The sequence below is a fragment of the Agelaius phoeniceus genome, chromosome 4, assembly GCF_051311805.1.
Source record: "Agelaius phoeniceus isolate bAgePho1 chromosome 4, bAgePho1.hap1, whole genome shotgun sequence".
NCBI lineage: Eukaryota > Metazoa > Chordata > Aves > Passeriformes > Icteridae > Agelaius > Agelaius phoeniceus.
Window position 1 is genome coordinate 44,870,006 of NC_135268.1, and position 288,358 is coordinate 45,158,363.

Here is a 288,358-nt window from a genome sequence, read left to right on the forward strand (position 1 = left end):
TCTCTTTTTTATGATATTCTGTCACTAGATATGGGATGGGTGTGTGTACGTATATATGTAAATATGTACATTACATATTCATATTCCCACACACATGCTTCCCTACTGTCAGGAACTGCCTTTCAAAAAATTCCATCTTTAACCTGGCTAGGTTTTGCCTTTCTCCTTCTACAGGGGAAACTCTTTCAGAACTGTACATCTGAAAGAAGTCAGACATCTATAACTCTGGTTGAGTTCTCATTCCATGAGTCTCTTTCTTCTTGCAGAAGAAGATCATATAGAGGGCCAATCTGACAAGATAAGAAGAGGAGAAACATATTTGAGGGGGTGACTTTTTAGTGACTAAGCACTTCATAAGTGAATTTATGGCTTTAAATTAAATTATTCTCTGTTTGCAGAAAAATAATCATGAACCATTCTGTTAAACATTCATGTTGTGTTCCCTTGTGGTTGGACTCCTTTTACATTTAAATTATCATTATAATTTTCTATCTTTCAGTTTCTGAACATTTCAGGGACAGTGTCATCAGTCTACTAAGAAATAGCTACATCAGTAAAGTAAGCCATACAGTGAAGATTTTTCTCAGTTATTGGGAGAAATCATGTGACTAAGGGGCAGCCTATTTAACCAAACGTTAGCAATCAGAAAGTTATTTGTCTATTTGTCTTTGCCCTCCCATGTGTGCAGAACAACAGTTCTGACTAAACATTCCAATCCATCTCAGGAAATTATGTATGTGATACATTAAATCTTCTGAATACTACTGAAGGGTAATTTTCGAGTAATTGGATTTGTAAACACAAATGTTTCACTAAATGCCCTATATATTACATTACATGTGAGAAGTCAGATGTGAAAATAATTAAGCACAACAGAATAAATTAGTCTCACCAAATCTGTGATACAAAATTATTTTTGTGAAATTTCCAGTTACCCAGCATGTTCTTGCTGTACTGTATGTGCTTTTATTGCATGAATATTAAATGATCATTCTCCACCGCATTCTTTAGCTGATAAATGCAAGGAAATTTTTATCGTGTACAAAACAAAATGAAAAAACTACTCATCCTCTTTCTTTCCCTCATTCTTCATTTACCTGATTGAAGCAATTGAAACCTAAGACTGTGTTCTCATTTTGAAAATTCTAGTATTATCCTCTGTTGATGTGTTCCTTTCACTTCCCTGTTTTCACTGTGGTTTTGTATGTAGTTGTTTCTGTTCTGAGTATTTATTATCCTGTGTGTCCTGTTGACAGGAGGAAATGTTGAAGAGATAGTACTAATATACTCAATGAACATATAGTAAACTTAATCTCTTGAAGTTTAAACTTGTGAGCTGTGCTGGCTGGTGACCTGGGGGAGTAGGCTAAGCTCTAGCCTTCTCCCTCTTCACCACCTAGCTCATGGCAAAGTTATTCATAGACAGTGGTCCTTTGAGGAATGTAAATGCTGTAAAAATGAAGGCAATCTTCCTTGCAAACAGGTTAATGCTGATATGGCCATGATGGACTTATGTAGCAGAGCAGAAGGTTCATGTTTTGGCTGCCTGGACTACATTTACTCTTTAGATAACGAAGAACTTTTATTATGCAGGAAAGATTGTCCTTTAAACTTCTAAAATACAAACACAGAGGGGAAAAAGGTTTGTAAAGGAAAAAAAAAAAGCCAAAAATTATTTTTAATCTCTGTAAGTAATTAATTACCCATTTGTGGGGAAAAAAGAAGTATGAGGATTTAAAATATTTATATGAATACTGAATGACAATTTTTAACAGTTGGGGATTGATTTTTTTTAGAAAACTTGTCCATGTAGAGCCAAAAATGAATTATTGCTTTTCCCCAGTAGGAAAAAAAGTTCTAGCAGGACTTGATCCTCAGCTGCCAAAAGCAGGCTTGCCATTTGAGACTTCCAGGGGGTGTACCAAGGGGAGTGTAAGGGGGAGTGGCAGGAGAGCTGCAATCATCGCCTGTTTTCCAGAGAACAGCACTGAGGTAACTAATAACTACCTCCAGCAACCTATGGCAAGTCTCAGGCATTGAGCAACTGAGGCCATGTCAATGAGACTTTTAAAAGGAGAAGGAGCATGCCAAGAAACTTGGCCAGACTAGTCAGCAAAGAAATACTTTTTGTTTCAGTTTTCAGCAGGTTGCTGATGTATTTACCACTGCTTAGCAGTCTGTGTTCATAGGCTTAACACAGTCTCTTCTGGGATCAGAATTTACTTAAGTCCTTAGGGTTTGATTAGCCATAATGAATCACATGAGTGGCCTCAGTAAGATAGTATTAGGTGAACTGCTGAGGCTGAACCAGCAGCATGAGTTTTGGCCCATTTAGGGAAAAAAATGTACCTTATGGGATTGTGAGGGTTGGCTTCTTTTCATCTCTTCTACTTTTCCACATGACCTGTGCATCGAATTGACACCTTAATTTGTCTGAGAGAAGTTAAGGAGGTAATCTCTTAAATTAAGTTGGGGTACTGATTTTGGTTTTCTACTTTTTCTAAGACATGAAATAGCTGCAAGTTTTTCAATCTCATCTATGTGGAGCTGTTAGTTAAATTCAGAAATTGTATGCACTACTTATGCATTTATGCATCACATGCATTACTAAGTGGAGTTCTGCACAAAATTAGCATCTGCCGATGCAGGCTTGTCTGGTAAGGGGAGCAGCAGAAAGAGAGCTACAATGTGTTGCAGCAGAATTTAAATGCAAAAGCTTAAACACGGTCCTGTAAAAGTGATGCTGTCGTGTACTGTTACTGTCATCAGTTCTGCAAGCTCAGAATAGCTTCTGAACCATTAACTTCTCTTCTTTCCCAGCATCAACAGAACCCATAGACTGTAGGACTTAATGTCCTCAGACACTCAGCTGTCTTGAAGAGTCCAAATTTTCAGTTTAGAGGGAAGAAAGTACCTTGCCTGAGATTTATAAAGAAAGCTTGAATAACCAGATACAAATGGTTATTTGGCTCATTGGGCTTCTGGGATTCCTGGAAAAAAAGTTCACACTTGAGAACAAACTGTTCTGTGTAAAGGTTTGTATGTTTCTCTGCAAAGGATGCCAAGGTTATCTTTTAACAAGTTTTTGATTCTGGATTCTGGTAACTATTTATATAGAGCTTTGTGTCTCTGCTATTACATTTTTCCTGACATGTGAACTTGTTTCTCCATAAGTCTGGAGGCACTTTAACACTCCATGTCAATTGTGTACTGTAGACAAATGATGAGAAACATGAGCTGCTCTACACATTTCAGTCAGACGGTTAATTTTAATGCCAAAGGCAATTCTACATCAATGGCACTGGTCTTTAATTAATTAACAGTCTATTACTTTGATGTTCACCATACATTTTAGTTTCAGTTCAGCAGTTTTACACTGTATCCTTGATCTCCTTCTTATCACAACCTCCAGCTCTCCTAAATCAGTTTCTGTGGTTCAGCATGTCTCTGCTGCTCAGAAAACTTACCAAAATTTTTAAAAAATCACTTTTGAGAATAAAGTAATGCTTTTAATCAGCTTTCCCAGGAAGATTTCACTGACCTTTGGGTTGCTGTGCAGTCTCTCAAAAAGCTATTCTTCCCCTTCTCTGTGGCTGAAGATGTGAGAGAACTTCCCACAGTAAAAGGGTGGGAGAGAGCAGCCAGATGTGAAAGACTTAAACAGCCCTTCTGCCCTTGCAAAAGAAAGAGTATAAATATTCCCCAAGGAAAATAATGTTTACAACTGGGGCTTGTAATTGACTACAGCTATGTCACAGATTCTATGACTAGCTACATTGCATATGTCTTTGCTCATCAGTGTTCCAATGTGTATACTTTATAACTAAGTATACATTATGCATATATGTGCTCTGAAGCTGATTAAAATGATATGTTTGCAGCTTTTTGATGAGATGAAGCTAAATTTTTAAGTGGTAAGAAAGAATGCAAAATTTTGGATATTGCACAGAATTCTTCATGGTTTAGAACATTTGCTCTTCAAGCTTTTTCTTCAAAGAAAAATATCACATAGATAACTTCCTACAACTGCCACTGGCACCCACAAAATGGTGGTATTGTTCCACTCCTGCAGTTACTATTCATCAGGAAGAGATGAAATCATCATTGAAAATGTGTCCTGCAAAATTTTATGAACCCACCAGAGGATTCTAAGGTATTAAATCTAGGGTATTATTCATATGATGGATTTGTACTCACCACCTTTCTGTACACTGCTATTTGTTTTCTTGAATAAAAAGTATGAGTCATGCAATACTATCATTTTCTTCTTTTGATACTTGAATTGTTCTGATCTTAACTGAGCAACAAGTGATAGAAGACTTCATTTTTCTCATGTCATCAATAATTATATTTTTTTCCCTCTAGCCACCCACATATGTACTTGAGTCCTGCCTGTAGACACTCATGCAGGAGGAGTAAACAATCTACTGCATAGAAAGCAGTGAATCACAACTTTAAATGTGAATTAGTATTGGCATAAGACATTTGTATATATCTGTTTGCATTATCATTTCTTATTCTTTGGCTGATCTTTACATTTGTTAAAATGCTGATGCACAAGACACCATATAGTAAGCTTACTAAATACATAGAAACTGCAAAGAAAAATCTTGTCAAATAACTGCCAGCTGTCACAAGACAATTGGCCTCATCAAATCCTGCTTCAAGATGTATGTATATTATACTGAAATCTGCAGTGCAAACCTTCCAAAAAGAATGTTTTTATCACAGCAAATAGAAGACTGGTAGGAGATATGGTTGCAGCATATATTTAAAAGGCTAAGTTTTGGGAAGAGAGAGGAATTGTTTAGGTTGGCAAAAGACGTTGGCAAAAGAAGATGTTGGCACAAGAAGCCCATGAATATATTTGGCTGAGATGCATGAGTCAATATCTAAATTTTTGTAGTAGTGATATATGGGGAGAGGGGAAAGAAAGTAACTGGTTGCAAAATGGAGCTGTCTGATTTATGAAGAAGATCATATAGGGGAGTAGTTCACAATAGCTTCATGATTTCCAGAAGATCCCCTTCAGTCCTTTGTCTTTCTGAAAGGGTGGAAGTATTTTAATTACAAAAGTAGTTTTGGGGAGCACTGTCTATGTTAGTTACGTTGCCCAGGAAAGATTAGGCTTAAGCACAATGATTTAGAGACAACTTGTTTTTTTTTATTTTTGATGTATGCTTTTTATAAGAATGAGCACTCATGGGTTTGATTTATTTCCCAATTAAAAAGAGTCCAGGAAAAAGAGTGTGTTAGTATGACCCAAAGAAGCAAGATATTCAAAACAGAGCTGAACTCAACTTGTTACAACAACACTGAGGATTAACAGGCTGGCTCTAAATGCTTTATAAGACATAGAAAGTAACACACTGGTAGTGCCTGTTGGACACAGACTGTACTGGTTTAAAAGCAGTTCTTTGCAGGGTAATTTTTTCATCACCGCCAGAAGTAATATAGAGCATGACCTATTAATCCTGGTATTGAAGACCTTCCAGCCCCAAGTTTTGTGGTATCCATTTTGCTTAAAAATAGCAGATTTCTCATGCTAAAGCTAATGGTAACAGCTATGGTGCAGTCTCTAATCTTGCAACTATTACGGTTTACATAGTAAATGTCTGTGAATATAAAGGTCAGAAAAGGTGCAGCTCTCTCTCTGTAACTTATGACTTGGTCTTTTCCTAAGAAATCCTGTATTATGCAAATTTCACAAAACTGAGAATCTGTGTTCAAGATGGATGCTTCAGGCTACGTGTTGAAACAGAATTACTCATCATAACCAGAATCATATAAGCAGTTTTTTAGTCACTGAAGTACAAAAGTTCCAAGTTGTCTCTCTAAAAGGGAATTTCAGAGCCTCACTGCTCTGTTGTTAGGAGATATTCCTGTTTCATCCTCAGGTGAATCCATAGACAATTTATATTTTTATTCTTTTCTAGAGTATCAGTAATATCCTCTAGTTGGAATAACCTTCCCTCACCCTTTTCTTCTCAGATATGTTTTCAGGAAGTTGCCCTATTCTCTCTCTGATTTTATTTTGCCAGGCTCAATAAGCAAAAATCTTTCAGTCTTCTCTTGTGCAGTAGATTCTTCATATCCCTGATCAAGCTAATTGCCTTTTCTTACACCCATTCAAAGTTAGTTCCTATTTCTTGAATATGGATGGAAAAAATTGTAGACTCTTTCATATAGGTCCTCTACACTGGCTACAGGACACTAATACTTCCTGTATTTCTATACAGCATTCAAACCAGGATTGTGTTGGCTTTTATTGTGTCTGAACTACTGCTTCAAGAAGTTGATTTATTCTTTTTACATGCAATTTCAGATTTGTATAAAATGTTTCATGTATTTTAAACATCTGGCTCATGGAAGTATGAAAAATGGAAGGTGATTAAGTCTTTTATTCAAGTAGGAGAACCTTAAGGGGATAATTCAGACAAGATTGCTTAAAAAGAGAAATTAGGAGTCCATGCTAGAATAATCAAAGAGTCAAACTGCTAATACTGAAACTTCAATATGACAGAACTTCAGGCATTTAGTAAGAAAACGTTACAGAAAGCCCGAGTAGAGGAAAGTGAAAAAGAAACAGGATTTCATAGCGAAGCCATTAAGTTTTAAGTCTGCCACCACACAAGTGAAAGGGAAGCTAGCCGCAGTAGAAAGAAAGAAAATGCATATTGCTTGGTTTACTAAATTCAAGAAGAGGGATCTTGGATTTCTCCCACACCCTCTTGTGTCAGATTCCCTGGTCTCTAGTAGAGGTTGTGCTGACATTGCAGCATGTTGTTTAGGTGAGACTCTCACTTTCTTTTCACAGCAGCCAAAAACTTCCAGAAATTTTCTCTCTCTCTCTCTCTCTTTCTCTCTCTCTTTTCACTCCATCCCCTGCCATTAATCATTAATCCCATTGCCATATTCACTGCCTTGACATGTTAGTAAGGAAAATTGACTGCCTTTAAAAGTCGGACAAGGTACAGTTCCTGACTATTACACTTTTTATAAACTCTCCAGTTTTGTGGGAAAAATAAGCCATCAGAGTACATAGAAATTTGCCAGAAAATCAAGAATGCTGAAAAACGGAATAGTATAAAAAAAAAACCTAACAAAAAACTCAGGCTTTCTGTATTGCTAGGCACATTTCCAACACATCAGTCTATGCAGTGTGGACTTTCCCATGCCCAGTATGGAAGCCAGAAGTGTTACTGCACATTAATAGTTAGCCTCTAGAAGCTGTGTCAGTGTTCTTGTCCACAGGGACTGATCACATATGGGAATGGGGGTGGATCTGGCAGTGCAATGTGGGAGCCAGCTCCCCTCAGAGAAATCAAAGTGGTGAAGGTCATCCAAAAGTGGCTCAGAGTATCGTTGTCACTTCAGCTTGCATGAGCAGCTTCCCACTGAATTTGATGCTCTCTTGCCCAGCTTGTTATCAGGAATACAGGACTGATTCAGCAGTGTCAGAGAGATGGATTGATGTTACTCCTCTTACATTACACATAACATTCATGCTATAGAGCTACATAATCCTAACCTAGCTCGTTTTCCTCTCTTGTCTCTTTCAGAGCAGCAGTGTAGTGTAGATGCACTGAATGTTTCCCTCCAGCCTGCACTGAGTACCTGTGGAGTTTTCCAAATCAGCTCCTGAAGTTCTGTGCCTAAAGTGGGTTTATGTGAACTGTGTCATGGATGGATTTGCTGCAAGTTAGCTGTTTTTCCTCTCCTTTTCAAAAAAGACAGAGTATTGTAGTGACAACAGGAACAAAAGTGTTTTGCTGACCCCTTCGCCCCCTTACATAATAAGGATACAATGAGTCATTCCAACTCAAGTCATGCAAAGACTAAAGAATGAGGTTCAGATACTGAGCGCTTGCTGGCATGTATGTTAAACCTGATAGTAAAAAGGTGACAAAGACTGTATGTATTGCAGTACTGAAGGTGCCAACCCAGAAATTCTCATTCATTGAACAGATGTACTAACTGGAAGCCTGTTCAAAGGCAATAGAAGAAATGCCTTTTATTTGGTTTTTAATTTTGTAAGGTGTTGCTCAGCCCCTGGGAAGATTTTTGGGATGTCCTGTGCAGGTCAGGAATTGGATTTGGTGATCCTTTTGGGTCCCTTCCAACTCAACATATTCTACGATTCTGTGATTTTCTAATGACTTTAATCCTCCCAGTTAAAGCCCCTGGAGTTTGGGTGAGTTCAGTGTATTGCAGAATTAGATTCCTAATGAAGAAACAAAATCCTACATTAAAAAGGAAAGAGTAGTTCAGGGGGAAGGAGGATGGGGATTGTTCAGAGAAATGAAGACTTGCAGCTGTCTTACACAATGTGTCATCCACCAGCAATAACAGAAACATATTTTCTGTTCTTAACTGCTACTTATGTGGGGTTTTTTTGTTGTTTGGGGTTTTTTTGTTGTTGTTTTTAGGTTTTGTTGGGGTTTTTTTGTTTGTTGTGGGTTTTTGGTTTTTTTTGGTTTTTTTTGTAATTCAGCTTGAAAGAGACTTTGGTCTACTTCCTCCCAACAATACTCTGATATATTTGTTATGACTCCTTCTGCTGAATAGGAACTTTCATGCTGTTCTCATTTACAGCCTCCAAATAAGGCTAATTTTAGCAAGATGCTTTAAAAAGTGGCCTCAAACTTGCCACTATTTACTTCTGTCAAAGGTTACATTCAAGAGAAAAGACAGTGTCAGAAAAAACTCTGAAAAATAGCTATTTTTTACCAGTTTTCATTTTAATAACCAGGAATGTCTCAATTTCTACAGATCAGAAAAATCATACAGAGAAAAAGTAGCTACCTCACACTCTACTGCCAGTAAGAACAAGCACATGACTATTCCTTTGACTTAATGAGCCTTGTTAAATGCAAATTAAAAATAAAAACAACAACAACAAAAAACCAACAAGAAAACCAAAAGAAAAACCTCAGAGTATTATACACAAAATATACAAAATTATGAAATATTACACAGTTTTGTATTTCTTTTGATACTAACTGGTTCTGTCTGACTACTGCATTTTTCATCCTTTGAGTAATATGACAGCTCTAAATTTTCAGGGAAAATATAAAAATACATACCAGGCTCCAACAAATACCTAACATTGAAATCTGTTGAAAAACCTGTGAGTAAAAATCCTGATTTAATTCAATGTTGTGAAATAATCTTCTGGAACGGAATCCTGGACCAGGTCAGCTTGCTGGGAGTTTCATAGCAAGGGGACACACTGCCATTGTCTTTATGGTATTTAAAATATCTGCTCCAAGATCTACAGTTACCAAGGTGATGCAAAACCTTAGTGTCCTCTTAAGAAGACAACTATGGATGAAATAATGAGAAGCACTATCTGCTATGTCACATCCTGGAGTAGAAGAGCTGTTTTTCTCCTTGCTTAGTTTTGCTCTAACCTGTGGAATAATGCAGTTTGGTAGGTTGGCTTTTGTGCAGTAATTTTTGGAGCAAGGCTTGGCACTGAGCAGTATGATTTGCATATATCTATGTGGACATTTTATTGCTGGCAATGCTATGTCAGTCTGTCTTTTCCTGAAGACTTCTGGTGCTTGTGCATTTGCTGCCTATCAGTTGTTGCAACTTGGCTCCTCTATTCACCTGCTGAAGAGGGAGCTGTTATACTTTTTAAGTGCAAAAGGTTGCTGGCTAAGAAACCAGTTAATTCTGTGATTTGTTTTTAGTTAATAATACAAAAATCATTCAGGAAATGAAGAATCTGACTGTACAACTTCTGAGTACCCATTAAGATGTCCAGATGCCAGCCAGAATTCCTAATCCCTTCAATATGTACCAACAAAGAGTATAACAAAGAGAAGCATCCACAAAAGGATTTCTCAAAAATGTGAAAAAAACCAGCCCTTCTAGCTTGTAATTCATATTGCAATTTACTTTCTCATATTAAAAGTAATGTATTGCATTGCATGGCTAATAGACTCAATTGATGAATCGTTAATGTAATGAATGCTGGAAAAATGAGCTTATGATGGGGTTAGTGTAGACTGTGAAATTTGATTTCCTTGAACTGATGTAGCATGGAGTTTATTATGATTTATGCCTACAGTTACTGCCATATCAAAATCTAACTAAGGTCACTGCTGTGAGGGAAACCACGTGTGATTTACCGATGGGAAAATTACACAAGGTTCTAAATTACACAGACCTTGGATTTCTACTCTACTAAATCCACATCACATATTTCTATTTAAATAAGCCCTCAAGGGCTTTGTTTGACTGATTGTTTATTTAACTGGAAAACATACCAGTGTAATATATTTACCAATATCAAATACAGAAAGAGATTCAGGCAATAAAAATTAAGACTATGTAGTTTCATTTTGTCATCTGCTTTTCATATCCTCCATTTATCTTCCCTGTCAAGTACCAAAAATTATGTTTTGATGATCACATAGAACAAAAAAATCACAGTGGCATATTATACTTCAAGATAAAAATGTACTTGGGTGTTAATAAGTGATAGACTAGTAAAAACATCATGTCTTCCCCCAAAAGAGTGCATTTCTGCACTGTTTAATCAACTCAAGTCTCAGACAAACCTTATCTTTCTTACTTTACAAATTTTTTAGTCATGCTAAAAATGTTCACTTGTGAAGACAGACCTTTGGTATTTTTAAAGGTTCACTTCAAATAAATGTTTAACCATAGGATATCTGGGTTTATTATTTAGAAGTAAATTTTTGAGGTTTGTGTCTCTTATAAGTTCCATGTACCACAAATATATCTAATGGTCTCTGTGTTTCTCTCATGTAGGCCATATTTCTTTTGCCCATTTCTGCATTATAATGAGAATATAAACAAAAGCCAAATATATAAAATAACTATATTTTTCAACAAATGCTGATTTAAAGACAAGCATTTAAAAATTCACTGAAATATGAAACAAATGAATTGACTCCTTTGATTTTGGAAATATTCCAATAAAGGACTTGTCCAACAAACAGTAGGAACCTTGACAAGGAAAAATAACACCAAAAGCCAAAGCATCTGAAAGAAATAAAATTATCTTGCATTCCAGTATTTTCTGGAATGATTCTACAAATGCTGAACTTTCCCTCTTGCAAAACACAGCAGAAAGATTAATACTTCAAATAATTCAATTAAGATAAACATATTCTAAGATAATAGAGTTAATAGTACAGAAGCTAGGCTTAGACACTTGGAAATTTAGAGAATTTGTTCTCTGAAATTTATTTTCCAGCTACCAATATGCAGTAAATACTACAGACAGACGCTTCTGGAGCGCAACTTTTGCAAAACATAAAAGGCAGGGAATCTGTTCCTCTAATACCAGTCCACAAGTACTTCTACTTTGTCAATCTGGAAATTTTTTTTTCTCTTTCTTCCTCTCTCCTATTTTGCCCACAGATATAGTCAGAGACAGTGAAGCTAGATCCACCTCGGACTTACTTGGAACTGCTGGGAGGAAAATTTTGTAGTTGAGCACTCCTTGACAGTGTAGAAACAGGAATTGCCAAGTGCAATTCTCTCTCCCTCTGAAAAAATCCAAAATTTTTCAAGATGCCCTGAGATGCCCTCAATCCTTATAAGAACCACCAAACAATGTGCTAATAAACCTAAGTTCTACATGCCAGAGAGCAGCCACTTCAGGATTTGGCCCTAATCTTTACTGTCCTGTTCATCTCAGCAAGAAAGGAGATGCCTATGGAACACAGAAGGTCTCATTTCTGGCTTTATAGAGACAGAATATTTTCTGCCTCTGAGAACACCACAGGGGATTCCAACCAAAGCCCAGGCTCTTCTGTAGGACTAGAAAGGCCAAGAGTGAGAAGCATTGATGTTACCTAACCCAGTGATGTATAAGGTGCATGAGGCAGGTGGCTGGTGAGCACAGAGGTGAGAGCCCTGTGTGCCCTGTGTGGGCACCAAGACATGGAATAGCTTGAGACATTAGGATGTGAATGGTCCCCCTGATACTGGTACAGATGTAGATCAGCAGCATTAGAGATGTAGGCTGGCAATAACAACCCAGTTCAGTGGCTCATGTTGTGTCACGCAGCAAAAAACCCGGTGTAGACATGTGCTGGGTGAGTGGACCATAGCCATTAAGTCAGATAATGTTAACTGTTAACTCTTTGGCTTTTATAACTGTTGACTCAAAGTGGGCAGTTTTGTACAACCATGTCCAGAACCATCTGAAGTTAATAGTACATCTCATCTCACAGATATTTTTTGCTAGACATTGCATCCTTTCCACTCAGATGAGGACCATTCAACCATAATAATTCACGCACCCTGTTACCAATGAGCAAAAGTATTTTTTAGCAATACTCTGGACATTCCTCTCTGGGAACAGATTACATCAAATGCTGTCTTCTCATGAAAATAATTGACAGAGATAAAGAACAGAAATGTAATACTACACAGGGTGAAAAAATGTCAAGAGTTAGAGAAATTTCCTGAGCTTCAGAGCTTTCAGCCCAGAAATGCCAGAACTTTCTTCAGAACCCACTCAAAATTTAACTTTTTCCCTAAGCCCAAGCAGCAGTAATGGACCCTGAAAAGTACTGACCAGGTGAAACAAAGTGAATTCAAGTATAAAATGGGCAAGTTTTGTCAAAGCACATGTGAATTTATTCATAACACATTTTCAGTCTGAACACTGAGGTTTCTATGACCCTTGCTTAATCAGCTATTTCTCAAAAACTAAATTGCTTGTCAGTAGCTTAAAGATTACTGCATATTCTGAGCCCCTTTACCACAGAGGTTTAGTGATACTTCACTGGCAGCTTCCACAGTGTCAGCTTATTTCCATAATCCTATGGTAGATAAGGGGCCAGGGCAATCACCTGAAATTCAGAAGGATTTCAAGAAGTGCAAGGCAGCCAAAACTGATTCTGGCCACTTATTGTGATGGCTGTTTGTCAGTCAGGTGGTAGGAATCACATCAGTTTCAGTTGTTCTGCACAGAGATTTGAAGAACTGTGTTTGGCTTCAGCACCTTATTAAAAAAAAAAAAAAAAAGAAAGAAAAAGAAAGGCTAATCTTAAGGGTTTTTTTTTAGAGGCAGAAAGAAACATATTATCTCAAAAATGTACTTTCATATTGTGTGAATTTGAAGTATAAAACAGAATTTCATTGAGGGTTTTATTATATATTTTTGGGAAACAACTGTCCTTATTTTAAATTTCACTTCGTACAACATTGTAGTTTCTGTAAAATTTGGAGAGTAATCAAAATGAATTTATAACTATCACACCCTCATGCATAAGCATGACTATAAAAGACACAATTCCTTCACTGAATTCTGATCACCATAGGTCAATGGGAAGCTTCAGGATAAACTCTTCAATAGCTTTAACTAATTCTTATACAAAGGCCAGGGAATAAATTTCCTTTGTTATCCACTTTTTCTTTCTTCTCTAGTCTTCTTTCCCTAAACCCAAATACACCATGTCCATATCTTTTTCTTCATGTTGGGAAAAATGCTCTAGGCACACCATTAGTATGGTCCCATAAGTTAAGAAAATTTTCTTTGTGAAAGTGTTGGAAGCTGCCTTGCTATCATGATGTTATTTTTCATTGAGCAATACTACTTCAGACTATACAGAGCTGCAGTCTGCTTTCAACTCTACATCTTTGTTTTCTCCTGAGTTGTTGCTGAGCCTCTGACTGAATGTTTCAATGGAAATAGTTAAGATAAGGTGGTTTTAACAATATATACCTTCTTTTTAAAGTTATTTTTATTTTCTAATATCACTTAGGGGAGTATTTCCTGTCTAAGATTTGGGAAAAGCTAGTGTAAAAGTAGTCAGCATATGGCAGATGCTACAGTTCAGAGGCAAATCTCTAAGCAGTATTTCATCACTTCAGGAGTTTAGGAGCTTTAAATTATCTTGTGGAAGAGTCTGTGTCTCTACTGGCTGTATTGAGAAGCACTTCTCTCCTTTTTGCCCCTACAATCCATATTGTAGTAACTGACTGACCCCTTCCTGTAAGTGCTAAGATTTTCTGTAACTGCTGTGTGTGGTATGACAAATACCAGCTCCAGGACATCCTGACACACCTTCCCTCACTATCTCTCCAGGTGGTTGTGCCAACATGCTTTCTTATGTAAAATGCAGCATTTCAGAGCAACAGGTTTGAGCATTCTAATCTTGTTGCAATGCTCTTATTTGATCAACAGTGACCACTTTGGCATAATCCTACCTGTTTCTTCAATATGTGAAATCATCATGTAAATAACTGTACGTATATCCTGAGTAATTCTAGAGTTTTGTCTATTTTATTTCTCTACTATGCACTTCTGGACAGTTATCACAAACCTGGCCAGATATCATGTGTGATGTACCATATATCATGTATCACAATGTTATATGGTATATGTTACATGATATAAATGTCAGTTTGTTTATCTGCAGAATAGCATCAGAACCATTCCAATTTCCAGAGGTTGGCTGGTATTTTTCCTGCAAAAATTTTGCTTTTATAAGAATGTAGCAATGTTTTATAACAAGGCCAAATCAAAGACTTTGAGCCATTCTTGAAGGAAAAGTTAAAAGGTCAAACCTAGTAACAGTCAAGTTAAACAATAAAGTAGAAGCTGCTCCTCACATCCTTTACCTTGTACATGCAGTTCCTGCTATATTAACTGAGGGGTGAAGTCTGTGTGTCCAAGTTCATTTACCAGGAGAAAGTTGCATGTTCCCTGAAAAAGGTTCAAAAGTTATGAAACAAATATAAACAGATACACTGTTTCTGAATCTGTGGTACTTATTACCTAGGGTGTAAGCATATTCCAATAGAATGAATCTTTATCATTTGACAAGTGGCATGGAAAACCCTGACAAAAGGAAATAACAAGAACAAATCTTATGAGGAGCAGAGCAGCTGAGGGAGCTGGGTTGTTTATTCTGGAGAAATGGAGACAGGGGAGACCTTGTCACTCTCTACAACCACCTGAAAGGAAGTTGTAGCCTGGTGAAGGTTGGTCTCTTCTCTCAGGCAGCAAGTGACAGGATGAGAGGAAATGGACTCAAGCTGTGCCAGAAAAGGTTTAGGTTGGATATGATGTTTAATGGTAACATGTTCAGGTTAATGGCTGGACTTAATTATCCTAGAGGTCTTTTCCAAACTTAAAGATTCCATAATTCTAATAAATTATAGGGGTGGTTTTTATCATATGAAGGGGTTAAACCAGCAAAGAAGTACTGTGGAATTGTGGAAGAAAACAATTTTGAAACAACAAAGTAGTTACAAGTTACATGCTTGTAACTACTCTTGATGCTCTTGCGTATTACTGGTGTAGATATGTTATGTTTGAAAATTTATTATTATACCATATTTTATGGTAAAAAGTGGTACTGTTTCCCTTTTCCTATTATAAAAAGTCGATTTTGCCATGCATCTTACTGAATATTTTCATTAGAAGAAAACTGATAAGAAAGTCAGTTGGCTCTGATACAGTCCTATTTGGTTTGTGTGTAATTTTCAACAAATAATGTACAAAGACCTGTATGGTGAATTGCATGAGAAAGAGTTGATGCCCAAAATCCACTTTTTGCCATCAGTAGGTCCAAAAGCATTTCCTTGGTGAAATGTCAAGCTGGGTTTTTTTAAGCTCCATTCCTTATCCACAAACCCAGGGCTGCACTCAAATGACACTGTTTGCCTTTAGCCCACAGTAACATGGGCTGAGCCCAATCTCCACATCTTCATCCCATATACCAGACTCTTCAGCTGGAGGATTCTGCCACCTTGGCTATAGCTGTCCTAGCAACCAAGCTGTTATATCACCAATTTTCAGTTATTTTCCTGCCTACATATCAGTATTTAATTTATGTCTACAAATCTGTGGACTAAACTTTAAAATAAGCATTAAAAGTACCTAAATGTATTCTTTGATTTTGTATTATATTAAAATGAAGCCCACAGGAAACTACCCTTAAACAAGTAAGATATAATTGGAAAATACAAATAAATCCACAAAGCCTTCCACATCTAACATGGTGGTTCAAACACAGGCCAGGTAGCTTGTATGGAAAACGTCTGAGTTTTTGGGTAACTCCACTGACTGTAACAGAAATGTTTACATATTGAAAGTGAAATGTGCTTTCAGGTTTTAATGGATGAGGCTGAAAGCTGACTCTGTTACTTGTGGATATAAAAAGTAATTATGCTGGTATGATTCTAGTCCTCAGTGACTGGCATTCTTCATGGGAAATAAATTTAGACCTTTATTTGCAGTTTCAGTAGATAGGTCAAAACCTGTGTAGGCATGGCAATTTAATTTTCCTGCCCCTACATCCTAGTCAAGTCAGAGCAGTAATCTGCAGAATTATTTCTGGTTATACCTTTACAGAGGATTTAATTTCCGGACTGTTGAGGCAGCAGTCTCCATGAGCCTGAAATGCAAATGAAAACTATCAGAGAATTTTTAGAAAGCTGTGTTTACTGAAGCTTTACATGACAATTGCATCAGATGTAACTTTTATCTAAACCTAAGTTCTGTTTACAGCTGCATTTGCCCATCAACTATTTTATCAGTCCAAGACAGGCCAAAATCTGTGTCAGGATGTTGAGCAACTGATTGCTACCTGGACAGCAAGGCTTTAGCTTGGCAGATACTGATGAATATGAAGCAGAGTTAAAGTGCATTGTCATTTGCATCTGAAAGTTCTCCTGACATCAGCTGTAGGACTTGAACTTGGCTGTGATGAATCACAAGATGTACCAGAGTAAAAGCATCTCTGGGGACTGAAAGGATAAATGTATTTTCTTCCAACTTACTCATTGGTGGTAATGCCAAAAGATGATAATACACGCAATGAATCACATCAGCTATAACTACAAAGGAAACATATTCCATGGTTGGTTAATTCTTAATTGATTCTGATGCTCTAGCCTAAAACAGAGAATAAAAATATGCCACTGATCAAGAGTCTTGTGAAGTCCACATTTTATGTACATTTATGGATGCCATCCAAACAGCAGGAGAACTATGAGAGAAAGGTGGGCAGAAAGGGGCCAAAATGGGAGTGGCAAGCAGAATGGTCAAATCCAGGGGTGACTTATTTTCCACTCATCAGCTTCTGCCTCCTCTAACCTAAGAGTTGATATAAAAAAAAATCTTGATGCCCTGGGTTTTGTGGATAAAAAATGGGGGAAGAAAATCTAGCCATTCACTAGCAAGAGAGTGGCAGGAATGGAGAAACTTTGGAACCAGTAGAGCTGTACCCACTGTTCCCTTTCCCTTGGGGTAAAATGCATTTCTGTTTTTGGTAACCCCATGTTATTTTCAACCCATATTTTATCTTTCACAAAACAAATAAGGCTTTCTCTCTTCTCTGCAGGCAAGCAAAGGATATGCTGAGAGCTTCTGTAGCTCTGGAGCAGAGTCCTCTTGCTGTGGCCTTTGTGGGGCTTGTTTGACAGTTGTCCACATTTATTTCTATGCTTCCATGAGGCTAGTCCCTACTTGTGAAGAATTGCTGGAATACCTTGATCAATATAGAATACCTGGGCATTGAATATTTATGACGTATCTAAAATAATATACTAGCACCTCTAGTCATTTGCACATGGTTATAAACACTGAGAAGTTTCTCTTTTTGCTCTGAATATGATAGCTGGTTAGAATATGAAAGATGGTTAGAGATACTGCTAGAGATACTTGTTCTTTATCTTCACACTGGTAAACTGGGAAAATCATCTCAGTGTCATTTCTTTTTGCTCTTGCAGAATGTAATTACATACCAGGTGGCCCAGTAGTTCATTAACATAACTACTCTGTGTCAGAGTGACAGAGAGGAAACGCATCTCTGGCAATAGGTAAGGCAAAAGATGGGAAAAGGAATTTCTGACACAAGGCTGAAAACTGTGTGTCACTGAAAATATTCCCTTGTGCAAATCTGAGGATGCAGCAAAGTCGTGAACTACAGACACACAGAGCTTGAGATAAACAAAATCCAGTGCTTCGGTTTCCGTAAGTGGAGCCTTTGTCTTTGAGCTACTGTACGCGCTGGGCCAGGAAACAAACAAAACGGGGGGGAGGCGATCTCAGACAGAGCTCGCTTTATGCTTCCGATCTGATCTCCCCTGAACGAAAGGGCAGAGCGATGTAACGCTCGGTAAGACAGCAAGCACACCGTGCGGGCTGCGCGCTCGGTGCCGCGGGGCGGAGGCTGCGGCCGGGGGCGGCGGGGCCGGGGGCGGCGGGGCAGGGCCGGGCCGTGCCGTGCCGTGCCGGGCCGTGCCGTGCCGGGCGCGGAGCATCCCTGCGGCCGCGGCGGCATGGCAGCTGCCGGGGAGGTGGAGCCAGCCGCTGACCTGCCGGCATCGCAGCATCATCTGCCGGCAATAAACCCTCCCTTCGTCCTTCCCACCTGCGCCGGAAAACGCCAGGAAAACATCAAATGAAATTATATGATTAAAAAAAATAACAATTGTTTTCAGCAGCGGGCAGAGTGCGGCGGGGAGAGGCCAGGTGCGCAGGGCCGGCTCCGCGGCGGGGGCCGTGCGTGAGGAGCCCGGCCGGGCGCTGCCGCCATGGAGCACATCCGGATGCCCAAGGTGGGTCCCGCCGGCCGCGGCTGCATCCCCACTCCGGCTCCGGCTCCGGCCCGGGGGAGCCTGGCCCTGCAGCCTTGCGGGCCTGTACGGGCCTGCCGCCGATGCTGCGGACTGCTTGGGCCAGTTTGCCGTGATTCCTGCCCTGCGGGATGGGCTGGTCGGGATTCTCGCTCCGTCCCTCTGTTACCTCAGGCACTGCCCGTCAGCTGCAGGCATCCCCAGTGGCAGCTGGGGTACTGCTTCTCGGACGCCCGTCGTGTGCCCCGAGACTGCAGGCTCGGCGATGAATAGATTTAGTGTTTCTATGCGTATGTTTGATCTTTAGCCGACGTAATCCGTTTTTTTCTACAGCTTTCTAAGCACTAGGCCTGTATTTGTTTCACAAAATCGTCTCGTTACTCTAAAAAATAAAATAAAAATACAGTTTTAACACAGAAAAGGTTTAGATTAAACGTAATCACAAAAAAAGTGAACTTGAGCAATATGTTAATTTGAAATGGGGTGGGATATATTATAAAAAATTTTGGGATTTATTATAATAAATAAATATTTTCTTATTTATTTATTTATTTAATAATCAAACCCCCTGAAATTAAGAATTTATTTGTATTTATTATCAATATTTAATATGATGGCATGAATTTGAGATCAGGGCCTTGTTATTTGCCTATTTTTTTTGGCCTTTAGGTGTTAAGCTGTAAATCTAGTAAGAAGATAGGCATTTATAACAACTGCCTTTCTTCTAATCTCATTTCATTACCTGTTATCTCCTTTTTTGGGAAGGAAGAATTTCAGAACAATATGGCTGTGTCCTCCTGCAGGTAGGTACAATTAGTGGAAGTTGTCTGTACAGATGCTCCTGACCATTTGCTGAAGAATGCTGAAAGCATGAATGAGAAAAATGTTAAAAACAACTAATAAGGGTGGAAAAATATATTAAAAAAATAATGGTTGTGTTTGCTGCCAATGGGAGACCCAGGAAAGTCCCTGTTGCAGGCAATGAAGCTTATCTGTTTTCTTTTCTACAACCAGGTCCTGGTCCAGAAAATATTACTCTGCATATGTAAAACCCATTTCTGTAACTGATACTGTGAGAAGGCACTGTACCAATGCCTCAGGTCACTGAAAATCTTGACTCAGTGTGAGGTGATTCTGCAGTCCTGCATCCTGGCAATCTCTTACATTATAGCTATGCTGAAAGGTATCTGATATAATAGAGCAGTTTAGAAAGAATGATTTAAAGGTACAAGGGGTACAAAAATCCTTTAAAATTTCCAATATAAATGTAGAAAATCAACATGTTTTGATTGACTAAAATACTTAATCTCTCCAGTTACTCCTAAATACACTGAAAAAACAGTGTATCTAAAGCTCCCTGACAGAATTGATACCATTGATTTTTTTTTAATTCCTCATCTTAAAATAAGTCACCAGTACTTGTTGGGGTTTTTTGTTTTGTTTTATTTTTACTGAATTTGGTTTTGATAATTTGTAACTGAACATTAAATGTTTTCCAATGCCTGTAATGTAAAAATAGGTAAGGGAAATCTCATAGTACCATATGTTAGCCTCTGGTGTCACATTTCCTGACTCCATACAAACTTGTCCTGAGAGAAATTTGAGAAGTGACTGCCCTGTTCTGCAAAGGTATTAATCTCAGAATAATGACACTTTCCTGGTTCACAAACCCAGCCACATGGAAAAGCAAGGTAAATCCCATACTTAGCAAGATAATAAACTTACTAATATCTCAAAACAAAATTCTTAGCCCAAGTAAAAGCTTTTCCTTCAAAGGGAGGTCTCTATTACATAACACCCATTAGGTCTCAGCAATTGTTTTAAGTGAAATACGACTGTAGTGATTTATGGGTCATAAATATTAAAATTAATCTGATAAAACATAACAGACATTGAAAAAGCAGAAGGTAATTACATACCAGGTGGGTCAGTAGTTCATTAACATAACTACTCTGTGTCAGAGTGACAGAGAGGAGAGAGCATTTAGGCCTGGCCACGTTCTGCAGCTTCTCAGCGTTTACAGTTGTATTAGGTTCCAGCTCTTCCTATTAGTGTCCATTTATGGACCTCTCTGTGTGAGTAGCCAGAGCTCCTTATAGACAGGATGACACTCTCTGGCTCCACAGCCTGCATGGGAGCAAGCTCCAGAAGATCACGGCTTCACAAAAATTCTGACTACTGAAAAGTCTTGAGTAGCTTCCTTCAGTATCGCTTCCTTCTAGCTTCAAGGATTTGTTCAATAAATATTCCATGTTCACCCTACCCATGCCTTCACAGTGAATCTTGATCACAGCCCTCCAGATTCTGATAATTTCAGAGAAATGTCATCAATGACCCCAGGACCTCTTTCCTATGTCCAATCCATTGTTCTGTAGATATGTTTTAGGTTGTTTTTCTTGGAGGTATTCTACCATGTCTGTCTGTGTTGAAGCTCCTATGTGTCTCCTTTGCCCACACAAAGTTTTGCAAGACTCCTCTGGAGTAGGATTTCCCACTGCAAAAGCCATTCTGGTGCTTTCCCAACAGACTGTCCATATCCACCTGCTAACACACTATTTGGTGTGCTGACCACTACTGTTCTATCATTACACCCTTGGTAGAAAAGAGGGTACATAGGCACTGTATTTTCACAAGGTAAATGCCATCCTATTTATGAAGGCCATAATTTAAGTTTAAAAGTTGGAAACCATCCCTCATTGCTGAATAGAATTATATATAACTCCCATACCCTTTAAAAATTAAAAATTAGTAAAATCGGTGACTGACATGAGTTTGGATTGGGCAGCAAGATGGTTTAGGATAACTCTCCAAACCAGAAATATGACAAACAGCTCATAACATTCAGAAAAAAAGAAATCAGCAATACTTCTGAGAAGATTAGAAGCACGTTTTAGGAGCATGTGTAGAGATTTGTCTGGCCAGGGACAGGTTGAAAGATCCAGAGCTCTCTAGATATGTTCATATTATTTGTGTTTGTACATTGTCAGCAGGCCTATTGATGGCCCTCTAATAAAGAACACATCAGTTTTTCTCTGGCGTACTGGCTGTCTTCAGTGGGCTTAGCCCAGTAATTCTTTTGGCTCAGTGTTAACAGAATACTTGGGATGACTTGAGTTGCTCGAGTGCTTTCATTTTTGTGATGTTACAGTGAAGTACTTCCTTTCAATGATGCCTCTCTCAGGCAGAATTTAAGATCTGCTCCCACGTTAGTGACAAATCGCTCTACCAGATGTATTGCTTCACAGAAAAAATTTCCAGCATGTGTAAGTGAGCTGCGTGTTTGCTTTTGTTTTTAATCAATTTTACATAATTCTTACTTTCTAATAAGATTTTATAACATGTCCTTTTTCATAAAGTCTCCATCAGGAAACCCATGTAATTTATATCCACTTTATATATGACAATGTAAATGGCAAAACATATGTCAAGATGTCTATCCAGATCAATAGCAAAATTGAACCCAGCATGCCCAGTCTTTACTTTCCTATGACATGTTCTGGGTTGCTGGATCTCCACGTTTTTTTTGAGGTAAGTTGGCATATTCTACCACTGCTCTCTGTGTGCCTTCTGTTGAGATAAGGTATGATATTATAGTTATGTTCTCTGTATCCAAGCTACTATCCAAACTTTTGGAAAAGTTTGATTTATTTCAGTTATGCAGAAAGGTGGCAGCAGCCCTGAGGTGGGATCGGGAAACACCTGGGGATGTGAAATGGTTGTTTCCCCTGCTGGAATGGGGAATGGAGTGCCACAAACACTTCACTATAGTACTAGAGTTTGGCTAAACTTGTGTTTAGTTTGCTACTTTGGAAAGGTAGAGGAGGTGAGGCTGGCATGGCCTTTGCCTTTTAATGGTGTTTTGGGTCATCAGGTTACAGCAAACACGTTATGCCACATCTTTTAAGTGCCAAGTTGATTTTCTGCTTTTCGAGTGTTGTGTGAAGGTGGTTTCTGTACTTTCCTCTAAGTATACAACTTAGAGCAGTGTGTCTTACAGTTCAGCTGGTGTTTTCTGATTTCATAACTGTTTCTCATTTTACATCATGGTTAACCTGTTCTGGGTCCAGTAATGTTTCATGGCTTCAAATATGTCATTCTACTTCACTGCTTTAGTCAAATGATGCATTAAAACATATACACTAATCCTGGACTCACTTAACTCTGATTTTGTGAGTTATGGATTTTTTTCTTATTAATAAATTTTCCTTATTTAGAATGAAATTTAATTTTCTTTGGGCTCCATTTATTCCATCTTTGTGCTATAAAAGTTTGACCCAAAGGATAAATTTAATACAAGTGAGCTTTGTAGTATTGTATGCCCAGAAAATGTTCTGTGGTTACATCAGACTGGAGATGGATATAATGAAAATAAGAACTGCAGAAAATGTCCAGATGTTGTGGGATTTGACTTAAATTATCTGTTTGGAATTGTGCTATGAAATATTTGTTTTGAATTAGAGTCATCAAGCTACCTTCCTAGTGTGAGTTTTGATTTAAACAGTCTTATAACAGCCATTATTCTCAAAATATTTAGTCAAAAATGGTCAGAAGATCACACAGACTTTCATACATTCAATAATGTAACTCTCAATAAAGAGGTAGCGGGATAAAGTCACAAAACAAGCTCTAAAAATCATGGGTAGTCGTGTGTTTTAATTTGTTGTCTTGGTATTTATGTCTAAACTGCTAACTCCAAACCTTATTGCACTTGAAAAATAGTACTGGAAGTCATTAAGACAGGATGTCTGCAGGGTCCTCTTTGATTTTTTTTTTTTTTGCATAGTAGGAGACTGAAGTTGGAATGAAGGATTTGAGAAGTTAGGCTTTGGGGTGGTCAAGGCTGGAATCTCTAGGCCTGCTGTTAATGGGCCCAAGTGGGTGGTATTTGAGCCATTGCTGTCTGTAAACCTAAGGAATGTTCTATTTGCAATAGAAAATGCACACTGACATTTCCTGCTGTGCAGGTGTATTCTGCTGAGAAAGACAGGTCCCTACTACCAGAAAAGGAGTCCTACAAATCCATTTTTAATGCAAATCTCTCGTGGCCTGCACAGCTGAAATGACTTGGTACTGCTGCTCTAAAATAGGCTGCTGAACAGGGCATGGTTTCAAACACGTAACAGAAAAGCCTGTATCAAATACATGAGTTTAAAGATGTATTTCTTATTAGTATCCTTTGGCTGCATGCAGAATTCTTTTTCCCTATATATCTTTTCAGAGCCAAATTGGAACAAATTTGGCAAATGTATTTAAGATTTACTGCCTTGAGGAAGGCCTGTTTTTCCTAAATTAAAACTCTTAGATAGGATTTTTAATAGGATACACTTAGTTGCTCTCCTCTCCTTTTCCAGATAAATGAGATTTAATACAGACTGAAAGAGAAGATTTTATGTATGAGCCTTGTGTTAGTGTTGACACCATATTGTAATGCTCTAAACTCTTGTAATAGGGTCTTGGTTGTTGCTCCCATCACACAGCTGCTACTCAGGTGTATCTGCTAATGTGGTGCTGACCTCACTCTTTATAGATCTTAGCAGACAACAGTTTCTTTTTAAAGCCAAATTATTAGGTAGTTTGTTGTCTGTCTTGCTATTATGAATCATTCATTAATATTTTTTCAGCTCTTTTCCTCCATTTCACTTTAGTTCTTTAGAAAATTAAACTTGTTTAGATTTTTCTTGAATATTTTCCCCCATCCTGCCAGATTTGCCCTGAGGAAACTTTTTACAATGCATCTCTTAAGGTATCTTTGCTTAAATTTAATTATTTACTTGTGGCTTTGTTTGAGTCTTTTGACAGAGGCAGCCATCTAACTTCACAGACTGTGCATTATTTTACTGCACTTGGGAGATCTTTTCAGAGAGGGAAATATAAAAATGTAACATGGATCAAGTACAGTTTTTATGATTCTTATGAAATAGAATGGAAACCACATTAAAAGGCAGCATCAATTGGCAATTCAGTTTTCTTTTATTCTTACTCCAAGATCATGCAAAAAAGATCACTTATTATATATTTTGTTTAACAAGTACAACACTACTATCTTTGTGTTGGAAAAAAAAAGTAATAGCATTTGGTCTTTTACATGTAGTCTTTTTTCCCTCTCAGGAATTATGCTAAACACATGGACAGCTGGGGTCAACCAGGGTGAAGAAAGCTCAAATATTCCACTTGGCCTCCAACCATACCAGCTGTGCTCCTTTTTTCTCATTAGGCTCAGGCTTTTGGCTTTCACAAGCTCTTCCCTTAGCTTTTGTCTGCCGGCAGTGCTCAGGCCAGCGAGAGTCCTGTCACGAATTCCCAGGATGCAGTTTCTTCTTGCTTTTACTCCTGTGGGTAACCTCATGAGGAGAGCGGGGAAGGCAGCAGAAATCCCTGGTCAGCCTAGGAGGCCAAGGGGATGGACAAGAAGTCTCTGTAGGGCTCAGTGTGTGCCCCTAGGGCCCAGCCTTGGCTTTGGGTCAACTTTTTCAGCAGCAGAGCAGTTTGTGGAAGTGGCCTTTCTTTATCCTTGGAGAATCACTGAAACTCATTTGTGCAGCCAAATTTCAAGGTACTTTATCAGCTTATACATGAAACTTGCTTTTATGGGTTGTGGTAGAGCAATGAATTTCAAGTGTCTGAACAATAGAGAAGCTCCTGAGGATGGGGCCTGAGTGAGGACATTCCCTGCTTACCTTTAATTGGCAGCTGTCTCCTGGCTGGGAGGGTTTTCTGGCCTTTCTCCTTCTTGGGATAAGGAATTAGAAGAGATGAATCAGTCGGGGCTCCTCCTAAAGGAACAGAGAACACTTGGTGACATAGGAGCTGATCTCTTTTGCTCTTGGCTGACAAATAGGCTTTTCATCTTCTTCAAGATGCTCAGTGATAATGAGCAGGTCAGCGATGACCATGGCAGAATTAGCTGTTCAAGTGTCTTCCTCTTCAGGTTATGTGTAGGAAGCAAACACATAGACTTAAAACCTATGCAGTGAGAAAAAAGCTCTTTGAGATTTTTATTTCATAATTCAAATTTAATTTTATTGGAAAATCCTACAGTAGAGACCATTTTCTGTCAGATAGCATCTTCCTGCTCCACATGAGCTTTTCTGTGACAGGAAGCTCCAGTTCTTGCCAATCTGCCAAACAGTTTTGCTTCTCCTTTCCCTACTCAGTCTGAGCCCACAGTCAGAACTGATCCTGTATTTATCTGAAAAAGCTTTCCCATGTGGAGCTGTGAACAGCCTGAAATAGTAGCAGTAACTTCTGCACTGTTTTGAGATGCTGACATGTTTGGAGACACTGAAACAGCTTAAAGAAGTGAGGACTAAGGTAGCATATTCAAAAAGCATTCAAAAATAGGAAATGCAGTCAAAGCTTATAAAAAAAGTTATTTAAACTAAAAATGAAAACAAATTAGGGTACTTGAATATTTTTAGGAATAACATTTTGGCAGGCAAACTTTTCCAAATGCTTTCAGGGTCATATGCGTGCTGTTCTTCTTTAGGTGGGAGTCCCATTTAAACTGGTGGGAGTTGTGCCTGAATAAAACTTTGGCCCATGATTTTTCCTAATATGACATTTTTTCTTGAATGACCTCCTGGCAACCTTGTTCATAAGTCATTTGTCATGTTTGTTCTCTGAGTAAAAAGTGCCTTCCATCTGTTCTTAATCTGCGCTCCCTTTAACTTCTATTTTTGCCTCCTTTTTTCTGTCATCTGTGTTGCATTGGAAATAGACTTTCTGGGCAACTTTATTTATCTCCATGTAAGCAGTTTTAGTTATTGAAATGAATCTCCTGGTGGTCTTTTCTTTAGGCCTAGACAACCATAGTCATCAGGAAAGAAAAATAAAAAAGGAGAAAAAATAAAGAGGCAAGAGCTTTGAATTAATTATTTAAATTATGGAAGATTTACTTAGATGCCCCTCTCTAGACTGCCTTGGCTAATGTTTTCTTTCTAATTCCTTGTGGTCATCCAGCTCTCAGCTTTACAGACTTGTGTTTTCTGGTCTGGTCTCTCACACCAGCTCTTCATTTTAAGTGTAGCACATGTGCATGTGCTATCCTTTTTCCTGACATGACAGTACATACATAATTTCCTACATTCTCCAATAAAGTCCACAGTTGTTTTGGTGAAAAAGTGGAGCCTTGTTTTATAGGAAAAAAACAGAAAAATAATTATTACCTCTTCTTGATAAAAATTTTGGCAATTAATGCTGATTTCTCAGCATGCTGTGACTTCTAAGATAGAAAAAAATCTCTTCTTCCAAAGCCTTATTAATATGTGTGCTCCCCTCTTGTGGAAATGAACATATTCCCATTCCCTCTATTCCCAAACTCTCTAGGTTTAAAGAAACCACTGGACATGTCTTTCTTTTCCTGGCTGGGAGAGTGCAGGAGAAGAAAGAAGGCTCATTCTCTGGATCCTTTGATCAGCAGAGTGAGATCTAAGATTGAGCAATGCCTCATTATACTGATGGACTAAATTTATCATTAATAAATATAATACACATGGGGGGTAGATCTTAACTTATATATGCAGACATGACTAAGAGTTACAATTGCTAGTTCTAAAAAAAACAAAACCAAAAAAAACCCCAAAACTAACCCAAACCCCAGTGTGTTCAGCAGAGGACAAAAAAGCAAGCAATGTTTGAGAACTTTAAAAAACTCAATAAAAAGCGAAACAGCAATCACTGTTGCACTACACAAAGTACAGAAACCTGTTGTACATCCAATCTTTGAATTCTGTTTGCACTTTTGGACTTTTCTCAGGAAGTAGACCTTGTGCAGACTAATCAAAAGTGTGGAAGAGCTTGTCTGGAATAGCTTCCATAAAGGTCACAGCTATGTAAAGTTGGGCTCTTCACTCTTGGAACACGAGGATGGAGGGAAGGATCTGTAACAGCACGTGTGGCACATAACTGGTGACAAGTTCAAAAAGAGCAGGAGGATGGAATTTATTGTACAATGTATAGCTGAAATGTGAAGTTCACTCTCACAGTATGTTGTGGATGCCAATAATTTACAGATACACAAAACGTTATTTAATAAAATGAATGGAATGTAAACACAGTTATGGCTATTAAAAAGTGTGACCTCATCTTAGGAAGGCCCCAGAGCTGGGCTGAGATCCTGAGGGAGCATGAGTTCATGCCTGCCTCTCATGCTTCCCTCAGCTGCTGCAACTGTCTGTTCTTGAGAGACAAACTGCCAGGAGAGGTGAATTCTGATCTCCCAGTGCAGCCACTGCATTTGCTTTGATGAAATCAGACTTACCACACAGCTCTTACTGCAACTGTGCCTGTTCATTCAGATTCAACCTTTAATTTATTTGTAGCTCTGTATTAAAAAAAAAAAACAACAAACCACAACCAAAGAGGAGCTTTGTTGGTTAGCATTTTTCAGCCATGGGGCTGTGATTGATGAGTGGGGAAGGATGTGACCCAGGAGGTCTAGAAATTGATCCCTCAGCCCTGTCCTGCTGTGTGGATGCCTGCTAGGTTGTGTTTCATGGCCCATGCTAGCTCACTTTGTAGGCTGGGGTGGGTGATGAGTGCCTTGTGCAAGATCAGTGCCTGTGCAGCAGAGCCCTTGTGGGCTGGACTGCAGTGTAGGGACTTTTCTTCATCCAGAAAATGCTGATTTTTATTGGTTTTGTGGGTTCCTTTCAGAAGGGCACTGCCTACATTTTTCTTTGTATCATCCCTCCTCTTTTGCTTGCTGCTGAATGCATGCTTGGTTAGTATTGTATTTTTTCCATTCCTTCTCAAGCCAATGCATGACCTCTGAAGTAGATGGCCCTGGGAAAAGACTTCATCCATGCTTTCTAGCAGCCTTTTTTGTTTAAAGAAATAGTTTCATTTTTGTTTAAAACATATTATAACTGGCCTTGAGGGAGATGACTCTGCTTTAATAATGGTTTGGTTTAAGCATTTTTGCTACTAAACTGGCTTATTCTCATTTTAAGGTTTTCTTTATTCCTATTTTTAAAATAGTGCATTGTATTTGGAATACACATTGCAAACATGTAATTCTCAGATGCTGTCATTCTGTTTCTCAGGAAAATCAACTAATAATAGTTTTAAAATTGTTGTGGTAGGAGATCCATCAAACCTATAGTAACAAACTGATAACTGTTTTGGACAGGTTTTATCCTACTGAATATCAAGCTTGTTGATTTTTGAAATTATTCTAGTTTCTCAGTCAGAAATCATGGAAGCCTAGCACAATTTGTGTTCAAAGGGACCTTAAAGATCATCTAGTTCCTACCCCTAAAATGTGCCTAATTATATGCATATACCACATGCCGTATGCAAAATACTAATGATGTATGAGTCACAAGCTGGTGATCTGAGAGTTAATAATGTATTTTAGACTCTCCTGTTGTCAGGAGTGCAGAAAAGGGAGAATGCCCATTTTGTGCCCAAGGTGGGGGAGCAGTGGAAGTGAAACTCTTGAGTCCCATTGAGAAGTTACTGAAGGCAAAACTTGAAGTGTGACCTCTGCTGTCAGCCCGAGCAGGAATGTAGGGAGCAACATCAAAATGTTTCTTTTTCACTCTTTTAAACTCTTTTAACATTGTTTTAAATCTCAACAGAGATTTGCATGGGAGAAAATTTGCCTTATTGAGACCCATTGAAGAAAGACACTCTACCAGTATTATCTCCTACTTATTATTATTATTTTATTTTAATTTAGCTGGAATGGCTTGAATGGAGCAAGAGTATAACTGAAAGACAGGCCTTGCCTTGCTGCCACAGGGTTTTGGTAAGATGAGATCACAAGGAAGAACTCAACTGAGAAATTGTCTTTGGAAGTGTTAAGTAACAGGTTTTTGGATACAGAGGTACCACTAGAGAAGGGAGAAAAGGAAAATTAAGGAAGATCTGGAAATAAATCACATAATCACATTATCTCATATAGTTATACTTTTTTGATATTTAATGTTGTGCTGAAAAGAACTTTGTAATAGACAAAATGTGAACATTGAGCTCTCACTACTGAGCTTTCTGTCATAGCCTAATTATTTCTTTCTTTTTCCTCTGTCACTTTTTTGTATAGGTGGAAAATGTTAGGTTACTTGATCGTTTATCTTCAAGAAGAGCTGTGGTGGGAACCTTGTATTTAACAGCTACCCATGTCATATTTGTGGAGAATGGTTCTGAAACCCGCAAAGAAACCTGGGTATGAATTTTTATTATTTCAGTTAGCTCTAAGTGCATGGCACTTCACTGATGGTAATTTGAAAATTACTTCCAAAACACTTTAAAAATAGTTAATTACTTCTTATGGATGCTTTTATGAGGCCATGCAAAGATCTAGCCTAGCAATTTTCAAACATTTTCAGTGGATTCTAGATATTACAGTATAGTAAGAGGAAGAGAAGGGCCTTCACTGTATGAATACCAGATGTGATTGACTGAGGAACAGCTGCTGTAAACTGCACTGTTGCTCCTATCATCCAGGAAGAACTGAGGAGAAATGCCTTGAATATGAACTATTTCCTTGCTTCTGTCAATTCTTGGCCTTCTCCTTTACTGGTAGGGTTGAGTCAGTGATTTTTTTTTGTTTAATACTTTATCTCTTTTAATAAAGTAGTAATTTGAAATAGCTGTTTTGATTGATTGACAAGATATATTGCCTTTTCTTGTTTTTTAACCCCAGCCATTGACCAAGCCCCATGCAGCCACTCTGCTGCCAACCAGCGGAATCAGGGAGAGAAGCTAAAGAGTAAAAGGTAGAAAATGGGTTAAGATAAAAAGAGTTTAATTAGGAAAGCAAAAGCCACACAGACAGGCAAATCAAACCAAGGAGCAAATTCACTGCTTCCCATGGGTAGGCAGGTGCTGAGCCATCTCCAGGAGAACAGAGCTCATCACATGTAACAGTGACTTGGGAAGGTGAATGTCATCACTCCAAATGTGCCCTGCTTCCTGCCTCCTTCCACTTCACACACTGAGCATGGTGTCACAGGGTCTGGAATATCCCTTTGGTCAGTTGGGGTCACCTGTCCTGGCTGTGCCTCCTCCCAGCCCCTGTCACTCTCAGTTTCCTGGCCAGCATTGCAGTTGGCCTTGGCTCTGTGTAAGCAATAACAAAGCCATCTCTATATGATCAACCCTGTGTTTGTTCAGTGCAAATCCAGAACACAGCCCCATGGCAGCCACTGTGAAGGAAATTAACTCTGCCCCAGCCAAAACCAGCACACATGTACACATATAGGTACAGCTGTTGCTTGGGGTCATACATTGGAGAGTCTTTTATGTAACTTAATTATGCACCCCTTCTCCATCTTCCTTTGATCCCACTATTCCTGACCAGATTTTCATTGTAATGCTTCATCTCATTTGATGCAGTATTTTAAATTAAATCAACATTACTGTTCTACCCATGAGGAGGCACAATATTTTAGCCTTATGTAACTGATGCTGGCTCATCTTTTCCCCGTGCAAATAGATGAAAAGAGCTTTGACAACCACTAGTTTACACTAAAGCAAACAAAAAAAAGCTTTGGATAACGTGAGCAGGCTGATGTTTGAGCAGCTGAAACACTCCAGAAATGCCTCTTTGTCTGCAGGTGATGTATCAAGCTGCTTGAGCCTGAAGCTGGAGATATAACCAAACTACAAGAGGAGGAGCATGAGGGTTTTCTGAAAGAGTAGTGGAACCTCTGTGCCTGCTCTGGCACATCATTATAAATAATTGCTTTTCTTCTTAAAGATTTGACTAGCATCACTCTTTTCAATTCCCCTCAGGTTCTCCACAGCCAAATTTCCTCTATTGAGAAGCAAGCCACCACTGCCACTGGTTGCCCCTTACTGATCCGCTGCAAGAACTTCCAGGTGATCCATCTGGTGATCCCTCAGGAACGAGACTGCCATGACGTTTACATATCCCTGATACGTCTGGCTCGGCCAGGTATGGGAAGAAAACAGCACAAAAATCAGCCTTCATCCTGAGGAGGGAGAATTTAATGGAAGAAATGTATCTGTGCATCTTTGTCCTTTGCAGGTTAAGAAAAAAAGTTTCAATAGAGATGTGTTGTGAGAGAAATATTGATATCATAATTTGTAGATCAATGAAGAAAGCTCATTATAACAAGTAGTTTACTCCATAAAGTATGACATGAACTTCTATTTAAAATAATACTCTAGAGCATCATGGGCCATGAAATATATTATAAAGATATATTGTGTGCAACTCATTTGCTGGATGACTTGTGTAAATGTAAATGTAGGAGAATATTCTAAATTCAGGTAACTTTCATGTCCCTCTTATAACAAAAACTTTACAATACATTTAGTGGTCCTGTCAAGGTTTCCATTTTGAAGTTTTGTGCTGTGCAGAAATTCCTTAAAATCAGTGAAAGGTTTAGCAGCAAGTACTGGTTTTATTTCACTGGGCTGCCTGTGTTTTGGCCTATTATTACCTACATTTTGAATATGCCCTGTGTGTTTCTGAATTCAGTTCAAGATCTTTTTGAAACCTTTCCCCTTTTCAATGAAAAACCAAATGTTGCATCAAAGCCCAACATTTGTTGCCTACATTATAGCTCCTCTCTGCACTATGCTCTCCTAAGACCAAACTGACAAAACTTCTGGATTGTTTATTTTAAACTATGACTTTATAAATATAACACCAGCTTTGGTCCTTTATTATTATTTTAACAGTATGCAAAGAAATTATCCATTACAGTATTTACAAAGCTGACAACAACTGGATTTAATTTTTTTCTTGTTAGGAGAATACCAATTTTATCTACTGTATAGAGGGCTCAAAAACTGCACAGTCGACCAGCACAGCTACTGAGCTTTAGAAAGTACTAATAGTAGCAGTAGTACCTCCTAAGCATAGCAGAAGTGACTTGGTAAGCTAGGTGATGCAGGGTGAAAGTAATCAGAGAAATTTAAAACAATTAGAAAAATTCCATCAGTGGTTCTGCTGATGAAAATCTGGACTCATTCCAGGCACCTCAGCTGCAAGTACCTGTTCATGTATGCTGGAAGACAGGTGATACTGTAATCCTTTTTCTTGGAGGTAGGAGGAGGTGTGTGTGCTGCTATGCACCAGAATGATGAAAGGAAGAGTAGCTGAGGACCCTGAATACAAGTTCAGCGACTGACTGCAGTGGACAAGAAGGTCTGAGTTAAGAAGATGCAGTAACAGCCCTGTAGAATTAGCTCTTTGCATGGTTTAGCTGCACAGCAGTTTTCCTTCTCCAGCAAACGATCTGATCATGATTTGAGACAGGATAAGATCTTGCCTACCTACTCAAAATTAGAAGGCTCTGATTCAAGCTGAGTCATTTGTACCTGACTGTGCTCTTCCCTGTCATTTTGTCAGGGCATGAAGCTGTTCTTCCTTTGGATAATATGGTTACTCAGCATTAGAAGGTGCTTTTTACTCCATGAGCAGATAATTTGACCTATTCAAGCTCTATTTTACATTCTCTGCTCTGTTATTTTCATTCAGTTCTGAGAGAAGCTCACGTTGCATACCAGTTTAACATGTTCCATGCTATCTGATATTCTAGTTACAGTAAAGGTGAAGATTATGCTTAATTTTATTTTTGCTAGAATTTTAATAAAGTCAAGCTGTCAGCTGCATTTGGCCTTTTTGATTAATTAAGCCATTTTGTAAAACAAGCTGACCATCAGATACTCCATGTTTAATAGCAGGATTGCAGATATTTATGGCAAAATTACTGAAAGATTGGGAAAGGTCCTATAAATACTGGCAAATATGTGGTTAAGCACTGACTACTAATACTTGAACATTTTTGTTACTATGTGCAGATACCATCATGTGATAATAATTATAATGTTGAGGCAGACTTCAGCCATAAGTAACCTGCATACATAGGTAGATTTTTTTCCTTGTGCCTGTGAACAACAGGTCCATTGGAAAGAAAATCCAGATGCTTCTGACAACAAAGCAGTGAAAACAGGAGCTCAAATTGCTACCAAAAGCTCAGCTTGGATTTATGGATTGGGCTAAAACTTTAGGGTAACATGTGAGAAATAAACCAGATTGTCTTCCTAATGTGTGCCATGCCAGAAGTTTGAAATTAGAGAATACAGAAGGAGTTTAAACTGCTGCAAGATGTGGAAATCATTCTCTTTTTTCTCCCTACTCAAGACTTTGTTGATTTTCAGTATGTTCCTGACAGAGTTAACATGAACATCCCTGTAGCAGCTGGGATTCAATGGCAGTGGTGTCTGGCTGCCACTGGTCACCAGGATTACGATTAATTAAATGCAGACATACTCCTAAAAAAAGTTTAAAAACTCCAGCACCACCAAACTTTCATATATGGCACCTGATCGAGGGGGACAGGTGGCATAGCTGCTTCCTGGTGATGATTAAATATTTCATGTAGCACACGCTTCTTTTATGCTGTTACATCATGTGCATCTTGAATGTATTTGCTATTAATTCAAGGACTGAATTTTGCAGTCCACAAAACTATGATCTATTGGAAACCTTCCTAATTAGGGAAATGACTACTGAGTTTTTGGTTTTTATTTTTGAAAGAATGTGCTGCAAAGACCATTGTTCATATCTTTTTTCTTTGCCATGGGATAGATGTTACATTAATAAACGGACTTCTAAACTACCTCTAGATAGCAAATTCTTTTGAAGAACAAGTGCTTACTCTGGCACTGGCTTTAGTTTTCTTTGGATGAAAGCATATTGCTGACATTTTGTCTTTGTGCTGGGGAAAGTTTTTACTAATCTACTGAAGACTAGCAGAACAGTACATTTTAAGTAGCACTTCTCTTAAGGCACATACATTGGAACATATACAAATAACAAAAAAGCATGTACTTTCAAAGTTTACTTGACAGTAGATATAAAGCAGGATATGTGCTTTTGTAAAGCAAAGTGTGTTCTTTGAAAGGAAACTGCATCAAGGTCCATGCCAAGTTCTGGTTTTGAAGTGTGATTTCAGGGTGAGAAATCTGAAGTAATTTACCCTTTCTGTTTCTTTGCTTATTTCTTTTCCCAGTGAAATATGAAGAGCTGTACTGCTTCTCCTTCAATCCAAAATTGGATAAAGAAGAACGAGAGCAAGGGTGGAAGCTTGTGGACCTCAATGAAGAATATAACAGGATGGGTGTTCCAAACAGCTATTGGCAGATTAGTGATGTAAACAGAGACTATGGAGTAAGTTGTTGTGATTTTTCTGTCACAGAGGCAGTCAGTAGAACCAATCAGCAGCCTGACTGAGGACCACCATAGTGCTTAGTGGCAGTATCTCCTTGTGCTCAGTGCTGTACACACACGTAGTAAAGTGCAGTTGCTCTACTACTTCGCATAACATGGCACACAGAAAGTGAGAGAAAGGATGGATCTTCATTTAACAGATGTGGAAATGAAGAGCAGAAAGTATGTCCACTGTGTTTTAAATGTTAGAGTTCAGCTGCCTGGGAAGAAGTTTAAGTCATACCTAAGGTTATGTGTGTGAATAAGAGTTTCCTTGATATGTAGGGCTATGTAAAATTACTATGTAGTCATTTTAAGAAAAAAAAATTTAAAAAATGTTCCAGATAGTGAGCTTGGCAATATTTTTTCCTCACTGGCTGTTCCCACACTCCTTTTGAAGCATCTGTGATTGGCTGTCAGTGATTTTCACAGTGATCTTGTGGTCGTAAATCTTCCTAGCTGCCTGCTGTCCTTCCTCATTCAGTCTTGTACGATTGAAGAACTTTTAATGTTAATTAATTGTGAAAAATAATAACCAAGACATTTTTGAAGGAAGTTTGTCCATGCACTCCATTGGTTCTGTTGCTGGAACATATCCATGTTAAGGAAGGACTGTGATATTCTCAGAGAAGACTGAATGTGCTATCAGGGTTTGTTTTCTTTTTGTTAAAATGAGTGGAAAAAAAAGTATGATCTCTTTTAAGATAAAGTGTAGAAAAAATGTCATGATGAATAAAATCCAGTTCACCACAGCAACAACTGTAACCACAAGCCCTTCCTTTCCTTTCTCTTTCATTACATATCTCTTGACTCAGAAAATAATTTTTTCCTGGCCATCCTTAGTGCTTTAGTCATCTCAGAAAGTCAAAGGGAGATACTGAATATCCCTCTGACCCCAGTCAGAATGCTACAGACAATATCAGGAAAAGGGGGTAAAAACAGGATTCCATCTGTGGTCTCACTTGTCTTCAGAGGTAATTTGGGGCTTTTTTTGCAGGCTTATCAGGTTCCTCTCAGAAGTGTTTGGCATTGTCAGGGCTTTTGGTAGCCTCATTTCATGTAGCTTAATTTCTTGTCAACATGTCGCTATTTTTTTTTATTATAAAATTTTCTGAAAAATTATTATTATATTGGCTCTATTATTATAGAGCCAAATTGGCTCTATTATTATTTGGCTATATTATTATAGCCCTCCCATTATTGTCCCCTCCTAGCAGAGTATTTGAGAACTTCACCCACTCCCATCCTTACTCCCAAATTCTGCTACAGAGGATACTGCAGATGTAAATGCAACCTTGGTAAATGGAACAATAAATCCTTTCTGGGACAAATGTGTGTTAAACCTGTCTGTTCTCAACAAGACATGAATTAACACTTGGAAATACATCCCTTCAACCCTTTTGCTTCAGTTTTTCCATCTGTAAGTTAGGATTAACACTTTCCAGCTTCAAAATAATGTTTTGAGGAACAGCAGTGATATGTATACAATAATAACAGACTATTCCCTGAGGTTTGAGTTCCTTGGTATTTTGTTTTTGCTGTGGAAATGGCTAATGCTACTTGTACTTTGCAGACCAAACAAACAGAGTTTCCTTTCACAGGTCTGTGACTCCTATCCTACAGAAGTCTATGTACCAAAGTCTGCAACTGCACACATCATAGTGGGGAGTTCCAAATTTCGCAGCCGAAGGCGTTTCCCAGCTCTTTCCTACTACTGCAAGGGCAACAATGTAAGTGTGAATTTCTAACCTCAAAGTGTTTGCTTATTTTGGCCTTGGCCTCATAATTCTTCTAGTAAGGTTTTGCAAGACAAAATCGGTGTTTATTTAATTTAAAAAAATATTAGTGTATGCTGGTTAGTGTGATTAGTTCATTAATAGACATTTAATGCAGACATTTAAACCCAGTTTCATCATCCAGCTAACACAAAAAATAGGTGATCCCTGTATCACAAGGAAGTGGAATAGTACAAGAGGCCCTGACACACGGGTGACAAAGCATCAAAGGCCAGTAGCAGGCAGCTTAGTAGCTGATTGGGAGGAGAACAGAACAATTTTGCATCTGGTAGCCTGAGAGCAAGTTGAGGAAGTCAAGAAAGTCAGAAATTATGCTTGCATCAGTTAGAGAATCAGGAGCAGCTTTTCAAGAAAAGATCTTTGAAAAGACACAGAAAGGATGGCTATAATAGCTACTAAATTTTGGCTGAGAGTTGTTGTGGTTTTGCTGAAGAGATTCTCCTTGTCTGCAAGTGAGGAGTTCCACCTTCCCCTCTCCATAGCAAAGGGGCAAGGAACTGCTTCACTTGTCTATAACCATTTGGGAAAAAAACCTGTACCTAGACTACTTGTATTTCTGTTTCTGGCAGCTGAGGTGAGAAAGGAGATCCTTGGACTGAAGAATCCCCAAACTGGGTGTTTTTACATTTGTGTTCCAGCCCCTTAGGGACTGCCTTAGCTCATCTGTCATTACCACTTTGGAGAATGGTGTCCCCTTTGTACTCTCAAAGGATCTGTGTGACTCCTGCTTCAGTTCAGAGTGGCACTGAGAGGTCTTCCCTAGAGTTGGGGAGTGGTCAGGACCTTCCAAGAGACAGAGCTAGTCTGGGCTTACAGGGTTTCTGTAGCATTTGCCACACATGCTGGGACATATTTCTGCAGAATGTCACAAGCAGAAATCATAAGCTACAATTTGCATGGAAGTCTTGCCTTTACAGCAGCCCTTATATTAGTTTTAAGCTTCAGAAAAAAGGAATGAGACATTATTTTTACTCCTTTACCCTGTATTTCATCAGAGCATTGCTTCCATAAAGATCTGTGAATTTTACAATGAAGTGGAGAATAGGAAGATTTAAAGAGTAAATACAATCTCTGTATAAATTAAATATTTTAAAAACTTTTTTTTCACATTAATTTTTTTCAGAGTTAATCACTTTGCATGATCAACTATGTCCAAATATAGATATCTAGGATTCAAAGCACTTGGACATTTCCAAACCTCAGCGAAAGAAAAGGTTTCAGGGTCAGGTAGATGACCATTAATATATAGTAATTCATCTTGGATGAGTTCCATGTTTCAGCCTGAATGGTTTCCCTGCTGTGGTTGAAGTTTGGGTTAATGTTCAAAGTACCAGGATCTGAAGTACTGTGTTTGCTCCTGGAACCTTTATAGTTAAAAGAGCTAGGAAATGCAGTTTTGGAGGAAATACCTCCTTGTGAGTTTGGAGGTTGGCAGTAAATAGAGTAATGGGCAGGAAAGGGGTAAGATTTATCAGCTGTTGGGAAGAGCCTGCTGCATGCAGAGGAGACAGGTACCACACATTCAGTCCTTCATAGACAGAACTTTCACACAGCTCCTTCATCCTGACAAATTCAGTGGTGATGTGACACCTCTGCATCTTACACAATCTGTGTGAATATGATAAGATCAAAGTCTGGAACTATCTGTTCAGTTATGCAATAGCATGTAATAAATCACTGGAATATGTGCTGATCAGAAGACTAAACTCTAAATAACAAGATCCTGTTTGAAAAACCATTAATAAAGTATGAACAGGGTCTCGCACAATTCTGGGTTTCCCTCTTAAAGACCCACACTTTACTGAGTAACTACTGATAGTTCAAAGATGTGACTAAAAAAAGCATGTCCTTTCTCACAGTAATAAATAATCTGCAGGATAGCCAGCAGAGGTTGTGACCTTCAGTAGGCAGATTCTCTTCACGCTTGTGTTCAGTGCTTAGAAAGTGTGCATATTATCCCCTTGCCTTCTATAAATCTAGCTGTCCTCTGCCTAGCAAAAAATAAAAATCTCCCTGCCCACCTATTTCCCATTTTGTTTCTTCTTTCCTGGTTTCATCTGGAATGAAGGTGATCTTGATGGATCTGTGGAGAAACTCTCTTGCCTCCTTCAGTAGCCCTGCTTAATACAAGTGCTCCAGGAGTGAGGCTACCTGACCCACTTCTTATGCAGTGAGGTCTTTTTCCTAAGGCAGTGCTAAAAATACCCCATCATTGGTGATCTGGTTGCATGTCATACATTTTTGTTTCCTGGACTCATGCTGTCACACTGTTTAGTAAAGCAGGCACCGGTGTAGGTTGGCTGTAATCAGTCTGGTACCTGGTGTGAGTACAAAAGGACCTATTCTTTATGTTATATCAATGTTCTCATGATTTCAAGGCTGTACTCATCCTCAAGATATCCCCTTTCTGGAGTTATTCCACATTAGGGAAATACAATACTTAAAATAGCTTAAAATTCAGATTCAAGATTAGACTTGGGCCAATGAGGTTGTATTGTTTTAATGCTTCCTTGCCTTTTAAAAAAATAATGTATTTATTAACATGTAATTAAAAATAATGCATTTATTAATTTTACCATTCTGCCTTTCTCATGTAATTGTACATTTATGCAGGCATTTAATGATCTGGTTTTGTAAATGCTTCTGGATGCTAAATAATATCTACTTTATAATTCTGTAAGGTTTTTTTGTCTTCATTTCTGCAGGCCTCCATATGTAGAAGCAGCCAGCCTTTATCTGGCTTTAGTGCTCGATGCCTTGAGGATGAGCAGATGCTCCAGGCCATCAGAAAAGCCAATCCAGGCAGTGATTTCATCTACGTTGTTGACACTCGGCCCAAAGTAAGTACATTACATTTCTTGCACATGGCAAGACTGAGTCTGGGCTGGATCCATTAGGGAACCTGACCTGAACACAACCTGAGGGGCTGACCAAGTCACTTCTGATCTTAGTTGCACCTGTCTAACTCCACAGGTACATGAGGATTTATCAGGGGAATCTTCATTAGGAACTTGACCACATTATTATCTCTGGGAGAATTTTCTCCTTTACACTGAACCTTTCCCTTTTCTTAGCAAAATGTCAAGACACAGGAAAGTAAATAACGTGTAGTTGTGACTGTTTACACACACAAAGGAGCTATCAAGTAAGTATATTTCTGATGAGGAATTGTTTGTAATGTTGCAAACCTCTGACTGCATATACTATAATTCTCTATGAATGATTTCTCCTGGAAGTGAGAAAATTCCAATGACCCCTGCAATAAGGCTAAAGAAAGACAAGTCACTGAGATCACAGGAATGGAAAAGACCTTTAAATATCTCCAGCACTTTGGTGGTTTTGAAATATGATAAAATATGATAAAAATATGATGAAATATGATAAAAAGTGACATCAGATGCCATATCTATAATTGAATAAAAACCTCTGGACAAGAAAAAAGCTCTAGGAAAAAAATATGGTATGGGGAAATATAGAAACTCAATAATGATGTAGAAGAGGTTGGAAGCTAAGAAATCTGTGTGTCAAAATTGTCATGCTAGCAAACAGCTCAAGGTGATAAAGACTAGTTAGGCTTCAGTATCTGGAGGTGAGAGTACGGATATGTTCTTTCTAATACTATCAGCAACTTTCCTCTTGAAGTTACCAAAGTCTCTGAAGAACAGAAACTAAAGAGGCAAACCTCCACACAATCCCTTGTAGGTATAGGATTATCTATAGCATGGGAAAAAGAAAAAAAAAGGAGAATAAATGTTTGAGGAAAAGGAACAAGGAAGCTATTTCATTATCCTGATATCAGAAGACAGAGGGGCAAGGGCAAGGTGAGTAAAACTGAGAACCATGAGAAATGGAGTGAGGAAGGGCAAACGTGGCAGAGCTGGAGCAGCTACAAGGAACCTGCATGGCTGGTGACTGAAGGCATGAGCATTGGTGGGAAGGTGCTGTGGGTGCTCACAGCTCTAATGGGAGGCAATGAGGGCCTTGGCATGTCTCATAACCCAAGTCACACCAAGGGCTGTGTAATCTGGTAACTACTTTTACCTTCAGTTCCCCCTGTTTTGTTGGGAACACAAGGATGCCACCAGCTTACTTGTGGTCCTGAAGCAAGTGAACTGGGATGAGCACTAGGAAAGGATTGGTACCATTGTGTTCAGAAAGGGCATTAGACATGAAGTACAGACCTAGCTGCCTAAATAATGCTTGTTTTACAGTTTTCTATGTGTAATAATAGTTATAGCTTGTTTCCTGTCTGATGGCATTGCTACTCTTCCCTATTTAAGGCAGTTGGTTTATTGCCAATGACTTACTGACTTGATTATTAATAATGTTTTACCAGGTAGTACCAGGAAGGAGCCATCCTTTAATATTTTTTTTTTCTGGTAAATTACTTTGAGACACCTTCTGTGTGCAGTGAAAAAAGCCCAAACTTTGTGGAGGGTGTGGAGAGACTGAATTAGGCTCACTTAGCCATGAATGCCAGCATATTTCCAGCAATGCTGGCTTCTTCAGGAGCTAGTCAGGAGAGGAAGACTGTTTTCACTTAACTGTTTTGTAAAAAAAAAAAAAAAAGGTTTTAATTTAAAGAAATATGTATACCAGATTCCTACCACTCTCTGTGCAGCAAAAATAGACAGATCTACAAAGCTCCTGTGATGCCAGATGCCAAATACAGCCTTGTTACAATTTTGCACCTGAAAATGCATTTATAAATGTAGAGCATATAGCAATGGATAGGTATCAGTGGAAGTGCTTCCTGGCATTCCTCAGGGAACCTTTAACAAATGTAAAGATAAGATATCCAGAGTGGTGGAAGGCTTTCCATTCCATTCCATTTTAACTGTAGGCAGTTAAAAAGCTGTTTGCCTCATTTCTCATAAGAACCAGCCTCTTATAAATATCATGAATGTTGATGGATCCTTCAATTCAGTATTCCCAAGTGCTCTTCCCTCATTGCACTTGATAATTTTCAAAACAAAAGATTTGTCTGTGGAAGAAAGCTTTGCTTCCACTTCATTTGAGTATATCAGGATCACCAAATACAAATTTACTTTAGCCACTTCATTTCTCTATGTAATCACAGAAGAAGCTAATGTAGACTTAGTGTTTATGACAAAACACATTATAACAAGACTGGATTTGGTTATCCTCCAGATTACAGAAAATGCCAGGAAATCTTGCAAGTGAGGGTTTCTACCTTTACAGGCTGTATCCTCATATTCACTGAGATTAATCAAGGACATGCACAATTTAGATAGCTTCACAACCCCTACTTTAAGAGCAGCAGATGGAATTTTGGTAGATGATGTGGAAAACTTGTTAGTAAATATTGTGGCAGCTGCAAAGTTTGGCAACTGACAGTATTTAAAATAAATGAGTGTTAGAAAGCCTTGCAAATTTAACCTTATATTTATTTACTTTCAAAGAGTGCCATTTCAGATTGCCCTTTAAGAAAGGATATTTGTGATAAGATTGCTCTGCTGCAGGAACAGTTAATGGTATTTATGTGCTGAGTACTGGGTTAAGTTAGAGCATAGATGTTTTTCATTTAGGTTTCAGGGGTTTGTTGTGGCTGAGACTCATCTGTACAGATCTTTCTTCCTGAAGCTATAGGCTGCTGCAGAGAGAGATTGCCTCATTTTGTTTATACAAGAACACTGATGTCAACTTCAAAAGAGAAAGATTAGGATTCAGCAGATAATTTATATCTTTGTAGCAAGTCACACAGAGGACTCTGTCCTTAGCTGACATGCTGTTCACAGGCTGTATGTTTTTTTTATTGTCCATTGATAGGCAAAACATCAGCAGACTGCTGGTGATAGACAAGAATGGAGTTTCTTTGTTCCTGCTCTTTCCTGAATTGCATACTACAAGTTAAAAGAAATTTTGCCCAAGATTTGTATAAATCAAAAATGTTGGATTTTTGCCCAGGTTCCTATCCAGAGTGTAGTTCCTTCTGTTGTGTCATGAAATTCATGCAATGCTTCAATTCCTAATGGTGGTCCATAAATGTAGCTTTTTAGCTCTTTCCTTTGAAAGTTAAGATATCAGGTTTGGTCCTTGGAAACCGCTTTTGACATATAATGTCAAAAAGCTGGGCTTGTTCATCTTGGTTTGAGGAAAGCCAGCATCAGACAATCAATCCTCAATTGTGTGTGTTGGCTCCAAATTAAAATTGAATATTGGGAGTATGTGTTTTTGGGGTAGAAGAGGTCAGAAAATGAGACATTCTTGTATATCCCATGATGCCATTAGCTAAGCACTGAAATATATCATTGTGACTGTCAGATGTGACCACAGAAGCAGTGAATCAATAGTACTGCCTGCATATTGGGAAATAAACTGGAGACAGAGTTATCTGCACAGCCTCTTGTCCCCTAGGCAATGCCTAAGAGAGACTTTTTTTACTCTTTCATGAGCATTGGCTCTCACTGAAATGAAGATGAGCCACTTTTTGTCGAATTGATGCCCAATGAAGTCTAAATCCTTTATTATTTATTCCTTAAATCTTTCCTGAGCAGAAGCTGTTAGTTGTGCTTGGAGGCATGGAGGTTCTGCCACTTGAGCTGCTTTGTCACTCTCAGAGCCTTCATATTTCTTGGGAACTTGGAAGACCCCCAGCACTACAGCATGAATTTCACAGAAAAGCATGGACTTTATTCAAAAAGATAATTTTTTTTCCATTGCACAGTGAGATTTTGCTAAAGGAAATTTAGAAAAAAAGTAGATAGATACTTAATAAAAGAATAATTTAGTTTAAAAGACTTATATAAAAAAGTAGAAGTACATAATTCATTTTATCAGCTTTATTTTTCAGCCCAAATATCAAAATTTGGCATAAGGAGCTTGGCAGATAGTTTTCCTTCCCACTCAAGGGTTCTAACAGGATGGAAAATAAACATTAACCACAGCCTTAATTTTGTGCTTGAGAAAACTGAACTAAAGAAATATTTAGTCACTTTCCCATGCCAGGAAGCAAGTAACAGATTTGGAGACAAAACTTCAACTTCCAGCTGAAAGTATTTTTGCCAAAGCACAGCAACTCCTTTGATAGCTGTGCATTGCAGGTGGAAATTTTTGTGGTAATGTTGTCAATTCAAATATTTTGTAGCCTTACCAAGTTACTATAAAATAAGGAAAAACGACTCCAGCTCCCTGTTCATCATTGCAAGCTTCAAAGAAGTAAGCTGCATCAGCTTCTGGATGGTTTGAGCAGTAATTTACAGTAAATTGGGCGATACTAGAGTGTGCACAGGCTCTGAGCCAGTGGCATGGCAGATGAGACACTGCCACCTCCTGGGTTCTGCTGGCAAACAGGATGCTGATCCAACATAAAACCAGAACTGCCCTTTAAATCAAAACCTTTATGCTCCTGCAGGGGAATCCTGCCTAAGCCATGAGGGTTGTGTTTTTAATCTCCCGAATGAAGTTTCACTCAAAGGGACATCAGAGACTCAGCAGCCCAGCGCCCTGCAATGGGCTGTGAACAGATCCCCAATTCAGAGCCCCTTGTGTTGACATTGTGGCAAATGCTTCCTATTTGTGACTGGCTTAAACTGCTCTGATTTATTATTTATTGCTGTTGACCACAAGGTTTGTTTTGAAAAGATTCTGCTACTGGTTTTCACCCAGTTTTCCCTATGTTTTTCAGCTCAATGCAATGGCAAACAGAGCAGCAGGGAAGGGCTATGAAAATGAAGACAACTACTCCAACATCAAGTTTCAATTCATAGGCATTGAGAACATCCATGTTATGAGAAATAGTCTGCAGAAGATGCTTGAAGGTAATATTCATTGGGAACTTCATTGGGAACTAGAGGAAAATAATTGATCCTTCTGTCAAAGAAGGCAGAATAACTGCTCTGTAATCAGCAGCAGAGAAAAATAGTATGGAAAGCAATTTTTATCTATTGCAGCTGTATGCAGCTGTCTGCTGGCTAATGGGGCTTGTGCAATGGAGCATCATGGCAAATACTGGTTGGTGATTTCTTAATTGTGAAAAGACCTTGTTTCCTGGCTGAAATCCAGATATCATTTAATGACAAAATTAATTTTAATTCTGTACACCTTACTGCTACTCTGTCTTTTTTTGAAATTTACATTTCAATGGTGAAATAAAAAAAAATCCCTTATTGCTGACTTCGAGGCTAGTGGAAAATACCAGCTGATTTTTTTTAAAGCTCAGAAAAACTATGGTGGGATTTTCATATAAGGTAGTTGAGCATTTTAGACTGTGAATTTTAACAGAAACTTATTCATGCCCTGCATAGAACATATCCCATCAGGTCTAGTAATGAAATTTACAGACAATGAATGTAACAATTCATCATCTTCAATATCCCATGGAAATTACTACCATTTGCTTTATAAATAGGTAACAGTATTTAAACCAGCAAAGCTGTTCTGCCATTTCTTATTTGCAGTACATAACTGTTTAGAGGTCATCTGGGAAAAGAGCAGGGATAAATAAGCCATCCTTGATTTTTAACAAGCAAATAGGAAATAGTGCTCACTCCACCATGTGTCCATATTTACTTCATGTACATCAACAACAACTTCCATCAGCTCCCAGATCAGCTTCGTTTAACTTACTCTTGACTTGATGCTCTGCCCATGCTCTTTTACTCTTCATCTGTCTCCCACTGAGTGCATGCAAATGTAAATTTGAAATCTAAGGGCTTAAATTTTCCATGATAGGGAAGCCATGCTCTATTTTCACATTAGAGCATTTTATGGAAACCAGCATTAAGTGGGATGCAGGTAAAACATCTATTCATGAGAGTTTTCTTGGTCTAAGGAAAACAGTGGTGGGGAAAACAGATTTTTTGTTCACTAGGAAGTCTTGTTTGGCTAGGAGATAGGCTGGGTGAGTAAACAGGTCCCTTTATTTGTTCAACTCAGGACTATCAATGTTAAAATAGTAAACAACCAGTCTGGCTGCACGGGCAGTACTGTGTATAATTTTTGAGCCAGAAGTTCATGAGACTGGTCCATGGCCCAAACTTGCATGTAACAAGGTAACCTGAAATGCATTTAACGCTTCAGGCTGCTTGGAGGGCACAAATTCTTAGCATCTATTTTCAAATAAGCTGTATGGTTAAAACATCTGCTTTTTTCCTGGGTTTTATATTTGCTGTGTTGAAATCTCTCATGTAGCAACTTGACTGATAAGATTAGAAATCAGAGAAGTTAAGGACTTCCTAAAAGAAAAATCTTATGACTTTTAGTGTACTAGGGCTTTCCTCATGGAAGATGCTAGGTAGTTTTTTATAGTTTTCCTTTTGCACGTGTCTCTTAATCTGTTTTTCTGGTGATCTTTTATCTGACTTGAGCATACAAAGAGACCTAGAACCAAAAAGGCTGTCAAGGATGATAAAACACATTTAATATGGCTTTAAATTTTTATCAATTAATACCTCAATAATATATCAATAATTATCAATTAGTGATGTATTATCAATATCAATAAAAAAAGATGTAAATAATGAAAAGAATACATAAATAAGCAATATCACTGTACCTGTGTGAATCTCAAGTAAAGCATCATACTACTCTTTACAGAATGGGTCTGCTGCTCATGATCTGTGGTAAGACTTTATAAGGTGCATAAAACCTTTGAAAAGACAAATGGGGCTGATGAAAACTGATTTTAGTTTAATGTGAGCTGTATTGTTGCTTAGAAGTATACAGCATGGAAGAGGACATCAAGATATACTTGGCCAGATGTGTTGCTGAAATACAAGGCCAGTTTCATTCAATTTACTGGTGCTAAGCAGAAGTGAAGAACAGAGGATCTTCACATGCCAGACTGCAGATTATTTGCAATATACAATTTTAAATAACTTCCAATGCTAAGAAAATTTGAAAAAAAAAAAATTAGTATTCAGTTTTGCATTAGAAAATGCACTTATATTAGGAATGTATTCACTTAATTATTCATTATTTTGGGGGGTGGGGGGCAAAGGTGAGGAAATACATTTATATTTATAAAAATATCAATATTTTATTTTAGTAGCTGAAAAATTTTTCAGCTTTGTGATTTTACTAACTTTATTTCAAGCCAATTTATCTTATTTTAACATATATTTACCCTAGCAAAATGTTAATTTTTGGCTAATTATACCAGCATTATAAAATTATCAAATTTTTAGAATAAGTTTTTTCTCAGAATGTGCAAAAAATTTTGAGATTTGACTGTGCTATGGAAGTGAAATGCATTTCAACATGATGGAATTTCCTTTCAAAAAAAGTATAGTATAGATTTTTATTTTTCTCCATTTATAGATGGGTCTATGTGAAGAACCTTGAAATATCTTGATCCTGTATGCCAACTTCCTTGAAACAATTTTTAACATTAGAATGACATTACACAGGGACTTTTCCTGCTAAAGATCCCAGGTCTGCCTGAGGCTGCTGTTGGCACTTGGGATGGGGTGGGCTGTGCTGCACACCCAGGGCCAGCTGAGACCTGACTCCCGTGTGTTGTGCACTGAGGTGATGGCCCCACATGCTCCCTGTCTGTATTTAAACAGCAAATATCAGCTTCTCCTCCCCTCAGACCAGGAGCAGCACTTGCTGATGTAGGAGCAGCCCCCTGGTCCTTGGACTTCTGGGGCAGATCAGGCAGTGGGTTTGGCCCAGGGTAACTCTTCCTTCCTGTGCTTATGGCTGGCCTGCCAGGAATGGGGGACTAGTCCAGCACACCCCTCTGGTGCTCCTGCTGGTGGGAGAGGCAGTTTCCAACATGTGCCCTTTTTCTTCCTCCCATTCTGAGACTTGGGTGCATTGCTGGAATTCCCAGAGCTCTGCCTCTTGGCTCTTGATTTTCCTGTGCATGAAGCAGGCTGTATTTCTCAAGGATTTTAGTACCTTTTCTGATGAGATGGAAATGCCCTTTCCCTTTAGGATAACTGAATTCATAATTGAACTCAGTATTAGGGTCCAGATCAGTTGCCAAAGTCATGTGAAATATACAGTGTATGCATTTAGGACAGCATGAACTTTGCACAGTGAAGTGGTCAGCAAATATTGACCCCAATTTCGGAGTGGGAATGAGCAAAGCACTGTTTCAGCCTTACCTTGGGCTTTTGTAAATAGAGACAGCAGCTTCAGCCAGTATTCAGCCACTAATTGGTCATGCTTCCATCTGCACAGAAACATTAATCATGTGAAAAGCTGTTTGCTTTCAGGGCTGCTATCTCTGCATCTTTAAAAATATCCTCCAAAAATTACTTTTAAAATAACCATCTGGAAGGGGCCTTACATATAAACATTGCAAGACTTTGTATGGACACATTAGGCCATTTTGCCTCTGAACTAAATGGAGTTAGGACAATCAGATAGTTCAGATATGGTATAAACTCTGTCTTTGGCTTGTAAAATTAAATTTCAATTACACTGAAGGAAAATAAAGCTATTGGCCAGGGGCCATAATGGCCATAAATAATGGAGTCTTTTAAGATTTCCAGACCACAAGAGACTTACTAAGACATTAGTAATTGACAGATCATACATTAACTCAGTAAAAGCCATGATATTTTTCACTGTACTCTGAAAATTAATTTCACTGGCTAATATATTTTTTCTTTAAAAGACAGTATAACTCTACATGGATCAAAATAAAGATGTAGTCTTTTTATGGGGTGATTTTAGCATCTTAGCATTGAAAATAGATTGCACCAAATTTCATTCAGTATGTGTTCTGCTGGATTGAGGTACCTTATTTAAATTCTGATTGTTTTTTTTCTTCTGATACCACAAACTCCATTATTAAAAAAATAGATACTTGGATACAGCAGAATAGGAACTTAGAGTAAAAGCTTTTTTCCTTCAAATGTGGCATAGAGTTTGGAAGATTTTCAGGAAAATATTTTCCTTGATGGATTATGTCTTGTCTTCACCATCAGAATACTTTTTGACTCCAAGTGAAGTTTTAATAAGGTTTAATTCAGGGATGGAGAACTGTGGAGTGAACCACTTTAACTCAAGCACCTTCATCTGCAGTGGTGCTGGGAGTAGGAGGCAGGGGAACCACTTAGGTGTGTGTCTGCCTGTCCAACAGCAGAAATCAAATGCTTTCTGTTTCCAAGCCCTCATCATCAAACACATGAAATCCTCCCAGGGGTTTGAAAACTTCACTCCCAACACAGTCCTGGAAAATACATGCTTCAGGGAAGAATGGATTTGGATTTGCTTGCAATAGGCTTTATGACAACTTCTTTTTTTAAATTAAATTAACATATTGGGTGAAATTTGACCCAGCCCCATTTCTCAAATACATGTGTTTCTCAAAGGTTAAATTTGGCAGAGATGTTCAAAACATGAGCATTCTTTTCAAAAGATGCATGTTTTACACAGTGGATATCTGAAGAAGAGGTAACTCCGAGGCTGAACAGTCAATGAAGCTTAAGGGACTCTAACTACTGTGCATTTAAAATGTATCTTATTTTGCAGTTTGTGAGCTGAAATCACCTTCAATGAGTGACTTTCTGTGGGGCCTAGAAAATTCTGGCTGGCTGAAGCATATCAAAGCCATTATGGACGCTGGCATTTTTATTGCAAAGGTAAAGTGTGTAAAATGAGAACAAAACTTGGAGTAAGCAGATACAGAAAACGAGGACCAAGTTCTCTGCTTATGGGTAACATCTCTTATCTCTTCAGTGATGTTATACCTGAAAAAAGCCCATCTTGCAGTGCTTTGTGTATGAGGAGAGATGATTCATAGGTGCTGTTGTGTTGATGCTTTTCTAAAATAGTAAACAAAATCTTGAGTTCTTTTGTGCTGAAGCCTCTACTAGCCTGTGTCTTGTTGTGGCAGACATTTGAATGTCCTTACTTTACTCCCCAAGAGTGATTGTTACTGTTTCTTTCCCTATTTGCCCTGCCTCCTCCACTGGTTTCTGGGCATTTTCTTTGTGGAAGTGGTAGTTGTAATATATACATATAGCTATATATAATGTATAATAAGTTATATTATACACAATATATAGCTACTGTGTTATCTCCTCTGAGTTATCAGGCAACCAACCAAATTCACCTCTTGAACCAACTCCTGTGTATTACCATGGCCAAATTTTAGCAGCTTCTACTTTTATTTACTTGAAAATTCTTCCAGAAAACAGTTTTGGCTTTAGTAAGAAATTATTTCCCCTACTCTCCCCCAAAGTAATGTAGACATTTGTCATCTTCCAGCAGTAGCTTTAATTTTGTTGCCCCCAACCTTGTGCTCTGCCTTTTACTGCTACAATTCTTATTTTTGAGATTACAATTTCTTATTGGCCATTTTATTCACATGACCTACTGCCCACAACTGTGCAGATAAAAATTCATGGGTTTCTCTCCTCACTAACTGCTTGATTCTCTTGCATTGCTTTTGCCTTCTCGGTAGGCAACTGTAGTTTCTTACCTGAACAGCAACTGTACAATAAATATACATATTATTACTCCCAGGCCTACTCCTTTTCATTATTTCATAGGAATAAGGTTATTTACATTAGCTTTGCAGTTTTTCCCCAGTGGTTAGTCTTATTATCCTTTGTGCATATGCTTGCTAGCCTAGTGCCTTCTGACATGCATTTTGACCCATTCTTATTTGTACGGTTCTCAGGTCTCTGTTCTTGGTCTTCTGCCCACAGGGGTACTATTTTTGTCTCTTGAGATAAACATAGATAATTTATTATTATTTCTCTTTCCCTGTTAAGCCCAAAATTAACATAAATGGTTTTTCTTTTCTTCCTCTACAGTATTTTTCCTAACCTACTTTATTTTCTACTTCCTAAATTCAGTTCTCTTTAGAAATGATAAAAACCAAAACCCTTAGAATTAAAAAAAACAACCACCAACCCTCAAATTCTAAAAAAAATACAACACCAGACTCTGGAGAACTCAGTACAATTTCTTCTTTATGTGTTTATGTATAAAATGGAATCCTCTCTCCCCAATTATTACATTAAAGATACTGATAAAATCTTGCTTATTAGATGTGGAAGTTTCCCACTACCACAGACTTCCCCAGAAGCCTTTACAGCATGTCACCAGTGCAATGCAGTGTGCTGCAATGATGTCCAGGCTAGTGATGGCATTGGAAGCAGACATTGCCTTTAATGACATTACCATCAAGATGAAAAATAAGGAGCCATATTGCAAGTATGGCTACAGACATTGCCTTTAATGACATTACCATCAAGATGAAAAATAAGGAGCCATATTGCAAGTATGGCTATGCTTTTAGTGGCATGTAAGTGGCATGAGATGTGTTGGAGCATCTGAATCTGTTGTAGGTAGTTGTCTGCTCTGACAGATTGGTGTATTTTAACTGAAACAAATCCCACATCTTCCTGTAGTGGAGCATAAACAGGTAATTCTCAACCACCATATTGCATGGCCTGGGGTGAATTAGAACGTTTCAAATTTATAACATTTCATTTGATTTTCAAATGACACAAATAACTTTATTTAAGAACTCTGTGGTAGAGTAAAAAATGAATGAGCTTTCAAAGTTTCCAAATGAATACTTTCTCTATGGCTCTTGTCTCACTTTTTCTCTCTTGCCATTGTCTTCCTCCCTGCTTGTGAATTTTCTGACTTCTTCTGTATCCTTAGGCTGTGGCTGAGGAAGGTGTGAGTGTGCTTGTTCACTGCTCTGATGGCTGGGATAGGACAGCCCAGGTTTGCTCTGTAGCAAGCCTTCTATTGGATCCATATTACAGAACTATGAAGGGATTCATGGTAAGCAGGTTCTCACAGAGTAAATGAAGTAGTATGGCATCACTTCAGATGAATGTCTTTGTTTTAAATAGGAAACAAATTGTCCATAAATATACCCTTTTGTTTTGTTTTGTTTCTCTTAAGTAAGAGGGAAGGCTTCTATATGTTCATGTTATAGTCTCCCAATTTCTCTATGAAACATTATTCAAGGTGGGGATCAGTTGGTCACCTATGTTTGTTGTTTTGGTTTTTTTTTTCCTAATCTTGACTGAGAAACTTTCTCATAGCCCAGAGAGCATTTGTGAAAGCAAGAATTTGTACTCATTTGAAATGAACATTTTAATTTTGAGTGTCAGAAGTATGTCTTTTCTAGACATTAGATTGCAATGAGCAGCTATATTGGAAAATCTGCTCCTTTCACAGGTCAATCAGCAGTAGTAAAGCATCTAGAAGTGGTTATCAAGTTACTGGTCACATGTTAAAAAGATGTTTGAGACATTTATAAGTTCCATTTTAGAAAGCAATGAAACAAGATGTTTGAAGTTGTGCTGAAATACTGGCACTCTCTCTGCATCCATGAAGAGTTTCCCTGAGCTGGCAAGCAGTGCTCATTATTTTTCTGCCAGTTCTGAAAATTACTTAGTATTCTAATATTGCTTGCTTACATTGTTCTTGCTTGCCACTTTTCTGATAATTCTAAGAATTAACTGGGATTCCAACACTTGTTTGCACCACCCTGCTGCCTGCTTCAACATGTCAGCTCCACTCCACAACATTGAATGCAATATTCTCATTTCAGGTGTTAATTGAAAAAGACTGGGTTTCCTTTGGCCACAAATTTAACCACAGGTAAGGCAGTGCTAAGGTTTTCCTCTCTATATATGTATATGTTTATGTAGTCTGTATCTGCTGCCATTCCAGTTCTTCTTTGTTGCTGCCTTATAAAACTCAGCAACAGAATGCCCCAGGAAACTGTCATACTCTTTTCTCCAACTATGAGATTTAGCTGCCTGGAAAAGTCAGAGTGAAATATTTCTATATATGCACTGCTAAGGGGAGTCCTGCTGTGAGCACTGAGAGGTCCATGTGAGTATTTGTGTGTGTATTTTGCTTGCAAAACCCCTTTGGACTCCAGCAGATCTCCTCTGAGTGCCAAGGCCCCTCACATAAGTCCCTGTTCATCAAAGGGGCTTCTACATCTTCCAAGGCAGTACTTAATCTTAGGCATGTCTGTGACTTACCTATTACATAATATATACTCTTCCTGTTATAGTCTGTTCTAAAAAACCAGCAAGATCTGCTCAGAAACATCAGGCAAAGTGGGTAATTTATTTGAACAAGTTATTTTGAACATCAATCCAATGTAAATGCTATAATGTAATGAAAAATATTTGAAGACTTAATATATTTAAACATGGGTACATTTTCACCTTTTCTTTCTTTCATGACTTTACTTCTATTTTCTTTAAAAATTAAAAATGCAATTTTTATATTGGGGTTCAATTACATTATATTGCTTGATTTGAATATAAATTTGTTATAATTTAAAAAACCAACAAAGTTCAGAAAATCTGAGCATCTTCACAGCACCTGTGAAATTCCATAGGAATTAATACAGTTCATATGATACTGTCAGTTGATTTTGATTATCAGTGGCACAAGGTATTATGAAATGCAATAACCACTGATAGCTTTGGTTGGCTGTTCACTATTGCTATATTTTCTTTGATGGTAATAGAAGTTTCAATTTTAGATATTTATAAAATTCTACTCTGTTGGCATATGTAAATATAAATGCACATACACCCCCCAACCTCCCTCCCCCGAGAATAATTGATTGAAAATGCTTCTTCCTATTATATAGACTTACAAAATACCTTTTATTTCTATGTGTATTTTATTTTCAGTCTCCTTTTCTTCATTGCAAGTGGTTCCAAGAGGCATTTTTATACACAGAAAGTTTGCATCATTTTTTAAGTAAAAATATAGTAATACTTGAGATTTTAGAAATGAATGCCTAGGATGTACCTTGCACACTAAAGTGGGGGTTAGAGTTAATTCAGTTTTCTTACAGGAATTCAGGTTATAATTGGATGTATCTTGTCTTGTTTCAGGTATGGCAATTTGGATGGAGATCCAAAGGAGATATCCCCTGTTATTGACCAGTTCATCGAATGTGTTTGGCAGCTAATGGAACAGTTTCCTTGTGCCTTTGAATTCAATGAAAGATTCCTCATCCACATACAGCATCATATCTATTCTTGCCAGTTTGGGAATTTCCTGTGTAACAGCCAGAAGGAGAGAAGAGAGCTGAAGTATGAAAATGCTTTCTTTAGTAGCATATTTATGCATGGGGTTCTGTGGCTGGTGGTGTATTGAGCAGTCAGACATTCTCCAGTTTGCATGCATGTGTTTCATAAGGCACAGGGTGTGTGTCTTCTGGCAACACAGATTAATACCAAAAAAAGTTGATCCTCTGCAGTGTAGCTGTGCTGGGAGCATAATCCATGGTGTGCGTGACAGGGATTAGTGAAAATTGACGAGAGCATTATGCCTTCAGCCATGTGGGGCTGCCTTTACTGCAGCCCTGACTAAATACAAGGCAAGCTGGCCCTGTAACTCCAGTATGAAATGATGGTAACTCTAGTTAAGTTCTCAGTTTAAGAGTTACTGCTCCTCTATGTTTTAACCTGTCTTTGGATCTCATGTCAGGACATTTTAGTCCTGCTCTCTTAGGTACTTCCTTATGAACATCCTTTTTGTCTGGTAGCCCTCCTTAGAACTGAGTCAGCAGACTGTCCTGCTGTCCTTCTGGCCCCAAAGCAATTATGAATTAATTTATTTGCCCTGAGGCCCAAACAAAGACAGCATCATGATTCCTGGCAGTGCTCATGTTTGCATCTGCTTCCCAGGGCCCTGGGTCCTTGATACATGATGACATCCATTGCTTTTCTCAAGCAGCCTGATGATGTCAGCAGTAGTAATGAGAGGAGGTGCTGCTGGCTGCTGCCATTTGCTCCCTTTCACTGCTCAAATGCAGAGCAGCCACAGTGAATGTCCATTTAAAATCAAAACCTTCACAGATCACCACATCCCAAGACCCAACTGTGTAAGAAATTGCAGCTCAGTGGGATAGGAGTGCTTTTAAATGCGGGGATCTCTTTGGTGCAGAGATCTGTCTGAAAGCTCACTTTATGGAAATTATCCTCTCCACCTCACAAAGGAACCAGTCTCTCCACCTACTCATTCTAGCTGTTTTTGCTTTATGGGAAATGCATCAGATTTTGCTTTTAGTGAGCTGCAAGGGAATTTGGGTCTCTGTTTCTCTATGCTTGTAACTTAAGTCTAATTCTGTCAAGGAAGCTGATTGTAAACTGGAAGTATGGAGGACAAGAATGCTGCATCTAAGCTTTAGCTATCCCTGAATTGTAATAGAGGCTTTAATATATTTTTATTTAATGTATTGTTTTTCAGAATCAAAGAAAGAACGTATTCATTGTGGGCTCACTTGTGGAAAAATCGTGCCGATTACCTGAATCCTTTATACAGGTCAGACCACAGTCAAACCCAAGGGACCCTGCACCCACAGATAGCTCCATGCAACTTCTTGTACAAGTAGGTACTACCACTTGCTGCTGGGAATTGTAGCATGGGTTAGTACAGAACAGAATGCCTTTGTATATACGTATTTCCTGTTCTATAAGGCCATTGATAGAGAGTAAATTCAGTCTCAGATGCAGGATGTTTGTTCCTTGTGTGCTCATAGTGAGCCAACACCTCTGCACCATTCCACAACAGAGTATTAGTCTGAAAAGAAGATTAAGATTAAAGCTATATTGATAGTTGTGTGTCCTAATTTCAAGGTTACTCACTTCTTCCACTGAGAAATGCTTCTTTCAGTCCTGTTGTCATCTGCTGTTTCTAAATTTACAGTCACTTTAACTTCTTCCATTCCAAGATTATGTGATGTTAGTTTGGATCAACTGGTGTCAAAAGTAAAAAGGATCTTTTCAAGAAATCATATGATTTCATTGCTAAAACATGTATTTTGTAAAAAAAACCCAGACTTTGCCCATGGTGTTATATCAGGTAAAATGAAGTTAAGTTTTTTCTGATATTTCATCAAAATATAACAAAATACTATCACTTCAGAAATGTTACCATTGACATTCTGAGTTAATTAATTGTGCCATTACTCTTAAACACACTTTGGGAGAACTTGAATAGAAATTCATTAAAACTGTCATTTAAGTAAAACAGATTAGTTTGTTTTCCAGTTGCAAGTAATAGCACCTGTTAAAAAGTCAATAAAATCCTAAATGACAGAAATTGAATTCTTTCATGTCTATATACCAGGTCACATCCACTTTTAAACAATTTAAAAATAGTCATTAATCGTATTCTTTGGGATAGTGGGATTTATAAAAGAAGTACTGATACAGCAGATCCTCCAATGGATAAGTAATCCTGTTGATTTTAATCTAATTACTTGGGTGCGTAAAGATTTCCAAGCATGAGCTATCAGATGATAAACTTAAGGGGGAATGTGATTTAAATAGTATATTATTGGGATAGGAATAATAAGCCACCAAGCAGCATGCACGGGCTCCAAATATATCTGTCAGCTCCTTGGCCAGACAGCTGCAGCTGACAGCAGGGCTCTGCTACTTAACCTGTCTGGTGAACTGGTTACACACCCAGGGCCTGCCTGTGGCCCTATGCCAGCAAGGCAGGAGGAGCTCCAGAGTAACACAGAATTCCAAAGCTGAGTTCATGGGAAATTGAACAACAATTGAGAACTACAAATATGAAAAACTGTCTTTACTAACATTGGCTATTTTATAGGTACCATTGCTCTAAAGCCCATAGTGTAGAACAGTAATACCAAAAAGAAGCTTGTGAAGTTTTGCATTCAGCGAACCTTTCTCAGTTGTGGTCTAAACTACATTCATCTTTCTTTCTATTGTCTATCAGAATTAATTTGAGCTGCTTATGTCCAGCTGCCTATGAGTTGCACCTTCAGGATAGAGGAAATGCAAATGAACAATGAACTTTGCTAAATAGTCTATGAACTTATGTGCACTCTAATAATGAATAAGCATGGATAGATAATTTAGGACAATATGTGTCTGGGGAAAAAAACAAAACAAAACAAAAGGTATGCATTGAAGTCTCATGAGGCTACTTCACTAAATGAGAAAATTGCTGACCTTGTTGCCATCAATTCCAGGTTCTGGAGTGGTATGTACAACCGCTTTGAAAAGGGGCTGCATCCTCGACAGTCAGTTACTGATTATCTGATGGCAGTGAAGGAAGAAACTCAGCAGCTGGAGGAAGAGCTGGAAGTCTTGCAAGAGGTAATAAACAGCTGAGTTTGATACCCCAGACTTGGTAACTGATGATAAATTAAACCCAGCTCCATATGCTGCAGAGTCTGCTACACATGACATCCTTTTCTGGAAGGAGGATGTTCAACCATCCTCTTTGTTCTCAGATAAACTATTGTGATTGTTTTGCATTTAATACACAAAAGTGGATTTTTTCTTTAAGGATAAAATTTTACCTGTGTTGATGCACAAGTACTACTGAAAGTAAGTTTAATCCTTCTGTAACTCAGAGGGAATTGTAGCTCAGAAGAATGCTGTAATTCAGCATTGGTGTGTGATAAATTGTGCACTTCTCATACTCCATAAATGCAAATAGTCAGTTTTAAAGGGTGGGTTGGGCTTTGGAAGTTTATTTAAACAGAAAAAAGCAAGGACATATAAGAGGATTTCTGGACCCTAAATGTGTCCTCATGGTAAATCCTATTTCCTTTATTTCAGAGATTGGCAAATCTTCAGAAATCACAATCAGGTAATAATAAAGTCAAGAGTAAGCAACAAGACCGAAGCAAACAGTTTGGACTGTATACCTCCAACAACAGCTTAGCTAACACTCCCCAGGAGTATAGCAGTGATCTGAAATCATTCCCATCCCGGAGCCCTTCTCAAGGGGATGAAGATTCCGCCCTGATTTTGACACAGGATAACCTGAAAAGCTCTGATCCTGACCTCTCAGCCAACAGTGACCAGGAGTCTGGTGTGGAGGACTTAAGCTGTAGGTCACCAAGTGGGGGTGGCTGCGTGCCTAGTGAAGACAGTGGCAAGGACTCTGACGAAGCTGTATTTCTGGCAGGCTGAAATACCTGCATGGCAGCAAGGATCCAGATAATGTAGAGTCTTACACAGTCTGGAATGACATCTTTTCATCAGATGAAGAATGGAAGTGGTCTGTGGCCTAAAGAAATAATCCAAAGAAAGGGAACTGTGCAATTGTGTAAGTTAAGATCTGAGCAGAACAAGTCATTACTAATTTTAAGACATTATACTAAAGAAAGGTAATGCTGTTATATTTCATTAAGCTAATATGGTGGTTGTTTTATCAATGCTGTACATAATTATTCCTTACTTTGTACATTTCCACAGTTATTTATTGGACAGGATAATAGTTCTTTTCCTAAGATGTGAAATTCCAAAGTACTCTTACAGAAGGCTGAAGATGCATTACTGTTAGCCTCACTGGTGAAGCAGTTAAAACTTATTTTTGTAGAGCTCATTTACCTTCAGACATATGTATTTTCTCTGCTTTTTTCTTCACAAGAAGTTAGAACAATTATTTTGCATATTCTCCTACTAATATCCTTTACAGCACAGTAAAACTAACAAATGGACACCCTGGCTCAGGGGACAAGGATTTTTTTGATCTTTAAAAAAAAAATCCATTAATAAGCAGTTGCTGCTGCTGCATCTGAATGCATCCAATTTCTACTCAATTCTCAACCACTATTGAAAGTTCATTAGATTCTGTGACCAAAACATCAAGGCTCACACAGCCTTTGTGCTAAAACACCCCTTTGTAACAAAAGCTGCACCAGGCAGTTTGCTCTTGCCTCTTTACGTTTTGTTATCAAGTTTGTTTATATCTTACCCGTGTTCCAAACCACCTACATAAGATATAAAGGTAAAATTTTAAAGGTGATAAAATCCCTGATTCTTCAGCCTGTTTTCCTACTTGAAAATGTTTTGAGTGGAAGTGAGGTACATACACAGAGTAGATGGAATAGGGAATATCAAATCACTTACAGAAATCACTTATGAAAACATCATTCTGAACCAGTAAGTAAATGAAAGCTATGCCCATAAAGGAACTGTTACAGAGAATATTTCTTCCAAATTTTGTTATTCAAAATAAACTAACCATAACCACCTGGTGTTTCTTATCCTCACACAAAATTTCCTTTTTAGTATTTGCCAACCTGAACAGAGCATGGCAATACTAATTTAAGAAAAGGACTGATTCACTATTTATCAGAAAGTTTAATCTCATTTAAGAATTCAGATATTTTTAAGAATAGGAGTAGTATTTTTCATAATCAACAGTTCAGAAGTAAACAACTGAAAAATCTTCAAAATTTGGAATGTCTTGAAACTCACTAAAAAGGTGGCTGGCCATATTAGGCTGCAACTTGATTTCAAGTTTGTTGTTTTTTAAAATTTTATTTAAAGCCAGCAGTTAAAAATATCATTCATATGGCTGCTTTTACATGCTTGAAGACAGTGCAGAATTGAACTCTAGTAGAGCAAAGTGGTAGTAATGTAAGTTTACTTAGATTGCATTTCACACACTCCTTCAAGTACAGACCTACAGAAAGAATAGTATTATATAAATATACCTCAATTTAGAATAATTAGATTTTAATTATTCAGTCTGCTTTTCTGGAATGGCTTTTCATTCTGTTCTGTGAACATGTTATTAAAAGTGAATAGGTAAACTTCAGTATTATTACTATCCTCTAAAGGGAGCTGCTGTCTTTGAACAAACAATTCTTAACAGCAAGGTTTATCTTTATATTGGAAAGGTGAGATCCTCAATTTGATAAATCACTATGGCTCAATTCAAATAAAAACAACAATAAATGATATTCTGTTGAGAATCTAGCCTTCTGGTTTTTAATCTTTATGAATTTTTAATAAATTAAAGCCCTGATTTTAACTGCACTTTTAAAAGTGTTTTGTATTTTGAACATAGCCTGTAAACTTTATAGCATTAAAGGAAACTTTGAATGGGTTTTCTCAAACTAAAGAAACATGCTGCAAAGTCAGCAATGAAAACAAAACACACAAATATTCTGCCAAAAAATCAGTCTGAAAATTGGCAATGTTATTGTACATATTTAAAATGTAAAATGGTATATGAAGACATTGTGTTCAACTAGACATGTACAGAAATAAATGCAGAAGAGGAAGACATGCAAATTCAAAGCACTGTCTTTGTGTTGCTTATGCAACGCCTTGTAACTAGCTTTACAACTAAAATATTAACATACTAATATTTTCTTTATTAAGCCTTCACTTAGCAGCCCTCTGTGATGTGTGTTTTAGTCCTTAGAGTTTTGCATTAACTATTACTGCTTACATTGTACTGTATGTATTTGTGGCATTATCAGGTTAATGAGAAACACCTTCAAATAAACACTTAGGTGTTATGAAATGTTATTTCACACCAGAGACTGAAACAAAGGATTGCTTTCCTGATTTTTGTAATAGAGTTCTTCATTTACTCAAGAGTCACTTTGTCATTGACATCAAGGGATTCTTGTATCTCCCCTACTCTGATACTTGAATCCAGCAGCTGCAGTTTTGGAGGAATCTACAACTGATAACTAAACAAACTGAGACACTCATAAATTGTGTTAATTATATGGGAACATGTTATACTCCTGTATTTCTATTTTTTTAGGAAATGAGAAAAAAAAAAAGATAAAAAGACTTCTCTATTAACTACATTGTTTTCTTGTAGCCTTGCTGCAAATCTTTGCAAATTTGGCCCATTTGCAGTAAGTCCACCGTAATTTGAAATAGGACACAGATGAACTAAACTGCTGAAGTCCTCACAAGGTTCAGGCTGCTCTTTAGCATCAAAATGTGCCTCTAAGGGACACTGAAGGCAATGGGATCAAACAGCTGAAGCCTCCTTTACAGAAGGAAAACTATTTGCCAGCTGCTTTTATTGGTAACTCTATACAAGAAACAAATGTGGTTAACTGGTAATGGATTCTAAAAAGCTGAGAAATTAATTAGTTGGAGGGCACAACAACATGGCATCAATAAAAATAAAAAAGGAGAAACAGAAAGTAAAAGGAGGAAGGCAGGGAAGGAAAGCTCTTTGTAAAATCAGCAAGGCAGGGAACCACGTTCTTTGAAGACAGAGGCAAGCCAGGGCATGGGTTCACAGCATGAAAGATATTTAATGGCACAAACCAACAATAAAACCACAGCAATAAAATGGGATAGCCTCTGCAATGAAGGTAAGAATGCCATCACTGTTGACCAGCTAAGTTAATGCTTTTCTGTGGACACTGCCCTGAACTGCGTACAAGAGTTCTCAAGTAGATCACAAACACAGCCAAGGCCAGGGGCTGCTTCTGGGTGCAGAGACAGGTAAACACCACAGTGATTGAAAAATCCTCCAAGAACAGGTAAGTTGCTGACAATTCATTTGGGAAGGGAGAAACACGTGCTGGATGAGTTTGAAGTAGGTCAGCTTATGACAATACTAAGACACACGAAAAATATGCCAAAGATCATCATCAGCAGCAGCAGCCAAGTGTGCTGCAAACCCTGAATTCAGAGAGGTGCCAGAGTGTGGGCATAAGAAGATAAAATAAACATTCAAATTTACTTATATTATTTAAATTGCCGGTAGAGCAACTGAAACCAGCAAATCCAATAATGTTAAATGTTAAAATAAAATGTACTAGTCTTTTAATATAAATCATTCTGTAAAGAAGCTAATAGAGCCCTACAGGTCCACCAGAAAAACAACTGAATTCAAGCAAGGACTAAGTCTGTTGCTAAGGTTATTCAGATAAATTTATTCTGTTTCTGAAGACTAAAGAACACAGTTCTTTATATTGAGGTATTCCCTTGTTATTGAAATATAGGCTCTCTTTATAGCTTATTACTGCATAGAAATGTGATGTCTACAGGTATCTGACCAAAACAAGGCATTTTCAAAACCCAGAGATGCAATACAGGTTTTTAAAGCCCATTTTAGTGAAGGTAGCTCCAAGAATTACTGCTGTTTAAATGGTTGAACAGGAAAAGCTCAAACCACTGCACATTAAGATAAAAAGTTTGTCCTTGAGTATTGTACTGCATCCACTTCCAACACAATTCTATATCCACTCAAAAAAGTCCCGCAATGCCCAACTGTATCTGTAAGTTATACGACTACAAGACATATTAAAATCCTAAAGCCTTTATTTGTAAGTTTAGCACGTTGCAGTATTTACTGTTCAGAATAGTTAAGGCTGTGATACTTGACTTTGTTGCCAGAGTTTTACCTGAAGGTCTCTTAAATCTCTATTTTATAAAAATTTATTCTAGTATTTGAAGGGAGTAGTTAGAACTTGGACATGTATAAAATTTCTAACTTCCACATTTGGTCCAGCTCCTAAGTGGCAAAGCTGCCGGAGTATGTAAAGAACAAACAGAATTATAGTTCATACTGCTTACAACTGACTTACCAGTCTCTTGTTTGCAGTCATAGTGCCTCAGCAAGTTCAGATGACACCAAGCTGGGAGGAGCAGCCAATACCCCAGAGTGCTAACAGCCCTTCAGAAGGATCTCATTGGAGTGGAGGGATAGGAAGAGAGGAACCTTCTGAAATTCAACAAAAGCAAATGCAGAGCCCTGCACCTGGGGAAGTTCTGGGTTCCTCAGAACAAGGAAGGCATGGAGCTCCTGGAGCCATTCCAGCAGAGGGCAACAAAGATAAGTGGATCACATCACTTAAGAGGCTGACAGAGCTGGGCCTGTTTAGGTTGGTGAAGACTGAGACGGGACCCCATCAATGTCTGTAAGTACCTGAAGGAAGGGTGTCAAGAGGGTGGAGCCAGGCTTTTCTTTGTGGTGCTGAACAATACCACAAGAGGCAAAGGGCAGAAACTGATGCCCAGGAAGTTCCACCCAATTATGAGGAAGTTTTTTACTGTGTGGGTGACTGAGCACTGGAACAGCTGTCCAGAGAGACCATGGAGTCACCTGCACTGGAGATATTCAAGAACCATCGGGGCACAATCCTGTCCCATGTACTCCAGGATGACTCTGCTTCAGCAGGGTGGTTTGACCAAATGACTCAGTGTGGACCTTTCCAACCTGACCCATTCTGTGATTTAGCAGTAAGATCAGGTATTAAAATTACCGACTCAATCCGCAGTTACAACAAAGAATGTACACTCCTCCCTGCCATCAACTGCAACATCAGAGCTGAGCCATCTTCTTACTCTTGAATTTCTTGTTTGTTGAGTTGGCTTTCCCACTGGGAGAACATCTGAGCATGACATTGTGCAAGGCTCCCAAGAAACAAGTCATTGTACATAGCCTTTTATTCCAGATAGCTTAAAAGCTCTCTTGACATATTTCAAAAACCATTAGAATATGCATCTAACAGCACCTGGCATTCTCTTACACTTTATGGGAAACTGGACTTACACCTACACTTCATATTTTGGCAAAAATTGAGGTAAAGAATGTGTTTAACAGTGGGCTACCAGCATGCTACCAGCTACCATCCCTAACTCTGATAGAGTGTTATTATCAGTGTTCTACCTTGTCTTCTGGTGAAAGTAGACCAGGGAAGGCACAACCAATGTAGGACTAAAACAAAAGAAAAACAAAACAACAATAACAAAAAATCCTCAAAAACCACCCCAACCAGCGTCAGGTAGGCCCTTAAAGACCATAAACAGACTGGACATTCTTGGATGTGACAGCATTCCTGCAGCTAATCTAGTATACATCATCATTGAATACAGAGACTTCTGTGCCTCTTTTCTAGAGGATGGGTTTGTGACTGCAGAAGGGGCTAAAAAAAGGAAAAATATCCAAAGACTAGTAACAATGACATCAGAGAATAGAAACGGAGAAAAAAGAACTTAACTTTGAAATCCCTGAACAACAAACACTGAACTTGCATTACAGAGTGACATTTTCTTGTAGATTCTACTCCACTACCATCAGAAAGACTCCATGGAGAAGTTCCCAATTTGAAAATTTGCTCACTAAAGTAACATAAGAGGAAAAGCTGAAGAGTTCAGAACTTGTACTAGCAAATCCTGTTATGAAACGTATAAAGAAGATACTAGCCCAATACAGCAAGAAAACCAGGTGTCTGGTCATCCATGCCATTCTCTGTTCACAAGAAACAACAAAAAAAACCAGCTCTGCACAGGATTGTGTGTAGTCTTGAGAGTTAACTAGATTGTCAGAAAGAGATCAGAAACAACTCAGCAGAAAATTAGATGGGATTTTGCCAAGAAGGTTACAGTGATGACTTACACATAACTCTTCAGAGCTGCAGAAATCACACTACTCATAGACGCAAGTTCAGAACCACTTAGATGTTTACATCATCTAAGGCTTTAGTTAGCACATTAGCAGGAGTGCTATGTCAATGTACAGGCAGCACATTTTTTTAATAAGAACCTCTAAAATTATTGCTAAAGCATTCCATTTATAAAGTGCTGATTTTTTTTCAGACACTGAAGTATGTTTGATTTGGACCACAGATCTATTTTCTTGGGACATCTAATCTCAGAATTTGGGTCAGCTTTAAAATATGTCCTATAAAATACCAGTGAATAGTTTACTCACCCTGAGAAGGAACAGCTTAAACTGAAGACCCACTAGCCTGTGGAACAGACTTTTTGCACTTACATGATTTTCTTTCATTCAGAAGAAATATCACAGTTTGCTGGCAGAATATCAAGTTTAGGACTGAAGATCGGTGATATAGAAAAGCACATGCTTGGACTGTGGTCTCAGATTTGAACCTGCCATGTTCTGTGATCCTATCTAGGTAACACACAGGTAGAGTCTTGGCTAAGAGGTTTATCTCCAGACTGCTTCCTGACAAGAAAGAAGCAGGATTTCTGATACATTACTTAATCACACTTTATCCTACTTACAACTCTCAAAACTGTAGCATTCCTTCTACTCCTCCTCCTCGACTGTCTCCATGAAAACCTGATGCATTGAGAAGGTTAAGAAAAAGAATGTGTCTTCTTGCAATACCAAGAAAGATAATACATGCATATTTAGGAGCTGTATTTTTCTCCTACAGAACACTGCATTTGGTCCTACCCATTCTCACCAGATGTACCCCATCCCCAGACTGTCAGCTTACTAGAGGCAAGATTCATTGATTAAAGCACAGAATTGAGTTTCACTTCCGAATCCAATCACTTGCCTTACCATATGAGAACTACAACCAAATTAGTTTCTTTGTTTCTTAACATTAGAAAAAAATAACTGTTTTCCAAAGAACTTCAGAACTAGTTTTTGCAAAGCTTTTCTGAATTCCTCACACGATGAACTTATTCATATTGCATAAAACAGAAACAGGAAGGTGACCTGCTTATTATTCCTTATGAACAAAATAAAAAGAAAATGAACTTGTTAGATGAAAATTGTGTTTAATTAGTGGCAGGTACCAAACCACTCTTGAAATCAGTGCATCAGTGCTACTAAGCAACATACCAAATCTATGCAGATATCATTTATTCTATTTTGATTCCAGTATAATTTTTTCCAACACATCCTTTGCTTAATCCCCAATCTACTCATCCAAAACACAATACAACCTATACTTAGTTTTCTATTATTACTTAGAAGTAAAAAAACTTTTTCTTTAATATTTTGGCTTCAAGAAAAGACAGCTTGTGAATCCAGTGGCAATCTCCATTAAGAATTTTTTTAGTTTCCAGAGTCCTATCACTTAAAGTCTTCCACAGATTAAGCCAAATCTATGGTTAAAATTGAAAATACAAAAGATATGAATTATGTTTTTATAAAAATGTAAAAAGCTAGTCAAAATTACATGTTTAGATATTTAATCTCTGAACAATGGAGTATAGCAGCAGGGAACTTAAATATTATAACTATCAACAATAAATACAAGAAATTAATGCAAAGATTGCAATAGAAGGATTCTTGAGTACAATGAGAATATAAAGAGACATTCTAATTTGTACAAAAACCATCCCAACTCTGTATACAATCTCTTCTATAAATACAACCAGATAAGATGAAATGCTTATTTGCAAATAATAGTTATTAAAAAGTGTGCTTTATTGGGGTTTTCACTCGTTCTCTTGGCAGGTGTAGTTTGCAGGAAGTCTGTAAAGACAAATTTCCAAAATTAGATATTTTAATTTCTCCAGAAGTTATATTTTAAATACAAGTAACAACAGATGCAGAACATACTTGATTTCCACAGGAAGTGTTATTAGAACAATAAACACCGTAACAAATCCATTAGCAGTTACCAGGTGTGTAACAATAAGGTAAATTGTTTAACAAACCAAGTTTACCTATAGTGGAGCATGAAACTGGCTGTGCATTGCTATTGCCTGTTGAAGTTTTTCCTCTTTGGCTCGTCTGCAGTGGCAGAGCTATGAAACAAGACATACAAGACTGAATTCTAAAAGCAGTTTTTTATAATGCATACTGCAGTTTCTCCTTAATGATTTAGCTATTTTACAGGCTCTTTAAAGAAAGAAAACCCTGCCTAACCTACCTCCCTTCCAAGCTTGGGGCTGAACAACAGTCTATACAGATAACATTATTCTATCCAAAACTGTAAGAGGATTGTTTCCAATGTTACAAAATGCATTTATTGGGCACCTTTAAAGAAAGGTACACTACTTGGTAAATTACTTTTGTCACAGCACGAACAAGAATGGTGATTTTTGAACCCCAGTTACTTATTTGATGATAGCCATCAACAAAATTTGTTTAAGAAGTTTAATAAACTAAACATTAAGGTTGTTTAATGCAACATGTCAGTTTATGTCAACCTTCCAAATATGAAATTTACCATGTGGATATCTTCCCCAATATCTATACAAGATACAGAAGAAATTGGCACAAAAATATCTGCAACACTACATGAATATGGTCTAATGCAGAAGATCTTTGCACTCCCATCTTAGAAGTATGTGCCTTTGGAATGCAGATTATAGTCTAAATAAACTGAAGCCATTTAAGGATTTTTTTTCCTTCTGTCAAAGCTCACGAAAGCACTGTTCTGTATCACAGGACTGCTCAAACCCTTAAAAAAAGAAGTCCTAAATTTATTCAGTGGGTGTTGTACATGTCTTGGGTTAGAAGTACTTGTATATTACATACCGTTCTCTTTTCCATGAAACTACTAAGAAAGTCATCTATCTCTGTTTTGCCTTCCAAGAAGTCTTCTGCAATAGTATCAGACTCCTCTTCAGCTTCATGAGCAGCTACTTTAAGTCTGGCCTGCAGAGCACTTGGACTGCAACTCTAAGAAAATAAAAAGTCCAATGTAATACTAACCTGTCTGTGAAAACTCACATTTCCAAGAAGATAAATGACTATACAAATATGGAATATGTGGACAGAGCACTATTATTACATAAAAGCCTAAGTAACCAGATGAAGTTCCATCTCCAAGTTACAGAGATGGAACTCTAGCTTGTTAAACTAGAAAGGTTTCAATGTGAGAAAAGTGTTGCTAATTTAGGTCTTGATACACAATCATTCACACAAATGAATAAAGTTTTTCAACTTTTACCCTACAGTGTAGAAAGCATCCAGCTTGGAAATCTGACAAGTTCTCAAGTGCATGATTTCTGAGTAGAACTAACATTTCAAGTGTCTTCAATAAATAGGGTCTACTTTTGAAAATCAGTTGTGAACCTGAGAAGTATAAAAAGGTAAAAAGGTAAAAAAGAACTTACTGTTCAGCTTTTAAATACCCTTGAAATGATTCTGGAGAAGACAGGAAAGCAAAAAGCACCTACTCAAGAAGTAGACAGACTGCTAATCTAAACCAGTATACTAATTTTTCTGTTCTTATAAACCTAAAACCTTACTTCTGTTTATTGCATACAATCTCATTATTTTTTCTTGAATATATCTGGGCAGGTAAACAGGACATGATTCACATCCAGTAGGAGTCTGAAGAGAGCCAGAATGGCAAAATTAAGGCATTTATAGATTTTAGATGCTTGGCCTAACCTTCATCTACCCTATGAAAAATCTTTTACTTATGTACTTTAAAATCTTAATGTAATCAAAAATTTCCTGTTAAATTGATCTTGTACAAAATACAGAGAGTTTGCTCTAATAAAAGAGAACTAAAATTCACTCAATACAAATAAAAATACTTGTTTGGAAATTTGAAGGAAAGAGAGCAGGAGATACCTGTGCACAGCAAACATCACTACATGAAGATATAGGGAAAAAAAGCAGAAAAATTCAACTGCTACTCCTCAACTCTCAGCTTCCTATCCATCATTAAATCGAATCAGCAAATCTAATTCAGAAAAAAGAAAAGGGACTACAGCAGTGCAATATTATGTCCTGTTCTTAAGTGGTTTCTTGCAAAAATAAGTGGTTTATCCACGTCAACTACCTCTGCCCACTTTAAGGTCAAAGGAGGCATTAGGAGTCAGACTCTTCTAAATTTTCAAGCGAGGAAACCTCTAATATTTAGACCACCTATGAAATAATTTGGTTTGCCATCATGCAAATTTTGGTTGTGTGTTTTTTTTGTTTGTTTGTTTGTTTTTTGTTGTTGTTTTCTTTTTTTGGGGGCATTCAGAAATTCAGGTACTATGCATGCTAAACTGATGGACTGTTGCATTCTCAGGTGACAAGTCTTGCAAATTATGAAGATTTTAGTGCAGAAAGGGGTTTATCAGAAGTTATATCCTCTAATGAATACCCTGGTAAACATACCAAGAAATTATTTTCCTTCTCCAATACTTTCTGAATTAATAATTTCTGCCCTGTTTACACTGTAAAACATGCAAGGTTTGACAGCACATAGAGCATATTGCCTGAAGGAAGCATGCCGAGTGAACTGCAGAATTTAAGTTCCTGAAGTTATTGAGCACTTTCATCTGGCACAGTTTTACAAGCTCATTATGTTAAATGAGTACCATTAATTGAACAAGCCTCCTTTAAAATTATTCTATTGTTAAAACTGGTTTGGACTGGGATTGTACTAAACAGTTCTAGATGTACATCACTCTTTTCTTCCAACTTTGCTCCTATTGTAGCAGTAAAAAATAAAAACCCAATGAGAAAACCCATTATTTTGCTTGTAACTTTTTGGTACATCATTCAATTTTTTTCATATTTGACGAAATACTTAATCTACTTCATATTAAATGAGAGTTTAACCAAAAGAATATTCCTAATGGATAAAGATACAAATCAAAACTTCAGATTTATCGAAGTATTCTTAAAGGATGTCATGTAGGAATTATACCTCACTAAGTTCATGCTGTCTTTGCATCTTTTTTTCAAAGGCTGCTTTCATTTGCGTGAGTTGCTCATACTGGAAGGAAGAAGAAAAGGAACATTATCACCTTGAAAAAATTCCAGATATTACCTACCACTCATATTTCCGAAGATTGTTTTATTGTTAACTTACTTTATCCAACACTGTCTGTCTTTTTGCTTCAAGACTAGGCTCCAGCAACAGGTTTTTTTCTGAAAAATAAAATCACCATTACTACTTTTTTTAAAGGATTTAGTTCACAGAACAAAGCCACACATGTTAACATTTTGACAGCTTACTTGCCAGCTCTTCAATGCTTTTCACTAACTCATCTCTATCAGTAATGACTTGCTTCAGCTGTGGAAGAGTCACAAACTGTTCCAGTAACACCTCCTCTTGCTCATTCATACTGGTCAGCTGTGATATACTGTACTCAAACAGAAAGAAAGTACATTTAAATCTGAAAACACCACAGGTAAAGTAGTTCATTTCTTCCAGAATTTGAGGCCTTTTTTGGGACTTTACAAATACGTGACACTTGAGCACAACTTATTTTTCCCCTTTCTCCTGGATTGTGGGTTCTACTATATGCAGCAGTGAATTTAAAAAGCAGCATGTTAAAAAATATCTCCCATTTCAAGCCTTACTTCCCATAAAGCTACTATAGTGGGTTGACTGTGTTGAGCTACCAGATGCCCACTCAGCTGCTCTCTCAGTTCCCCTCCTCAACAGGCCATGGAGGAAAATCTGAGGGGTTGAGATAAAAACAGTCAAGTCACTTACCAGTTACAATCACACACAAAAACACACTCAGAAAAATTTAACTGAATTTATTGTCAATTACAGTAAGTTGGATGGTAAGCAAGAAAGGCAAAGACTAAAACACTTTGCTCCATTTTTCCTCAGGCTCAACCTCATTCCTTCATGCCCAACACTACCTCTCCCTGTCTCCCTCTCCTTGGGGCAAAGGGGGAACTGCAAGTGTAGCAGTCAGTCCCTAACAGTTCATCTCTGCTTCTCCTTCCTTCTCACACTTCACCCCTGCTCCACAGACTGCAATCAGCTCCTGGCATGAGTATCCAGTCTGGGTAATACCTGGCTGCAGCTTCCTTCAGGGCATATCCAACATTGGGTCCTTCCTGGACTGCAGTGTGGGTAACTGCTCCAGCATAGTCCTCTCAGCTACAGGGCACATTTTAAAAATACCCATACTACCGCAATCTTTTCCAAAACTTCCATGGGCTGTGGAAAAGTAACTGCTCTGGTATGTGGAGCACCTCCTTCTCAGCCTTCTTCCCTGACCTTGGTGTTTGCAGGATTATCACATTTTTCCATTCCTCCCCTCAATCCTCACTGCCTCTGCTCTTTCTGTTTTCAGAGGCAGTGCCTGCTCCACTAATGGACTCAGGAGTCCTGCAGTGGGTCTGCTGCCAAACCAGCTGCGCCTGGCACAGGGGCAGCTCCTGACCCTTTCTCACAAAGGCCGCTCAAAAAGCCCCCTTTACCAAAACCATGCCACCTATACAGAACAGAACTGTTCAGAACAGCTGCAATACCACTGTCATTCAATTAAACAACCAACAGAAGAATCATGGAATTTTAATCCAGTCTTCTTGAAAGGACCAGGCTTGATTAGAATGTTTTAACAAATTACACTTCCCTGCAAAAATCTTAATTTGCTGTTATGTAATAAGGATGCTGCCAGAACTTAGGAGCTAAGTCAGCTAAACTAAACGGGTTCTTTGGAAAGTGTCAAAGGAAAAGAAAAAGCGACCCCAGTTGAAAGGACAGAGTTTTCAATTGCTTAACTATGACACCACCAGAAAGATGTGAGATTTGAAGGAGTTTATAGTGAATTTGTAACCTATTCCATCCCACATAACCGATCTAGGAAACTGTCTCATAAGATCTGAGCAAGCTGCTGGGAGCAATAACTAATACAGTTTGCTTGCATAATGACAAACAGATGAAAATATTTGTGTAGTATGTGTATAAAGTATTTAGATGTAGCAGTGATTTGCACTGGGACAGCAGACACATTTACCTCCTGGATTTGTCTAAGCCAGCCTCCCCTGAACATGCTGAGCTGCTCACAGAGCAGTTCCCCATTTACCTTGCACTGCAGTCCTTTGGCATTTAGGAGAATGTAATCTTTGAACCAGCCTCAAGCTATCCCATTTCCTCCTTCAAAAGTTATGCTTATTGAATTACTAGAAATTAAGTCCCTTGTAAGGCCTCAGAAAAAAGCAAAACACTGATAGTAAGAAAAAGTAAAAATAAATACTTCTTTTCCTGGTGTTGAATCAAGTACTGTTCCTGCTGACCAAACCCTAAAGAAGCAGCACATTTGAATATAAAGCAGGGTTATTTTCTGACTACAATACTTCGGTATGTGGCAGTTCCCCTAATTATAATTTCTACAAAACCCTTTCAGTGATGTGTACAGACTTCTGACAAAAATCAGATACAGGCCTGTAGTACAGTACAGTGCCTTTCAGTAACTATGGAAAATTCAGCTACCCTCTGAAAATTTACCTTAGTTCTGAGAGTTCTGGAAAGGTATCAGGAACATCAGGCATCTTGTATGTAAATCCATTCTGGCCAACCTGAGTCAAAATTTAGAAATGCTTAGTAGATTTCTGAAGTGCAGTTTCTTGATATTTAACATGATTAATTGAGAACTGAAAATGAATATGTTCAAGCAACAAGAAAAGCACAAAAAGCAGTAAGAAGCAGTAGCACTAGTATCTGAACAGAAAACAACTCAACCAATGCAACAAAATGCTTGAAGATGTTTGGGGTGACATGTCACAAAAGATGAGTCAATTTTGGAGGAAAATAATTCTGTTTTGCCATGTCCTTCATTTGAAAGCAGCTGAATGACTGAGGAAATACACAGGAATAGTAAAACTCACAGAAGTGAGAACAGAGAAGGAGATTGACATTTTGATCTCTTTCGTGTGGTTTTTAGAGCTATAATCTCTCAGAAAAGAAATGTTTTAGACAAGGAAAAAACAGTTGTAGAAAATTTAAATTGCATAAAGTTACAAAAGTGCCTTCCAAGCCTAAGAAAACTTGTTTCTATAGACATGATTTGATTCAAGACTAAACATTTAGATACAAAGTTTTATTAAAAATAAAATTCCTTCCAGAGTTCATCAGCAACAGGGAGCTTAAGTATAAACATACAAGATAAAATGCTTCACATAAAGACTTGAGATCGCACATTGCCCTCACCTAATAGGTTCTGAGCAGGAAAGCAAGCAAGAAAAAAATATCTTCTGTGGTTGGAGATACAGCTACAGCTGCCCTATGGGGGAGTGCAGCTCCAAAACAAAACCCCTATAATCAAAGACCATTAACATAACACTAGTTTCATTGAAACAAAGACAAACTTGTTGCTCTGACTTCAAGTTCTAAAAAATTCTTCATCAAAGCCAGGATGACAGTTTTGCTTCCCTAGCACCAGCAAAACAACGAAGTTCACTCACTCAAGTGCTTCCTTGAGTTTTAAGCAATGCCCTGTATGCCTCTAAGGGAACTTATACCCAGTGTCTGCCAGCTTAAAGAGCAAAACTCAGCAGACTGACCTGCAGCACCGCTTCTGCTGTGGGAACAGGCAGCGGCAGATCAGCAATCAAGCCATAGGAGGGAGCAGCAGGCTTGTCTGTAGTGTAGCTTGAAGAAACTGTTTCAGAAATGGGCATGGGTGCCATTGTTCTGTTTGTTTCTTGAGGTGGATATGGAGGGAGAAATGGAAACCCCTGAGGAGCAAAAGGAGGCATTCCAGCTGGTTTGTTGTAAAGGCTAAAAACAAACAAAACCACAATCATGAGCAACCAACTGCTCACAGCACATCTCTTGTCTTTTGAATTATAATTACGAGACCACACATAAGACATAAGAATGAATTTTCAAGTGACCATAAACTTTGTATTTTCTGTTCTCAGTTGCTTCCGAAGTAATAACCCTTTCTGTCTAATACTGCAATATAGTCTAGAACTCCATTAATCTACATTCTTGTAGAACAGCCAAATACACACTTACACTCTTAATTATGAGAAAACTACTTCTCAAAAATTTATGACAGCATAATTTTAAATCATTTCCATCCTAAAGTTGTGAGAAAAACATCTGTGTCATACATTAGCTCTTATGTATGGTACAGCATTTAATAGCTTGGGCAACACACAAGTAATTACTTCTAAACAGCAGGAATGATTTTTTTTAAAAATTCACAACTGCAGCCACATCTAAACTCAGTATCACCGTCAGCCATGAGAACCACAGTTGAACTGACACAATCTGAATTTAACACAATTCTTTAAATCACCCAATTTCTGCTGCACATGGTGCAAAGGAACTGCCCTAAGCCTGGGAGATTATGAACAGAATATGAAAAAACACAACTACTCAGATAATGAGATACAGCAAATTCCAGATTTCATCTGGTAATGCAAAAACTTATTTTTCAAGAAAATGGATATAAAGTTACATCAGGCATGTTGATTCAGTAACTCCAATGAAATCTAGTGTCTCTTCTAAAAACAATCAGGTCATCTACCATGCACATGAAATTGTGCAAGGACATGGAATCTAATTCTTCCGGTATATCCATTACATTATTCCTGTCTCTGCCCTCCTTATAATTGGTTTAGTCGCTTTTTGAAAAACTAATAGACATTTGTTATGTTTTGATAACTTACTATGGAAATGATGTTGAGCTAGGAGCTAGAACTGGAGGATTCTTCCAAAACTCATCCAGTAAACTCTGAATAATTTTTCCAAGATCTGAATGCATTGTAAACTGGGAAAAACAGAAAACAAAATCCAAAGAAGAAAAATTATGTCTGGAATCCAAGCGTTCCAAAATGTGCTGAACTTGATTGTTTCTTATACCCACATGACAGTGCTGAAAAGCTATTTCAGACATACTAGCTAATCCAAACTATATATACATAAACTCCAAATAAAGTGATAAAGCAACCCAGAGCTGAACAGAAACTAAAAGTCTTTTGTATATTCCATTATCAGTGGAGAGTCAATGAAGTACCACATTGCTATTGAACAAGCAAAAATCCCCACTTTAGTTACCCAGTTACATTTGTGCAAACAACAGAAGAGGAAAAAAAAAATCTGAGGACAAAGGCACTAACTACATTCTAAGAGTCAGAACCTCCATCCACTCAAGAAAAAATAGGATAATCTTGTTGACAAAAAGACCAGCATATTAAAATCCTGAATATTCGAGCTAAAACCTTGACGCCATTCTAATAGGATTAGGCTAGAAAGAGCTATGTTACAAAACTGTCTTAAAGCATCCCTCTCCTTAATTTGGAATGCACTGGAATGTAATTGGAAGAGCTGTGCAATTAACAATAACCAAAAAAATGTGACAGTAATTTTCTCAGCCTTCATACCTTAAAATAGTTTTAGATACATGGAATACTCAAGTCAGAAATGGTATCAGTAAAAGAATAACTAGAATAACTACTGAATACTTCTGAATTTGTTTTCAGGCCCTGAAATACAGTTTGAAAAAGATTAGGATCTATACTAATGTTTTTTACCAGGAGTATTAACAATAATCTAGTGTGAGACATATTAAAACTGCTATTAACAGTAGATCTGTGTGAAGCTACAAATGATACATACATTACTTATTAATGGACCGGTCACATATACCCCCTGCTTGTCCATTAAATGATGTCTCACAGGTGGGAAAACACTGATGACTGGTTTTTCCTGAGGAAACTGAGGTGGAAGCAAACTGCAAATACAAAAATAATTATTACTACAGTGACACCCCATGATAAAGTTTGCATAAGAAGGCTTCTAATGCAAAGAAAAAGTACTATTCATTACATAAACATACTTTTCTATGAGAACTGCTATGGACAAGTACACAATGACTGAAGCATACGAAAGGATTATTCAGTTACAAAATTCAAAGTTCAACAGATTGGAGTACCAGACTTCCACAAAACTGAAGAGAGCATTTACTGGGCAAAATTGTAGTATAACAAAGGAGCAATTATCACAGAATATTCTGAGTTGGAATGGACCCACAAGGATCACTGAGTCCAGCTCTTAAGTGCATGGCCCATACAGGCACTGAACCTGCAGCCTTGGTGTTATTAGCACATGGTCTGACAAACTAATAGACAACAAAGAAGCTGTAGCATAACAAGAACATTTTCAAATACAGATGCTATTACTACAAATACAATGCAGTGTAGCCTGTAAGAATATGAGGCCAACTCTGCAGGACAAAGTAATATAAAACTTGTGAACAGAATACTATCAATATTTGCCAGAACAAAGTGACCCCCCCAAAGTAAATTTACAGCTAATGTTACAATAAATCACTTGAGTTATGATCCAGAAGCTTCAACAGGGTAAGAGTATGGAGTTACAGCAGACTAAGAAATTACCAATCAAGTTTATTTTCAGTGGCAGAGAATCAAAGTCACCAGAAATCCTCAAGCATTTTCCCCTAGTTACCTTCAACTAAAATCACACAGCTATGTTAGGAACTGAGAACAGTAAAATATGATTTTGCTCTCAGCTGAACATCTGTATCTTGTACGGAGCCAATTCCACCCAGATCACTATAACCACTAATACAAATCCAGGTTATGGTTCCTGAAATTAATTATGAGCTGGGAACAGCTTATATTCTATTACCAGTTTGGTTTTGTTTTTTTGGGTTTTTTTTAAGAACAATTTTAATTTTCAAGATGTGCATAGATGCAGCCCACTCTACTTACATGTTAATGTTAATTGTCAAGTTGTTTACAGTGAATGGCAGTCGATATTCCACATCTTTCTGTATTTCTGCAATGCTGTCAAAGAAAAAATTGTTAGCATCCATTACATGGTCAATATAACAGCTAAAAGTCTAAAAGAAACAAGCATGACCTCAGACATTTGTATTCAGTTTAGTTTTGAAAAGCCCTGTAAGAACAAAATTGAAAATGCTGGAGTATGCAAATAGTCTTCAGCATTCTATATTGAATATTAAGATTAAAGCAAAAAAAAAAAAAAGCGGATTTAACATTTAAACCTCATACATGGTCACAAGCAAAGGAACTATAGTAGGAGAAATCACAATACTCATGCTTCTGACAACAATCTCAACTTATCTTTCTCACTGGCTTAATTTAAGACAACACATCAGTGTTATTTTAATATACTGAATTTTATCTGATTAAACATTTACTTCACCAAGGCATTATATCAGGTTCACATTGCTCTGCAACACTCCCTTCAGATCAGTATGGAGAATGTTTATTAGACTAGGCATTCTTCCTTAATAGATTAGCCTAATATTTAACAGTAGTGCACCAAGCTCACTTGCACAAGCTTTCAAGAATTATCTGGAGTAGAGTTACATTCAACAGTGTAAAGCTCCAGTGAGACTCAAGATCCAGGCCCTCCTGAAAGCACTGATGAGCCTTACAAAATCTAGTAAGGTCAAATTCAAATTTGTTTTTCCTGCAACAGGTAAATTACAGAGGGAAAAATCTTGAAATGAGCTACATTATTAGGAAGTTGATTTCAATACTCAAAACATTCTACAATTTCCATGCACAGCAAGATTATTTTGAAAGAGAGCATCCCAGAGGATGTGGAGGAGGTGAAGCTCAGAAGCAGAATTTCTAGACAATATGAACATATCTAAGCTGAGAGTAAAAGACAGAGGGGCAGAAAACAAGCTTCCTCTTATAATGAATCAAAACAAACTGTAAAAGCAGACTGATTGCTCTTCCATGTATTTTTCCTGCTTGCACCTGGTTAATAACACTCTTTGTAACCTCCCCTTATAGAGGGGAGGGAACACAGCTCCAATGGCAAATAATGGCAGACGGGTGCTCCCAGAAAACATCTTTTGATCCAACTTCAGAAATGCTCCTCCATCCATTGCCAGGTACACTCCATACAAGTCCTTTCTCAAGAAACTCAGAACACATTACCTGCAAATGTGTGCTAAGAGTGGTATTGGGAGTGCTTTGTGTCCTTCCAAAGCACTACTGGGGCATAGAATTTAAGGCTTCAAAACAAAGTCTTTAAGAGCTTGGGGAACAAATGGGAGTAAGACACTAACTCGACTATGAATCCTGCTTTGTGCAGCCCGATCTTCTTCCTCTCATAGACAACTCAGTATTTGCTCCTTCCCTGTAAAATCACTTGCTGTTTGAAGAAAATATCAAATATCTTCAGCACAGGACAATTCAAATCAAGGGTTCTGCTGTGTTACACCACACACCACTAGCTGCACCTTCTCATTCTTAACTGAAGGATTCTCCCCTGAATCTCTCACTCACATTCCTGCCCTGTAATCATCTGCCACACCTCTCATTAACCTGCTACAAAATCCTTTTGAGAAGGGTATATAACTACACTCCACTCAAGTGGAAGCTGGGGAGGAAGATGAGGACAGAGAGTGAAGAACAAGAAAGCCAGAATCTCCTTGAATGTTCAAACAATTATAACCCTGCTTAGGAAAAACCTTGAACTAATAACCTAAGTTGTTGCTTTCCCAAGTGGGAATGAGTACACTGAAAAAAATGATACACTCTTAACTTTGTCTAGAACAACAAAACCCTCTTTTTTAAATGCAAAGGTTTTATGTCCAGCTCTTAACCTGAGAAGGATTGTGTACAGGAAAGCTAGGTGCTGTACTGAAATTAAGATGACACATACCTGAGCTTTTATGACCTAAGATGACACAAACCAAACTTGACTGACTTAGTTAACTACAGCATACCAAGAATTTTGAGCATTTTGGTGAAGAGCAACAACAGTACTCACAACGGAATGACATTTGGGCAGCTACCATGTCCCTACCCCTCACCTCAATTCCTGGCTACAGCATCCATTCCCTCACTGCCTATGCTTGAGCTGGTGCCTGCACACACAGTAGCAAACCAGTTCAGCAAGCTGACTGACAAAAACTGATCCCTTTTTTGGGGACTTAATACAGGATGAGCTCATCTCACTGCCAGATTTTTAAAGAGTGGATATAAACAAAAGGCCAAGTAAGGCCAGCCTAACAAAAACTTTTAAGTTAACTAAGATCCTATATGCCCACAGGAACAGCTCCTTAGAAAAGTGAACTGTCTCCAAAATATCTCTGAAATTAGCTCTGAACAGACTTATGCTTCAAGCAACAATACTTAGAATACCATCATATTTATGTTTGCTGTGTGATAATTCTAAATATTAGGAAAGCAAACTACCTGCAGTTATTAAACTTGGAAATGCATCTAGTATCTCTTCCACTCCTAGTGTCAGTCTGATGTGACAGGAAGCATTCTCTGTCCTTTTTCTGAATTGTTTTGGAGGCAGCTACCATTTCAGTTCTACAGAAATCCTAGGAAGTTCTATGTCAGTAGAATGCTTACTTCACTGTAACTATAACTTCAAATATATGAAATGTGGATCTCCTTTTAAAATGTGAGGAGTTTTAAACGACTAGACAAAACAGGGCAGCATACTGCCAAGAAGGAGTATAAATAAGAATAAACTTTTGCTTTAAAACTGTGGATCTTGAACAGGAGTAAACACAACTGGCCTCTTCTCACCATCTAAACAAAACTACTTTTTAAGGAGCAGCCAGTTTTCAGCAGGTAGCACTGAACACCAGGAAAAACAGTTTGTAAAGCCAGTAGGGCTGCTATGCCACTGTGCCACTGCTGGCAGGCCACTGCGCCACACAACTCCTTGGTGCTCTACGTTTTAGTCTCAACTTTTAATCAACTACGCTATTACACGCAGCTCCCAGAGAGGTTTTATCCCAAGACGCAGTCGCGTCACTCCGCGGACATTACACCCATTAGCAGGCTTTCCGGTCAATGGCAAGTGAAACCGGGCACGGCGACCTGCGCCCGATCACCCGGCCAGGCCCCGACGAAGCCAGTGGGACTTTCAGTTTCAGAATTCTTCCTCCCAGCCCGCCGGGGTCCCACATCGCACTGTCCTCCGGCGGGGACCCCGCGGCACCGCAGTCCCGCCCGGCGGGACCCTTCGGCCCCGGGACAGCGCGGGGCTGGGCCGGCCCGGGCTGCGGCGCCGCCGGCTCGGGAGCCCTGTTTACCCACACGGCCGCGAGGTCCCAGCCAGGCCTCACAGGGAGGGGACGGGGCGCAGCCGGGAGACATAGAGAGACACGACACGCTACCGACACGCTACCGACGCAGCGCGGCCCCACTGCGGCCCCGGGACGGGCGGCACAGCGCGGCCCTCCCGCCCCCGCGCCCGCCGCGGCCACTCACGAGGCGTGCGCGGCGCGCAGGGACTCGACCTGGCGCTGCCGCTGCTGCTGGAGGCCGGTGCGCGCTGGCGGCGCGGCGGAGGCGGGGGCGGCGCCGCCCTTGGCGAGCGGGAACAGCCAGTTCATCGCGCGCGCGGCGGCACCGGAGGGGCGCGAGCGCACCCGCGGCACCGCGCGCACCTCACCGAGCGCCCGCGCGCGCCTGCGCGCGACGGCGGCCCCGCCGCCCCTGCCCCGCCCCGGAGCCGCCGGCGGCGGGGTCGCGTCAGCGCCGAGCGCCGCGACCCGAGCGGCGGAAGGGAGGGGCGGAGGGGGGGAGCGGCGGCGCGGCCGGCGATTGGCCAGAGGGAAGGGGGGAAAGGCCGCGGCGCGCGGCGATGATGTAATGGCTTTGTGCGCGCGGCGGCGGCGCCGGGGGCAGCAGCGCTTCCTGCGGCTCGCGGGGGCCGCGCGGGGCCTCCCAGACCCGCCGCGGCCCGGCCGGAGCGCGAGCGGTGAGCGGGGGCGGCGCCGCGGGCACCGGGCGGGGACACCGGCACCGGAGCGGAGCCCTGCGGGACCCCCGGGCTCTGCAGCCCCTCCGGGTGCTCCCGGGGCCTTTCACGCGCGCGGGAACCCGGCCGGCTGTGTGTCGGTCTCCGCGCGCCGCTCGCTGGGTTAGCGCGGCCCTTGGGAGGCGGGGGAGCTGCTTCCGCCTCGGGAAGCCGCCCGCGGCACCCCGCGTTGGGCGTGACTCTGTTCTGCCGCTCCGTTCCCTGCTGCACGCAGCCCAGGGATCCGCAGGAACGCGCCCCGCCGAGCCGCGGGGCAGGAGCGCCTGGGGAGCCGGGTGTCTCCGGTATCCGTGTCACTAGTGCGCCTTGCCGCCCTTGTGCGGGAAACAGTCGCTAACGAAACTGTAGGGGTTTAGTATCTGATGGTAATCTGAGTTCGCGGAGCCGAAATTCCTGTGCATATGGTGGCTATGTTGTCCTGCTTTTGTGAAACTACGAGGATAAAGCGTGGATGTCGTGCTAAAGCCTTTTTTTTTTTCTTCAGATAAACTGAGAGTAAAAACTTACACTTTCTTGTTTTGCTTTCTTTCTCTCTTAGGCTAAAAAAATAAACAGTTGAGGTCCTCTTTATGAAACCAATCCTCGGTCAAGTGTAACTTTTGATGTATGGTCTCTAAAGCCCCCCACTATGCCAGCAGCTACCGTAGATCATAGCCAAAGAATCTGTGAAGTTTGGGCTTGTAACTTGGATGAGGAGATGAAGAAAATTCGTCAAGTTATACGGAAGTATAACTATGTAGCTATGGTAAGTGGGTGCTCGATGTCTGTCTAGCAAGTTACTGCAAAAATCGTGACTTCAGCTGAGGTCAGTAAACTTGCTCATCCTTTTAAATTGAAAGCATAAGGAAGTCTTAATGTTGAATTAGAGCTGCATGAACATCTGGATCCTAATCTTTTATCTTTTTAAAAGTTAGTTTTACGCACAGTACTCTTCAGCTATGATGTAATTAGATCTATATGGTGTGTGTGTGTTCAAGTTTAAATTCTGCTCTTGCAGGACACAGAATTCCCAGGAGTAGTTGCAAGGCCTATTGGAGAATTCAGAAGCAACGCAGACTATCAGTACCAACTCTTACGCTGCAATGTCGACTTGCTAAAAATAATTCAGCTAGGACTGACGTTTATGAATGAGCAAGGAGAATACCCTCCAGGAACTTCAACTTGGCAATTTAATTTTAAATTTAACTTAACGTAAGTATTCGATCTGTGCTGCTAAACGTATGTTTGTGACTTACTGAAAATGTATAAATACTGTAGCAACTTCATTATCTATCTGATTGTAATAATGGAATACCATAATTACTCATGTAAGGAAAACTTTTGTCAGCCAAACATGCTTTCTTCCCTCTTTTCTGTGTAGTCTGTCTTACTGTTGGTAATTTGGTCAAAAATGCTAAGCAGTTTAAAAAAAAATTATGGAAGGCATTTTATACTTGGCGTAAGAGTTAGCTCTGTGTTTTCATATTTAGCATTTCAGAGTGTTTCTTCCTTAACTTAGTTTAACTCCTACTACTTGTTATAGAAATCACATATTGTTTCTTTACATACTTTAAATGGAAAATACCAACACTTGAAAAAAAAGTAAAGTGACTAAAAAAGTATGTCAAATACTATCATTCTGAGTTATTTTGTCTATTTTGTTGGTTAAAAAGCAAGCTGACTTTTACTATATTGGAATAATACCATGAGCTTTATTTCAAAATGGGATTTTTATCAGTGATAAAATTTTTTAAGCATAAACCTCACTTTTTCAGGGGGATCAAAAGCTTATCTGGTGCTCCAATTACATCTTTAGCTGGTGGTGGACGAAGTTACTAGTATCTTAATTTTGATTTTTCTGAAGTAAATGTAATTGGTTACTTGGTCTGATAGATTTTCACATGTTGATTATCTACTGAATTGAATATCAGTACAAACGCTTTTCACACATTTAAGCCTTGGGGTTTTTGGCAGTTGTGTTACAAGTTGAGAACTGGACAACTTTATATACATGAGTTAAATTCACAGCCCACAAAGAAGGCTTAGAGATCAGACCTTTATTTTTTCTGCAGATGAAAAGACTTGTTTCCAAAATAGTTGGGGTTCGCAGGAGGAAAACCTCTGCTGCCTCTCTTGATCTCTGTGCTCTTCTAAACAAGCAGTGGTGTGGATCACACATCAGCTTGATCTGAGCAATGACATGCTCTATTTAGTCTTGTGTGAATTGTCTCCTGAAGGAAAAGTAAGCACAGATTTAATGTTTTGGTATCTCTGAACTTACCTGGCCATGTGAATGTGGGATGAAAGTTACCCATTTTCTTAAATAGGAGACTATACTAATCCTACTAATTATGGGAGAAAAAGGAATTAATAACTTCCAGACTGTGATCTATGAAGAAGGGCCTGTGCTACACTTCATTTATTTTCTGAGCTTCAGAGGTGTACTTAATATCAAACAACTGAAACCAAAAGTAGCTTTCCATCTATAAGTGCCAGATGCTGCAGAGATAAGACAGCTTAGTAAGGCAAAATACAGGTAGTCACCAAATTACCTTGTTACTAGTTGATGGTGGGGGTTACAGAAAAATATAAACTTGGTAAGTACTGCATGAGAAATTCATATATATATATATATATATATATATATATATTTATATATATTGTTTTTTACATCTTACTTATTTGTCTGTTTCTAAACATCCTTTTGGGAAGTGGCACTGTGCCAAGTGTTCTCCTCCTAAAGCAAAACAGCTGTTTGTTATTCCTAGAAGGTAATTTTTTTGTGTGTGTGGTTCCAGCCAGGTCTTGTTTTAGTGTGCTTTTAAAGAGCATAAATATTTCTCTAATCATACTATGCACCTGATTAGTACAGTGCAGCAACTAGAATGAAACCCCCTTTTTGTTAAATGGTGCATTTGTTTTGGATTGGTTCTTTTATGTGCTATGGAGATAGACAGGTGTTGAGGAGCTGATGCCTCAAAGCTGGAGAACCAAAGAGCAGCTGTGTGGGAGTGAGGAACAAAGTTGTATCACATCTTGAGGTTGTGTGTCTATGTTTTAAAGAATGATGACTTGGTCTTAGGAATAAGGAATACAAGTCTATGACTGAATCTAATAGTCAAGTTTGATATATTGGTTGTCTTGTCTAGGTTTTCTTGTGTTTTTGTTTTGATTGTTTTTTATTAAAATTTGAAACTGTACACTGAAGGAACTTAGTGGAATAGTATGTTGTGGACAGTAAAATGAATGTACTTACATGCTTACTTTTTTTTTTTCTTCATTTAACCATTCCATGTTTTTGTAATGATGATACAGATGAAACTTAAGGGAGAAAATAAGCTCCAAAACATGAATTTCAGCATGAAATTCTTAACACATTGCCAAAAAAAAAAAAGGTGGTATTAGAGGGAATAAACACAGAGGTAGGAGGGGGTAAAAAAAAGTAGAGGAATTTTTATTTCATCCTCTTAAATTTTAGGTCCAAAATAGGCTTTTAAAGTTAAAACAGATTGTTTAGAAAGAAAGAGTTTAGACAGAAAAAGTTAGGATCTCTGAATTCTAAGGTTTTGCTAAATTGAGTAAGTACTCCATTTCCAGTTTTACTGAAAAAAAAAGTTCTTATGAACAGATGTCTAAACATTTGCATAAGCTTAAATCGCAAAAAACTTCTGAGAAATATTTTCTACAGAACTAATTCAGTACTGGGATCTGGATTGTATTTCTCATATTTCTGCAATGTAATGTGTTACTGCTTCAACTGTTACATTTAATTTGTCACAATTCAAGTGATTTATACTGATATTTTACCAGATAAGTTCTACAGATGCACTTTCATCTGTAGCCTTGCAAAAGGGTTGTTATAGGTAACCACCTATAAAAGGAAAAGGAGCAGGAACTAAATTTTTTATGAAGATGGTAAGAATGGAGGTGCTGGGAATGGTAAAATGATAATGAAGGTTAAAAAAAAGTGACAATGAAAGTTAAAAAAAAAAACTTTGAAAAATGGTTGGTTTTGTAATTAACCTAGAAGAAAGTTGAATTGTTCCTAGTCTGTGGAATGAATAGCACAAAAGAAATGTTACCTCATTGAGGCTTGTAGGTTTTGGAAATTTACTTTTCCTCTCTGTTTTTAGAGAAGATATGTATGCTCAGGACTCTATCGAGCTGTTGACGACATCTGGGATCCAGTTTAAAAAGCACGAAGAAGAAGGAATCGAGACACAGTACTTTGCAGAACTGCTCATGACATCAGGAGTTGTACTGTGCGAAGGAGTCAAGTGGCTTTCCTTTCATAGGTAAATTCTGCATGTTAAGTGTTTGAGGTTCCAACATCTGATGGGTGTTTGAGTTCTAGAACTTGGATTTCACATCCCTTGAGTTTAAATGCTGTGTATGTAGCCCATATCTTGGTCGGTAAGACTGAGGAAATATTTCTGCTGTAACACCTCTAACATAATTTTGTATTGGAAGAATAGAGGGGTATTGGTGTTGAAGAATACAGGGGTTGTACTGATGTTTTTAGCTTGGGTGTTTATGCAGTAACCAGAAAACCGTGAGGCTGAAAAACACAAAACTGCTAAACCAGCAGGTGGAGCTGTACACGTGCAAGTAATAACAGAAACATTACTAAAAGCAAACTATTTCTGAGCAATCCTTGAGGAAATATTGTCTGTTTATAGGAGAGAATTATCAGTAAAGAGGTCTATAAAGCACTCTTAAATTTGTTGTAAATCTCCTGCTAATCTGAGCAGATGAAATTACTCAGTTTGGAAGGAGATCCTTCATCAGTTTTACACATATATTTTGCTACTTTTTCCATCATCTCTCAAGTAGAAATAGAAATCTGAATCCGAAATCTCCATGAGTCTGTCATCATACAAAAGATTTTTGAGTGTTTATAGGATTTAACACTTTAAAAACATACACAGTAGTTGTTTAGCTAACTGCATTTTGGAATTTTTGCAAGCAACAGTGTCTTTAAAGGCTTATTGCTATGTAATGCCCTTGAGTTGGTGTCTTAAATTCTGGCTTCTGAGGAAGTCAGCAAGGTAAAGCAAATGAACAAGACTGTAAGCAAACCAGTCTCAGCTAAAATGTGTATCTCTCGTGTTGATGGGTGGTATGTAAATGATGAAATTAAAATAAAAAATTCTTTGTCCATAAGTATTAATAGTTGGAAAAGAAGAAGTCACATGGAATTAGAGAAGCATTTATACAATAAACAAAGTCGAAAATAAGAATTGTTTTGGCAAGAAATGTGTAACAGTAGTAGAAGGGTGCATGTAACATTTTTGCAGAAGTCGTGGTTTTGATTTGTTTTGTACAAAGAAGTGCTAGGCTGAGTTTCCAAAGCAGAAAGGTTTTTAAAAAAAAGACAGTTAAATAAAGAAGAATCCTCTGAGCACAGTTATCACTTCCATCTTTCACTTAACAGCTGTTTCAACTCACAATAGGACTCTAAAATAATCTTACTCTTGCTATCTTGTTTCTAGAGTAGCAGCTTGGGGAAGAATACTGTAACAAGAATGCTTTAAATTGGGTCAAAATAACTACAAAAGCCAAATTAGAGTTTTTTTCAACTTCCTAGGCACAGTATTATGGGCTCTTATGTGTATATTTATGATTTACACTTGACTACAGTAATATGACTGGGATGGTTCAAGAGAAGAGGGGGCAGGTTATGCATGTAACTCAGCAGAGGATGCCACACAGAAGCAGCTTCAGCCTCAGACTGGTGTTTTTCCAATATTGCCTGGTGACTAAGGGCCTGGTATAAGGTATACCTGAGCAATTTCTACTTTAGGGATTCTTTCTAGAGCGTAATTATATTTAGTGTGTGTAATTCCTGACTAATGGGCTGGTCAAAGTGTAGTGCAAGCCATGTGCAATAATGCCATTTTTTACTGGTGCAGCTTATGAAAGGTTTTTGAAATGGCTTTATTAATAGAAGTCCAGTTTCATCTGTGCTAAAATGAATTTCTGTTGTGGATTTCACTGAAAGTGTCTTTAGAAATCCTCTTAAGACAGTTGTTCAGCATATGTTTGTCAGACACTGATTATTAGAGTGTTTAAAGCTTTTGTGCTTTTTTAGACCTTGATACTATTTTGAGCACAAAACCTTGGAGTAAGTTCTGGGGAAACCAAAATTATGCAAAGCTGTAAATGAGCATGGGTCATATAAAACATGCCACAAAGAATAGTGAACAGTTGTTTCTAAATACATCTTTGATTGTGATTATGTTCTAACAGTGGAAACTTACACAGCAGGATGCTCAGTTGAAAATTTGTTCCATTTAGGCTCTCCATGCAGTAGTTCTTTGACAACTGATAAAGCTGTGCTTGGTAGTTGCTGACTCTCCTATTGCCTCTGTTACCTTAAAATGCTTAAAGTACTACTAGCTCTTCAAATTTGAGTCCCATAGTAAGTAGGAGAATTTAATTACTCCTTTCTCAGAGTATGAAGATATGGTTTGGTTTTCATTTTCTAGTATTTGATTTCCTCAAACTTTTATGCAGTTTATTTGCAAGCTCTTCACTTCTCAAATAGTTCTCTTTGTGTGCTTTTTATCTCCACATTTGATGTAGCTGCCTTGGCATCCTGACATGTTGGCAAATCTCTGGATATGAAGTTCTGTCAGATATGAGTGAAGAAATATTTGCACTGTCACCAATTCTTGTGTATTGCAACTTCATAGACAACTTCATCAAATCTTGTGTGTGTGTGTGTTAAAATGTATTTGAGTTAATGAGAGAGAAGGAGGAAGCCCTGAATTTGTGATTTTTTTTATCACAGTCAAGAGAGCTGTGAGTGCTTGACAGTCTAGCAAGTTAGGAAGGAGCAGCTCAAATGCTGATTTTGTGGATGTTCAACTGTCTGTGCTGCTGAAGCTTTGAGTGTTCACTTCTGTGCAACCTCCTTTGTCTACCTTTGGAGGGTCTGTGAAAACATGCTTTTTGGAAGACAAAAGAACCAGGTGTTCTTGGGATACTGCAACGTTCCAAGCTAATGTGTTTCAATAATCATTTGTGTCTAACTGATTTTAGTAAAATTTAATCTGTTGGCTCATTTCTGTTAGCATCATAAAATGAACTAAAGCTTTCTCAGCTCTTGCACGTTTTGATTTATTTCAGAGTTCTGGTGATTGAGTAGAATTCGTTGTTAATTGGCTATCTGAAGTCTATCTTGATAGTAAGGGAAAGAAATGGAGGCGTGTTTGATGTCTACTCTTGTTCTTTTGCCTAGAGCTGTCCATGTTCAGTGAAAAAAAAACAAAACAAATGTCTGTGAGTGCTTGTGTTGTATAGCTCCACAGATTGTGGCTTGCTGTGCTAAACAATTTCAGGTGATTATATTAGAAATGGTGCAAGGTTTTTCAGGCAAGGAAGTCTGTGTGCTTCAGGGTATAAACCAACCACTAATCACTGTTACAAGATTAGAAGAAAACTTCTTTAATGAGCAGGTAATTGCATAATTGCTCACCATGGACTTGTTTAGCCTTCTCTTAGCATTCAGCAGTGGCCACTCAAAATTTGTTTTAGTAGATCTATCTTAGTCTTAAATTAGAGTGACAGTTTTTATGTCTGTAAGCTTGGATCTGCTACAATCTCTAAGTGAAAAAAATGTGTAATTCTCAATCAAAATTACTATTTTTAATAGCCTGCTCCCTCTCAATATGAATAGTAAAGGAATGTTGACTTTTCTTTAAATACTTCCTACTTTAAAGAAATTAGAAGTGTTTGAGGGCATCTGTTTTCCATTATTTTATGAATACACTTCTTTTTTTTGAAGATAAGTCAAACATTTTTTTGAAGAGGAGTAGCACAAATATGGTTTCTTTCACTTTAATATGACTTGTTACATTTGACCCTTGAGGATGATCAATGTCAGAAATTCATTGAGTTAATAAACTGTAGACTCTGAAGGAGTAAGTCTCCATAATCCTGAGTAGTGTTTTTTGCATCTTTTTGATCAGCCTTTTTTGTTAATGTGACTTTTTCTTTTCTTCTTTAGAGGGCTTTATGCTGATATGGGCTTTCCCACCACTTCCCTCCCTCCCTCTTCAAATGATCTAATAAAATTAGACTTCCAAGCTACTGTTTTACCAAGTTTACTACAGTTTTTACTTTGTAAGAGTCAACTGAAATCCTTCTTTATCTTTGGCTCCTTTGCTCCCTGGCCAGTGGCTGTTGCTGTGGAGACTGGAGGGTGGCCAGCACAGCTTCAAAGTACCAGATGCAGTGCAGGATTTGTTCAACATAAAATTTCTGCTTAGAGCACTGGAAACTCCCATGGGAGAGCTGCAATAGTCTGTAGGTATTTTATATCTTGTATTAATGGACTTGTAGCAAACAATCCATTTACCCCCAGTATGTTGAAGGTTTTTCTACCCTCTGTCTAGAAACTCATAGTATAACGATGTCAGAGATAATCTTATTGTATAAAAATGGTTCAAAAAGTAAACTTATTTACATTGAGTGTGCAAGCTGAAGCTTTGAGCCTACAGATGTCACTGCTTTTTGTGGATCCTAAACATCTGCAGGATCAGTGGTATAGTGCTCTTAACTGATTTGTCTTCTCTATTGCTTATCTCACAGTTAAAGATCCTGGCCAGTATTTACCAAATTGAAAAAATTCTTGGTTTTGAGTATGACCCTCGTGTAATCAGGAATGAACACAAAGTCTTAAACTGGAAATTTAGAGTCTGTGGTGGCCACCTGATCACTTGAATAGTCCCTCACCCTACACTAAAGTTCCTTAAATAGCAAAACTGATAAAGCCTTCAGTAGAGGCAGCCCTGTGGTGTGTTTTCATCTTCTTTGTTAGTACAGGCATATTTTAAATTGTATATCAGTAAAATCTAGGAACTGATCTGGTTCAGTGCAAACATGGAAGAGAAAGAAATCACTCTTCCATTTAGTTTCATGCATAGCCGTCCTGCGAGTATAAGAGATCAGAACAGGTGAGTTTCATGGTCAGGTCATCAATAATCTGGTTTGTAATTGCTGCCCTCCTAAAAAAACCATAACTTGTCATCACTGCTTTTTGTTATGGAGTTCAGGCTTGCTTTAATACCTGATATCTGTCTTTCCTGTACTTAACCCTCTTGTTTCCTCTCATAACTATTTGTAAAAGTACGAGGTTTCCCCGTTACTGCCACACCTCATTCCTGTGTCCTCTTCATTCAGTCACGCTATGGAGGAGGAAGCCTTCCCAAACTCTTCTCTCTACCATGTGCTCACTACAATACCACCATTTCTTCTAACAAATAAGCACTGCTTAGTTACCTTTCTGCCTCCTGCAGACTTACATGTACACACAAAAATTTTTCCAGCTTACTCTGTCATTGCCTCCAGAAAGAGTAATAGTCTACAAGCTATTAAACTTTGTAGTTGTCTGTGTGCTGATTTAATTGGAGAAGTTGAAAGACAATTCCTCTTCTTTGTTGCTGAGGGTTTGACTTGCCTCCAGGCATAAACATGCACTCGCTCTGGAAACTCATTAATCTTTTGGATTTCAAGAACTGTAGAAGTGTCTGTCTGTCTCAATTTGTAGTGAGAAACTCCAGTCTGTGTGAAAGAAATCAGCTTAGGAGTCTTTATGGCAGAAGTCCTTGTTATCAGATGAAGACCCAGCAGCCCTACCTCATTTTGGGATTTAGAGAAACTACTGTAGGCAGATCTTTTTGCATCTTCACTTGTCCTCTTTCAGACTAAATTAAAATGTTTTCTCTGGAATCTGCAATGGGGCTGTTTATATTGAAGTTTAGTTTTTTTTTTCATAGAAGTTAGTCTTTATTGCATTGGATTTAAGCAGAATATCCTGTCAATGTGCAGTGAAGTCCTGAAGGTTGTTTTTCCTGTTAAAGTGCAGTGAAATCTTGAAGTGAGAAAGATGCTTCTAAGTCACTTACTTATATTGTTTTTGTTATTAATTTGCAGTGGATATGACTTTGGCTATCTAATCAAAATCCTGACAAACTCCAATTTACCTGAGGAAGAGCTGGACTTCTTTGAGATACTGCGATTGTTTTTCCCTGTCATCTATGATGTAAAATATCTTATGAAGAGCTGCAAAAATCTGAAGGTAAGTAATCTGCTAATGGTTTGGAACAAATTTTGCATTTGGAGACAGAGTATGTCATGCTTAAAAATACTTTCTCTATTTTTATTCTCTGCTTTTGCTTTTATGGTGCATATTAAGCATTGTTGTCTCAAGCTTTATATATTTAATATTAAAGGTGTTGTGAGAAGCCGGCAAGAGCACAAATCAATTTTTGTAACTGCTACCAGTTAAAAATACTATGTTGAAACTGTATTTACAGTACTTTGTTGATAGATGATAAACCCATGTTGGAATTAATTCTTCATTTCCTTAGCCATAAGAATTGGTGGGTCTCATATACTCTTATTTCCTCGTTGTGCAGTCCACTAAAGAACTGCAGTCATCTAGGCTGAGGTAATTTCAAGAAGATGATGTGGAAGTGTCTTGGGAAGAGAAATGAAGTGAAGATGTTTCAGATGGCCCAATAAGCAAAGATAAACAACAACATATGTTCAGGGACAAGATGTGACTTCTAGGAAAAAAAAATGAACTAGAAACTAGTCTATCATGTCAGGCCAGCGGGGCTAATTGGCTTACTCTATCAGGCATAAAATTTGGATACCTTATTGGACTGGAGAATAAGTGGGAACTGGAGCTAAGTGTGTGAAGGGGAAGACAGCAAGTGAAAGAAAGATACTAAAGACACTGTTAACAGCTTTCCTTGCCAAAGAGCTGTTAAGAGTCTGGACTGCTGCTGGAGTGAGCTGCATCACTCATCTGAGGTAATTGATGATTTGTTGCTTTTATGGAAAGTAATTTCATTCTCTAGGATTTCTTAATGAAAACCTGCAGTAAGAAGAGAGCACATCACATCAAATCCTAACTAAGGAATGGCTTGCCAGTTCATTGTGCTGAACTGCTGATCTGTGAGCTGTTTATAGTCTTCTGTTTCTTTCTGAGATGAACTAGCAGTGTGTCACTTTGAGTAGTAGCCCAGTTTTGTGGAAATTAAATTGTGTGAATCCTTTGTTAATCAAATTAATGTTGAAAATGTAGATCACCCTTCCAGTTAGTAAGAAAAGTATACTTACCTGTGTTCAAATACAATTGTTACTGGTATAATCATCTGGGCAAATGGCTGTGTATTAGGGAACATCTTAGAAACACTTCTTCTCCAAAGAGGCCAGGACTAAAATTTAAATGCTCCTAAATTTCAGGAGTCTTAAATGAGGGGTGGGGGGGAACCCGCCCTAAAAAGTCCTCACTTTCACACTCCCAGTGAAGCAAAGCAGAGCATCTGGTGCCTATCTGGTGACACACTTTGCAAGAACAGAATGTATATTCCAAATTTAGTGACATGTAAAAGGTGACAAATTGATGTTCCATGTCACCATTCAGAGGTGACATTCCCAGTGGGCTTGGGAAAGAGGGTATTGTAGTTTCTGGCATAATTAAGGCATAATTGTGTGTAACCTGCATTGTTTAGAGACACTAAGATTTTTTTGGAAGACAAGAAAAACCTTCACAGGTCTTATTTTGGCAAACCATAAGAACAAGGGTGATTTTTTTTTTTTCAGAGCTGAATATGTAGGTCAGGTTTCCTGCAGTAAATTTTGATCCACTCACCTAATCTGCAGACTGATAGTGACAGCAGGGGAAGGGAAATGGACTATCTTACCTCTCCAAATTTACCAGTGATGAAATGATGGTGGACTTGAACTGTACTGAGAGAAGTTGCCTGAAACAAATTACTAAACATTTAGTGTTGTAACTCTAAAAATGCATGTGCTGTCTCCTAATGTGTGTCACCTTTGATCGTTATTAAATTGCAGTGAATTGAACAGCTGTGCAGTTGTCTTTTATTGACTTGTCTAAGTTATTTTTTTGTATGTCACTGATCTGCTGTAGGTCCCCCACTCTCTGCCCCCACACACTCAAAAAAGATTCTTGGCATTGGAAAGAGAAACAGGCTTCAGAACTGGAAATCTCTTTGATGTTTTTTTTTGTGGAATTAAGTACCCTGTGAATTTACAGTCTGTTATTATGACTTGGCATGCAGATTGAGAGTTGACTTGAGATATTAATGTATTATAGGTTCAACTCTTGCTTACCGTCTAAAAGGCTTTTTATGTAGACAATTACAAACCTTTTGATAGTAGTGGCAATCCTAAGTAATTTAAATTGGTAGACCTTGTTGGAAACTTGCTTTCAATTCAGGGTTTTGTACAGAACAATAAGATCTGTGACTGTCTCGTGAAATGAGAATTTGATGTAGATTTGCTGTTGACCATGGTGGTGTGATTATGTAAATTATTCTGTAGCCTTTTTCTTGGAAGGTTGACACTGAAAATTTGGGAAGAATTTGTCCTTCTCCAAGAGTGAAGCATACCTATCTGGAATGCAAAATTCTTACCTGAAAGAGAATCTCAATAGTCTAATAATTCATTTTCTGTTCTGGTTCCATTCAGGACAGGGTAGATTTCTGCCCCCAGATGGGGCATAGCTAGGACATGGAGGTTATTCTGTGACACCTCACATCATTTTCTGGGCATGGAGGAAGGGCTTGCTTCCAGGTCAGGGAAGTGTGGTGGAGGGAGCAATCAGGTGTTTCTGTTGGTGAGCAAGGTTTCTCTTGCACACTGTAGTATTGTTGCTGTTTGTTTCATTTCTTATCTCACTGCTGTTTTCCAGTAAATGGCTCATATCTCAATCTGTGATCTTCACTTTTTGTGCCTCCAATTCTCCTCTTCAGTCTGCCACAGGAAAGGGCAGGGAGAGGGGTGAGTGAGTGAGTGTAGTTTGGAGTGGTTTTAGTGGAAATGCTTACTTGGAGAATACCATTCCTAAACTGCAGTAATCCAACCATGACAGCCTTACTTGGCACCCAGTGTGATCAGAGTGGATTGGAAATAAATTTCATCTAAGCATTTGTCCTATTAGATTCAGAGCTAAATGGTCTCAATGTTGTTTGTGTCTATTGTGTAAGTGTGCCAATGGTCACAATGTTGTTTGCTCTGTTTGTGTGAGTGTGTTACCTAAGCCTGTATATGTTTCTATAGATGTACTATGTGCCCATGAGGGTGCTCTTTTTAAGATCAGGATTGGATTGTTGATGTATGTTGATTGCATGAAGCAGAGTCATGTTTATGACATGATAACATCAAGGGCAATGAGGATCATTTAGGATATTCAGCGCTACTCTTCTACCCTTACCTTGGACACTGCCTCTGGGAGGCTATTCCTAATCATACCTAGTCTGTGGGGAGAGCAGGGGAGGATAGCTTTCCCCAGCTTTTCACTACCCTTTTCTCCTTCAGGCCTGTTAGAATAGCTTTTGAGAATTTTTAATTTCCTTTTGATGTTAAGGAAAACATGTTCTTGCTCCTGTGTCAGCTTTGTCTCAGTCTACATGGTCTACACCATGTTTTGAGTCAGTACAGTCAACACTGTGTCTAGAATCAGGACAAAGATTTTTAGGAAGGTTAATCAGAACTGTCTGAGGGAGGATAGTCATGAGTAGCATGGAATGTGGAATAAAATGGACCATTGTTGGGGAAAATTATCTCCTCCAATGTTTTGAGAGTATCACTACAGGACCTTGATAAAGTGTCAGAATATTTGCAAGAAGAATGCTGTGGCAACTCCATGAAGAATCAACTTACTGAAGTGTGCTGGGCCCTGGCTACTCTTTGGACACAATCCAGTGCTAGACAGAACCCTTAGGGGAAGAGGAAGAAAGCAGATCAACAGGTGGTGTGACCACTCAGACTGCAGCCGAACTGGAAGAATAACTCATGCCAGTAACAGTCACACCTACACAGAAGAAGAAATCCAGGACCGAATCAGTTTGCATAGTGAGGGATAAGGAGAAAGTAGAGCTCTCACAAAAGGAGGAAGAGGCAGGACCAGAGATAATCACTCAGTTCCTATCTCTGGGTGAGCTAAGTGAAAAGATTCCAGTCACCAGTCATGAAAGCCCTGGATGAGCTGGCTGAAATGCTGAAATATCATGGCCTACAATATGAAACTGGCATCCTCATGGGGATTTGGGAAGAGGACAGAAACTCTCACCCTCTGGAGCTGACTCCTGTCAAGTGTGAGAGAAGGGTATTCTCTCATGGATGATCTAGTGGTGTGCCCAAGCAGATGCAACACATGGAAAAAGATACCTGAGATAATTAGTTGTACTGGAGATGATATGTAAGGATTCAAATAACAGGAAGTCTCCTGTAGATCCAGATAAGGTCCATTGTACACAGTCCATGTGGCAGAAGTTTGTATGGAGCACACTATTGTCATTCACCAGCTCCTTGGCATTGATGTCAATGAAAGGATGAGAAAAAACAGTCCTTCGGGTGACAGACTCCAGTAATAGGAGGATCATCTCTTTTCCTCCTTACCAACCTGCTCCTTGGTGTGGAAAGACTGTCCAGACAGATTCAAAAGACTTGAGAAAACTGGAGAGATGTCCCATGCCCCACCATTATGGACCAGAGTCTCCGCTATTCAGACATACAGAGACTCTGTGTATCCTTGACATAGATTACTGCAGGACCCAGAAGGGCATTGTTGGGCTTTTGGGATAACTACAGTGGAGACAGAGGAAATTAGACAGCTGAATAACTTGTCTCCTTTCTCAGAGGACCCTTGTGCTTTGGGACTGCTGAGGGTCAAAGAACAGCAGGTACCAATCTCTACCACAGCAATGCACTGTCAACAAAACTGCACTGACCAGGTACTCCATGACCTCCATCCATGAGATGATTCGTGAACTGGAGAGCCAGGGAGTGGTCAGCAAGATGTGCTCACCCTTTAAAAATCCTATATGGCCTATTGACAGTGGACTGTCATGGCCTGAATGAAGTCACACCACCACTATGTGTCACTATACTGGATATGCTAGAACTTCAGTATGAACTGGAGTCCCAGGCAGCAAAGTGGTACCACCACTGATATTGCTAATGCATTTTTTTCCCATTCCTTTGGCAGCAGAGTGCAGGCCACAGTTTACCTTCACCTGGAGGAACATCCAGTACACCTGGGACCAACTGCCCCAGGAGTGGGAACAAAGCCCCCATCATTTGCCATGGACCGATCCAGACTGCAGTGGAAAAGGGCGAGGCTCCAGAAGACTTGCAGTACATAGATGACATTATTGTATGAGGGAACATGGCAGAGGAGGTTTTTGAGAAAGGGGAGAGAATAATCCAGATCGTCCTGAAGGCTGGTTTTTCCATAAAGCAAATTCAGGTCAAGGGATCTACCCAGGATATTCAGATTTTAGGAGGAAAATGGCAAGATGGATGTTGTTAGATTCCAGTTGATGTGGTCAACAACATAGCAGCTAGATCCCCACCAACCAGCAAGAAAGGAACACAGGCTTTCCTAGGTGTTGTGGGTTTTTGTTTTTGGAGGATGCATATCTCAGATTTGCTCTCACATGTAGAAGCTATTACTGTTTTGGAGAGGACACTAAAATGATGTTTATTTAGTCACTTTGCAGTTAAGGGGATAATTTTTCACATAAGCTTATTGAAAAGAAAATTTACTTCAAAACTGGAGAAGTTGTACCTTTTAGAGAAGATAGATTTGCAGTTTTGGTGTGTGTTCTCTACAGGCTTGTAGTCTGTCCTTTTAAAGCATTGTATCAACAGTCACCTTAAAGGAATTGTTAAGTAATGACATCTGGTTACTGGAGAAGCTGGAACATAAGGAGTACTAGTTTTGTTGGTTGCACATACTACTTCATCTAGTCAATACTGACAGAGAATATTAATACTGTTTGATAGGGAAACTTCGATTCTTCTTGTATGCATTTATCTAGTATAATGTCTGTTTCAGCTACTGTGCAGATATTAAAATATGCCTAAGGTTGTATGGCCTGTGTAACAGATTTTCCCAAATATAGCTGTTCCGTGTTCTAATTTAACTTTTCAGCCTTTAACAAAAATGTTTTGTTTTCCAGGGTGGGTTACAAGAAGTGGCTGAGCAGTTAGAGCTGGAAAGGATAGGACCACAGCATCAGGCAGGATCCGATTCTTTACTCACAGGAATGGCCTTTTTCAAAATGAGAGAAGTAGGTGGACATACTGTTTTTATTTCCATGATAGTAATGTGTTGTGATAGTCACACAGCATTGCTGATTCTAATAAGTTTGTGGTATTTTAAGGAGGTCTCTGAAGGGCTTCAGGGGTCAATCCTTTCTTGACAAAAATGAGACCACCTGTATTTTGCCCTGAGTAAGTGTGAACCAGCCTTACTGACTCTTTGCTTTGCTGCTGTGAGTGAATATTTCTTCCCAATTCCAGCCTAGGCCTGACTTCTGGATTTTTTCTGAAGTTTTGTTTCAGGGTATTTTTTCCTCACCTGTTTTGCAGGGTGCCTTTTTTTAGGTGACTGCTGTAGGGATTTATGAACTGCTGAAGCCAGACTCCTTTTTGGGTGACTGTACTCAAGTAAATTTTTTTTTTTTAGAGCTTTTGCTCAGTGTAACATCCAGCTGGTGTGTACTGCTGCTTGTGGCAGGCTGAGAGGTGGGGAAGGAGTCTTGATGAACCACTTCTAGCTAAACTTTCAGCCTAGAGGTATATTAAATAATGACTTCCAATCTGCTTTGGAGAATTTCCATGGATTTCTTTTTCCCTGCCATTGAGTAAAGCTCAGTTTAACTAAGGTTCTAAAGGTCAGTAGTTAATTCAAGGTTACAGCAAAGACAGTCAGGTCTTACAGGCTTCACATTTCCTTGCTACTTGTCTGCATACAACGGAAAACATTAGGATGTTTTGCATTAGTAGAACAATGAAATGTTGAACAGGCCTCTTCTGGAAAGCAGTTGCACTGAACAAATGCCAGTGCATCAGAACATGGCATTCTTCCAGCAATTCAGTGTCATTTACCATGTCAAAACAGATGGCAATATCAAACCTCATCATTTAATCATGTTAAGTACTATATGCTGAAGTCTACCTTCTGGAATCCAACCTTCTGTATGAAGGAGAAAATGACCACGAGATTGTGACAAATATTAGAGACACAGCAGCTGAATAATAAAGAATGATGGTTTGAGCTGGTTTGCTCATCCTAGCACTCTGTTCTGCTTCTGCTGGAACAGTTGCAGTTGTCAGGCAGGTCATGGGCTGCAGATGCAATAAAAAGGAATATGTTTCTGGTATGATCCAGGCCAGTGCAGCTACCTGCTGTCTGCCTAATATTGGGAAACCTCACTCTTGAATTTGAAGATCCAAAGCAAATGAAGGGAAGCATATAATAATCATGCTTAAGATACAGCCTTTCAAGTTAGTTTTCTAGAGTAAAGGTCCAAACCCATGATAGTTTCTTTAATGAGATGCAGTTTGTGTTAATGGCAAACTAGGTGGTTGAATTTATTTACTATAAGCTTTTACCAGAAGTAGAAATCTCTGAGGGTTTTTTAGTGCAACACACTTGCTTAATTAAGCCCACAGACATGGACTGATAATGAATTCAGTACTTAAATACTCTTTGCAAATAAAGCATTTCTGAATAAGAACACAGTACTAAGCACAGAGAAATAAATTTAATGTAGATTTTTAAAGCTTTTTATCAGAGTTCAGTGTTTAAAAATGTATTTCTGAGTAAAAAGACTTCACTTTATAGTGCTTTTTGAGGCACAGAATTTTGTCACTAATTGCTGTGACAGAGATACAGCTTGATTGCTGGGTCTTGGAATGCCAGCCAAAAAAATTACTGATCCTTTTCTTTCCATCAGGAATACTTAAATAATGGTACTACAAGAGTAGAGTTGTTATTTTAGGCTCTTCCTACCTGTTTTATTTCATTAGGAACTGCTGGGGCTGCAAAGCTTAATTACAGTCTCTGATTCCTACAGTACAGAATTTTCAATCCTGACTGTGCTGCTAAAAGCAAAGCTTGAAGGGAGAAGTTTTGACCTATGTGGTATATACAGGTCTGCATGTTTAGATTGTGTATTGCATCCATTCTGTCCCTGCATATTTCTGCCTGTCTTAGATTTCTGGTATTGATGATGACTCAGAATGGGAACCACTGGAGTGTCCAGGATTGCTGGGAAGGTTTTAGGGTGAAAAATGTTCGTGTATGTGTGTCTTACTATTTTGACAAGATAATTTGTGATTTTCTGCTTGAAAACCTGTCTGAAAGGCAGGGTATCAGAATATTATGGCCTTTATTTTGTCTTCCACTGAAAGGTTCCATTTGTAATTTGGACTTGTAATATGTAAATGCAGTCTTGGTACAAAATTTTGCTCTTCCTCATTAAGTTAAGTCTTCCTCTGTGAGGAGCTGAAAATGCATCTTTCTGCATTTCTCTAAACTCTGGTTTTGTGCTCATCTTCCCCACCCTCAAATCTATATAATACAGATCAGCACATCTCTATTCCAAGACAGAGTATGATGAAAACTCCACACTGAGGGGAGGTAAGGGAATGGGCACTGATGATGGATGCTAAGCATATGCTTGTTGTAAGAAGCACCACAGAAATCAGATGGAGAAATGTCTTTGTTGCTCTTGCAGATAGATGAGTGATGACTAATAATACAAAATTGTGAAAACATTGCATTTGGCCATTTAATTGGGAGAGGTGCACAGGAAGATTGATTGTATTTCTTGACAGATTTAAATAATTGTGTCATATAGCACATTGTGATAATGTGTTGAGATTAAGTCTCTTATTATACTAATTATATCATCTTTTGCACCTTGGGATTTGATATTTAAAAAGAAAGTCATTTTAAAGCCTTTCTACAGTTCTGTTGAAATGGAACCTTTTCTTTTGCAGTAATTCATGTCTCTTCACTTTTTAGATGTTCTTTGAAGATCACATTGACGATGCCAAATATTGTGGCCACTTATATGGTCTTGGTTCGGGGTCATCTTATGTACAGAATGGCACAGGAAACGCTTATGAAGAAGAAGCCAACAAACAGTCATGACATGAAATGAAAGGCCGTCTTTTTGACTTCCACATGCTTGTATATAGGTTTTATCTCTGGTTGAACCCCTTGGACAATTAAGGCTTTTTTCCCCCCTTTCTCAGCACACTTTCTTTTCTGCCTTTCTATGTACTAAACTTGACTGTTCCTATCACAGATTTTGATCTTAATATTGATACGTAAAATTTTCTGGGTTACATTTTGGCCTCTTAACAAGCCCATTTGTAAAGAAGCATATATAGAATCAGTGTGGCAGAGAGAAGGGGAAAGTTGAATCATAATGAATATTCTGGTAAACTTGCCTACATCATTCTTCCAGTTTTTTGTCTTTCCCCTCCCTTCTCTAAATTAATTGGCTCTGATTATAATTAACTTCCCCCTTCATGTCTGTTCTTTCCAGTATGCAGGCGTTTTAGCTATTCAAGATTGTGGACCATCAGATTTGCACTTTAGAGAGCGACTCTGACTCAGATCCTCTGTTTTATTTAAAGTTTGTTTTGTTTTTTTCTTTTGCCCTCAGCTAGAAAACAATCATCTGCCAAGTTCAGCAGCTTCAAGCTGTATTTTCTTGGTATCTCAACCCACACAACGGGACTTATTTGCTGCATAATCTCTGTGTGTTCAAGCAAAACAAACTACTGAATCATAGTAATTGCTCTTACTTTGCTAGTGTTTGGTCATCTCTCAACACATACTGCACATGTCAACTGCTGGTTGGCCTGCTGCTTTAAAACTGCTCTGTGATGGGGGAAAGAGGCTTGAAAAAACAGCTTTACACCCTTCAGGAGAAGAACAGCTATGACTTTAGCCTTTTTGCCATTAAGCTGAGAATTGAAGGATAATGGAAAAGTAGGAGTCTTGTAATGGCACATTTCCCTTGATTAACCTTGTGGCTTTTATCCTAGTAATGTACACCTCAGATATTTTTTATGAAGTCATATTTATTATGTACTTGATTTCATGATTTTTGTAAGTCAGTTTAGTTGAAGATGAACCCCAAAGATCTGAAAAATTCTATTTAATTGAATTATTGAATTAGAAGGACAATTAAATCATGCCTTTTTGTAGTTGTTACAAAGACAGATGTTAAAGATATTTGTTGTAAGACAACAAAATATAAATAACTTCCAGCTAATAAAGTTACCTGAGGAGTGTAATGCTAGTTTATTTTTGAGTATATCTTACAATATATTTTAGATATATTGTTTTCAAGGACCCTAAAGTATGTTCTTAACTCTGCATAGCATGTATACAGAGCAGTTGTGCAGGAAGGATTTTGGGTATTGAATAGCTAACTACTAGCCTGGAATGACGGAATGCGTGACATTGTGTGCCTGTGCGTGTGCGCGCGTACGTGTGCTTGACACGGAAATCAATGGCAGAAAAATCTCCACATGTTCGCCAATTACTCTGTTTTATCTTGTACTTAAAAGCAAAAAATCAAACACCTTTTTCTCATTGAATTATGATGATGTAACTGGGCGGTCCTTTTTAAACAAGTAATTTGCATAACAGAGGGTATTTGTTTTTAAAGCTTTTGTAAATAAAGGCCTAAGAAATGTTTTCTTACATAACAACAGACTGGTGGTTTTGTTGCAAAATTTTTCCTGCAATGTGATTATTTGGTAAGTTCAGCTCTGTTTTGTTAGGCATGATAGTTCTTTTCTACATGCTGACATAGAGGAATCTAACTCACTGCTCCCTGACTGATTTCACATTCAGAGCAGAATTGCGTTCATGGGTTTCCAGTCATTTAATTCCTACTGTCCTGAGTTGGAAGAGGGGTGATTGCAGTTTATTTCTGAGGCATCCTAATCTCATTAGTGCTTTTACCATTATGCATTAGATGATGGTGGCTTGTTTTAACTTCACTTGTCTTTGGCTTTAAGGTTGTGATAGTGAAAGCAGGATGAATTCTTACTGTGGCCTCCAGGGTTTGCATAGACATGGAATGAAGAGCCCCTGAAGTTTGATGCCTTTGCTTTAAAGTAGTAGCTTTGCCTAAAGCATATGGATACAGCTATCTGGTTAACTTCAGCAGAATGACTCTTCGAAGGACTTTAATGGGTTTTTGTTTTGAAGTTGGTTTTTAATCGAGGATCAAAGGAAGCTTTTAGAGCCTTCTGAATGTGTGCCTACAGTAACAGTTCTAGTGCCGATGGGGATTTGCTTTTGAAGTAACTGCTGAGCATCCCATAAGCTGTGCTGTGCTTTTCTTTGCTTCCTGTTGTAGAATCAGGGAATGGTTTGGGTTGAAAGGAACCTTAAAGACAATCTAGTTCTAACCCCCCTGCCATGGAGAGAGACACCTTCCACTAGAGCAGTGTGTGACTTCACTGAATTCTACTCCTGACTTTTTTTTTCAGTAACAAAAGCATTTCTCAAAAGCCACTGGTCAGCATGAAACAGATTATGCTTTATTCTGTGAGAGAACGCTTGGTCTGATCGCTGTGTCTGTTGAGAGTTGATTGCAGCCGAGGAGACATCTGTGCATCATTCATTTCCTTGGCAAAATTAGATTTAGTTTCCATTAAGGAGTGATTTAAATTGTGAATTGTAGAGATTATGAAAAAAGTAATTTCTTATGTGTAGCACCATTACATGTAAACTTCAGAGCATGAAATCTATTTCCAAAGTGGCCAGCTTTAATTGCTTTTGCAAAAATTAATGTGCAGGCACAGTTCCAGCTGTCTAGACATGCACCTTTTTGTTCAGAGACAAGAATTCTCTTTCTAGGCCTCTGCTTTTCCCAATCCATTTGAAATACACTGTTGTTGAGTAGGTTTGTCAGAAGAAATGCAGTATCAAAACCTGTTATATTTGATCTTTCTATTTTTAATCCACTTGTATTTTTGGCTTCTGGAGTCAGATGAGTGTTCCTGGAACCTTATGTTCTCTGCCACTAATTTTTTTAAATATATATAATTTTTATTTTAAGCATTTAGTTTCCTTTGCTCATTGAAACTAAGCAAGAACCATCCTTGACGTGGAGGAAAATAGGTCTGGGACACAGTATTTAAGGCTTTTTCCCACATGAATTTGCTGATGACCTATAAACTCTTGATATCCAAGAAATTTCTCTACCTTATCTGACTGGTTACTCCATGCTCAAAAATGCTTCATTCCCTAACTCTGAAAATCCAGGAAAAGTAGCAGGAAGCCTTCATTCATGAACAAGATGCTTCTGATTCAGCTCAAAACGCAGAAAGGTGGAAGCAGGACATGTGTCATTATCTGGAATAAGGAAGATTTATCCTTGGTGGAGGAAGATGAGATTAGGAATGTAAAAACAAACTGGACACAAAGAAGTTCAGTTTTAAACTCCCAATTGGTTTTTCAACCTTGAATTAATTAATAACTCACTTAAACCAACATGCACTGAAAGAAAACACTCCTATACTGAAGCAGTTTTTAGGCCTTCACTGGAAGTTTAATAATCACATGTTAATGGATTTAGGGTGGTGTGGGTTCATTGCAGTTTAGTAACCTGTAAAATAATTAAGTGCAATTTTAAATAAAACAGACTTCCCAAAATTTTAATTTTACACCACCATGTCAGTGATGGCAAAGAAAGCCAAAAGCTTCCAGTAGAATTGTGGGTATTTGTCTAACTACTTTTAATTGTTGAGTTTGAACAAAATCTCACAAAGAATAAATCCCAATTTTTACATAGAGTAAAATCAGTTATCTCTGTGTATTTTTCTATTCATACCATGAAGTTATTTTCCTGGTATATCTTATTTAGTGCACCTGGTTTACTGCACCTTGATTGGTTCATGGGAGATTATTTTATTTCCCTCATCCATGAGGCTGCTTATTTGATGTCTATTTCCCTCTTGCACTACCTCACACAGGTAGTGAAGTGAGGATGATTCTCCTGCATTATTTTATTAGTCTTGGATTGGGAATAAATCTGCACATTCATGCCAGCTGTGAAGATCTGATTTCTGCAGGGGCTGCTGTTGTCCTCCTGCTGCCAGCAGAGATGAGGTACTAGTTCCTGCCTCTGTTGGACAATTGTCTTGCCCAAGAGTGCTCTGTCCCATGCTCCTAAGACACTTGTCTCAGTTAACTGTGTTGGATAATGTGAGGGAGAACTGGAGAAAAGGGAAGGGAAGCCTTTTCCCTTCTCTGTGTACCAGGAAGAAGTTGGGAGCAGATGAACTTTCTAAGCTGCGTTACAGAAAATGTGCTTCATTTTTTGTAGGACAGTGAAGCAGAGCTGGGGTGGCATTAGCAATACCCTTTCTTTACTTCTCATCATATAACTGAGCTTGGCAAGCTCCCTGTTTCCTTCATTCTTGTCCCTCTGCATGCTCTGGGGAGTAGCTGTAGTATCTATGATGAAGCTCCTGATTTTTACTATTGTATCTATTTGAAATACTGGCCAGTTAAATCTCTTGATGTGATGGAGAAAATAACTGGAAGTCAGTTCCTGTTGTTCAGGCTGTAACAGTGTGTGTGTTGTCTATTTTTGCCTTTATAACAGGAGCTCTTTCTTAAGTGAACTAAGAATTATTCTATTTTCAGATTAAATAAAAAGGAAAGTGACTTCATAAAGTGATGACTGTCAGGAAGTGCTGGGTCTGTTCCAGTTATGCCAATCAGTTAAACTGTGAGCATGCAGAGGGGGAGAGAGGGGAGATGGCTCATGGCACATCTTCCAACTCCTGCACTCAAACTATTGGGACCATCTGCTTGAGATTAAAGTGATCTAGGAGGAAGGATGTGATCAATGCCTCAAATACAGGATTTTAGAATGACTGAGTTACTGTATTTCAGTGATAAGTGACAACTTAGAGATATGAAGGAATTAGCTATCAAGAGTCAACTTAGGTTCTTTATTATTCTCCCTACCAAAATAGTGATTGTACATTTCACATTTAACACTTTCCATCTGGACTTCTAGGGAAGGGAAGGAGAAGAGAGAAAGAAAGATGATACAAAATTTAAAGAAGGAACAATCGAAAAACTGCCAAGAGAACGTGGCAAGGCTTTTCTTAGGTTATGTCAGATGTCACTTGCTCCAAGTTTCATCCCAGAAGGCTGGTGCTTTTCCCATCCTACTACAAGGTCACTGATAAGCAGGTGGTAGATGCAAGTGAAGTAGCAACAGAGACATCCCACCACCCCCACTGCATAGCAGTACATTCTTTCTTTTTAATCTTGTTTTGGATGGGAATGTTTGTGTATGGTTCAATACCACTATTTTTGGAAGGGTTTTAAAAACAGGATGAGCTTGGACCATATACTGCATTTTATGTCTGAAGTGGTAGAGGTGAAAGCTGCTTTCATCTTTACATAACTGTTCCTGCAGCTTTAGAGGTCCCTGAGCCAACAGTCTCACTCCTCTCTGCACAGGAAGTGGATCCAGCACTTTTCTAAGGAGGACTGTTAGGAAAGAGGGGGAAGTCAGGCAGCTTTGAAGAATCTGGCCTGGCAGGGAATGGAGAACCCTCATGAAGCAAAGCTGCACTGTGGTGGCACTGTGGGTGACAATCCTATTTAGAAACTATCTATCTTTCTTGTACCTTTTCACTTCTATAAAGGGTAGGGGATTTAAGACACCCCCACCTCCCCTGCCGCCCTTTTTTGGGGAACAAAATTCCACCTTTTTGACTAATGTCAAAAAGGAGGGCAGCTCTCTCTGCTCTGCCAGCATAAAGTGTTTCACCCATGAAAGATGATAAAAGAACTGGCTCCTTCTCAACCCTTTCAGTGTCAGTGCGTTGTGAGGTGAAGCTTGGAGAAGGGCAGTTCACCTACAAAAGTCCAAGACTCCTGGTGAAGGGGTGAGGGGGGACATTTACAGCAGCTGTGTTGCCAGTGAAGCCCTAGTAGGCAGAGATGATGTTGTGCTGTTCAGGTCCACCATCAGTAAAAGTGGGAGTACTGTGTCAATGACTGCTACAGCCATGGCATGCTGAACATGAAGCATTTATTTATGTGAGCAACACATTAACACGTGGCAAAGTTATACACTAAATTGATGTAGAAATATATTTCCCCCCACCTCTCCACACACCTGTCAACTGAACCAGGGGAAGAACTCTCAGTTAATTAAAAAATCAATTGAAGAAAATAAAACAGATAGGAAGTGTTTTAGTAATTTTCTTTTGTGCATTCTTCAAATGGTAAGGAAACATCAAATAAAATAATAAATACAGAGAATATTAACATACCTTTCCTTACATATTCAGATGTTTCTTTTAAGGGAAATTAGGTTTCAGTCCAAATATTGATGAAAAACAGCTACAGCATTCCACACACTGAAACAAGCTTGTTTCCTTTCTGGAGTGTCCCTCACAAGAGATACTCAAGAACCACCTGTATTTCATACTGTGCAATGTGCTCTAGGATGATCCTGCTTGAGCAGGAACCAGGTAACCCCAGTGGTGGTCCCTTCCAACCTTTACCCCTCTGTGATTTTGTGTTTCAGTCATTACCTGCCCAGCCATAGTCTAAGATAGAACTTTCAGTCTGTAACCTAAACTGGACACTGTTTTTTCTCTCAAGTTAAAGTATTAAAGTGCATAACAGCAGCTGTATCTTAACTGCTCACATAGATTGTGTTCCATTTTCTTAACAAAAATAGTTCTCTGTGAAGACTTTGAGTACTCTATCACCAGTACATCTCCTGATATAGAGTATGTGTGGACTACTTCTGGTGCAGATGTTTTGGATTTGTTCTAGCCTACAAATAAAAGACATTTTTTATACATGTAGGGAACTATGCTTCATATGATTGTTTACATATATACAAAATAAATTTAACTTTGCTGTCATTTGGGACTCAGGCCCATCTGAGGAGTCTGCAGAACTCATCTAGTTTCCACTAAAGCTTGAAACGCACCAGACAAATACCTCTAGACAAATATCAGGGATATTATTTTCTTTTTAGCAAAAAAGTAGATTAGTAACTGTACAGTAGGTAAAAAGCACTCCTTAAAAAAAATACAGACATTACACAAAAGGCTGTAGTAAAGTGCCTAGCAAGAATATAAAGGACAGGAGAATCAGTGTATGCAGACAAACAACATTGCATCCTTGCTACCCTGACTTCTTCACAAATTCTCCTGCATGCATTGTAACACTGACAATGGTCAGTATGTCAAAAAGAGAATTTTCATTTTGTTATAGAAAGTATTAGAGAGTTTAAAGCCAAGAGTACAGTCATATCATCAGAAATTATACTTTGGAGCATGATTGCCTCGATTTTGTCCATACTCTACACAGTGAGAACTGCCAGGAACCCTCAAAGCCTGCTGACAGTGCTCTTCATGGAGACACAGCTCATGCCATAGCTACATCCAGAGAGCAGATGTAGCTACAGCCCCCTGGCTCAGACCTGCTCAGTGTTTACATCTGAGCTACCATCCTTTCCCTTTCTCCTCCCTTCATCAGTGTCTGTTTCCCATGCCTCCATCAGTTTTCTGTGAGGGGGACAGCCTCTGGCTGCAACAAAACTGCAGATTATTCAGGGCTATTGTGCTTTCCAAGTGTGACTTCTGAGACATGGAGAAGCCAGGCATTTCTTGATCCCTTATCCCTGTCCTTTCTCTACATGGATCCCCAGCCTTACTGAGAGATCTCAGAGCCCTGGACACAGAGAAACCAACATTAGAGAGATCCATTTCCATGATGTGTTTTGCTTGGGGAGGAAATCTTTTGTCTTTACATAAAAATATGGTGCAAGACACACTGAAGCTGAATTTCAACTTTCTACTCGGTATTTTTAAATGCATGCTCCATGACAAGCCACCCTGTGACTAACTGCATAAAAAACAAGACTCTACAGATAGAGAACCTGAAGTGTTAAAAAATATATTTTCCCTCTCCCCCTTATCCCTTGACAAGTTCGCCTTTAAACAAACACGAATATGAGGTAAGCTGACAGAACAACACTGAATAAAGAGCTGCAAAAAATCTTTTGGTAACTAGATCTCTGCAGGCATAATGTAAACTGTATGCTACCTTCATGCTAGTTTAAAAAAGGTGTTCTACATCAAGGGATCCACACTCTGGCACTTCTGGCAATAAACAGATGTTTTCAGGCTGGTAAAATTTTTAGATTTAAAAGAAAAAAAGTAAAATAAATACATTTTCCCTCACTAGAGAAAAAAAAAAGCCACATTTTGCTACACCAGCTATCACCTAAGTTGCAAACCCAAGAAAGACAAATTTTGAAGTTACCTGCTGGTAGGAGAGTTAATGATAGTATCTTTTGCTTTCAGAATTATATCACTTAGTCTTGCTGCCAGTTTCCTAAACAAATGACTGGCATCTTTACACTGTGAACCAACCCACTAAGTAGTTCAGGTTTGATAATAGAAGTACTTGCCTGTTTCAACCAAACTCAGCATAGTCTGAGGTTTTCACCTTTCTTTTTTTGACTTGTCTTTTTATCTAGCCCCTTAGAAAGCATAACTAAGTTCCTCCTAAAGTTGTTTTCAGAATAGAAATTTGCACTTAAATGTAAACACTGATACCATAAATGTAGTGTATACAAAAGGCACAAGACAATTAGATTTGTGTTGCTGAAACTTCCTTGACTTTGAAAGCAAAAAATGCCTCTTTTATTCTAGTCAGTAAACTCTGATCCTAAGAAAGCTGCTAGCTCCTAACTTAATTAAATGGGTTTTCCTATGTGCAGCAGCTTGGCTTTTTGGTATTGTAATCAAAAGTCCATTGTCCTGTAAATGCAAATATCATAACTAATAACAGTAAGTCACCTTGACTGCACATGGTATTCATCACGTTATGCAGTAAGAAAGGCAGTGTCTTGAGGAAAAAGTGAAAAAAAAATCTGAGACAAATATTGATTAATAGGAAATTAGGAGCTTGAAGGACAGTGGCCCTCAGTAACTAACACAGGTTGATAAAAAGCCTTTTGGATCAAAGTTCAGGGCCAACATTTGCTTCCCAAAGGGGTAAGAGCTCCAAATGGGACAATAAAATCCCATTTCATAGGACTATTCTGTGAAGCTGCCACCAAAATCCCCAGCTGGCCGGTTTCATTTCCATATTACCCCCCTGAACACAGGCTTTTCATTGCATCACTGAGCAGGGGCCCACTGTACCATTCAATTAACCAAAGGATTTTTTTCCCTCTCAACTTTTCCAACTATCTGTAGTGCAGATCTTTGGGAAAATAGAGCTTTTACAATAATGTTTTCCAAAAAATGTTCCAAAAACAGTCAGACACTTCACTTAGGTCTTCTTCAAAAATTGCTTATCAAGGGCTCAAAAGAAAATACAGTCCACCAAGCCACTAAACTATTCCTAATCAACACTGGCTGTTCTCCCAATTCATAAAGCCAGTAGTGCAGAAATTTGATTTTAAAGTCAACTACTTAGAACAATTTGAATGAAAAGGTGAATTTTCAAAACCAAGCCAAGAACATGAACTGATAGTAAGGAGGTCACATTTTTCTTGTGCTGAATACCAAAGTAAAACCAGCCATTGAATTTTTACAATTGTAAACGCAGGCTCTTCTTTTGTACCACTTTCTAGTACTCAATCATCCTTCACCATTCAAACCCAATAATTTTAAGTTGAAACATCTTTTATATGGTTCAGAAGTAACATGTTTAGTTTTGTGTTTCAAGCAGTGACATGGAGACAGCTAATCATCTGTCAGTTTGTTTTCTGAGCACATCCATAGAGGAGCAGACAGGAGCAGCTGGCCAACAGGGCTGGACTTGGAAGAATGCATCTTCCTTCCAACAACAGCTTGTTCTTAAACTGGAACAGAATATTAATCACAAAACACATTATTAGAATCAAAGAATACTTAAAAATGATGTTATTGTAACAAGTTTCATCAACTTGAAGGGGAAAGTGACTAATAGCAGAATAAAAATCCCAGCCTGAAGAGGAACCCAGTAATACTGTTCACAGGTATGTTATTTATCTACTTCAGGATGACAGTGATAAGTACTGACTACACAGCAAGCAGGCCACCAGTTTATAAAATGAGACGAGCTATTTTTACTTCCAGATACCAACATAATTAAAAAATAATTCTCTATTACATTAGTGTAAACTACATCTGGCACTTTCGGTAATCAGTCCTCTGCTGAAATATGAAGGATTATAGGATACAGGATATTGAACAGATCCTTCAGTGGGACAGAAATTCTAATTCTAACACATTGGCAGGGGCTGCAGGCTGTATTTTTCATATCTAAGATGAAATTACTTGGTTTTTGTGGTGACTTCAGCAGCTCTATTAAAACTATTCTATTCAATCCCTAGGAACAAATATAATTCCTATATTGACAATAATGTAATGAAGTTAAATGTGAAGTAGATAAAAGAAGTTTTTATATACAGGCTCTTATTCCAGCAACTGTATGTGGCATATATGCAGACAGTAATCTATCTTTTTTGTTAATTCTCCAGAAAGTTTGAACTGCCACATAGAAATATCTCAGAGTACAGGTACAACCAATCTGGTGCTTATGCTCATGCCAGAGAATTACCAGTTCCTGCTACCCTTCTGAAAGTGCATGAATCCAAGTGAGGCAAAACCAACTTCCAGGAGCCCCTTTATGTGACTTTAGACTTACTCTTTGGAACATAACCTCCTCTGAAAGTAGTCTCTCTTTAAAAAGCCATGTTCCAAAATGGACACCTCCAAAAAGAAAAAAACAACACCAAACAAAACCCCCAAACCCCACAGAGTGAAGGAATCTGACTGCAAACACAACTCTTTCTCAGACTGGACTAAAAGAAGAAAATAATTTAAAAAGAGCACAAGATGTTTATCAAGCTAAACTGATGGGAAAATCCACCCACTTTTAACATATTTAGAACAGTCACAGACTATGTTTGATATTCAGAGTAATCTGAATGACAAAATTCCAATAAAATGTACACACTCTTCAAAGAAAAATTAAAGTTTAAAAGCTATTACTTAAGTAAATAAAGTCTTAGAACTTCAGAAAGTAGAACTCCAACCTGATAAAACTAGTTGCAATTCATGGTATTTCTGTAACAATCCAAGGATCTGTTTCTTTAAAGTCTGTCTCCAATATTTTACTCTTGATTAGTGATAACATGTAAGACATTAAATCAACTGAAAGTGAGCAATTTAGTCTTTTCCAGAAGCTATTGTTTTGTTGAAAGAACGGATGGATTAAACAGTGCAGAAATGCAATGTTTTACATTTTGAACAAAGGGTTAGAAATGAGGGGTTTATATTCTATTAAAATACCATCCAGAGAGCAGTGAAAATTGCAGACACTGTCTGAGTTTTCTTCACTCATCTCTTTAACTCTGTTCATCTGACACCCACATTTTCAACACCTCTAACACTTCACATCATCATCAAGTTTGCAGATGTACCTATATCTGGAACTGTGTCTTCATCACTGAACACAAAACCAGAATGTAAGGGCCAAGAGGTTTTGCAATTTCTCTCATGAACCAAACTGAACTTTTGGGAACTTTTTGGTACAAGCTATGGGTCCATCTGTTGCTATCTGCACACTTACTAGTTTTATAATCTGCCTTGACAGTGCAACACCATTCCTAATGGGTCTAGTAACAATCACTGCAGTTCCCTGATGACTTTCCATGCCTGTCATTTCTTCCATGAGGGACCATGAGCAACCTCACTGCCATGACAGCATGTCCAAGAGTCACACCACACATAAATGAAGGACTTTCACTTGAGATGCTTTTTCGGGATGACTGAAAAGGTGCTTCCAACAGCAGGGAAGAAATGACCTTGCTGGAACAGCTCCTCCACATCAATTATTTGGTATGCAAAAATTCTTAGGGTTGGAGTCAAACTTTTTATACAGTTTTAAGTACAAAATAATTTAATTCCATAAGTTTTGGTGGAGTTAGCTATATTCAAGTACTAGAGTGAATGTGATGATTGTGTTCATTCTCCACAACCCAGGGTGAATGTCAGCTCCTGTTATGTACCTAACAGAATTTACTGCTGCTTCTCAAGTTGTGTTGCAAGATATTAATGCAAGAAAATATCAGCTGTGTTTTTACTATTAAATAGGATGCAGTTCAGTCAGTACCTGACTCAGAGCAAGACACTAATAGCTTATATATTAGACTAAATCCTTTTTGCTTCATCATTTGATAGACTTTTACCTGTTTTAGCAGACAAAGCTATGATCCTTGCATGCAGTCTTAAGAACCAGCCTAATTTTCAAACCTAGTGTTACAAATATTGGCTGAACAGCTTGAATACTCACAATTTTCCGTATCTTTCTAAATAAAGGGAATAATAATAATAATAATAATAATAATAATAATAATAATAATAATAATAATAATAATAATAATAATAATAATATTTTATTGGACTATTACCTAAAAAGCAATGAGTATTAAGATCAAACTAATTTGCAAACATTACACATCAAGAAATAGGAGTTTAAAGTTTTAGTTTAAAACTATGAATTCATGTGCTACTACATGTGGTAAAAAATTTTAATTGAATAAAACAGGAAGTATTTTAGTAATTTTCTTTTGTGCATTCTTCAAATGGTAAGGAATCATCAAATAAAATAATAAATACAGGAAATATTAACATACCTTTCCTTACGTATTCAGATGCTTCTTTTAAGGGAAATTAGGTTTCATTTTCCATGGTTAATGCAGGATTGCTCATACCTCAAAAGACAAAAAATAGTATTCCCACAGGAAAAGGTCTCATTTCAAGATTTCATAATTTCAGCAAATTTATTTCATTTCATTATTTCAGCAAATAATACAAGCATGTATTAACAATCATTTTAATGTCATTACTCTATTACCAAGTCAAGTCCTGCCCCATATCTATTATATAGCTTGTCACTAGCTGCAAATAGGTGTCACCTCTTTTATAAGAAAGTTGTTGTCAAAGGTGCTATCAGGCCTATATTAAAAAATAATTAGCACCTACTGGTAACAGTGTTCTAATGTCCCTTGGTCAGGTTTAAGTGGGAAAGGCACAGCAGCTTTACACATGGAACTTCCTACTAGCTTATATTGTTAAAAAAGCTTCATAAATTATGGTTCATGAATACAAACCATGTGACTGTGGCCATTATTACAATATATCCTCCAAAAGAGTTTACACAACACAAATCACTGCAGCATAAGTCAACTCCTTACCAACTTTGCCCTTGTCAGCCTTTGCAGCAGTTTCTGGCCAAGATGGTGCATCTGTAAGTAGGTGGCTCTGGGAATCACGCAAGGGCTTTGCAGGAAACAGATGGTTCTCACTGTAGCACCAATAAAAAGAACATTAGTGAATTGCAGTAATTTTTCATCTTTTTACTACACATTACAAACAGTTTGTCATACACAGTATTTTCCTTACCTCACCTTGCTGATGTATCACTACTTTTTTATCATTATATACATTACACTGTGGTTGTCACAAGTGCAAGCACAATCTAAAAAGCACAGGGATTTTTAATTTGACAGATATTTTATATTAATACATGTACTTCAGCCCCAAATGCAATCTTACCTATATTCTTCTTCACTACAACAAACCTGACATGATAAATAGTGGAGAGAACATCTCCAAAATCTCTTTCCTAACGTAAGCTACAGAATGCTGGGGTAAGATAAAACATCAAGCTGAAATGTCATATAATTCTTTTATGAATAAAAGATTGTCAGTATGATTCCATTATCATTTCTTAGCCTCATATTCACTATACTTATCAAACATTTCAAAAAGGATGCAATATGAATTTATTCAAAGGAGAATATGCATACTTTTCACACTTTAAGGAAGTCATGTCCATTAAGGATAAGAATTAATAAAACATGTTCTATTATCAGTAGAAACAACACTTAATATTCAGCTTCCCGTGCTTTGGCCCAAGTGCCATTAGGGATGATTCCCTTATATGGAGCAGCTTTCACCAGACAAGAAAAAGCAGGCATCCCTCAAAAGCCATGCAAGGCAATGGATTTGTATCACAGGCAGTGTGAATAACCATATGTATGTATGCATAAAGAATACTGCTGATACTGATTGTTAGGCAGGTGTGAAAAATTCAGGTCCTGGGATGTCACTGAGCAGAGAAAAAGCACATCAGGGGAAAAATTCACCCCGCCTCATTTCCATAAATTTAAATATAAATCTGAGGATTACCTGATTTACAGCTTAACTGTTAAAATATGACTTGGATTTATTAAAAGGATACTCTTCATTTGCTTATCACTTTAAAGTATATTATGAAATGGGTAACAAAAGCAGATTACCTTTTGGATGTTGAATTAAGTCCACCAGGTGTGGAAGCTTGCTCAGGATCCTGATTAACAAGGCAAGTTGGAAAGGAGCAACCATCCCCTAAACTGAAAAATTCAAATTGGTGTACAAAAAACTCTCAACTTTGAAGAAGTTTATTTATTTATTACTATATATTATTTCAAAAAGCTAACCATTCCCCAAATGCTTTGGATCCTGATCATTTAACAGTTTAAATAAATTAAGCATTAGGAGCAGCATACCTTGAAAACACAGGCAGCAACCAGTATTTCTTCTCATCACCAAACACCTGCCGTAGGTTTTTGCTGAAGCCCAGGCTAAAGCCATTCTTATCTGTTCTGTGACGAAATATGGGAGCTCTGAAGACCTCTTAAAAGAAAAAGATTAATTAGACCTCTTTGCAAGTTACTCCCCAGCAGTATTTAGGCAATTGCACTGCCATTCATCCAAGAGGAAATACTGCCCAAATGACTGAGAAAGGGAGTGAGAGCACTCTTGGAAGCCAAAGTCAATGAGTGCTACACAGGCACTGTGTGTGTGGAACAAGTCCAGTGGCTGAGAAGGGTGGAAGTCCCTTTCACCCTCCTCCCTCATCAAGGCAAGGAAGAGTGAGGAACTCAGTTTTTAAGCAGGCATGCTAAGTTTATATGAATATTTCAGTCTGTGAATATACCACAGACAGTGTTCAAGAAAGAAAAAACCTAAACAAAGGGATTCTTACAGAAAAAGTAATGAAAAAGGAGAAAAAGTTAACCTATTTTAGTAGTAAGACTAGCTTTACACACACACTGGGGTATGAAAATACTGTGTGTTTTTACCACTGCATAAAGAAACGTCTTTGCTCATAGACCCAGATTATTCCCCCTGGCCATCCAACCTAAATTTCTGGAGAAGAGAGCTAAATATAGCTTCAAGTGTTGCAAAGTGCCTGAAGCAGAAAATTCATTCACTTTTCACCAAGTGACTGATAGCCATTTAATTCCCTTAATTGGCTACACATAGCAGGCAAGCTCTGTCCTGATGTCCTGACAGTACAGCTCCACAAACCATGTCAGAACCATGCTGAGACTGTCCTTCTGCAGTCAAACCTTAGCCAAGAACTGCTGGAAATGACCTTCCACATGTAGTGTGCATTAATTACAATGGGCTTTAAAGAAGGGGGAAGGGAAAATGGGGGCATCCTTTTAGATGCCCATATTAGGCTAGGAAAAGAACTCTCAGGAGGATTTAAGCACAGTCACACTTAAAGCTATCATGGCTTCATTACCAAATTACTGCCTTTTTAAGGCTTCACGTATTGAGCAATTTCCTAAACTAAAATTGGAAGAAACACCCAGATCTTTTTGAGTAACTTAAGTATGCAGGAAACATGTTATATCACCAGTATGGCATTCCATTTGTTTTGAAAACACAAAATGTTGAATTTGAAGTGTAATGTGTTATGATTACCTCTGAACAAATTTTTTGCACTAAAATTAAAAGACCAGTTTATAAACAGAACACTAATTTATTTCCATTCAAATAAACATCTTTAATAAAACTTTACTTATACCTAGGTAGAAATTAATACCAGCAAAAAATTGTTGAAAGTCAATGATTTGTTAGAATACTGAAGAAACTCAAAAATCCTACAGGAAATCTTGAAGAAACAAGCTTTCTTCCATTGATACAGATATCTATTTTCAAAGTTTTCCATTAATCACCAAAATCATCATTAACAAATCTGAAAACAGGAAAAACCAGGTCAATTCATTAGCCTACTTTAAATCAGCTTACATCAGCAGGAAAGCATTTAGAGATTTAGACATTTTAAGGACTATATTGCAAATTGGCATTATTTCAGTCCAGCATGCAGTAGAGAACAGGCACTGAAGTCTTCTGGACTTTATTTATTAAGTTTTACATGTGTATTCAAGCATTACATGTGCAAGCATGTAGTAGTCCATCTAACATTTATTAGGAATTTATCTTGATTTTATTTAATTTTTTTTAATTTATTCAATTTCTGTTAACAAACTGTGGGTGGAAAGCAGTGTAAGGATAATGTTAAGTTTACTAATAAACTTGGCCTTTTGGGGCAAGAAAAAAAATCAAAATTTCCATGGAACAGAAGAACTTGGGAGTCCTCTAACCAAGATGCAAGGAACCAGTGCAGAATTTCCCACTTCCTCCATTACACCCATGCATATAAGATACATTTATTATTTCTTTTTTGCTGTCAAACACAGAAACATTAAATCTACTTACCTAATGTAGATTTATTCTTGCTAACAAGCCAACAGTGATACCCAAAGAGAGAAGACAAACTGACAGAAAACATAGCTGCAGCAAAGAATAAAAACATGATGTGGAACTTGGCTTGAGTATCAGGAAGGCCATTCTGAAAATTAAAAAAAAAAACCATTAGAATTGGGGAAATAGCTATTTCATTTGATTATTAATAATCCCCCATTCAGCCAAATCAAATTCAGCACACAGACAAATACACTACACAACAAGAATATCAATAAATGCATTATATACCTTCTGTGTACAGACAACCATGCAATTAGGTTGGTGACAGCATCTAAGTTAAAGGAACAGGCCCTTTCTTGGGAAATGATAAATACTGAGAAGCAAGAATCTGAAATTCAGATCTGAACTTTGAATTGTCTTTTAGAGAAGAATGATTTGAAAAAAATGAAGGCTATAATTGCATATATAGGCTATACTTTGGTACATGACATTAGGAGATACTAGCTTACAATGCAATGCCTTGGAATCACAGAATGCCTTGGCTTGGAAGGGATCTTAACAATCATTTAGTTCCCAATGCCCCACATTGGACAGGGGCACCTTCAGCTGGACCAGGCTCCTCAAAGCCTCATCCAAGCTGGTCTGGAACACTTCCAGGAATAAGGAATCAATAACTCCTCTGGGCAACCTGTTCCAGTGCCTCACCACCCTCACAGTAAAGAATTTCTTTGTAATACCTAATCAATATCTGCCCTCTTTCAGCTTAAAGCCATTTCTCCTGGTCCTATCACTACATGTCCTTGTAAAAATGTCTCTCTTTAGCTTTTCTGTAGGTCCCCTTAGGATCTTAGATTTCTTGCACTGCAGTAACTCCACACACTTAAAGACAGCATGTAAATCAGAGTACTTACTGTCCAAAACTTGATAAAATACTGCAAATCTGTTGCAGCAATGAAAAGGCAATACAGTAGTGAGTAAGCCAAGAAGAGAAGAAAAAATTTGTAATTGGAGAATCCTACACAGTTGTTCACCCTGATAAAAACAAACATATAAACATCTAAGAATGAAATGTCATCAAAGTTTTCTTTGCTTTCATCCAGTTTAAATGAAACTTATTTACTCCAAAAACATTTATACCAGCATGTAAACCAAGTTTTACTTGCTATCTCTACTGCCTAAAGCTACTGGAAAGGATTAACCTTCAATTTGCAAATTAGTGCAGTAACCCAAATTAAAACACCACCACCACAAAAAAAAAAAAAGCCCAAACAACTTTACCAGGTAACACTGCTTTCAACAGTTTACTGAAATGAATTTTTCACTTATGGTATGAAACTTTTTCTCAGCACATCTGATGTAAATGTGATTGCAGTTAACTTTTTTGTTTTTAGTTTGCAGGTAAGTACCCATGTTATACCATTAGGCATACTGTATATCAACAGGGACAGTAACAAGCCAGGAACTGAAAGTTGACTGAATTTTGTGAGAGTAAAAGCAGTCTCATTTAATCCAGATCTTCCTTCATTAATCATACTAGATACTTAAAACTCCTCATACTATAAAACTTCTTAATAAGGATTCTCAAACATAAGAGCATTCACAGGAGATTCCTAAAAATACTTATATTTACATGAAATGAGAGCAATGGAGAAATGCTACACTGGAATAGAAAACATTCTATAGCAGTGGCAACATGATATGGAATAAGACATTAGAAACACATCTAAACGTTAAAATAAATCTCATTTTATTATTTTCACTTATGGGCTTTAAGATCACCTGCCTCCCATTTGCAAAGATTTTTATACATGATAATGAGCAACTAGTATACAATATGATGATGAGGGTGCTTTTAGTACCATAGTAGCTTCCCATTAGAAACAACATACTAAGTATTAGGAATTTTAGAGCTCTATTAAACATAAATTGATATTACACCCACCAAATGAAAAAATATTGGAGCACTCCCCATGGGCAGTTTATTGGTAAACTGCTTCCTCTTTTATTTGGTTGCATTGAGAAGCTAATCAAAATTATCTTTGCACTAACCTTGACATAATCTTCATATGAGTTTAAAAAAACCTAACTGATACTGTCAATTCAATTGGCTGCCAAAAAGATCAGCCAATTAAGTGAAGACTATATCCATAAAGATACTTGTGCATGGATAAATAATTCTTTAAAAAAAAAAAAAAAAGGTGTGGCGAGGCTCAACTTTAGCTTCCAGAAGTGCAGGACAAGTTACCACAATTGTTCTCTTCTTTAGGGAGATGGTGATGCTAATGGCAGAAGACATGCTAATCAGATAAGGGTAAAGTCTTAAAATAAGAAAGAAATTTTCACTGTACCTTACTGTTACCCATTCTCAGGATGGGTAGCAAGTTGGGTCAGTTTGTTCTATGTTTTGTTTAGAGAAAACATAACATCTTGGCTAAATATTAAATTTTGCATTTTCATTTAAAGATGCAGCACTAGCTAAGCATTCATATTAACTACAGTTAAGCAGTCACAATAGATTGTTCTAATTAAAGAAAAAGTAGATATATTTGTAAGCTCCTCATTATTCTTATTGAAAACTAAACATAAAATTCTCCACAGTGAAGTGGGCTTTTTCATTATATATGTAAAAGTAAGCAATTCCATGATAAACTGCAAGCAATTCAGGTTCAAGTTTTCTATGATAATCCTACTTTCCTTTCAGGATACTTATTTTTGAACTGTTATTACTTAAGACACTGTTTGATGTGAGAAAAGAAATATCAAGTGAAATGTTATTCCCCAAAGATGAAATTTCTTGTATCAAAGATAGATTTCTTTGTAACTGTTGTTTTGCAGAATGGCATGTGGCACACGTGTCAAAATAAACTTGCATAAATTATTATTCTCCCTTCAAATCTGACAAGGCCCCAGACTGCAGAGGTCGTACTGGAAAAGAATATTCTTCATCAGAACACAGAAGAGAAGGCAAACAGCAAGGTTTCATAATTGTACTGTTTGAGCATGTAGCATCAAACCTCAAACCTCAAGAACAGTGGTTAGATTTGAAGTCTAACAGTTCTGAGAAAGAGTGAAACTGATAAATATACCAACAACCAGCTGGTATAGTAATGGTTTGCTATTGCAGTGAAACATTCATAGAGTCAGAACAGTCCAGAGTAACAATTTGGATTACAGCAATCATTTTAAATGCTCCATTTTCAAGTACAAAAAAGAAAATATATCATTCCTGTCTGAGGGGCTAGTTTACTGAAAATGCCAGGCAAAGAAATAATTTACAAGGCACTGAAGGTGATGCAATTCAGCTAGCAAAAAAATCACAGAATCCAGGAGATGCTAACTATTTGGATCACTCAAAAGATAAAGGAGAGATGTTTTGAATTATTCCTAAGGTATTCCTAAATGCACCTTGTTAGTACTAAGAGTGTTATACACAAACAATATTTTTGGTGATGTCTCAAGCCATTGGATTCCCACCTGCAGGTCCATCTGAGGAGCAGCAGCAGTAGAAATCCCCAATGCATCACTTAAACCTTTCAGAGTAGTTAGTGGGCAGTTAGCATTAAATGTTTCTGTTTATCACAGCGCTTCTATTAGCGCAGCAGTGACAGCCAAAATAAAGCCTCCCAGAGAGCAGAGGACAGCTGACTTGGGGCTAGGACATGACAACCTCTCATTACCTCTGCCTTCCAATAGGTTATTTTTACCCATCCTCTCTCCAGAAATCCTTCTCCTGGCAGAATATTAAAATTAAATTAGAGAGACAGCTCTCATTGCTCTTTTCCTGCTCTCCGTAAGCATCATGTGAGTTCTTTCCCCCTTCCTTCCCACCCAACTTGCTCCCACCAAAAAATGGCAACATGAAAAGCAAAGCAGAACCTAATGATGTTCAGAGAGGCTAAAGCCCATCCTTTATACTGAACTGCACCCTTACTTTTGTTGGCAAGATAGCCATATATTTCCCTAAGAACCTTTGAACATGGGTCTTTACAGGAAACCATAAAGCTTGATCAGCACCTCTGCAGTATTTCAAAACTCTTTCTTCTCTTCCACATAGTTCTTTTTTTTAGGGTGAGCAAGGAACTGTGAACATCTGCTCAAATTAGGAAAAAACACACAATACCTCTTTTTCTAATGCATTTCTGTTAGTTGGAGTACAAAAGGAACACCTCTCCATCAAGAAGCATTACACATCTTTCAATTACCTTCTCTATTTTTATTTTTATTTTTTGCACCTATTGCTCATTAGATTAAAACCAATGAGCAGTGTAAATACTCTCTCAAACTGGGTATGTTTGTGTTGTTAGATTAAGAAGAGTGCAAACATGTATAGTAAGCAAATAGTACTGAGAGGAAAACAGAATTTTTCTAGAAGTTTCTGCCTTGTGAAATAACATTCACTGTCCATTTACACAAAACCTAAGTACTGTTTATAATCTGCTATTTGATACAATGGATTTTTATTTTGAAATTTACATGGAGGACATTTTCATGTAAATGTCTTAAGACATTTTTATAAATGTATTAAGACATTTAAATAATCCCAAAGACACCACAGAGCTTATAAGAAGTGTTTATAATACTGAATAATAATAGTCATATTGAGACTTTTCACTGGTATTTTGTCAGGAATAGCCTGGCAACTGCTTACTGTTTTTCTTAGTTTTCAACAAGGTAGCTATTAAAAACCTGAAAAAAGGAAAGTGTTGTTCTAAGACATTTGTTCCACATTCAAGGGTTTTACCTGTTTGCTTTGTTGTGGCCTTGTCTGTCGTTTTTGTTTGTGGGTTTTTTAAAGAAGCACACTACTATTACTGAACAACCTCAATTTTCACATGCTGATTATCCCTACAGCACAAAAACTACCCTACACTGCTAACTATTTCTTTCAATTGTATCTACCATGTAGATGCAAAGTAAGATGAGATGCTTAAAATCAAATTACATTATGGCAGATGCTACAGTCAGGACCAAGAGAAACAGGGGGACCCCAGCACCCCTTCCTGCCCCAGGACAGAGCCTCCTCTGTCCTAGAATTTGGTATAAGAAAGTGTCAAAACAACTGCTTAGAACCATCTACCATTCAGTTTGTCCAACACAGGGGATTCTTCTTTTCTGATCATTTTATATGGTGAAGAACTGCCATGTAACACTCAATCCTCTAAACTTGGACCTTACTAAGCATTTATCTTTAATTATTTCTGTGAGATACACCTGCCAAACTGACATAAAACTAATTACACATCCTTCTATCCACTGGTTCCAAGGGCTGCTAAGAAAAGAGAGGAGAACAAAACCACTGTGTGGGCTGACACGGCAGCAAAATGAGGGAGGCAGAGGGGAGAAAGAATCAAAGAAAACAAAGAACCCATAAAACTGAAAGTGCTAACCTGGTGTTTCCAGCAAGCCCACCCCAGCTGGAAGTCCTGGGAGCTTTGGTAAAAGGAACTAGGCACAGCCTTGCCCTTTAGTTTTAAACCTAGGGTAGCACTTCACCCTTCAATGCAACTAAAGCACATTTACATTCAAACTCAATGAAGAAAAGATGCAATTCTTAAAAGAAGCTCTCACTGATCAGAAGTCTACTTCATCCATACTTCTAAAAAACATAAAAAGGTACCTAACTCAAAGGTCCAAGCAAAATGATATTTGAACTTCCTTCTGTATGTCACAACTAGGAAAAGAAGACACACAGTAAACAACTCCAACAGTTCTGCAAGAGCAGTAACCTCACACACACATCTAACTCTAGGAATGCTGAAGCATCATCATCATCATGGCAGGCCCCATAAAAGTGTATTTTATCAAATCAGAACATAAGAAAAGAAAACCAATAGTACACTCACCAAGGGCAGTGATGATCCATTTTCAAAATGCATCTTTAAAAAGCCCCAGCAGAATTCCAAGCATCATCAAAAGAAAAAAAAAAAAGTCAGAAACAAAGTTACATGCAGATTTAAATTATTTACCTACAGATTAGGAATTATCTATATTTACTATGTGTTATGTAATCTATTTAATAAATACATCTATTTAAATTCACATAATACAGTTTACCCACAAGAGAACTGCAGAAATGGCAGATAAGCCAAACAGAAAACATTTGACACGTGAAGAACTTATGATTTAAGAAAATGCAATCTATAGGATTTGGCCAACTTTAGCATTTGGTCCTCAATCTGAATAGGATTTTTAACTACTGTTTATTTTCTGTCAGAGCCTTAGAAATTGGGCTAATTGAATTACTATGTAGTGATACATCTAAATATATTTCCAAGAACATGGACTGCTTTTTTAGAAATAAATACATTTTTCTATGCAAACATAAAGGATTTCCAAGAGATTACCTTATATGAAAAATCCCAAACACTTTTGCAATTAATCACTCTCCATCAATAAAATGTCAACAAGAAAATCAGATATGATTGAAATGAGCAAATTTTGGTAAGGTAAGGACAAAATAAAGGTATTCTTCAAAATATGTTAACTAATTGCACTCTGCAAATTTCACTCACATTTTGTGGATAAAAGGCACCTCTTTTCTTCACTAGAAGCACACATGACTATGTTCCTATCTCACACTGCAACCACCATTCCAAACAACACAACCAAGATGCTCTTCCTGCCTCAACTCTGCCTCTCTTTCAGTGCCTTGCTGCTTTCCTGGACTAAGCAATGTCTTCTCCCCCTCACCATTGTTGCTGTAGCTGAAGAATATTTGGAACAGCCTTAAACCTAAGCATAAACCTCCCTTGGAAGAAATGTCTCCTCTCAAAGTTAGAAATATAAAGCAGAGGGGCCAGAGTGAAGAAACACAGAGACATCCAAACTAACTGGAGAAGGGTCAGAGAGAACAGCCAAAAGAAAGATTAAATTAGAAGGCAATCAGACTTCTGGAGAGTTTGGATATGAACTTCCTTTTGCAGGAGACAAACAAGAACTTAATTTTATGGCTTTAGTTAGAAGTGGGAAAATTCTTAGCTGTTTCTTTCTTTAAACAAAAGTAACCTGCAAGTTATCCAGTAAAAAATAGGATTTTAAGTGTATTACCTCAGGTAAGATGTAAGTGACATCATGATTAGATTGAGATGGGTAGTGATGCTTATTCAGATTCTAACAAAAGAAGTACATCTTTTTAATCAGCTATTTTTGGTTACATTCTTAAGGAAAATTCTTTATTAATATTTATAATTTTTAACCATTATGTAAAGAATGTGTAAGACCATGTAATCTATGGCATCAAGGGAGTCATGAAATGAATCAGACTAAGCTACAGACTTCCTTGGAAATAAGTAAATGAAAACAAAATCTAAAAAAAGAAAATCTAAGGGGGGAAAAGTGTATCTGCCAAAATATTAAGCCTGAAAAATCTACTCATAAAAAAGAAAAGCTTCTATGCTAAAAAAAAACCAAACTGATTAATTCAGAAAATCACTTATTTAGGGATATTCTTACTTGTCGCACACTGAACAGTGATGGCAGCGATCTGGTTTTACAAGATGGCATCTGTCACAGTATCTGATTGCTAAAGAAAAAAGTTCCAAGATTAGATTTCAATGTAAATTTACACATTTTGATCTCTGAATTCTGTGCAAAAGTGAATACTATCAGCCAGCCCAGCAGAACCCCCAGGAAAGCCTTTCAGCATGATCAGAAGCAGTTGCAAATACCAAAGCATTCTTGCAATGCTGAATCTATCAGACTGAACCCAAAAAGCTTCGTTTTTGCCATCTCTGCTAATCATACTAATCTATTTTTTTTTTCCCAAGCCTGCAAAAACTCTGCAAAACAACCAACCAACACGAAACCCACGAAACCCTCACTAGACTGGAAAAATGTCAAATACCTTTCAACAATATAGCTCTTTTATAGCTATTATTCTAACAGCTTTAATTTATTATGTGGGATTCTCTCTTTGATTTGCTTAGCTAGGCAGCATTCAAAAACTGCCAATATGAGTAGGGCATCTTAGTAGATTAACTTTTAGTTTGGAAGATCTTTTGTTCTTGCAACTGAATGACCAACAAGTAAAACAGTAACAGTTTCTTACTGTGATCTATTTAGCTAAGTATGACATGCAGACAGTGATTCTGTTTTTATTATTTTTTAACCTATAATAAAAGAAATGTACATAGTTAATGAATGCTACATCCTCTTCTGCAGCTTGTTGGTAGCACAAGCTATTTGTCAATATCAATTGAAAATAAAAGCAAGGCACTGTCAATCCACTTTAAAATCCGAAACTGTACGCTGCAATTTACTTCCCAACAATCTTTATACACTGAATAAATGTTGCTAAATTAAAGTTCTGGAACCACTCTGTTATTTTATGGAATATGGAAAACACTTCCCTTCAATCCAAACCCTTGAAAATTCTTTGTTAATTAGTTTCAGTAGTCCATCAAGACCCCTGCCTTTGTTAGTGTCCTGAACAGCTATTTACCTCCAGACATTGTCCGTGTATAGATAGGAAGATCCTTGGCTGCTCGTCTTAATACTTCTTGCTGGGATTCACCTCTAGGCTCCCTCTCTAGGGACTCCTTGTCTGAATATGATAGATGGAACTGGAATAATTTTTAAAATCAAAGAAATATTAGAAAATTGCAAGTTAAATATGTAACTCTAGATGTGTAAAGAGGAATAAATATTCATTATATAAAGATGGATTAGCAACATGTACAGGGTATTACAGCAAATAACCCAGTGTTCCCACGGCAGCTAATTCATTTTATGGCAGCTGAAGACAAAATTAAAAACACTTCTGATTTGGTATAGAGGCAATGCTGAATGCTTCCAGAAGTATTAAGCAACATTCTTCAAGAGAAAGATCAAGAGCTTATCATTCCTCAGAAATTCCTCAATTTACTTCTGTAATGCCAAATATTAACTAGTGAATATAATGTAGGGATGTCAGTGTTTAACTAAAGGAAAATACTCTACTAGTAATAGCAGAAAAGACAGCTTTATTTCTCTCCTGGTGTCTGGCATTTTCCCTTTTATTCTTTGTCACTGCTGTTTTCTTCATGCAGGTGTTAGGATGTGTTTTTAGTTTCGAGACTGGCTGAGAGAAGGAAGAGATGGGTCTTGTATAGTAAAATAACCATATCTTGAATATCTGCCTGAATAAAATGGCAGCTTCTGTCACTGCCCAAAACAATAACAAACATGGCTCTAGAAAGTGCTGAAAAGGTAAAAATTACTGAAAGAGATGCTTAGTATACATGAAATACTACAAATTTCTTAAACACCAAAGTCCTCTGCAACACAGCAAGATAGCCAGTTTTGTCACTGTAGCTTCTAGAAACAGGCAGAAGTCTTTGGCATCTCTATCAGAGAAAGAGCATACAAAATCACCTTTGAAAAGAAGTCCACATTTGGCAGGAAGAGCTGTCTCTATCCTGTGCCAGAAAAAGAAGCTCTCTGCATAGTATTTATGTTTACAGGAAGGCTAGTCATTACAATAATATTGATTTTTTGTTCCTAAAAAAAAAGTGATGCATGCAAAAATAAGAGAGCAGACAGAAACATGCAGTTAGGAGCCTATTCTCACTTCCATGGAGAAGGCACCACTCCACCCTTCCTGACAAAGCCCACAGACTCCCAGCTGAAGCTGGATATTCACTGTTTAACTTGAGTTTCTCAGGCCACCATTTTTTTCCCCTTGCAAGAACACTCTTACCAACATTTGAGTTGATTTATATTGGGATACATAAGATTTCTCACTACAGAAACTTAGTTTAGAATACTTTTTTTCAAATGCTTATTTGACATAAACAGAGCTGCTGTTCCATCTTTTTTTTTTATTGCTCCTCAGAGTAGTCCTGCACCTAAAACCTTTGTGCCAGGGTACCCATTTTCACTCCCATCTTCATGCAGTGCTTGTATAAAGCTGGTATGCACAAGTAAAGAGCAGCACACACTACAGTAAAATCCATCAAAACCTACTTTACATGTAAAAGTTTGAAATAAGCTTAAAAGAAAGCTGTGTGGCTTGCACCAGCTGCAGTATTCATGAAAACAAAATGCAAAAGCTTGTTTTTCAGTCCTCAAATGAGTATTTGCTAGCTCAGTTCACTTGAAAAGACATCTTTTTCTATTTGCAGACTTATCCTATAAAATGGAAGCTAATCAGTAACTTAACATTACAAACTACCCTAATTCAATTTTTAAAATACTGCTCTAGTAGAATAAGAAAAAGACATGGAACAACAAAGATATAACTTACTGCCAGCAACACTGTGTAAATTCAAACACCACACATTGCTTTCTATTACTCAACTACAATGCTTTTCCTAACCCATTTGAAATTCTCCAGTAGCATTGTATGATGGATTTGGAATTGTACTATAATCAGCAGGATTTGTCAAAATGCTTTCATTGGCATCAGCCCAATGATTTGAAAACACTTCTAATTATCAGTACAGTCATCATATACATGCATACATTTTGCTATATAATTTCCAAATGAAACGGGTTTTTAACTAATTTTGTTCCTACCCACCCAGGCTATAGTAAAGAGTGCAGTGTGAACCCCAGTGAAGATGGCAATTAGTCTGAATTATTTACTTGCTTTCCCAATTACATATCCTAGTTGTGAATGAAAACTATTTGGAGAGGGACCTCCACACAGCAGACAATAGAAATCACAAGCTATTCATTTTAGGTTGAGCTAGGGTTGAGTCCATGCCAAAGTAAGTGTTTGCTTTGTGGGTATTTCCAGCTACAGGACAGGCACAGCATGGCTCCTCCTGACCTCAGAGGTTGTGTAACACAGCACCTACTGAGGACTCAGAGGCTTCTGTACAAAGAATGGAAGGGGCCAAAAAGTTGTGCTAGCTACAAAAAGCTGCATGAGCAGAACTTCCACTGGGGCCATTGATGAAGAACCTTCCCAGATCTCTTTTTTCATGCGGCTGTTCTTTACCAGCTCCCCTCCTGCTTAGCCAGTGTGGCTTCCCACCATCAGCTAACCTAATGTGCACTCCTACCACAGTCCAAAAGCACCTTCATACCAAAACAGATGGGGAAGAAGTTTTAGTTCAGAGGACAACAGACAGATGCCGACAAGAAATATAAGTCTTAAACACAGGGAAATAAATTTTTGCCCATGTAAAAGTCTGATATTCCCAAGGCAAAGATTCAGGCTGCTAGTTCAAATAACTCATACTTTTCAAGTGGACAGGACTTTTTCTTCTACCATAAATATCTCATTTTAAAATACCTATCTAAAAAATTAGAGAAATTGTTACTTTTTTTTTGTCTTGGTCACTACACTGATTGCAATCTGACTCCTATTAAGAAGCTGTAACTGTCATTTGTGTTTTCCTACAGAGTGTAAAACTACATGAGATCAGAGACCAAGTTGTTCAAGCACTACAAAATCAGACATTTGGCTAGGCTATTTCATAAACAAAAGTTATCTTACTTCTTTTGAAGGATTCATTGGTAGCGTAAAGATTGTTTTCCAATATGACCAGACGAACAGCATGAAAAATATGTGGTAAGCAACCAGGCACACAACTAAAATCAGAAGGGAACAGAATTAATACAAACAGACCAGTGATATTGTAGTACTTACAAATAGTGCCTGTAGGCATCACAGATAGTTCTCTAACAGATGTAAATACAGAGGCTCTGGAAAAGCTTTGCCACAAAAATACTGCACTGCAACTTTACATAAGACAAATGCAAACTGTGTGGGGAAAGTCATGATACAGTCTACACAGATTACAGAAGTTTGAGGAAAATGCTTAATAGCCTATTTCAGCCCCATCATTAATTAGCAAGCAGTCTCCATAACACATTTGCTAAACCCTAATTAACTGATGCATCTCTGCCTTTTGGCATTATAGATCTCGTAGGAGACTGCTAGCCATGCAAACCCCCCCTCTGCCTCCCTCCAGCCAAAGCCCCAACCCCCCAAAGGATGTAAGGGCACAATGACAAGTGTGAGGGAGTCCTGGGGCAAATATGCACATGATACCTGAGCAGTAATCATATCCAGTTAATTTGTTTTTCTAGATTTTAGGAGGGAGGACAGTTGGGTGGTTTAAAACCTACATGTCCTTTAAATTCAAGTGTTCATTCACTACTTAATATTCTTCACAGCCAGTCAGCATTTATTCTTATGTTTTTTAAATAGATGACAATCAACCATCAATCATCAATCACTTACCATGCTGAGTTTTTTACTAGAATACAGAAGGTAACAGTAACTTTTCCAAAGAGTCTGCCATAGGTTGATAGGTATTTCTCACCCTAGTAAGCAATTCACTACAGTAAATAGCAAATCAAAAATTCATATCCCCTGATTAATTTACTCTATCAACAAGAAAAGAGTATTCTTCCACAAACTCATATCCTCAAAAAGTGTCATAATGGGAAGCCTGTGTACTTTCACTCCAGGATCTGAAATGCTGCCCCTGTATGGTCAGCTCATGGAGTCTTTTTTGTCATATTATTCAGGTCTAGAGAATTCTTTATAACACATGCATGATGGTGCATATAAATGCAGGAACAGTTGTCTGGTATGTTCTTTTTGCAATTTTGCCTTAAAAGTTAACACTGAATGAGTACTTTTGGTGTTGAAGTTTGTGTATCAAAATAGCAGGAACATTTCAAATATTTACTATTATTCACTAAGCTGTTAAAAATAATAAACAAAAGCTAATAGAATCTGAGGAGCGACTCTGTACAAAGCTTTTGGGATGACAGGGGCAAAGAGTCATATGCCTTGTCTATAAACTGAAAGAAAAATCTTATCAGCATAAATAAGTGATAGAGCTGGACTCCACACAAAGCCCAATACACTAAATGACCATCTTGTTATTGCACAAGCATCTGGACAGGAACAGTCCCCACTTTTATCAGAATATTTCTATCAGCTCTAAAAAAAACCCAGATTTACTCAAACAAAATCAGTATTTTTTTAAACAATAGTACATTCATGTCATATAGTGAGAGCAAAGTAGGACAAGTCACCTCAGTTTTGTACATGATGCACTTACTGATCTGCATTAAGCATTTTATTGTTGCAAAAAAACTCCCCAGTGACTGACTGACATTCATATATTAAAAAAAAAAGTGCCTAACACCTAAAGACATTATCCAAGGTTTTCCCTTTGAAATCTGAACAAGCCTTGAGCTCATCTTGTTTGATCTTGAACCTCAGCTCTGCAGCCTGGCCCCTGACTGGCCACTCCTCCCAGGTTACCTTCCCACCACTTTCCCTGCACTGGGATGGAGACCCTGGCCTACCCAGCTGCTCCACCAGGCCTGTGGCTGCTGGGAGTCCAACACAGGAACTTCATTTCACTTGAGCCAGTTAAAGAAGAGCTGTCTGCTGCTCACTAGCACAAACCTTTCTATTTTACACGTTTTCTGGAAAAAACCCCACCAATTAACCAACCAAGCAACCAAAAAAACCCCAACTCAACCAAACAAAACAAATCCCAACCCAAATGGTGCATCCCTTGCTTGAAGGCAATCAATTTACAGCTAGCTAGCACAGCTAGAGTTGCCTGGAAATTGGGGCAACCTGTAGGACAGCTGAGCCCCATTTGCCCAGATTTTACTCCTGAAAAATCTTAGGGCAGAAGTGTAGCCAGGCTAAGTTTCTTCTGACTGGCCAAAGCCCACCAAGGCCTTGAGTGAAAAGAAGGAAATTTAATGTTCCCCAACACATTTTGCTGATAATTCTAATGTGTTTTGTGAGCAATGCCCATCAACTCATTTTTTTTTCCCCTCCCACAGAGGACGGAGCAGCAAGAAACTGAAATTCAAAGCCTGCAGATAACACTTCTACACTCATATGGGGGATGAGATCCCTGAACTGAAAAAAAGTTTTTCAAGCAAATTTCTTAATTGACAAACATGTTTTCTATGCGAGGGAGTTACCAATGACTTAATAAAATTTGCTGGAATTACACAAACATAAAAAGCTCTTCCTCCAAAAGCTCTGCAGCCCTACACTTTACACTTCCATGTTGTGCTGTAGTATTAAAATAGCATCTGGAAAAAACAATCTAAACATGCTACAGCCTCAGGGAAGGAACTGTTGTGACTGCTAACTAGGTAGTTTTATTATATTCTGAGAAGACTACATATCTGAATGATTCTATTTCTTTAAAAACATTAAAAAGAAAATGCAGAAAAAAATCACCCTGCATTTAAGTATGTTGTATCTACACAAATACACTGCTTTTACAAGAGCTTTTACAATCCTGCTTTTACAAGAGCTTTCCATATTACAAATAAATTTTTTAAAATAAAAAAGTAAGGATTGTTTTAGCTGACATATCAGAAAGCCAGTGAGAAGAGTAAAAAAATTCTAATTTTTCTCTCCTCTATTTGTAATGGCTATGGTAATACTCAGGAACAGCAAGATAATAAAAGGTGCTGAGGAACAAAAAAAGTACAAATCTATTCTTTTAAGTTTGACTGTTTCTCAGTTCTACTAGTGAACTACTGTTCTATTCTGATATATGAATTACACCTATAAACAGCTAATAAAATCTTACCTTTTTCTCCGATATTTGTCATTGTCACTGGAAAAAAAAAAGAAAAAAGGAGATAATAAAAATCTGTGTTTAAATAGCAAATGACGTAACTCAACATTTAAACTTTTTTTTCAGCCAAAGATGGAAGAGTAATCATCAAACAATACACGTTTGAGGTCACACACTATGAAGCTCTTATGCTGTGTACATTTATCATGAGAATAAGTACACAGTATCAATTGCTTATAAGGTTTTTTTGGCTCCTCTTCCCAGGCTCATTTCCTGATAACTAGGACCTCCAGCTACCTGAAGCTGCCAAAGTTTAATCCAAGAAAAGCCATCTCTGAAGAGCAGTTATTTCTTCTAACTGTGGTTGCACAGCTTTCACTCTTTGTATTCTGTTCTTGCAGTGGAGGCATCAGATTCTAGAACTGGTTTTTGACAGCAATATTTGGTGATACCTTAGATCTTCAAAGCATTAAAACTGAAAGTAGACAAAAGTTGCATTTTCTTTAAGAAATTGCCCAAGATTACAAGACAGTAAGAGAGTGAGAAAGGGCAAGTGTGTCAGGCATAGAAGGGAGCACACAGATATCACATATCAGTAATTGCATTTTCCTCTCTTGGTCACATTATTCAAAATAACTATCCCACAATAGGTATCTCAGAGAGATCAGAAACTCCCAAGATCAAAACCTCTTTTCACCCAAACCACTCCACCACACTTTTATCCATCCCAGTTAAGCAGTCTACAACCTGTGATACACTGGTGCCTACAACAGGAGAGTAGATACACAGAGCTCTCATCCACTCCTGTTTCCTAATAAAAATGATTGCACCAGGCTGATCTTCAAGCAGCAGGCACAAGGCAACTCCTACAGAAAAGCCAAAGAACCGTGCCATCTGACTGATGGATCAAACACAGGCTTGGTGATTGAGTTAAAGCCAGCATTTAAATACATCCTGCACATTGCAAGGGTGGACCATGGCCCCAGTGCTGCTCAAACCTTTAATGCTCTGGGAGAGTGAACACTCACAAGTCTGCAGATGATACCACCTTGGGGACAGCAGCTGGTACGTGCAGGACTTCCATTGAGAGGGACCATGACGGGGAAAGGAACCAACGGGGCCCTTATGAAATTCATGAGGGCAAAGACAAAGTCCTGCACCTGTGAAGAAGCAACTCCGTGCAATGACACAGCCTGGGGGTTGCTGGGCTGGAGCAGCTCCCTGGAAGAAGCCATGGGGCTGCTGGTGGGCAGCAGAAAGGGCCACCAGGCACATGGGTACCTCAGCAGGGCACGACTGGCTGCTCAGCCAAGGGAAGGGTTTATCCCCCTCTGTGCAGCATTCATCAGACCAACCCAGAACCCTGCTGGGATTTGGGCCCCCCAACACTACAGAGACAAGTTCAGGAGGAAGTGATGAAGCTGGGAGGGACTCATCCTCTAGAGAGAGGCTTGTCAGCCCTGGAGAAGACATGGTTTTGGGAGGGCCTCCCAGGAGGCACTGAGGAGCTGGGCTCTTCATGCTGGCACAGAGTGGGATGACAAGAGCCAGGGAGTGCAGCTGAAATTAAAGGATCAGATCTGATAGAAGGAAAAACACTTCCACCACAAGAACCATTCACCAGAAGAGGAAGCTGTCCAGATATGGTGTACAGCCTCCACCAGTGAAGTTTTTCAAGACTCGAGCCAATAAAACCCAGAAGAACCTGGTGTGACCTCACACCTAGCCCTAATTTGATCAGGAGGTTGGACTAGATGAGCTGAGGTCCTCTCAAACATGAATTATTCCACAATTCTGCAATTATAAAATAGGTCTATTAAAATGGAGATTTGACTATAGCTCTAGCAAAAGAAGCATCTACCTTACCTGAGGGAAAGCAGTAAGCAATCGTCTTTATAAAGCTCCTCAAAAAAATCATAAAGATACCACAGAAGTTGCATAAGCCACTATAAAATAGTATATTCTGCCTTCAGTTTTTTGAACTCTTTAGAATTTGATAAGCTGAATATTCAGCTAGACAACTAGAGAAATCTGAAGGAACACACATTGACTCTGAGACGCAGACATGCTCCCCTACAATAATGCAAAAGAACTGTAAAATTGTAAGAAAACAGCCACGCACCAGATGATTGTTTACAAAACAAAAGACATCTTCAGAGCTGATATGCAATTTAAAAGTGATGGAGTTCTCAGATTAAGACAAATTAGCCACTATTCAAATTCTGATTTTCTTTCTCCACTTGGAACGGTCAGCAAAGCATGCAGAAATTTTGCCAGTCTTCTTGCAGTAACTACTCTGTGCTAATTAAAAAGTCACAGCCAAGCACACATTGCAGAATCACCAGTTTCAAAACAAAATGTATTAAACCAACCTTCACAATAATTTGTGGTATTTTTCTCTCCTTACAAGGGAATGCCACAGAACACTGCTGTGAAAGCAACTGTAATCTTTTTTCCGCCCCTTATCTTTGCATAAAATGTATTTATTATTGTGTCTGAGACATCTAAATTTTCCACAATGCCTATAAATAAAGAACAGACAAATACAAATTTAGTCATTTCTACCACACAGCAAAGCTTCAAAATTCCTGTCCACCTCCAGGAGGAAATGCACTCCTCAGAGTCTACACCTGCACAGGGCACTGTTTTCTCAGCTTTTCCAGTATCTAGCCTGGAACCCAAATGCTCCTGACAGTCAGGACCATGAAGGCTAAAACACAAGTGCTGAGATGTCCAGTTAACTCCAGGAGGGTGAGAACATGTTTTTGGGTTTTGGTTTTTTTTTAAAAATATATGTATCTTGTAATTTTAATTTCTTTTACCACCGAGTAAAAACCAGAAGTTATTTCATACACTCCTGAGCTGCAACCACTGTACGAGACCAAAGCAGAGAGGAACCAGGCTGAAAAGAGATGCCAGGACCTTCAATCTCACCATCATTTTTCTCCACACATATTGCAACTGGTGCTTACAAGGAGACTGGCTGCACTGCCCAACAAGCACTCCCACAGACAGTGACAGAAAGGAACTATGCAAGACATCCAATAACCTGCATGAAGTGAAGTCCCAGTCCTTCTGCTCATGCCTTTTTAAATCACCTCTGGCAAAGGCTCCCAGGAGGAGGTACAGAGTGTAGGAAAGTAATGGACAAGCATCTTCAATACAACAGCACTAGAGAGGAAATGAAGGTGTGGGTGTTTTTTTTGGTTGGTTGAGGTTTTTTTGGTTTGGTTGCTGGCTTTTTTTTGGAGGGGTGGGGGGGAGTGGGAGAACCTTTTGTTTTGCACCAATGTGGCAGAACTAACCAACAGGAAAAAAATGGCTCTTACAAATCAAACTCTCTCCTAAATTTCTCCTAAAGCTTTAAATTTTCTCAGTTGAATGACCATGATACAAGGACTGTGAGAGTAACTACAAGATGTTTACCCTAAGATCACACTAAAATTGTACTATTTAAGAACATGGAAAATAATTTTCTAATATGAAAAAAATTCTTTAATTTTGGATTTGATCAAAGAAACGTTTGCTATTTTCCCTGTCTTCTGAATAGCACACGATATGTTTATTTAAACCAAATTTTATATTTTTTAGTAGAATCATTTGTATCAGTATTTCTGGCACTTTTCTCATTTCTGTTTCAAGGGTTTACACTCACTGTGGTGAAAAGTAGGTCAGACTGTGCATTCTGTCATTAATAAATATCAGCTGAAATGCTGCAAATGCACTTGCTGATAGTTAAACAGCACAGAAATAATATGGGTTAAAAGCATTTATGTCTATGATGACTAAAATAAACACAATGGACACGGCAATCCCAACTGCTAAGCAATTTCTGAGAGAAAACAGGGTAAATCCCTTTGAGACCAAAATGGAATGATACTCTTGTATACTCAGAGATGGAAATAATTACAAAAACATGACCTGTCTTCAGGAAATCATTAAAAAGTTACAGCTTTGTTTGCCTGAGATACTGCAGGGGCCAATTTCATTAAGACTCCCCCTTGCACTGCTAGAGCATCAGGATGCCATTTACAGTTCAGTGCTAGCAGACTGTCACATCATTAGAGCCTCTCCGGTTCATTACGCAGCTCCCAGATGGTGCTCATCAGAACGAGGGACAGGCTGGGACAGACACAGGACTCCAGCCAAGGGAGATGCCAATTTCCTGAGTGAGCCACAAACATTGCTCCCTGCTTGCCCCAAGCCACAAGCAGCCAGAAACAGGAACAGCACATTCAACAGTCAATGCCACCAAGCAGCCTGCGCTCGCAGAGAACAACTGCAAAGATGACAGAATGTTGTGTTTCAAAAGGGTCTGAAAAAGTCCAGGATGGCTTCCATCACCAACTTAATTTGCTAGGAAGAGAAATCACATCACTAGGCACCTTGCACACTGGGTCAGACCAAGTGGATTTCCCACTTCTTCGATTTCCAATTATTTTCTCTAGAAAGCTTAATTCTCACTCAACCATGTAAAAACTAGGTAGATGTCCATCTCCACATAGCTAGAGACATGGTAAGACACATTGCTAGCACAAACCCCAAAAGATTTTGAAAGATAAATTTCATATCAAAATGTGCATTGGTTTTGTAATGTTAAATTTTGCTTGACTTCTAAACCCAAAGTTTCTGAACTGTAAATGTAATGACTAGATTTAAAAATAAGGAAAAAAAATTAAAAAGGGAAATGAGATAAAGCAATTAATATTTTAAAGCTGCAATGAAAGTGGATCTACAGAATTTTGCTATTGTATTTTATGTACGTTTTAAAAATATTTAAATCTTTGCAATGGGAAAACAAGATAAATCTGATGAGACTCTGCAGCCACATCTATAAATAGCTGGGTCTCTCAAACTTTTATGAAGTTTAACATCTTGGATCCGATTCACAAAACTAAGTACACATTTTATCTTTATAGCATATTTGAAGCTGTAAAACACTGATCTATAGATGCAGTTTTACTCAGCTCTGTGCACACATAAAAGTGTTTTATAGTTTTGACAAGTGTTGTGTCATTGCCTGCAATAGTCCTTTAGTAAAAATATCAGTGCTTGCAATAAAAACCTACCTCTCTGCTAGAGAGAGCAGTGATTTGCATTGATTCAGAGAGACAAGGTGCCTCCAGTGCTTTGTTTCAGAACAAAAGTAATGGAAATATTTTCAGGATATTTAAGGTTGGCATAGGTAGCCATCAAGAACCCGTACATTTGCATTTGATGGTATTTGCAAATGTTTCAGAAGATTCATTTTAACCCTGTGCCCATCAAACTGCACCACTGTGCACCTGTCCAGCAGCAGCTGCTATTTGGCACCTTTGCAGGTAAGGTCACAAAACCATTGCTTTTGTTTAGGGTATGACTAAGAACTGACTTAATCCTTCTTCTTTACAAACTTCCCATTTACCTTCCAAGTCACAAAGACAGGCTGAATGAAAAGTGTCCGGCTCTACCAAAGTTGTAGACTCTTGTGCTGCCAGTATTGCCAGACACTTTTCAGCAAACAAAAACTGCACCCTAACAAGGACAACTCTTAAAGTTATGTATCAAGCAGTGTTAAACCTTTACCTGAAAACATAATCTTGTCCAGTAACTACATCTTCATCATAAACCTTATGTTTTCAACTTCAAGCCATGGTTTACATTTCAAGGCACAAAACCCACCGGGCACTACATGGAGAGATAACCAGCCCTGCTTAACATAGACATCAATTCTGTTCCAGAGCTGTGGAATGGCAGCTGCCTCCAAAGGTCTGAGAAAGCATTCAAATGAAATTTGGGAAATGCACAGAAGCACTGCTGACTATAATTCAGAAGCCAATTTAACTTCAGCCACCAGTTTTGAAACTTTTCTCAAAGTAACCACAGATGTCAGAAGAGGGGGGAAAAAAAGAAGGTAGTATTTCCAAAATATGGAATAAAAATGCAAACTTGCTTGGACAAAAGTACTTTTGTACCTTAGCAGCTAATGTGCAGACAGGGTATTTAACCAGTGTCTGACTACAGCCAACTGCAATGTTACAATGCACTTGTATTTCTATAGCCAAACCCTAAGCTCTAAATGGTTACAAGACATAAGCTGCAAGTACCATAAATCCTTTAATCTATCTGGAGAACATACTGAGCAAAGAGCTCAAATCCAGCTGACCAAATCCTGGGTCTAACTCTTTTTTTTTTTTTTTTTTTTAGCTCCCCCCCCCCCCCCCCACCCTATCAGCTTCTATCTCCTCATTTTCTGCCACTTCTGATGCCCTGATGACACTCTGCCAAGCCCACAGGGCACGTATTAATCCTGCCTCTAAACTGTGATGAATTAAGCAGCTTTACATCCTGTTATAATTCCATCCCACTGATGGTTCACAGGGTCAAAAACCTCAATTCAGCACTAATCAATCTGATCCTCCAGCAAAAAACTTTCATGATCATTAACATCTTTAGCAGCTGGATGTCATTCCATGCTTTCTGTTCCATTCCGAAGGTAGCTGGGGACAGAAACCAGTCACATATTCTACACCAAAAACAAAGATGTGACTTATGAGCATTCCTGACAGTACTGTGAATGTCTTGTTGTAGCCCCTCTTCAGCTATACTGAAGTAATTTATTCTTTTCCAAATCAGGCAAATCACTCACCAGGTGGCAATATTTCCTCCCTTTCCCTTCACTGGAATAGTCACAAAACGCTTATTGCTCATTTGCTCCACAGTAAATCTATTTTCCTTCTTCAAAATTACAAATTCAAGCTGCATTTTCTGACAGGATTTCCTGAGCAAGAGCATTATCCTGTGAATTAAAATTAGTGCCATGTAAAAATGGATCAAAACTGAACAAAAACATCCATTTTCTATTGGATACAGGATATCTACAGGATAACCCTTTCATCAGTTAAGCTGTTATTTTTCCTAAAAACATCTGTCACAACACTGTCAATTTTTTTACATTTTTCTTGTTATATGCACCTCCAAATCCTGAGCAGGTAGGAAAACAAAATGAAACAAAAGGATGTCAGTATCCACATTTGTCAAGAATATTTCTGACAAACAGCTGTCAGAAACTGCAATAACTACTGGCTCTGCCCTACCTAAAGCATGGAATCAATAACTCCTCCAAGTCTCTTACTAACCTGAATTAGAGATGTATCTAAGAAGGGAAATATAAGATTTTTTTTTCTTTGCATGTGAAGTATGCAAAGATTTTAATAAACACTGAATGTTTATTTTCAGGTTTTCATAAACAGTGAATCCAATGTGTATTTTCTCAGTATAGACACATGAATACAGGTGCTGGGGCGAAGTATTTCATTTGCACTTCATGTTACTGTTGTTCCATGTATCCTAGGTTGAAATTTCAGTAGCTTGAGCTATCAAAGTTCACTGCACTCACTGTGTGCTGCCTGTATTACCCCACCCTTTTTAGAGAAAGCTGTATCCCTTATAAACACACTCAATTTTATAAGGGAAGGAACACTTAAAGACACAGTAATTTTAAACACAAAGTTACCCAGGGTGAAAAAAGAAGTACTACTACTAGACAGGGCTTGTGAGATGACAATACTGGCAAAATCAAGAGAATTGCACTGGACAAGAGGTAAGCAAGTTTTAGTTGAGTGCTTTAAGACCAACTCATATACACATTTAATTCCAGTATTCATCCTACATCCAGCAGAAAACTGTTTGCTAGTGCTCAACACCTTTCTCCTTGTTAAAGGTTAAACTGGCACAAGAACTAATAAAAGAGACAGAACTTTAGACATGGCAATACTAGTGTTAAAAACTGTGGATTCATTTTTCTGTTTCTAAAATGCTACTCAATACTGTAACTACTCAGCTTTAGGTATATAAGGAATCAGCTTAGTAGACTTCTTAAAAAAAAAAAGACAACTCCTATAATGCTTGGATGAATTAAAAAAAAAAAAGACAACTCAACGGGATGAAATAAAAAACCACCCAACAAATCAACTCTAACAAATAACCCCACAAATCCATTCAAAATACTACATTTGAAACACTTTCTCATTATTAAAAGCTCAAAGAGACCACTTACATTACAACAGCATCCTTGCTAGGTCCTATTGCACAACAGTTAACACTGTTCCCTGTATGTTGTCAGCCCCAGTGACAGAAAGCTGCAGAAAAAGCCCCAGCTATATACGTCCTCTTTAGCATTCAGTGCTGCAGGAATAAAAGCAGCACTGAATAGACAGGCTGGCTTCAAAGCACTGAAATGCTTACAGTCTATTCCTGCCGTTGGCTCTCGTTCCCGGAGTTGTTAGTTATTCCTTCTGTTGTTTACACTAAATATTCATTAGTAAGACAAAATATGAGCTTATTTTATTTTAATATGCCAAAAATGAGGGAAAACATCCAGATATAGATAAAAGATGGACTTAGTGGAGATTGTGGATGACTACTACGCTGAATTAAAAACCTGGTGAGCCAGCTCCCACTGGAACGTGTGGGGGTGGGTGGGAAACAAACAAACAAACAAACAAACAACCCTTGTCCATTGAAAGGAATTCAGTAAAATATGCTTTAGCTGAGCCCCAGGATTTCACTTCCTCCCCCTCCCACTGCAGGCCTTTTGCTTTGAGGGGTTCTCAAGGAATCAGTGAATCACAGTTTATAGTCTGAAGCAAGTTTCAAGCATGTCATCTCTTTAAGAGGTACCTACTTTCAGGTAAGCTAAAACCCACTCTTTCTCTACTGTACAGTTACGCAAAATAAAAAATACAGTAGAATACTGAAGCAGAAGTGCCCAGAACAAGCCTACTGCACCTACCACAAGGCTGCATACATTAGAACATTAACTACAGAGAGGCTCTTCCCTGGAACATCCTTGCCCTCCTCGTGTCAGCTTACAGCTCTCCTTTCCAGGCTTGCTCAGTCAATTCCCAGAATCCTGGAAACAATTTGCTTCCTTGTGCTGGAGGTAGACACTTCATTGTTCCTCTCATGAGGGCACAGTAACTTTATTGAAGAGTGTTGTTTAAAATGAACAGATTTGAATGGCGTTAGCAAAGAAAAAAAAAGCAAAAAGCCTAACCTCCAATATAGGAACTACAGCAAGTCTTGATACAAAAACCAGAGGTGCTAGGCCTGGTAATCACCTTTTACTTAATCCCTCAACTGCTCAGCCAAGCATCCATAGGACAAAAATCCTACCAGTATTCTATATATAATTAGAAAAAGATAAAATCAAAAATTAGGTACTAGACTGATGAAATTTTCAACATGAACAGCTGAAAACTAAGTACATCTAATTTATATTCCCGTGTGCCATTATGCTGACACTGTTACTGAAACATCAGTATGCCACACATTAGCCTCTAAAAATCAGATTCAATGATTTTCTACAAGATACACCGTAACAGAACCAAAATCAGAAAAAAACCTTCCAAACCAAGGGAGGCTGGTGAGCCGGTCATTTAATAAACCCTTCTGGCTCGGCTGCTCTAATTGACACAAATGCTCACATCACACCCAGCCCCCAGTATGTGCTCAGGGACCCGCCTGTCGCTCAGGGTCAGGTGCCAAGGTGCGCGGCCGGGATGACTCCCAATGCACTGGCACGCTGCCGACGACAAGGAAGGGATCAAGAACTTGTGACAGCTGGGCATTTTCTAGGCGACTGAAGGGTGGCACAGGGAGACTCGCGGATTTCATGCTACCTATTCCTGCTTCCACGTCCGCCCCCAAATGGCTCTGTACCTGTGTGTGTGTGTACATGCGTGCGCGCCGAAGGGACGGCGAACTCTGCTCAGACGCCGGCACGGCCGGTCCCGCTTCCCGTGTCGGGGCTGGGACCGGCCACGCTCAGTGCGCTGCACGGAGGGAAACTCCCGCCTGTGGAGAGCCCCGAGCGCCCGGCTCCCTCCTGGCGTGGGAGTGGGAACTGCGCGCGATGGGTCGCGGCGGACATCGGGCAGCGCGGATGTCCCTCGCCCGCCCAGGGGGCCGGGGCGCGGGGGAACCGGTCCAGCCCAGCCCAGCCCAGCCCAGCCCAGCCCCGGACACGGTCCGGGCGTGGCGGCGGCGGCAGCAGTAACACCAGTAGCAGCAGCAGCCGGGGGGTGGTCCCGGCGCCGACAAACAACAGAGGCGGCCGCCCGTGCCCGTGTCCGTGTCGATGCCGCCCGGCTGCGCTCCCCCAGCAGGGGCGGCGGCGCCCACCCGCGTCCCGCCCGCCCCCCGCCGCCGCGGCGGCACTCACGCAGGCAGAGCTGGGTGACATAGGCGTAGTAGGACCAGCAGAGGATGCTGGAGATGAAGAGCACCGGCACCCAGTAGAGCAGCCGCTGGCAGCGCCGCCGCACGCCGCCCCAAGCGCCCGGCGCCCCGGCTGCCGGCGGCGGCGGCGCCGCCATCTTCCCGCACCGCATCCCGCCGCTCGCTCCGGGGGCCCGGGCCCCGGCCGCGCTCCCCGCCGGAGCCCGCCCCGGCCCCACCCTCCCGGCGCGGCCGCTCCTCCCACCGCCCGCCCGCCGCTCCCCCCGGGCTGGGCAGGGCCGGGCAGCGGGGGCAGAGCCGCCCGAGAGCCCGCGGCGTCCGGGTGTCTGTGCCGGGCCGGGGACACGGACACGGGCATGGGCGGCAGGTTCGGGGCGGTGGCGCAGCGGCCCCGCCCGGCGCAGGGCGCGGCTCCGGCCGCCACGTGCTGGGGCGCTGGGGCGGGCGGCGCCCTGGGCTCGACGCTGCTGCCCTCATCATCCGCCTCTGATAGCGGGATGGCGACGCTTAACAGCGCTCTGCGAGGGCTTTAAAACACCCGGTTAAAAAAGCGCTGCCTCGTTCGCAAATAACGCTTCGGAATGCAGCGAACAAGTGTTGCGGGCCGCCGCGCCTTGGCGGGCAGGAGGCGGTGGGCGGCCGCTGTGGGCAGGCATGGCTGGCTTGTGGCTTTTGGCAGCTGTTCGTGCAGGGGAAGGTGGCGGAAGGTTGTGCTGACTCACCCTTCCCCGAAAGGCTTTCCATTGCACTCATCGTAATGAAACGCTTGTGAACTGTAACAGCAAACCCAGCCTGCGTTAGGCTGTGTGCACCCTAATCGTTGCTGAATTATCATCGCAAAATCAGTAATGTCGAGCATGGCCTGCAGTGTTTCTGCAATCTGCTAGAATCTCTCAGACCATCAGCGATGCAGTAGGTGGGAAGTAGCTGGTTGATTAAAATGGATTTGGACTTTGAAAAAAAAAACACCTTGTCTAATATCTCATGCAGGAGACTACTCATGAAGATAAATAATCACTATCTCGAAGGCATACAACTACCATTGATTGAGAAAAAGGCTGGGAAAGAGGAAAAAAATTGGAGAAAATAAGACAGAACCAATAGTAGGTGTTGCTGGCAGGTTCCAGAGTAGAAAATGGAGTAGCTATAGTATGTTTGTTGAAGAGACACAAAAAAGAAGTTGACCATATGGCTGCAGTGTTTTTAGGTGATGCAAAATCATGCACCCCTCTTACAGTAAGATCAAACTGAGCGATTTCAGTTAGCCACAATGAACTGAGTGAATGACCAACACAGGATAATGTATTGAGAGGGATAATATATATATATCCCATGGCAGTAAATCATCCTTTCCATTCAGGAAAAAAGACTTGTATATCATTCTGAAGGGCTCAGCAAAACCATTTCCTCAATGTATGGTTCTTACAGTAGAAGAATGAACAAAATATGCTACCAAAATATTGGACCAGAATAATTTAAGAAAAGATTCTGCATAATGGCAAATTATGTATTATACATTTAAAGGTGAAGATACAGTGAATGGTGCTGAAAAGCTAGATTTTATATTCCTTTATGCTATAGTTCTCAAAACAAGAGTAAAGAGACTGAAACCAACATGATGTAGACAATAAAAGCTTTTTATTTCACCTTAATTAATCGTCCAAGTCATTGCTGAAGCCAGCATTTTAATAGAACATTTAAGGGATTTTACTTTACTATGTTTTAAAGAAAACATCTGTGATTATTCAACATAGATTTTAAAAGCAGAAGGAGTAAGATTACCACTGCCTGAAGGCAAGCCCCATGCTTGGCTGCAAAAGTTAAAAGAAATTAAGGCAATTAAATTCATTTGATGGCTTTTTGCACTTATTTGGAAATACGTGACAGTGACCTCTCTCAGGTACCAAGGATAATGCATCTGTTGTGTTCTGTGTTTCCAGGGAGACGTGTCTGTACCTTGAGAAGTTTGCAGCTAGATGCTGTGTATGTAAGAATGAAGTAGGTTTTGCATTGTCTTAGGGGCTATGGAAAGATTTCTCCTGTAAACCATATTAAAATGCTGTATGTGACACGGGGCTTATTAACAACACATGCCAGGGAAACACAGTAAACACCAGAGAAAACTTTATATTTGGAGTCATAGTTATTATAGAATATTATGCATATAGAGAGGTGGCAGTTTGCCAGGAGTGTGGGAATAAAAAGATGATGTATTACAAAGGCCTTAAATTATATCATACAAATTCTGTTCAGAATTATTGCCTCATGGAAATGGGCTTGCATCATTCAGCATTCTACCTTTTCCATGGCCACTACCACCCTCTGCTCACTGCTCACTTTCACAGTAATTAGAATTCTCTTATTTCATATGCTAGTAATTACATGAATAATTACTACAGTGTATGCTTTACCATAGCTCCAAAATCATGGTTATCTGGTTCAAAATTAGTGAAATAAACAGGCAAACTTCACTTTAATTTAGATGGAACAAAAAAGCTTGCCCTGACTAATACTCAGAATTACCTTGGAGCATCCTTTGGTCAGAGAGCTGTAAAGAATCCGTCTCTCCTGTCCTTCTGTCTTTTCCCCATGGACATGGGCTCTCTAGCTCCTCTTCATATCCATAGTTATTGTCTATTCCTTCCATGGCTCTCATCACTCTCCAGCTGGGTCACAAAACATCCTTTCTGCTGTGCTTTTCCTCCTCTTCCTCCCTCTGTGGTATGACCTGCAGAAATTTTAGGTAACAGCAGAAATACTCAAGAACAAGCATATTCAAAGGAGCATTGTGTTCTGGCAGAAGTAAGTCTTGGGATAGTCCAAGCCATTGGGTATTAATGGAGAGTTTTTCCAAATCAGTGTACTTGGGCTTTGTCTCTACAGTGAGAGAGGTTACTTGGGGCACAGTTTATTGCTGCTTGTATGAAATGTTCGAAAGAAAAAGAGAGAGGAAATGAAGGTAATTTTCTTGTCAGGAGCTCGGCTGAAGGAAGATGGGGTTTGAGGAGGCAGCTTGAGTGTTTGGCAAATTGAAATAAAATGTTCTTGTCATAAGTGGTGCTACTCAGGCTTTCCCCTCAGGCAAGGTATATGCAAATGATTGCTGGTAGATTTTTTAAAATGTGTCTCTCCTGGCATACATTTGGGTATTTCTGACATTGCTGCTTCTGACTATTCTCTGTACCCAGTTGTGCAAAGGGATGTTAAAGGAAGGGGCCACCACCCATAGCTCTGGGGCTGGGCATCCTCCTCCCTGCTGGCCCCCAGCGTGGGGACCTGGTGTCTGTGTCCCAGGCTGGTGAAAGTGGCTGCTGCTTTCCTGCCCAACCAACAGCAGCTTCAACAGCACCTCTGCCCAGGGCTCACACAAGCACCAACAGCCTGCACCTCTGCCCAGGGCTCACACAAGCACCAACAGCCTGCACCTCTGCCCAGGGCTCACACAAGCACCAACAGCCTGCACCTCTGCCCAGGGCTCACACAAGCACCAACAGCCTTTCCCTTTCTCCCCTGTGGCTGACAAGGCTGAGGGTCACTGGTGAAAACCCACACACCTCCCTCCTCTCCACCCTCACAAGCACATGCATTGTTGCAGATCCCCAAGGCATGGCCTCCCTGGTTTTCTGATAGCCCTGCCCAGATCCTAGACCTTCTTACCTGCTCCACAGTCCCAAATCACCAGCTGTCCAGCTTGGTGCTCAGTGCATTCTGAAACAAGCATCCTCCCTCTCCACATACCCTTGCCAAGTACTCTGGCTGACCAGGGCTGTCCCTGTTGTTGTGAGTGTTGTCTGGGTACATTGTACATCTCTAGGTTTGGCTTCCTCCCTTGGTCATTCCACTTGATAAGGTCCTTGATCAGATGACATTAATGAAGCAGGCACTCCCTCCTTCCATCTGATCTGACAGGTAGATTCCAGCTGGGTTCAGGTACAGAATGGGGAGTGAAAACTCTGCCTCTTTCTGAGGAAGGCATCTTGACATGCTTAGCATGCAGTCCTAATTAAAAACTACTCCTTTGCAAGTCAAGAGAGGGCTCTGCTCCTCCCTGTGAGCAATCTGATAGGATGGAATACTTCCTCCCCCGCCAGGTCCCATGTATTCCGTGGAGGAGGAAGAAGAGTAGGACAGGAAAACACATATTTACTCCTACACAAGTGCAATACACAGAGCAGCAGCTAGAAGCAGGAATACACACAGACAGACTGACAGGCACACAGCACTCACTGAGTGAACCAGCAGCCCTGCAGGGATGCTCCTGGCCTTCCTGACAGTGACTGTGCTGCTTGCATCTCTCCAGAATGTTTGGGTGTGGGACCACACTTACCACACACAGGAAATCTCCACAACATTTCTGGCATAAGATATTACCAGGAAAATGTATCTTGTATCCCAGCTGGAGTTCAGGACCATCTGTGTACAGTTGATAGCTCCTGGCTACATGAAAACAAGCAGTTAAGGAGGAGCCTCCCTGGTTTCAGGCTAGCTGTCAAATGTACTTGAATTGAAGGGCTGGCCCAGATGTGTTCAACTCCTTGCTCGCCCTCTCAACCCGGCTTAGTACTGAATTATTCCCAACTGTTTTGATACCCAAACCTAACTGTAATTGTATGATTTTTTTTCTTAATTTTTTTGTGGCAATTTTCCTTGTTCTCCACAGGAAAGGCACGTTTAGCTCCTTTCCAATTCCTTCTTTAGTTTTCTTGATTTCTACCTCTGTATTGATACAATACTGTATTTGTCAGAGTCTGCCTTCAGGGAAGTTTTTTCAAGTCCTATTTGGGCTTATTATCCACCCACTCTTCTGTCACTTTCAGTGGTAATTTTTTCATTGCATTGTTTTATTTTTTTTCCCTGATGCATTCATCTGGGAATTTTCCTTCTCTTCCTGCTTTTCCTTTTGTCTCTTAAGGTGGGAAACATGGGAAAAAGCTAAATCAGTTCCAATCAGTGCTAGTTCCTGTGCAATGGAGATCTATACAGTGCCCTAAAGCAGGTCTCTGCTTAGGCAAAAATCAAAACCCCTGCAGTAAAAAACCCTTCAAGAAATATGTGAGACACCTTATCCCATGCTGTGTGCACCATTTGTGTGCTTTCTGCCCTATGGAGTAGAAGTTATGTGATTTAATGGTTGACACCAAAAGCAGACATCTCAATTTAGAATTACCAATCTGATAACCTCCTTTTTCTCCACCCCCCCCAATTCTTCCCAACAGGGTGGTTTAAAACTTACTTTTACAGCTTATGCCCTGAAATGTCCTGACAGATTTGAGCCACTCCATGCCTTGGTCATACATCTATGTTTGGCTGTTGTCCAGGGATGAAATACCTGCCTATGTTTGTGCTTCTTGTTGCTGGGATCCTCAGAGTACGTCTGCACAAAATGCAGCAACAGCCACATTTTCTTTCTTTCCACTTCCCATGGAAATGTTTTACCTGGCAGACTGCAAGCCAGTTGTGGTAGTTTGTCCACTGTCTTCATGAAATGATACAAAAAATGCTGCAAGGGCCACAGCACAGAGAAAGTGAATGGTTCAGCAGCCTCTTACAGAATCTGCCTTGAAACAGCAGAGACTTCTGGATTCCAGTGTTTCTCCCTGTAGTGGGTTTTGTCACACAGTTTCCAAGTGCAAGGACATTTTTTTGTAAAGCTAGGTAACTAGCTTCAGACTCAGTATTTTATTGCAGAGATTAGAATACCTGAAAGTTTATTTTTACAGGGTCATACTCTTTTGAATCTAGGTTATAGCTTCTGAATCAGGATTAGAGTTAAAAAACCTCACAGGTAATACATTGCTTTTTTCTATGAGTATTTGTATGTACAAAATTATGTATTTTAATAAAAAAATTTCAAGTGGGTACTAGTATTTTCATAGAATACTACCAGCTAATTGTCATGTTCACCTGTGGGAGGAATTTTTAAGTCAAACTAGTGGTGAAAATTAACATTACCCATTCAAGATTAAAGCACGTCCTTGTATTAAATTGTATATGTAAGAAAATAAATGCAATATATCCAAGGGCAGTATCTGCTGACAGATTCAGGGTGCCAAATGCTTTCATGGATCCTCAGTTATAGGGAAGAATACTGTGCATTCAGACCTCACACATATTAAAAATATTCATTTTAGTTTTGGCTTGTTTTTAAGGGGAATTCAAACTTGGTATTGCTACAAATTAGTTCCAGATCCATTTATTGAATAGTGATTTTTTGGTCTGATTCTTTTCCTTGTGCAAGAATGAGTCTCAAGTTCTTTTCCTAGACACTGTCTTGACTATATTCTCAGTGGGACAAGAGGGCAAGATACATCATTAGGTAATGATCATCGTATCACACAATGTCGCATCAAAGTGAAAAATTTCTGTATCATTTTCCCCCCTTTACTTCAGTGCATTTGTATCCTGATATTTAGATGGAAAAGAAGAGATCAAATAACTACAGAAACCAGTCAGTGTGACTAAAAAATGATGGAAGTTACTGTTCAATACTTTGGTTTTTTTTCCCTTCAGGCTGATAATGTTCTATGTCATATAAAGCAACAATCTACAGTGGAAGGAGTCTGTATCCACCTACTGCTAAAATGTGCAAGGAAGGAAGCTGCCACTGGGCTCTTAAACACCAGCAGATTATCAGGGAGCAGCCTACACTGTAGGATATTCTGCCAGGAGCCAGGGGTTCACCACAGCCCAGGCAAAGGTTGGTTAGTACCACAAGGCTACCCAAAGCTGAGGTTGCCAGTTCTCATTTTATCCGAGCTGGCCTGGGCATCTGTGGGCAGTTCCTAAGCATCCTTTGAATATTTACCTGCATTATTAAGTTTTCTCAACTTACAGAGGACAACAAGAGCTGCTTTTAAACAAAGCCTTAATTTATGCAACTTTTCACACAATTTAGTTGCAGCATACACATCTTCTGTGCTGCCAGGATTTTTGCTGATTTTTAATAAGGTTTTATTGAGCCCAGTGACTGTTGCTTATCCGAGGGGTGCCTCTAGAGCAGATGGCATATGCCATTACTGTGCCTTGCTTTCACCTGTCCTTGCATTTTCAGGTCTTCTATGCAGAATTCTGTGGCTGAAAAGCGAAGCTATCTAAAGAGATGACTAAAAGAAGAAAACAAGTCTATTTTTTTGTCATGGCAAGATGCTCTAATTCAAAGTGCTTACACATTCATGTTACCAAATAAAAAAAAGATTATGACAAAAGAATTTGAATTATACACATGGCAGAGAAAATTAGTTTCAAGTGCATTTATTTTGAAATAAACAAGAATATTATATGTATATATTCATATTTATATTAAATAATTTTATTAAACATGAAGAAAAATAGTCTTAAAAACTAATCTGACACTTTCACATTCTATTTAATATTAAGTAACTATAGATAAGAAATTTATAGAAAAATGCAAAAATTGCTTCAAGCCAGCCATAAAAGCAAAGTGCACTATTGCCTAGGGCAGTGGAGCAGCAAAATGATGATGGTACAGCTGCTTCCTCCAAGGGAAGGTCATTGTGAGTGACAGTCATGAATGAGAAGGAAGGATGGGAACCCCTTCAGTGACTCCCAATGTTTTCTTCTCTCTTCTTTGTCCTTTGCCACTGAATTAGCAAACTGGGTTTTGCATGTGCTGACAAGAAGCAGTGAGACAGTTCTGCGTACCGAGACAATACATTGAATACAGCTGATTCCCTGAGTGATCACTCAGGGGCTGCAGCTTACCTCTGTTCTGCTGTGTCAATTCAAGAACCTCTATCTCAATTTATTTGATTTATTTCTTGCTGTCAATAGTTTAAGGACACCAAGATGGAAATTTTGAATTTATTTATCATGAAATATTAACTGAAGTATCATCCTTTGATAGTTTTCTGAACTGGCCTGGGTATTGCGGTTTTATTTTTTCAGATAAAAGCCACACTTAGCAAATTTTTTTTTTTTTTTAATTCTCAGTGTGGAATTTCTTAAAAAAAGCTTCCTTCTCATTTTGTTTTGGTTTTTCTACCAGAAATATATGTTACTATAAATTAAGCATTTCAAAACTTAGGTGCACTGTTACACAGACACCATACATCTATTCACATGACATTTAAGATGATAATTGAGCAACATGTGCACTGAATAAAACTGTAAAAAGTTTTATTTCATGATTTGGAGTAGTAAGATATCTAAAAGCATTATTTTAGTTCTGTTTTGATTGTCTGATTACCAAATATTTCTGCTTCTGATGACAATTTGTTGACATTAGTTCAAGTGTGTGCGTATTCAGCTGGAATTATTTCATGGCACAGTCTTTTCCTAAACAGATACAGATTTATTCAATATCCAGTAAATCTCTTCAAGAAGGGTGTAAAAAGTATTTGTTCTTGCTTGTGTGGATTTAATTCCTACTACCTAACAATAATGTTAATAGGGAGTAAGGAAATAGGCTGCTGCTGAATAGCAAACAAGTAATATTCAAATAATACTACTTAGTGTTGTTCTGTGCTGTGCATGCATTCATGTTTTGTTTTGCTTTTGGTTTGACACAAACACAAGCTATTTATCTAGTTTTCAGATACGGCATTCCAGAGTAGCAAATTAGACAACTATAACTTCTATTCAGTGCCACTTCATTAAAAGTGCACTATTCACAACAAACACATGAATTTGTACTCTACCTGAAACATACCAGTGTATGGCAATAAAATTTATAATAAATATTACAAAGTGTGTGCTACATGAATTTGAACATTTTGACTTGTCTTTGACACACTACTTGTAAGACATCTTAAAATATGTACTATTTTTTAAAGGATAAATTCATAAACATAATAATAAGACTTGGAGAATCTGAACATTGTAGTTCATACAGTACTTTTCCTAGGTAAATACCTATCATTCACATTATAACTGTAACAGCTTTACTCCTTGTAAAATAACAGCCTCTAAGACTTTAATTTGTCCATTCAACTCATGTGTAATTGTTATGCTATTTAATGTAGTCTCATTTTCAGTTTAGCACAAAATTTAATAGTGCCCATCTGAAAGTGAATTCACAGTCTAAACTGATGCAGGCGGTTTCTCTTCACTGCCAAACATCTTCCTGCCCAGGTGTAAGACTTATTTTTGTTTCCTTTTAAATCACAAATTTATCTCAAAATAATAAAAAATAATATCCAAAAGGCGTTCTTACAAAAGAAGGCTTTGCCCACTCACATGGCATAGTTAATTCATCAATTAAATAAAATCCATACTGAAAAGCAGTTTTAAGAGTTGATGATCACTACACTAAGTGGAAAAGAAGTTCTGTGTTTTCTGCTGCAGCTGGAAGATTCGCCATTCACCTGGGTTAGTTTGTTCTTCGTTAAGAATTCATGGGAATAAATAATTTTAGCCAGTGCAGATAATCCTGCTTCCTTCCTTTATCTCAGCATATCTCGTCTCCGAAATTGCTTCCATAGATCTCTGAGATGCTCACTGGTTACAGTCATCACACAAGAGTAATATTCCTTCCAACCATACTTCGGAGTCTCCTGTGAAAAGTGAAAAACATACAATTGGAAAAAAGATACCATCCACTAAATTCATTAATTCTACCTTAAGTTTTATTCAGACTGATACATACTAGATAGTTTTTTTAATATTAAAATAGTGGGAGATCAAACTTACGTCTGTAAAATGAGAGTTAAAAATCCGTACATAGGTTAAGTATTCAAAAGGCATCCTCACTTCACAGCACACAATTAGCATTCAACCAATAGCCTATTTATATTAAAAGATGCAAGAAAATATTTCCTCTTTATTCAGGTATGCCCAGCTCCCTCTCTAGTTTTGTTCCTTGCTTCTTTGTATTGACACTGTACTGAAAAGTTCACCTATGACCCCAAACAAAAAGTACAGAAAATTATTGATGTTCATTAAACTGAGGCACTAAAAGCCAAATACCATATGGGCAGATGACATGAAAGCTTCTGTATATTAGATTAACTTAATCCCTGCAACATGAATAGTTATCCACTGAATGGAGAGGAGAACTGGCCAAGGGCTGGCCTGGGAGATTCACTGCTCTGTGCTCTATGCTCTCTGTATTTATCACTGGATCTCATTATTTCTTCCACTGTTCCTAACTCCACAAGTCTATTTTCATAGTAAGTGTAAAAAATAGATGGAGAGATACTAAGAATTAGAGCAACTGGGGAAACAAACCACTTTCCTCCTGGTTTATATGCTGAGCTATGCCACATGGTGTGGAGTATCCCCTGGGCCAGCTGGGGTCAGTTGTCCTGGCTGTGTCCCCTCCCAACTCCTTGTGCACACCCAGCCTCCTTGCACGTGGGGTGGGGTGAGGAGCTGAGCAGTCCCTGACTCTGTGTAAGCACTGCTCATAGCAACCAGGACATCAGTGTGTCATCAATAGTATTCTCATCCTGTATTTAAAACACAGCACTGTAGCAAATACTAGGAAGAAAATTAACTCACTCTGAGCTAAAACCAGGACACATGGTGAGACTGTCCAATACCTTGTTTTGGTTGAACTGAGTGAAGATGTTAAAGAAACATGTACACTGCAGTACATGAAAATCCACCATTGGACACTGAAGCCTACATCTATTTATTTTTATCCCTCATCTTGTTTAGTTAAAAAGCACTGAAGTTTATAAAGAAGTTGTAGATATTCAGCACACAATTTAATCCACAGTAGTATATGATGATGTTAAAAGAAATATTGGAAACCATACTTATATGAATGCATAATTTAGCTGGTATTTATAGTCAGTCTAATGAAAAAATGCATAACTTGCATATTGCAGTGCATTATTTAACAAAAGCATATTCCGTTTATTAACCTGTGCTTTAAGATATGCATTTATTTTTTATTTTATGAAACAAGTTTGGAGAAATGTTCATGAAAGTCATTAAAAGAAATGCTGAAATACACTGACTATTCATCTACTTATTTCTAATGTATGCACTGTTGTTGTATGTACTCTGAGTGTACCAAATCCCCAGAAGGAACAGCTTGTCCACACATTCTGCAATGCTTTCATGTTTCACTGGAACATTCTCCTCCCACTGTATCCAGGTATATTTTTAAGCTTCTTGTCAGGTTTAGGATCAAAAGCCCAAGTTCTGCAATTTCCAATTACTTTTGTAAGATGAGTCAGGAAGGTGTGCCTAATCACACACTTCTCACCTCTCTGCTTTAGAGAAGAGGTAAGCAAAAGTCTCTTCAAACACTAAGCAACAGACTCTTTCATTTTTTTACAGCTGTCTTTAAAGGGAGCTTTTTTAAAGCTCCCTTTAATACACTAGATGTATTAAATTGCTGTGTACTAGGAAACTATAGAAATAAAAAACTTTAAAGATTAGTTACATGAAAAATTTAATTTTACTTGACAGGATAAAGTGTTTACAGAAGAAAGCAATTTATAGTTGAAACGGCTAGAAATGAGGTTCTGAAACCATGCTTCAGTTTTTAATGTCTTTTTCAAAATAAATTTCCTTCCTCACTTAGTCTCAAGGTACTATTTTCAGCTATTAAGCATTACCTCCTAAAAGCTTGTAATCAGAAATTTTGAAAACCCATAATATTCAGAACACCTAGAAATCAATTATTTGAATTTAAAAAAATCTTAAGATTCTCAGAAAATTACTAGTACATAGAAATTAACTTCTAGATTTACATTTGTGATGTTGTAATTACTTTCATTACTTCAGTAGTCAATAAAATCACAGTTATGGCCTAAGTATCTATTACAGTTACTGAGCACATTTAGCAAACAGTACTTTAGATAGACTTGAATCCCTTTATAAGTTGGTCTCTAGCATCCCTTTTTGGAAATTAACTTTGAAGGGCTTTGTTAGAAATTTCCTAGATAATCCTATCAAAGGACATTCAAAGCAGAGCTCTCCTCTGTGCTGTGTCAGGCAGTTCTCCACAAAGGTGTTTTTTCAGTTCTCCCTGCAGTGTATGCAAAGCAGTACCTGCAATGCCCAGTCAGGCTGTGTGCCCTGCAGGGACCACACACAGCTTGTACAGTTGCTCCCCAAGGAGAAATCTGCATTATTTATGATAAGGGTACAACATTCTTTACACTGTGGAGTAATGGCATTAGTGCATTTTAGAGATATGTGATGTACAGCACAATGTGCTGTTTATTGCTTGTCAGAGGGCAGATTCACAGTGGGGTATAATCTATGGCAAGCCTGCCAAGTATCTTAATCTCCTTCACCAGAGCTCTACATTTACCATAGAAAAGCACAGTGTTTCAAAGCACAATGAACTGTACATTTATATTTGGAAAAAAAGTAAAATTAATAGTAGTTGTACTGCACCTAACTGTGGGATGTAGTTGCAGCTGATTTTTGTATTTTATGTACATTTATGTGCTTCTTTGGACATCAGACTGAAATTTAATTACCTATTGAAATTGTTCCTTTCAAATCTCCAATGATTCAATTTTTATTATCTTTTCAAATTATAAATTAATTTGAAAATAATGATTTTTAGAATGATGTAAAATCCTTTCACTCCACAATGTATGGCAAAGACAGAACTATCTGTATTCTACTCCACAGTACTTTCCAAATCACTTCACATGCCTTGGCTAAAGGTTCCATTTCCATTAGTAGAAGTTTACAACAAATCTGAAGAAATATTCTGAGTTATGCCATGTTTTGCACCAGCCAACAGCTGGTTACATCACTGTAACCAGCCTGGGCTTGATCTCAGGGGTCTTTTCTGACCTTAACCATTCTGTGATTCTGACTCGTGATAGAAGCAGTTGCTCAAGTGAAGAGCAGTAGCAAACTAATGTGTCAGCAGGGAAGAGAGAATTTTCTGTATACAAGGCTTACATTGTATTCTTCAGTGCACAGGCAACAGGTATTTGATACAGACCTACTACTCAAACAAGCTTGGATACAATGAGAATTTTTGTTACATCCAGGAGCTCCAGGTGGGAAGAAGAGCAGGGTAACTAACTAGAGGCTTCTGCATTAACTCAGTGAGGTTGACTGTAGCCAAGTCCATGCTCTGAAAACTAACCTGATTTCCTCTCTCTCCAAATGGGTAGTGTAGACGTACTATAATTCAAATTTGGTTTGAGAATGACTTTATACAGAATGAACAGAATCTCCCTTTCTAAACCTTTTTTCCCGGTTTACATCATCTCAGCACATGAATTAATTAATTTAGTGCCTGAAGTTAGATCTGACAAGGTGTTGACATATGTATACTTGATGCTTTTACCACAGTCTCTCTTTCTGTCACCAAAATAATTTTATTAGGTTTGTTGATTAGATACTGGATTCCTTTGTGTCACTGCATTTTCTTCCACTTGGTCACAAACCCTTCACTGAAATTATTAGGGAAGCATCATGACTATGTAGCATTTTGCCAGTTTCCTGTAAGAGCTGTTCCACATCTTGAAAAGTTACAGTTTAAATAATACTTAATATGAAACCACAATATGGGTTTTGACAAAAAGACAAAGTACCCCTAATAACTATTTTTAAAAATACATGAGAAAAGAAGAAAGGAATCTTTGAAAATCAGAAGTTTCAAAGATATAAAGTTACATAAGATTAAACTAAAGCCATGACTTCCTCTCATGTGACTAGTGACTTGGATTACTGAAATATTAAATTTTAAAAAATTTAACTACTTTATTAGTCATTTACGCTTCCCATTAGTAATGTGGAGAAACCAGACGCTCTGTTAACATCAAATTCCCTCTTCTGTCCCTCACATAGTAGTACAATGCTTCAGTATTGGGGTATAGTATTTAACAAAAAGCCTCAGCTTAACACTGTGCCTCAGAATTAAAGCCAGCAGGGGAATGAAGTCAAACCCTCCTGGCTCAGGAGCAGGAGATGTGCTGGACTCCTCACAGGGTCACTCAGAGCAGACACTGGCCACGGGGCCTTGCTTGTCATGGTGTACATCTCTTTGCTCCTCCTCTCTGTAAAAAAAACATCTGGGGGCCAACAGCCTTCAGAGCAACTGCAAATTCTTTACATGGAAACAGGAAAACCCCTTAAATTGCAAAGGAACAAACTCTTCATGGAAGAGGAGAAATGTCTACTGGTGCAGTGTCTATATCCCCTGTGTGACCAACAGTTTCACAGCACGGCTACAGCATATGCACACCCCAGTTTCCACACTGAAATCTGCAGTACACAATTGAACTGAACAGATGGACTTTCATGTAGTGGATATGTGAAAAGGGCCATCGTGATTATGTGTGGACACAGTGCTGATTTTTCAAAATGCTGGTACAGCAATAATTGAGGCAAAAATACATGATTGCTTTCAAGTATGCAGCAGTATAAATCAAAGGAGAATCAAGTCACTAAAAGTCAGAAAAATCTGCCTCTACAATCTTCCTTGGTAAATACTTATTAGCTATAGCTACCTGAGCAATTACTTAAAAAAGGGTAATGGGACAGACAGAAAACAGCAACAGAAACTAAGAAAAAATACTTTTCCTAATTTGAAACACAATACAAAACCACAGCTGGCTCACAGAACAGTGACAGTGTGAGTCAGTCATTACCAACTCCAGGATAAAATTCTATTGCTTCAGTCAAAACACAACATGATGCCTTGAGCTACTACATAGCTTGCAGCCATATAACCTATTCCTGAGTTTTGGAACAGGAAACAAAGCAGTGACAGTTCAACATTCAGCCATTCCTGCAGGCATGCCAGCACACTCAGACTGGTGGCCAACACATACCGTCATTTATCTGCTATAGAGCTCCTTCCTCACGCAGGATTTGAAAGTAGTGTACCTCTGTATAGGTTTGTAGCCCTGTGGAGCAGAAGATGGAGAAGTGTGCAGATGCAGACAACACGTGAAGGCAGCCAGGGGTAAGCATAAGACAAACGGTATCATGAAAATACAAAAAAATGGCTTTAATTGACAAATAGCTAGGAGATACAGTACACTATGTGTTTTGCAAAATGTTTATCATTTAGTCATTGATTTTCAATACTTCCAGTTTAAAAATGGAATTTTTAAAGGAAAGGGAATCTTCCTATATATTTTTAAATTTGAAAAAGAAAGGGAAATAATTATTTTAACTAAACAGTAAGCAAAAAAAAAGCTTTTCATGTTTGAACATTTAGTAAGTTTATGGCAATACTCTGACTGACCACTTGATGGCAGCTTAACATATGAGTTTGCATCAAACTGCTAAAACAAAAACAAGGTTTCAGGTTGTGCTACAAAATTGCAGAAAAAGAGAAGTTTCATTTGGTAAAGTCTTTAAGACATTTACTTTTCCAAAATCGTATCTAAAGTATGTATTAAAATGAATATTTATTGTGTTCCTGTAAGAGGCAGTACCTGACCCTCCTGAAATTTTTAAGCTTTTAAATAAGACAAACCTGTGACATATTGACTGATGTTTCAGAACTGCATTTTCATTGGACTTGTGTGACTCCTTGCTCTTAAATAGGTTCACGTTAGTCTGACTATATAACCACAAAATGCCCTTTTCTAAAATGCTCCCAGTACCAAACCTTGTAATGGCCTCAAGATTCTGGGCAAACCTAATTAGTGAAACAACTTTTAAAAAGGTAGAATTTCTAAGTATAAGATGTTAATTGTAAAATTGTACTTCAAATCACAGGCCTGAAACTGTTATTTTGGGATCACAACCGAAACTGCTATTTTGGGATTTTTTTAGAGAGATACTCAGACACTACATTAATTGGCAGACATTAATTATAAAATACTTAAAATTAGGCATTTATACTTCATAAAGGGGTTCAGATTTCTCATGGCCAAGATTTCTATGTTGCTACAAAATACTGAATAAGCCGAAGCTGTTACGATTTCTTATCTGTATAATGAAACTAACCAAATTTTCATACGGATTCAAGCCACAGTTATTGATAAAGACAATGTTAGTAATTTGTTAGTTTTGATTTAGCACAAGATGACATTTGAGCCCTCCACATTGTAGGAGCAAGAGGGCAAAGTTTTACTTGTTTTGGACACATTAAATACTCTGCAACTTTTACCATACAAACAATAGGAAGCAATTAATGACACTTTCCACCAATTTGTTCTGGGAAAAAGGTTCTTTGGCATTTTCTACTTTTTATTCTAAACCTAGACTGCAGGGGGTGGGGGGTGTTTATTAAAGCAAAATTTTTGCAGAATTTTTTTTTTATGAAGGCAAATTTTTGCAAAATTTTTACTATTATCCACTCTTGGAAAAAATTGGTTTGTGTGACACTTATGAAAACTTACTGGAAATTGTAATTCTTCAGTTTACTATTGTAATTGTCTTGGAATATTACTGATTAGTGAAGAGAATGTATTTAACAGAATTACAGGACCAAATCACAGTTGTCTCCCAATCAGCAGATGTCTGATATTTAACTTAAATTAGAATTATAATTAATGAAAGACTGTTATTCTTCTGAATACTGGCTATTCTTTATAGTTCTTTGACAGTCCACTGGAATATTTTATAATGCTTCAGAGAAAAGCAAGATACATACATAAGACTGAATAGTGCTGGATGACACGGAGTCTTAAAATTATATGTGATTTCTGTCATGCATTTTGTGAAATAGGAACATGTAATAAATACAAGAATTACTTAGTAAGCAGACTGTTTGCTGGTTAAATTAACATACACTGCACATTTACAATTAGTAAACAATTAAAACATACAGCTGAACAGCTTGAAACAATTGTGAAACAATCATCATTACCACACCATAATAAAAGGAATTGAGGACCAACAAGGAAATAAGTTTGTTACAAATACAGGGGTTGTTATCCACATTTTTTGTTTGTTCATAATATTACAGAAATAACAAGTAAACTATTAGACTCAACAACACAAAGTTCTAAAATTACATTTAGGAAGCTAACTAAATTTAACTAAAATTACAGAAAGAACATATTGAAATGTGACTTTAGGAATCATAATACAGTTTAAGATTTATGTCTAAGCAATAAAGTAGTAAGGTTGTTGGTTAGAACACCACTTTACATTTAGTTTAAAATGTTAACACCTGTCATAAGGAGAAAAAAAATGACTGCAATAATTTCCTGCCCTCTAGCTTATTATAATTGAATATTAGATTCAAGGTTTAATTATTAAAATCAGCTCTGAACAAGAACACAGCATTGTTCAGCACCACTTCACTAATTTTTATTTGAAAATTAAAACTACCTTCTGCTCCAACTCTTTCCAACTGTCATCATGAGCATTTGGTGTTTTATATAATGTTTTAGACCTTTAATTAAACTTCTTGAGCTTGAGAGAGACAAATTCTCTTTTCTCTGCATGCAATACAGACATAATTACTGCCATTGTTAAAATTCTTAATGCTAATCTGCTAATCACACAATACAGAAGAAATGACAGTATACAGGGGATTTCTCAACTCCTATTTGGTTTGCACATTATAAAGGTACATCATGTCCTCTAAATATTGCTTTCTAATAAAAAACCACCAAAGAAGAATTTAAGAAGGATTTTATCTTACAGATTGCTTCAGTATTTCTATAAATGTATAAATGTATGTCTTAAAATACATGTCATAAATGTATGTCCTTAAACATATGCACTGCTAGTTTGAAATCTACAGGTGCTACAGATGCTAAAGTAGTGGTAAGTAGCAAAGTACACTGAGATAACTATAAAAATTAGAATCCTTACCCTAAACCCTCGATTGAGTCTGTCCTTCATAATACCAATAAATTCTTTATAACTCAACTGGTCGTCTCTGTCGACATCAAAAATCTTGAACACTGTGTTCACCAAATGTGGTGAGAGCTTCACACCTGTGGCTACGTACACAGCACGCTTGAATTCATCTGCATAAGGAGAACACCAGGAAAAACATTTTAAAAGGTGAATTTAAGGGTACTTTGTGAACAGTATATTATGAAATATAACAAAACTTTTAACTCAAGATTTCACATTTAAATACTCAAAAATATGTAAAGTGAAAATTAGGACTGAATTTCACAGTTCTAAACCAAGTAGTTCTTAACTGCTATAAAATTACACTGCTTAATTTGTGCCAATTATTTTACAAAAAAGATAACACTCCATATACTGTACTATGTGCAATAACAAAATTAGAAAATCATATTATAATTAAACCTATGTGGCATATATGCCATTTACTTATTTGACACAAAACAGAACCCAAGAAATAGAGCACAGAGAAAATGACAGAATCCCTTGGTAAGGCCACATGAGGTAGGACCACACTGGTGTTATGGGGTCAGACCCATGAAGAGGCTGCTTGAGGAGAGCACACAAGTCTGACCACTTTGCATATTGCTCACTTGTGTTCCCCAGGCATCACAACTGTTTTATTAAGGATTGTAGTAGGTACATACATGCCTGGTTCTTTAAGTACCCACTTACTGATTTGTTACAAATCTGTCTGATCTCTCTTTGGACTGTCTGACACTGTTTTCTTCTACAGCCTTTGCAGAAGGCCAAGTTTCAGATGCTCACTGTGTAAAGAAATGCTTATGTTTACTTTAATCTGATCTCTCACTGGTGTCATCAAGTGCCTCTTAACTCTTGTATTGTAGGATTTGATGGACAGCCATTCTGCATTCAGCTTGTCCATCACTTATATAACTTTACATGATATCTCTTATGATATGACCAAGCCTTTTCCTCTCACAGCTGGAGTCCTAGCATTTTTAGCCTTTTACTGGAAACATTAAAACTACAAACTAGGAAATAAATTTAAAAAAATTGCATTTTTGTCAATGTTCTATATGGGTATCAATGGATTTTTATAAAAATACAGATACTTACCTTGACCTATGGAACGACTTGCAAAATTATACATTTGCATTGCAATTGTGAAGTCTTCTAGATTGTTCAAGAATTGAAAAAATGATCTAAATTCTTCAAATGTGATACCCTAAAAACCAGGAGAACAATATGCACTTTAAGAGTTATCAGTGGTAATAACAACTGAATAAACAAACCTTGCAATGTCAACTTCATTTAACAACAGATACCAGACCCATTTAAAAAAAAAAAAGGATTTTTAGTAAAAGTCAATCAAGTAGAGAACTGGAGTTTCTTGAGGAATGCAATATGTCTTTCCTCTCTGTGACTACAACAAGACAGCAATTCTCACCAGAGTAGTCAAAAATACTGTTCTATTGCTGAGGGCAATTTTTAAGAATTCCAGGATTATTACAATATGATAGTCAATACTGAGAATAAAAATTCTAGGTTTAGATGAACATTGGAGTATGTTTACTTCTGAAAGCCACTATTATATACATGTGAGTGCATGTGCTCATATAAATACATTGAATGGATTCATAAATATACATTATGATCTATCTTAAGCCTGTACTTGAGGGTGAAATTTTCATATATCCAGATTTAGACACCCAAGTCTCTTCATCTGAGGGTTTGCAAGTACTGAAGGGTTTGTCCAGCTTTTAAAAAATCAATTGCATTTTGACCAGACTTTAGACTATCTTCTGAGAAAGCTTCATTGAAAATGTTCTTGTTAGAAGAGTTTATCTTCATTCCTTGTAATATTGGTTCTGCTCTTTTCTCATCTTAGTTAGAGATTGAAACATCTGATAAACTATCTCAAAATCAATTCTGAAAGAGACCTGAAAATGAGGCTTTGAACTAAGCCAGGACCATTGCCTATATCAAATTCTCCCCGGTCTCAGCCATTCTGAACATGGAATGGCATTCTGTGTCAAACCTTGGACTCCTCTAACTATAATTCCTGGCTATTTTTCCATTTGCTTTTATTCTTTTATCCTATTTAAGTACTTGTCTCTGAAAATATACTTGAAGGCAATAGTAAGACGTGTGAGCCTTTATGTTCAAACTAAAGCATTGATCTATGTCTCTGCTCGAACATATACTCAGTCTTTATAGCATGGTGGAACCCAGGAAACATGCAAGTGTAGGTTTGTGCCAGTAGGTGGCAGAGGTTGGATGCTAACCCTTATGAAACAGCACGGAAAATGTGGAGAGCAGGACAATATTGTTATAATAGAAGAATTTAATAGGTCTCCACACACCTGAGATGTAAACCCCTGCTTAAGTGATCCTACCTAAGCCCTGGCTAAGATTTATAAACTCTTTGGAGAGCTTGGCCCATATCTCCATCATGAATTGCTTTTCTCAACAAGCAGATCCTTCACAACTGGGAGGAAACCCTCATATACACAAGTAGAACTACCATCGTATATAAATTTTTATCTTAAAAACTGAATTTAATATTATCAACACTGTCTTTTTGTTTCATTGCATTTGACACTTTTAGTTTATGTGCCCAAGTTCTATTTCTTGCACTGTGTTTAGACTGAAAGCTCTATGGGACCGGGATAACTCTGCCATTCATTTGTGAAATTCCTAGATCAGTGAAACTTCATTTCTCAGCCAGGAGCCTCAGGTACTATGGAAAAACAGCAATTGTAGAGAACATCCACCCAAGTCTTGAGCTCACGTTTTTAGGTTCACAGATCTTTAATGTGCACCAATTTGTCTGTAAAAATTCTGAATGCAAAAAATAAGTGTAAGAAGTCAGGCTACTGCAAAAATCTTGTTTCTGTGCATGACTTTTGCTTTTCCTAACAGTGCTCTTTCTCATCCCTCAATTTTCTGGCTTTTACCCTTCCAATTCTCTCCCTGATCCTGCTGGTGGGGGAGTGAGCAAATGGCTGCATGGGGCTTGGTCAGTGGCTGAGATTAAACCATGACAAAAAAAGGAAGTTACCTTCAATTTAGATGGACAGATTTTATTTTACTACAGCAAAGAAAACTCAGATTAATGTACCAATGCTGCTAAAAATGCACAGACTTTCTTCAGGAGCTGATATCCATAGTAATTCATGATGCCAGCTTACATGAATCACTGCTTGGCATCTAGTTAGTAAAAGGAGGAAGACATCCTGTGAGCAGGCAGCATGCCAGCTGAACATTTTAACATGATTAAAATATGACAAAAGATCATCATGCTGCTTTAGGGGCTTCTTTGTACAGCACCATGAAAGGTTAACATTGCCATTGTGAGAGTATGGGCATATTACTTTACACTCTCGACTTATTTTTCTTCTGAATGGAATCCTCTGGTTAGTATTAGTATTGCAGCATATCACTGTCATGAAATGAAGAGCAAATTTTATAATTTTCAAATTATAGTACTATGGCAATTGCCAAAAAAATATGACAACATTTGATCAACATATGAACACCACCTCCATGGCAGTAAGAGTCAAAGTCCTATTCTTAAAAGCCTGTGGCCAGCATAAGAGATGTAGTAACAGCACATTTACCAACCCAATGATACAAAGTTATGAAAAACAGCAATGTCTTGTTGCACTTAATGGAGGTATAGCATATGACATACCTCAAATACCCAAATATATGGCACCCGTCCAGTACCAGATCATAGCATAAAGGCAAATTTGTAACTGAGTGACACAGCTTTCTGCATGGAGGTTTTCCTTAACTGTTGGTCTCACCAGAGACCAAGAGGAGGAAAGTACAGTAGAATACTTGCTATAAATTGGAAGACTTAGATATGAACTTCAAAGACTTCTACTTGTGTTCAAAAGAAAGTATCTGTATAGTTACTTAACTTCAGCTTTGACATTCAAAGTATTTCTCTGTAACTACAACTGTCATTATTTTTCAGTTTCCCAAGTGACACATTATTGTTTTTACACAAGACCCAAAGTGAGTGTTCTTTTGTTTTTTTTTCTTAGATTTCCATCTGGAACCATGCAGTTTTAGCAGTTCTGTTGCACTGTCATGGCTCTGAATATTGAAACCTGCACAGACCTTTGACAGCAGTTTGATCTGAGCACCTCAGTGCCTAGACCAGGAACTTGGAAAGGGTGACTGAGCAGGAGCTCTGATCCCAATCTTACCACGTCATCTGACATCTAATCTGGTCAAAAGACACAGCCCTGCTTTCCCAGCTATATTTAACACTCAGTGGCCCCAACTGCTGTACAAGCACAGGAAGAATCAGAATATCCAGATATCTGAACAGAAAACTGGTAACTTTTGGAGTGTGCTTCTATCAGGTCAGTTGACTCATCTTAGTCTGAAGACTGAAATTAAATGTCATTCCTCAAATAAAAACAGAACCTAAACAAACTGTTCAAACTGATTTATTACTTTTCTTTGCAAGCTCTGCTATCAATGCTATTAAAAGACATAGTTATTGAAAGAGCTAGATTTCTAGGACAGATTAACCTGATCTTCTTCTGTAAACACAAACAGAAGAAGTATATCCAAAACATCTCTTGTTTGGAGGGCAACTTTTAACATTATCCTATAGATTATCACTGATGCATAGTTGCTACTACATTTCTCTCAAGATACACTTTTGACAATGTATTTGTTGTTAAACAAATTAAGGACTATCTACCTCCTGAGCTTTACTGTTCATATTATCATTTCTGTCTCTTGAGTCTTTAAAAAATCCACACACCCAACAATAATTACAAGCAATTCACTAATAAGACTATAAGACAATGAGATAAAATGTGATGTTATTTCTGAGGAAATGCTACTCCAAAGGCAATGGAAGGAAGGGAAGGGAAGGGAGGAAGGGAGGAAGGGAGGAAGGGAGGAAGGGAGGAAGGGAGGAAGGGAGGAAGGGAGGAAGGGAGGAAGGAAGGAAGGAAGGAAGGAAGGAAGGAAGGAAGGAAGGAAGGAAGGAAGGAAGGAAGGAAGGAAGGAAGGAAGGAAGGAAGGAAGGAAGGAAGGAAGGAAGGAAGGAAGGAAGGAAGGAAGGAAGGAAGGAAGGAAGGAAGGAAGGAAGGAAGGAAGGAAGGAAGGAAGGAAGGAAGGAAAGTAGAGAAGGAAAGAAAGAAGGAAGGAAAGAGAGAAAGAGAGGGTTTTTTGATAATTCATTGCTAGAAAATATTTATATTTAATGTCTTATGGTTTTTGCAATTTAACCTGTTCTGTTGCTTATGTTCTATCTAAACTTCAGCAATATTACTAGCTAAATCCTATGGAATATAATTCTATGCTATTTACTCTTCTATATTTTATTCAGCAAGTAATCTGAAAAACCAGGCATGCAGTTTATGATCAAAATAAAATCCTGGTGCTAAGGAATTCAGTCCAACAAAGCTATGTTTTCATGTTAATGACACTGGGACTGCATGCTGTGGTCCACTGCTGAGCAATTACCTTTTCTTCAGGAATACTGCCACGCATGTTTTCCAGGTAACTTGATGTATTTTCTACATTTGTATACCTCAAGAGAATATGGGCAAAGTCTTCCTCACTGATGGTGTTCATCCCATTAGAGTAGGAAAGGAATTCTATCTCTAGAACCTCAGTTTGCAGGTTATCCATGAATCTAAAACACAAACAAAATGTAAAGAAATTGTTATACTTTATATTTCTACTGTTTGTGCCCTTAAATAAGGACAGGGCTGGGGTATAACCTGTCCACCCCAAAGTAACTAAAATTTGCAGCAGCACTGGAAGAGGACTTTTTATTATTGGGCCACTTATTGTTTTATTTTGTTCTTTGTGTATATAACACACACAAAGGGAACACAAACCATAAAAACATACCTGCATAAGCTATGTGTATAGTAATATAGTACACATTAATTAGAAAAACTATACAAATATATTTTACAAGGAATTAATGAAGTTGAGACTCACCTATAAAAATCTTCAAAGTTCAGTTCTGCTTTTCCTTTCTTGCCAAAAAAGTGTACAAGCAGTGTAGTATCTGACAGTGAACTTGTATAATCATCAGCACGCTTAAATATTAGAATAAAAAAAATTAAAGGCCATGATTGGATCAGATACAGAAGTATAATCTGAGAGTGCCTATCATCATAATAGACTTTTCTATTAAAAGAGTTTGTATTTCATGTTTATAGTCTTTAAAAAGATTTTAATCTTGCAATCCATTACATTAATTTTGCCATGCAATTTTCACACAAAATAGCAGTAGCTGTTAATTGCATTTAGTAGAAAGTAGTTAAACTAACAGAATGATGTAATGGAAGCTGCAATGAAGGGGGAAAAGGTATGAAAAATAAAACCAGAAACTTGTGAGGAAAAAAAAAAACAACTTATCACTTAAGGTAAACCATAAAATGTAACTTCCTTTGTAGACAATCTCACTTTCCTTTTACTAGGAAACTAAGAAATTAAAATATAAAGTATTAAGAAGAAAGAAAGAAATTAAAACACAGTAGTTAATATACTCTTATTCCATATTTCAAAAGTAAGTATGGGATTGTGTTCCGCAATCACATCAGTTTAGGTGTATTTTAAATGATTCTTTTCTGTAAGTTGCAGATAGCTACATCTTAAATGTAATTGCCCAAACACATTTAAAACACCAGAATTAGGAAATATTTTGAAATAATTAAGCAGTATTTGGATTACTTCTCTTAGGACTGTTCCTCATGTTGTGATCTCTGTGCAGGACTGGAATCTCTGAATATGTACTAATACTTTTTCCTTAATAAATAACTAAGGTTTTGAAAACCAGATTTAGAAGAGAAAGCCAACTAATTTTGACCATTTTTAATAGCAAAAGTTGTAAACAGGAATCCAAACAGAAGTAACTGTCATCTTTGTATAGTGATTGCGTAATATTCCACTTTTTTTACTACATATTCACTGCCCTTAACTATTGCATATATGCATTGATTATACCTCTTTGAAAAAGAAGCTCTTGATACTGAAGAGCTGCAGAATAATTCAGTAATATAAGGCTCTTAAATAAGCCATAGTAGCCCAACATGACACTGTTCTCCTGGTGTTAACATGCTTCTGCCAACATTGGAAATCTAAAAAGTAATGTGTTTAGTCTCCTTACTGCACCTGCTTAGGGATTACCTCCTGTCCATGCTCTTTTTCCTTCAAAGACTTTATGAAAAGTACAGAGTAGGAGAGCAGTCTCTGCTCTTCCTAGGCAAGCTACCACCCATTAGGAAGTTTGTCTGCTGACTCTAGTGTTACAGTACAAAACAAGGTACAGTACAGAAATCTAGCAAATATTTGGGAGATGTAACAGTAATAATTTATCACCATAACAATAGATTATAAACCTGTGGGATCCACCATAGGTGCAGAAAACTGTCTATAAAGATCTACATGTATAAAACTGCAAGCCACATTCAAGAGACCTTTAAGTCTGACTCTATTTCTTCACTGAAGAGGCTATAAATTTGTAACAGACAAAGAAACTCTAAGTGAAGAAACCAGGAAAAAAATTTGAACAATGTGCAATAGTTCAACATCATGATAAACCATGTACCATGAAAAAGCATTTCACATCTACATTCTCTAAAATACACTATATTGTTTTCAAATTTACTTACTGATTTGTAAAAAATGTAAAGTGCAATATTCATTAAGAGTATTTATGTATCAACAACAAGGGAAAACACAAGGCAGTAACAACACAAATCCCTTTCAACATCCAATCTAAAGAAATGAGAGAGACTTTTCTGTTCTTTAGTATAATCAGTTTAGGATGCTCAAGATTGCATTTCATGTACTCGAGCTTCCTCTTTATTCTCATATTCTTCTCCAGGGAGAAATAAGATGACATAGTGTATATAGAGGTAGAGATATTTCATGTCCTTCAATTAAGACAGCTCTGCTCTTCAAGTGAGCAAACTAATTCAGAAAAGTAATCACTATTTGTCTTTTAATATTGTTATCCTCCACTACAGGACACAATATACTGAAATGCAGATACCCTGATTTCTTATGTCTTTTAAACAATTAAATCCCTGAGCACATTCAAACAATTTCCCTCAAGTACACTGAAAAGATATCAAATGTTAAATTACAGCCTTTCATCTTGCAAAAACATTTCAAAACCTTAGACTTAGGTTGCATTCACCCATATCTAAAGAACCGTTCAAAAAAAACCTACAATCTGAAAGTCTTTTCACAATTCCCACTTGGCTGGCCTCACTAAATGAAAAAACCCCAAACAAAAACCTCATTGCAGAAACTCAACCCAATGTGCTTCTCTGAAGAACTGCAGGCAACTGAACACTATTTCCATGCTTCTTCTGCACTGATAGCATTAAATAAATTTTCTTTTATATGGTAAAGGATACAACCAGAAGCTTTAATCATTTAAAGCCATTATTTGTTTTTCATAATAAAATTAATTTTATTTTAGATCAGTGCAAATTAAATTGCCTCACCTGTTTCCATGTATACAAATATGAGCCTCAATTTTGATCAAATATATTTTTAAATAAATCATTTAAATGAGAATAAAATCCTTCTCATTTCTCTTTACCTTTACACTAACTGGAATGTAAATGCAGGTAAATAGACAAACTGAAGACAAGTGTTTCAATCACTTGATTGCCTTGCTGCATAATGGCAATATGTTTTTCTTTCTATTTTCTGAAGTGCATAAAGTCTGTTTATTTTGTATACTGCAAAATGAGTTTCAATTTCTTGATTAACAAGGGTTGACTAAAAGCAGGTAATGCTTATAAGCATTGATTCCACTTTTACCAACATATTCCAATAATTAAGTATGTATATTGTGATTTGATTTAATAAGAGCTTTCTTACTGAAAACTCTTGATTCTTCCAACAGTGATAACAAACCTAATGGTTTCCAATTTCACTTACTAATTTAAGAATAAACCCCAAAACTGAATTTAGTGATAACTGCAATATTCCAACAGGACAGTGGAATTGCTAAATTAGTAAGAACAATCCAGTATTATACACTGTCCTAGAGAAAACTAGTTGTGATAAATAACTTTACTCTCCAAAGAGCCCTTTGATACCCATATTCCAATAAACCTTATTTACTCTCCTTTTCAACTTACATATAGCCTTCCCAAAAGCCTATGGAACAACACAGACCCCAGTGTCACCTTGCTTTATGCCACTTTCTCACTACAAATAGCTATAATATTATTCAAATGCAAGAGTACCTGGAAGAGATAAGAATATGGATGAAAGCCAGCTGGCCCAAACCAAGCAAGATAAAGATAATGACAGTGAGAAGTGGGAATTTGTCAGTGGAGAAAATGCAGAACATGACTTTTCTTCATAAAATGATTTACAAGTGAGCACACAGGCTTTTTATACACTTCACTGAGAATTTAAATCCCTATTAAGTATAGCTGCTATTAAGCTTCAGTTACAGTATAGTTACAGATACTAGTCTGAGGCATCAGATAATAAAACCCCCTCTCTCTTCAAATTAAATGTGTGTAGAGATTTCCAAACTTAAGTCCATCTATAGTTGGGACTGAATTCATGCCAGCTAACTGTACATTAAGATGACATTTCATTCAGAAAATGCAATGCCCCAAGCTTCTTGAATAATCAATGAATTTAGAAGCTTTCTCTGCCCTCTATGTCTCCTTATCTGACTAGACAAGAGCACTGATATTCTGGATTTTAAAATTTGGTGGAATAAATTAGGATTAATAACTGGATTAACAATTCAGAAGCTCATGAGCGTAGAAGCAAGGGAAGATAGGCTGGGTCTACTGCTTTATTGCAAGATTACTACATATATGTTACTACTATGGATATTGATATAAATATTGTAAAACTCAATTCTGTAACACTACATTTTGTTTTGCTGAAGGGTAAATGAACACAAATTGAGAGAAATACAGAAAAGGTTTACTTGATACCTAGGAAATGTAGGTTCTACCTTAAAAGAAAAATCAAATACCATATTTTGTTTGGCCCACAATTAAAATTCAAATAAATTTAAACAGAGTGCTATGACTGCATTTATAAACACAACCATGAGTATGAAGATTAACACTAAAGAAGAAAAAGCCCTATGAAAATTAATGAACAGCAGACTGATATAAAGGAACTATGAGTAAATTAAGCCTGGAAATTAGAAATAAGTCCACTGAAGTCCTCAGGTTATTCAACAGCTTCTGCAGAGGAACAGCAGGGACAAAACACTAATTACTTTCAATGTGAAGCACACATTGCTTCTGAATCAAGGAAAAAGACTGTTTTACTCTGGAGGTCAGTTTTTGTTCCCTGTTCTATTCTCATTATGATCCTGCTTAGGAAACATGGAACTCTGAGACCAGAGTCAGTGGGGAGTTGCTCTATGTTCTTAATGCCACTACCAGCAGAGCCATTACTCTCACTGTGTGGGCACAGAAAAGCATAAATTATCTAGTCTTTTGACCTTCTGAAATGATAAATACAAGGAAATATCTTACTCTATTATTAGAAGCAGATCATGAAACAAGAATTATTAGAATTTAAAGCATTATGGAAATTAATTTGAAAGCTCAGTGGTATTTCTAGACCTCCATAATGATTGTGTAATATTACAAAAGATGGACCGATGTTTTGGTTACCTTAAAACATTCCTGGTTTTCTCCAATAATTAAAACAATCTTTGCATTATACTTTTTGTGAAGATTGGTTCTGATAATATACATAAAAAGCACATTAAAGACATAAAGATTAAAAGCTTAAAGGGCTACAACTCTCAGTAAAGTTATCATTTTACTGAACCACACCTAAATGACAAAGGTTTCCTGAATTACTTCTCTAACTGTGAACTACCATGACTATTAGTGTTAGAAAATGTTTCTGAAGGACTGAAGAAGACTTCATCTTCCAACTCTTTCAAAAGGTAACTTTGCTTTTTCTTGGAAAAGACAACCTTCAATTATCACATTGTAGAGAACCAAATGCATTTGATCTGAGAACTTTGAAGTTTAAAACAAAAAAGTAATTAAAAGGAAAAGAAGAAACAGGGTGCATAATGTAAGAAAGCAATCAGGACAGAAGAAATAAAATAGCAGTCTGTTTATGGAGCAGAGACCAGAGAGGTTGTTTGATACCTCCGCCAGGTCTGAAAAGAGCGCTTGGCTTGTGCTACGTCTCAAAGTATCCCAATAGCTCCTGGGGACAAGGTCCTCTCCTTCTGTTTTAACAACCTGCAGTTTCAAGAAGCACAATTGTTTGAAAAACAAAAGACAATGGAACAACCATTTATAAACTTTAAAATATTTTCTAGCTGATCTTCAAAATTAGGGCTTGGTTCTCTTGCTTCTAAACAGTGACATTTTTACCAGTTACATGACACTTTGTAAATGAAAGGAACATTGCTCTATTACAGCTATTTCCCTAATGTTCTTGGCTGCCCCAAAAGTATCACTGACTCCATCTTCTCAAACAAAATAAATTCAAGAAAGCAGAAGTGAAAACATTTACTAAAAGTGCTTATCAAAGTGGCCATTTAAACTCAGCATTTTGCCAGTGTTTTTTTCTATCAATTCTGGTTTTCCAGAAAATATTAATTCATATACTTATAAAATTAATTTTTTCATTGGTAAAATAAAAATATCACCATATAATTAGTTATATAAAATAATTTAATCTAATATTTATGATGACATCATTGCACCAACAAAGAAAGGCAAAAAACAAGCCTAGTAAGTTCAACTGTAACATACTTATCAGGAAAACACTATCCACATCTGATGATCAAACTTACCTTGTCATGAGAATGAACACCACATTCTTTTATGCATACAATTCTATAATTACCTATTTTAAGTATTCACTGAATTTGTTCTCTTACTGGAGTTACTTTAGTCAATTGAATTAGTACTTCTGCTGTGCACATTTAATTTCCATTACATGCATCACATCACAGTTATCATGTTCTGGTTGGCATTTGGCCAGTGAAAGCACTCATGCAGTACATGCCAAAGCAGTCTCAGACACAAATGCAGTATGCACCAGAACATGAATTGAAAGAACTAATGAAGACTAAAGAACCTATGCAAATGAAAATACTAAAATATTTAACTCATTTAAATCATCACCATATGCTTTTTATGGCCTATGGACCTCAACATATTTAAAAAAAATAGAACTGATTTGTCAGATGGAGTGAGGAGAAAGGCCTCATGCATGAGGCAGCATGTTGGACTATCCCAGACATTCAGGGTTGCATCTCCTTGGAACCTGGGTATCTTCAACTCCTCAGGACATCCAGGAAAACAAAAGACTGCTACACTTCTTGTTTCAGTAGAAGAAATAGAACCCCAAAATATCTATTTTTGGAGATGAGGGATTTACTGAATTCCTATACACCTGGGTCTCCTTTGCATGGAGATCTCCATGCAGATAGTAGGAGGGCAAAAAATATGGCATGCACCTGGGCATTATCTTGATAAAGTGCCTGGACATGGCTCAGTCCAGAAGATGATTTTTTTACTGAAGCTGAAAATTACATAAGTAGAATATCTAACTAGTTTGGTTTCAGTTTGAAACAAGAGAAAGCATGGGAATATGGCAATCACTGTCCAGCAAGTTTTGCTGCAGTAAAGCCTGATCTGAAATCTATTGAATCACAAGGCCTTGCATATTCTACTTCATTTTTCTCACATCACTGCAGTATGCATATCATGTCAACTGCACATTTTAATTCAACAGACTTCCTTCCTGCATATTGCTCCAATTGTAGGTGCCAACTTCACAAGAAATAAATCTGTGCATTTCTGTGAATAATTATATAACAAAGCAAATTTTAAAATTGGAATTTCATAACTCATCTAATTCTCCTGCATCCGATCCTCTCACTTGGAATATCACAATAATGCCCCAACAAGATAAATTCTTCTATTTAAACATAAAATCTGTCTGTTTTTTAAAAACTGTTTTACTTCTGCCATGATCCAGAAATTAATCAGGTCATGATGAAGACATTAAAAACCGCAGAAGATCTCTTTCTGCTTCTCTTTTTCAGCCCTCAAAAATTATTGTAAAGAAGTTTACTGTCACCTAAGTAATACAGGGAATCCTTTCCTAGTTCAGCACTGAAAGTTCTTATGTATTTGTTCTGTAGGTGAAGCATAAAAATAGGAAAGCTCTCTTCAGGTTCCTTTTTGGGGGGCAATAAAGAGGTGAAGGATTCAACTGACTAATTATTCACACTACACAATATGAAAGAAAGAGATGGATCAAATGACTCATGCAGGATGACTTAATTTCACACATTAATTAAAATATGTCTACAGTTTATTGAAATGTATTTGTACTTTCCCTTAAAAATACTGTTTCCTCCATTTCATATAAATAGACAGCAACATTTCCTCCTGATAGGCTTGCATGTTCAGCATGCATGCAACAATCTTTTATGCAAGTCAAGATTCCTCACATTTTTACTGATTAGCAGAAATAATTTACTTGATGAAAAAGATAAATACAATAGATTTTCTTATAGCATATCATTTCATCACACAGGTGAAGACTGCATCAATTGAAAATAATTAGAGTACATACACTGTTAGTAGGAGTATGATATCCATAAAGTTGAAGACGCTGACATACAGCAAAAATGGGCCAAGTCAAGTATCACATGTCAGAATGAAGACAAAAGAAGGGGGAAAAAAAGACAACAGAATAGGTTAAGACAAACAAACCTTTCCTTTATATATATCATTATTTTTGTTTGTTTATTTGTTTTCAATATGACAGTGAAGAAAAAATTGGTTTATTTTCAGTCTTAGTCTTCAACTTTTCAAAAGAGAAGTACAGGTTTTAGAGATTACCCTCAGGGCTTATGTGCCATTTTGCCATCTTTATGTTCTCCAAAAGCTCTTCCTTTAGGTATAAGTTTCCTTTGTTTAAAATAAATAGTCTCTGAGAGATTCAACAACAGACCTACAGTTTTGAAAAGCTGAGCAGGATAGGTCTCTCTGGGTGGGAAGAAAAAAATCCTTTTTTTCTCAGGGAAGGTTTAAAAAGTAGTAATTTTTGAAAATCATACTTCCTGTCATTTCAGGGACAAAGAATAAAGACTGAGCATTGATGTTGGCAAATGTATAATGGACACTGAGAAGCTCTGCTGATATGTCAAAATATTTCTTATAATAAAGAATTTTTTCCATAAATATGCAAATTGCAAATGAACAGGTTTTTTTTTCTGCTCTCTGCTTGGCAGAGATTTGTCCCTGATATTTACTTTTCCAACAATAAAAGAAGCACCTGTTATTGCTGCCATCCCTCAGACAAACCACCACAGACTCATTTATTTCTGACTTACCTTTTTTATTTGTTTGCACAAAATGCAAATTTGACATTATGTGAGTACCCAATATTCCACAAAAATTTATTCAGATTAATATATTTTGCATTGGTCATAAGAATTATTTAGTAAGAATTTAAATTTGAATATAAAATCTAAGTTCAGTTGCAACATTTCATAATCTATTTTAAAACTACTATGCAGATAACAAGCACCAGGATCAGAAGGTCTACATGGACAGTTTCAGTTAGCTCTGAAAGTAAGTTTGTAACTTGGTCTTCCCACTGAGATCTCTCACTGTTAGAGACAGTATCACTGGCTCATTACTACTCACCTTTCCCTAGATTTCTAAACTCCAAATGGAATCAATTCTACTGTCATAACATCTACTACAGTATTTAAGCACTAATTTTTCCTTCCTATAAAGCACTTACTCTTTTTTTCCAGTAACTACTGTTTAGGCAAAATACTGCTTTTTTTCTACATGTGAAGTTATGCCTATTCTTCTAACAATATGAATTTAGTGACCAGTGAAATATATACACACATAATTTTGTACTACATCAAAAAAAAAAAAAAAAAAAAAAAAAAACAAAACCCAAACAAACTACCAGATGCAACTTTTCTAATTTTACTTACCAGCATTGCACGTTTTTCTTCATCTCCTCTTTTTTCTCTCTTCTCATTTTTTTTCCTGAAGATCTCTTGGAGCTAAAAAGCAAACCATTTTGTTCATATTTAGTGTTCAGCCTGTTTTCACATACATAACAATATCCTTCATCATAAGGAACATTACAAACAGTATTAAAATGCAGTTCTTTACTGAAATATCAGAGTTTCATGATGCTTTATTGTTCATACCCATGCCTTTGCGTTCCTTCTGTGACTTAAACCATCACACAGAAAGGGAAAAAGGAAATATTTTTTTCCACAAAGTAAGGGTAACAATTCTACTTGGGAGCACAATACCAAGAGTGTCCTATTTAGCCAATCTGGCCAAAATAAAAAGGGGAAGTTCCACCCTTTTCACCACCTCCAGGCACATCCTTTCGTGTCAGGTTCTAATTAGTGTCTCTGTGGTTATGTAGTCAGCTGGATCAATCTTTTTTTCACATTAGTTTCCAACCTGATCAGTTCTTACTCCTGCTGGCACAAGGGAGGGGTAGAAACACCTGGTGGGGGTGAAACATTCCCCTTCAGCAGCAACAAACTACTACTCAAGAGTAATTTATCAAGTACCCTTTCTTTTCAAGTCTGTTCAAAGAATACCTTCAGGTCTTGTAAAATACCCCTTTCACAACTATCTCAACATGAAGAGCTTTAAACATGACTTCTGAGAAAACCTCAAATACAAGATTTCAAACATACAGATTCTTAAGCATATTTATTTTTGTAAAGTCTTCAGAGTAAGAACTGGATTGTACTTATCTTTCTCTGCAAGTATCTGTTTTATTTAGGTATTTTTATTTACACTAATACCAATTAATGTTCCCAAACCATAAGAAAAAGGTCTCACAGTGTTTAGCAATAGAAAAAAGTATTAACTGTGATACTATCTAGGTCACTACTGGACCTTCAGCTTTTAAAAAAAATGCATGTGAAAATATCACACTGTCTCATGTAGCATTTGTTATCCTCTAAGTGGGCTGGAAAAGGAATAAACCCTGATCTGAGAAACTTGCCCAACCTAGAATATGGTATTTTCAGAACCAAACACCTTGGCATACAGACACAATTGTGGCAGTTCTTTCAAAGGAGCAATTTTACCTACCATAAGTCTGGTAAAACCAGATAATGTAAAGGCATGTACACAGAGCTCCACAGGGATTGGAATGTGGAACAAAAAGTGTGTGTGATACATTTTGCAAGGAAATTTTCCAAACTAAATTTCTGGATATGTATCTTTATTTCAGAGAAGGCAAAGGGATCAGCAAGATTTACTGCAGGGGTATGGCAACATTGGAATGAAAGAATTCAATGTTTAGTGATTAATTAGCAAACACATTTATAAACAACATTTTATGAATTTCCAAAACTGACTGCTGAGTTCTGGAATCTCCTATCAGGCAAATACAGACCAGAACATTTTGTGCATCACAATACCTATTTTTGAATATGGGATAAATTTACAGACCTTGGTAAATTTTTTCAATTTTTTTTTTTTTTTCAAACCTACAGGCGCAAGTTACTATAACTTATGCCAACAAGGAAAGAGTCTTGATAGGATAGAGTACTACAAAGTTTGCAACCCAGAACAATGCAAAGAAAAAAGTTAAATGAACAGAGAGAAACAGAAAGAAAATCCCTTGTGAAAAGTGAAGTGACAAGCCATCAAGCAGGAGAGAAGAGTGGCAGTAATTGAAAAATCAAAAAAGATCAGTAAAAAGCAAGGCATCCTTGAATGTATTTCCCCTGCCACAGAGGCAAAAGAAGTAGGATTCTGTTGCATGCATTATTAAAGCCTTGCTAAACTTCTGGAAATGGATCTTTTGTTCAGAAAGAGTGCTATAGGATACCAGTGACTGAAAAAAAGTGAATGCAAAAAGGGTCTAGGAGTACTTTCATAGGAACATTGTTTGAAAGAGGATAATGAGATGACTGCTGAAGGCAGCAAAACCAAGATCTCCAGTAACAAGGCAACACAATCCTTCTGTTCCCTGACCTCACCCCTATGACATAAGCAAAGAGGAAAGCACAAACACCATGAAATTAGTTTACAAAAACAATACAGCTGTTATCAGAAAAATAAGGCCTTTTTCAACCCTTCATTACACACACTGTTTCCTCAAGAATCACATAACACGTGATCCCTAAACAAAGCTCTTCAAAGTCTCTTTATTTATAAAACTGAATAGCATTTATTACCAATTTTGCAATAGCTGCTTGTAATTGATGGATAAAGATTTTGCAAATGTTGGAGTAGTTCATATGCCAACTTTTGAACAGTCTCCTTTCAGGCACACAGGATATGATACATTATATTCAAGCAAGGTGAGTAAAGATGCCAAATGTATGTTCTGGGGCCAGTTCTATAATAGCTGCAGTATCACAGAATCAAATTCTATTTTCATATATACTTTCATTATACAAAATTCTATCTACCTATCTATTCTTTTTCACTTCAGATCTCATATTCTGACTTAAGGGTTCTGATTTAATTTTTGAAGGATCACCGACATCTAATGAAGCAGAGTTGCACTCAAGTGCACTCAAGAGCTATACAAATTTGTTAAATACAATAATCCCCTACAATGGGTAGGTGACAGTATACCTAATGTTTAAAAATTCTACTTTCTTTCTTTCATCCACCAAGTCTGCCAACAAAAATAAGGAGAAACTAGTCAGGGATCATGACAGAGAACAAATAATAGCAGGATGTGAAGAGGACTATAAAGGCATAGTTAAAAAGAAGTATTAGTTAAATATTGCCCTTGTTTCCCACTTTACATGCTTATTTTATTTCATTTTTAGCATCAGTTTCTGAAAGACTAAGCCTCTTCAATTTCCTCCCATTTAGCTGTTGTAATGGAAGCTCTTTTTTATATCAGAACAAACTTGTCAGTCTATTCCACCACATCCTGTTACACTGAATCATGAAAGATGCTTGCTTTTTCTTCTTCTTCCTCTATTTTTTCCTTTTGTTAACTAATCCAATGGTTGCTGGTTTGTTCCTCCAACTGGAGAAGATGCTTATTAAAAATTAGCCCTTACAAGGATGCGTACATTTAATAACAGAATACAAAAAAAAGTTGAGTATGCCACAATTTGCAAGTGGTGTCACCTTCCAAAATATATTTGGAATTTAAGTTCAGCATGTTAAGTTTCTTCCATATTTCTATTTTCTTAAGGTTATCATAGTTTATTTGAATCAATTAAGAAACCTCACACAGGAAACTAGGGTGTCTTTATTTTAAATAAATTGGGGTCAAACACTTAAATACATTCCATGTGTCTGTTTCACCCTTGGTATTTTGTTCCATCTTTTTCAATAAGGCACTGGGATTTTTCTCATGTGTACTCACTGTATTTCAAATGCTCAACTACACAAAAATGTGTGGAGATAAAATGTATGTCTTTTACACAAATATATTTTTCCAACATCTGATTCAATTCTTATAAATGTTGTATTGCATTAATCATCTGTACTCGTTGAGTAGAAAATTAAGGCCTTGTTTAGTCTTCAGAAAGCTTGCCTATACCATAAAATTTTAAATTTTAATTTCTAAAGAAATTAAACATTAATGTTCACCATAACTGAGTGCTTCAGTGTAATCTCAGACAGCTGCTGCCCATGGACACCAACAATTTAGAGATCTCTGGTTTATGGTACACATTTTCAGCATAAAGCCACACAGTTATCATAAACTCAGAAGCGCTAACTTTAAGTGGTCAATTTTCTGCATTTCCTTTTTTTTAATGATCATTTATTTAGAATGGCATTAATTATTCCTCCCATTTCTTTTGAAATCAGAAAATAAATTAAATGAACATAAATCTAAAATAGCCCTCTTGTTACTGCAAGATCATTCTCCTGAACTTGGTGTATCCTACTACCTGAAAACTTATGAAGCATTGAAATTTTAATTTTAAATATTTTTTAATTTAATATCAAAGATTTATCATTATAAAAATTAATATCTAGTGGACGATTTAGGATCTTCAAAGATTTTCCCTCAAGTGCCAAATTATTCTTCATTTTCAAATCTCACCAACATGTGAATTTTTCTTTTGAAGTCTGGGCTTTTAAAAACTGTTTACATTTCTAACCTGAAAAAATGAACTCTGCTTAAATAATTACTAAGATGGATTTACAGAACTGCTTCTTCCAAGCCATAAACAGAGTAAAGCTCTAATCTGAAAAATACTTTCGTTCAAATTAGTAATGTAACAAAACCTTGGATGCAACCAAACTACTGCCAAGTTCTAGGTATCCTGCCATCTGTTCCAAAGCACATGGAAATCATTCAGGTCAAAGTCAGTTTCCCCTGCAGGAATATTCTCTGTAAAAAGAACTCACTGAACCCCACCCTAGCAAATTGCTTCAGCATATGGATTTAGGGGCTAACTTAGATACGTGTACAGTATGGTTTTTTTTCATTACAGATCTTGTCCAAAAGAGATGATGGTGTCACATTAGGTCAGTCAATATTTTCGGGTCACTTGTGATTATCAGCAGAATGAATGGCAAAGTGAGGTGATCATTAGAGCAATTAAATAACTGCTAACCATTAAAACATTTCTATGACTTTAATAGCCTATCTGTGACTTACAGTAGCAATTAGAAGATCCAGAATAAAAACTAGAATTAAGCTTCAAAAATAATTATATACAAGACTCCTGTGAACTCTAAGAAGGAGCTTCTACTTTCAGTTTACATTATAAGAACACTTTATACTAAATCAGGCAAAAAAACAACTACATTCAGTGAAGAATAGTAGATTATAGTCTCATGACTACTGACATCATCACATTAGTTTCAAGATTACACCAAAAACTGCAAATATACCTACCACTAAGAATTCCTTTTTGTCCACCATCTCATTGCCATCAGTGTCGAACATGTTGAAAGCAATTCGAAAACCTGCATGTGGCTCTGCCAAAAAAATGCCAAACATTCAATTATTTATCTTCTTGGAAAGAAAGCAAGTATAATACTCTAAGAAATTATTTGGTGTCCCTTCATAAAAGCCAGAACCTCAACTAATTTAAATCAGGATGTTTGTGTACATACTAAATGCAAATCATAACATCTGTAAAACAGTACAACCCATTTTATTCGAACAGAGGGCATGCTCACAAAAGTAGAAATAGAACATGAAATATTCAAGAATAATATAAAGAGTGTTAGTTCATGGAGAGAGTCCATTTTATATTACAAACAGAAATATGTAGAAAATAAATTTTCTATGAAAACACAATGCTCTAAAAGACACTTCAAAAGATTTTGAAAAAAGGTACAGGACACAACTTCTGGTCAAAGTAAATTTTATGCTGAAAGACGCTCAACATTTTCTTGTTTACATGCTTAGAGCCATTGAAATTTGAGACCAGGTTAGAACTTATTTCTGAAACATGGTGACTTTGAAAGTAACTGTAAGTAAAGCCTTTAGGCAACATTTTGGGGATACCCACTGATTTGTACTATGAATGAATTATGGCCAAAAGTTAATTCAGATAACAAAGAAATGATGGAAGAATCATTGATGCCATAATGGAAGATACTAAGGGTTCAGGGTCAAGTTCCAGCTCTGATTCATAATAGGAATCCAGTTCATCTCCAAAAAAACCCCACAATAATCCAATAGAAATTATTTAATTACATGTAAGTGAAAGACAAGTAAAATTCTTTGCTTCTTGCCAGAAAACACCTATTACAATATTAAAAAAGTCTGTATCAGGCTTAGTTTAGGTTATTTTACTTCAATTTTATGGGAGATAAAAGAATAATTTTTCAATTTTGTTAGTGTTTCTGAAATAAAAACTTTATATTTTACCACTGACTTTGATTTTGCCTATTATGCACTAATTGATGAAACAAACCAGCAACAATGTGTATCTTTCTGTTCTCCCTGTATTAATTCAGGAAATTTAGCTCAAATTTTGTAGGAATTTCAAACAAGAAAATAAATTTAAGCTCTTAACTGGGGTTTAGCTGGAGCTTATGGCACAGCTTCATCAACAACCACTAAAAGGTATTCTGGAGAATAATGCATTTAAATAATGCATAACACAAGCTTCCAGAAGGCAAAAGAGGTTCAGAGGGACATAGAGATACATAGTGTAGTTTTTCTATATGCAGGGATGGGAAGAGTAATTTAAAACACAACACATTCAGAGCTTTGAATCTGAAGGAATCTTTTATCTCCAAAAATACTTACTTGTTAAAATACATAAGAGGAATAAATATTCTGTGTAAGATATCACACCTGAAGACAAAAAAAAAAAAAAAAGCCATGTTAGTTTCATCTTGCCTTCATATCATAACCTTGAAAACATTAAATCTTTATATATAAGGAGAATTTTTGTACACGTGCATATTTGTACATTCATACTTGTCTGTATGTAACTATTTTTGGTCAAGAAATTATTGGTCTACAAAATTCATCTATGGCTTGGGGCTTTTTGTTTGGGTTTGTATTTTAGGGGAAGAGTACATTAAACATGGCAAGTAAATTGACATTCAGTGGAGCATGGCTCATTAAACAAAATCTGGATAAACTCTTAAAAGCTAATATAAATGATTTATTCAATTTTCTTTCCAAAAACCCCACCAGTAATTCATGATAATACTCTTTAACAGTATGAAAACATTTGCTTTGAGAAGATTCTCAACATGCTTCCTCCTGATCACACCATTTGAATACAGGTCTTGACTTTATTAAGTGCTTTTAAATGCATGTGCTATATTAACTGAAAACTTGATCTCATAGTTTTTTTCTTTTTGCAAGATTACAAAAGGGAACCACACTGTGGAATGGCACTTCCTTTTCTCTTCAGAAGTGATTAAGGCAAAATTTAAATTAGAGCTGAAGTCAATACCCAAAGAGTATGTCTTGTACCATAAGTCATACTTGTGCCTTTCTAGCTCTGGAGTAACGGATAAAGAGACAACCTTGCAGAATGTCCAGAGCAGCAATGAAGAGAAGCATCTCTTAGTTCAACAAGAACAGAAAACAACAGCTTGCAGCTCTCCCAAGAGCCCTTAGCTCCAATGACCTTTGAGGCTGAACTAGGGAAACTTGTTCCTGGTTTCTAGCAAATTGGTGTTGTCTGTCCTCCAAAACCAGAAGTGTTAAGTCAGTCCACAATCTCAGATTATTTCAAAAGAGTGAAAAAAGAACTATTTAGATGCCTGAGAGTAAAGATGTCTATCAGCTGGGATTTTCAAAAGTTGCTGGCTGTCTCCTTGATTTCAGTCCAAGTCAGGTGCAAAAGTTTTTCCAAAAACAGCCACATCTTTGGATGTTTAAATATCTTATTTTAAAATCTGACTTAACTGAAAATGTGACAAACTAGGTAAGCAATCATCTGATTTTTTTTCACTGAAAAACCTGTACAATTAAAACTAAATGCAATGTATCGTTCACGTGGATTTTACTTTCACTATACTTCACATCCCATCTTTTGATCCAAGAGTAAATTTAAGTTTTCAGAACCAGTATTTTATTACTGCTAGTAGATCTAGTTAGGAAAACTACTATGATTTTTTAATACCACCTACTCTTCTCCTCAATTTACACATTATTGAAGATTAGTAATGATTAAATATAAGCATTTAAGTAAAACATGCTCTATGCTTTATCTTCTTGCTTTTATACAGCAGCCTGCAGAAATTAAGTTTTCAAAGGCCTGCTTGAATCTGTTTGGACAAGCACTTATCAAGAAATCAGATACCTCAAAGGTTCTCATTCACTGATGGAAAACATTGTTTAATAGCCAGTCAATAAATGTAAATATATTTTTTTTTGTATTTTGATGGCACCTTCCTTGCTGTAAAACAGGAAGAATGTGCAATTGTCAAGTAGTCCATCACAGGTATGAAGAAAGCAATAGAAACAGCCCTGAAAGCCTTCTCTCCTTTTGTTTGTACTGGCATATTGTAGCTGCAGACAGATAGTTCTGGTTGATTGCTCTGAGTGTTATGGGAGAGAGGCTCTGAAATGATGATTGAAGGGAAAGAAGAACTTACACTGGGATCAGAAACAAGAGAAGGAAGGCACTCAAGGGAAAAACATAATAAAAACTTAAGGTCAGTGGGCATAAATCAGAGTGCCTCAGCTGAATTACATAAATCCATGGCAAAATAAATGGACATAGTCTTTTGCTAATTGCTTTGTATGTGCATATTAAAAAAATTGTTAAGAAACAAAAAAGTAAAGACTACATTAGAGACTACATTATAACTACGGAGACCTGAATTCTATTACCATTTCTTTAACCAATTTACACTATCAGTCATAAGACCCATCATATTTTCTTATACTTTTATAAAACTGGGCAATAGAACTCACTTTTTCATAAAACATGCTGAAAAGATATGCAAGTACTAAAGTCTAATACTAATTTTACCATTTTATTTTGACAGTTTGAGTCCTATCCAATTCCAACTTTTGCAGAACTCCACTGGCAAAAAACTGGAATAAGATACTGTTGAATCAAGACTACTCATGTTGCAGACATTTTATTACAGACTTAAAAAGCAATATCTAGATACATTTTTAACTGATAATGTACTGATCTAACAGATTCCGAGGTTGAATTTTTATGCAATTGATATTTCAAAAGTCAGCTGTATATTGCAATTAATATATTTATGCAATTAATATTTCAAAAGTCAACTATATAGAAAGCAGCCTAGAGCAAAGAAGTACACTGAAAAACAATGCAAATATGTGCCAATTTCTACCTCTCTGTGAGTGTTGGCTGTAAACTCAGGGAAAAAAGAGTGCCTCCATGCACTAGAGAGCCTCCTTTGAGAGTAGTGTCCACACTACTTACTCCTTGAATAAATTTGAGCTGCATTTGAGTTATATTAACCAATTACATGCATATGTTTGATTGGAATTCTGTTGCTGGTGTGCTTATTTCAAACACCCATAAAGTATCCTTTTACAACAAGTACTTGTGTCTGCTTTTGAAAATACTTCAAATGCACCACCACACCTTTGCCACTCTGAATATAAGCAAGGAAATACGTAGATTATTTATTATAAATAGCTTTTAAATGTCTGTAAAACCATAATTGTTTCATTTCCCTATGTTTTTTTGTTGTGAAGTGATAGAGCTTATTAAGAAAGAAAAAAATACAGGAGAGGAGACTGGAAGTGACTCTTGGATTTCACTGATCAATAGTGTGAGTTTTAAAAGCTATCAAAGCCCTCATCTGCAGAATTTAAAGGAATATATAACATTTCTGAAACAGTCTCTTTGTGTTGTGTACAAAATGCTTTTCCAGTGATATAAGATAGCACTACTGTCTTTAGAAATAATCACATTATTGAACCTACTGAAAAGAAGTAAAGAGATATTGTTTCTTTACTGGAATAGTCTGTCTATAGTCCAGATATCATTCATGGCAACAAACTGAACCTGAAATATTCAAACATCAGCTTAACAAACTCTGAGTCCCCAATCACTTAAAGAGGTTAGTTGGAAGCTGGCATCATTAAAACACTGTAGAGATTACATGGAACTTTTCCAAGTTGTAAAATGTAGAATGCAATTTCTTTATTTTTGAGAATTGGACTCTAATAGATTAAAGTACATCATCACAAAAAAGTTAATAGAATGGTAATTTGGTTCAGGAAAATAAATTCTTCTTCATCACCTTTCTCATTAAGATTACGGAAAAGTTTGGATGATCCTTTCCAAACCGGTGGTGTCTCCATAAGGATCTGATTCAGTTCCTAAAAATAAGGTTTAAGAAATTTAAAAGCATATATTTCAGTATTTAATTAAGTAGTTAATAGATAATGATTAAATTCTAGGATATCAATATAAAAGACAAGGGACTGCATGCAAATCTACCAGTTAATTGAACTTCAGTTACCACAATGACTTTGGAAGTACTCAAGCACTCCATAAATTTTTGTACACGTGATTATTGCAAGAATTACTCATCTGCATGAATGCTAAGTTTTTGCTGAGTTGGAGAGAGACATGCCATGTATTTGTGGCTGAAATAACTCACCACTGCTCATATTGACTGAAGCCAAGGGTAAGTCCCCCTGGATTTCAGTAAAGTTTTCAAACAAAATCTGAGCAACTGTTCTTTTAAAACACTCGACCTGAACTAAAGAAAACTTCACCCGTGAATATGAATGTACTTTACTTAAAATACAGGGAAACAGACAGGGGCCTTTTGAACTTATACAAATGAAAAAAAAAAAAGAGGCCCTTAAACACTACAAAAGGGAGAGAGTGGCATAAATATTTCAGGCAGATTTGGATACACCTATTACATCTAGACACTAAGAAATGCAGTCAGGTATAGACTGAGGGAGAAACTGACAGATGATTGAATCTGTAAATTCACCAAAACAGGCACCGCAGCTGAAGTATTTGAAATTCTGGATTCAGCTGAGGCTGAAGGGACAAAAATTAAGAAATTAAAAGTTTCCTGTGCCTCTACATTTACATCAAAAACAAATTCAACTACCAAAATGTATGGTTATGAGACCACACAGGAATTATTGCTCACCTGCTTTGAAAGTGATCGCCATTTTTTAGCATCTGCAAAAAAAGAAGTTGTTATGAATGCACAGGAATTTAATTATTCCAATGTTGTGTCATAAAAATTGGGCTATAATAATTTGTGTTTTCTACACAAAGAATTATTTGCCTTACTTTATGAGTGTAATTGTCTTTATGTTATTAAAAAACCCTTTAACTTAATACATACCTAAAGTCCTAACTTTAAAGAACCAATTCAGATGTAGTTTTTAATCCAGCTCTGCTTCAGTGAAGGAAAAGACCTTCAACCTCCAAAATATGGATATATTTTAAGGATTTAAAACATTTAACAGGAAACAGAGGGCATTCATGCTAACCCCTGGAAACAATATTCTGAAATTATTATTTAGTAGCAGTAGTATTAAAATGCAAATTGTAAGGAGACCTGGATTACGATTCTTGCTTCATGGACCACTGATACTTTTTAAAGCAAATACAGAAAAAAAGCCTTTGAAACTACACCAAGTGCTAAGACACCCTTCATCCCTTCCTACTACCTCATATTCCTTTTCCAGCCTCTGTCAGGCTCAGTTCTTTGGTAGCTGTAATTGAACAAGAGTTGTCCATAACCATTCAAGAATTCAAAACTTGAGGCTCATCACCACCTTCTCAAGACAAATATTTGTACAGATTCAATATTATGATAAGACATTGTGAATACTAGAATTCACAAAGGTCCAGAAATTAGCATTTTATGTGGTCAACTCCATAACAAATATTGGTAGGTAAAGGCTTCTTTTTGTAGAGCAAAAGATGCTTTGTAATTAGAAATCCTTTACTCATAATGAACTTCATGCATCATTAAATAATTAAAATAATACACAAGCTACCCACTATGGTCTTTCATCAATTCATGGTTAGAAATTGACTGAAATTTTCATTTTACATCTTGGTAAAGATTTATACCAAGACTGTTGACAAATCTCACTCTAACTATGGTGAAGTTATATCATGCAACATCCTAACATGAGCTAACAGATTTTTGTTACAGCTCAGTATTAAGCTAAATTTACTATAGTTAGCACAAAGGGGAAAAATATAGTTCATCTTCTCTTAATTTGCTTTCTCCATATATAAAGACATATTCAGATTATAAAAATGTATAAATAATGACTCTTAAAAATAATGTATGTTCCCAAATGAAAGCCTGCACCATAAAGGCAGAAAAAAGTTAATGACATCCTTTATTTTATATTTTTTTTGGTAATAAATGCCTGGAGTAAAAAGTTACATTTTATAAAGGAAAACATACTCTTACCATATTAGTTAGTATTTAATCAAAAAAGGAAGTGAACACCCTCTTGACTTTTGTAGGGTTTACATGATTTCCAAAGTAAATCAATCACAATAGACACATTCACTCCATCACAAATATCATTCAGGCCTAATATTATTAGCTTTTCTATAAAGCAGACATAAAGAGCTTCTGTTATTATACTTCAAGGGGCATTTTTGCTTTTTGACAAAACTCAAGACCTTTCTTGGCTTCATTCATAAAAACCCCAGGTATACATTTTTTTTTATTATGCAAAATATAGATGGTCTAGTATGTCAGCCTGAATGGAGCCAATTATATACAACTTGCAAGTTATTTATAAAACTACCCCAAAAGTAAAAAATAAAATGTTTAGAATGTATTATTAGAAAAATTCCTTCCTTAAATGTACTACTTTCAACAGAGCAAGACAGAAAATTGACTTGCCCGAGAAGACAAATGGTACTTTGGCAATACTGCAGTACAAAGGTTAAAATTACCATAGTCAGAGATGAGAAGCTGGATGTGGCAATCTGTGGGTCATCTATTTTAGCTATTACTTCCTATTTATCAGCCTTCTGTCTCAATTTCCCAGACAACACGACCTGCACTAGAATGAAGTGATCTACTTCTACTTAATTGTAATCCTTTAAAATAGTTATGTCAGCCATGTAATCTCTGATACCACAAAACCTAAAAGACACCCAGGTAAGTTTTGCTTTTGGTCTCAGAGGTGAACTGGATGAACGGAAAGGATTTTGATACAAACAAGGTTTGCTACACTGAATTCAGAAGGGTGCCTGACTGTGCAACTCCAGATCTCTTCTTTTCTATGAGATAAACAGAATGTCCTTATGAGCTTAATGATTTTTGGTTTGGTTTTGTTTTTAAAATCTAAATACTTGCTTTGTGAGAGGAGGAAGCAGAAAATTCATCAGCATGGAAAAATATTAATAGCAAACCATACATATAGTGTGGTCTAGCCAATCAAACTGTCATAAAACAGAGTTAAACCAAAATGTTTTAATGGTGTCCAGTATATACAGCACAAATGTTTCATGACCATACACAGTGAAACCCAACTCCACACTAACAAAAAAGGGAAGAATTGAAGTTGTGAGCAGAGGAAATAGATAAAAAGTGCCGATGTGTATTTGTATTAACTTGTGTGATAAGCAATCTGCTTCCTCTCTTTTAACTGCAAAGCAAAAAAAAATTGCTTTTTGGTAAGAGTTTCAAAGTTTTGCAAGTTTTCACCATCTAAGCTCTATCTTCTGTCTTCACTGTTACAATGAGATTATATCTTTATTCAAAAGTTACAGAAGTTTTGATCACTGATGTGCCATGACTGAATTCTTTCCTCTTGTTTCATTACAGTTAACAGAACAAAAGGGAAAAATCCAACATCTGCACAGAATTTTAAGAAAACTTAAGGTGGGTGATTATACATGTCACACCTGAGCAAAGATATTCCCATTCTCCAGAAGTTCTGTGCTGCTACCAATGCACTGCAAGCCTGAGGGCCAGGAAATCAAACTAGAGCAAAAAGGGATCACCTTACTATTTAGTCACTCTTTGATAATTAAAGCAAAGATTTTACAACAAATGGCCTAAAGTTGATAGTTAATTTTACATTAATTAACACATAGTACTAACACTGGCAGTGTTTAAGTGTAGAAAGTTGATCCCCTGGGGGACTATAACTCTGACTCAAAGCATGTTATTTAGCATCTTATTTATCATATTTCTAAATATGATGCAGTTATATCTTATCTTTAGCCTTTTAGAAAATGTGTATGTTGCCTGCTTACAGAGGAACTCCACAAAAGAGGAAGCACGAGTTGTACAGCAATACAGGCCTGCTCAGAAAGAAACTGTGTCAATGCAAATGGCAGAAATTAACTTGCCATCTTTCATGACTATTGAGCTGTTTGCAACCTTTAAGACAAGAATGTTGAACTAGCATACAGATGTTTACAATCTAGTAACAATCAGGACACTGTTTGTATGCATTTGGACACAATTAAAATTCTGAAGATGCAGTACCTTTTTACTACAACCAGAAACAGAAGTAGGAATCAAAAGCAAATGGGAAAAAACCATGCACCACAGACATTTTCCCTAGCAGTTTTAGCATTATGAAGGTCCTGCTTACGTTTGGGTTCATCACTGGTAACAGCCTGGATGAAGTCGTGTGGAGTCATGTATAGCTGTCCTTCAAATTCCAGACTGGCAAACCTACGAAACCGTTGCTCCCGCGGAGTTGCATAAAGGTGTAAATCTTCCAGGTCAGATCTGCTGTCTGTAACCTTCAAAGACAGAAGGACACAGTTTCAATCTATGAAAAAGGCTCTGATTTACAATTTTTTATTTACTATTTACAATTGCCACATTCACCATAAAGGAACTGTAACTGTAAAAGTGATAATTCATAAAGTCAAACATATCCAAGTATTTTTCTATGGTAAGAGTTGAAACTACAATTGGGATTTCACTGCTATCATTTCCAGTCTTCTACAACTTTAGCAACAATCTTTGGGTATTGAAATTGGTGGTACTACCCAACCTCAGAAGAAAAAATTAAAATAAAGAGAATTTCGGCTCCTGAATCATAGAAGAAGGGGAACTTTAACTCAAGGAAATCATTGTAACTTCAGCAGGCAGACTTCAAACAACTCTGCCAAATCTACTTCAGTTTTCTGATAGTTCCAGAAGAGAAGAGAGTAATACTTTTTCTATATTGCTTCTTAATATAGAGGGCAGCTGTTGATAGTAATAGGCCTCTGTAATATGATCCAGTGTAAAGCTACCATATCTGTGGGAACTGAAGAAGAGAAGAGCATAATTATAATTCCAGAGTTACGAAAGTATAATATAGCGTTAGGTTCAAATATTACGAGAGTCTGTGTCAGGAGTTTCTGGTATATTTCCCATCCAGCTGATTTAAATGTAAACTTGGTAGTACAAAACTTTAAATATTCTAAATTCTCCCATCTTTCTGTGGCACGGCCAAACCTTCAATAGAAAATATGCTACTGCTATCTGAAAACTCTTTTTAGACCATGAGGCGAACTCCTCTGTGGAATCATTATCTTGAAGAAAATGTAAGTATCAACATTTTTTCAGAGATGAAGAAACCAAACCCAAACTGATTCCTAGAAGGAAAAGCAATCATATAGGTAACTTCTCCCATTATGTTGAAATAGGAATGCAGCATCTCATCAATGAAATCTCCCAAGTTGCTCATTATTTCTGTCATTTAATAGAGTATTCCTAAAATTCTCCATCTGTCTAACTAAGGAACACAGAATTCAACTAATATTATGGTTTCTTTGAACAACTAAGAAAACCGACAAATGCACTTTATTTTTCAGAGAGGCATCTAAACCCAAACATAACTTGTAAGATTTATGCAGAAGCTGTCCACTTAGAGATAACTGTCCTCATATAGAAACACAAACTGGTTCTCCAAAACCTTTCTAAGAACAGATTTCAGATTTCAGCAATTAGAAGCAAAGACACGTTTATATTGAGTAGTCAAAAATCTGGGCTCACTTTTCTTCAGCTTTTCAAACAACATCCTTAAAAAACAAAAGATTGGTGAGACTACTGCAGTCAAAATTTTATGGCCTCAGTTGTAATTAGGAGATTAAATTAGATGTGTAGAAGAGAAACATCAAAAATTAATGTGTCTAGAAGAGGTCAAACACTTTCTATTTGGAAAAAAAAAAGTTTTAGGGAGCCTTACTACTTAATAGCTTATCTGGGACATTTTTACCAGCCTTCTATAAGGAGAAAAGACTACTGACTGTGTATTTCTCTTTCTGTATTTCTCTGTCTCTAGTTCTTTTGAAATCATTGCTCCATGGGTGTATGTGTGAAAATGTTTTGTTTCAATAGACGAACATGTCAAAGAAAGTAAGATTAAGAGAAAGGTCGATACAATAATTTAATTTTCAGTAGACTGCTCTAAAAATATTCTGCACTCCTGCTTGAGAAGCAGCTCTAAACCCAGGCTCCATGGTTTTTATAATTTTCAAATGATTCATAATTAAATATAGGGAGAAAAAGACAGTCTAATGCCAGACCTACAAAGTCATTTTAAAATGACTGAAAGAAGCAGAATTCTTTTCTAATGTACCCACATGCAAGACAAAATATTTCTGTCCTACCTCACTTGAATATTTTGGTCTTACTGATCCTTCAGCAGTCCAGTGGCATTCAAACTATGCATTCATGTGGGAAATACACAAGTCAGTTGTTTTGATAGAACTTCTAGTGACACAACTGATTATCCCTGTATTCGAAGTTTAATAAGCTATCTCTTTTTTTGAAATGTATGTTATCACTATTAGAAATATGCTTGTGAATACAGTCAGGTTGTAAACACGAGTAATAAAGCAATATGTCTTCAAAGTCAATTCTCAGAAAAGAAACAGCTTCCATATTACACACATTGTATGTATAAGAAATTGTAATCAGTCACAATCAATCATACACAATCACAGAAATCTCCAGATAATGTAACTCTCAAATATCATTTCAGTTTTGATCACTCTCAGTATTTAGAGAGCATGTTGAGATTCTTGGCTCTCAAGAAATTCTCACAGTCTCAGGTAATACTGCTTAGTATTTTGCTTGAGACGCTTAGAAAAATATTTGCTAAATTCTCAGACACATATTTCAATATTATCTTAAGGACTTTATGCTACTACAAGTATAAAATAACATGCTGCAAACATGGAATTTTAAAGACATGCTTAAAATTTATGCATGTCAGTACTCAGGTCTGCAAAGCCTTAATTTCTGCCTCGTTTTTCAATCCAGTTTCCCTCTGACAATATAGCAATGCCAGTATTTCATGCTCTAGCTCAAAATCATGGTGACCTGATATGAATATTGCCTGCTCCCACAAATAGGAGTACTGCCCTAAAGGCCCAATACCTGCATGACCTTGCTCTGGTGCTTTATGTTCACTTTTCCAAGCATCAAACTGGATAAGGGAACTGCTCTGACTGAGAACTTTTCTATTGGTGGTGTTATTTTTAAGTCAGATAGATGCCTGGGTCTACCCCACGAAAACAATTATTTGTTTCAAAGCCTAGGCCACAGGAGCTTGCAGATTATGGAAAAAGAAAATGCCACCTGTTCCAGCAGCAAGCTCCACCTACTTCAAGTGAAGGAAAACGGTGGGCTTAAAATTATTTTATTCTAAGGAGTAAAAACACCACTTTATTTTGAACTTGGTGGTTTTATCTGAAAGAATCAAACCAACTTATTTCAGCTATTGATCCAACAGGAATGTAAATAAACATAACCAAAGCTTAATATGTATTGGATCACTGGTGCATACACTAAATGCCCAAATAAAAGCAAAGTTTGGCTACAGAAGACTCCAGGCACACAATCAGCAAACTGACAAATAAAACTTTCTTTGGAAATAATATTATTTTTTATCCAAATTTCTTTTCAGAGCTTTATTGCTTCTATTATGCTTAATAATTTATGTATCATACAGAACATTTTCTCTTGTATAAAAGGTGTAATTACTGAGAAGTAACAAATATTCTAATTAAAAAACAGGGCATTTTAAAGTATTACCTCAATTTGCACTTCTTCAGGCATTCATTTAAGAAATTGATCTCAACACATAACAATGAAGTATCTTCTGTTTTCCTCAACATTTGCAAATGATAATGCAGTGAGCCAAGTATGGAAATCCTGGTGACACTACCAATTGCTCTTGATTGATTTATTTCATTATTTCACATTTACGCCCATCTTGGGCAATCTTACTGTAGCAATGGATACAACAGGCACATCTCCAATGAGGACAGGCTGAGAGAGTTGGAATTGTTCAGCCTGAAAGAAGCCAGGGAGACCTTAGAGCATCCTACCAGGACCTATAGGGGGTCTGCAAAAGAGCTGGAGAGGGACTTTTTACATGGACAGGTAGAGATGGGACACGGGAGAATGGCTTTAAACTGAAAGAAGGTTGAGTAAGATTAGATCCTAGGAAGATATTCTGTACTGAGAAGAAAAGAATGGTGGTCAGACTTTGGCACAGGTTGCTCAGAGAAGCTGTGGATGCCCTGGAAGTGTTCCAGGCTAGGTTGGACAGGGCTGTGAGCAACCTGGTCAAGTGGAAACTGTCCCTGTCCATGGCAGAGGAGTTGGGAACTAGATGGATCTTTAAGGTCCCTTCCAAACCATTCTATGATTCTTTGAACAAGACACAGAAAGTAGGTATTGAATACCTCAGGGGAGGCACTGTTGGTGAAGGAGTGAACAAGATTCACTAAGTTCTGATTTCTATTTGAAGTTTCACGAGCTTATCCAGACTGAATCTCTCTGTGATTAGCAAGTATTTTCAAAAACTTTCATGAAAGCACATCTCTCTGACAAACAAATGAAGGTAGATTTTTTTTATGCTACATGTTTACTAATCCTCTTGGCAATCACGCCTACTAATTACTATGATCTTGTCTCATGTTACAATTCTCTGTCTTTTAAAAAACAGACAGGCTCATTTCCATCACACAGAAAGTCACAAATCTCCTAATAGCAGTTTTACCTTAATTATAGGCATTGCTGCTTATGTATGCTTATGTGCAGGTTTACCTGTGCATGTACACTGACCTGCTTTATTAGAAATATAGGGGGGGAAATTCCACAGCTAAAACCAAGAATCTAGCTGGTAGAAAAACTTTCCATCCTTTCAACTTCATAACTCAACAAGTAAACAAAAAGAGGCAAGACTGCTTGTAAGATCTCATGAACAATATATCATCTTTTCCCTATTCTCAAAAAAAATTAAGTTTTAACAGTTGTAAAGAAACAAATTATGGCTTTCATCCTTCTGTACTTCCTTCCTCAAACTCTTGTAACTTGTTACTCCACATTTCAGCCCATCCTCCTGTGCCATACTCTTGCAGAAGGACTGCAGAGAGAACACAGCACCTGTTCTGGGTGTTTAAATCAGATGAAGAGAAAAAATTATCTTAGCCTATATTCCTGCTGATCCCTAACACAGAATTGCATATACACATCCCTAATTCTCCTTTGAGGGATATTTCAATGTCCTTTTTAAAATGGATTTAAAAGATTCAACAATTATATACAAACCACACTTGGACAAAGGAAACAGAGGGAAACATTTTTTATTGAAACAAGGTAAGTAAAAATTAAATTGAAGACCAAGTAGTAATTTGGAAGAATACTTCTCTGAAGGGAGAGTATCATTCTTCAATTGGGTGTGCTGTCGTTGCCAATCTGTGCTACAAACATATTACAAATAGCCTAAAATACCTGTGAAAGGCCTCAAAAGTTTCAAATTTATTATGAAAACGAAAATATGGTGATAATGCTTTCTCACTAATATGTTTCAATGACTTACTATAATTACTAAATCTATTTTCTGCAAGCATTGTATTTAAAGAGGGCCACCTAAAGCTCTACTTGTAATAATACCACCACGTGTGTCACAAAGCAGTAATCCTTTAGATGAGTTTCTGACATTTTTAAGTCAATCAACTTTGAAAGCATTCCTTACAGAGCATCTTCAGAGTGACACTTCACAGAATTTTCTCCTTCTATTCACAGCAAAAACTTGAGCAAAGAAAATCTAGACTTTTTGTCAAGCAAATTCAGTGCTCAAAACCCATTCCCATTTTGGGTTCATCTTTCATGTGCTGTCTCTATCAGTAGAGACAAGTCCAAATGCCCTGAAAATCTGGTGTTCTCACCAAAGGTCTCCATGTACTCCCTGAAGTTCCTTGAAGCACGGGCTAATCTATTTCTGGTCCCATGTCCATGTTCATTTACCAGCTGTCTTACCTCTGGAACATTTCCTTTCAGAATTTGGTAAAACATGAATTAACTGCTATGGCCTTCCAGTGAAACCCATGCAATAACTTCATATTGTCAGAACACAATGCAAGGCCTAGCACAGGGCACATTGTGACACTGAAATAGCTAAAACTTTGCAGTAGTTATGACACTGAATGATCTGAAAATATAAAAAAATGGCAGTAATTTGGGCCAAATTCACTGGGAGTAAAGTGCAGAAGATAAAGCAGTACCTCATTACTATTTTTTTATTAAAAAACACAAAAGAAATGTTGTCAAGTGTGAGTCTTGTGTAATGTTAGGTCAGTAATAAGTAAGTTTTATTCTGTGACAAAAGATCTAGTTTTTTCATAGAGGTAAGCTTAAACATCAGATACATGATTTTTGGCAATTAGAGATTTGATGCCTACAAGCTCTGCAGAAGTAATCTGCAAGAATCCATTGCTGAAACCCAGAGTAATCCTCCAATTACCAGATTCTGAGAATATCCACAAAAAATGAAAAATTTTTTACAGAACAAATTGTTAAAAATATATATTCTGTGTGTGCATGTGAGGCAAAAAGCTCCAAGAGGATCACATAAAATCTCACAACTTTATTCCAAGTCAAATCAGTGTTCTCTTGCTTTGTCCAACTGAGATAAAGGAGAGTTTATTTTAGCTAAAGAAGCCAACGTTTACTACTAAAGATACATTTTGCTTGCAGTCAAAAATATGTTTGCTACAGTAGTTTAATTTATTTCAAGTGAGTAGCTTTCTTTGAATTTTTTGTTTGCAAAGTAATCTGTCTTCCATCAATGAGAATCTGTGCAAATTATTAAAATAAAAAGGTTTTCAAAGCAATGCTGTTTCTAACTTCCTTCGTTTATATTTGACTTCAGGCTTATTTAATATGCTCCCATGTAGATAAAAGTAGCACAATTCTGTTTTCATGCTGGGTGGCCAAAAGGTTAACCGTCAGGTTCCCAGTGTGGGAAAATCCCAAAGTAGACAAAATTGTTTTGATGCTTACTGAAGTTGTATTTCTAGCAGACTACTTAGATGTAGTACAGCCAACAATTCTGTTAGTTGATCCTGCTTCACTCAGATAAGGAATTTATTATATTAAAGTATTTACAAGCATAGGAAGCTGGAATGTGTTTAAAATGCTGCAAAAAGGGCCATGTTCAGCTATAACTCTGGCACAGGAAATCCTTGGGGTAACAGAGTAACTGATATAGCAGTCCTTCTTGCATTGGTTTCACAGGGACCCATTTCACCTATGGCAGTGCTTCAAGAAGCCTTAGTCAGCATGTACATCCAGCCCCATATGTTCATATGTTTCACTGCACACAACACCAAAACACACCAGTAGCTGGATCTGTCCATCCCAAACATGCACTATTCATTTTTAACATCATGAGGAACACAGAAATAAAGTAAAAGGTAAACCTTCCTTGTCCTTCAGCATGGCTCTCACCACAGCTGGCAAGCAGTATCCTTCTCAAAATTATGCTGATCAGGAACTTCAGATGGGATCAGCCAAAGAGCAAATCATCTTCATGCATTTGGGAACTGCCCTATGGCATGAAATGCACAATACTCATGAAATAGCATTTGCTGCAAGTGGCTTTTGGAAAAGTGATGCTTATGCATCTTTTGGAACAGCATCCTCTTTGAGCAGGCAGGAGAGCCTCCCCCCTAGGGGAGCTTCCCTTACTTTTTGGAGGTATAGTTTTGTTCTTCTTTTCACAGAGATGGAAATACATGATGTAATGCACTTAGAAATGTGCTGCTATGAAAACACTTGACCCTTTGATTATTTTCACAAAGTGGGAGTTTGACAGTACTGCTGAGTTACTAGGGAAAACCCCTTTGGAAACACCCAAGCTATATAGCTTTCTTCTCCTGGAAATTAATGTGCCTTCAAGAAATGTGAAGTACACAGCCTGTGTCCATCTCTCCTTGCCCTTCTTTACATTCCAAAATCATCTCGGAAGGAAGTGATTCACAGACCATATCCCCAAAAACTAAAGAGAGGCCTGGAGTTCACTACCTTCACATAATGACAACATGATTACATAGAAGGCTCTTAGGAGGACAAAGATGCATCATTCGTATTTCCAAGACAATTTTAGCAAGTTTTGCTAATGACACTGAACTTCTGGAAGTAAGGAACTGGAAGACAAATATTAACTCCTGTGAGGAACTCTGTCAAAACAACAGTTCTTTCAAACAGATTCTTGCTCTGCATAACCATCTCCTAAACTTTAAAGGAGCTGTCTGCTAGCAGAGCTCTCCCAGTCTTCACCAAAACCTTCAGACACAAAACTAGGAGCTGTGAGTGCAGAATTTTACTTTAGTTCTGAAATGTTCTGTGGCAAAACCCCTGGAATTAAAACTGCCAGCTATTATAGTGTCCAAGACTTCACTCCAAGTAATCATATATGAAGCCCTCAGGTCCAGAGTTATTCTCAGAAAGCATCTGTGAAAGGTAATCCTGTAGGGAACTTAGCTTCATGCTGCTTCTGCAACAAATCTTACTTTCCACCAGAACACCTCAAGTGTTATGCTTGGTCAAGCAAGCATACTTCTGCACTGATCCCATGATCTTTGTCTGATCAAATAGTCTGCCACACCACAGACCCCATGCTGGTGACACATTTCAGAGCTTACTTGACTTTTGGCAAACAGCATTTTCTTACTTATCTGTACATAAACTCACAAATCTGTTGCTCATCAGGTTTCATACTTCAGCAATTTTATAGAACACAGAGACAGATAGGCAGACCGTTTTGACACTTTTGAGATTGTTTCTATACAAGTCTCAAATACATTTTTTTTTTCCAGTTAGTCTCAAATGATGTGCCTCATTTTTGAACTGGTTAAAAAGGTTTCACATCAACATCTGTGTAATCATCACTATTAGTCCTGGAATCTAAAACCCCTTTTAAAATTTCCTGACTTGTAAATCTTGGAAGACAGTAGTAGGATAAAGCAACCAACTATCAAGATATATCTTATACCTTTATACACTTAAATATTCTGTCACTACTGCCAAGCACTATTTCAACTCAGTGACAGAATCTGAAAAGTCAGCTGTAGGGATAGTAACTGGGACTAGCACAACTCTCAAAATACTTTCACAGGCCATATGAACATTATGTGGAAGCAGGTGGCCTGGCAGAAAAGACAGGTGTTCTTTGAGAGTCAATATGTAAATTAAATTAACCCCTGGTTTTTAGTGTTTGGGAGTATCAGAAAACTATTCTGCTGTCCACTGGAGCTGCCTGGATGAAACAAGAAGGCCACTTCACTTACTACACTTTTACAAAAATTCCTCTGAGGAAGTAAAAAAGACATATGGGGGTTCAATACCAGGCATTGTACTGATTTTGGCTGGGATAGTTAACTTCCTTTACAGCAGTTGGTAGGGTGCTATGTTCTGGGTTTGTGACCAAAAGTGTGGATAACACAGAGATGTTTCAGCTGCTGCTGAGCAGTGCTGGCACAGTGTCATGGCTCATCCTGCTTCTGACATTGTCCCACCACTGAGTCATCTGGAGGTGCACAAGAAGCTGGGAGGGGACACAGATGGGACAGCTGACCCCAACTTACCAAAGGGAGATTTCACACCATACAATAATTGTGCTTGCTAACAAAAGCTTTGGGGAAGACAGAGGAAATGGACACACACATTCAGTGCATTTGTCTTCCCAGGTCCCCATTACCTGTAATGGAGCCCTGTTTGCCGGGGGATGGCTGAACACCTGCCTGCCCATGGGAAGCAGTGAATCAATTCCTTGTTTGGCTTTATTTGCATGGCTTATTTTCCTTTGCTTGTGTGGACTTTACTCTGCTTGTTAACTGTCTCTATGTCAACCCACAAATTTTCTCACTTTTACACTTGCAAGTCTCTTTCCCATCCCACTGCTAGAAGATGAGGGAGTGGCTGTGTGGTACCATGTGGTGCCTGCTGGCCAAGGTTAACCACAACACTAGAGGTGAGACAGCTGTAACTACCCTGGGTACCTGAATACTTCACACTGTGATACTGACTTCAGTTTATAACTCTGTTAACCTTTAAAAATGAAATTATCCTTCATCAATTAATGTTTCAGAATGGATTTTTTAAAAAAAATTAACAGAAAATCTATGGCAGGACATAGATTTTCTCCCCAGAACATTTACAAAAATTTTAAGACTCTCAGTCGAGAAAGTTTATACAAGTCCATATATTACAGCTGACTTAAAGGAAAGAATTCCAGGTTTTGCAAGGGCTGGTCCCTTTACTATCAGTATTGGGGACTCTTTTAGTGGTTATTCTGAACCCCAGGGGTGATGCAAGAAACATTTGGTGTAATTGCTTCGACCAGCTGCTGTAGATCTCTACAACAAGACACTGACAGCAGAGACACCACTTCCTGCTTCCAGTCATCTAAGTAAATAGCATTTGGGAAGAGCATGCTGCTAGAGGAATGATTAAGAAAGAAACATGCAAATGAAAATATTAGGATGAAGTAGAAGAGTGTGGCTTGGATGGAGGGAGGAAAAAGAAAAACTATTGCGTGATTTGCTTTGGTGGAAAGAAAAACAGCCTGAGATTGGAAATGAAATTGGGAACTAGGGAAATTTTAGAAACTAGAAAACCCCAAACAGCAATGCCAGATGTATCAGGAATAAGGACCAAAAGCAACTGGAGAGGATTCCAAGATACTTGAGCCTCACCATTCTTTGTGGGTCAGTACCTGATAAAACTGTAAAAATATCCTAGCAAAACATGCATCACAGCTCCATTAAACTCATCTATACAGAAGCTGCAGGTTATAATTCTCCAATGATTGCTCTTAACACACTTGAGAGTAGATCCAAGAGCTCCAACCTTAATCCTAGTAAGACTGACACCTTTATGACTTTTCTTAACAGAATTTTTTACTTTCAAAGTTATCAGACTTTTTAAACTCTTACACACTATTCAAGTTGAAAGCTCAGCACTCAAAATCAGGAATTAAAACGTTACTGCCCCTCAGGCAACACTAATTCAGCCTTCTAACAAAGGAGGTAACAATACAATACCATTGCAGAATACCATGAAGACCATTCAACACAATTTGAACACAATATCTGCATCCATTTTTCCATCTCTGGAGATGTTTTATGCATCTGCAGTGAGAGAGATGGTGCTCATCACAGGTCTAGAGGGCAATTATAAATGGATAACAGATAGAGCTCATGGTTAAACTACTCATGGTAGTTCCCTGCCTAGATTTGCTTTCAAACCATGGTCTTTCCCCACAAGCCATTCTGTGGAACAAGAGTCAATAATAAAAAAAGCACAGGAATCCACGACCTCAGACCAAAAATTTCACAGCTATTTGATCCTCATTTTTAGAGGGCTTTAATTGAAAGGTATTTTTTCAGGAATCCTGAGTACATAGGCATGAAATTGGAAATCAATTCGACCAATGATTCAAAAATAAAACCCAGAAACATAAAACTAATATTCTCAGATGTCAGCCCGGACTTAGTCCACACAATCTGAATGGACATAATTTCAAGTTAATCTTTCAAATTTTCTGCTATGCAAATAGAAAACCAAGCTAATTAAGAGCCCTTTGCCATACAGGAGCAAGGTGTTTCAAGACAGTTACTGCCTACACCTATGTATGCCTATTTTTTAAAAGAAAATTATATATTTTATAATATTTTTATATTATATATAAAAATAACATATATATATATGTTATATATATATATAACATTTTCTAACTATTTTTTAGTTTTACATTAATTAAAATATAAACTTAGATCTTAATTTTCAACCTCAATGCTTTTATAGTGATGTGTATGAAAATTCATAACCATACATCCCAGTAAATTCACTGACTTTCAAAGGTACAGCAGCAGTACTTCCTTTTAAAGAAAACTGACCATTAAGACTGGCTAAGTAAAACAATGTAAAGTTTTGTCAAATCAAAACGCTATGAAAAACTGAAACAGTACTCTGTGCCACAGTAACACACTCCAGACACAGCACCATGAATAACCAAAAATATCAGATTCAACTTCCCGTCATAGGGGATGCCACCAACAGAATCTGCCTTTGAGCTAACAATGCAGGGCAAAAGGGTGAACAACATTCATACCTAGGCACAAGACCTCCACTGCAAAAAGGTAGATCCTGTTCTCAAAGCAGTATGAAATAAACTCGGTATAGAGAAAGCAGGCCCTTTGCACCACTGACTTCCAGTGTTAGCAGATGCCACTCTGACAAACTGCCTAATCACAGCTCTTGACATTTTAAATTAAAAAAAACCCAACCCTACGATTACCATATATTACATCGGCTGCGGTGCAGGAGTTCATCCTTATCAGAGGAAACTTCATTTTCCAGGTGAACATCAACTGTTTCTCGTTACCCCTGGTTACTCAAACCGGTCTTTTCGCTGACTTGGTCGAACTGAACCGTTATTTGTCACAACGCTGTCACTTCTTAGGAAGTTCAGTGTCAACCTTTCACTCTACAGGAAATTTTGTATTAGAAAGGTAACTGTCCTAAGCACAAATCGAAACTCAGGGTTTGCGCTGCCAGGAGCTGTTCCATTTGCAAACCAGCGTTTTCTATTAAAGAAAGACTGGACTAGGACAGCACCGGAGGCGAATCGCAGGGCTCACGCCGCGAGGCGCAGCCAAGTGCCCGCGGCCGCGCTCCGGTGACAGCCCGGTCAGCTCTCCCGATGGCTGACAGCTCCTGCCGGGGCCCTGCCTCGCCTCCCGGCCCGGGGCTGGCTCCACGCAGGGTCACCTCTGCGCCACAGCCCGGGGAGCGCCCTCCCGGAGAGCGGCCCCGGCAGAGCCGGCTCCCCGCGAAGGGGCGCGCACACACCTACCGTCACCGTCTCCTTGGCAGCGGCCGCCACGGGGATGGGGAGCAGCGCCCGGGCCCCGCCCGGCTCGGCGGCTGCAGGCTCCCGGGAGGGCTCCCGCCGCCGCTCGGACAGCCGGTACCCCGCGAACCCGGCGAGAGCCGCCCCCGCCGCCGCCCAGCCCAGCTCCCGCCGCCACCGCCGCGGCCCCGCTGCCCCGGCCCCGCCGCCGCCGCCCCAGAGCCGCCGGGCCGGCGGAGCGCCGGGCGCGGGCCCCAGGCGGCGGCGCCAGCGCAGCAGGGAGCGCAGGGCGGCCATAGCCCCGCTCCGCCCCAGCGCCCGGCGCACCGAGCCCCCGGTGCCGGCAGAAGCCTCGCGAGAAGCGGGGAAGGGGGTGGGGAACCGAGCGGGCCCCGCAGTCCCCGCCCCGCTCCGCGCCGCCGCCGGGCCGCCCGCGGGCGCTGCTCCGCGCTCCCGGAGAGGCGGCGGCAGGCGGCGGGACGGGCTGCGCCAGAGGCGGGGCGCGGCCAAGCTAGCGGAGATGCGAGGCGGGCAGACCCAACGCGGGGATCCGGCACGGAGCTGGATCCGCGCAGTGTGAGCCCAAGTGCCGGGCAGGGTGATGCGGGGGACCTGCCGTGAGCGCGGCAGAGCCGTGCGTGCCCCTCGCTGCCTTCTGCCCGCACGCCGGGGCCGCGTGTGCTCCGCATCGTGCCCAGAGCCTCGCCGCGTTCCTCCACGGCCTTGCTCCCAGGGCAGCGTGCCGCACCGTGCCGCGATGTGTCCTTGCCATGTCAACAGCCTCTCCTCTGGTAAATATTCTTGGCGACAGGTAGCTTCCTTAGCATAACCAAGAGCTCGTTGAAGACCAGTTGTGAAAGTTGAGCATGGTCCTTTGTCCGTGCTTGGTATTGATGGGCAATAAATCTTGTCAGGCATTTCATGTTAGGGCATTCTTCCACGGTACAACCTGCATCACAATCTACATTAACTTGAAACTTTATAAACTGCACACAAACATTTCAAGACACAGCACACCTTATGGCATTTTTCTTTTTTGCAATGGTACAGTCTTAATCTTTTTCTTCTTTACGTAAGTACATTTTACCCAAGTTTCAGCCACTTATCCTTTCTCTCCACCCCTCCCCCCGCCCCCCCAAAATTTAAATTTTTTCTATTATTATGAACAAGATTTTGGAAAATACACAAATGATAACTTGATACCTTTTAAGCCACGCTCACGCATTTTCAGTTTCATTCAGTGGTTATGATATGTGTCAAGGAGTAAGTGTGGGCATCTTTGTCAACTGACAGTCAGTCAGATCATGCAACTGTAAACATGGTCAAGGTTGAATTACCTCACAGCTATGGCTGGAAAGGCGGGTATCTGGGCTGAATGATGGATTTACTGCATTTCTTTCAAAATTTTAGAATACTGCAAGCCAATTCATTCATCAAGTAATTCCCTTGACCTCATTATTCCGAACTGTCAAAAACTATTTTTGGAGTTTGTTTTTTTTTAAATAATCTACTGCTTTATTTTATACTTTATATGTATGACTCCCAAGCAAAATCCTTGTCTGCAAGTCTGAGTTACATCTCTGTACTCAATGACTAAAGGCCAATATGGAGACCAGCATTTATGAGTCAAGGCAATAATAATTTCTGATGCTTAGCATGACTGGAACACAAGTACTTTTCTTGCAAGTACATGACTAAACATCCAGTCTGGAAACTTTTGTAGAATGTGGCTCTTGGATCTTATCAGTTCTAGCTGCCTCATTAGGAGACCTCATTCACCAATACTATTAGCTTTTTCAAATAGTCTACCTTTTTGGTTTGACTGGAAAAGAAACCACTTTTGGTCAGTGTGGTGTCCCAAACTAAACCTGTCAAGAGCTCATCAGTCACCTAAACTGTAGTCATGAACCATGAGTTATCTCCCTGTTCACACTATTTCCCTGAAATTAGCCACATTTTACTGACTTTTCAATAACACCTTTAGGCTAAAATTTCTTTCACTTCAAAAATTCAATTCACATCTGCAACTACTTACACCCAGGTAATTTTAGGCAGAACTCCCCTGGTGAAGTGTTTGCTTAGGAACAAGAGGAAAATTTATTTGTGCAGCAAGTCTAAAAACATACACTGTCTGAACATCTTGTATGCAGAGATTCAGAAAGCATGTCATTTAAATAAATTAATGTTGTTTTAATCCAATGATTCACTTACAGGATTAATAAAAAAGCTGTCAAATGAGGTATTTGAATGTTGATATATGGAAACAGTGTATTCTCACTGGATGTAGCCATGTAAATATGTGCTCATTGCAATAGTTTCTCTGTTCCATTCTGCATATATAGGGGTTATTCATGTGTGTCCACAAAAGCATGGACGGTGAGATCATGAATCTTAAAAAGCTCTATGAATTTTTGTCTTCAATTAAAGAAATAAAACAAAGCATGAAGGTGTAAGAACTTCCTTCCCACCGGAAAAAAAAATCCTTGTTGCTTTTTCCTCATCTGCGTTTCTTAAATAGTTAAATATAAATATACATGTATGTATACATACCTTCTACTGTATCTGTTCAGAAGAGAAAGCTTTCAATGTTTTTAAAATCTGCATGTATTGCATTTTAAAGGTCATCAGCTTATGCCCTAATTTGTACATGGAGCCTTGGAAAGGTTCTATTCCTCACAATGAATTCTGCACAAAAATACACCTTTTTCACTCAGACTTACAGGGCTTAGAAAGGCACTCATTGTAACTTGTGCATGTTCTGCTCACCTTCCTGAAAGCAGAGGACCATATTTTTGTGTCCAAATCTGGGAAGAATCTGAGACTGGCCATGATACATAGGTATCTCCAGCTGGACATATCCCCTTGGTGCTACTCTGTGGTTTTTGTTCCACCAAATCTTTGCTTTCTTATGTATTCATGAACCCTCCCTTCCCAATATTTTATTATATCAGTAAAAATTTATGGCTGGCACAGAACTGTTGTGAAGGAGTTCTACAATTAACAAAGGTGCAATAAATTGTACGACCTAAAGTTTAATAGCTTACAGGAGTTTTTTAGATATGCAGATCGATCTGTCTCTCCATATATGTGCAGACTATCTATGAAAAATTTCAGTCATTACATTCTCCACTCCTTTGGTAGCCACTAGGTTTTGCTTATGACAACATGCTATTCTTAGGCAATATACAGTAATTGTATTGTCTCTAGAAGTCCTAACTACTTGCTATGGAAATAAAAACTTGACCACATATATATTTGTTCAATGACACCGAGAGTGCCGTCTCTAGGAAGTATTCGTAGAGTCGATTAGATTATACTGTATACTTTAAGTTGAATTATGTACTCTTGTAAAAAAACTCTTCAAAATTATTTAACTTCCCATGGTATAGTTTCAGAAGGTGCAAAAAAAAATCTTTAGCGTTATCTTTTCCTGTCACATGGCTAGTGCAAACACACGCACACACAAAATCTTATCTTTTTGTTTCTTTTCTGGTACTTTATAAAACAGCATAACCGGTTTAGTTCCCAGACATTAAAGACTCCACTCAGAAAAGATCAGTGTTATGTATTCCGCTCTACTTTAAATGTTTCCATTATATAACAGGAAAGATTTAGCCATAAGGGTCTTTCAGTGTGTGATTGCTGAAGACTTTTTTTTGCTCAAAATAACCCCAACCCTTCAACCCTTAACTACTGGAGACAGTGAATGTTATCTGAACCGTAGACCCCTCTACTGTTTGTAGGAGTCAAGGGTACTGCTTGGACCCAGGAACAGTATCTGTATGAGAGCATCTTTGGGCTTAGAACAAGATACCTCCTCCATTTAACTGTACCATCCTGCTGCATGTCCTGCAACTCAACAGCTGTGATGAGCAGTTTGATCCTGACCTGTCAGTCATGTCAATAAAAATGCTTGATGTTTGTTTCAAACGTTTTTGGTATATTTGAGTAATCAGTGAACAGGCTATTTGAGAAATAGGTGCCATATAGATTATTCAACTTTGATCTATTTCTTTGATTTAGCACTACAATTAAGTAGATTTGCTTCAAAGAGAAAGCTCATTGGTTGATGTTTTACACTGATGTGATAATGTTTACACAGATGTGCTTTGAAATCTCGATTATGGTGGATTTTTGGGTCCCACCACATGACAGGCTCCTGTTATCTGAAAGGTAAAATAATATAACATCTATCTGTAACTGCCTTCAGAACAGGTCTGCCTGTGCTCTCCTCTGAGGTGATTTATCTGATCATTGTATTTAGCATTAATTTTTTCAGTTTTAAATCCCTCCACAGTAAATCACTTGCTTTAAAGCAGCCTTTTTACAATTCAGGTGCACACAGGGGCAGTACTTAGGACTGCAATGATGAAAAGGTGTCACATTACCTGCTTTAAAGCACCTGCCAATTAATTAGCCCTGTACTCTCCATAGCAAATAAAGGTAAGCAGTCAAATCCATTTGATCTCTCAGATTTAGACTGTGACTGAAAAGACCATGAAGCAAGACGGGAGAACTAATCTCTCATGATTCTCTGCAACTTTTTTGTTTAAATGAAACCTTAAACCACCAAGTGATTCTCTTGAACTTTTGAAAGAATTACCTATGAAAGATCTTTACATTTTATACTCTAAAACCATGTTTTAACATTGGCAAAGAACTGCATATCTTAGATGCTGAGATAGGTCATGTCATTTAAGCCCTAAAATTCATTAGACTTTACAGAAAAGGCAGGAAAGATTGCAAAAGTCAAACTCGTAGATTTAATGCAGTGTTGTTTTAGCATTGGTAAATATGTTTTCCACCAAAATATATTTTCCTGTGTGAACCATTCTACTCTGGGGATGAAAAAAGTGCATATGCTCCTCTGGAACAGGACAACAAAGTCCCAAACCGATTCAAAATACTGTAGAACTACAACAGGGATCTTTCATACATAATATTGCTAATTTATGATGCTCACAGACCTTGGCTACCGGCCCAATAAAAAACCCCAAAGAAGATGGATTAGATGAGCCACAATATTTCTTCTTCTCTGCAAAAGATTTGAAAATATTTATCCCAAACTATGGGGCTGCCCCTTTATGTTTTTAACACCTCCTGTCAATACGATAGATCAGTTTAGTGTCACATTAATGATAAATGCGAGGGAGAATTTGCAGAGGGGAAAGCACCTCCCTGACTATGCCAATTTCTTTAGAAATTCCCCTCCTTGTAGTTGAAGCGATAAAAGGGAAGCGTAATGCATGTACATTTTATTAGCGTTTTAGAAACAGGGAGTAAAGCTGTCAGATCTTCGGGTTTTTTCTTTCATGTGTGTCTGGGCAGGTCTAACCCTCAGGTAACGCCCTTTCTCCTTCTTCCCTCCTGCCTCTCCTTGCACCTGTCCACGTAATGCTCCGGCAGCTCCCGCCCGGCCCCCGCTGCTCGCTCCGCTCCGCGCAGTGGCCGCGCCCGCGCCCCCGCCCCCGCCGCGCGTGAGCGCGCCCGGCAGCGCGCGGGGGGCGCGCCCGGAGCCCCCTCCCCGCCGCACCGCAGATCAGAGGAAGGTGCGAGCGGAGGGGGAGCCGGTTTACAATTTCAAACGCGGCCTCCCCGCAGCGGCTTCATTAACATATGTCAGGGGACCGCCGTATATATATACACACGCGCCAGGCTGATGAGCAGCACCCGCCGCCCGGCTTGCACCGCCTCGGATCAGCACGGCTCGGCCCCGGTCCGCTCCGCTCGGCCCTGCCGGCTCCCCATGCTTGGGGCTCCGCCGCGCACCCCCACATGCCCGCCGGGAGAGGCCGGCAGCCGCTCTCCGCCGCCGCCGCCGCGCCCTAGCCCGCTCGCCCCGCGCCCGCATGGCTCCGCTGGCCGAGGTGGGCGGCTTCCTGGGCGGCCTGGACGGCCTGGGGCAGCCGGTGGGTGCCCACTTCTTGCTGCCGCCCGCCGGGGAGCGCCCGGCGCTGCTCGGGGACCGCCGCGCCCCGGCCGAGCGGGGGGAGCGCCGCGCCCCGGCCGCGGCAGCGGCGGCGGAGCTGGCACACTTGCAGGGCATCCTGCGGCGGCGGCAGCTCTACTGCCGCACCGGCTTCCACCTGCAGATCCTGCCCGACGGCAGCGTGCGGGGCACCCGCCAGGACCACAGCCTCTTCGGTAGGCGGCTGCGGCGCGGCCCCGTGTGCGTGTGCGGGGTGTGGGTGTGTGTGAGCGCCTCTGTGTGTGCCTGGGCGGCAGCAGCCCTGCTCTTGGGAGGGAGATGAGATGCTGGTGATGCCGAGGCAGGTGGATGAGTCCTCGGAACAGAAAGGCTTCACCCTCCGGCGTTTGGCCGTGGGGTCTGCACCAGAGCAGGGTAGTGAGGGAGGGCTGTGCATCCCAGGAGAGTCAGGAGAGAGGCGCTGCTCAGCCTGTGCTGGGGGTCTGTGAGCACAGGCATACGCCGTAGGTTTATGGGAATGGTCGGGAGTCAGACTGATCCTTTTTGCACTCGCTATTGGTATCGGAGCTTCTTGGGCCTCTGTAAGACGGTATAGGTCACAGACTTGGGCATGCTAATCTGAGGCTGCATTAGACTGCTTTGCTTCACAGAAGGACATAAAGCTGAAGCAGAAGAGCCTAAAATGCCTCTTTGATTAAGTGCTTAAAATCCTTCCCAGCCAGCTTTCTCTGTCAATAAACCCAAAGGAGGTGAAGGCAACCTGTGATATGAGAGTAAATATTAAATAGTAGTTGTAGAGGCTGGACATCTGAACAAACCTGCTGTTGTCAACTACGTGTGAGTTTTGGTGTGTATTGGTTTAGCAGTCATAAAAAGGTGATTAAAGAGCTTCCTATCATCCTCCCCATAGTCAAAACAGTCTGCTGGAATGGCTCTTAATTGCTTTTATAACACATGGATGTTTTAAGAAGTAGAAGAGCGGTAGTGAAACAGACAGTTCTTCTCAGAAGGAAGATTTCCTACAGCATGTAAACATGAAAAAATGTTTGCTTTAAAGGGAAAATCAAGTTAGCTATAGACCTAGCATTTACTGGGCTTTTTAGAATTGTACTACCTTTATTCTACCACTACTCTTGGCAGGTTTGTCTGATGTGGTTTCTTTGTGGGTTGTATCACCTGCTTATTATGCTTTCGGAAAAGAGTGGCTTTGAAAATGATATCAGAAAGACAAAATGCCTCCAAACCTTTTATGGGACTCTGTGCTTTATGAACTGGAAAACGAGGACGATTTATGTGTGATACAGTTTTTAATGCTTACTCTTTGTAAAGGATTTATTTTCTTTGCTGTTTTTAATACAACTAAGAAACCTGCCGAAGCTCAATTAAAATTGAAAACATTTTAAATTATTGGTTAGTCCGGATAGTCCATCTGTCTGAGACTGAAAATTGTCCTGAATCATAAATAGTAAACAGACAAAAAGTCATAATCAGCTGCACTATTTAAAACTACTTACCTTAGATTCAGGGATTTTTTTAAACATTTTGTGGTTTTGCTGCTGAACAGCAGTATCTGAGATATGATTCTGGCACTTCTTTTTGAGGCTTTGTTTATGTTGTTAACAACTTCCAAAAAGCCAGTTCACACATTCCTTTTCTTTCATGTTTTGGATGTGCTGTAATCTGTGCATATCAATTGGTTAAGTATGTTGGCTTACCTTTGCCAAATTCAGTCTTCAAATAGTACCTCATGTCTCAAATACTTTATTAATATATATTACATTTTTGGGCAAATGTAATATAAATAACAATTATATTTGTTATAATCCAAACAGTAGCAAAAAAAGCAGCATATTTTATGTACTTTAAAAGCCTGCACTAAAGACAGCAAGTTGTGTCAAGAGGTGTGGGCCCATATGCTAGATAAGATGTCTGGCAAATACTTTTCTTTTTCTGTGGGTAGATTCTGTTATAGAAAATTCCGATCTGTACTTTGATTTCCATTCAAATGACCTAATAATGGATGTGTTTTTTTAAGATAACTCTGTAGAAGTAGTAAAGTATATTTTCAGGTAATTCAAACCAATCTTCCAATATTTGAGTAGGCAGTTTAGCAAATAGTGTACAATCATTAAAGACTCCAACAGCATGGTAGTAATGGCTTAAGTCTCAGTGCTGAATAAAATCCTTTCATATTCAACGTTTTGAAAAAGCTTCTTAAATGGTGGAGGATTCATGTTCCTAGATGAGGCTTCTCAGACTGCTTTCCTGAGATCATTGTGTATATTTTCACATAGTATTTGAAATTTCAGAGAAACTAGGCCACGTTTACTATCATATGTGCATTTTCTACTTGTTTTCAACTGAGTTTTTGGATGCTGTGTATTTTATGGTTACAAAATTAAGTAAAGCAATTTTTTTTTCCAGGTATCCTTGAATTCATCAGTGTGGCAGTGGGACTGGTCAGTATTAGAGGCGTGGACAGTGGCCTTTACCTTGGAATGAATGAGAAGGGAGAACTCTATGGCTCTGTAAGTACCACTTTCATATCAGCTCATACATCTTATATTTTTATATTATATTCATACATAAAATATTCTGTTTCTTCACTTCCTTTGGTTGTGGTCATTCCAGTTTAAAATGTGAGAAGTGATGCACACCACAAAGGAATATGTAAATACTCCCTGCTCTGTTACCTTGCATTTGAGTCCCTCTACCAAATCTCATTTGTAGAACAGCAGCTAGCCCAAGATAGAACTCTGCATAATACAATTCATTCCAAGATGATTTTAAAGTAAATCATAAATAAGTAATATTTTCTTACAGTAAATGTTAACTAATTCATTTTTTAAATCTAAAATTGTAGGTGTACAGGTCCAAGTTTCCAAACTCATTGTCAGGTCTACATACTCTTCTTGGGTTTGGTTTGTTGACATTTAAATGAACAGTAGGGCTACACAAAGCCTAAAGCATTTTGTTTATTTTTATAAAATCTTTTTTCATGTCTTCAAATATCTAGTGGCAGCTTAAATTATTTCTTTTCTCTTTCTTTCTGTAGGAGAAACTAACTTCTGAGTGCATCTTCAGGGAACAATTTGAGGAAAACTGGTACAACACTTACTCATCCAATGTCTACAAACATGGGGATTCAGGGCGGAGGTACTTTGTAGCACTTAATAAAGATGGTACTCCCAGAGATGGGGCAAGATCCAAAAGACATCAGAAATTCACCCATTTCTTGCCCCGGCCTGTGGATCCTGAAAGAGTTCCAGAACTGTACAAAGATGTGTTAGGATACAGCTGAGCAAAGAGGCAGCTTTGGCAAATACACCAACTGGAGCTGTTGCCCGTGCTTTCCTGGCAATGCCAGCATGAGGAACCTGCAGCGGTCGAGGATACTGGATGTGAAGAACCCACTTGGTGAAAGGCAGGCCTCTGTTCTCCAACCACTGGATCTGGGAGACAAAGCCTCGAAGATGAGTGTGGACCAGACTCCTCAAGACTTCCTGAATGCTTTGGTAGCCAGTCACCAGGGGGAAGAGGGACTTCCTAAAACATAACCAACTCCTGGCAATTCTGTCTGGATTACCTGTTGTCTGTAAATTAGCAAGGAAACATCTACATCATATGATGAGACAATGCTGGAAGAAGTAGAAAGAAATGGACTATAAAATAGTGATAAATCCTGGGAACTGTGTGTGAAGTTTTACAGGCTCCACTTTAGTGATGGATGTTAGATCTCAATACATAGCAGTCAAAACTGGAACTTTTCTTCAGGATGGACCTATTTATACATCTCCAGATAGCAAATATTTATTTTATATATTTATTTATTGAAGAGTTTATTTTTTACTGGGATATGAAGAGAATACAAGTTCCTAACCCCAATGAGAAGTCATTTACAGTGCCAATTTTTACTCTGCATAGTGTCCTGATACAGAAATGACATTACATTGCAATGCATCCAAAACCTGAACATTCGTGTTTCATTGTTTATCAGTTACAGATAATTTTATATTTTATGTGCATACCATTGCCTTGTAACTGTCCTTATTTGGAAAAGAATGTTTATTTTTTTTTTTTGCTTATGAGAGTGCCTTACAGATTGTATTAAATTCAAATGCACATTTAAAAATGGCATTAAAAGTTACTTCACTTTCTCTGGTTTCCTGTTATTTTTAAACTGCGAATATCTTAGCACACTATGTACAACATTTCACACCTGCAACAATTGTGAAGTGTGTATTGAAGTTACCTTGAAAGAAAAACTAACATTAACTCTTGAAATCTTGGTTCAAATCACAACATGCTTGATGGTTTTTGGCCAAAGGATTCCTACTATCTTTACACACACACAATTAGCTATTCTCTGTAAAATCTTCATGTAGTATTCTCATGATTTATTGTTTCTATCAATATAGTTAAGGGTAAACAAGTTCAGAGGGCAAAGTTTCAGATACTGCTGTATGAAAAGCTTCTGAGTGAGAGCTGCTTATCTGCTGAGTACAGAGAAGCTAAGAAGGCAACTTCCTTACCCTAATTCCTCATCTAGATAATATTTTCAGCATAAGATGTTCTGTGAAAGCTGTCAGAACAAAGATGAGCTGTGTCTGTGTTACTTACAGCTATAAAACAGGCAGATCATACTAATTTAATTCAGAACTGTCAGATATGAAGCACAAACTCATCTGAATATTAACTGATGGGGAAGTCTGCTCTGCAGGAATACAAAGGGTAATGACAGATTTATGATTTAGACCTAAACCTGCTGAACCTGTCACATGATTGCCACCTGCATGGACGAGGCTGGCTCAGGAAAACTGCAGGGAAGGCAGTTCAGGAGAGGGCACCAGAGGTGGTCTCATGTTTCATCTGCCACTGTTCCCAGTGAGCTCCTGTTCAAGGTAACTCATTTGCATTCAGTTTTATGCAATTGTATATGGTTCAAATACTGCACATGCATAATTTATATACAATCAAAGTATCAATGGAAAGCATTTTTCAGTATGTAGCACACTTGCTAGAACCTTTGCTGTGCCAGAGCTGCTTCTACTATATAGTGAGAGGTGGATGAGCATAGGTTACTGATGGATTGTTGACAAAATCATTTTACTTTCTGCCAGATAGAAATGAAATGCAGATACACAAAAGCATGTTTCAGCACTTTGTGCCTAGCAATGTGTAATTTACTGAAATAAAAGCTTTCATTTAAATTTTCTGAAAAATGGGAGGTGGAAGATCTATAGTATACTGAAGACATCTTAGTAAAATAACATTGTAACATACTCCAGTTTACCATAAAATAATGATTTTATGGGGGACATTGAGTCCCATTAGTAATAGATAATGCTGAAGACAAAAGTGTATGCTTTAAATAGAAAAAAATTCTTCCTCTGCGTCTTAAAAAGTAGTTTATTCCATATAAATTGTGCCAAAAAGAAGTAGCTGCTGTTGCTTATTATATCCTGCTTAGGATATAATTCCCAGGCATTTCTTACAAATTCACTCAGTGTTTAAACCATAGCAGGAAGAATTCTCCCTCTTTGGATTACCAGTTTACTGTTGTCTTCAAAAGTACATTGGAGATGTCAAGGGCTGTAATCAACCTTGTTATTATCATTGTGCATCTTTTTTTCACAGATATGATACAGCCTGTAACAGTAACTGAGGATACCTCCAAATAGTAAATAATTATCTGAAACTTCTGGATCCAAACACATATCCAGTATCTAAGTGAAGAAGAAGAAGAAGAGTGATATGTTCTTGCCTCATTTCCATTTTAGATATATGCAAATAAACCTTGAACAAAATATAATGGAGCAGGTACAGTGGTGATGAATGACTGTACAAAACCTCCAGAGCACTGAAATGCTGTCACAGCCTCTCTTTTAGTTCTGATGTATTGCCATTGAAGAAATACATCAGGTTCCTTATTTCATTTTGCTTGCAGCATTTATTTGCTCGCAGTTACATCCTGTCCATCATGATCTTCAGATGCAGTTCATGTTTTTCTAGTTTGAGAATGGTGGATACAAAAGTTACACCTCAAAAGGGCAATTTTTATATATTATTAAAGGAATAGCTTTAATTGTCAGAGGTTGGGGGTTTTTTTGTGTGTGATTTTCACTCCCACTCCAAAAAGCCCAACAGCACAGAGGGAGTAGTTTGTTCTGTTTAACCAGTAGAATAAATGATCTAGTTTAACTCTCATCATATTTTAATAACTATATAAATCTGAAAGATGTGGGCTGCTCTGATAATATGAAGGGAGTAATCTGAAGGAGGTGACAATGTTCAAGGTTCAGAGGAAACCTCTGAAGGCAGAGAAAATGCCACGTCTTGAAATAAATTCCTGTGTAATTGACTGCTCTATTTTTGCCTTTCCTCATTTATTTTTTTTTCCCAGGGAAGAAGAATCATTCAAGACAGTTTATTCAGTTTGTGCAGCAGTTGCAGCTCCACTTTCTGCTTCCCATGGATTCTCCTAAAAGTGTAAAATTTGGCCCTTTGATCTCAGAGCTGGCTTGAAATGGAGTGCTCCATGCCAGTTCTGTATTTCTCCATATATTTTGGGTTTTGCTACTCTGTTTCCCAAGTTGTGTCAGAAATAACACACTGGTCATACAAAATATTTTCTGAAACCCAGGAGGAACCTTCTGAACATACTTGAAGTGAAAGTTTGACTTCTATTAATCTTTGTGCTCTTAATCAGAATGCAGAAAATAGAATTCCTAACAGTCTTCTGTGGAAATTTTACAGCCATAATAGTTACCAGATATAGGAGAATGCAAATTCCTCTGGAAATGGGTATTTTTTAAATAGACAAGCTGATATAATCAGAAAAAGGGAGCAGCTAGTCTATAAGGTACACAGTCCTTTCATTGGTGTGAGCCATTTGTGTTTGCATGGAGCAGTTTGATCCTGTCCATATCTTCAGGTTGCTATCATAAGCTTATTGATGTTATCTTTCATACTCAGATGTGACAGCCAGCTTCACTATCTGAAAATTGAAATCCCTGGTATGGCCATGCACTCTGGGAGCACTTCAGGGTTGGGCAGAATTTACTTTCTGACATGTGAGAGTCATTTAACAAGTACACTTTCATCATAGCTTTCATTTCCAGCTACCTTCATTTCTTGATGTGCTTTGTTTACTCTTTTTTTCATAGACATCTAATCTAGCTTCAGTACCTTGTGAAGTTTACCTAAACATAGGCCTTTCCCAGCAGCTACAAGAGCAGTGGGTGTAATTTAGTTATTTTCTGCTGCTTATGTAATCTTATTAGTGCCACTGTGCTACAGCTCTAGTTACACCATTGCAAATTAGGTTTACCATACTACTTTTTCTATGCAGCAAAGAACTAAACAGAGGTAAGGCAATTTTATACACCATAAATGCATCTTTACTATTGCCTTAATGTACTTGACCAAGCCTGTGTCAGATACTGAAAACATGGTGGTAGGATACTTAAGTTTTGCTCCTATTGCTCCATACTGCATGGAGATGCTATTGGTAAGGAGAACTTTTGAAGATTTTTACTGCGTTTTCTCCTTTCACCTTAAATGTGAGAAAAACTATTGACTTCACTACCATTCTAATCTCTGCAATTATGTGGTAGCTTTTTTTTAATAGTAGATCCATTTGAAGACTCAAACAATACATGAAAATAACAACAGCTGCATGAGGTAAGACACTACCACCTTGGGAGAGAGTATTTCACTGGAAGGAGAGTAAGACAGACATGCATTCTAGGGGTTCTCCTCTATCAATTCTCCTCTAGGCTATTTTCTTTTATGAGGAAGAAAAGAGAAACAAACATTCCATAATGTTGAAAAATATGGTGGTAGAATTCTTCAGTTTCTGGATGATTGCATAAATGTACACTTTATCAGACATTTCCCTTAAAACAATGTCCTTTGCAGTTGTGTGTTCAGCAGCTGTGGTGGAATTGTCACTGTTACTGTACCTAGTGTCAGTGCTTGTCACAGTACATGGCAATAAATATATTGCTAGAGAGGGAAAGAGAACATTCTGAAGTTGTTATATGCCATTAAATGGTAATCTGGGAAGCTTGGTTTATGGCATTAGGTTTAACTCAGTTTTTGATACAGAGTCTTACATAAGTTTTGACAATCCATTGTGATTTCTTAACATTCAGAGATTCAAGGGCAGAAAACCAGAAAGTTGTAAAAGTTGCTCAGGTGGGGCATACTTAATGATGACATCTTTATCAATAAGTTGTGCACAAATAGGAAGAAAAAAATTATCCAAACAGGGAAGAGGTCAAACAGTTACTTCTATTGCTGGTTGGAGAGAGATTAAGTTTCAAACAGAAATTGGTTGGCAGCTTGCCAAAATAGCTGTTTAATCTGCAACATGATCAGTCACTAGAATCATTCTGAAAGTGCAGGAAAAAGAGAAAATTCTGAATTAAAACACTAGTGACAGTAGCTCTCTGTATTTTGAACATATCCAAAAATGCTGTTGCTGTTGTTCTCTTATTATAGCAAGTCTCTTGTACAGGCAGTTTATGGGGAAAGGAGTAAAAGTGTTAGAAAGGCAGTCTTTTGACAGTGAGCTTAGTAAAAGTCTTCCTGTGGTAATGTCCTGGTTGATGTATTTTGTCTAATTACAGCAAAATTGAATTGTTTTATTTCACTTAAAATATCACAAACCATGTGTTACTTTCGTGGGTATCTTCGAGTCAGGAGTGGTATCTGATTTACAAATAGAGCCCATGTAAACCACATTAGTCACTTTGGACTCCCAAATGCAAACTTTTAAATATCTATATCTATAGTCTATATAGATATATAGATATATCTATAGTCTATATAGATATATAATATATCTCTAGCATATATTTATGAACTTTTCAAATTAGTTTCAAGTGTTTCTCTTGTTCCTGACAATGACAGTCTCAGTGGCTGGTGAAATGTTTGTTTATTGTTCCTGTAAGATCATCCATCCACCTCCAATTCCAGTGAGTATAAAGTGCAATAGACATGAACGTGGGTCTCAAGACAAGTAGGTTTGCCTTAGGGTGATTTCATCTGTAGGTGGCTGAGGTATCAGAAGGTGGTGATAGGCAACTATGCTTACACTGAGGAGTTTTTAGCAGTTGACACCTATTGTGCTGAAGCTTCTGGAACAAAAAATTAAGTAGTATTAGCTACGAGTCATCAATGTTCTGGTTATGCTGGTTTATGTTTTCTAGTTTGCTGAAGCCAGAAAATATAATTTCCTTTTTTAGTAGAGATATGGATGGAAGCTTGGTATAAATATGATGAAGGTGAAATGATGGAAGGAGAATATTCTCAAGACTTTTTTGCAAATTCTGAGATGATGAGATGATCTTCACAATTATTATCTTACTTCTCTGATCAGGTGGGTTGTCAAGGTTTGAACTCCAAAAAAAACCTCTTTTTCTTTTTAGCTGGACAAAGACTGTGTCTTCATCTCTGAGATTTAGTGCTACTTTGGCCATCTACTCTTTCTGAAAACTAACATAAGCCAATGACAGCATGAAAACTCATAGCTGCCTTCTCCTCTTTGTACTGCCTTTTCCTTTAGCTATTCAAACTTGGGCCTACCTATTTAAGTCTTTATATTTTAATTTCACACCTATCAGGTGACAAAATGTCTAACTAAACAAATGCTGAAGACTTCTAAGACATATAACTGTATAATTTGTCAAGAATTTTAACCTGTTCCAGAATAGGCCTGTTAAAATTATCTATACCTTTGGTAATTTTCAACACAAAGATGAGTGCATGATTGTAATATAATGTATTCCAGCTTTTATTTAGAGCAGATTTTGATTTTTAAAATGTCAGCTGGTAGTTTTTCCTGCTCAGGAAACTCCTTGTCATGGTTGTACAAAGCTATGCTGTCTTTCTGGCCCTCCAGTCAAACTTTCACAACCATAGTTCTTACCCACTGTGATTTAGTGTAGTGATCTGGATATCTGGGTTTTTTCTTATTTTATTCTAATTTTTCTTATTGATCTCTCTATGGTTAATCCAAAGGAATCCCCACTCTTGCTAGAATGATATACCTCTTTGTACAAACAAACAGTAGATTTTTGCTGTGAGAAATTTGCTTTGTCTAAACTTTTCTCAGTGATCCAGAATCCAGTACTTGACAGTCACCAAATGATCAGAAAATGCTCTTAATTCTATGCTATTATATTTATGAATAAAATAGAAACTGCAAACACTAAGCTCCGTGTGGCACAGTACCTAGTCACTCACAATTTTTCTTTTAGGTCATGGTGCCATGGGTATCTTTTCCAAAATCATAAAGCCTCCTAAGGTGAATGTTGTGCTTGTGAATGCTGGACACTGTAAGGTGCAGTATGAAGTTGTCTCAAATGCTATGAAATTCTCATCTGGTAGACATTTCTCATGGCTGTAGTCAAGTACCATTGCAAGCACCACATTACATTTGATTTATTATGAAAAATTGTGCTCAAGATACTCACATTTGCATAGTGGTTGTGGTTTATGGCTTATAACCTCAGTTAACTTCTCCAGTTGATGTAATGAGGAGGTAAATTCTTTTATCTAGAAATGCGTCTGCTAATCTTAACTATGTAAAGTGTTCTCCATTCTGTGATGGTGCTGGGCAAACAACTACAATAAAGAATATGTAGACATTAATGTAGTTTTTCTTCATGGCATATACACCTTGAAAAGCTCAAGTTGTTTAATTCTAGGTTATTAGCATTGATTGCCTTAATGTATTCTATTTGCTCTCACCTTCTTTAAGTCACCCTTTAGGATGCATTTCCTATCTCTGAGAAAGATCTCTTGCAGCTCAGCAATGCTTTTCCAGACTGCCTCAAGTGAGCAAAAATAAAGTGCATCTCATATCCAGGTATTTTGTATGTATTTTAAATATTTTTCCTTGCTGCCTTTGGCTATTAGTGCATTCAGGATCACCCCCAGACCTTTCTTGGCTGTGCAGGGTAGTAGTCCTTGCTACCTTTGCATATTTAGGCAGCCCCTTGACAGTGTTTGAAATGAAAAGTTGACAGATGATGAATGACACACAGCACTCTCATATGTTTTCTCATTAAAAAAAAAGGTACTATTGTTTCAAACCAGCAAAATGCTTTTATCTCATGAAGAAACTTCAATAACTCCATGAAAGTTTTGGTTTCTTAAAAAGTTGGTGAGTGTGCCCATATGTTTTTGTATGATTCTTTTATGAAGCTGGCCAGTGATGATGAAATTAGCATGTTTTGATCTATATACAAGCTGTTCATAAAGAACTTGAAAGGAGTAGTTAGGAAAATCCAAGTGCTGAAACATTTAAGATGTACTTTCTGGTCTCACTTTTGTGTGATTGTCAGCCAGGGACTATCACCATTAAGGTAGCTTGCCAATTGCCTGCCACAGATACAATATTTATTGCTGTAGTGGGGATTTCCTATCAGAGATCTGAAGAAAGACTTTTATACATTGTTTCTCCTAGGTAACTTATTCAAATCAGCAGAAGAAATCTGATAGTAAGATAAAAATAACCAAGAAAAATGTATTTTTGGTCACTGGGCTCATTTGAACTTCTTTTTTTTTTGTTCAGGTTTTCCTTCACATGGCTGTAAAGTGGTGAAGGAAATCAGCTGATGTTCTGCTTTTCTATAAAAAATTCATCACTGTTTATGATGTTAAAATTAATGTATTTTGCTACTGACTTATGAGGTATGAGATTTATTTTTTTCATGCTATTAGAAAGTAGATATATACAGTTTTTCAGGAAATTAATCTCTTTTAAGTCTGTTGGAAATATATGGGAATACTCATCAAATCAAATCATAGTTGGCTAACATTTCTACTTCTCTTTTCCTAAGAGACAAATAGACAGTGTTTTAAAGCACTAAGAATGACAGGGTGGGGTTAACATATTGTGAACTATTACCAGTCCCATAGCCCCACTATTCACAGAAATTATGCTCTCCTAGCAATTGAACCTCTCCAAAGGTTGATCAGTTAGTCATCAATTTTTAGTCTGTATACATAAACTCCTGTTTCCTTTTGTAGGCACATTCACCTCTGTGAGCAAATCAGGTCTTCCTAATTACGCATTTTTACACTTTTTAAGAAACTATAGCCTTAATTCCTTGTTCAGCAGCATCTCCTCTTTCATTGGAGAGACCTGGACTCTTCTGATGAAGGTTATGCTCCTGTTGCTTGCATTGTTTAGTGTTTACTGTCAGAGGCAGCTCTGGATTTTGAACAGCTGCATTCCTGCTTTTACACCTTCCTACTCCAAGGCAAGGCATCACCTTGCCTCCCTAGGCATGCCAAATCCCTCACCCAGGGTGGCACCTTCCCCTGCAGCACCAACGCTGCTCCTGCGCAAGGAGGTGCAGCTGAGGCAGGTGCAGGAGCAGGGCAGGGACACGAGGAGCGCCTGAGCAGGGCAGGGACACGAGGAGCGCCTGAGCAGGGCAGGGACACGAGGAGCGCCTGAGCAGGGCAGGGGCAGGGACACGAGGAGTGCCTGAGCAGGGCAGGGACACGAGGAGCGCCTGAGCAGGGCAGGGACACGAGGAGTGCCTGAGCAGGGCAGGGACACGAGGAGTGCCTGAGCAGGGCAGGGACACAAAGAGCGCCTGAGCAGGGCAGGGACAGGGACACGAGGAGTGCCTGAGCAGGGCAGGGACACAAAGAGCGCCTGAGCAGGGCAGGGACAGGGACACGAGGAGTGCCTGAGCAGGGCAGGGACACAAAGAGCGCCTGAGCAGGGCAGGGACAGGGACACGAGGAGTGCCTGAGCAGGGCAGGGACACGAGGAGTGCCTGAGCAGGGCAGGGACAGGGACACGAGGAGTGCCTGAGCAGGGCAGGGACACGAGGAGCGCCTGAGCAGGGCAGGGACACGAGGAGTGCCTGAGCACGAGCCCTGTGCTGAGGGGTGAGGGCAGCAAAGCCGTGCGTGCAGGGAGGGAGGCAAAGGCAGCCGCAGGTAAAACTGCTGTCCTTGTGTTTAGCCCTTGGTTATAGAGCTGGGGAGCAGGATCAGAAACTGTCTGGTTTTAGAGATCTGACACAGATCTCATTGGCTGTCTATCCTTAAAAGGCAGATTAATTTTTTCCTTTGAAGAGCATTCAGTAGAATGTTCACTTTCCATATTCTCTGAGCTACAGCACCTGAGGCCTCTTTGTGGTGCTGGTTTCCATAGTGCTGTTTTTATTTGCCAGCTAAATAGTGAAAAAGGTGATTGGCAAACATAATAGTGTTTTTCTCACACCCTACAAACTATATGGGCAACAAGTTTATTTGATAAGGAATGCTGATCAAACTATAACTTTATAGTGATAGGGTTCTTTTGTCATCAATGTCTGATTATACAAAAACCTAAAGACTTTGGACTATTCACTTCTGGTCTGGCACATTCATTCATAGGTAAAACAAATCATCAGAATTATTAATGTCTATACTTTTCATGTCTACAATTTACATTTTAAAATTTCCTAAATACCTTTGATGGCTCTGTAGCATATTAAAGTTTTTCTAATATTAAAACCAAAAGTTTCAATCAATTATTATTTTATTTTGAAGGATGAATATATTAGTAAACACAAATGTGAGAATACTCTGTTTCAAGTCTGAGCTCTTATCTCATTGTGCCCAATGAGAAGAGAAATTTTGGCAGAAGGTATTTCACTAGGAAGGCATGAAAGGACGCACTACAGAGCCATTAGCAAGAGTTTCAGCTTCACCAGAAACTTTAGCCACCTCTGATGCATCATTGCAAACTCACAAAACACGATCTGCAATGTCTTTTTCCTTTAATCATCATCATCATCGTCTGGCTTTCAGCTTTTTAAAGACCTCAGTTTAAAAGTTTTATTTCTGCTAGACAGGTTAAAGATGTCATGGTAGAAAAAGTAGAGTTCCTAGCCATGTAGATCAGAAATAACAGGAAAAGATCAGAAAAAAATAATTTCTTATACTATAATTACTAAGATAACTGTTTTCTTCCTTTACCTGTGTGCTTTCTTTCTATTTTAGTGCACTTACATCATCTCATCACATTATGTAGAGTCTTAGTGCTCTCAAAGGGCCAATAATAGTGTCAATTTGCTGCTTTCTAATTTCCTGAAATTGAGTATCTTGCCAATAAAGTGAAGCAGAAAATTAAATTAAGAGAATCCAATATTTTAATGAAGTTTGAAAAGAAAAGTAGTGGGCAAAAAATCATGCCATTTTAAATAGAGAAAAGACCAAGAGGGCACAAAAGAGATATTTTGTGTCTCACAAAAGAGACACAAACTTGTGGCTAAATCTGTGATGTACTGGTGCACAACACTAGTAATTAAAAAAAAAGGGAAACATGCTAATTTCACACAGGTGGGAAAAACCAATCAGCTCAGATAGGGTGCAAAAATAACAAGTAGCCTGAGGTAGGGCTTTGTAGCACATCTGCTGTAATTCTGTACTACTTAGAACTCCACTTTTCACAGAAATGCTTTCCCAGCCTTCAGGGTAAATGCCAGTAAAGGACATGGCATTTTGATAACATGCCTTTCCAGAGGAATAGATGGAATTCTGAAGAACCAGAGATTCTTAAAATGCTTGTCTCATCGCCATTGTTTGAAAAATAGAAATCCCTTAAGGAATATTGTGAGACGAAAGCAGTCCACTTTAGCCCACTGCCTGAGAGTTCTGTACATGGAAGGACAGCACAGCATTAGGGAGGGCACTGTCTCTTATCAGGCACCTGCAGTATTAGCCCTGTAACCTTGAAAAGTACAATCCAAAGGAACAGAACATCAGTAACCATGCTGGCATCATGTATGCTGCAAAGAGAGAGAGAAATAAACTGGGAATTATTTTTTCCCAGTTAAAGTGCTGCTGCTATCAGAACAACTGATAAAGAAATGCTGAAGAAGAACTAGTGTAGTTCTTTACTACAATTTTCCTCCAGCAAGACTGAAAGCCTTTTGACAGAAAGTATAAAGGTATAGATCTGCATGGATGGAATGACTGAAATGCTGAACAGACTTCATAGGTGGAAATTGAGTTTGTATGTTTTGCTGGTAGAATTTATTCCCAGACAAAACAAAACAAAACCAACAAAACTCATCAAATAAAACCAACCGACCAACCAAACCCAACAAAAAGTGCTTTAGTTCACTATCAGTCATAGCAAATATTTTATTGTTATCTTAGATTTCGTGTCCCTTAACACAAAATTCCTGTTTCCCCCCCTATTTTAATATACCTTCTTCCTCCTTGATAGATATATCAAGGGGGAAAGGAGTATAAAAAAGTTAGGAAAGAAATGAAAATCTCAGATATGGTTTCAGTTCTATAAAAAAAAGATTTTCTCAAAAGTAAGATAGCAAGTCTTCGTCCTATGGATTCAGATTTTAGTGTATCAAAGGGTCAGCATAGATATCCATGATACAAGAGAAATAACTTACCATTCTTGGCTTTGTAAAGGCTCTTTACAGGAATTTATTAAAGCAGTTTCAAACTTTTGTTTGGAGCTGAATTGATTTTTAGCTGTTCTAAGGATCAAGAAAACATAAAGATTGTTTAAAATCATAATTCCTCAGATTATACTGATTTCTGGAATACAGGTTTTGAATAGATCCTAGGAGTTAAAGATGATGATAAATAATATTTTATTTATTAAAGCTATAACTTTTTGGCAAGTAGAATAATATCTTGATTCAGTTAGCACCACTTAGCATTTAAGATACACTTCCAGATGTAAGACTTGAACACTCCAACGTGTATATACACAGGTATAGTTTATCATGGAAAGTAAGATCCACTGCTTTTCTTGGTGAATATAAAAAAATATGTATAAAAGAATAAAACACTTGTTTTTGAATGTAACACTGCCATCTAATGAAATAACTGTAAATTACATGAAAGCATTTCATGGTTTTGTCACCTGTTTTTGGAGATATAAAACAGGATATAACTTGATTATAAATAGCATTTTAATAATAAGAAAATTTTACCTTTATCATTTAGTTATTTGTCAATATAAAAATAATAATGGTTATTCATGTTAATAATTAATAGTATTAATAATTATATTAAAAAATTAGAACAAACTGATTATATTTCAAGCATCTGGAAAAAACCTTCATCATATAGATGATATTTTAATAAAACTTTGAACTAAATAAAGACAACGAATAAGGTTTTCTATGAAGATCAGAAATAAAAACCCCAAATTAAGTGGGGTTAATTAACCCCAAACTTCCTTTCACATGTTATATTAGATTTATTTTCTGGGTGATATAGAATTCTAAACACAGTATTTACAGTGCCAGAAGTTGGTTTTGCCAGCTAGTTCACCTAAGGTCCTGAATGAATTTTTGGGATGAAGATGCAGGGGTAGAGTGTCCTGGGCTCTGTTTGCAGATGTGCAGTGTAGTCCTTGAATACACTTGAGCAGTCACTGGGGGAAAATCCTGCCCCACATCTGTCTACATAAAATTCTTCAAGCACAGCAGCACTGCTGTGTGGATGCTGAAGCAGGACAAGGGGGTCCCCCTGAGGGCTCATAGTGCTTCATTTTCTGGGACTGCTGGAGGCCAGCTGGGATCCAGCCCTGTTTGGTCATTCTGGGTGTCTTGGAAGGCGTCTAAGCAGCTCTGGGTGTAGGGCTGAGTGTCTCAGCATGGAGAGACTGTGCATGAGTCTGCTCTGCACTGTGCTGGGCACTTAGGGCAAGGGGGCTTCCAGCCTCACTGTAATTTCTAATTATGAACTCAGTTAAAAATAATCCTTTTCTTGCTCCAACCTCAACTATGGTAATGCTAATTGGAAGCAACCTTGTTAGGTGCCATGTTTGTTTAAAAAAACCCTGGAGACATCAAAACACTTCATTATAGACAAATAAATAACATTTCTAAGTGTCAGTTAATTAATTATGGTTATTTTACTGCAGAGTGCAACCATTAGTATTTATTTTACAGTCCCAGTTGATATTTTGCTGACATGGCCAGGTCATAACATGGTCATATAGCATGATATTTTATTCTAACATAACTATGTGATAATAGTAAAGGCACTTGGTATTTCAGCAGTGTTTGTGAGGTCATCCTGCAGCTGAAATTTGACAAAGGGAGAGAGGCACATACACTAGCAAGTGGTATAGTCTCACCAATCACCAGGTCTGTGATCTGGCTTTTCAGTGAATGAGAGCATCTTGTTGAGTTTATGGAACATGACGATCCTCACACAAGGAAGATCAAAAGGCTGCATTACGTTTCAGTACATAAGTTTATGGGACAGATGGAATCCACTCAGAGAGACCCATGACACTCAGGGCCAGATTATCAAAAGTTTCAGACACTAAAACCTATTAGTGTGTTCAAACCTTTATTCCAACAGTGTCAGCACTTTTAAGCTCTATTTAAAGCATCAGTCTACAATTTAATTACTGCCAAAGTTCAAATGGAGGTTAAAAGGATAGGCTAAAGGAGGTGGCAAGTCAAAAGAAATTTTGGGTTGGCTTTTCTTTGTTTCCACACACATATTGTCAAACTTTTGGATATAATTTTTATAGCAAGGGAGAAATGAATATTCTTGTGAAGCGTACCAAAATATCTTTGGTGAAGTAATAAATATTAAAATGCTGAATGTCCTTGCCTCTGTGATGTTGAAGCATAAAAAACACTTTTGCTATATCAATGTTGAGAACATTTCAGGAGTTTCTATCAAATAAATACAAAATACACTCAGGAAGAAAGAAGGGGTGAACTCTCCATCTTAATAGCAGTCTGTCAGATTCCTTAAACTCCATGTTTGCCCATGTTTTGCTTTCTAATGGATTCTAGTGCTCTGGTAAACTCATCTCTTTTGAGGGGGACTCTAGTTAGGATTCCTGCTTTGTGTCTTGAAGTGTCAGTCCATGCTCTGGAGTTACCTTTCAGTGGGTTCTAACTCTGGACACTTATAGTTCCTCAATGCCCAACATTGTTCCATATGCCCAGTATTGTGCAGACTGTGATTTTATGGAGAAAAGACACGAAGCTGGAGTTGGCTGTTTTACAGTACCTAGCACAAGAATACACAAACCCAGATGATGTAATAACAACCACATGGGTGCTCAGCCTCAGATTCCTCATCACTTTTGAACACTCCTGAAGTCCTGTTTAGAGACTGTTGTCCTCTGCTCTTCATTCAGATGTTCTTTTATGGAACAGTCAGACTTTCTCAAATTGCTATTGAGAAACCCTCTGTATGAGGACTTTCTGTGAAGTGCTTCCTGACCCATATGAAATGATGAAAATTCACCCTCAGGGTACTAATTTCTTAATTTATTCCCTTCTGGGGTTCTGACTTGAAACTTATGTTACCTTAAATGATGGCCAGCTCTTCATCTAATTGAAGTGTCATTTGAATCAAGAAGAGTTGAAGAACTCTTGCTGAGTAGTTCTGCAGATGATTTTTTTTTTTTACATGGAGGCAAAGATGAAAAAAAATACAAATAAGCTTCACATTAAAACCCATTAGAGCTCCTGGTGTTCCATGGGATCACCTATTTTTAAACATGGAGAATTTCTACCAATGCTTCCAACAATATCATGGGTCCTGCTGCTGCTTCTTTGATGTGATCATTCTTTAGTATAATTTAGGTGTGGGCAAAATGCATAGTTTGCACAGCTAGAGTTGTACTTCGTTGAGTCCACCCTTTCCACTTCAACCCTTCTTACTGCTGCAAGAAGTAGAACTATCTCCCATATGCAATATCCCATGTTATTCCAGATAGGTTTTGAATTCATTTGGAACTTTCCAAGCAGTAATGGAAGACACTAGAAGATGTTTTTTACAAGGAATAGTGAAGGAAGCAGAAAGTGACATCAACTTAAAATGACATATTAGCTACACTGGCTGCACAATTTTTCAGGCAAACTGCTTTTATTGACAATGGCAATTATCCTGTGTGGGTTATCTTAAAGGTGACTGAGGACCTAATATTATGACCCTCATCTTTAATGTTAATTACAACAGAACAAAAACTGTCAAATGTTCTTCTTTTTGAAGGACTGGGGAATATTTAAATGTAAGAATTTCTGCAATATGAGCCCTTGTTCATTCATTTGTGACATTAAGCATAAGCCCTCTGCACATCAGCATGTGCACTCAGTGCTTATGGACTGCCAAAGCAGACCCAGTAGATACCTGGACTCAGCTTTGGCTGGATGGTCTTTAATTTTATCATTGCAGCCTCTGAAAGGCAGGGAGAATGATTAGACCACTCATGGCTTTTTGCAGCATGTGCCTGGTCAGTTTTAACCATGTGATAATACAAACATGCTAGACACAGAAAACAGTTCCACACAGCCTGTATGATTTTTTTGCCCATAAGTCTGTAGCCATAAATAATCCTTTCCAGTGTTACTAAAAAACCTGTCAGGCTAGATAGCCCTTCAATACAAATAAAATAGTATTTGATACATTTTGACAAGAAGGTAGAATGTAATTTCTGTTTTAAAACTGTGTTTTAAATCTCTTTGGTTGCATCGTTCTATTACAATCCTCTCCTATTATAAGCAAGGCATTTGAGAATGAAGATGAAAGGGTTAAAAACTATCAAGCAGGTGTGTTGGTTAGCAAAGGCTTTAGCTTACTTCTTGGCTGTCACACAGTGCAGGTGTTAAACATCAGCATTTTCAACCTGTTTGATATCTAGGCTTTTGTGTTTGTCATCTCGGGACTTTTACATGAAATCTGTAGGAAAACCCCCCATTGCTTTGTTGTTTTGGCTGAGTAGGATAAAACAGAATTTATTTCTCACTGCTCTTAAGTTTAAAAAGACTAGCACATCTATGTCTCTCAATCTAAGAAGTGGAGGGGTTTTTTAACTTTATAGTTTATGTTATTGTATATCATCCCCTATACAACAGCAACACTAAGAGGTAAAGAACAGCAAGCTGACAATTAATAAAATCTGCAATTACTGATAAGTAAGCAGAAAAATGTGTCTAAAAATGCATTCATTTAATTCCTGCTTTGTATATCTTAGTTTATAAATCTGATAGATATGCTGGCAAAATGAAAAACATTTTGTATTTATGATAAAAATTAATTTCTAATTGAATTCTGTGTGTGATGTTAAAGAATAAATAATGAAAGATGTAAGAAGCTCATGTAACTTTAAAATCCATTACATATGCAAAAAACTTTTTATATGTCTTCATATGCAGATTTAAGTGCCTTCAATATCAAGAGAATCTACCCAGTAATTTCTTTTCCCATCCAAACAACTCTTAAGACATACAAAAGTTACCCCTGCTCTAACTTCTGTAAGTGGTGAACAAAGTATAATAAAGCCTTCTTAATAATTATAAAACTTAATCAGCAACAGGTTTCGTCCCTTCATCTTAAGAGTGTGAAACTAATTCTGAATAGCTGATTTCTCATGCAGTTGTTGTTCATGACTGACTTTGTTTTGCATGGAGACCATTCAGAATAGAAACCTAGAGTAACTTTAAGACATGTTTACTTTCCCTTGGGGATTTCCTGAAATTGCTTGAACTAGTCTGATAATTAAAATTGTTAGAAAGAAAGTACAACCCTTGTTCCCAAACTGAGTTCTACAAAAACTTTCCAATTTGTACTACAGTCACTGGCTTGGCGTGGAAGTGTTTTTCAGGACAAAATCCTTGTATTCCTGGATGATACAGCAGTATGAAAAGTGGGGAACTGGTTCATTTTTTCTCACACACTAGGACTAAAGATATCAATCTGCCTCTGTGAAAATTATGGTGTCCTCTTTTTCTGAGTAATTTCCAGATAGCTGATTAATTTTGACCTCAGGTATCAATCAAAACCTTTCAAAATGTTAAGCAGTAATTACACCTATCTATATGTAATGTATATATGTAGAGATATATAAAATTGTATTACAGAAACACACATATATTTTAGGAGCAAGAAGAAAAGAGTCATACTGTGCTGCCATTTATTCTATTTGTAAACACCCAGATAAGTTTCCCTTCTTAATCCCAAATAATGCTTGTAGTAATAAAGAGCAAAGTTTTGGGAACTAGTTCATACAATTGGCTTTGCCTTTTTTTTACTCATCAAATGCTGTTTCAAATGTATGCAAAGATAATGCACTGATGCATTTAACAATAATAGACAAGAAATTAGTGGTATCAGTGTGTTTCTACACTGTTAGTGCAAAACACAGGAAAATATTCTTATGTGAGGTCATATTCTATAATTTCCTCCCTGTATCATTGAACCAAATTGGAAACTGTGTCACGTATCTTACTGGCAATCTATAAAGCAATGCATTTGCTTCTTGAAAATCAATTATGTAGTCTTGACAAATCATCACACCAGAAGTTACTTTGTATGTGGAAGATTTTATCAGCTGTGTCATAAGCTCAAAGCACTTAGGTTAAACTTGATTTTCTGTCCTTTTATTGGGATATCTACTGCATTATCTCATCATGCCAATACTTGGCTTGGACATGGAGAGAGGAAATTTTATTTATGATTCAGTTCCCTTAAATCTTTTTAGCAGTAACTGTAATTCTGTGTTTCCATAAAACACTTCACCACTTCAGTGAAGATGCATTTCATCATATCAGTGACACTGAAAGAATCAGTCTTTAAAACAGAGAAACCCTCTTGATACATCAGTGCCTGCCTAGAACCCATCCAGATGTCAGTGCTACTTCATTATTCATTTTGGTAATGATAACCAGCTGCCAGTTTAATGTCTGATACAGGAGTCCATTTGGGAATCATCCCTCTCCTCAGATAATCAGGCAAGTTGAGCAATTGTTCTATATTAGCAAACTCGTTTATTGCCCTGTGAAACCTAAACTGAAAGTTGCAAATGTTGTGTTTTGAATCACTTTCATGTCTGAACATGACTGACACAGAACGACTTCATTAACTTTCAGTAAAGTGCACTAGAAAAAAAAATTAAGATAGAGTTCAGGTGCTGAAAGGGGTGTACTCTTTATTGGTAGAATAGACCCAGTTTTTGTGTTGACATACATAAATATTTCTATTTTATTAGTCTTGTTAATCTGGTAAAAAAATTTCTAAAAATATGTTGATTATTTTTGATCCTGAACATTTAGGAATACTTTCTGAATTGCTGAAGTTGAGAAACAGCTAAGAAGAAAGAGACAGTGGATTCAAAGACTGGAGAAAATTCAGTATTTGAAAATAATAGGAAATTCTGGATTGAAAAATAGCAGAAAGTAAAACTTGTGTAGTTTTAAAGTGGTCTGATAATTACTAATCCAATCTTTGCTTATCCAAATAGGAAGAAAAATATAAGGTACAACAATAATAGTTTTTAAACATTATTTCTTCAAAAAGCAAATATCGAAGAATGAGAAACTTTTCACTTAGGAAGGCTTTAAGAAATATTCAAATGTATGGTTATCATACCCTAAGAATCTATCTTCTTCCTTCCCTCTTCTCCCAGCAATACCCGAAAATCAGTCATAAACACTAAAACAACTTTATTCACAAGTCATATATATATTCATATCACAAGTGCTGAAGAGAAAATATTAAAGAGAAGCAGATGAGAATAAGTGAGAGGAGCAGCTCTGCAGACCCCGAGGTCAGTGGAGAAGGAGGGGCAGGAGGTGCTCCTGGTGCCAGAGCTGAGATTCCCCTGCAGCCCCTGGAGGAGACCATGGTGAGGCAGCTGCCCCTGCAGCCCAAGGAGGCCCATGGGGATGCAGAGGTCCACGCTGGAGTGGGTGAATGCCTGAGAGGAGGCTGTGACCCCATGGGAGACCTGGGCAGAGAGGACCCCACTCAGGATCAGCCTGTCCATGAAGGACTGCACTCCATGGAAAGGTGACCCATGCTGCAGCAGTTTGGGGAGAACTGTAGCCCATGGGATGGACTCACATTGGAGAAGTTCATGGATGGACCCCATGCTGGAACAGAGGAAGGACTCCTCTCCCTTAGCAGCAGGAGAAACAATGTGTGAGGAACTGACCATAACCCTCATTCCTTTCTCCCTGCACTGCTAGGGGAGGAGGTGGACCTGGGAAGGAGGAAGGGGTCAGCGTAAGGTGTTTTGAAGGTTCTATTTTAATTCCCATTATCCTTCTCTCATTTTCTTAACATTAAATTCAATTAATATCTCTGATTCTAGCCCTTTTTGCCCCTGGTGGTATTTGGTAAGTGACTTTTCCTTCTCCTTATTTGAACTCATGAAACCTTCATATTTTCTCTTCCCTGTCCAGCTGAGGAAGTGAGTGATTGGCTTTGGTGGGTGCCCGGCCTCCAGCCAGCATCAACCCACTACAGGTGAGGTATTATTTATGGCTACCAATCATACAAGAGGTGTTAATTTATTAAAAGAAGGAAAGAAATTAAGAGTTAGAGTAAAGCTACATAGTAACTAAAGGTTTAATAAAGAGAAAACAGTGAATTGGATTTGTTTTAAAATTCCTTCAAAGAACTTAGTGATCCAGCAGAAGTTATTGATTCAGCTTGCTAAAGGAAGAATGTACCTGGTTTTCCCAAAGCCAAGGATGAGAATGAATTTTCTGCCCTCCTGAGAAGGTACTTGTTTTGTGTTCATTGAAATCAAATCTGTAACCTATTAGATCACCTGCTTAAGCCAAGTTTTACTTGGTTCAGGTGTAGAAATATTATTCCATTTTGTCAAATTGGCCACAGCTTAAGCTTCATATATTTGACATTGCTGTGACGTAACAAATATCCTACTTGACTAATAGTTAGAAGCACACAGGCATATGATACCTGGTCCAGAATAACATCTCTTAGGACAAATACACCCATTCACACTTTCTAAGGAATCAGTCTGAGAGAAGGAACTTAAATGCTTCTGCCTTCTGTGTCACAGGGTAGCGACATTTCTGGTTCAGTTGGTGGTATCCTAAACCTGGGCTCACATTTGCACTGCACTCCAACATGAAACAGCTGTTGGGTTGTCTGTATCAATAGATGCCTCAGAAAAAAGGAGGATAACTCTCTTTGGCAAAATTTCTTCAGTGTGAGAGTGGTGAGGCACTGGACCAGGTTGCCCAGAGAAATTGTGAATCCCTGGAAGTGCTCAAGACAATGTTGGATGGAGCTCTGAACAACCTAGTCCAGTGAAAAGAGTCCCTGCCCACAGCAGTGGATTGGAAATAAATGATCTTCAAGGTCCTTCCAACCCAGGCTATTCTATAATTCAGTGATTTTTTTTGAGATGAAGAGTTTATAAGTAGTAGTACATCACTCATGTTATTGACACAAGAAAGTTAATTCTCATTAGGGAATAGATATTCTGGTTTTTTCCTATTTTCAACATGAATGAAGCTTAACTTTATATTCAGAGGGAATCCAATTTTGATGAATTTTGAAGAATGTAGGGAAATAATTAAGTTTTTGCAGAGCAAGGTGTTGTCTTGATATCATTCAAATAAATGTGCTTGGATTTTCAGTTTGTGATTTATATTGTATTTGTCTTGGTCCAAGAGCAACTTCAATGACAGTAATCAAGGGTCACAGATGGATTGGAAGAGGTTTCTGCAGATTTTCCTGTGTGTATTCTGATATTCATTATAAAGATGACAGTGGCAAAGTATTTGAAAGCCAAGAAAATTCTCAGAAAGTTTATCTGGATTCCATTGGACTGAGAAGATCAAAGAGCAAATGGTAAGAAAACACAGAGGGTAAAGAGGATTTGATAGAATTTCAAGAATGCTAGTATGCTAGTGAGCAGCAGGTTTCTCAGTGGCTTATGGTCTGATGTGTTTTGAAATTTCTTCATCAAACATCATGGAGAAGGGAAACACATGTAATTTCAATGTGATACTGAAGCAGTAGCAGGCAACTTCAGCTATACATGACTGTTCTGAACCAGTTTTTTTTCTTTTTTTGAAATAATATTATTTTATCTTTTAAAATGTGTAACTAAACAGTTCTTGCTTACAGTGCTAATATTAATTTCAATACTTAGAAAAAATCCCTTTGCTAGCCTTATAAAAAATTTTCAAATGCTTCTTTATTCTAACATGGCATTTGAAATAGTAGATATAAAATTTTAAAAGGAAAGAAGGACAGGAAAGAAGGACAGACAGGAATGAACATTTCTCCCTCAACCTTACTACTTAATCCCCTTGTGCATATGGGTTATGATATAATCTTTAATTACACAGTTGCACACAGCTTTTCTCCCAGGAGACCTCTGTCTTACAGAGTGAGTAATAGTTATCCAACATTTCTTTTTATCTTGTTCACTATGTGGTTTAGCCTCAGGCCTTATTTATGCTACATCATCCAAAATCTTGACTGCAGAATTATTCATTTCTTTTCCTGGGAATTTCTTTGGTTCTCTTATCACATCAGCTAATTGCTTCATGGCTGCTTCTAACCCTATCTTTATTTTCCCTTTGAAAATGTATTAACAGTGTCCCATTTTTGCAGCTATGGAACTGAAGCACAAAGAGATTAAAGCCAAATTTACCGTGTCCATTTTTCTGTGCCAAAATTGAGAAATGAGGAATGATTCTTCTAAGAATATCTGAGTTTTTGAAAGCAATATGTACATAATTGCAGTACTCACTAACTTTGTTTGCAACCCATTACAAATACTAGATGACTCATTGGGATTTTTCATTGGGTATCTAACTGCATCATGTAAAACCTGAGTGAATTCAACTTAATTAGTACTCTTTGATTTCCTGAAATATTTTCTCTTTTAATTCATACTTTTTGATGCAAGAAATTAGGTTTTCCTCATGTTCCTCCTCTGTATGTGTCTTTCCCAGCATCCTGGCTTTTTGGTATCTTTCTGAACTCCAGATATTTGTGTTTTCTGGAGCCTTGTTTATGGCTCCCATATTTCCCTAACTCTGCAGCTCCTTTCCTCACTTTTCTGCTGACTTGCAAGCTGCATCTTCCCACTTGCTACTCTTCTGCTTACAAGATAGGCAGTGTCCTCTTCTCTTGCATTGTGTGGGAGCCAGCTGAAAGGTACCTGAGGATGGGAGAAATGCACATTTTGCTTTCAGCTCCAGGGTTTTGTGTCACAGAATTTAGCTATTAGCTGGAGCAATTATAAAGAGGTCCTGTTGCAGCCTTGCATCTCTTGGCACCAGTGTGCTCAGGGCAGGAGGAATTGTGGAAATCTTGACTGCCCAGGTGTAAACAGCGGTCTTTGAAAGGCTTATAATTCAACCACAATAAAGAGAATTTTTCAGAGACAGAAAATAGTGCAGGTCACATCATGGACACTGCCAAGACAGCTGTCTGGATTTCTACTCTTGATGATAAAAGCATGGAGATTTTCAGTGGAAGATTTTTTTAAGAGCCAAAATATCGTTCTCAGAAAAGGCTGGGCTGTTGCAGCTGAAAGCTTCCCCAAACAGTTCATCCTAAGAAAGACAAATGAAGTCTGACAAGAGATATAAAGTAGCTTCAGCTCAAAACATAAGAGTGAACAATGACAGTTTTATGAGACTAGTAGACTATAAAAATAACCTTTTTTTCCATTACATATGCTCAGTCTATAGCAGCTGGTGCATTTTAATGACTTATGGAACTTCACAGTCAAAGAATTCAAGAAACTTTTTTAGAATAAAGTAAAAAAATGTTGGTAGGGCTATATTTCACTGACACAATGTCCTGGATCCATAATGCTGTTATGTCAAACAAACAGTAATCTCATTATTATTATCATTACCATGAACTTTTTTCTAATCCCATTGTTCTGATCATTATAATTTTTTCTGTTCTGTCAGGATTTCATGTTCAAGATCCAATTTAACATCAGAAAAGAATCTCCATCTCATTGCTGTTGCTATTGACTCTGGTGTTCTTGTATTTTTCTTTCTTCCCCTTCTGAGTCTTTCTAGAACCTGGAAAGATATTTAGGTTTTGGCCTCTGTTGACCCCTCAATATACAGTAGTGTTATTATATGCTTACCATGTGGGTATTAGAAATTGCCAAATAATAGTTTGCAAGTGAGGCTTTCTGTTCATGTATTCACATTGATTTACAGGTGCTACTGCATTGTATTTTGGAGTGATTGGTGCACATTTACAGGGCATAAGTCTTCCTGGTTTAAATGTGCTGAAGGAGTTCACATTCAAAATAATTAAAAATTAACACTTTTGTTGAAAATGTTGAAAAGGTGAAAATAAATTTCCATAAAGAAACTACCTGAAAATGCAGCAAAAATATAAACCTTTATAAAGAAATTGAGAAGAACATGATAACAAATCCATTGTTTTGAGATAGCTGATTAGCTTTTTTATTATATTACAGGTTAGTGATAAGACCAAATTGGATGCAAAAGATAAACAATGTTCATTGGAAGGCAAACAATGCTCATTTGAAGGCATGGTTTAAACCATTTTGATGTCATCAGTTGACTTTTTATTTAAGTAGGGAAGCATGCCAAGATGAGGGTGTAAGTAACACTTCCAAACAAGTAGAGGCACAAAGGAATTTGAGATGATATCCCTAATGAAACCCAGAGCTGCAGCGCTGTGAGAAAATTAAAGCTTGGGCCAAGAATCAAAGAGAAACTCAAAATGCTTCAGAAGGCTTTTTATAGTCTAGGATCAAGGAGGTTTCAGCTTTTAGTGTGGAAAGGGCTAATAATGATCTGATAATCTATGTGCAGCATTTATATTGTTTTTCTTGTAATTTCTAACAGTCTATCAAAGCCTCCAAGTAAGGGTTTTCATGTTGGGAATCAGATGTGGCTGTAGGTCCAGTGCATGTAACACCACATTGGCTTATGTGATGTGCAGGAGGATGTGGAATGCTTTTAGGACTGTCTAAAGGTTAAAGACTTTAAATGCTGCTACTCACTTCAGTCACTTTCTGGGAACAGAGAGGAGACAGAGAGCAGAACAGAAGCACCTGGAGTGTATTTGCCCTAAAACAGGACTCCAGCAAGCAGCTAAATAGACGCCAGATCTATAGAATTTGTATTTCACTTTGTCCTAAACTTTTAAATAAACTTCCAAAGCAGCCAAGATGACAGAATTCAGAGAAGTTTGAAATCTATTTTTTTTTTATTTATGCTTATCAGAATAATGAAAGTTTGTGGTTCTTCCAGCTTTTAAACATTGTGGTGTATTTGAGTCCAATAGACACTCTTTATATCCTTAAATATGCAAATTCCTCTACAGTAGGTAAAGTTTTGACCCAAATGAAACTGATATTTTTCTGTTTATTTCTGTGCTACAGGCCTCTGTATCTGGCTTTAAGTTTTAGTAGTAACCCTCAAAGCTTTTAATTTTCTGAAGAATCTCTGCTGGTAGATTATAAACACTCAAACATCAAACATGTAAAACATGTAAAGGAAGGAAAATACAGAGAAAAACATCTATGAGAAGTGGGAAACAGACACTCATTTGGGTATCACGAATCAGTGAGATACATAGGACCCAATACAGTAAGTTTTCATTTTTACTTTTTCAGCTCACACAGAGTAAACATCCATATTTTTATAATGTAAATTCTGAAAGTAGAGGCCTAATGTATTTAACTTTATGTTGTTTCCAACTAGTGGTTTTCATGGTTGATCACTTCAAATTATTCTTGGCAGTCATTTTGTAATGCATGATGAAAATCCTTGCTATTACTTTGTGGCACTTCTATGAGATTTACATGTCCACAGAAAATGATATCATAAAAAAAAATCCTCAAATATGTTTGATAGCTTTCATTGCTACATAAATGATTGCAAACTTAATATAGGTATGCATTTGTGAGTAAATTCCATTGAATTTACTGAAAGACCCTAATATTTCATACAATTTTGAATCCGGGTTAGAGGTATAAAAGATCTATGAATTTTCATGAAAGCAGGCAGAAGATGGAGGGGCTATAATGATTCACCTCCTACAGAAAAAGAAAATGTAATCTATAATGTTCCAAGTTGTTAAAAACGTAACATTGGAAGGGGAAATGAGGGACAGAGTTGAGGAGGGAGGCAGAAGATTAGGAAGAGAATGAAAAATAAGAGAGGCTCTGAACATCTTATTTTCTTGAGAATTAACTTATTAAACACCAAAAAATCCAGTAATTTTGACTGAGGACTGGATTCCCTACCATTTAATATGAATGAATATACTTTTTTCAGACCATGAAGTGGGATATGCTCTCTCCATGTGACTTGTCTGTTTTCTCATAATGGTTGAGCTCACATTTATTTTAATTCATTTTAAATGTCTATCAATCATGAAACACAAATTCACGGGGAACATTGAGACAGATCTACGAATTTCTAATGCTTTTCACACTTGTCAAGTCATTCCATCTTAACCTGGCTTGTCAATTATTTACTTTCAGATTTTACAGCCATATTTAGAGACAGATTGTAGAACTCATCAAGTGAAATGTGGCCTGCTTAGGTCTATTGGAGATTACTGCTGACTTCAAAGCAGGAATTTGCCCATATTGTTCCCATTCACATTCTGGAATGTCATGTTTACTGGATGAAATACCATGTGTACTGGCTTTGATTTTCTATTCAAATCACAAATGGTAGGACATGTTTTATTAGCAAAAGAATTGTTATCTAAGTAAGGGCAATTAATCTGCTATGGCTGTTGAATTGTTAGAAGAGAGATTAAATACAAAACTTTAATGTTAGAAAAAATTAAGCCACATAAATGATGGTATTTCTTAAAGCAATAATTTGTTTTACTAGGCAAGCTACTTTCAAAATTTTTTTTCTGTAGAATGCAGAGGTAAGAATACACCTGAATAATTTCATGTTTTGTGATGTATCACTTGTCATGGTGAAAGTCCTCTTCTTTAATGAAGTAATCAAATGCTACTTGTGAATTTTATGAGTATTGATGTGATTTGCAGTGGGATACTGGGCCTTAATAACCTGGGACCAATTTCTTGTTGGCTTGATAGAGCAATGTGGCAGTGGTAGACAAACACCTCCTACAAAACAGAACATAAGCTTAGGTCTACACTCATGTCCCAGCTGAACACAGGACCTGAAGCACAGATACCAAAGGAATAAAATTTCCAAGAAAATTTCCTGGAGACAGAAGGAAACCATGCTGTCACTGCTGAATTGAGAGCAAATGAACATAAAATCATACTCCCTAAAGACAATTTGAAATTTCCTGTAGTCTCCCATTTCCTAGGTTCTGTGGAAATTTGAGGAAGAAAAGACAGGTTTAAGGATTTGATTGGCCTAAAATGTTTTTCTATTAAATTCTTTCCAAAATGGTTTATTACACATATTGTTTGGGGCACTAAAAGTAAAATTGATGCCACATAGTGGGAACTATGGGGAATTTCATCACATGAATAATGAGTCAAGGTAAGGGCAAGAAAGACATGAGTCACAGTTGCTTTAGTGATGGTCTACTCCATTTGAAGCAATAAAAAAGCACCCTAAATACCTTTGATACTAGAAAAGGAGAAAAAGTGAATCTCAGACTTGATTTATAACTAAAAGTTATACCTGCTGTACTCATGTATAAAACACCTTCTGTATTAGAATACATAATTATTATGGAGAAATCAAAAGAAAAAAAGTTTTATCATGTCAGCTTCTATTAATAAAATTAAGAATATGTGCTCGGTTTGCTACAGAAAAAACAAGCCCTTCATCTGGCATTGGGCTAGTTCTTAATTTCTGTGGTAAGGAAGAGGTCAACTAATTGTCCTTTTTCTCACTCAGCGCGTTTTTGAAAGGCATTATCTTAGAAATAGAGGAATTATTGTCAAAAGTACGTGTTAGGTAATAGTCTGGCTCACAGGAATACTTAGTAGAAGCAGGAGTTTAATGGAATGAGCAGTCTTTGTCAGATTTTGAAAGTGTTTGCTGCATGAGTAGGAAATGCCACTGTGCTTAAGAGTAAATGAAGTATTATTTTGAAGGATGAGTATGCAGTACCTTGAAGCAAAGAAGCATAAGCAGCTTGGGCTTGGTGCTGAAACTCATCAGAGTCCAAGGGTGCTCTAAAATGCAGCTGTTGTGGCACAGGCACAGAACTGGTGCAAGAAAGTGGCAGATTTAGAGCCCCTGCCTCACCTTCCCTCCTGTGCAGCACCCTCATTTCTGCCTCCTGGCGCCTCCTCAAGTACACTAAAGAGAGCACACCCAGCCAAGTGTCTGAAACCTCAGGTTTTATCAGTTAAAATACCAGAATAATTCCATAAAGATCAGAGATAATCTCTGGTATTGCTCTCACTGTGAATAGGTAGACACTCAGAGCTGCTAAATAATACAGTGTAAAAACATTATATGCTGGTGATTAAATGTAAAAATGCCTTAACCTTGATATACAGAATATGTCACACATCACAAAAGAAATTTTGTAAGAGACTATAAAATACATTATTGCATGTATTTACTTAATGTTTAAGGAAAAAGAGAAAGCCACAGGAAAAATTGGACTCTACTCTGAGTTGGATAAGCAATAATAATTTTCCCATTGTTTTTCCTTATACCTATACAATAAATTCCAACTTGTATTTGACACCTTCTTCCCATCCCTCAACACAGCAACCTTATTGACAAAATTCATCTAGAAGAAAGAAATTCTAATCTGAAAATAATAATTTTTGTTTGAGTCTCTATGTACCCTGTTTAATGTCTCATTCTTTAAACATATTCATTAGTAAAGAAATGGAAATGTTATAAAAGCTCCTTCTATAGTGGCAGTGTCATCATTCTGGAAAAGGAATTGTGCCAGATACATGAATGTACTTAGGACTGTAACTGTCTTTGGCAACAGTAAGGGTAAATGATGTAATAACTTTTTGGTACCTTTACCTGTTAAGATATATTTATATGCTATATTTACCTTAATAACATTGTTGATCATGGTTGACTGTCAATTTCTTTTGATTAAAAAGACACTGCAGGGAATGGGCATGTTCTTGAAACAGTAAGGAGTCTTTGCCTTTTGTAAGAAGACATTTACATGGTCTTTAATGTATGGTGACAATCAATACTGCAAACAGCAGTGCAAATGGCAGGATAGAGGATTTCCTGAGCTGGTCAACTAGTAGGGCTCTGTGGGCAAGTATGGCAAACGTTGCAGTTGTTTTCCCTTCTACTTTTGACAATTGAAAAAATCAATTTTCCAATTTGAGAACTTGAATTGTTACACTATTTTTGCAGTTTTTCCCTGAGGGAAGGATAATCAGCCTTGTTTGTATGTCATAATGAAAACTTCAGAGAAAACAAGCATGTAAAAAAAGCCAGGAAAGCCTCAGAAATGTTTCCTACCTAAAACTTTTCCACTGAAACAGAAGAATCAGTAAGGCCCATAAATGAAATAAATTCTTGCCCTCTAGAGAAAGGGTGATTCCTAGAGGTCAAAACAGGGGTTAGTGCTGGGTCAGTTGAGATAGCCATTACTGAAGCTGTCTGCACAGTGTTCAGGCTTTAAGTAAACCAGAGATGTTGTAATGTGGAACTGCTGGTTCTTGGCTGGCTTTTCTGAGGTCATTAAGAAAAAGACAGGTTATTAAGCCTGAAACCATTAAGGAAAAATATTAAACCCTGTCTCTAAACAGAAGTTATATCAGCTTAAGTAAAAATGGTTTTGGTGTTCTAGTTAGACTATGACAAATCTGTTCAGACACCATTACCTTTCAGAGCCATCATGTAACTGCTTTCTTGACCTAGTAACTGTTATTATTTATTTCTATCATATTCCACTTGATATTTTCATTATCATAGTATATTCAAGCCAGTGCTACTTTTCAGGTATGAAATTAATTCATTGAAAGCATAAATATTTGTGTTATGAGAATAAATGGCCACTAAAATCAAAGTAAGATTGGTTGACTAGAACTTCTATATATGTTGTAATATCTGGTGTGAATGCTCCGAAAATAACATAACAATTTACTTCTTTTGGATAAAAAAAGAAAATATATTAATTAAATTAATATTTTTTACACACCCTCCTTCAGTAATATTATTTGCATTTTTTGCTATAAAGGGAATTGAAAACTGGACAACATAATGGATTTTTTTTGTTTTGTTTTCAGGCTCAATTCTGAGAAACAGGAAATGAAAGGATTCATTATATGTTAGAGCTACGGTTGTGAAGTGTCTTCCTCTAGAAAAAATCTGTTGTAAATTTTGAGAACTCGGTGCAGTATATTTTATTTTTTTTTTTTTTTTTGTGAAAGGTATTCACACCTTAACTTCAGATGATACACCACACTACCTTCTGAATTTCATTAATAAAACCAGAATTATGCTCCTAAACAGGAGCTGCAGAATACTCTGAACTGTGCCTGACCTGGACATTTGGAGAAACAGCTCCAGGAGAAATGAAAGCATGCCTCAGCATGTAAGTAACATTCAGCCTGGAAGAAGAATGTGGATCTGTGTGCTTGTTCTGAAATTTAGCTTCCCTCAGTGCTCGATACATTCCCAACCCAGACAGGTCTTTGCTCCAGTTATCATGTGTTTTGGCTTTTTATTTTGATGAGTTATCAGAACTCTATTTTATATAGCAACTCTCAGCTTCAGTTCCCTTGAGCTGATTGCTTGTTTATTATATATCACAGAAACTGCTACCAAGAAAATAGGAAATAACAACCACCAAGAATCAATAATACTATTAGGAGCCTGGAAACACTCCTTTGGTTCCCTGCTATTTTATGGTTAAGCTGTAGAACTGCCTGTATCTAGTTAGGGAACTTGCTTTTCTTTGATGGGGAATGTCTTTCTAACTCTTAACTTGCCCTCTCTTTTCTTAATCAAATAAAATTGTCTAAAATCCACCCCTTTTCTTTTCACAGATGTCTCTACTTTCTGCTCTCAAGAGTTCTGCACAGGGCCATTTTTCAAGTTAAAAGAATAGAAACTTTGGCTGACTTGTTTTCTTTGTCAACCATTCACAGAACAGACCCAAAGGGAAAGGAGGTAAAATGTCTACAGAGTTAATGTAAAAATAACAGCAAAAAGTCCTAATTCGAGACTGTGTGGATAAAAAGATGAAAGGTCTCTTAGTTAATTTCTGTATTTCCACCTTTATCCCAGAAGTCACAGGAAATTAACAGTTTTATGTTTAGGGAAAGCTACAGTCACTTGCTCATTTAAAGTTATGTCTCTCTCTTTCCTATTCTCTTCCCATTCTTGTCAATTACATCCTTGATATGGAAGAAAACTTTCCTCACTCAGAAGAACTAACATTTCTGCTGAAGTACATGAAAACAAACCTCTTAACCACAAGTTCAATAAAAATGTGAATTCTCAGGAAACTATTGGGATGATCTCCTGAGTATTGACATTACTGTCAGTAATGCAACTATCACAAATCAGAATATGATATAAATTCTATTCTAGAGAAATACCTCACTTCTGGCTGTGTGGGTTGAATAATAGTATTGCAGTTTGAAATTGTGCTTGCAATTCTCCCTCATTAAGACCATCATGACCTCACTGATACACACATAACATTTCATTCTATTTCAGGAAGTCATTTTTCCAGATACTGCCTCTTGCAGTCAAATCAGTATTTTCAGTATATAGAAGATTGTAAGACTGCAAATGAGATATAATGAGGAGTTCATATACTGGTAGTACAAATTTACAACTCTGTTTTAAAAGGATGTCTCAAAGGTTGTAAAAATGCCTATGATGAAGTAAGTTAAACTTTGATTTCAGCCCAATTAAAAAAATAAAAAAGGAAAAAACCAAACTAGACATCCAAAGCGTGAAACATTTTGTACATTATGTTTATCCAGAGAAATTCACAAGTTCTAACTGGACTCCTCCAGAACAGTGTCTGGGTTTGTGTTGTACCGTATTACAACCTTAAAACAATTACAATATTACAATGGAAAAATCACAAAATTGCTAATTATAATTTTCAAGCTTATCTATCTTTCTTGTGGATTAGATTATGATTTTCTTCAGTGTGATCTGTCAAAGATGTGTAGAAGGTGAATAGCTATGCCCACACACCACTCCCTAGAGCCACATAGAGAAATCCATAGGCAATCTCTGGTTTATCCCTGTTATATCCCTGTTATATCCCTGTAGGATCCAGCTTTTTCCCATCTGTATCATGATCATATTAGGATTGGCAGTACCTTTTTATATTCATGAACAAATAAAAGACATGAATTTTCATGGGATTAAAGACTCATTTTACTCTGCAAACAATGAATTTTGATTAATTGTTTGATTTGATGAAGGATCCAACTCAACAGGCAGACTGAGAACTCTGAATGCTAGTATATGGGCAAGAAGTCACTTTACCTGTGAAACTCTAATTTACCATCAAACATCACAGAAGTATTCTCTCCCTTGAGATATGGTTCATTGTATGCATGGGCTAAGACTAAAATATTCCTATGTATTTTTTTCCCAGCATATTAGAGAATTTTAAAACATCTTATAACTTCACACATCAAAAATAAACCAAATAACAACCTCATTGTTCTTAATGTTGACATAATTTATAACTGAAAAAAACACCTTAAAGCTGTCATTAGTCACCAGAAAGGTACACATACTACTTGAATTTTTGTTACTATACTTTCTAAACTGTTGTATCTGCGCCATAAGTATTTATGAAATTAATTAGAAAAAATAAGCTTACATCTGTCAGTTTATATTTTTCCTCTGGGTTTCAATAGAAAAGAAAGAAAGTTACACTTCCACCTTCCTGCTCCCGGCTCCCACAAAGCAGAAACAGTGCATACTAAAATGTGTGTGTTAGGACTGTTAGGTCTGATGTAACAAAGTACACTGAGTATATGTGTCAAATTACTGGAACAGAAGGGTATGCAGCAGTCCCATTTGGGTACCCAAACACCCAGTCACATGGAATTAGAGGACACCTGAAACATTTCTATTTTCCTTGACCTATCATTTCCTCTCCCTTTAAAGCTAGGGTATTTCATTCCTCAGACTCACAAGACATTGTATGATGAAAACTGGAAACATCAGGAAAAATTTTGTGGATCTCAAGGTATGCTACATATTTGTAAACTGGAATTAAATAAATTACTAGTAAAAGTACTGTAGTATTACTTTCAAAAATTAAGAACCAGCAATATACTCACAAGAGAAGTATAAATTCCATGAATGTGCTTTGATAGACAATTTTTTGTGATATTATAAAAAGACCCTGGACAGGATTTAGTAAAATGCCCTGAAATTAGTAGTTTTTTAATAGATATAAGGCCAGATTCCATCTCGATACAAATCCTATACAAAGATTTTGAAGTCATTGAGACTGTTTGGATGCAAGTTAAAACTGTATGTTGTTTTTTGAATAGAATTATCAGTGGTAAGAGCTAGATATTGTTCATGAACTGTGGAAATGCTATACCTGGAGGACATATTTCATTAAATGCTTTTTAATGAAGTAACAAACACCTTGTGGAAAATATCTCAGCAAATTCTAGATTTTCTCTTGAATATTAATATCTTTGTATTGATTAAACTCTCTCTCTCTATATATATATATTTATTTATTTACCTATTTATTTAATAAAAATACTAACTACAGCCACAAAACTCTTCTCTAAAACAAAAAAGAGATTTTGAGGATTCTGCTCAGCCTCTGATGAAATGAAACTGGGTGAAACTTTCGTCATGAGATAGACACAGATGCTTGATTGAAGAGAAAAAAACATATGAGTCTATTTTATTGTTCCAGTAAAACCAATATTTTCTAAGTTTAAACATTTTCCATTTTTAAAATTGAATGGTATGTCCTGATTTAATGCTACTTGCTGACCTTCATCAACTATTGAATAAAATTATGTGTCTGAGATCTCTTCAATGTAAGTATTCCCAAACTAAGTAATAGGCATGGAAAAATGTGATGAGATCATATCACATCATTTCAGTTAAAAATCTGAAAAAATGATTAACAGAGTAATAAATCCACGTTAAATGAAAAGTGTAAAAATTGACTTCACTAGGCAGCTGAATGACACACAGGTGCTATACTGACTCCCCCATGGTTTGGCTGTAGAGGCAATCCTCATACTGAGGACTTAGAAGCAGTGTGTGTGTATCCATGGCCTGGGCTATCCTGCTTCTCCTCTGGGGATTGCATCCTGTGATTTGCAGAAAATTTCCTCTGGCACTTAGATATTCAGTGAAGAAACTCATCAACTTCTGTGCTTTGCCAGTGCCCTCTCTCCAGCATGGCTCCTGATGGGTGGATCCCACCTGTGGTCCAACATCCCAGCAGGGCCTGGCTGGGGTGGCTCTGGCTGGGCACTGGAGGTGGCCATGCCCATGGCTGGGGTGGGTCTGGCTGGGCACTGGAGATGACCATGCCCATGGCTGGGGTGGGTCTGGCTGGGCACTGGAGGTGACCATGCCCATGGCTGGGGTGGGTCTGGCTGGGCACTGGAGGTGACCATACCCATGGCTGGGGTGGGTCTGGCTGGGCACTGGAGGTGACCGATGCCCATGGCTGGGGTACTTCCAGCTGCCCTGCTCCTCCTGTCTGGGTGTCTGGCCCGGAACTGCCCAGCCAGCCAGGTGCCATGCTGGGCCCCAGCTCCCTGTCCTGGAGGCAGCAGCTGCTGGCACTGTGCCCTTGAGCCGGCTCCAGCTCCTCTGGAGCAATGGGAAGGGCAGCTGGGGGCAGGGATGGAGCTTGCTCCCCTTCCTCCTGGGGTCCTGGCACCGCTGTTGGCCTCAAGCTCCCTGACTGGCCTCCTCTATAGCTGGGCAAGTGCAGGGAGCTCCTTTCCTTAGTTTGCAGAACAGCTCCTAATCTGCAGTGATTAGAGAGATGACGGTCATTTAAGGGTGTGAAAATGGTATCTGAATACCGGTAGAATAATAGAGTAGCATGAATTGTTTTACTAACAAAGAAAATGAATGTAAACCTTTTGACTTGGTTCATGGTGTACAAATCACATTCCTTTTGAAACGAGTAATAGTTCTTACCTGGCTTTTGTTGTATAAGCCCTAGTCATTTCCTGGCGAAATGAAAGAGCTGCCCAGGAAATGGAATCATACCAATTAACCTTCACTTTCTTTTTCTGCAAAAGCTCCCATGGATTGTAGTCAGAGAAATAGTGAGGCAGGGTTTAAAAAAATTGTATGTACAAATTAGCAAGCCAAAGGAAATGAAAGGGAAGTTAAATAGCACACATACAAACCAGTGTTTGGAGCAGAGCTAGGCAGAGAACATTTGTAAAAATTACCATAACATTTAGGAACAGGGAAAATGCAGAATAAATCTGTTTGAAAGAGATTTAGATTTCATCTATGATTGTAGACAATTAACTTTGTAGCTTGTGGTATGTTTATGTTCATGAATGTTTCTCTGGGATGGGAAAACAAAGTTTTAGTGTAAAATCCATAGAAATACCATTAGCTGCTAAAAGAAAAGGCAGCTTTTCTTTTTATTGCAGCATAAATGTTTCAATTTTTAGCACTTTTGACCATATGCCAATATTCTTTGCCAATGCATTAAAGCTCAGGCTCACAAGGTCAGCAGCATTTCCTTCCATCACCTTTTCTGCAGCATCTAAATCAGAAGTCAGAATCAGTTATTTGGACTCTGCTCAATGATGAACACTGCATCATTGTAGAAGTATATTTGTAACTACTCCCATGATTATGCCTTCATTGTAAATTCTGTTTCATAAACCTCAGCCTGCAAACTCAGATAGAGATCAGAGTGATTAGAGCACAGCCTGTGCAGTAGGCAATAATCAGTACAAACACAGCACCATACGGACTACTGTGAAGAAAATGAACTTCATCCTAGCCAGAACCAGCACACTCCTCATCCAAGTCTCATGGAAAATTCAACCATAGAATGGCTCAATTTTCTACATAAATATTATCTTGCATAATTAAAGAGTTGCTAAGGAACCACTAAATTCTTCTCATAGGCATGTTCTTTTGAAAGAGAGGAAAAATACTTGGATTGTTCATTTATCACTGTAGAATTATTTAAAATCCATAACTGCTTTTGTATTTGTGAAGTGGAAATTGAGAATGAAAGGTAGAATTTGAAGTAATAGGTGATTTTGGCTTAATTAGATACTCATGTATCTTGGCAGATCACAAATTATGTGTCAGACAGTAATCTTATTTTATATTTGAGTTTAGCAACAGAACCATTGTTTTAAATGAAGGCAAATCTCTGAGGTGCTGGAAAAAGGTTTGTTTGTTACTGTAAATCTGAAATATTCTGTAATTTGTGATCCAGAAACTCCTCCAGGTGGATTTTAATACATATTTGTGAACCTGGTGTGGAGATTTTCTCTGCACAAGTTATTCTATAAGTATCCACACCTTTATATGTTGTTAAGCACCTGTTAGTGGTCAGTTTTAGAGAGGAAAGCAAATTAAATAATTCCTCTGGTTTTATTACTGTGGCCATATCTTTCAAAGGCAAAAATGTGGAAAAGCATCAACACATGAATTGGAGATAACACTACTATCTCTTTTCTGTCCTGTAGGGATCTGTTATTTCTTATTGTTGTTCAACGAATTGTGAAAACTTGGAAAATGATAATGGAAAAGTGAGAAAACATAAGAGCACATTGACACAATAAAATGAAAGCACATAAGCAGAAATATACTGCTGAAAGCTAGCTAAAAGTATTTATCCATGTGATAGTAGTGTGTGTAAAAAGTGCCTCCAGAAAACAAAGAATGAGAAAATCTCCTACAACTTTTTGAAGTTTAAAAAGTTTCCACTGGCAATAATACAGTAGAAATACAATAGATTGCAAACTGTAATCCTATAATTAGTACATAAACTCTTTAATGCTGTCTTGCATTTCCAAAATTATTGCACAAAAAAGAGTAAGAGATCCTGACCCGAAAAGTCTCCAAATCAGAATCGTTGCTTTCTCTGGTAGTCTGTCTAAGGAGCTTAGAAAAATAAATAAAGCTAGACTTCTTTCTTTGTGTTATTGCTACAATAATAAAAGTGATGCTATTTCCTTGAGTGTTTGTGAGTGAAGGCAATTTTTATATTTTTGCAAGAAGAATTAGCATTTTCTTTATGGCAAGTGTTACATTACATAGGAGAGGTAAGCTAGAGGTTTTTCTACTTGTACCTTTAACTCTGCAAGTATTTCTGTGAAGAAAGGGGATGCATGTGTACTCTTACTGGTGAAGTTGCTGTAAAGCCAAACAGTGCCCAAATATGCTTGAGGATTTAAGAAAACTTCCACCTGACAGGGCCTCACAGAAATCAAAGAAGGATGGTTAACCACTTAGACAGTACAGGAGCTTAAGCTAAAGCCCTGGCAGTGCAAAATTGTTGAGCTGCACAAAATTTACCTGCCAACAGTTGAAATGGAGGCAAATTGCAAGTTGATATGGTTACAAAAAACCTTAAAACTCTTTCACTGACAACTCTAAGTCTTCAGTAGATTTACATATATTTCTCTTCAAATGAAGGGGGTGCAAAACATTAGGGCTTAGCCAAATTATTAGCATTGCAGTAGTATTTCCTTTCTTGTAAGCCGCTTCTGATAGAAAAGTGAATGGTCATAAAAGTTGAAGAAGCAAATAAGGTGAATGTTTAGTCCAGAAGATTGTATGCAAATAAAAAGCCCAGTTTGATAGTAAAATAAATGAAAGAAACAAAGTGGTCAGCATATGCTGTTTCTTCTCTGTATTGAGCATGTGAATGTAGCTTTTCTTACAAAGACTTTCTCCTATAGGGCAAGGTACAGAGATTGATTCACACCTTTCTGGATATTTTTGAGCCTTTTAGCCTAGAAGAACAAAGTGTATCACCTGAAGGTTGCAAAATGCAGAATGATGTTCATGTGGCTGTGCAAGAGATTAAAGAAATATGCTTTTGCCCATGGGTCTAATCAGAAACATTTTCAAATCACATATTTAGAGATAAAGCTAGAAATTGTGGCCAGGGTACAATTAACCAGAAGCCAACTTTTCTCTTCTTTTTACTTCTTTCTTAGGCTGAAATGTGACTTTTTTTTTTCCTGTAAAATGAATTAAGACTATTTCCTTAGTATAATTGAAAACTTCTCAGGATGTAAGAATAGTCTAATTGAAGTGGCATTTCTGCATTCCAATATCTCTGTTTTCCCTGGCTTTACTTTTGTAGACAAAATTACAAATATTGAAGGCTAAAATTGTCACTGTCTTTCCAGGGGATTTATAAATAGGATCATATTCCTATGATGGCACATATTCTATAAAATAGGATGTATGGTTTTTAATCAATAAAAAAATAGTGTTTAATAATACTTTTCTCTGTAGAAAGAAACAATACCTGAAAAAAAAAAGCTATAATTTGATTTTAAAAATATGTAAACTTTCTTGTGGAAATTAATATTCTGAAGTACTTAGCCTTAACCTTTCAATATTGGATTACCATCTTGTCAAATGTTGTTCAAGACCATGTTAGGCTATAAGGATGAATCATGATAGACTGTTACTAGGAGATGTGCTTTTAAAGCACAGAAGCTGTGAGTTAAAAATTATGGTGAATAGAGGTAACAGTAACACTATTAAAATTTTGTCTGTCTAAATCCTGTGTTGAAAAGTATAGTAGAGGAAATGTATTGTACCTGAATATCTGTATATAGGCTTTGCCCCGGGAGGTGTTGGTTGCCCTTGATGGGCTGCAGCTGCAATGTCCTTAACTGGGCTGCAGCTGTGACCAATGAAGATAACTGGGATAAAAGGGGGTGGGTTAGCCAGTCAGGGAGAGCCTTGAAGAAGCCCTGAACTGAGAGAGAACAACATCTAGAAGAAGGAGTCTGTGCTGTGAAGATCTGCAGCCATGAGAACACACTGAGGAGGTATGGACTTTAGAAATCTGATAGCAACAGTATGGGACTCTAGAAATAGAAAAACAAGAATCGGTGATCCCAATGTGATAGTTGGTAGAAGATAAGACAGCCAAAGAGCTGTGGCAGCCAAGAGCTGCGGATATTTGGTAGAAGATAAGGCAGCTAAGAGCTGTGAAAGAACATAGCCTTTGGGTCAAGGAGCTGTGAAAGAGTATGGCCTTTGAGCAAGGAGCTATGTGTGTTGTACATGGCCTTTGGGCAAGGAGCTATGTGTGTTGTACATGGCCTTTGAGTCATGGGGAAATGTATGTATTGTACTTGAAGTATTGTATGTAAAACCTGGTTCTGTAAGTAAAAGAAAAGGGGGAAATATAGTAGAGGAAATGTATTGTACTTGAATATCTGTATATAGGCTTTGCCCTGGGAGATCCTGGTTGTCCTTGATGGGCTGCAGCTGTGATGTCCTTAATTGGGCTGCAGCTGTAAGAATACACCAAGGAGGTATGGGACTTAAGAAATCTGACAACAACAGTATGGGACTCTAGAAATAGAACAACAACAGAAAAGGCTGATAATATAAACACACTTTCAGAGTACTTAAAATCTTCATCACATCAAATTGAGTTTCAGTATGAAGGGTAAAACAATAATCATAGGCCATAATGGAAATATGTTTAGGTGGTATGTGTAATGGAGCAAATTTTATGGCTGACTTGCTTCCTGATTCATGGCATGTTGTCTGTTGTAAAGAGAATCCATTCAATCTGTTTGCATTTCTTGTCATTTACTTGCCTTTTAAAAGAAATGAAACCTGTGTCATGCAGATGCACAGATTATCACAGAAGTAACTGTTTCAGTGTATTTGACTAGTGCAAAGAAAAAACCAAACAGCTGAATTTTTGCAGAAATATCACTGTCCTTTAATTGCCAGAATGGGTGGGTAAATGCCAGAATTGGGATGACTTGCAGCAGATAGTGGAAAAAAATTATGTAGGAAATCAATAAGCTTAAAAAATTTGGGGCTAAAATGCGAAAGAGTGTAGTTCATACTCCAGTTCTGGTCTTTTTGCCAAAGAGTGCTCTTGAAGAGTAATAATTGTCCTGTGTTTCATCAATATTTTAGTGGGACGTATGGGCAGATGCTTGCAAAAGAACTAATTCAACTGTAGATTTGGTCTAAGTTATGTATTTCTTGTCTCATTCATGTTGTATTGATTTTCTATTGAAAGCTGATCTTTTTGTCTATTTGGACAAAGTCTCTTCTTGATAATTCAAGACTTTGAAGAACAAGTGCCAAACTTTTTTGCTGCTGTTTGTGCAACCAGTATTTTCTCTGATTGCAAACTAAATTTAAAGCAATCCTCCCTCCAAAATATTAAAGAAATAACTGATAAGTAATATCCAGTGCAGAAAAATAATATAAAAAAATCAAGAGATAAAAAGTCAGCTGATGATTTGTTTGGAAATGTGTTTTACAGAGTGTTGCATCTCTTTTGGAAAATTCAAATGTTGAAAGATGAGATGCAAAATATTAATGAAAAATAAAGAGATACTAATCATCAGTCTCTGTAAAAATAAATTGTGGTAATTTCCTGAGCTTTATAGCAGCTAGTTTTCTGTGTATATTTAGCACTTATTAAATTTCTTGGAATAATTAATGGTTAGATGAACCAAGCTTTCTTTAAAACATTGACAGGGCCCTATTTATTCAAAGATGCTACAAGCACCCTAGGAAATTACAAAAATAACAATGGTAGCCATCACCAGTTTAAGTACAAACAATTTTAAAAGCATTTTTTCATATTACCTTGCTATTTTTTCTGACATCTATGATCTTGGCAAAAATAGATAATAAATATTTTATTTTCATTTCCTTGTGAACTGAGAATATAAGTTCACTGTACTGGTAACTTTTCACTAAAAACACCCTGAAGTGTCTTCAAATGTCAATTAATTACCTGCTATTCTTCCAAACATGTGTCTTTTTCTTATTGCTAGCTACATGTTGACACCCCACTCTCTACAGCAGTTTCAGAAGGGCACATCTTTGATGTTTGCCATCTGTTTCAATAGGAATCAATTCATTGGAGTCATGTTCATGGGATGAATTACTTAACCTGCTGACAGAAAGCCAGTTTTCTCAGTGCTTTGTTCCAGTTGTTGATTTATCAGTTTATGAAATTTATCAGTTGATTTCTGTCAGATCAGTCAATTTTGCTGAGGCATCCTGAAACCACACAGCCACTGATGCAAAGGAATGGGCTGAGTGTTGGGGAGGATGAAACAGGAAATCCTTATAAATATGATTGCCTGGCAAAAGATTTTGAGAATATAGAAACTATAAGTGAGATTGAAAAGAAAGCAACCTTTGAGATCCCTTAGTTATTGAACAACGGGCAAACAATGCTGTGACTGCTGAAGGTAATCCCCTTTTGATGAAACAAGACCCTCTGCAAGCAGGCAGGTCCAAGGGTCCAGCAGATCCTGCCAGCTTGGCAGAAGGGATCCAAAGAGGAGTTTTTAGGGTTTAAAACGTAGCACAGTATGGTAATGTAGTGATTCTTATAGGCTGTATGGAAATGCTATAGGATTTGTATGTTGGACTAGATTGGTTAGTGAGAATCAGAATATTCAACACAGAAGATGATTTATTGTATTGTAACGGGAACTTCACTTGCTTACTTACTTTTCTGTGCTCTTAGCTCTTACTCTTGTCTCTTAGTTCTTACCCCTTTTACTCTCTTATGCTTTTATGCTCTTATCCTCCCATCCTTTCTGCACCTCTCTTCTCTCGGGGCTGCTCTGAGCTGTGGCTGTCAGCTCCCAGCAGGGCCCTGCACCCACGCCCTTTGTAATAAACCGCAAGTGCCAGGACCTGGCTGCAGAGATCTCTCATCTCCGTCTGTCCCGACCATGCAGACCCTCCGTCACTCCTACAGCTAAGCACACTAGTGGAGACAGAAATGAGGAAAGAGCAGAAAGCCCCTTTTGGTGGCCATGAGATTGGATTTCACTTAGTTTGAATCTGCCCCCTCTCTGACAGCCAAAACTACAAGAAAGATTGCTTCTCTCATACCTCACATCACAGACTTGTTGCTCCTAATCAGCAGAAGACAAATTCATTTATCTAGATTTCATTCACTAGATCTGGAGTGAAAATAGCGTGTGCCAGAGGTGACAGTCTAACTAATCTGCTTTTCACCCTGTAGATATGTAACAGTCAGATGCCAAGAGGAAAGGCTCCATTGGGGCTGTTTCATCCATTCAGATGGTGAATTACAAAAGAAACACTATCAGGCAGGATTACTAAAAGCCTGTATTTACTGGAAGTTTTCTCCTAAATTCTATTAGCAGATGATACTCTTTTTTGTACAGCTGAAGGATAATTTTTCTTCCACTGACCATTCCTATGTATGGTTGTGTCTGATCTTTCTAGCTTTGTGCTTCCAATATATTAATGAGCTTTACAAAATTCATTATCTGAAATATAATGTGGTAATTAATAAGAAGGGTTAGTAAGTGTTAGCATTAAGTGAGTTAAAAGATAAATCCACTAATTGCTATAGAAAACCTTCTGAGCACCTGTAGGTCAGACATCAGAAGTAAGCAAATCTAGCAGTTAGCATTTTGCAAGCTGAGAGAAAACAGCAGCCAGGGAGGGAAAAATATGTAGCAGTTTGCATGGGTAATCAGTTTTTTTGGATATCAACAGGAAGAGGATGGGAAAGAAGTACCCTGCAAGCAAAACCATTGTACTTCTATCTACATGATCACTGTAGGATAACACAGGAATGTTCTTCACTGAGACTGTTTGTTATTGAAATATTCCACAGAGGACTCCATAGCAGACCTTGAGTAGCTGCAGCTATCTAAGGACTTTAATTAATGTAACAGGTGCAGAAGCCATTTATCGCTTCACAGAACTGTGAAAGTTTTATAAATTGTATCTATATTTGCTGGTAAATAAAGCAAATTATCATAAATTCAGAAAGCATCTTTCAAAAGTGCTTTCATGAAAACTACATTTTATAGCCTCTCTAGCTTCTCAGGATAAACATAATCAAATACTAAATATTGCTAGCAGTGAGTGCTAGCCTTAACTACCTAATGACCTGTATCTACCTTCTGTTTCTCATGTGGCTGAGGTCAAGATGAGTACACTGCTGTTCTGTGCTGATAGCATTACACACCATGCATTGTACCCTCCTGTGCTACAAAACAGGCAAAGCCGTGATGAGCAGGAACTTATGCTCAGCCTGCAGCTAAGAAATACATGCAATAACCTTTAAGAACCTCACCACATTCTTCTGACACAGAGTTTAATATTATGTTCAGAATATATTGCATTAAATGTGATTTATTTCATTTTATTTAGTATTTAGGAACCCAGCTGATAGTTTGTCTTTAACCACAACTTACAAGTGCTTTTGTGTGCTGTGTCCTTTAATTCAGAGCATACATATCTGTATGGGTGGAGCTCAGAAGGGTGTAAATTAGATAAAGAGTTTAATACTGTATGTATCACTTATATGCTTTTTGTCCTTTCTGATTTCTTTCTGCAATGTGGGAGGTGTCCCTAGACTTTTGAGAGCTGTGTTTCAGGTTGATACAGTAATCCCATGGTAGTGCTTGTATAAGGAGTCCTGTGGTCAGGAAAGACTTTGAGATGGGTGTATGTAGATGTTTGCTTTATAATGAGTTCCTGATTTTAAAAGACTCTAAGTGTTTTCACAAGGGTCAGTTTTAATTAAAATGACAACAAGAATAACTGAGTCTTTCAGTAGAAAGGGGCACCCAGACAGACTAGGAATAAAGGTGGTTTATCCTTAACTCTCTTCCTGATAACTGTATTTTTGATAGGTAATGGGTTTCTGCTTCAGTAGTTGTGTGGCATTTACAGTTTCATCAAATGATGTGCAACACTTTTGCTGCAAGTACACCTGGTGTAGTAAGGCCTATTTGTTGCCTGCTTCTCTCACACTATGTCTGGAGTAATAAGCAGCAAAGAAGAAATAGTTCTAGAAAGAAAACCAATTATTTCTAAGCACCCACAACCCATGCTGTGCATGTTTTGAATGTTTTGTTTCAGGCTAGGTCTAGTCTGGTCCCCATGTCTCTCTGCCAATTTGTGATTGGAACACGCTGACCCAAGTTTATGTTGACATTATCAAGGTGCACATATCCTAGTTCACCTAAAGGGATCCATTTTATGTGGTCTGAGCAACTCTGGTGCAAATAAAACATGTTAACTGAGGAAAATGAAGAGATTTACATTGAAAGGGAGTTCTTGATGAAAGCCAATATGCAAATATGCCAATGCGGACTTGCTGTCTGAGTTACAGATTCTCATCTCCTTGAGCTCTCATTTATTCATTTATTATACCTGTAGCTGGATGTTTTCTTTCCCTTGAGAATGAAGATAGTTGCTCTTCAGAGTAGAGAAATGTTAGTCTCTTTCTAGAGAGTTCTTTCTGCCTTGTAGAGAAATTAATAATAGAATGTGCTTTGCAAGGAATTTCTTCCACAGTCCATATGAATTGGAGGTGATGAGGCAGAGGAGATAAAAGAGTATATGAAATGGGCAAAAGAAATTATGAAAGCCTTTCCTGCAGCAGTTAGAGGAGATCAAGCCAAGGGAAATGATCAGTGTTGGAGTTTCTCATTAGGTGCTAGAATAAAGAAAAACAGATGAATAGTATTTTGGAAATGTATGGAAATTACCTGGATATTTTTGTGGCGATGCAGAAAGCAAAAAAACCCATTCAAATCTACTGCTGTGTTTGTAAAGGGACTAGGTATGGCATACACACTTAATGCTACTTAAATATATTTTGAAATCTATGTTGTTTATTTCAAGACCTTAAATATGAAGTTGCAATTTTTCTTTACCCGAGCAAGAAAAGTTTCTTTCAGTGAAAAATCTTCTATAAGGGAAAGGAAAAAACCCAACCTCAAGCCAGTCTGGAGAGAAGCTTGTTGTATTGCCTTATACTTTTTATTCTGGGCACCTGAGCAGGGAACAATGCACCACTTTTCAGCAGAACAAAAGATTCCTTCATTGCCCAAATGCTGGGAAAGATGACAGCTGCAAAATTGGAGCCTCAGAGGACAGGTAGTTTGCAGGAGTCCTAAGAGGAAATGGACTATTCATGCAGACTTTAATGTCTATCCCTATGTACTTCAAACTGAAGTAAGATTAGCCTCTTTTAAAAACATGTACATGTTTAATGGTAATCCTAGATTATTTTGGTTGTGAGAAATCTGATACAAACACAGAGCAAACAATGTGTCATACATTGGTGTATATGAGAAATTTTTAAGTTCTAGTATCCTAAAATATATAATTCCCTTTATACGTGAATTTGTGCTTTTTCAACTCAGACTATCTCAAGTAAATTCTATGAAACAAAGGATGTTAACAATATGTCAGTACAACTTAATTCTGCACTTGCAGACCTTATATAATTTAAAAATAACACTCAGGATAAATGTTATTTATTTACTCTCTTATTAAATAGGAGCCTGTAATTTTTTAAAAATAGGATATATGTAATTAATCTGTAGCTCTATTTCAGCCTCCTCACTGTTGTAGTGGAACAAGGAGACATAAAGGGATAGTGAATGCCAATTAGACACGAAATTTCAAATACTGGGAGTGTTCAAAGGGGAGGGTCTGACATTTGCACTTACCATTGACCAAGGATGTAGTCAGGTTTGCTATTGTTTTACTCTCCCCATGTCCATGAGACATGCAAAGGCAGTAACACTAATGGTTGTGAGAGAAATAGTAAGGGTTATTCCTGCTCAGTTTTGTAATTTGAAGCTGAAGTTTGAATGTGTTGGACGTTTTCAGGAAAATGCATAACAACAGATTATGCCAGATCGTGTAAATTCTGAACAATTTCAGGTAAGGTATTGATTTCATGTTAGGTTTACAGAAATTTAACTACAAATAGGTTTGTTTTTTCATAAAAAGTTCTTTTCTCTCCTGGTAATTTCTTCATTAAAGAGACTTAGAAATTGGGTCCACGAATTTCTATTCTTTTTCGTGTTTTGTGAGGTGTACATGCAGAGACTTTTGTGATAGGTGACTACAGTGTTCATAATATTGCTGCCAAATAATTAAAAAAAAGTAGAAATGAACAGTTTTGGTCACTACCTTGACTTCTGCCTGTTGGTGTGGGCACGTTTTTATACACACTATTTCATTTTATAGACTGCAATTGCTGCTAAGGGGGTTGTATTCATGTGTATAAAACAGGTGGAAAATGCAAGCTATATCAGTTTTGGAGCTGAGCTTCCTGTATGTGAGCTGTGTCCCAACACCTTATGAAAGGGGATTAAACCACAGGTGAAAGAGGGAACCGACAGAGGAGAAGAAATATTTCAACACTTACAAAGATGGGCAAAAGTCAGTCTGTACAATATAGATGAATTGCAGTAGTGTTTATCAAATGCAAAACATCTAAACACACTCTGTTTCCACTTCCTCTCACTATCCTGTAATTTCTGATGGAACAAAGATGTAGACTGATCTAGAAAGAGTAATAATGGGTGAACAGATGGAGCAGTATGATGCTAGGAAACATCAGCCTGAAGACTTTTTTGTGGGGAGTAAGAGTGGTAATGAAATAAAACGAATGTGTGATGGAGGTAAACAGAGCAGGGCAAGCAAGGATGAAAAAGTGTGAAGTTGAAACAAAGGGGGGAAGGCCAAAGGCTTTGGTTCAAAATGCAGATATTACTGTGTCATATATTCTCAGTTAAGCTGTTCCTGTTCATGCTGTTACTCTATTAAACACACTGAGTCTCAATGGTCTGATATGATTTTTGTTTTTGCTGTATGCTGTTTTCCCAGTTATGAGTGACAGAGGAGTTTTATCTGCAGACACTTCAGCCTAAAAGGGGCAAGGTGTTGACAGGCAGCTCTTTGTGTGCGGTCCCTTTGCTCTGGCATTCAGTCTATTTGATCTGACAAGGCATGATGCAAGAGTTGTCTGCTTTCTAGGTTGTGAAGGTGTTGGTAGCCCTATACCCTAAAAGACATTACTATCAAAGTCAGTATTCTGTTAGTAGAGGTGTAGGAATTCTGTAATAATGGCCAGATGGCTATGCACAGTCACTGAATTACAGATTTTACAATGTTCTTGAAAGTTGTGTCTGTTTGATATAAAAATAGGGGAAGCAGTGAAAGCTGACAGACTTTCTTCACCAAGTCTAATGTAGTTTTCACCAAAAGCCCATCAGTTATTTCTCTTACAAGCTTCTTAACAAATAAATCCTTTACAGTAGCCCTTTCAAAAAAGGGATGAACAGTCTACTAAGAAAACATGACTGTGGGAACCTTTCCACAGAAAGAATGAACATTCTTCTTTCAGTCATAGATTCTTCTGTATTTTACTAGCATGTACTTATTTTATTGAAGAAATGTGAGGAATACTGGTTCTGCATGATGTTCAATTTCCCACTTAAGTATGTGATCATCATCACATAGAGCTTTTCTCTTGAGGCTTATACAATCAGGAATGCAAGGATTACACAGAGTGTATCATGTACATTGTACTACTTCCCGACAGTCTAAAATATCACAGAGCACAATAGTAGTGCCTCTCTTAGAATGACTGCTGACTTTCTTTTGTCAGACCCACGAAGATAAATCACATAAGCTTCTTAAAGTTGGAATAATAATCTTTGGTGATTAAAACAGCTGATGAAAGCTTTAGAAGTTGGCTTGTTGCCACATGCTGATTTCCTGTCATGCCAGGTAATGTTGTTTGACCAGTTACTAGCAAAGTTTCCTTCTCAAGACCTTGCCTTTTTGATTTTTTTTTGAAATAACAAGCCTCAAAGCTCCAAATTTAATGAACCTATTAGTTAAATTCAGTCCCTTCTCAGCTGTTAATGGTAAATTTAATTTTTAAATTGAACAAAATCCCAATTTGTTGCAATATTCTTAAAGGCAAAGTAATTGTCTCAAAGATTTAGAGCCAGAACTTTACTGTAAACCTGTATTTCTGTAATATTCTTCATTGTCTGTGATGAAGCGGTACACAGTTATCAGTATCATTTTTATTTTTACAGCATTATTATACCTTGTAAGTCAAAGAATAGAAATTATGATTGATGTCAGTGCTGTATGGTTAATGTTGGTGAGTGGTGAAGGACATGCATGTTTTCTGTGTTTGGATTCAGTATCATAATTAAGATCATGGATTTAACTATAAATATGTATTATAAAAAATCTGGAGACTTTACATCCATTTCAGGAAAAAGAGAGGAAAACAGAGGTTTTGAAATGAAACATGGAATAAAATATCTTTTAGAGTAGCCCTTACATTACTTAGTTTCATATCTATTTTAGCTTACAAGCCTCATTCCTTCAGGATCTTTCAAGTATTAAAATAGTTTTATTTGACAAAAAAAGTTGAGCTAAGGCTTTGAAAGCCTCGGGGTGGGGCAAAAATATTCACCCACAGATATTGCAGAATGCACTCTGCACCCTCCCTCCACTCACAGATGGAGACAAGGCTGCCAAAGCTGAATGGGAAGTAACAGCAAAAGTATTTCATTATTTGCTTGGTAACTGCACTGGGCTATTCAAAGCAATTTCTTATTCAGTAAACATCAGGTTTCAAAAACAGGATATCTGTTAAAACAAGGGCAATTTCCAAGCCTGTGTTTTAAGCACACAGTCAGTTTAACAGAAATATATAGCTGGAGCTCTCTAAGTTCAGGATAGAGCTTGAAGGAGAAATGCTTATCAAATTAGAGCTACTAACTGAGCAAATCCTTGAATGTTTAAATTTACATTTGGAGCTTTGGCCATAAATGCAGTTTTACTTTCAAGGGCATGAAAATGTAACAGCAGATCTGGCATTTAGCTACAAATGGCAGTGCTAGCAATACTAATTTCAGTCTGCAAAGGTTTAATAGGGCCCTGGTTAGTTGAATTGACTATTTTGAGTTGCCACTGTTTGAGTGATTTACCATATGCTTCAGTGTCACTAATTGTAACTGTGCCAGTCAGACCCATCTGTTTTATGGCACATGCTGTAAAATATATAATTTACCAATTGTAAATCTGTTTTATAAACATCATCTTTCAAATAATTGAGAAAAAGACTATAAGTGGCAATTCAGCTTTATCACACTACCAGCTTCAGCCTTTTGGCTTTATCAGTCTGGCAGACTAGACAAACAAAAGTGGTTATGACATGACCAGAAAAAAGAGAAGGCATAGAGAATTTGCAAGAAAACCCTGAACTCTTTCCGTTGGTCACAAAAAATTATCTGCTTAATTTTTTTTGTCTGTACTAGCAGTTATGATCACTCATTTTGGCTATCTTCAGCACTTGATGAATACTTGACAGTATGTTGCATGGAAGGTATGAAAGAGCTGAGCCTTAACTGATAAAATGCAAATCTGATTTATGTAGTACAACTTCTGTACGAAATGCTAAGTCCTACTTAAGACAGAATGAAGATCTACCTGTATTTTCTATATTCCTCTACAGCAAGCCATCAGTAAACATATTGATAATATGAAAAATTAAAGGTCAGTAACATTAGGTAAGGAATATAGCATTTCTCTGTTTTAGCTATATGTATATATGTGTATATATATATAGCATTAGTCTGTTTTAGCTAAATATTTTGTTACGAGATGTATCAAATAAGCAACACTGAATGTAAGGAATAACCTGGTATGGCAAAAATAAATCTAGAAAGTGAAATCAAGTTATCAAAAGCAGGCAGCTAAGATAACTTAATGCTGGAGGGCATGAGGACTTGTGCACGACAATGAAGTAAGGAAAAAGAAGCAAAGAGGTTTAGTTAATTGCCAGAAAAGTTTGAAAAGAAAGGGAAAGAAGCTACAGGGTTGTCAGTGATTAGTCTCTGCTGAAAGAAACGTGGATGTTAAAACCAGAAAAAATATAATTAGCTCAAGATGACTCTTAACAGCTATTTCCAGTTATCATGTGGCATTAAAATGGATAGAAAATTTTAATAGAGCTGTCTATTGTTAAAAACCTTTAAGAATAGGTCATCTCTAAGTGAAATATTTTATTTCACCCAAAATGTTGCTGGACTAAGATCAGTTACAACTGTCTAGAATAGATCCACAATTCATAAGATCACTTATAATATTCTACATTAATTTTTATATTCCAGATATGATATCTTCAAAAATGCATTTGAACTTAAAATATGCTGCTTTTAAAATAACGGATTTAAGACCATCCAATATGGAGCAATGTTTTGGAGCTGGCTTTGCTCTGTTTTTGTATAAACTGAATGATAAGCTTGTAATTTTATTTATCCTGGTACTGAAGTACATCAAATAAGTGGCTTGCCAGGAATTGGTGAACTTATTGTGCTTCCAATTCAGTAAACCAAAATTCAGCTAGAATTCATGGCATAAGTTAACTACTTTGTTTCATTGATGAAAAGGAGCTGCTATGACAATGTTTAGCTTCCCTTTTAGGTTTCTCATGAAAGTCCTAGGTCTATGCCCCAAACTGCCTGTAGATATTTTTTCTTCTCTTTCTGCCTTTGTGCCTGGGTTATATTCTCCATGTAACTTGCTTCTGGGTCTAGCCATTGTCACAGAGGAGATATGGCAAAGACAGGAAGAATCACTTGCTACTTGTGGTTTCTGCCTCTGCGTGATGGGTTTGCATTTGAAGGAGGACACAGAACCATTGGAGGAGGTGAAGGAAAGAGCAAATTCTGTGTTTATGCCCTTTTAAGTTGTTTTTTTTCTCTCCATCCTGAGCAGTAAAAAATATCCAAAAAAAAGAATTGGGAATTATTATTCATCCTGTTCTGCTCTTTGAAACACCCATTTGGGTAATTTGGGTCACCTGTCCTGACTATGCTGCTTCTTGAGCACCTCCTCAGAGCATGAGACACTTAAGTCCTTTACTTGTATAGACACTTCTTGGCAACAACTGAAACATCAGTGTGTTATCAAATTTATTTCATTTTTCATTTTTAGGTTTCCTAAACCTAAAAAACAGCCCTTTGCCAGATTCTAGAAAGAAAATTAACTCAATCCTGGCCAAAACCAGGACATGATGAAGCCATGTTCTTGAGTTAAAAAACCAGACTGAGCCAAATCTTCATCTGGCCATCCGCCTTTCTGAAATCCACAAAGTATTTGTTTCCCAAAACATGTTATCAGTAAGTCTCTATGCTTTCATTTCCTTCCTTTTTTCTCTGTCTTGTATGGCTTCTCATAAGGAAAAAAATCTACTTACCTGGCTTTGAGAGGTAACTTATTTTTGAAAACTGGGCCCAAGTTGCTGAGAATCCTACATCTCTAGAAAAGGCTTTTGTGTGGTTATTTGTCCATGCAATATTTGAAAGTCCGTTTTGCTCCAGGGAATTTGATCCAACACATATCTACTCCCTTTCTCTCATGATTGGACTTTAACATAAAGAGGAGTTGCAATGTCTGGTAAATTAAGACATCCACAATTCTCTAGAAGATATGACACAATTTGCTATAGGAAATATGAAAAATTGCAACCTAAAGGTATTTTATTGGCACATAAGTAACTAAACTGTTATCTAGCCATGGTTCTCAATGAGTAGTGTGGAGAAAAGAGCCTCTATTATTGTCAGCTGAACAATGATCTCAGTCCAAATTTCAAACATATGCTACATTATTTTTCTTATTAATTTTTCCAAATCCCACTTGTTCAGAATTGCTGACTTTTGAACTGCAATCCCAGGATCAAAAATTAGGAAATTTGGGTTCTAATTTCCACTGTATAGCCCTCAGAAAATGAGAATTGTGAAGAGCTCTGTGGAGAAGCACTTGGGGTGCTGGTGAATGAAAAACAGGGCATGAGCTGGTTGTGTGCACTCACAGCCTAGGGAGCCAGCCTTACCCTGGGCTGCATCCCAAAAGCATGGACAGCAGGCTGTGAGGACATTCTCCCTCTCTGCTCTGGAGTCCTGTTTGTGCAGGTCCAGAGGAGGGCCATGAAGGTGCTCAAAGGGCAGGAGCACCTCTGTAGAAGAGAAGGCTTTGGGGAAACCTGATTATGGCCTTTTAGTACTTAAAGAAATGATTAAGTACTTTTAAGTACTTATATAAAATCATTTAGTAATTATAAGAAATGATTTTAGGATGGCCTGTTGCAATAGGACCAGGGGTGATGCTTTTGAACTAAAACAGGGATGATAAGACTAGATAGAAGGAAGAAGACTTGTCTAATGAGAGTGGTAAAGACATGGAACAGGTTGCCTAGAGGTGTTACATTCTTGAAAAGATTCAAGGTCAGCTTGGATGAGTTTTGGAACAACCTGATCTACTTGAAGATGTCCCTGGTCATTGCAAGGGGGTTGGACTAAATGACCTTTCAATGTACCCTCTGACCTGCACTATCCTATGACTGATTTAACATGTATATGCTTCAGATATTGCAGGTAAGCTCTAATTAATTTGGTAAAGCTCTCTGACATATGGAGAGCTTTACATTTATAGCTTATGAAGCTATTAATGCAAATGGTTTAAAAATTAATAATAAAACAGCCTGCTTTAATATTTTGCAGTGACAAACCCTGTTAGAAGCAACAGAGTATGAAGAGATTATCATGCAGCTAGTATTAAGAGTAACACTAATAAAATAAAATTCAAGTTAGATATCACAGGGAATCTGGCACAAGCAGTACATGACATCTTCTGCTTTTATATCTCTTATTCTGCTTCTTCACGTGAAAAACTGCCTTCATTTCCTGGGGTAGTGTAGTCCTCTAATCTGGTATTTTACCCATTTGCTGGCCCTACATTTGTACAGCAACTTTACATTCCTTGGAGCAGGGCTTCCTTCTATTTTTTTTTTTTAATTCATGTACCCTTGTTGTGTATTATTACTACTATACAAGTGTCTAAGAACTCAGAGGTGATGATATTTCAAAAGGAATAAGAACAGTATGCACAGACATCCTTCCCACATGAAGTTACTGTTGTTTTATCAATAGAACGTAAGTATTAAGTAGTTGACATAGATCTTCAAAAAAACCAAAAAGCCACACCTTTTCTGAAGTAAGATTAACGTGCTGCAAGAACAAAAGAACTGATCACAATCTCTGAAAGCCTACCATGTCAGGTGTTGGCATCACAGTGAAATGAAGGAATTTGGATTGCATTCTTTATCAAAGTTTGAGTCTAGCTCTTAGATGCCAACTGTGCAAGAGACCTCTGTGTGTAGTTATGATTTTTATCCTGTTTCCTTTTAAGTTTCTGTCAATCACTGCTGTCTTGATATTGTATCAGTTCTTATGCTCTAGATGTTGTTTACTAGCAAACTGAGGCTGGATATTGTGCACCTGCCTTTCTAGTTTCAGAAGCCACATTAAAAATGGGAAGCAGGAGAGAAAGGTGTCACAATAACTTACTAATGTTGCTATCTGAATAGTTGCTGCACTTTTTTTTTTTTGGGAATTCTTATTATCCAGTATTACTTGAATAAGAAAAGGAGGAGATGATTTTGCTGGTATTTGTTTTTTAAACAATACTTAACATTTGTCTTATTTTTGCCTGTGAAATTTTTTGGCCTTTTATGGTTATTAAGTATTAGTGCAAACAATGCTCTGATTGATAATCATTGATGTTTTAGGGAGACAGACCTAAAATCTGCACTGCCCAGCCCCTACCGGAACCCATGGACTATTATGGGCTAGGGCTTCAGCCCTTTCCCGAGCCAAGGGCAGATCTGTGTCTTCTCTTCTCTTGTCCCTGCTCATCCTGAATGGTCTTTCTGGTATGATCTCAGGCCTTGCCTGTATTTGGTAGTCACAACCCATGCCCTACTCAGGTCCTGGGACTGTGTCCTGACAGCGAGGGCACTGTCCTGCCTTCTTCAATGGCCTTTTCTTGTGGAACAGCTCCATTCTTGCTACATCCAGCATGGCATACAATAATGTATCTACAATTGTATCTTATTATTCCAGAAGGATACATAATTACTAAGTAAGAGCGTTGAAAAAACACTCCCCCATCCATCAAGTGTTACATATTCGCTCACATTTTATAGGTGATATTAAAAGCCCTAAACTGTGGTGGTTTAAATATGAGTCAAAGTTTTATAAACAATTTGATAAATTTTCAGCATATTTTCCTATTTTGCCTGTGCCAGCAGGAGTGTGGATAGGCTCTTTTTCTTGCTTCAACCTGTAAGTGATGCAAAAGGGAACTATAAATTAGTTTCTTAGACCAATTGCCTTACTCTACGTATTTTAAAGGTGCTGAGGCAGAAAATATGAGAGTCCAGTCTTGGTTCCATCCTTTTGTGTTGTGATGGAGTCCTTATTCTTGTGTCATATGGTTTGTGGTAATTGAAGCAAAACACAGACTGGTAAAGTAGTAGAGAAACAGAATTCATTAAAAACTGCTTTATAGAGGATGATACTTGGAATAAGTAATTCCTTTGACCTCTAAGTCAGATTTCATTGCAAATTTCATTATCTTAGACTTAGTGCATAATTTTTAAAATGTAACTATCTTGCCATGTTTTGTGAATGGGTCAAAGTTGAGATTGCTGAGCAACTTTTTACTGGGACTTATGGCAGTAAGGGGATTTGAGAATTTTTCGTGTTGGCACAGCAAATTCAGCACATTACTTGCAATTGGGTTTGAAATTACAGCCTTTTCACTTAGAGAGGAAATCTTTTATCGTACAGAACCTGCTGAAGTAGTGGATGTGAAATGAATCCTTCCTGTTCCACAATTTCTTCAGAAAGAAATAGTTAAATGTTTCTGCTGCACAGGCTCTGAGGCTCCTGAAAGAGGGCATCTCACAGTGTTTCTGTCTGTATCCAACATAAGGAATAGAGGCCAGCTGTCCAATCTTTCCATCATCACTGCCATCGCTCACATTCTGAGATGAAACAAAACTAGAACAACGAAGAACAAGTATAAAAGGCTTGAACTGCATTTGAGACTTATGTCAAAAATGTTTCAGTCCTCAGGTAATTTGCTCAGTTCTGGCTCTTTTCGTATTTACTTCAAAGCTTCAGTGAAAATGAAAGGATAGAAAATGGCATTTAGGTTTGCAGATAGCTGTAGTCACATTCTTGTGACTCGATCTGGCCTTGTTGAAGGGTGCCTTCCCCTTAAAAGTCCAGAGCTGTCTACACATCATGAGGAAATGTCTTGCATCAGGGCAAGTCGAGGATACAACAGACCTACTATGTCATGGGCTTATATCTGTTTTCCTCTGCTCCACCTCACTGCAGATCAATGTAAATCAGTGAATTAAATTGGTTTACCTAAAGGTAGCATGTGGTCTTATCAGAAAATATTTTAACTGATAAAATAAAAAGTCATGCACAAACTTAAAATCAGCAAAAGAAAAAAAATCCTATAACTTGCAGTATGCATTAAATAAAGTTTCATGTTTTCTGTGTTGTGTTAATACTGTTAGTTTGTACACACAAATTTTTCCTAACATACTGCAGCCCTGTCTAAGCATGTAATTAGTTTTTAAGAGTGTTTGAATTGCAATATTCTGACATGAGATCACAAATGTGAAATGCAGAAAAACACAACTCAAAATCTACATTTCCTACTGGCAGTGTGGGATGACTTGTATCAAGACTTTTGCCTTGTTCAGTTCAGAGTAGAAATCTTTTTCACTTCCTCGGTCTCATTTTTCATTTGTCTCTATTTCATAGTCAGCAAGAATGGGATACTTACCTGATTCAATGCTACTTTGTTGTATATAAGCTGGCTTGTTTAGCTCTCTGCATAGCTTTCTGGTATTGCCTGTAGCAGCTAAATGCTACCAAGTGTGTGTTGCAGTTGATCCAAATGATTTCTCTGGTCTTTTAAGTGGACAAAATGTGGGGGAATTTTCATTGAGATGACTAGAGGGATTTGCATGGCATAAGGAGCACTTCCATGCAAGTTGCAGTATTTGTGATAAAGTTCATAGATGACAGAGTATCTGAAAAAATGTCATCTGTCTGAGAAACATAGAGCTTTAAGTATGAGAAAATGAGAGAGATATATAATTGACTTTAAATATATATATGAGTGTGTGTAGAGAGAGAGGGGAAGAGAAAAGCATTGTTATGTTATCATGACTGGTTGGCTTTAACTGATACAGTTGAGGTTTTACAACAACCTGGGCAGGGGGTATTTTCTCAATTTTTTTAAGGAATGTAAAATGGCAAATGTTATTTAATCTTTATCACATGTCACTGTTTGCCATTAATTGCTTGGGGAATGTCTAAAGTATCAAATGGTGGCCAAACACTGAGTTGTATAAGAAAATGCTTTTTATTTTTTAAATCCCATTTTAGTTTAAAAGTTTATGGCTGCCGACATTCTAGAAGTTAGGTTAAAAGGAGCATTGATAAAAGTTAAAGTATTGTGCTGAAGTATTGTATTGTATCACTTTTTCTCTTACAGAATGTAACTGTTCTTGCTAACTCTGCCACAATTGCATTTTATTTATAAACAACCCAAATGCCTGTTACAATCAAGCTAAATATTAAATAATTGAGTGATGTGAGCCATAGAGGCTGCTTGTCACAGGAATCACTTGGTTAACATTTGTACAACAATCTGCATCCTTTGTATCCATCACTTTGAACTGAAGGCAAAATGAAACTGTCTCACTCTTGGACTGAGGTAGACAGTTTTTTCTTTTTTTACCATCCCTAAGACAAATTAGGAATGTAGAAAAGCTTTCACTCAGAACAAAACGATGATTATAGCAGGTAACAGGACCTCACATTAATCAGTGTTTTCAAAGAAAAGGCCTCGACCTGTGCCCTTCGTCTAGCCTAGTGGTAGGTATGGCTTTTTCCCCAGGTTCCTTTCATTGTCAGGGCATTCTCTTTCTGTGTAATACACTCTCTTGGAGAGTGTTTCTCTTTTCAGGCAGTCCTTCTGCATTGATCAAAACCCATCCAGAAAGCCACTGTAGAAATCTGAACTTATAATGACGTTCTTTTATATTTTCTTACAATGAACAATGGTGCTCTCAATACTAATGGCAACAGTACATAGATGGAGGCAACAGTGCAAAGAGTTGGGGGTAAATAGCCATTATTTGCAAGACTTGCTGTTTCATGTCCTAGGGAAAAAAAAAAAAGAAATCCTGTCTTCTGCAGCCAAATCTTTACTACCTCTTGTTGAAAACATTCAAGGCCTTTGCAAACCAATGCTGAGATGAGGAAAGATAAGCATGGATTAACATTTTTCTTCTTTCTGGAAGAAAACATTAGTGACAATTAGATGGCAAAAGATCTTAGTTCTCTATCCCTCCTGAATAAGAAGAAAGAGCAAACATTCTGCTGGATAATCTTTTCTTGGTTTGCTGGCCTTGACCTTTAAATCAACTATCCCCCAAATACCAGGCTCGAGAGTAAATGACGACCTGAATGTGGCTCCATTGAATAAAAGACTCCCTCTGCTGCCTGAAACACACATCACCAGATGAAACAGAATGGTTCGGTTCAGTTTTTCAGTTTTTTCCCACTTAAAGTCTGTCGGTGATGTTTGGTTTTTTGGGTTTTGTTGGTTGTGTTTGTTTGTTGTTTTTTTGTTTGTTTGTTTGGCTGGGTTTTTTTCTTTGTTTCATTTGGGGTTTATTTATGTCAGTCTTCCTCTTACATGGAACAGCTCCTTCCAAGAGCATGTTTCCAGGTGCATCCCTCAAAATATTTTCCACCTGTCTCTCTTGTTTCTCTTCCTCTGTTTTCACCCTCACAGTTCTCTAAGGCATTTGACTCATTTATCTTCTTATACGTGTCCTTTCCTTCTACTCTTACACATCTCCTGCCCCTGTGGAGGTTGCTTTTGTTAATATGTTTGAGCAAAGGCACCATGAGCTCCTCAGATGGTGTAAGTTTTGGGGAACAATGAATGGTTTCCACCTGCTTCAGAACTGACTGGAGAAGGTGAGACCAGTGCTGGTCCTGTCATGTCCTTCTCCCATACAGGGCATCCTGCTGTCTAAACACTCCTAGATGTGCCTAGCAGACTCCTTGTTCAGGATTTCTCATACAGACACTTTATTTTTCAGAGTGAAAAAGAAGGAATAAGGTTTCATGTACTTCTAATAAACTGTACCATCACAGTATTTTTTGTGCTTTTATATATAAGTAACTTCTCAGATCAGGTATTTTGTCGTGCTGTCTGATATATGAAAACATCTTGAGAAATTGCCCTGCATAAAAATTCAGTTATTATTAAATATATTTATAATTATATTAATTAGATGAAGCAAGCAAATTTTGACTATTTTTATATTGTATGATTTGCACCTTTATATTGTATGATTTGCACCTTTGTGCCTTTGTATTCCATTTTCCTACAAGCAAAAGAAATACAGACTTACTAGAGATTCAGATGTGATTCTGGAAATATTATAAATAACCCTAATTATGAAAACAGTATTATGGTGAGAGCCAAAATAATTTGAAGCAGTTGTCTTCTCACTGACTCATTTCCAGACAACACAGTTCTGTACTACTCTGAATTTGACTCTTCTCCTTCCAGCCTTCCTTAATCCCCACAATAAACTATGGAAAAGGACTTTGTGTTTATTTGGGGGTTAAATTTTGAATGGACATGTGGTCCTCAATTTTGCTCAGATGTACTCCGAAGTGGCCTCTTAGGAACTTTTTCTGCACACTTGTCCTTCTCTGAGATTTCAAAATTCCTTCTCATCCCACTTGCTTCTCCTTCTCTGTTGCTTTTGTTGCTGTTGTTCTTTCTGCACGTCTTGCTGTCCATGCCCCTGCTCTTTCTGCTTGCTTCCCATTTATTTTGTGTTTGTATTCAGGAGAATGAAAATGACTGCATTTACATGCAGCATGTGATCTTGTATATACTCATGGGTGTGAAAGTTATACACCTTTCAGTCCACCAGAAATTTGATTGCCTTCAGCAGTTTGTTTTGGCTTTTATGTTTGTATTTTTACAAAATATTTTTTTGGGTAAAAACCCCTCAAAATAAGAAGGTATTTCAAACTTGCACTATGTTTGGGTAGCTGCCTACTCAGGTTTTATACATCTGCAAAGTTCTGCATTTGTAAGGGAAAAGCTCTGAAAGCAGGAAGAGGTCATGGACCAAGGCAAAGGGAAGGGGACTCAAGCTGAGATGAATAGCCAACCTTGCACAGATATATTTAGCATTTCCAATGGCAAGATGGATACTAGCTGAATTGCTAAATCAACTGTTTGATTAGTGCCTTATGGTTATATGGATTTAGCATAAGCATATTTAGAGAATTGCTGATTTAACATTTAGCAGGCCATAAGGTAAATAATGTGACAAGCCTTGCAGTTAAGACAGCTGCAGAGCAAGCACAAAGTGAGCAGTTATCCCTAGGAAGTTTTGGAACTGTGTCACCAGGAACAATGAACAGTCAGCCTGGACAGAGTGAGAAAGTACAAAAGACCACAGGACATGATGCTCTGAAAGGATTAAAAGGCTCCTCAAAGACTAAGAGGTGAGATCAGCAGATGAGGACCAGCACTGGAGACCTCATTGATAACTGAATTTCAGCATCAACCATGACTGGGACACACATAACTTGCCTGGCTGTCCTGCCACACCATGTGGGATGTTTCTGCAGTCTTGTGCTGTAAACATAAGCCAAAAGCCAAAGGAGGGATCTTGCCTCTTTTGTTTTGCCTCAAATTAAATGATTCAATTTCAAGAAAATTAGTTCCCCAGAACAAAGTTATGCAGGATGTAGTAATGAAAACCAATATTCCCTTAAGCCTTGATATCATTCAATTGAATAATAATCCATAGCATCATGCTGTATGATGAATTTATGTCTACAGAGAAAGCTGACTTTCCAATATTCTAATCTTTCAACCTTTTTTTTATCTGCAAAATAACAAAGCTTAATGAGAATGCAAATGTGAATACTATGATCTTCTACTCTACATTTATTAAGCAATTGTTTTTGATGTCAGGGAATCAAAAAAAGAACATAGCATAATAATTGCTTTGATTTTCCTCTGATTTTTGCTGTATGTCTTTAATGCTGTTTTTTAATTTTCATAGATATTTGCCATCATTTCTCCTCTATGCCTTCAAAAATTAAGGGTTCTTTTCAGAAAAATCTTTAACTGTGAATCAATGCAAGAATCATAAGGTAGCAAAGATAAAAATATCTTCCTTCACCTGTCCTGCTATTGAAAAATTTCATGGACTACAGGAATTTTTTTTCTGATCATGTTGTAGATTTCTCAACACACAGCAAATTCTTACTTTCTGTGGTGAAAGAAAAGATCAGAGGATGAAGTTCCTTCCATTAAAAAGTGATGAAAATAGTATCGTAACAGGGCTTATGCCATGAATCAGAATCCAAATCTAAATAGTCTTTACATTACACATATGTTTGACTTAAAGATTTTAAAATCAGTCTATCACATATTCTATCACATATTCTCTTTTCTTTGGAGCTGTATTTATACACTTCCACATACCTGCCTGCAAGCGCTGTTTGAGTTTCACATGTGAAACATAAATCTGTGGAATCCATCAGATTATCCTGTTAGCTGTGATTTTTTTTGGAGAGGAGGATGTGTTGTGCTCTGCAGTTAACACCAATTCCTGTAACTGATCTGTGAAGAAGCAAGCTCAAAAAATAATTTTATTCAGAAGCAGTTAATAAAGAACTGTTAGGGGGTCCAATTGATGCTGTTGCAGCCAGGTTTGATACCAAGGACAAGTTCTTGGGAATAAAGCAAGTAAATTTGTGCCTCCAAAGACAGCATCTCTGACTAAACAGGTCCTTCTATAGTTATGAAGACTGAAGAATTCCCCTGGTTTACATTTACTCCTTTGAAATGTCTTTAGCATTCTGGGAAAGCCACAGCTTGAGTAGCTTTTTCCTGCAAAGTATGTGATAACCCTGGAAAATTTTGCTTACATTTATTTTATATTTTAAAATAGAAAGAATGGTCAGCGAGACTATAAGTCATCATCTTTTCAGGAGTAAGCCTGTTATTTGCAGTGTTACTGGGTATTAAACTATAGATTTTAAGTACAGATTACTACAACTTAGCGTTTTAAACTCCTTTTGCATGCTTTGGAAGAATATGTGACTCCAACAGGGTGTCATGTGGCCATCATATCAACCAGTTTCCCATTCCCCTTATGCTTTTATTCAAAGGACTCACACTTCTCATTCACAGCAAGAGAAAAAAAAATCCCTCAGGTAGTTGCTTTTAATTAAAGCATCCTTATTTTCTATACAGACAAAAATGACAAACATGTAGCTGTGTTTAATAACTACCATTTCTAAAAAAACCAAAGAATGCCTTATTGACTGAAGTAATAGGTTATTTTAATCTCTGGATGAACTATCTTTTTCTTCATAAAAATATTTTCATTGTCTTGTACTGTGATTGTATTAGCTGAAAGAACAAGATTAACAACATCAAAAAATTGCAGTATCCTTTATGGAAGTAAGTCTGAAAAACTTTTGTTCTGGTTATAGCTTTAAAACACTAACAGATGCTTTAAAATCCTAATTCTTGTTCTGATTATGATTGTAGAACCCTAATAGTTCTTCTAAGGTCTGGCTTCACCTTACACAGCGTTACATGATAACCTGAAACTACTAAGGAGAATTATTCTGTAGGTATAGCTGCTTTCAAGAAAGTCTGCATAGTGAAAAACTTGCTTGTAGAATCTACAAAATATTTTAAATAAGTACCTTTAGAACATGGCTTTCCAAAATGAAGTGTAAAAGTTTTTTTTACCCCAAAGCAATCAGTGGATCAGCTTTGAATTTTCAATATTAGTAAGAAAAGAGTTTAAAAAAAATCCAGCCACAAGTAAATAGAATATGAAACCTAAGTACAAAAATAAGTAGTTTCATATTTGGTAATATATGCAATTTAAAATCTGGAGTCCTTATCTGGATTCTAGTTTGTTATTTGGAACCATCTTATGGGATTATAGAATGACTGTAGCAAATGGATCAACCTGCATGGCAGACGATGCTCAGGGTATGAGATATCACCTTAAGTGTGCAGCATTATGAAATCAAAATTATATCTAGTGGGTCTTTAAGAAGTTCTCTGATGACTGTAGTACCAATTAATATGAGGCCAAGACAGCAGGTATAATGCTTTGCTATGGCCAGTTACTAATTTAGTCACATTTTAATTTTAGTAATACTTTAATTTTTCTGACTTTATGACAAATAAAGCATTCTACTTTTTCCCCTCTATTTTTTTTCTGCAGTCACTTCTCTTCAAGCTTAGTAATGGCTATTTTCAGCAGCCCTTAATGATGTTAGTAAGACTGCAACTACTCCTCATACATGAAAAATATCACTACTATTCCCTGATGATTTAAAGCCAAAATGTAGAGTCTGTGGCAAGTTTACATTTTCTCCATTAGGGGGAATCCTTACTCTATCTTCTGAAGGTTTCAGTTTCTCCCAAAGTACCTTAAAGTTATTTTTTACATTAAGAATTGCTGAACTCCGTAGTTCTGATTCTGAAATCTCTGTTTCAAGTAGTGGTCAGATCACTGATGCTTCGAGTTGAACATTTAGTGTGTGTGAGAGGAGGACTGACTCCTGTTGATCTGTGCAAGAGCATTGAATTCCTTTTGTTCTCTTCTGTACATTATTGGCAGTTGCATGAAAAGCATAGTCCTTGCAAAGAAAAGTCAAACAGTTCAAAGACTGATCAGGAGACTCCTTTCAGAATATGTCACTTTTTGAAGGAGTCAGCATAGTGAAGAGTTCAGTGGCAACTACTGTAAAAGTTCTTTCTTCTGACAGCTTTATTTTTTAGCCACCTCTGTCTCCATCACTTGAGCAATTCAAAATATTCTACAGAAAAGCAGCATCCATAAGGAGCTTATTTGCTTAGCCAGTTGGAAAAAAAAAATCATAATTTAAAAAAGTACCTTTTAAATTGCTCTGATGGTGGTGAATCTTAAGGGGGGGTGCTAAAATTTAGCCTTGACTAAAGATTTTCACCTTTTAAAAATTAGAAGTTATGGGGCAAAATCAGTACTTTTGCATAACTTCAAGCTTTTTTCTTTTGTTCCAAATAGTAAAAGATCATTCACTGTTTCATGAACTGAGAAGCCATTGCTGAACTAGAAAACAATTGCAGTGTACATTGTGTTGGGTTTTTTTTTCTGAATCTTGGAAGATATTTGAGAGCTGAATATGTCTTTGGGGAGCAAACTTTTATTTTAAAGTAGGGCTGAGTGAGTAACGAAAGTAAGAGATAATTATACATTTGAAAGGGAAGTGCTGTCTCTGTGGGGAGAATCTTTTTGTTCTTAGACACAAGATAGGGAGGCAAAAGCAAATGAGAATATAAATGTAATATAGCTAGTTTTCAGGTGAAAGGAAATTCAGTTATAGTTTTTCTACTGGCAGAGCAGGTGATCAGAACAAATCAAAGCTGAGCATATGGCAAAGTAACAATAATTACTCTTTGTAGCTGTTATAGTCAGTGTCTCCACATAGTTGCAGTCCCTGTACTTGAGGCTGAAAGGGCCGGAGAAGGCTTAGGTTTGACCTAAACTATGCAATTTCCACTTTGGGAACATCTACCTACAGTATCCATCACAGGCTCATTCAAGGACAAAATGTTACCATTTTTAGTATTTTAGTTCAGCTGAAGCTAAAAGAGTTGTAGGAGGGAGGTACTGAGGAAATCTCTTCTTGGAATCTGAAAGGCTAAAGTGACAGATATCCAGTGATGCCAATGAAGACTTCAGAACATTTCTAATAGACAAAAAAGGTGTTGCAAAGCTTCAGTAAAGTGACATAAAAAAAGGAATCTTCAGATAAGTTCTGAATTTTAGAAAAGTGCTTTAAGACCAGAGTTGCAAATGTTCAAATGGAGCAGAAGAATTCCACATCAGCAACACCAAGCCTTAAGAATGCGCAATTCTATCAAGCTCTCTAAATACAGTAACACTCAGGGCCCTATAGCCTTCAGGCAGCATCAGTTTTCAAAACTAAAAATTACATTTAAAAAAAAAAAATCGAAGTCTTTTGTTTTTACTGCCCTCCGAGTACAAGTAGTTGCAGACAAAATAGGAACTGGCCCTGCCTATGCTTTTACAGAAGTCAAATTATCCTCAAAGGAAAATAGAAAATATCAATACATAAGTATTGTGCCAGGCCCTGTTTTAATTACCTGCCTCTGTCTTATGGGGAAAACTGGGATATGTGTGACTGAGACAACAAATGGGCCAAAGTTTGAAGTAAATTCTTTAGTGATTTCTCTTTTATATCTCTTTAGCGTGTTCATGTAGCTCATGTGACTTCTATACTGTAAGTGCAAAGAATATCTCTCTTTTGTGCTGTTATTTTCATGTTCCTACAATTGCATTAGTTTTTGTTTAGACATCATAAAAGTGGTGTCTTAATACAGCAGAATAAAAACAACATATTGAAAAAAATAATGAGAGCAGTGGCTTTAATATACTCCATTTTTCAGAGTATAAAGTGAAAAGAATAGATATTCCCTTTATGTGAAAGATGCATGGTATAATTCCCAATCATAATTTTTTTGTAATTATATGAAAATTTAAATAAAAAGGGTAATTATTATACTCAAACCAACCTAGCTTCTGTGATTATAGAAAAAAGGATAGTTGTATTATGTACTTAAGTGAATTGAATTATGCAAGGAAATCAACAGGAGATGATATTCAAAATTCACACTGAATTCTTGAAGGGTACAGAGAGTGTCCATGGTAGATCAGATTTTATCTTTACAAGAAATTGTAGAAATTTATGAATATCTACTATTTTACAGCTTGTTGAAGAGCTTATACTTGTTTCTTTTGTCTTGGAAAGACTTAAAAAGTAGTGCAGAGTACACAATTATAACTAAGGAAGAGTGGAAAAGAACTGACTTACTCCAAAAATGGTCTTGACAGCCAACTCTGGTGCTACTGTTTCCAATGCAATGTGTTTTACTGTAAGTGATAGAGGGTGTAGATTGAGAAGCCAGAAATGTAATTCATAGAACTAAAATGTTTCCCAGATTCACAGAATCCACAAAACCATTTTCTTGGTGTTCTGTTGTTTGTTGAGTTCATAAGGACTGAAGATTTCTGCCTCCTAAGGGAGGGCCCACTTGGGGTGTTAGAAAAGCAATTCCTGCTGACCTTGCTTCCAGCTATCAGGTGCTTTTTCATCTTCATTTTCATCACTACCTCTGCCATTGTTTGTGTGATACTTTTTTTAATAACAAAACAAGAAAAGGGGCCAGAGGAGACTGATCTTTGCAGAAGTTGTGACCAGAGGCAGGAAGGGAACATGAAGGCAGCAGGTAAGCAGCAATCACAATGAACGTAGTTCAGCATGGGTGAACAGACAGGAGTTTATTGGAAATCTGGAAGTATCTAACAGAGGTGATGGCAGAAAGTAAAGGTGAGGGAAAAGTGAAGGCTGAGTACTCTGCACAGAAAAAAAGACACAGCTTCTTTTCTTTTTTAACATAGCCATCTTTTATTTCAGAACAGAAGCAGGAAGCTACATATAAAGAAAGTAGTGTTACTGTAAACTCTAAGAGCAACAGCAACTGCTGCAGTTGGAGGATTTGTGACATTTATGTCTTCAAGGAAGACACCCAGACTACTGAGAAAACAGCAATACCATTACAGATATAGGGAAGTGATTAAATTATTTGAACACAGCTATGATTAAAAAAAAAGATAAAATCAAACTTTAATGACTACATGGTGGCATAGTGATGCTTGAAGAGCTATAAGCTAAATCTTGGCTGCATTGTAAGCTATGTGGCCTCAGTGTTTTCATGCTTATGTAGAGAAGTCCATATTAATTTTGTAATTATATTTTCAGAGGACTGAATGATTGACTGCATTAACAGCTTATATCTTCTCTTTTTACTAACAGTTCTCTCCATCACTCATTAGTCTTTTTAAAGCAAATAGATCTTTGGTGACTTGGTAGATGGAAATGTGTCACTGTGTCAATATTGAATCGGTCTCTCCATAGGATGACATGGTATCTGAATCTGGTTAATGACATGGCACACAAGCCAGTACTTAATTAATAAAAAATAATGGTGTGCAGAGACAATGTGCTGATGCAGAGGGACTGTGTGGAGCTCAGATGAGGTGTATGAAATTGACATCTTGCATTCTGTTAGACAAATCCTTGAGTTTGCAAACTGAAATATAGGCAGTAATCTATTCTCCCCCAGATTTCAAGGACTCTTGTAGTTTTTTTCTGCTGTTAGAGGTACCACAAGTTCAAAAGCCTGGACCTAAGTATCTTTGAACTATTTAATCCCCTTCTCATTTTCTTTGCATATTTTTAAAATGGAGATGAAGAATGTTTAGCCAATGCTAAGATTATATTTCAAAATTTTCTCACAATGGGTTTAATGGAGTCTTAAAAAGACACATATTGAAGTGATTACTGAAGCGTTAGAGGAATTTATAGTAGCTTTAATAGACTTTAGTTTCAGCTGCACTCCCTAATTTATTTTCCAGTTTCTGAATATTGTTTTAGAAAGAGGAGTATTACTCTTATGCTTCCTGTTGTGCTGTAATGCTTTCTATGTATGTACTTTGACTTTCTACACTCAGAAAGCATCTCTGGGTATTTTTTAATCCATGCATTTGATTTGCCACTCTGAACCTCCTTCTTGTTGGTGTCAGTCTTCTGGAGAGAAGAACACTCATGAGCTCTGCTATGAGTATCAAGGCTCTGCAAGAAGGGCAATGTTGTGTAGTGAAGAACTTTTTAAATATTTCAAACTATTTTTTAATATTTTAACTATTTTTTAATAGCTTTAGAACTAATTAAGCTTGAATGCAGCAACAAATTTTCCTTACTTTACATCCAGGGAAAAAGTGCATATTGGTTTTGGCATTATGAAAACAAGCAGGTGCCAGGCAGGACACTCCATCTTGCCCTGAATGATGGCGAGCAATTCTCCTGAAGAACATTTGAAGTATGAGGGCTTGTTCAGGGCTAATCCCAAGGGAGGTTTCTGGAGTTAAAGATAGCTGACCTTTAGCATAGGCCATCTCCTTAGCAGTCAAACAAAACAGCCTCAGTGACAATAGAGTAACTTAAAATTTAAAGCTTATATAAAAAGATAGATTTGAATTGGAAGTATATTCATGAAGAGAAGGAGCTGACACATCCTTTGATGTTTGACTGTGCTTACTTTTAATGGCCTTAGTGTGAAACCCAGAGAAGACCTTCCTTGAATTTCTAAGAGGTTAATTTACTTGTAACATGGGATGAAATTTAGTCTGCTTCTTTCATTTAAATAGGAGGCCTTTCTTTGTGTTGCTGTGGGTAATTGATTGGTAACATTGAGATGGAAAACTCCCAAACAGGTACTACAATACAAAGAGTACTGCAGCAAATAGCTCAATCAGTGTGCCTATGTGACTCTCCACATACACACAGTAGATGTTTTCATGAATTGTGCAGAGGCAAAACCAATGTAGGCTTTCAGAATTTGATGATGTTGCTTTTTGAAGCATGTATGTGCTGCTGTTATGAAATGCAAGCCCTGATAAAAGGCAAGGTTAATGATCAGGAAAACTGTTTTCAGATTACTGATTTCCTGCCTTACTTTCTAGATTATTTTTTTCTTCCTCTATTCTGCAGCTTTTGCAGAAGTCTATAGTACCTTAGATATGAGCTGCTAATACTGAAGTATGGTACTATTCATCAGAGGAACAAATTCCTCTGGACGGGTGACATATTTGCTCTTGACTTGTGTAGAGTTATAGTCACAATGTTTTTATGCAAAGGGTCATTGCATCCCTTTGTAAATGTGCTGTGTCTGTATCTGATGCTAAATACATATATATTTGAATGTAAAGTGTCTGTGAAGCATATATATCTTGGATAAATATTTAGATTCCCTTCATTAGTCTCCCTTTTCAGCTGTTATTCATGATACTAAAGTAAGCCTGAATGGGTACTTGTTTATTGGCTTATTATTTACAGAGTCGACTAAATGAACTTACATTTAGGCAACAGATAGTGCAACTGAAATCTCTCTTAGAACTACATTTTCTGGATAACACTTTATATAAGTTCAAGTTACCAACTAGTATCAATATTCATGGAAATAGTGACAGATATGAACAATTCATCCTAAATTTTATACTCTTTCCCTAGACATATTTCATCTAATGCAAAATTTAGACTCACATTTCTTATTTGCCAAATATCCTTAAATATTAAATAAATACCCATGTCTCAGATGGTGTGAGGAAACCTAGTATTGAAGATTTTTCAACTGAGAAAAGGAAATAATTAAGTTTATTTTTTGCTTTTTAAGTTTAAACTCTACTCACTAGACAGCTAGAAGGCATTAATTATAGTATCAAACATGCTTCCAAACCTGGTTTCAGTAGGTCATGTCTTCATTCTACACTTTTATCTATTAAGGTGTTGTAATAACATACCAAAGTAGTTATTGATACTGATTTTGTCACCAGAAGAGGCTGCTTATATAGCTATGCAGGTGATAAAGTAGTACCTGCACAATAATAAAGTGATAATTGTGAAGAGACATTTTTAATTTTAAGAAAATTAATAACTTTTATGTTGCTTTTTGTAATTCCTAACTTTTGTTACTTGCTGGTTGTGGTGAGTATGTACACACAGAAAGCATGTGGCTGTAAAAGATGCAGACCCATGCTTTTAAGACATTGTGAGCATTGGTGGCTTCTGCCAGTGTGGTCATCTGTGTTGTCTTCCTGACAATACATTTTTTTCATTTTGCCCTGGCTTTTTGCCAGAGTGAGCTATGCTGAAGAAATGACTCTTTTCTCTTTTATCAGCACAGTTTGTAAGAGCTGCATTGGATTGCTCTGAAAGTCTCTGCTGCTACAGACCTGATCTAATTCACAGAGGAGTTTATAATATTGGTATTAATAATAGAAGGTATATGGGAAGGTATTAATTTCTACTTTTCAGCCCTTGATAAACAAATATAAAAATATAAATGCAAAATTTTGAGTGAGCTCATCTTAATGAATCTAATTATGTACCAGATACATCTTATGCATGTGTTAATAGGATTTTAATACCTCGCAGTAGTTAAGACTTTATTCAATGAGGCATAAATGTGACTTTGATTCAAAGAGCTGCCCTATCATGCTAATAAAGTAAAATTATGGGCTGTGTAAATATAGTCTCTGTGCAATATAGATAGTCTTTACAGAGATGCTGTGGTTAAAATTTGTCTGATACTTGAACCAGTAGCTGCATTCAGAGGTAGGAAAAAGCCCACCTGAGTGCATTCTTGGTGCACAATTCCCCATTGTTTGGCTACAGAAAAAAAAAAAATCTGTTACTTGGGGTTCCAACTGCTTTCCCATGATGGTTTATTTTGTGCTTTATTTAATTTTGCTCCGTGACTGTGGGGTTGTATTGGTTGTATTGTTGGTGTGTTTTTCTTTTTTTTTTTTGCTCTCATATATATTTCTTCTGTTCCTCTGTGACTTGAACTTCTTTGTCTGTATTTCTGAACCTGTCTAACCACTATCCTGTTGCTGGATTCAGTGATACTTTTATAAGGAGGGGAAGCAGTGATGTACTTTTTACATGTTCTCTTTAGCCCCAAAGACCATAATATTTCTTGGAGAGTTCAGTTTTATAGTGAGTTGATGACCAAGGAGAAATTTTTCTTTAAAGATTTTTGAGTTTATTTGGGATCTGGGAGAGAAACACTATTTTAATCTTACATACAAAAATAGGAACTGTCCTCTCTAACTTATAACTCTCACCTCAAAGTGTATAGCATTCATTTCTAAGAGCTTGCTCCTAACCCTAGTGAATTCAAGAGATGCTATACAGTACAACTCTTTATTTTAAGTCGTTTCAAGGAACATTTCTGGCTTTTGCAAACCATGATCTTGATGCTGTTTCTCATCAAACAGGTGAATTTGAATAGATCTGTTGTATGAGAATTTTAATTTTCGTTATCTTGACTCTCCTGGCAAGGTAATCAATAATGATACTCTCCATCCAGACAGTGACAAAATGAAGTATATACTCAGATAAATTAAGATCTTGCACATTATGAAATCTAGTTCAGCCTAAGCTCCAAGTTAGAACAGTCACAGGTCTGCTTTCTTACTTGAGCATTTAGTTCCTCAATTTTTGTTTAATTTGTCAATTTTGAAATATCTAGGTTTAAAAGATCTAAATTCAAAGCTTACTGAAATCAATGGAAGTTTGTCTCAATTTTTTTTAGTGTCTCTTTTCAATCTTATTTACTCTGAATTAAAGTTTAGTGGGGTTGCTTCCTATGGTTTTGATTTTACTTGAATCAAATTTCTTTTGTGGTGCATCTTCAATTCCCTTGAAGGTGGGATGCTTTTTAAAAACTATGGAGTTGGACTCCACTTCTAAATCATACTGAAGGAGAATAAAATTCCATTAATTCTCTTTCAGTTGCGTGCAGATATTCACCTGAAACATGTTTGCTGCTGACAAGCTTCAAAACTACTGAAACATAACTGCTGTCTATTCCTCTTTCCTTTTTCCCCCTTATTCTGTCTCATAAAGCAATCAAATCCTGGTTTTGGAGTCTACCTTGACATGCCAAGTGTGTCACCTTCTTTTTGCTGTATCTTCTGCCATTGCTCTGTGACATAATCTTCACATTCAAACACTTGAAGACTGAGAGAAACTGAAAAACTTTGTTCTAGGCTGCCTAAAAACTGATAAAAATGCACTGTACAGGTTTTCTATTCCTTCTGTGATTGAGTGGTGGTTGGTGTTTCCCCCAAAGAGGATGATGAATGTGAACTCTAGTTCTCTGTTAAAGGTGATGGTTTTGTGGATGGTTTTTGCTCTGCTAGCCACAGTTTCCAGTTTGTAAGATAGCAATATATTCACTTAGTTAGCTCTCATTGTATTTTAATATATAAGATTTGTGAGAAGATCAGGTGCAAATCATGCTGATAGTTTTGGAAAAAACAAAACAGAAGAAAAATGAGTTACTGTGATTTCAGAACAGGGAATTTGTGGAACAGTGGATTGAACCCACCGTATGAAGTGCAGTAATTGCTGCTGATTTCATTTGCATATTCTGTGAGGTAGAACAATATGTAGTCATGCAAGTGATGCAACTTAATTCTTATGGTTTGTCCCATGAGTGTAGAAGGAAATGAAAAATTCAGGTGTATTGGTGTATTCCATTTTTTGCAGCAAAGTGTCTCCTAAGTGTCATGGCTCTACTAAATTACTGCTGAACTACTATTACACTAGGATAGATCCTCAGAACTATTTTGTCAGTTGCTACAAAAAAAATCATGCTGGGTAGGTTGAGAAATAGATCTACAGAGAAGTAGTGAAGTTCAGGTATTTGGAATTCTCTCCAAGTTTGGGAACGGAATGAACTTTGGAGAGAATGGGATCTTCATTAGTTTCCTTCCAGGAGGGTTGGATTTTTAAAATTCCTGTCTTTCAATCTCAGACATTGCTCTCATGCATTTTCCTGAGTACAAGATTGCTTACCAGCTTTTAGCTAGAGCTAGTCCTGCCTCTCCCACATCCTTAATGTAATCTCTTCTGCCAGAAGGCACACAGCCTTGCTTTTCTCTGTTTTTCTCTTTTTTTTCTTTTTTTTTTTTTTCACCAGCAACTGCTTTAACTCCAGTTATCCCTGAAGGGGATCTTTAGCCCTTTTCCCAGCTTTCTCTAGATTTCTTTATCTCAGCCCTAGTTCTCAGTTGCACTTACCCCATTACTAAAGCTGTGCCAGCGATGATCTTTGCTCTTCCAAGCCCCTTTATTGGTAGGCAATACAAGAACCTTCCAAAGCTCCTTCTCTTTCTTTGCACTACTAAAATTCAGGGGAGATTAACACCAAGTCAAATGCCACAGACCTGTTCACACATATTGGATCACTGTGACTGAAGAGAATCATGGGTGAGGGGGCACTGATGCACTGGAAGGGCTGAATCGATTACTTGACAGTCCTGTTTGGCTTTTTTTAAGAGCTTAAAGTGCAAAAACTGATATTATCAGTGATTTACTCCATCACATTTCCTTGTAGGATGTATTTATTACGTTCCCTGTTTCCTTATAAGATCAAAGCCAGTTCATGTCTCATGTTTTCAGATATATTGGTGTGTTCATGAGCGGTGCTTTCTGAAGTGTCTAGTGTGTTCCTCGAGGTTTGCTTCCCCATTGACACAGCCCAAGCTTATGTGAATTCTTTGAAACACATGACACTCTGTACGCCATCTTTGAAAAATTTTTATTGAATGTTTTCTTGCATTTGCAAGGGTCATATGCTTGTGTTATCTTCAAATTTTATTTTAAAAAAATTATCATCATGGCATAGTTGAGCCTTTTAATCTCTTCTATTATGGTCAACATTGATAGACATAAAAATGCAGTCTCTTCTGATGCAGAGACTGTTGGGTTCTTAGCCAATCTTCAATTTTCCATATTTTTAAAAAGTTAGTAAATATCTTCCTGGAATTCTGATGACAAATCAAATGGAACATGAATCTATTTTCTGACTTTCAGACTTCACATGACATTAAGGACGTCCCCAAAGAATACTAAAGGGTTTACTGATAAATCAAGATTAATTTCCATTCTCTTCTTATTGACTTTAGGTTTTTTTGTTGTTTTTAAGAGCCAGTGCAGAATTCAATACCATAGACTGCAAATTTTTATACGATTGATTAATGAGCTGGAGATGCATCTCTTAAATGGCTGAGCTTTGATGAAAGAACTAATTTTCTTCAATCACTATTTTTTTCAATATTATCCATGTATCTTTTTGCTTATAAGACCACTGCTATTGGTTGATTAAGTTTTTCAGGAAGATCAAGACTTTTACATCATGGTAAATAGCACTGATACTGTATGTCCTATCATTAATATACCTTCTAAATATCAATAAGTACACTAATAATGCATATCTTTATATTTTAGTAGCTGCTAACTTTTTGGATTTCATTTTGGAGCATGGGTCAAAAAACACAAAGAGATTCAGACGCTGTTCATTTGCAATTCTTTTCTCGAATACATTTATCATGTATGTGGGTATGTTCCAACACACTTTCCAAAACAATCAGATATTGTACTTTTAAGTGCTCAAATATGGCTTCTTTCTTCCACCCCCGCCCCCATCTTTGAGAAGAGTTTACTGTGATTTTGCTTTTCCTTTTTGTTAAGTAAAGGGTAGATAAGATGCTCACATTTTATTGTTAAATGTAACCAGAGAAGGTCCACAATGATTAACAGCTTAAGGAAAGCAATAATTACTAGAAATCCGTGACTGGATCTGTGAATCTGTCACGAAAAGAAGTGAATTTTGAAATCTATAAAGCCAATGATTCTACTCCAGTTTAGTATTAAGGATAGCTTTTAAGATATATCGTTGCAGTAAACATAATGCAAAGTTTTAACTTACTGCTCACTTGAAATGGACTGGGATTTTTTTAAAAAAAATTATACTTAAAAACCCTCAACATCTGCGTAAAACCTGTTTATTTTGGTACCCTGAGTATGGTTGGACTATTTGACATCTCAGGCTTTATAACAAAACGTCTACTAAATGCCATTGCACTTTCTAATGATCCATGAAGATCATGAAGAGACTGCTATAAATCATATAGGAAGGAAAAAAAAATGTTGTTCATATGGATGGAGAAAACACAGGTTTAAATCCAACCATGTGATGCCCTCAGATAACTCTTCATCTTCTGATTCCTTCTGGTAAATCATGCTGTTTTGAAAACTTCACCTTGACTGATATCTTAAAAAATAAATAAATGGAGTTATGATTTGCTGACTTTCGCCCAGAAGACATGTAAAAATACTTGAGGTATAAACATGTCCTTACAGAAGGAAAGGAAAATGCAGAGTTCTTATGAGAACTCCCTGAGGATTCTGTCTTAGCCTTTGCATTCACATTGAGCATTGAACCAAGCCCCAGCAATGGGCTAAGTTTAGAATGGCTGCAGCTGTTGGCAGACTCCAGCCAGGGAGTAATTTGCTCACAATCTTTTACATTCAGTGTGCCTTCTCTCTGTCTGTATTCCTGTAAGCCTATTTCCTGGAGATTTATAGCTCCTGTGCTACTTGAGCTTGGTGTGAGCTGCCCAGGGTAACAGCTGCATGTGCTTCTCTTAATGGTTTAGACTCTAACATGTGAGTAAAGAGGAAAAATATTACCCAGCCAATTTCCTGGAATTATTAGGTCCTTATATTTATTGTGCATGAGCTACAAATGACTGAATAATGGATATTAGCTGATAAATAAATAAAAAAATATAGTAGAAGGATTTTAATAATATTTGAAGTTATTCTCACTGTGTTTCAGACATAGGACCAAGCCCTGATACACATGTATCTCCATGTGAAGTTTACTTACTTAATTTCACTGGGAGACCTCCTCATAACAACACAAGTCAGCCTAATCAAGGGGCAGAAAGTAGTTTACAATTCTTTGCCCTTCTAATGCATGCCAAAATACTCAACATTTTCTGTAGTAAGTGCAAAAGACAAATAGCTAGGTATTGGCAAACAGTGTTTTTAGATACCTCTAGGGGCAGGTTTAAGGCTTTTTAAGACCTTTCCAGCTGTATGAGTGTACCTTTAGATTCTGGAACAGGATTTTGGATTCTGTAATCAAGTTTTATAAGCTGTTTATAATTTTATAGCTTACTGGTTTTTAGCATGGCCCAATGGAAAGTAATACACTTAAATTAATCATGTATTTTCTTTCCTTCAGTTGTCTCCACCAAAAATTGCTGAAAAACTTGCTCACAGTATTTAAAGACATTTCAGTTAGATAGGTATTTAAATATAACAAGTCCCTTTAAAAGTACTCTGAAACTGTTGAGAAGTTGTGTTAGTTGCAGTTCTGTGATTTGATTCAACTGTCTGTATCTGGAGAAGCAACTTGGAATAATCATCTGGAGAATATTGCATATAAGAATTGTAAATCAGTCCTTGTGCTGGTCCATGCAGCAGAAGGTTGGGAAGGTGGGACTCTGAGATCAGAGGGTCTGATGTTTGCAAGGAGTTTGATGTGTATCCATGAGAAAAAATGCCAGCAGCTTTTTTCTGAGTAATTTTTACACAAGTAAAATGTGAACAGCACTTGGTGGTTTTTACTTCTGCCATCTGAAGTGCTAAGGCTTTGTTCTTAGAAGTTGACGTGGTATGTCTAGAAAGTAAGAACTTAAAAGTTGGTCTGAGGTTTTGAATGAGCCAGACTACATTTTGTGTGGACACAGAATAATTAAAAGCATTTTTTTAAAATTGGAAAGTTTTTTTAAAATTGGAAAGTTACACTATCACAGAGAAATAGCCTTGGTTACTCAGTGGAAGAAAGTGATCATCATTAGATTAGATTATTATTAGATTATGTGACTTAAGCAGTATATATCCATTTTGTAACAATCACAATGCCATTCACTGAGCAGGTGAAATACTGACCTATGATACTATTGATAAAACTTTTCTAACTCAAAGTATCATTATCATGGACTGTTCCCTAAAAGGAAAGATAGTTAAGAGGAGATGAAAATGCATGTATTGTGCTCAAGCTATGCTAACAGATATAAAATGTTAATTAGTGCCCACTGAGATGCTGGTGTAGTGAATTGGAAAACATGCAGTTAATTTCTCCAGTTTGAGAGCTGATTTATGCTGGAAGCCAGTGCTGATCTGCCACATTCCTGAAGCACTGGGATCTGTGCTGCTAGCTGCCTTATAGAGCTGGTAATGAATTACTAGGGAAACGAGAACTATGGCTAACTCCAGTCTCTGGCACTTACCCACACTCTTGTCATTTCCATTTTCTCTGCCTCCTGTAAGCAGAGAGATTTCAAGAGATTTTGTAAAAAAGGCAACTTACTACATTGGTGCTCTACTAAGGTGAGTAAATATTGTAATTAAGATTAAATTGTTGAAAGTGAATAAAAATATATCCATGATATATGGATATATATCTGTTGGGTAAGCCACAGACCAGAGATAAAATGAGAACAGATCTTAGTGATAAGACGGGGTGAAAAGACATAAGCTAGGTGGAAAGGCAAAGTCCAAACATGCAGGTGGAAAGCAGGAGGCACTGGTGTCTGAATCTTGGATGACTGGGCAAAAATAGAGGCCTCTGATATGAAGGAACCAGGATGAAACCAAGGCTTTTTCATTAAAAGCTTTGCTTGAAGGTGGCTGCTTTTTGCTTGCTGACCTCACACTGCAAATGAGCAAACCTGTCTAATGGCACCACACAATATGGGATTATTCAGCTATATCATAATAACTTCCTATCTCTTGCTTCATCTGCTACTCAAGGTTGCCCATTTATTTTAGAGTCTTAATGTCCTAGGTATGGCTATTACAAACTTTCAAACTTATCTGAGAGCCTAATATGCCCTGCAACAACTTTGTGAGACATAATATGGGAGACTGAAAGAATTCAACATGAAACAAATTGTATTTCATATGAACATCCAATAGTAGCTAATAAGCTTGTTTCCTACCTATTCCATTTTAGCATGTCATCCTAAACCCACCTGGATTTTTGTCAAGATACCAAGCTAACATAACATTTCAGTATTTTTTTTTAAATTTAAAAGAAAAGTTTATTTGTCTTTAAAATTCAATGTGTGTGTTCATTTTGGGGGCCAATGGATCCAAAGAAGTTTGCAGATATATTCCTTCTAAATGTGCATTTTGAAATAGAAACAGTGGTTTTTCATCAAATTGAAAAAAATTAAATTTAATTTAATTTTAAAAGGCATTTTAGATATACTGTTATGATCGTTATGGTAATTTTCATAACTGAAACTGTTAGCCAGCAAGATTGACTCTGTAAAAATAATTCCTATTCTAAATACAAAGTGAACTAACTTGGAGGAAATGAACAGGCGATTGGGTGAAGGATGCTGCATGAACATAGTTGAAAAGAACCTTTTCTGTGAGAGAAATTCTGGACATCAATTGATGTTTTCAGTGCTTTTTATTTCATGGTAGCAAACTTGAAAGTTCATTACACCATCCCCTTCCCCCCCAGTTAGATTTACAGGAGGTGACCCCAAGTGCATTTTTACCCTTGAGACAGACCTGGTAGATCTTTAAGGATGTTTGATTAATGTGATTCCTTGCCTTTATAAATGCTGAGTGGACTAAATGAGAATTAGAGTGATGATACATTAGTGGTCTTAATTTTCCAGCACTGAGCATGTACAAATAGCATTCTAATAGCTCATTGCACAGCTGTAATTTAATATATTTTAGTGATCCTTTGATCTTTGACATTTGGGGTCTCCATATATTGGAAATAGCTTATAAGTACTTTATTTCTTATAGGAATGAAAGCCAAACATTTCTGCACTGTACTTTCAAGGCCAGAAATGGTAATGTGCTGATCACTTCTGCATCAGCATCTGCAAGTTGCATTTAGCAGAAAACTGATGGACACAAAATTCATATTGAAGCAAACAAAAGAACTCAGGTTTGGAAAAGAACTCATGAGTTAGTTGCAGTCTATTTTTCTGGGTGGATCTATGTCATTACTGTGCTGAAAATGGTGCAAATAACAGTTCCATTCGTGGAACTTAGACCACCTAGGATTTGCCTGAGCTAGTTTCTTTTATTTTATTATTAACAAGGAGTAGTTATTATCTTTGAGTCTTTAAAATGTAAAGACAACAATTGTAGAGTCTTTTTTTTTTTTAGAGTTCTGTCTTGTTCAGCCTTGTTGAATGTGAAATTCTTTTTTTCTTTATTCCTTGTCTCTGGTCACCAGAAAATTCTGGCGAATCCCCCTTTCCTCTTGCAGGTGTACTTTACATTGGTTTATAATTCATATGAACAACTTTTAGATATTTTTGACTCTTGAATCTTAGTTTTTTCCCCTTGATTTGACTGTACATGAACATTGATGGCATGAGCTGTTACTTGCAAGAAACTTTAAGCATGTAGTATTCTCTGCAGATACCAGAATTATGTATGTTTCCTGGTATACATCCCTCATGACTCCTCTTCCATAAAACTCACCCTTAACAGATCCAAAATTAATCTCACTACTTAGAGACTTTGTGTTTTCAGTAGGTATTTGGGCATTTTATTTGGCTAAAAGGGCAGGCTTTTAATGATCTTGTGTAACTGCTGGCTTTTTCTTTGGCATTGTTTAGAGCTGCAAACTATTCCTAGGGAAAAGTATCAGGCATTCATAGTGACCCACTGAGGTTTTCTTCCATATCATATAACGTAGTAACCATGAACCCTCCCAGATATCTTAAATGAGTGACATATTCATATGCTGATTAATATCCTAGTCCTGTTTTTTAATAATTTATTTTAATTTTATTTCTATTTGCTTCAGGTTTGCAACCACCTGTTTTGATCATTCACCTATGGTAACTAAATCACATGGTGAATTGTGACTAAACTAATTTAAATTTCATTATAATGCAATGATAATGTTTCCTTTGTATTTTCATAGCTTGCTGAAACCATAAAAGCTATAATTGTGTGCTGACATGAAATGGGTCAGGACTTTCAGTCTGTAAATCTAACTAACTTATGAAAGTGCCATACTATTAATGTACACCAAGGGTGCTGTATTATGTTATAGCCATGCAAAAGATAGCTCTTGATAAACTATTCCATTTTTTTCTCAAAAGATGTACAGTCCGTATCCATGTCATGGTTATATTCTGATGATATTCTTCAGTAGACTGCTGAGTCTCACATTTCACAGCTCTAGTATTCTTCATGAGCATAGGCTCATTCTTCAAAGCATAGGCTTTGATTTCCTCTTTCACTTCATCTTCCTAGTCTGGAAGACATTACACATAGCTAAGTTAGCATATTTCTTAGAATGAATAAAGCCCATTTCCCTTCTTTCACATCAAAAGCAAAATGTTTTCTTGCACTTTGAAAACTTCTAGGTCCTGATCCTCACTAAAAAAGATGCAGTTTATAAACATACCTGTCTACCTTTAGTTTAGTGACGTGAATTTCCATTTGATGGATATGATCAAAAGTAGTCATTAAGTGTTCTCAATGATTGTTCTACTCTATATATATTGGAAGGAACAAATGTTGTAGAAAAAGGCTGCCAGTAATAGTTTTTCTGGAGTTTGTCTTTCACTTCAGAGGGTCAAAAAAACCTTTGATTCAGCTGGTGAATAAAGGTAATTTCCCAAGGCATGGGAGCTATTACTTATTTCTTTTTTTAAGCTTTGTTCCTGTATTTATTTTATTTGACAATCTCATTTTCCAGGTTTGTTGCCAAAGGCTAGAAGTGTCCTATCCTCTTCAGTGACAATCTCCATCACTCACTTCTCCTGAAGGTCCTTGTGAGAAAAAATACCAAAAGATCTCATGGCTTGTAGCAAACAATGAAGTCACATCTCTAGTGAATTAAGTAGATGCAGGTGGGGATGTCTCTGATCGCTGTTTAGTGGTGAAATGAATCATATCAAAATATCAGGCAACTGAGCCAAAGATGTCTGCTGTATTTTAAAAGATATGTACAGGTACACTGACTTTTAATTTAATCGTGGCAGAATGCTTTTACACTTCTCCGTAAAATGAGCAACTTTTAAAAGTGATGCATCTTGCTAAGTGAATGTCATGAATTTAATAACCCTTTGACTACAATAAATGTTTAACCTGTTGGTATGAGAACAACGAGTTACTGCCTATGAATCTCAGGTTTGCTCTAATTCAGATCTGAGCATTTCTCATACGGCATGTAAACTATTCCACTGCATGGTTAATAATCCCATATTTCACAGAAAATGTCATAATAATTATGCTTATCTTTAAGGATTGCATTTAAAATCTTCTTTCGATTTCCTTCTTCACCAAGGTCTGTGCTTTGCAGTATTCCATACTTTATGCTTCTTTTTCTCTCTGCCCCTTCATGTTGTGTCTTAGGTTTTAAGTTCCTCTCACAGTATTGCTATGCTTAGAAAAACAACTTCTCCTCCTCTGGAGTGACCACTTTTGAACAGATTTTTAAATACAATCATCTCCACTGGCTACTAGTTATACTTTAAGATGAATCTTAAAAAAAATCAATTAAAATATGACCTAGTAAAATGAAAGTCTTTGTCTGTTTGTTTTAAAAAATATTTTGTTTTCTGTTTAATTTTCAAGCCTCCTGGTTAAAAAAACAAAAATCACATTTTGACCTGTGTGTCAAACACAGTATGCTTCTATGTCTGTTTGCCTGATCAAGGAAGTTCCATCAATTTGATTTAAGAGAGGTATTTCAAAATGTCAGATTATCAGCTGAAAGTACTTTCATAGGAATCAGATTTCTGATACCAGACTGGGGCTGCGCGGCTAGAGAGGAGGAGGATCGGCCTCCTCAAAGGCCCAGGCTAGCAGGCCAGCACCGCCAGCAGATCGGGGGCACTATCCCTTGGAGCCATGCTCCAGGGCAGCCCCTGAGGAGAGCACCCTGCCCGTAGCAGCCCAGGTTAGCACTGCCAGCAGATCGGGGGCACTACACCTTGGAGCCGTGCTCCAGGGCAGCGCCTGAGGAGAGCACCCTGCCCGTAGCAGCCCAGGCCAGCAGGCCAGCACCGCCAGCAGATCGGGGCCACTACTCCTTGGAGCCGTGCTCCAGGGCAGCGCCTGAGGACAGCACCCTGCGCTGTAGCAGCTGTGCCTCCTCCTTGGGATCGGCCGTGGCCGCTTCTAGCTGCGTCCGGCAGGAAATAAAGAGAGGACGCTTCGGTTGGGGTAAGCCCCGGTTTAATGCAGACCCCAGCGAATCCAGCAACAGAAAAGCCCTGAGGGTGGGGCAACAGTAACTTATAAAGGGAAGGGGGTGTAGAGGAGGGTGGGGTGAATGGGGTTACAAC

The 288,358-nt window shown here is 37.7% G+C and overlaps 6 protein-coding genes and 1 long non-coding RNA gene across 17 annotated transcripts; 3 read left to right on the plus strand and 4 right to left on the minus strand.

Annotated features, from left to right (window-relative positions):
* Positions 1-18,011: 18,011 nt before the first annotated feature.
* On the plus strand, positions 18,012-59,819 carry MTMR7 (myotubularin related protein 7). 2 transcript variants are annotated; one of them, XM_077177487.1, is made up of 15 exons: positions 18,012-18,122; positions 18,448-18,564; positions 29,627-29,749; positions 31,321-31,483; positions 34,575-34,732; positions 36,373-36,501; positions 39,273-39,407; positions 44,216-44,348; positions 49,018-49,127; positions 51,166-51,291; positions 52,070-52,119; positions 53,385-53,585; positions 54,745-54,885; positions 56,501-56,627; positions 57,096-59,819. In XM_077177487.1, the coding sequence occupies exons 2-15, from the start codon at positions 18,541-18,543 to the stop codon at positions 57,450-57,452; spliced, it is 1,977 nt and encodes a 658-aa protein (XP_077033602.1). In that variant the 5' UTR covers positions 18,012-18,122; positions 18,448-18,540; the 3' UTR covers positions 57,453-59,819. The 2 variants fall into 2 exon arrangements, with proteins under 2 accessions (XP_077033602.1, XP_054488724.2); XM_054632749.2 differs by lacking the exon at positions 18,012-18,122 and having other exon boundaries at positions 18,400-18,564.
* A 4,951-nt stretch (positions 59,820-64,770) lies between these two features.
* Positions 64,771-79,169, minus strand: VPS37A (VPS37A subunit of ESCRT-I). Of its 2 annotated transcripts, none has more exons than XM_054632860.2 (12): positions 78,913-79,169; positions 75,406-75,480; positions 74,291-74,405; positions 73,342-73,442; positions 72,226-72,442; positions 71,171-71,241; positions 68,935-69,062; positions 68,789-68,847; positions 68,624-68,692; positions 66,505-66,648; positions 65,688-65,768; positions 64,771-65,493 (listed from the first exon to the last, which is right to left on the minus strand). In XM_054632860.2, exons 1-11 carry the CDS (start codon positions 79,035-79,037, stop codon positions 65,688-65,690), a joined length of 1,185 nt encoding a protein of 394 aa, XP_054488835.2. In that variant the 5' UTR covers positions 79,038-79,169; the 3' UTR covers positions 64,771-65,493. The 2 variants fall into 2 exon arrangements, with proteins under 2 accessions (XP_054488835.2, XP_077033603.1); XM_077177488.1 differs by having other exon boundaries at positions 78,942-79,089.
* Positions 79,170-79,251: 82 nt separating this feature from the next.
* Positions 79,252-100,012, plus strand: CNOT7 (CCR4-NOT transcription complex subunit 7). Of its 3 annotated transcripts, none has more exons than XM_054632869.2 (7): positions 79,252-79,405; positions 80,004-80,210; positions 80,463-80,656; positions 83,578-83,739; positions 89,384-89,528; positions 95,452-95,562; positions 98,307-100,012. In XM_054632869.2, exons 2-7 carry the CDS (start codon positions 80,094-80,096, stop codon positions 98,433-98,435), a joined length of 858 nt encoding a protein of 285 aa, XP_054488844.1. In that variant the 5' UTR covers positions 79,252-79,405; positions 80,004-80,093; the 3' UTR covers positions 98,436-100,012. The 3 variants fall into 3 exon arrangements, with proteins under 3 accessions (XP_054488844.1, XP_054488845.1, XP_077033606.1); XM_077177491.1 differs by lacking the exon at positions 79,252-79,405 and adding an exon at positions 79,586-79,830; XM_054632870.2 differs by lacking the exon at positions 95,452-95,562.
* Positions 100,013-104,356: 4,344 nt separating this feature from the next.
* Positions 104,357-139,854, minus strand: ZDHHC2 (zDHHC palmitoyltransferase 2). 4 transcript variants are annotated; one of them, XM_077177489.1, is made up of 14 exons: positions 139,783-139,828; positions 139,619-139,710; positions 129,427-129,453; positions 126,333-126,427; positions 123,351-123,471; positions 122,363-122,432; positions 120,754-120,786; positions 115,822-115,942; positions 114,923-115,055; positions 112,918-113,044; positions 112,669-112,761; positions 111,562-111,671; positions 111,001-111,078; positions 104,357-108,180 (listed from the first exon to the last, which is right to left on the minus strand). In XM_077177489.1, exons 1-13 carry the CDS (start codon positions 139,785-139,787, stop codon positions 111,038-111,040), a joined length of 1,068 nt encoding a protein of 355 aa, XP_077033604.1. In that variant the 5' UTR covers positions 139,788-139,828; the 3' UTR covers positions 104,357-108,180; positions 111,001-111,037. The 4 variants fall into 4 exon arrangements, with proteins under 4 accessions (XP_077033604.1, XP_054488840.1, XP_054488841.1 ...); XM_054632865.2 differs by having other exon boundaries at positions 139,619-139,854; XM_054632866.2 differs by lacking the exons at positions 139,619-139,710; positions 139,783-139,828 and adding an exon at positions 139,117-139,211.
* A 1,402-nt stretch (positions 139,855-141,256) lies between these two features.
* On the minus strand, positions 141,257-144,142 carry LOC143693846 (uncharacterized). Its single transcript, XR_013181828.1, has 2 exons — positions 143,293-144,142; positions 141,257-142,363 (listed from the first exon to the last, which is right to left on the minus strand). It is a non-coding gene; the product is annotated as an uncharacterized LOC143693846 (long non-coding RNA).
* A 2,728-nt stretch (positions 144,143-146,870) lies between these two features.
* MICU3 (mitochondrial calcium uptake 3) lies at positions 146,871-199,258 on the minus strand. Of its 4 annotated transcripts, XM_054632856.2 has the most exons (15): positions 198,874-199,254; positions 186,313-186,466; positions 182,871-182,902; positions 181,998-182,076; positions 178,549-178,596; positions 177,181-177,263; positions 172,310-172,381; positions 170,926-170,964; positions 168,474-168,569; positions 163,297-163,397; positions 162,811-162,982; positions 158,431-158,539; positions 157,306-157,463; positions 154,356-154,430; positions 146,871-149,147 (listed from the first exon to the last, which is right to left on the minus strand). In XM_054632856.2, exons 1-14 carry the CDS (start codon positions 199,165-199,167, stop codon positions 154,362-154,364), a joined length of 1,506 nt encoding a protein of 501 aa, XP_054488831.2. In that variant the 5' UTR covers positions 199,168-199,254; the 3' UTR covers positions 146,871-149,147; positions 154,356-154,361. The 4 variants fall into 4 exon arrangements, with proteins under 4 accessions (XP_054488831.2, XP_054488832.2, XP_077033607.1 ...); XM_054632857.2 differs by lacking the exon at positions 170,926-170,964 and having other exon boundaries at positions 198,874-199,258; XM_077177492.1 differs by lacking the exon at positions 154,356-154,430 and having other exon boundaries at positions 198,874-199,249.
* A 5,037-nt stretch (positions 199,259-204,295) lies between these two features.
* On the plus strand, positions 204,296-208,956 carry FGF20 (fibroblast growth factor 20). Its single transcript, XM_054632871.2, is given in 4 exon segments — positions 204,296-204,538; positions 204,541-205,014; positions 207,224-207,327; positions 207,855-208,956. Coding segments are annotated over 4 exon segments (876 nt in total). The 5' UTR covers positions 204,296-204,486; the 3' UTR covers positions 208,101-208,956.
* Positions 208,957-288,358: the final 79,402 nt, after the last annotated feature.

Coding starts and splice junctions, on each gene's coding strand:
- MTMR7 (XM_077177487.1), top strand. CDS start 18,541: ATGGAGCACATCCGGATGCCCAAG. Junction 39,408..44,215: donor TTGTTGACACTCGGCCCAAA/GTAAGTACATTA, acceptor TATGTTTTTCAG/CTCAATGCAATGGCAAACAG. Junction 52,120..53,384: donor GGCCACAAATTTAACCACAG/GTAAGGCAGTGC, acceptor GTCTTGTTTCAG/GTATGGCAATTTGGATGGAG.
- VPS37A (XM_054632860.2), bottom strand. CDS start 79,037: ATGAACTGGCTGTTCCCGCTCGCCAAGGGCGGCGCCGCCCCCGCCTCC. Junction 68,693..68,788: donor GACAGACAGTGTTGGATAAA/GTAAGTTAACAA, acceptor TCTTCCTTCCAG/TATGAGCAACTCACGCAAAT. Junction 66,649..68,623: donor GACAGCATGAACTTAGTGAG/GTATAATTCCTA, acceptor TTATTTTCTTAG/AGTTGCAGTCCAAGTGCTCT.
- CNOT7 (XM_054632869.2), top strand. CDS start 80,094: ATGCCAGCAGCTACCGTAGATCATAGCCAAAGAATCTGTGAAGTTTGG. Junction 89,529..95,451: donor AGAGCTGCAAAAATCTGAAG/GTAAGTAATCTG, acceptor TTTGTTTTCCAG/GGTGGGTTACAAGAAGTGGC. Junction 95,563..98,306: donor CCTTTTTCAAAATGAGAGAA/GTAGGTGGACAT, acceptor TTCACTTTTTAG/ATGTTCTTTGAAGATCACAT.
- ZDHHC2 (XM_054632865.2), bottom strand. CDS start 139,787: ATGCGGTGCGGGAAGATGGCGGCGCCGCCGCCGCCGGCAGCCGGGGCG. Junction 113,045..114,922: donor CAAGAATAAATCTACATTAG/GTAAGTAGATTT, acceptor TTTTCTTTTAAG/AGGTCTTCAGAGCTCCCATA. Junction 112,762..112,917: donor TTGCTGCCTGTGTTTTCAAG/GTATGCTGCTCC, acceptor TGAATTTTTCAG/TTTAGGGGATGGTTGCTCCT.
- MICU3 (XM_077177492.1), bottom strand. CDS start 199,167: ATGGCCGCCCTGCGCTCCCTGCTGCGCTGGCGCCGCCGCCTGGGGCCC. Junction 182,903..186,312: donor TACCAGTGATGAACCCAAAC/GTAAGCAGGACC, acceptor CTTTTTTTGCAG/ATGCTAAAAAATGGCGATCA. Junction 157,464..158,430: donor AAGTCGTTCCATAGGTCAAG/GTAAGTATCTGT, acceptor CTCCTTATGCAG/ATGAATTCAAGCGTGCTGTG.